Here is a 277,506-nt window from a genome sequence, read left to right on the forward strand (position 1 = left end):
CTGGGTTTTTATTATTCATGCTACAAAGGTGACCTCTGACCTCTACACCACCCACATATACATTATGTCCTTGCACACAGATACAATACCAGATAATAATTGTTTATAGGAGGTGCTGTCTGGGTTTGTGGCTCACATCCCTAATTCCTGCACTAGCAAGACAGAACAGGCCTATTTTTGTGAGTTTGAAGCTGGCATGGTCTTCATAATGATATCCAGGCCAGTAAGAGAAACATTGTGAGACTCTGGCTCACAAAAAAAAAAAAACAAAACAAAAAAAAACCTTTTTTTTTTTTTTTATTTTTCGAAACAGAATTTCTCTGTAGTTTTTGGTGCCTGTCCTGGGACTCACTCTTGTAGACCAGTCTGGCCTCTAACTCACAGAGATCTGCCTGCCTCTGCCTTCCGAGTTCTAGGATTAAAGGCATGTGCCACAACCGCCAGGCTAAAATAAATCTTAAAATAAAATAAACCTTAAAATTCCTAAAGGCTCAAACAACAAAGGGAAAATCTTGGTTAATGTAATAGAAAATGCTGGAATATGCTGGATTCACAAGGTGGTGTAGTATTGCATACCTGTAACCCAGCACTTAGATGGCTGAAGCCGGAGGGTTGTGATTTGAGACCAGTGAGAACTGGGGGGTGTCCCATCATGTACAACAACCTCAGCTTCAGACATAACTTGATACAGAATTCAGTGCAGACCTTGGGACCCTATAGCATTTCTCTGGTGGCTTGGAGAGAGTGTGAAATCCTGGACATGACTGGGGGGTACATGCCCATGGACAAGATGCCTGTATGGTCTCAGTGTGTGAGCCTGTCATTATTTATGAATCTATGTGGATGTCTGGGATATCACTGGGGCCGGAGGTAGGGGGCTGGCTAACTGCCCTAATTCAGGCCTGAGAGAGGCTTAGGACACCACTCCCAGCCTCTCAGGCCTGTTTACTTCTTAAAACCTCCCTATCCCCTCCCAACTCAAGGTCTAGACTGTGGAAGCTGAGAACCTTTCCAGAACCCGGTGGTCTGCCCGGGGCCCTCTGGACTTCCCATCCCTGCTCATGTGCAGCCAGCGCCCATCAGTTCTGTGTCTGGACCTGAGTGAGGCAGGGCAGTTAGCCAGCCTCCTGCCTCCGGCCCCGGTGATATCCCAGGCACTAAGTTGGGGAAGGACAGAGCCAGGAAGGGCAGAGTAGAAGGTCACAGAGGGTGCGGAAGACTCCCAAGGCTGGAGCAATCCTTCCTTCTCTTTCCTGCACCAGGACACGATGTCACCGGTGCACCGTGGGGCTCGGGTGGGAGGGGAGAGCTGAGCCTAGGAGCCCATTTTTAAAAGCTTGTTTCCACGTTGACTTCTGTCAGCCTTTCTCAACCTTCCTAATGCAGTTTCTCATGTTATGGTGACCCCACCATAAAATGACTTTTGTTGCTACTTCATAGCTGCAATTTTTCTACTGTATGAGTCGTAATGTAAATATCCATGTTTTCTGATTGATGATCTCTGGTGACCCCTTTGAAAGGGTCCTTTGTCCCCCAAAGGAGTTGCCAGTGTTGAGAACACTGACTTATGTTCTGGGGAAGGAGGCGTGGCAGGGTTGCACCTGGAGGACAACTGTGGAGTCATTTTGCTTTTTCCACCCGGTGAGTTTCCTCTGGGGACTGAACTCTGAGTGCCAAGCACCTTTACCCACTGGCTGAGCCATCTCCACTGCCTTAGGGGGACTCTCCCCTTTAGAAACTGAAAGTCGTGTGTGATACTCATAAGGGTACGTGTGAGCTCCAGGGTATACTTGCCAGTCCCCTTGAAAAAGCCATGAGAAAGTTAGATGTCCCCTTGAGGCAGGGCCTCTGCCGGAAGCAGGGCTGAGTTCTCCAGGCTAGATTAATAGTCAGTGAGTCTCTGCCGAAGCTGGGGTTAGTGGCGTGTGCAGGCCGAGGGGGGGGGGGGCTGGACTCTGGTTGCAGGACCCATAACCATCATCGTGCTCTCTGGGCCAACTCTTCAGCCTGGACACACATGAAGGAGGAGGGTGCAGAGCCAGAGCCTTCCCAACTCCCACTGCTTTCCCTGCTTGTTTGTGCATATTTTATGTCTGCCTTCTTGTGGGATGGTGCCAACACAGCCAAGAAGGCCAGAGAAGGGGCGGGGAATCGTGAGTCTGACTCTGTCTCTCTCCATTCTCTGCCACTAAGCCCAGCGATTCTATCGCCACCTCGCTGGCACCCAGGCCACATCCGGCTTTTTTATATGGGTGCTGGAGATTCGAACTCAGATTCTAATGCTTGCACAGCAGGCTCTCTTTCCGGCCGCTGAATCTTTTTTCCTCCCTCTCCCCATTTATACATTTATTCGTTCATCTTGTGAGTCCTTGTGTATGCCCGTGGCGGTCAATGAATAACTTGCAGGCAGTTAGTTCTTTCCTTCCACCAATAAAAACTCAGGTCGACAAGATCGGGAAGTGTATTTATCCCCTGAGCCATTTTAGGGTGGTCTCCTGTTTACTTTTTTAAAACGGTGTCTTTCTTGTCCCAGGCTCACCTAGAACTCCTGTTCACCAGAGTCAACCCGCTCTCAGCAACCCTGGCGACACGACTGTGAGCTCATTTCAGACTCACACCTCCAAGAGCAGCTCAGGCCTTCTGGCTTGCTCTTAGTGGCGTCCCCTATGGCTCCTTCTCCGGTCACATCCCCACCCTCCACCTGGCCTTTTTCCTCTTGGAATCCGTTTCTACGACGTGCGCCCCCAAACCATTGTGGACTTAAAGGAGAGACTGGGTATCGATACCTCATGCTCGGGAGGCTGGGGGAGGGGGGCTTCCCAGCACCCTCCCGGAGCCGTGGGCTTTATTGATGCAGCGGCCCCACGAAGGAACAGGTGCCTCACGAGTGAGGGGCATCGCGTGCCCTCGCCCTCCTGGCTGTGCAGGGAACCGGAGACTGCGGGATGTCCGTGGAGGCTGAGAGGAGTCTTCTGGGCGCTACCGCGGCCAGCCGTCAGGGGTCAAGCGACTCAGGGAGGCCGCAGGCCGAAGTGGCTCCGCTAGGGGCCTGGTGAGGAGCAGGGGGTAGGGGTAGGGCCTGGGGAAGTCGCTAGAGGCCCCAGTGGCAGGGGACAGCCGCTCGGACTTAATGCTGATCGGGGGCGTTTGAGGGGAGGCCACTCGGCTGGGGGGACCCTCCTCACACATGCTGCGGGCGCTGCTGGAGAGGGGAGACAAGGGAGGCAGGAAGGTGAGAGATCTTACAAGGTAGATGAGAAAGCTTACCCGCCGTGGAGCTCTGTGAGTCCCCTCTAAGTCTCGCAGTCCACCCTCAACCCAATCCAGGCAAGTCTCCCGACCGCCAAGGGGCACCCAACTCACCCCGGCCGGGCTGGGTCCACCGCGTCCCTCGTCGGGGGCCAGGGAGAGGACTGCAGGGGGAGTGAAGCGGTGTCTCCGGGGCTGCAATCTGCCGGGAGAGGCTGGCTGAGCGGGGCTCCTGACAGAACCCCGGCCCTCCCCACGCCGGGACTCAGGGCTGGGGCGAGGGACTCTAACGGGCAGGCAGGTAGGACGGGGTGGGCGCACCTGCGGAACTTGTTGGCAGGAAGGCAAAGCTACCCAAAGCGGGGCCCGGGGCGGCGGCGGAGCTCTGCAGGCCGCTGTACAGGTTCCTCTGCCGGGAATGCAAGGAGAGAAAACTGAGGCCGGGGTGTGACCACCTGCCTCCTCCCTTCCTCTTTCCCTCTACTTTCCATCCTTCTCTTCCTCCTCCGTCTTCTCCCATCCCCCCCTCCTCACCGAGATGCCCAGTCCCCCTCGGGCCCCCATCAGGCCCGCGGGCAGATCTGGCCTCCGCCCATCAGTTGCCAGGTACAGGGGTGGCGGTGTCTTGCCGGCAAGGTGGCTCGGAGAGAAGATGGGGTGTCCCAGGCCTGGGGGGAAGACCCAGGGAGAGAGGGATGGTAGTGTCACCAGCGAGACCAGAGCCAGGATCCTCGTGCCCTTCCACTCTCCCCATTCTGGCTCCTTCTAATGCTCACCTGGGGGTCGAAAGAGGGGTGGGAGGCTGTGGACAGACGGGTCCTCCCCCAACCCGCTGGGGTCGCAGCCGGGTGGGGCGAGTGGGACCCGGTAGGACAGCTCTGAGACCGACATCGCAGGGGCCACTGGCTGCGGACAGAGATGTGGGAGAATGAGGGTCTGTCTGGAGATTTAGACCTAGATACAAGACTGGGGTTGCCGAGTGGGCTCCATCAGACTGGTTCGGAGTCCAGGCCTCTCTCTACCGATCTTGGGGTGTCTGATTTGTTGAACTCTTTCAACTCTTTTTGTTGTCTTTCAAAGCCTGGGTCTTAATGCGTATCCCGCAGAGACGATTGCTCAGCCCCTCAGGACGAGATCACACTCTGAATTGGAAGTGTTTGGAGGTCGGAGAGATTAGAAGGAACAGGGAAAGTTCTCTTACATAGATCCGAGGCAGGGGCGAAGCCGAGCCTCTGTCATCTCCCAGCGTCCTCAGCAGCTTCTCTCCAGGCCCGTCTGACCCCTCCTCCACCTCCAGCTCAGGCCCATCCAGGCTCACGCCCCTCCTCCTCAAGGTCTGTGGGAACAGCAGATGGCGGGGTGGGCCCTCCGATCTTACCCGACTTGGTTCTAGGGTACCTGAGAGAGGAGACCTTCTCGGGCTAGTCTGCTGGAGGGATACACGATAGACATGGCCTGCTCCTGGGAGACCCAGAAACTAAATTCACAGTAAGTCCCCCGAGGTTCAAGTCCCCACGGAGTAGCTTAGAAGCTACCGAGGTCATGTAGCATGGCTGGGATGCTCCCGGGGCCTTTCAGGTAGCTTCAGGTACCTGCAGGATATCCGCATTGGTGCGGCTCTCATGCGGCTCGCTGTACTCGGTGTATTTGAGCAGCACCCGGTCCATGTCGCTGCTCGCATACTGGAAGAGGCGCTGCGCGCTGTTGAAGATGATCAGTGCGATGTCGCAGTCACACAGCACGCTCAGCTCGTAAGCCTTCTTCATCAGCCCGAACTTGCGTTTGGTGAATGTCACCTGCACCACAGAGGCGAGATGGGGTGTGGTGGGGTGGGGGCGTTAAAGGAGGGAACTGCAGAGCGAGCGTCTCTGCTCTAGTTTCCATCCGAGCCTGGGAAACTTCTCTGCGCGTTTACAACTCCCCAAGTGTCCAGGTGTCTTCTGAGAAGATTGGGCCCGGGGAAGCAGAACCCACGGTTTCTGTCTCAGTCTCCCCAAAGGGGCCTCAGGACTCAGACTTCTCTGCAAGACCATTTGTTTAGCCTGGCTGTGCCCCTGCCCCGAATGTCACCTCCCCCAATGGTGATGCAGTCTGGGACTCACCTGCCTGTTCCTTTGGTCTAGAATGCGTGAGATCTGGATTTTTTTCCTTCCCATTGTGCCTGGATGAGCTGAGTGACTCTTCTGAAAGAGCGCAGGAGGGAATGGCTGGAACGAGGCCAACAGTGGCAGCCTCTGCCCTGCCCACTTCAAGTCTCTGAACCCCAGTGATGACAAGGAGAAGGAAGGCAGGCCAGGTCACCCAGACAGCCCCTGCTGGGCTTCAGTAAATGCAATGCACTGTGGAGATCCATGCACTTCCACATCCCTCCACCTAGGAAGCTGAAACAGGAGGAAGCTGGGATCCAGGCCAGCCTCAGCTCCTCCTGGAGATGGAGGTCATCCAAAGGACCGTCCAGAGTATATCACTCACTCAGATGTAGAGGGTCACTAGGATGCCCTCTGGACAGTGGATACAGAAATGGAGGTTGTTTCCCCACTGCTGTGTGCTCGTATGTACGTATGTGGGGTGGAGGGCCTGGAGACAGGCCCCCTCTGTCCACCACATTGGTCTAGTTCTGCAGATGGAACTCAGGCACTTGGGTAGACAGCAGATGTCTTTGCCAGCTGAGCCACCTCATTCACCCTCTTTTTTGTTTGTTTGTTTTGTTTTGTTGAGACAGGATCTCTACATGTAGCTTTGGCTGTTCTTGCAATGTTGCTGGCCTCAAACTCACAGAGATCGACCTGTCTCTGCCTCCAGAGCACTGGGCTTAAAGGCATGTGCCACACCCAGCTCTTTTCTTTCCTTAATTTAGTGAATTCTGCATACAATTCACTAGTTTAATGTGCACAGTTAAATGGCATTTAGTGTGTTTTCCATAGTGTTTAACCACTACCTCGGTCTAATTTCAGAACATTCCATGGTCATCAGGCTGCAGCTGCCCCCACCCCTACCCCCCATTCCCTCTGCTTCCTGGCTCTGGGATCCTGTTCTAGATCTCTCCATACATGGGTCACACACCGTCTGGGCCTGGGGGCTCCCCACATTTTCACTATGGGACATGGAAGGAGAGTGTTCTGAGACATGGTTTTGCTAAGTAGAAAAAAATCCTCCTGCCTCAGCCTCCAGGGTGCCAGTGGAACAGGTGTGGTCACCACATCCCCTCAGGAAAACGCTCTGCTGTGTTTTTTACTGCATGGACTTGAGAAAAAGGCACCCCTGGCAGACTGGGAACTCCACTAAAGGGTCAACATGGGGACTTGGGAAGTCCCTGGCCTCCATAGTAGAGATCCTGGGTCTCCCTGGCCTCCAGCAGTTCCAGACTAGTCTGGGCTGTGGTGAGAACTTACTTCAAATAACGAAAACAAGATAAAGTTTCTGAGCTGGGCAAGGACGGTACACTGAGGATGTCGGCACTCAGAGGCTGAGGCAGGAGGCTTGCTGGAGTCGAGGAACTCTAGACTAGTCTGGGCTTCATTGTGGGACTGTCTCAGGAGCGTGAGGACCTGACTACAACACCCAGCACCACAGCAGAGCCTAACTGAGGAACCAGCCCTGGGGTTAGTGAAGGACAACATCTCAAAACCATGAAGTGTGATCTAGGGAGAAGATTCCAGGGGTTAGAGCTCTGCCTTCACGAGAATGATGACCTGAATTTGAATCTCAGGACCCACGTAAAATCTAGGTGCTCATGTCTAACCCCAGTGATGAGAATAGAGGCACAGGAGGAGCACTGGGGCTCAGTGGTTGTGAGCCTAGATCCAGGTTCAGTGAAAGACCCTGTCTGAAAAGAATAATGTGGGAAGTGATAGAGCAGGACACCCAGTGTCCTTTGCACAAGTGCACACACATGCACACATACACAATGCACACACATATGCATACACAGACATGCACATACACGCACATGCAAATATGCACACACATGTGCATATACATACATATGTACAATACACACACACACACTGAAAGCAGTAAATCATGGCATCCCACATCAGCCTCTGATCTCCAAATGCACATCCACAAAGAGGAAAGAGAAGAAGGCTAGGGTTCCCACCGGCCCAGGGCACTACATCCTGCATACAAGCCTGGGCTCCCAGAGACCCAGGCCAGGGAGGCTGAAGGCTGGGCCTGGGACACATGCCTTTGAGACAGAGAAGTAGCTGACCCTTCTCAGATGATCTGAGCTTTTTGTTTTTTGTTTTGTTTTTTCTCTCTCTCTTTTTAAAAAATTTTTAAGAGACAAGGTCTCTGTAGTCCAGGCTGGCCTCAAACTCACATTGTAGCAAGAGAAGGCCACTGTGTTAGGGATCAGGTAGCTCTAGAGTCCTTTCATGACACAAAGGTATCTGTTGCCCACAGGGAGGACAAGATAGACACAGGGCCCTTACTCCCTTGAAGACAGTCCTCTCTGCAGACTCTGGGGCGTGGTCACCTCAGAGTCACAGGGGCCTGCATCTGTCCCCCACAGCCCCCACCTGCTGTCTGGAGAGGTGGGTGGGCAACAGGTGTCCAGGTAGACAGGCCACGCCCAGTGCCACTCTAGGCTGATGATGAGCTCAGAACACGAGAGCTGGGGGCTTCAGATGGTGGCTCACACCTGTGATCCTAGCACTTGGGAGGGTGAGGCCAGCCTGGGCTGCCAACACTCCAGAGACAGGGGCAGGGGACTTCTTGAGCTTTGGAGTTCCCAGTCAGTCAGACCTACAAGACCTACATGGTGGGACTCTGTCTTAAAACAAAAAACAAACAAACACAAAACAGGTGTGGTGGCACACACCTGTCATCTTGGCACTGAGGAAGTGGGGGAAGAGTATTAGCTAAATGTATCTAAGGCTAAGTGGATCTGAGGTTAGCCTGGGCTACATAAAACCCTGTTTCCCTCCCATAAAAAGAAAAAGAGTAGCCTTTTGGGTAGCTGGCTAGGGCTACTCTCTTGTCCCCAACCCAATTGGTCTGGCTGTGGCTCCCATCTTCCTGGGAGTCCTGTATCCAGTGGTGTGGAATACTTCAGCTGGCATATGTGAGATGCTGTGGGCTAGCCTTCACCCTCTCTGAGCTGGGTCTCCAAGTCAAGTCCAAGGAACAGATCCAGGAAGAGCAGGCCCCGCTCCAGATTCTCTTACTAAATTTAACCCCTCGCTAATTTTACCCTTTGCTGGAGTCATGCCTTTCCCAGGGCTGGGATGTGTGGTCAGAACCCAGGCAGGTCCCTGGAGGCTGAAGGGGGGCACTGGACCAGAGGTTCCCTTGGCCAAAATGACTCCGGAAATGCCCCAATCCAGGGCAAATGAGGGTCAGGCCAGGCTTGGACCTGAGTCCCTGGGTCCTAGAAGACCTGAAGGCAGCTCTCTGTGTCCTTGAACTGTGAGGAAGGGACATTGGTGAGGGGAGAACAAGGGTGGAGTGCTCAGAGAAGGGATGCAGGGGCTCTCTTTGAGCAGAGACTTGAGGAAGTAAGTTCCTGGCAGAAGAGACCAGAAGAGGCAAGGGCCCCGAGGCTGGAAGGGGGCTGGAGCCTGGAGCAGGGCCGGGGGGACCTCTGCCTCCAGCACACAGATGACTTCGGTCTGTCACTGAGGGCACAGAGAAAGTTGTGGAGAAACAGGCTTTTTATTTTCATTCCTTGAGACAGGATCTCACAGCCCAGGCTGTCCTGCAACTCACTGTGTAGACCAGGCTGGCAACTTACAGAGATCCACTTGCCTCTGCTTTCTGAGTGGTGGGATTGAAGGTGTGCACCACTATACCCAGCTAATTCATTTAGTTTTAAGACAGGGTCTCATTATGTAGCCCTGGCTGGTCTAGAATTTACTATGTAGATCAGAATGGCCTCGAACTCACAGAGACCCCCGTGTTTCTGCCTCCCCAGCGCTGGTGCTAAGGCACAGCCACCACTCCTAGCTATGTATTCATTTTTAGTTTTTGAGACAGGTTCTAGGTTGGCTTCAACTCCTGATCCCCGTCTCGGGCTCCAGAACACTGGGCTGACACTCAAACTCTCAAGGGAGCAGGTTGGGGTCAGGGTGTAAGCAGCTAGGGGGTGGATGGGAGACCAGGGCTCTGCCTGGGCATGAGTTGAAATTCCAGCATCCACATAAAAAGTCATCTGCCCTGGGGAGGTGGGGCTTCCTGGCCAGTCAGTCGGGCTGAATAGCTGAACTCCAGGCTTAGTCAATGACCTTGTCTCAAATAAGGTGGAGCCAGGCCTTTAATTGTAGCCTTGGGAGGCAGAGAGTTTAGATGGCCAGGGATGCGTTGTGAGGCAGAATGACCGAGATACCCAATGCTGACCTCTGACCTTCACACATGAGACATCCCCCCCCCTCCGCAGCTTCCTGCTCACTTCCTCTTAGACGCTTCCCCATCGGACACCCAGAAATACACGAGAGAATGCAAATCTCCACTCACTCAGCACGGGCTGCAGACCCTGTGCCCAGGTGTGACAGGCGAGAGGAGTGCGGAGGTGGAGGCTGGGCAGATCTATTTGTACTTCCATGCAAATTACCCAGCCACAGGCCGACCCCAGGGCCTCTGCTCCAGATGTTGGGGTGATCGGAATGTGGGGAGGAGGGAGCAGCCCAGTATGAATATGGAGGACATTGAGAACTGGGGAGGTGGCTTCCACACCCAAGTACTTCCCAGTGATGTCTAGCCAGGACGGGAGTGTTCAACTGCGTTCAACACTGCAAGTGAGAGAGCAGAGGATCAGAAGGGCAAGGTCATCCAGGGCAGAGTGGGGCCAGGTCCTGGAGGAAAAGCACCATGCAGTCAGAGGAGGGTCTGCAGTGGTGCTGAGTAGAACTGATGGGGACACTGGGGGCTGCTATGTGGGTGACACACAAGCCCTGGGTGGGCCAAGAGCCAGACTCTCAGGCCTGAGCTCTGAGCGGGTGATTGCTGGGGAAATTACAAAGTCTATGACAGGCAGGAGGATTGTGTTCAGTGAAGCCAGTGCAAAGACCCCGAGGAGGGAGAGCAATGGGGATGCTGCTGTTCCAGCGCCGGAGGAGGCCGTGCTTCAGCAGGTAAAACACTCTGTGCTGAACCCGAGGAGCTGAGTGTGAGCACAGGACCCACTCCTGGAGGCTGTCGTCTGAACCCCACACACTGGTTGTGGCATGCACGCACGCACACACACACACACATTAATGACTGTTAAATTTTTGTTTTAAAGGCAGGGTCTCACAATGTAGCCCTGATTCTCTCAGAACTCATTACATAGACCAGGCTGGCTGAACTCTGCCTGCCTTTGTCTCCTTCATGCTGAGATTAAAGGGGTGCACCACCACACCTGGTTATGGAAGTAATTTTTTATTAAAATAAAACATTCTCTCTCTCTCTCTCTCTCTCTCTCTCTCTCTCTCTCTCTCTCTCTCTCTCTCTCTCTCTCTCTCTCTCTCTCACGCACGCGCGCCTCTTGTCTGATGGGATTTGTGGTTAGAAAGTCAATCAACAAACTCTCTTGACGGTCTTACGAACCACAAACTATCACCTCCCTAGCTCAGTGTGGCCTCTGGGTCCCTAGGTGATGGAAATGAGGGTGATTAGGAGGGATCCCACCTTCCAGTAACCTCTAGTCTCTTACCCAAATGAGGCCTCGGTTTCCCCCGCACCCGTAGAGGAAAACAGGTTAAAAACACCTCTCCTTCCAGCCCGAGGGCTTCAATTTGTCTTTCCTTCCCAGAAGTCAAATGCGGACCTCGGGATGTTGAATGCCAGGCCACATCCAGCCTCCGACTTGTTCCCCCGCGATGGGCCACCGGGCTGCACAGGGACCCACAGCCCTGCGCGAGCCGAGAAAGCAGAAGTGAGAGGCAGGTGGGAGCCAGGCCCGCGGGACACGCGGCCTCACGCAACCCGGGCAGCGGTTTCATCACCTGCTCCCAGGACTCCTCATTACGACGACAGGAAGCGCCCCCTGGAAAACCGAGACCCCTCCCCGCCCTCTCCTGGGGGCCCCCCAGAGGCACTCAGAGCGACCCCAGCTGCCCATCTCCCCACAGCTGCAGCTGGCGACACGCCCCTCCGCACTGGGCGGGACCTGAAGGGCTGGGGGCGGGGCCTAGATCACAGCAACTTCGGGTTGAGCAGGTGTGTGTGTGATCAGTAACCCCGCAGTAGCCGCAGCTTTACCACCAAAACTGGGTCAATCTGGACCTCCCGGGGGTGCCTGGCTGCCTAGTTCTTTCTCTGGGTAGGGGACAGATCAGTGTAAGTATTCCAAGTAGTCTCAGGCCACGTGGGCCGCTGGGAGAGCTGGAGAAACCTTAAGATGGCCAGAATGGGGAAAGACTCTACCTTCATTGGAGATACCTCGGACCATGGGGATGTAACAATAGATCCCCAGAACATTCCGGCATCCCTGCCTACAAAAGCCATCAAAGGATCTGGCCTAGTGTGACACTATTACCCTGGAGCTCAGGTGGTGAGGCAGGAGGACAGCTTTCAGTCTGAAGCCAACCTAGCTAAACAATGAGTTCCTGGCTAGCCTGGGATACAGTGCAATCCCATCTCACAAAACAAAGACAGAGATATCCCTAAATCCACACAGCTCTCCAAACTTAACCCCAACATAAGACCTGCTTCGGAATCTCCGAGAAGTGTCAATCCTCAGATGCATGTAGCCTCCCGCCATCCAGACTGCCACAGATCCAGCCAGTCCCCTCAGACACACAGAGAGACCCCTAAACTTTCACCCGCCCCTGACATATGCAGACCTCGAAATCCATGCTGGCCCCTGTGACATGCATGCATCCCTAGAGGCTCCAGCCCAGTTCCAGCTTCCCTTCTGCTGTGGGTGCTCACTCAGCCTGAGGTGCTGAGAGATGTGTGTGTGTGTGTGTGTGTGTGTGTGTGTGTGTGTGTGTGTGTGTAAATCTCATTTCCAGTATTCTAGGAAGGTCCCCAGGCCCTGTGTCCATGGGTCCTTCTGGTGTCTCTCTTGGGAACCTCTGAACTGCTCAAGGTGGGGGGTACAGACAGTGCGTTCAGTGGGACCAATCCTGGCTGCCGGCTGCCCAGAGCTGGGTCAAGGATAACATGTTGCTTTCTTCTTTTGGGGCTGAAGATATGTTGACGCCTGTGTGCTAGGGAAGCCCTGTGGTGCTGGTTCCATTCCTTGTCCTTAGTCTCCTTTTAAAAACCTCATAGAACAGAGCACAAGCCTGAAGTCACAGATGGCCCTGTCTGTAAGACATCCTCATGCTGTTGGGAGTTTCCTCAGCACACGTGAAGCCTGCATGCCACCCCCACCACCCCACGGAAATAGGCATGGTGGTAAACACCTGTAATCCCAGCACTGAGATGTTCAAGGCCAGCCTTGGCTATGTGCGACCCTATATTAAAACAAAACAAGCCACACTTGATCACACACCCTTCTTCCTAGCACTGTGAGTCAGGTGCAGGAGGATCTCTGAGTTCAATGCCAGCCTGGTCTACATGGTGAATTCCAGGTCAGCCAAGGCTACATAGTGAGACCCTGTCTCAAAACCACAGCAACAATAACAAGAATGAAAAACAAAAGCCCCTACACATAAAATAAAAATCAATTTTACCAGAGAAAGACGGGGATTGGAGAAGAGAGGGGACAGAGGAGACTCGGAAGGTAACGCATTTGAGCATACGGACCTGAGTTTGACCCCCAGAGTCCACACGGAAGCCAGGCAGATCCAAGGACTTGATGGTTGACCGGCCTTGCCAAATGGCAAGTTCCAGGTTTGGTGAGACACTGTCTCAACAGTAAGAGAGCGTCCATAGGTGTGATCACCCGCTTCGTAAGGGGCACTGCCCCAGGAACAGGGACAGACCATGCTCTGAGCTAAATCCTACTGCCCCATATCAGGGGGCCCCAAACATGTCCCTTGAGCCTCTACAGTGGCTGCAGGGACAGCCCAATATTTCCCTCTTTATTCCACAGAAAGGTCTTCCCTCAGGGAATTGGTCCCCAGAGGCCCAGGTCTCCCTGCTTGGGAAATTAACACATCTGTCAGCAGTGGGTGGAAGGGACTCTGCCCACAGCTTCAAAAACCCCAAGATATACTAGCTGGAAATCTAAGACAAGGTACCCAGAAATGACAGGGACACCCAGGCCAGGGGTGGACACACATTGGGTTCCCCTCCGGCTGTCAACAACAGATACACATCTGTGCCTGGGAGGTCTGTGTGGAAGGAACAGGAACACCAGCTTGGTCTGGGGGCTTGTACCTCTTATCCAGCAACTGGGAGGTGGAGGCAGGAGGACCAGGAGGCTAGCTCCTGCTGCATAGTAAGTTCACAGAAGAACCTATCTAAAAAAGAAGAGAAAAATGGGGAAACTGAGGCAAGTGACCGTGAGAGTGGCTGTGACAGAGGGTCCAGGAAAGCCATCTGCTAGGACGACGCCATCTGTAGGGACAGGGCTGGCCTGCAGAGGGAGGCCGAGGCCGAGGCTCCTAACCAAGCATCTGCCCTGGGGGAAAGCCCAAGCCCTCATGTTGGACAGGGTGAGTGAGGGCTGCAGACAGTGGAGAACAGGGTGCAGAGCATTATGGGATGGGTTATGTTGATCCACGATACTCAGATTTAGTGGCTGTGGTAGGGAGAGAGGTTTGGGGGGGGGCAGGAAGCCTGGGTAGCACCCAGCAGAACAAGGTGTGGCCTGGACCACCAGGGCTGCAGGCTGGGAAAGATGAGACAAGCCTGAGCCCACAACTGTGGGGACACCAGGTCTCAACCACCACCTTTGTTCCCTTTTTGCTCCTCACCTTGACCTGGAGCAAACTAAGACCCAAAGAGGGTGAGTCAGGGATTAGCAGCTTCTCCCCAGCCCTTCTGCTGGGAAATGGCTCACAGTATCTACTATGATTGAGTGCCTACTGTTTGCCCAAGCCATTCACACATGGCCCACCTCACAGTAAAAGCCCAGCTACTGAGAGATAGGTCCTCCTAATCAGAGGAACTGGGCTTCCCCTCAGGGCCAGATGGAGCAGGCTTGGGCTGAAGCGGGAGCCTTCTACAGTCCAAACTGGGAACCGGGCCTGCTATTGTTATTCAGATCAAAATCCAGATTCCAGACTGGGAAAGTTGGGGCATATACATATGTTCCTGGCAAAGCCAGGTATGGTACATGCCTGTCACCCCAGCTCTGAGGTGCAGAAGGATCAAGAGCTCAAGGTCATTCTTAGCTACATAGCAACTTTGAGCTAGCCTGAGGTACTCGAGACGGTCTCAACAAACAACAACAAACCAGGAAGCCAACGAGGTGGCTTTAATCCCAGCACTTGGGAGGCAGAGACAGGTGGATCTCTGTGAGTTCGAGACCAGCCTGGTCTACAAGAGCGAGTTCCAGGGAAGTCGAAGTGCTTGAGCCCCTTCTTTCTCCAAAGTGGGGCTGGGTGTCCCCACCTGGTCTTAGGATCCTCTCCTTCGAGATCATAAGCTGGGCAGGCCGCTGTCACCCCAACACCGAGGAGGTGGAAGCAGGAGGATCAGGAGTTCAAGGCTGGCCTGGACAACATGACACCCTGGCTCAAAAGACAAATTTCTTGTGCTGGGAAGATGCTCAGTGGCTCAGAGTGCTCACTGCTCTTGCAGAGAACTCAAGTTCGGTTCCCATCACCTATAGCAAGTGGCTCACAACTTCAGCTCATCAGTACCCACTCCATGCCCTATACATAATAGTTAAATAATAAAAAATGAATCTTTAAATCAGTAAAAAGAGAAAAATCCAAACCAGATTTCAGTCAGCCCCTGGCCTTAAGTATCTCAAAATTCCGTCCCCTTCAGGATAAGTTTTGTTCCTCTCTTTAGCTAGGTGGGTGACAGACCTGTCACCAGCAAGGAAGATGCAACACCGGAGCTGCTCTTCTTGCAAGTAGTTTATTCAGGACCTTGTTCTTTCTTTCTTTCTCTCTCTCTCTCTCTCTCTCTCTCTCTCTCTCTCTCTCTCTCTCTCTCTCTCTCTCTCTCTCTCTCTCTCCTCTCTCCAGGCAAACCTCTCCCAGCCCTTAAGTAGGCATGGGCTACCAACCCCGGATTGCCAGGTGGGCACACTGCCCATAGGTCCACGCATATGCAAGCAGCTGACAATCATTTCGTGATAATAGGATGAGTCAGGCCTTAGCCAATATTAGGAGTTGATTATCACAGAGAGCACTTGCTTTCCGGATCGCGGAGGGAGGGAGCCAGCACCATCAGGTGCGGCTCCACACAGCTCTCTACACAGACCCAGTTTGGAGAAGCAAGCCTGCCTTTGCAGAGGTCCCTGCAAACTTAGCAAGCAAACCAGAAACACCGATCCTTCTAAATTGAAGTAGGTGCCCCCACACCCACCTCCAGTGCCTAGGACGGAACTTGCACCCATTCTTGGGCTATCTCCCCAGATCCTCACTGGTGAGTTCTAGTCAAGCATTCTTTCCAATCCTGACACACCGAGGGCTCTTTTGAACCCGGGTTTGTTCACAACAACAGCCAGATTTCCTGTCCTTAATTCCACAGGACCACAGTAAGGACTTCAAGGTGAAGGCCTAGACTGTGTCTGACCTCTGTTGGCATCTAGGGCTAGGGCCAGGCAGGGACCAGGCACGGGCCAGGTTCACTGGAATCTACTTCTCTGGATGGAGACTGAGAGGCAGGGGGTAGGTCAGGACCGTAAAAGGGACACTGTCTCAGACATCCGTGAGTTGTTCCCAATGCCATTTCCAAGGAAGACACAGGCATGGGGCAAGGGGTGACCCCTTCATCTTGTCTTCTGTGCCCATGTACATGCCCGAAGGGAAAGATGCGCAATGGATGTCAAGCGGTGTGCACCCTCAGAGGGGTCCCTCAGTGACATGACTTCACAATGGATGTCAAGCAGTGTGCATCCTCAGAGGGGGTCCCTCAGTGACATGACTTCACAGCAGCTCTCACCAATTTTCAAACACAGCCTCAAGTAGGGACACACCTGTGATCCCATAGTTTGGAAACTGAGGTAGGAGGATTGATGAAAGCTTGAGGCTACATACAGAGACCTTATCTCAACTTCTCAACCCTCCTTCTACCTCACACAAAGAAAACCACAAACACAGCCACCACTAGGTAAACATCTGTGATCATGGTACTTGGGAGAACAAAACCAGATTGCCATGAGTTCTAGGTTAGCATGGGCTACAAAGGTGTCTTTTTTCTTTCTTTCTTTCTTTCTTTTTTTTTTTTGTCAAGGTCTCACTACATAGCTTTGTCTGGCTTAGGGCTCACTTTCAGGCTGGCCCGGAAAGCGGAAAGCTCTGTTTCTGCCTTACTGGGACTAAAGGCATGCACCACCAAGCATGGATACATAGACTTCTAGGCCACCCTGGGCTACAGAGTGAGACCCTCTCTCAAACAATGGAGTGTGGACACACTTGAGATCCCAGCACTAAGGCGGGGGGGGGGGGGGTTGAGGCTGGCCTGTGCTATATATTGAATTCCAGAGTAGTCTAAACTATAGAGTAAGATCCCAGACTGAGGCAGGAGGACTGCTGTGAGTTTGAGGCTGGCCTGTGCTATATAGTAACTTTCAGACTAGCTTAGGCTAGAACGAGACCCTACTCAGCAAACATCCCTGAAACCCAGCGCTCCCCACCCTCCCGTCAGACACCGTATGCACACACACACCACCTTTTGCACCCACGCGTGCCCCGGAGCCGTGCACACCTCTGCAGTCCCGGGAGACCGTCAGCGCCGGCCGCACCTGCAAGTCCAGGCGTCTACTGCTGCTCAGGCACTGAGCTCTGCTCCCACCGGCCCCGGGTGCCTTCCCGCGCAGTCCCGCCCCTAAGAGGTGATTGGATGGAGGTGGTGCCTTCATTTGCGAGGGGCAGATGCTTGGGAGAGTCCTGCCTCCTAAGCCCTTGAACTCAGAGAAGATGCTGAGATCCAAAGTGACCAGGTATAGTGAAGCAGGGCTTGGAGGTGCATGCCTGTCATCCCAGTAGCCGGGAGGCAGAGGCAGGTGGATCTCTGTGAGTTCGAGGTCAGCCTGGTCTACAGAGAGAGGTCCAGGACAGTCAGGGCTACAGAAAAACCCTGTCTGGAAAAAAAAAATAAAACAAAACACCACCAACAAAAATAAAATAAAGATGGGTTTGGAGGAATGACTCAGTGGTAATTGAGAGCACTGGCTGCTCTTCCAGAGGACTGGAGTTCAATTCCCAGACCCACACAGCAGCTAACAACTACAACTTCAAAGTCTGACACCCTCACACAGACATACATGCAGGCAAAACATCAATGCATATTGAATAAAAATAAATTATTAAAAAAAGAAAGAGAAGAACGGGGCTGGGGCAGCAGCTGAAACCACCAAGCATGGTGCAGACAGAATTCAACCCCAAGTACTTGAATGGTGGACTCTGGTGTCCCCACTGTGGCACACACCTCATGCTGAGCCTGACCTTAATCTGGACCTTGTTCAGAACTCTGCCACTGCCAGCCCAGACCATGCACCTCAACAGAGCGAGTTCCAGGACAGGCTCCAAAGCTACAGAGAAACCCCGTCTCAAAAAAAATTTCTTTTTCTTACAGCCCTGATTCTGCTAGCAAACTGGACAATGGACCAAGCCAGCCTTTAAGGCTCATGGCCTTCTAAAATCAGAACCACTTCATGGGGGACCTGGACCACTAAGTATGTAGCCCTACCCAGTGGTGCCTCCTGCAGTGTCCTCACGGACTTCTACTGGACCCTGGTCACTTTGTGGCCTTACCCTGTCCTCTTCTGGTCTTCTACCATCATGCTCCTGTCTCAGTTCATCTCTGTGTTTGCAGAGCATCGAAAGAAAAGGATTACAGGGTCAGAGGTCAGGGTCAAAGCTGGCTGGGGACAAGGGGGTAGAATTCCCACATGGGACCCCTCCCAACTCTTTGGAGGTGGAGCCAGGCCAATGGGAACAATGGGAGGGCAGCACCAAAAGGATGAGGGACATTTGCAGTGCTTTCCAATGAATTTGTCTCTGAGTGAGAATCGAGAGTGGGGCAGGAGTGCGGCTGCCTGGGTGGCCTCTGCCTTGTTCCACGTCTGTGTAATTTGAACCCTGTAGTTTCCGCACAACTTCCCAGACTCCCAACCGTGTTTCACTCTTGTAACCCAGGCTCAGAGCAGTCTTCTTGCCTCACACTGTAAGCGTTTGGATGACAGCAGTGAACCACTTCCCACGGCTGCAAACTTTCTCTTCAGACTCAAAACCGAAAAGTTTGTGCCGTGCTATAGGTGAGTCCCCTGCCCTAGCCCAGTTCTCACTCCACACCCACAGGTGTTCTCGGGACACACCAAGATCCGAGCCCAGCCTGGGGGCTTCTGCCTGGGTTCCAAGATGAAGAACAAGGCTCCTGTAGATGAAGGAGCCTGGGGAGCCCCGGCCCCCGGGGCCCCGCTGTTTACTGGGCCACCTCCTCCTGGCTCTGATGCAACCTACAGGCTCTGGTTACGTGAGGGCGGCAGCTGCAGCAGGGCCAGCAGGGCCCTGCACCGGAGCCAACCCGCCCACACAAAGCCACGCCCCCGACTCACAGCAGCTTGCCCCCTGCCCTGGACCCCTTCGGTCCCATCACTTGAGGGACTAGACAAGTTACTACCTCTGGCTATTTAGGTGAGGGGACACATGAGTGGCTGGAGCAAGGGATGAGGAGGTCTGAAAGCCAAGGCTCTTTACTTCGGATTTTTCTCTCTTTCTGTCTCCCTACAAACTACTTATATAATAACAACCCCTGAGCCGAACTGGTAATAAATGCTTTTTTTCCTCCCAGTTTTTCAAGACAGGGTTTCTCTGTGTAGTTTGGAGCCTGTCCTGGAACTCACTCTGTACACCAGGTTAGCCTGTCTCTGCCTCCCGAATGCTGGGATTAAAAGGCGTGTGCCACCACCACTGGGCAAGGCACATGGACTTAAACTCATGGCTAACCTATGTTACATGACAAGAACCTGTCTAAAAGGAAATAAAAGATCTGTGAGATGTTCAGTGGGTAAAGTGCGTTTGATTCCCATGTCCTCTGATCTCCACATTTACACGTGCCGTGACACAGTGCCCCACCCCCCCAGTAAAATAAATGTCAGTTTTACAAGTCATAAGCACAGGCCACTGTGAGTCCCTTTCCAGCCCTGGTGGATCTGGGGGAGCCCATTCAAGGTCAGACCCTGCCAGACTATTCCTAGTCAGGTGGCTGACTGGTCTCTTGGATGCCCCATGGCACAGGAAGATCACCTTCTGTCTCCAAGTTACTGAATGAATTTTGGTTGGAGCAGTGTGGGGACAGATGTACGGCTTGATGAGTGCCTTGGTCCTCTGGAAGCTCAGTTCACTCTCAAAGGACCAGAAGCCTCTGTCAGGTTTGTGTGGGCAGGGCTGTGCACCCAGACCAGTGTCTGCTCTTGGGGGAGACGCAAATGAGATGTAAAGTAACTGTGGCCCTGGGAGGCCTGGGCAACAGGTGTTGAGGTGAGGGGCAGACCAGAGTCCTGCTGAGACCTCTGAAAGATAACAGCTGCCAGCTGAGGGGGCACCCAAGGGCTGGGGTGGTAAGGAGCCCTGCCTCCTTAAGTTCAGTGCACCCAGTGTTTCTGTGGCTGAATCCTGGGGTACCTTTTATATTTACTACCTATTTACATACGTGTATCTATGGAAGCACAATTGTGTGGGTGTTGGGGTTACTAGCTTTGGCGACATGCCTGGTTTTTCTGATGTGGGTTCTGGTGGCTGAACTCAGGTTCTCACAGCTGTGAGGCAAGTACTTAGCTGACCGAGCCCTCTCCCCAGCCCTCCTGTACATGGCTTACCATGTCTTGGGCCCTCTCCCCAGCCCTCCTGTACATGGCTTACCATGTCTTGGGCCCTCTCCCCAGTCCTCCTGTACATGGCTTACCATGTCTTGCATGAGCAGAGCTGTGATAACATGCTCCTGTTCCACCTGCTACAACTTTGGCAATTCTTTCAGTTGGAGTTTGTGGGGTTTTTTTTGTTAGCTTGTTTGGTGTGTGTATATGATTTGGGGGAACCTAGGGCCTGGTTGTAGGACAGACATGGAATCTGCCCCATCAGGACCCAGGAGAGGGGAGCTAGTGGCGAAGCCAGGGACTCAGGTCCTGCCCTGGATGGAGGTGGGAGACAGTCATCCAGTGGCTCCAAAGAGATCAGACAGGGAGATGTATTCCCATCGATCTCAGAGAAGCCAGCACCCAGTCCTGCATCACTTGTCAGAAGCAGGGTCAGGGTCTGGTCTTCAGCTATGTGACCCCAGCATGGAAGAACAACTTCTGAACATTCATGTATGCGCACCAAGACTGCCCTGGGGTGCGACTGGAATAGTGAGCCTGGTTCATGGCCAAGGGGAGCAATTACGGCTGAGCCAGGAGTTCCTGTTGAGTTCTCAGTGTGATGTCCAGGGGTCTGCTTCTGCAAGGACTGGAAAGGGGGTGGGGGAGCTAAGGGTGGGAAGGCCAGGACTCAAACCCATCGAACCCATCAGGGTTCGAGTGGGGGCAAGTGCCTGGGGCGGGCTATCCCACCACCAAGCCAGTTTCCTCTTGTATAAGAGATTGTGCTGAGGATCTTGGGTCTGGACAGGCTGCGAGGATCTGAACCCATGAAGGCCACTGGTAACCCAGGAGAGGCTTTGGAACTCAGAGGGCTGCGGATCCCAGGGAGGTGAAGAAGTCTGAAGAGATGAAGTTGGGATCCAGAGCCCAGGATGCCCCGAGGTGAGCAGAGCAGGAGACACATGACTCGGGTGCCCAGGCGTGCACCAGTGCCGACAGGATCAGTGCACACTTGGGAGCCCTTCCAGATGCTCCTCAAGTGAAAAACTGCCCATCTCCTGTGGTGGGGACAACAGCTGGTGAGAGTCCAGATACCTGGCAAGCTGAGGCTTGCCACTGAATGCCCACTGACTGGTGCCCAGTAGTTCTTGCTACCCAAAGAGCTGAGAAATGCTTACTGTACAAGTGAGATGCTTAATTAATGCTTGATGACCTCATCACTCAGTAAGTGCTGACTTACACTCTGCGCCTCTGGGCTGTGAGCCAGTCTTTACACTCTCTGCCTTCGCAGCACCAGTGGGACCCGTGGGTGAGCCCCTGTCTGAGGTGGAGAGGACCCTGGACCCCCTCCCCAACACAGCAACAGGCAAAGGCCAAAGGAAGCACCTAACTCCCTGCAGCCTGAAGCAGCATCAGGAGCTGGTCAGTTTATAGTATTGTAAGGGTCAGGACTGTGGACGCTTCTTTCTTGCATGGACACAATGTCACAATGTATGCCATCGCTGACCACATGGCCTCAGCTGGATAAGCCATGTTTACAGAGAATGAGGATGCAGCCTCAAGGTCACACAGCAGCTGAGTGGTTGGGGGCATAGGAGCCAGGTCTCTGCCTAAGGGAGGAAGATGAAGCAACAAGAGGCCTGAGCAACAGAGATTCATCAGAGTGAGACACCCCTCCCCGCGGCCAAGAAACCATCCCTGAAGAGCAGCCGGAAAGCCCAACAGTTAGACAGCAGGCTGCAGGGACACAAAGAAAGGGGTTAGCTTAGTAGAGTGGCAGCCTCTGCACTGACCTGGGTGGGCAGCTGGTGGCCCTGAGAGTTTTGCATGGTCAGGGTCAGGCTACAGTAGGAGGGGATGGTTTCTCCTGGCTGGAACAAACATTTGGAATGCATGAGACTGATGCCACAGATCGGGAGACAACTCAGCCTAGCTGACTAGGGGTTGGAGTCACACCCTGAACCTCAAGACCATGGTCTGAGCTTTTGGTCTTCTATAAGGGTGGAATCAGCACCTACTTCAGAGGCCAGGCCAAGCTGACTGGAAGGATAGGGTGCAACCCAGATGCAGCGTTCCTGCTGCTGTTCCATAGTCGGCGGAGTCAGGTGAAGACTGGCTGAGGCTGGTACGGGTCAGCTACGAGTTTATTGAGTTATAATCAACGTGGAGAAATCTAAGGACAGTAGGTGCTTGTCATCTCCCTGGGCTTCAACTGGAAACAGCCTGGCAGGGCAGGATGGAGAGCCCAGCCCCCACACACAGCTTCCCACTAAATCATTCCCCATGCTCTCTCCCTGGGCAAGAGTGCCAGTCTCAGGGCCTTGCTCTGTTCACTCTCCTGGGGATGCTGCTTGCCTACACACTTCCTCTGATCTGTTTCTAGGTCACTGTCCTTGTGAGTCTGTCAACCAGGCATGGCTGTCACAGTTCCTCACACACAGCTGGGATATTTATGCCACAGATGACAAAGAACACCTGCACAGCTCACTGGTTAGGATGCTGACAGGGGTGGGTGGCTGGGCTACCTGTGGCCCTGGGCGCTGTTGTTCATGTGGTCCCGGATACTGATGGCCTGTTTGAGCAGGCCTTCGACACTACGGAAGTACACACTGCTGTCCATCAGGCTCTTCACAGCACTGAAACAGAAAGGAGTGAGGATCAGCATCAAGGCCACCAGGAATGTCCCTATCCTGTCCAGAGTCGGGAGCTGCAAAATGTGGGCTCAGCCTTCAACACTGCTAACTATTAACAATTAAAAAGGGTTTCATGTCTATAAAGGAAACAATCTAAATCTGAGACAACTCAGCCCAGGGACCGCCGTGGGCGCCTCTCAGCCCAGGGACTGACGTAGGTACTGCTTTACAGGGCTGGAACTGCTCTTTATCTAGTGTTTAAAAGGTGGCTGGCTGTGTAACTCTGCTTTTAGGATTTGAAGTGTATAGATGAGGCATGCCTGTGTTCCAGGACTGGAGGAGGCTGAGGCAAGAAGATCCCAAGTTTGAAGCCAGCCTGGATTGTAGAGGAAGACCCTATATTTCTTTAAGGAGGGGCTGCATCTGCAAGCAGTAGCAGGTGGAGGTCAGAGGACAGCCTGCAGGAGTCAGTCCTGATTCACAAGTGGTCAGGCTCGGCACGGGTGCCCTGTCACCAGCCCACATCCTTCCTGGGAGCAGCAGTGTGAAGGGTTTTATCACTCTCATGTCCGGCAAATCCCACAGAATTTTTGATGAGGGAATCAAGTCCTCATTAGGAGTTCATGCAATCCCAGGCAATCGAGGTGTGCACAACTAAAGCAGCCGGCTGAGACCGCACTTAACAGAAGCAGTGAGACACTGGAGTGGGTGAGTGGCCCAGGCCGCACAGTAGGCAGAACACAGGAATGGTGGCTCAAAAGAACTGCCCTGCCAGCGAGGAGGAGGCCCAAGAATGCAGAGAAGAGCCAGGTGTTGTGGCGTACGCCTTTAATCCCAGCACTTGTGACACAAAGGCAGGAGGATTTCTGAGTTTGAGGCCAGCCTGGTCTACAGAGAGAATTCCAAGACAGTCAGGGCTACCTAGTGAGACCCTACAGAGAGGAAGACTTAGGCTTTTCTTTTTTCTTTTCTTTCTTTCTTTTTTTTTTTTTTTTTGATTTTTTTTGAGACAGGGTTTCTCTGTGGCTTTGAAGCCTGCCCTGGAACTAGCTCTTGTAGACCAGGCTGGCCTCAAACTCACAGAGATCCACCTGCCTCTGCCTCCCAAGTGCTGGGATTAAAGGCGTGCGCCACCACTGCCCAGCATGACTTGGGCTTTCAGACAGCCCAATGGGCACAAAGACTCAAGGCCATACTCACAGAGCCAAATATGGGTTTTCGAACCTGGAGAGGGAATGAAATTTATGCCCTGACAATGACACGGCACATGTGTGCCTACACACACACACACACACACACACACACACAATCTCAGGTGTGAGCAAAAGTCATGTGCAAACTGACCTCAGCTCCTGGGAAAGTGGAGGCAGAACTGCTTAATCCTGGGTATTCAAGACCAGCCTGGAGATACACTAAAACCCAACTTAAAAACAACAGGACAGGCAGGCAGGGCATGCTCACTTAGCACTGCTGCCCGGGGTCTGCATGGTACACACGCACAGGGTACAAGGCAGCCCTGACCCCCCTTAGCTGTGGTCCAGCTATTTTTGTGTCGGGATGGTTATGTGTGTGTATGTGTTTGTGGGTGTTTGCATGTGTGTGGAGGACAGAGGCCAACACTGGGCAGGTTCATCAATTGTTCTCCACCTTATTTTTCAGGCAAGCCTTCTATCAGCTGAGTCACTAATCTGAGACAACAGTCTCTCAGGGAACTAGGAACTTGCTGACAGAACCGCCCGCCTAGGGGAGCTCCAGGCATGCTCCTGCCTCCACCTTCTAGGAGCTGGACTTGCTGGTGCTCACCATCAGTCAACAAGGGCGCTTCAGATGCGACTTGTGGATAAAAGCACTTTCTCCTGCGAGCCACCCACCCCACCCCAAGTCAGAAGCAAACAGTCAAGTCCCCAAACTCCCCAACAACTGTGCGAAACCGAACAGAGGTGTCATGGCTATACCACAATGGGTGGATGGGATTGGGAATCTATGTCACTCTCCCTCTGACGGATGTAGCAGGGTGTCTCACCTGCAGGCAACAGGGGGATGGGATTGGGAATCTACGTCACTCTGCCCTCTGACAGATGTAGCAGGGTGTCTCACCTGCAGGCAACAGGGGGATGGGATTGGGAATCTACGTCACTCTGCCCTCTGACAGATGTAGCAGGGTGTCTCACCTGCAGGCAACAGGGGGATGGGATTGGGAATCTACGTCACTCTGCCCTCTGACAGATGTAGCAGGGTGTCTCACCTGCAGGCATACTCCACGGTGTATATAGCACCCTGGCTCTGCTCCTCCCATCTCTGCATGTCAGCCTGCAGGATTGGGGAGTGTTAGGAGGGAAGGCTCTATGGGAACCAGTGTTAGATGTCAGATCCTCTCTGAGCTTCCCATTCTAAAAGCCCCACCAAGTCCTCTACTCCCCCACTGAGCGAGTGCTCCACCACCCCACCTGAGTGCTTCACTCCCCCACTAGTGCTCCACCACCCCACCTGAGTGCCCCACTCCCCACCTGAGTGCTCCGCTCCCCACCTGAGTCCTCCGCTCCCCACCTGAGTGCCCCACTCCCCACCTGAGTGCTCCGCTCCCCACCTGAATCCTCCGCTTCCCCACCTGAGTGCTCCATACCCCCAGCTGTCTTGACTTTGCCTTCTGCTATCCTCTTCCCCTAGGGGCTCTGTGTGACTAGCAGGCCTTGAGTCAAACCCTTAGGACTGGCTATTGCATCTACCTGGCAGACTCTTTCTTGGGCTCTTTCCTCACCTTGCTAGTCACTAATCCAGACCATGCTGTCTCCTTCAAAAGTCACCCACGGGCTGCCCCCACATTGTCCAGCATCTCTGCTTTGACTTCAGCCCCTTCACATGTGTACCCCACTTCTGCTCAGGGGAGAGATCCTTGGCAGGGCTGGCAGAACTCACCTTGTGCTGGGCCAGCTCCGGCAGTGAGCGGCGCACATGTTCCTGTAGCCGGTACAGGGCCACTGACGGCTCGTTGGCCAGGACATAGACACTTTCAGTGAACTTGTCTGTTACTGGGTTTGACAAGGAGGGATGGGAATAAGGGACAAGTATTAGACCCTTGTATTTATTCTATTTTGAATTATATGTATGTATCTATGTGAAGATATACATGTAAGTGCAGTGCCATGGAGGCCTCGGAGCTGGAGCTACAGGCAGTTGTGAATGCTGGGGACCAAAGTCCAGCCATTTCTAAGATCACCAAGTGCTCTTAACTGCTGATTAACTGCTGAGATACCTGCTTCTTCTTCTTCTTTTTCCTTTTAAATAGGGTCTCATATAGCCCAGGTCAGACTTTAGCTTTCTGTAACCAGGGATGACCTTAACTCCCAATCCTCCTGGCTCTACCTCCTGAGTGCTGGGACTGCATTTGTGTGCCACCACACCTGGTTTATGTGGCGCTAGGCAAGCACTGCCAACTGAGCCCCAGCCCACATCAGACTCTTAGTTCTTCAGTCTCTGACCCCAATTGAAGTGCACCCCTGTAACCATCATCCACAGGCCCAGGTCAGCTAGAGACTCAAGGGGACATGAGCACATTCTGAGCCCACAGCCCCGCCCCCGCAAATCCACTTCCAGGGGACACTAGGGAACAGTACTATTGCCACTGAAAACCCTCAACATAACATCATACTAGAGACCAGTATGGAACATCATACTAGAATCCAGTAGCTCTGAATTCCCTGTAACTTCACTGTGTAAGCCAGGCTGTTCTCAAACTCGCACCAATCCTCCTGCCTCTGCTTCCCAAGTGCTGTGAAGAGAAGCATGCACGCACCACCATGCCCAGCAGAGGATAACCACTGAACCCAGAGGTGCCTCAAGTCCACATCCCTGTGTGGCCTGTACTCTGAGGTTACCCCATCACAAGCCCTGCCTTAGCAGCATGCCTGAGGCTGCCCTCTACATCCAAGAGCCTGCTAAGTCCACCTGCTTTCATTACCCTAAAACTCATGTCTCCCCCACGTCAACTGCACATAAACCATCATCCCAGCGTAGACTTTGAGCAAGGACTTTCCAGTCTGCCAAGTCTCCAACCTTCCTGCCCCATCCATCAAGGATCTTGTTGCTTCCAAATGCTACTGCCCCCTCTCCCACTGCTTGTACCAGACCAGCTCTGACAAGTCCCAGCTACAGGCGGCAGATGGCGCCAACTCCCAAGGCAAAAATGACGTTGGCCCTGCCTTTATTTCGACCCACGGCTCTCACTAGCCAAAGAAAATAACCTATTTATCCTGTCTTTATTTATTTTGCTGTGTCGGGGATCAAACCCAGAGCCTTGAACATTCTGGGCAAAGTGCTCACGACTGTATTTGGGTTAAGGCTTCACCCCACCACCCAAAATGACTGAGCACTTGAGACGGAGTCGCTCTATGATTAAACTGGCCTTCAATCAGTAACCCGGTTTTTTTGTTTGTTTGTTTTTGTTTTTGTTTTTTTTTGCTTTTTCGAGACAGGGTTTCTCTGTGGTTTTGGTTCCTGTCCTGGAACTAGCTCTTGTAGACCAGGCTGGTCTCGAACTCACAGAGATCAGCCTGTCTCTGCCTCCCAAGTGCTGGGATTAAAGGTGTGCGCCACCACTGCCCTGCAGTAACCCGCTTCCCGCACACTCGTTCACGTGTTCACAGGATAAAAAAATAAATAGAGCTTGGGGTGCGCACTTTTAATTTCAGCTCTCAGGAGGCAGAGGTGGTAGAGGTCAGCCTGGTCTACACAGCGAGTTTTCCAAGACAGTCAGGGGCTACATACTGAGACCTTGTCTGTCTTAGAAACAAACAACAGAGCCTTCCTCTGCCCCCGGTCTCTACTACACGGCTGCCACATCATTTCCCGCCAGGAGACAGTGGCCTCCCTTTTCCGCCGAGCCCTGCACTGCCTTCTCCAGGCTGAGACTGGGCGACTCCCGGAGCCCTCCAATCCGCCCGGGACCCCGCAACACCTTTCTTTCCCTTCAGGAGCATCTCTGGTTCTTCCATAGTGAAGGCAGCCAGGCGGAGCCCCAAAACGGAAGCGGAAGTCGGGAGACTGGGAGGTCTACCTAAACTTTCCGGGTTGAAACTGGTCACGGCAAGCCTCCGGTTCTGGTTTCGGGCTCGCTGATCCCTCTTCGCCTCACCTTCATTCAGACAGGAGAGAGAGGGAAAGAAGGCGATTCGGGCCGTGCGTGTGTGCAGTACAGAGATTTCCTGAGGCTCTAGGATACCTAGTCAAGGACTCCCTGCTGACACCCTGACACAATAATCCTCTGGGACCAGGGCAAGGCAAGGTTAAGATACTCGGTCCCTTTAAATTCGATGAGTCCCGCCCACATGTCTCCGCCTCATCTAGAGAATGCTCCACCCTCCCATCCGCAGGTGGCTCCGACGGGAAGACCGTGGGGGCGAAGACGCAGGAGCAGCAGCACAGCGGCACATGCGCAGTGAAATCCTCAGGGGGCTGAGGCGCCTTCAGCACTTTTCAAGGAGAACGTGCGCATGCGCCACAGTCCTTCTCGGCTTCTGCGGAAGCCGTGCCCCGCCCTCGAATCTTAAAGAGCTAGAAGCCGCTTCGGTTCTTGCTGAGCAGGACTACGCAGGCGCAGTGGGGTAGTGCTTCAGTCGGAAATAGTCGTCGCTTATTAAGTTGCTGGTCTGTGTCCCAGCAGAGGAAGCTAGAGTCCGATCACCAATTTGCGCCTTACTAGATCCACTGGACCAGAAAAGTTTGTGAATAGGGAGTCTCGAGTTTTGGGAGACCCAGGCTTGGAGCGTAGGGGGACGGAGGAGGCTGGAGGGAGGTGAGTGAACCTCCTGAGTCGCATTTTTTTATTGATCCCTAAGTCATTTTGGAAGACCCCGACCCAAATAACCACAGAGGGACACTGAGAAGTTTAGTGTTAGTATCTCACTATGCTGCTTTCTGACATGACCTCTCTGGGACCTCGTTTCTTCACCTTATTGAGGAGAAAACTGAGCTCAGCTTAGTCATAGCCCAGGTTTTCACGGCTTGTAAGTGAGGGGATTTGAACCCAGACTACTACCCGAACTCAGATTTTATTGCCTGGTGCAAGGGCCTGGGATTCTGGTGTTAATTTCTTGACAATAGCAATTGTCCAAAACCTTAAGTTTCCCATTCTCACTATGCAAAGCTGAGTATGCAGACCATGTCTAGTGTGTGTGTGCACATATACATACACGCACTACACAGCTATATATATATATATATATATATATATATATATATATATATATATAGAGAGAGAGAGAGAGAGAGAGAGAGAGAGAGAGAGAGAGATTTTTTGAGATAGGGTCTCTCTAACATAGCCCTGGCTAGCCTCGAGCTCAAAGGAATCCCTCTTCTTCTGCCTCCTGAGTGCTGGGATTAAAGGTGTGTGCTACCACGTCCAGCCTAACCAAGCCCTAGTCCCTAAGAAGAACTGATTTATTCCTGTATTTGGGGGTGGGGGGTTTGCCATGGAGCCGACATGGATGCCAGAGAACGTGGGTTCCTGGAATCAAACTTAGGGCGTCTGGCTTGGTGTCAAGCTGAGCCACCTTGAGGGTCCAAGAATTTTTGATAACTATTGTCCTCTCTTCCTCCAGTTCCTACCATGGAGCCCACTCAGCTTTCAGATGACCTCATCCCAAACCAGCAGTCCCCAGCTCCTGAACTTGAGGATCCTGAGGACCCCAGAGACAAATCCCCAAACAGCTCAGACACTGTGGTCCTCAGTCTGTTCCCTTGCACCCCAGAGGCTGTGAATCCCGAATCAACCAGTGCATCCTCATCACAGGGTGAGAACCACTCTGGGTTTTGGTGAGGGAGACTGGTCAGACAAGGTCACTTAGGGAGACCTTGTCTTCGGAAAGTGGTGGGGTGGGTAGAGAGCTAGCTGAGTTCTTTAGAGCACTTGATCTCTCAGAGGCTCTGGTTCAGTTCCCAGCATCCCCAGATGGTTATACAGCCATGGCGACTGCACAGACTTCCTCTGGCCTTGGAGAACATCAGACACACATGTGGTACACATGTATTTATGCAGTCAAAACATACACATAAACAAAAAGCTTTAATGGATTTTTCAATGTGTTGTTCTGTGTGTATGAGTATTTTGCCTACGTGCATATGTACCATGCACAGGCAGTACCTGAGGGGGCCAGAAGAGGGCGTCTGAGTCTCTGGACCCTGAGTTGTAGACCCCCCAGTGCAGATGGTCAGATCAAACCTGCCCCAGAGAGCCATCTCTGCGACATTTTTACATTTATTTCATGTTTGTATGTGCATGTGTGTGAACATGCCATGGCACACATGTGGAGGACATAAGATCCTTTCAGGATAATTCTCTCTTCTTACCTTGTGGGTCCTAGGGATGGAACTCAGGTCAAGCCAACAACAGGCGCCTTTATCAGCTGAGCCATCTTTCTGGCCTCCACATTATGTTCAAGACAGGTCTTCGCCTGAACCTGAAGCTCACTGACTGAGCTAGATCTGCCTGTCAGTGGGCTCTGGGGCTCTGCCTGTCTTTGCCCTCCAAAGCTTCCAAACTGGCATGGCGCACGCCTTTGATCCCAGCACCGTAAAGGCAGAAGCAGGCAAATCTCTGTGAATTTGAGGCCAGCCTGGTCTACATAGTGAATTGTAGGTTGTAGGCCAGCCATGGTTACATAGTAAATGTTTCAAATTTTTTTCTGTGTATTTTGTGTGTATATGTGAATATATAATATAATATATAGTATACATAATTATATAATATAGTGTATAGGTGTATATGTAAATATATATATATATACACACATATACACACACACATATGTATATGAGAAAGAGACAGGGTCTCTCTATTTAGACTTCTGGCTGTCCTGAAACTTGTTATATAGACCAGGCTGGCCTCAAACAGAGATCCACCTGCCTCTGCCTCCTGAGTACTGGGATCAAGTGCCTGCCATTTTGTACATTTCTTTTTTCTTTCTTTTTTTTTTAAAAAATATTTTTATGGTTTATTTAACTTTATTTTATGTGCATTGGTGTGAAGGTGTCAGATCCCCTGCAACTGGATCTTCAGACAGTTGTGAGCTGCAATGTGGGTGCTGGGAATTGAACCCAGGTCCTTTGGAAGAGCAGTCAGTGCTCTTAACCACTGAGCCATCTCTCCAGCCCCTCTTTTTTTTTTTTTTTCTGAGACAGGGTTTCTCTATAGCTTTGGAGCCTGTCCTAGAATTAGCTCTTGTAGACCAGGCTGGTCTCGAACTCACAGAGATCCACCTGTCTCTATGTCCCAAGTGCTGGCAGTAAAGGCATGCGCCGCCACTGCCCGGCTTGTACATTTCTTTAGTGTGGTAAAATACATACAACATTTACTATTTGGACACGATTGCAGTACGATTCAGTTATGTTTGGCTCCTTCAGCAGCCTGTGCCACCATCACTTCTGTCTGTTCCAGTACTGCCGTCACTGCAGTAAAGGAGCATGCCCTCCTCCTCCCCAGGCCAGGGCAGCTCTGATTTGTCTCCTCTCTGGTAACTGCCTTTTCACATTGTTCTGCTTGATAAATGCTCCTGAGATGGGCCAACATCTTGAACTCATGATTGATCCAAGTTGCGGTATGGGTCAGGTCTTCATTGCTGTTTATGGTAGCATACAATCCCAGTAGGTGGGTGAACCACATTTTGTTGATTTGTTAATCTATGGGCAAACTTTTGGGTGTTTTCTTTTTTCTTTTTAAATTGTGTGTGTGCATACATGCACCGGTGCTGACAGAAACCAGAAGACATTACTGGACCTGGAGTTACAGGTGGCTGTGAGCTGGGGACTGAACTCCAGTCCTTTGCCAGTTCCCTGCCCCACCAGTTTCTTTGTGCTGTTGGGAATTGTATTGCTTTGAATACCGAGTTTTCTTTTGACCTTGGCTGTCTGAGTACTTTGGAGGTAGAAACAGAAAAATTTGAAATTCAGGGTTATCCTCAGCTACAGAGAACCTAGGCTACACAAGACCTTGTATCAAAAGCCAGGAAGGCACCCACAGAGATGAATGGGTCAGGTAATACAATCCTACGAACACAGGGACCTGAGTTCAATTCCAAGCAGCCGGAGAGAAAGCCGGTGTAGTGAAACACGCTTGCAGTTCCATCACTGAGGAGGTGGAGACAGGAAGGTCCCAGGACCCGATGGACAGCAAGCCTAACCTAATTGGTGGCCCCAAGCCTGGCTCACAGGCAAGGTGGACAGCTTCTGAGGAGTACACCTGAGGTTGACTGGTTATCTCTCCCCTTAAACCCTTAACCCCACCCCACCCCGAGTTGGTCCCTCTCTCCCTCTTCCTCTATTTCCTTATTAGATGTCCTGAGCCCAGGCTTCCTAGTAGTCCTTAAACACATCTAATTTGATGTCACACCAGGACCTGTGTCCTTCCCAGTGCTTGCTGGGATTCAAGTGGAAGTTGCCTGAGAGCCACCTGCTCTAACCATTTGTCAGAACAGACTCGCTGCCTGTCCTGTCTTCCCACCACCTTCTGCCTGCTTTTTCTCTTTCCTTTTTTCTTTTTGTGGCAGGATCTTACTGTGTAGCCCAGGCTGGCCTCAAATGTGTGCTTTCTCTCCTGCCTCTACCTCCTCAGGATTGGGGTTATGGTTGTGTACCCCTCAAATTTTTTTATGGTCTTTATCTCTCCTTTCTTCTCCCCCTCTCTCTGTTTTTCTTTTTTTTTGTTTGTTTGTTTGTTTTGTTTTTTTGAGACAGCGTTTCTATGTGTAGCCTTGGCTATCCTGGAACTCACTCTGTAGAGGCCCACACTGGCCTCAAACTCACAGAGATCTACCTGCATCTGCCTTGGAGTGCTGGGATAAAAAGGCGTATGCCGCTCCTGCCCAGCCTCCATTTCTTTAACATAGGGTTTCATTCTGTAGTCCCAACTGACCTGAAATTCACTGTGTTGCCCGAGCTGACCTGGGATTTGTGATCATGCCCCAGCCTCCTGAATAGCTGGGAATGCCGGCCTGTACCACTGAGGCCCTGCTCCTTTAAAAAGTGATCGTATTTACCATTGGCATCTGTGTGGATGTGGACACCAAATGGAAACCACAGGGTTGGCCTCTTTTCAGATTAGAGCCTGCAGCATATGTCTGGACACCCTGAGACAAACACCTCCTCTCCCTGCAGGCAGCTTCTTGAAGCACTCAACAACCCTTACAAACCGGCAGCGTGGGAATGAAGTCTCAGCTCTGCCAGCCACCCTGGATTGTGAGTAGAACTCAAGGAGGGGTGGGGCGGGGCTAAAGGATTCCTTACAAGCTTGGCATGGCACCCCATGGCCCAGCATTTTGGAGGTGGAGGCAGGCGGTCACAAGTTCAAGGTCTTCCCTGGCTACTTACTGAGTTAGAGGCCAACGTAGACAAAGACAAGCCATAAGGGATTGAGAAATATGGCTCAGTTGATAGACAGCTCCGCAGCATGTACAAAACTGAGTTCATCTCAAGTGCCTCGTAAACTGAGAATAGTGGCACACACCCATCACCCAGTAGCAGTGGCAGTTTACGGTGGTTCTCGGCTACACAGCAAGCTGCGGGCCAGCCTGGGCTACATGAGACCCTCTCTCAAAACAAACAAACAAAAAACGGGATCAATTTTGAACAAGGTAAAGAGGCCTGGGGAGGGGGTAGAATGGGTGAGCACCGTGCCTGTCTCTGGCCCCAGCACTGTCCGTCCACCAGCTTGCAGCACAGGGGGAGCTGAGCCAACTGAAGGACCATCTCCGGAAGGGTGCGTGTCCTGTGTGTGCTGACGTGCACACACCTGTCTGGTAGGGGAACTTCTGTGTGAGAGCGATTTGTGTGTTTGTGTATGTTCTGTATATGTTCCCCTTCACGTGACCCCCAAACCCTGCCCACTCTACTCAGGAGAGCAGGCAATCTTACCATCCCCATCCCATATCCCTTCCCATATCAGGTGACAACCTGATCAACAAACCAGATGAACGTGGCTTCACTCCCCTCATCTGGGCCTCAGCCTTTGGAGAAATTGAGACGGTTCGCTTCCTGCTAGAGTGGGTATGTCCTGGGGGTGCAAGGACAGGCCGGGATTTCAGCTTCTGAAGCTGCTGCCCTCCTTGGGGACCCTGAGATTTCAGGGACTCCATCACTACCTTTTCTGCTTTCCTAGGGTGCTGACCCCCACATCCTGGCCAAGGAGAGAGAGAGTGCCCTGTCGCTTGCCAGCATGGGTGGCTACACGGACATCGTGAGGTTGTTGCTTGATCGAGACGTGGACATCAACATCTATGATTGGGTGAGCCCCCGGGTGAGCCCCTGGGTGAGCCCCCTGGCTTCCGTTCCTGCTCACGGATGAGCCCCTGTGAGATGCCAGGCCTGCCCTGGGTTCTGGGATCGCAGGACAACTGTCACCACACCTGATAGAGTTCCCAGCCTCTGGGAGACAGATGCAGAGAGGATAGTAGAGCCTTAACGGGAGGCTGGGCCAGCAGCTGCAAGAGCCCCAAAACAACTGAGAAAGTCGGGGAGGGCTGTTCGGAAGAATGGGCATCTAAGAGACACAGACAGGAAGTGGGTTGGATAGGCAGCCAGAGGGCAGGGCAGAGACCTAGCCTTTGTTTTCATCTAGTCTTATCCCACAGAATGGAGGGACACCACTACTCTACGCGGTGCGTGGGAACCATGTCAAGTGTGTAGAGGCCTTGCTGGGTGAGTAGGAGACCCCTTAGGAGTCCTAGGGTAGACAAGAGGAGGCAGAATGGTGTGCAGCTTCTGTGTTTGATCCAGTCAGCCATGTTGAGCACCCCCTCCCATGCCCCAGAGACTCCAAGTCCTATTCTTTGGGCAGGGGAGCACTGTGGTCTTGCCACTGCCCAAGGTCACATGGACAAAGAGTATACTGCAGAGCATTGTGGGGGCACCTCAGTCCTGCAGTCCCTAAGCCCTGTGCCCAATGCCTGTTCTGCTTTGCAGCCCGGGGCGCTGACCTCACCACAGAGGCTGACTCTGGCTACACCCCAATGGACCTCGCAGTGGCCTTGGGATTCCGCAAAGGTGGGCTTAAATACTGGGGTGGGCTGAGGGGCCGTGTGGGACGCTCCCCGAGGATGCCAGGTGATGTCCCTTAGCACCCAGGCAGGCCCAGGTACCTCTTCATCCTGGCTCTTAGCATTTTTGGGCTGTGCTAGGGACATCAGCTCATGATAAGGATGGAAGCCACTCTGTGGTACACACAAGACACTCAGATGCTGATAGCCCCAGCCTACGTGTGGATCTTAGTTCCTGCTGCCACAGACACACCCTGCCTCGTGGTACTGGGGAGGGGCACTTTGCTGAGGCCACCCCAAACTTCTATTTCTGTTGCTATAATAGAATATAAGAGATAGGGTTTTGTTTTTGTTTTTTAAGTTTTATTTGGATTCATGGTTCTGGAGGCTGGGAAAGCTATAGTGGTGTGGTCACATTGGCTGAGGGTCTGGTATTGCTCTGACTTAGTGGATAGTGTGGGTGGGAAGCACCAAGTGGAGGACGGGCCTCTTCTTAAAACAGGAGAAAAAAAAAACAGCCCCAAGGTAGCTCCACCCCACCCTGCTGGACCATGGAGGGTCCCAGGCTCAGGGCTGGGCTGAGTCACCTCCTGATGGCTACACTCTGCTCAAGGCCTCCAGCAGCCTCTCCCGCTCACACCTTCCCCTCCCGCTCACACCTTCCCCTCCCGCTCACACCTTCCCCCTCCTGCTCACACCTTCCCCCTCCCGCTCACACTGCCTCCCACCTCCTCCCACAGTGCAACAGGTGATGGAGAACCACATCCTCCAACTGTTCCAGAGAACTCTGGGGCCTGCAGACCCAGAGTGAAGATGGCCTGCTGGGGACTCAGGCACTCAGGGAATAAGCCAGGCTGCCCCACAACTGGCTTGAGGCAGCTCCCGGACAGTGGTGGGAAGGGATCCTCCCCAACAGGAACCAATAAATCTGTGCAGAAGTTGAAGGACTTCTGGGTGCCTCCCAGGGGTCTTCCTGGAGGTGGGCCAATGCTCTCACACTGCCTTCTCACCCAGCACCCGCAGGTGGTAAATGACCACACGACCAAAAAAGTCCGTGGTGTCCTCAAAGGTCAGCTTCAGCCGGTCCACCTCCACAGTAGGAATGGAGAAGGTGTGGCCTCTGTGGTCAAGGAAATGGTGACTGTTTCTGACCCAATAGGCCTCACCCTCCCAGTTCTGACACCACCTCATGGGCCAGGTGCTTCTCAACAGCACCACCCCCTGCCGCCACCACACAGGGTTTCTCTGTTAACAGCCCAAGCTGTCCTTGAACTAGCTCTGTAGACTAGACTGGCCTCGACTCATTGTAGCCGAGGATGACTGCTCCTGACCCTCCTGCTTCTGCCTGCACAGCACTAAAGCTCCTTGCGTTGGCTCCTGCTCACGTGTAGGAGGCACAGTGTGGTTATGTGCCAGGCTGGCCCAGTGCTTGCACCACACCAGACATACATGCTACACCAAGGCCTTCAGAAGACCAGGTCCCTCACACCCCAGACCAAGCAGGATATTTGAAGGGCGTTGGTGTCCTCAGGGTAGAAGTCCACAATCTTACTGAGGGTGTCCCCACCTTGTGAACCTGCAGTGCAGAAAGAGGCTGAGAATCCAGGGAACCCCTTGACCCCCACCTCTTGCGACCTTCCAGTACCTTCCAGGCAGCTGTGGCGACTGGAGAAGCCGCCCTGGAACTGCACCTGCAGCTGTGTGATGTGAACACGATGGGGAAACTCGAGTGTCACCCACTGGGAGGGGCCCTGGAAGCAGATGGGTCAACTAAGGGACTTGGTATCTGCAGGGCAAGTTCCACGGCTACAGCCGGGCCAGGAGGGTATGCGCACGCAGTCCTTCCTAGGTCTCCCCAAAATTCTCAAGGCACCCTGCTCGCTGAATCTGCTTCACACTTGTGATGGAGGGACGTGGAAGCGCCTCACCTGATCGGAATTCCAGCATGTTTCCTCATCCTCGTCAAAAAGATATTTCTTCCCAAATTGCCGGCTGTTGCGATTAAGCACAGAACTCACCCTGCAGGGCAGAAGCAAGGCTTTCACTGGAGCCACCCTCCAGGCCAGCCAGGGCTGCGGCCGCCTGGCTCCACCCCCAGCCTGCCCCTAACCGACACCAGGTCGGGACCCCAGCGATCTCCGCCTGGCCTCGCCACCACGACTCAGCCCCCAGTTCATCCGCCCCCTCCCCGAGTTCCACAGTCCCGAGTCTCACCGGCTCACGGTCTCGGGGCAAACCAAAGACTGGGTCATCGCGGCTCAGCGCGAGTTTGAACCCAGCCGCCGGCCCTCCCCGATCACCTCTACGTGACACGGCGGGCGATCCGGGAGCCGGAGAGAGACGGAAGCAGCTTCCTAAATTTTACAGCCTCGCTCAAGACGGTCTGCGGTTCTGCGAACCGAACACCAAGACCCGGAACCGCGTGCGAACGGCGCGTGCGTAGTGCAGTACAGACTCCGCCTCATCCTCGGGGCCGGCCGGGATTTGTAGTGCTTTTGGTTTGCCTCTTAAAGAAGCCGCACCCTGAAGTTTCTGATTCCTTGGAGCTGGAGGGAAAAGGATACCGTGTCCTTCGCGTTAACAAACGTTCTCACAGCCTTCCTGTTGTGTCTTCTGCGGAGGGCCTCCCTCGCCGTAGAGGCAATAATTCACAGGGCATAGTGGGCATGTGCAGTCCCTCCGGAGGCTGCTTGGCAGGATTGCATGTTTCACGCCAACACAGAAATTTTAGCAAGATCTGTCTCAAAAAAATTTTTTAACACACACACGTCTGTCTGTGTGTGTGAGAGAGAAAGATAATATATATAAAATGTATATCCTTAATTTATTTTGTGTGTCTGAGTGTTCTGTCTGCATGTATGTCCCTGTACCACATATATGCCTGGTGGTTGATGAGACTCCATGTGAGTCTCGAGTACTGAGACTCGAACCCAACTGAATCAACTTTTAAGCCCTTAAATATGCTTTTTGAGACAGAGTCTTCTTGTGTAAAGTTGCCTGCTTGGAACTTGCTATTCAGATAATGGTCTCCTAAAACTCCCTCCCAGAAATCTTTCTGCCTCTGCCTCTTGAGCCCTGGGATTAAAGGTGTGTACCATCACATCCCCTCTCTGGGATTTAAATTTAGTTGTTTTTTTTTTTCAAGACTGGGTTTCTCTGTAGCTTTGGAACCTGTGTCCTGGAACTAGCTCTTGTAGACCAGGTTGGCCTCGAACTCACACAGATCCACCTGCCTCTGCCTCCCGAGTGCTGGGATAAAATGTGTGTGCCACCACTGCCCGGCTTAAACTTATTTCTTAATTAAAAACATTTTATTGCTATTACTGGGTGGTGATAATGCACTCCTTTCTTCCCAGAACTTGGGAGGCAGAGGCAGGTGGATCTTAAGAGTTTGAGATCAGCCTGGTCTACAGAGTGAATTCCAGGACAGCCAGGGCTACACAGAGAAACTGTCTCCAAAAACAAAACAAAGAAACAAAAAGAAATTTTACTTAATATATATTAAGTTTTTTCTTGAATGTTTGTATACCATAGATCCAGAAGAGGATCGGATCTTCTGGGAACTGAACATGGGTCCTCAGCAGAAGCAGTACGTGCTCTCAACCACTCTCTAGCCCCTATACTTTTTCTTACAGAGCACCACGTGTTAGGAATTGCTTTCTCCTTACCCATGTGGGCCCTGGGGACTGAGCTTGAGTAGCTGGGCTTGGCCATCCCCTCAACTAAGGAGATAGTTCAATGGCAGAAGGGCCACGAAGTGCAAGGAGCTGAGTCCCTTTGCTAGCCCCTTTGCCAAAAGAATTAAGTCTCTTAGCAAATGCTGTCCTAACACCTTATGGAAGGCTTGTTCAAAGATCCAGCATGAGGTGGGGTTTTGGTTTTTTGTTTGTTTGTTGTTTTTGTTTTGTTTTGTTTTTGTTTTTTGAGACAGGGTTTCTCTGTAGCTTTGAAGCCTGTCCTGGAACTAGCTCTGTAGACCAGGCTGACCTAGAACTCACAGAGATCCACCTGCCTCTGCCTCCCAAGTGCTGGGATTAAAGGCATGCGCCACCACTGCCCGGCATGAGGTGGGTTTTATAGGATGAACAGGAGCTTGTCCCAATGGGAACCAAACTAAACCAAATACAGACACCCCAAACCTCATGGGTTTGGGGATGAGCCACAGGGACAAACAGTCTGAGGAAGCAGGGACCCTTCCTGACAGAAGGGCTTTCTGGGAGGGACCATGGGGTGGGAAAGAGTTTCAGGCCAGGATTAGAAAAGTAAAAGCATAGAATCAGGTGACAGACCTGTGGAGTCACTTCCCACTGGGTAGAGCAGCTCCGGGCAGAGAGTGGAACCCCCACCTCCCTGAATGAATGCTCCCAAGTCAGAGCCATCCTTGGGGTTGAATGATCTCTAATCTTTCCTCTTTCTACTAGGGCCAGAAGGATTCCTGGGCATCCACTAGTGTCTCCCCCAAGTCCACCCCAGGAAGCAAGGCTGGCAGAGGAACTGGGTCACCATCAGGAGGGCTGCCATGCTAGCTTGTAACTGCCAGAACTTCCTTGCCAGGACTTCAGTTATGGGTCCTGGCTATTCAGACTCAGTTTAGCCCTCCAAGGGCTATGGAGGAAGCATGTGTAGCTAAAAGCTTGGCTGTGTGATCTCAGACAAACATTTGACCTCTGAGCTCAACTTCCTGTCTGTGAAAAGCAGGCTGTTTGGGTTGACGCCTAGCAACAATAACATGAGACGCTGGAGCTCACAGACAAGGTCTGTCTTCAGGCACAGACTCATCATTACCCTCCATAGTGCCTGGTGTCACTTCTATGGCACTGAATACAAAAAACGTGTCCCCAGTGCCTGAAGGGACTACATACAGCCCCAGCCACCAGCCTTCCTTGATCACTCCTGGCCCTGGCATGAAGCTGCCTGGGCCCCTGGGACTTGGCCAGCTCCCTACACTCTTCCTGCCTCCTCACCCCACTGGCGCCTGGGCATGAAAGAGCCTCCTGTTTCACCAGGGAATTAGTAGTTCTGAGTTCCCAGCGAGGCAGCCAACATGGTCCATTCATCCATCTAAGTCAGGGAGCCTGAGCACTGCCTCCTTCCCACCGCTCTCCAGGCTCTGAGCAGTGCGGGTGCCATAGGGACTGGATCTGTCCATTTTTTTTCCTGTTTGTTTGTTTGTTTCAAGACAGGGTCTCACTATGTAACTCTGCCTGTCCTGTAACTCACTCTGTAGACCAGGCTGGCTTAGAACTCTCAGAGATCTGCCTGCCTCTGCCTCCCACGTGTTTGGATTAAAGACATGCACCAGTATGCCTGGGTTTCCTCGTGTGTGTGTGTAAGTCAGGGTTGCTGGGCTCAAATTCATTATTCAGCCAAGAATAGCCTTAAACTCCTAGTCTGTCTCAGGTGGCTGGTGGCATTGTGTGTGACTGTGCACATAGGACCTTGGCTGTATTCTTGGACAATTAGTGGGATGTTGCCCCAAGACCTGACTGTCCAGGAGCTTCTGCCACCCATGTGGCCTCTGGGCCACTTATCTGCCCGTCACCTCATCCCCTGATGGCAGCCCCGGAGTGCCTGAGACAGAAAAGGCCTTCTAGGCTGGAGGTGGGGACTTTCTGGACCCCAGAGTGGGCCTAGAAATAGCTCTTTGGGCCTCTCAGATTCCCAGGCTAGGTTCCCTCACTCAAAGCCCAGGCAACAGCAGGTCTGGGCCCCGGGCCAGCCCCTCTCTTTTCAGCCCTGGCACCAACCCAGGGACGGAGTTGGTGAGGAGCCGAAGGGTCAGCTTGGCTCTGGGGCGACAGACCAGATCCATGTAACTTCAGGCAGGGCATCCCAACTCCCTGAGCCTCAGTTTCCCCCAGAAAACTCCAAAATGAGCAACAACAAGATGGTAGCCCTGCTGGATGTGGTGAAGTATGCCTCATTCCGGCACTCAGGTGCTGGAGGCAAGAGAAGCAGGGGACCAAAGTCATCCTCAGCTGCCGAATGAGCTGCAGGTCAGCCTGTGCTGACGATTGCAAAAATACAAAACAGTAACACATACACACGCGCACACACACACACACACACACACACACACTTCCTATTTCATTTCTGTAGCAATCCGTGGAGAGGACGTGTGCTCTCCTCTGACATGAGTGGACTGAGGGGAAGGAGTGCGGAGACGGCTGCTTCAGAGTTGCAGCATTAGAAGTGATGAAGACAGCAGATCCTTTCCCCTCAAGCATTCATTCTGTACATCTTTTTTTGTTTGTTTGCTAATTTGCTTGCTTAGGTAATATTGTTTTGTTTTCTGAAACTGGGTTTCTCTGTGTAGCCCTGGCTGTCTTGGAACTCATGCTGTAGACCAGGCTGGCCTCGAACTCACAGATTCACTTGTCTCTGCCTCCTAAGTGCTGGTATTAAAGGAGTGTGTCACCACACTAAACCAGTACATCTTCTTTTTTTTTTTTAATCAGTCAGTAGTATCTTCTGGTGCAACCATCCCATTGTTGTTACTAATGTTATAAGCTAAAGGGACTGAGAAAGCTGTTACTTTGTGTCAAGAATGTATTCCTACTTTCCATTCGTGTCGGCAGACTGTAATCTAATCTAGCATTTCAAAGTTGTGCATTTACTATATCTTTTTATTGCCTATATTTATTTGTGGTTTCGTGGCAGGGGTTTGCACTCAAATACTACATGTGGAGGTCACAGAATAACTTGCAGGAATCTGTTGTAGATACTGTTTTTACTAGGTAAAGATGTATTACATTTGTTTATGCTGGCTCTGGCTCACTCACTCAGCAGTTACTCCCCTGTACCTGTTCTGGTGGAGATCGTTGACTCTGGATCAAAAAGAAAGCATATTTAACAAGTGGTGCTGGCATAACTGGATATCAACATGTAGAAAAATGAAAATAGACCCATATCTATCTCCATGCACAAAACTCAAGTCCAAATGGATCAAAGACCTCAACATAAAGCTAGCCACATTGAACCTTATAGACGAGAATGCATTGGCAGAGGGAACCACTTCCTAAATATAAGCCCAGCAGCACAGACACTGAGAGAAACAATTAATAAATGGGACCTCTGGAAACTGAAAAGCTTCTGTAAAGCAAAGGACACGGTCAACAAGACAAAATGACAGCCTACAGAATGGGAAAAGATCTTCACTAACCCCACATCAGACAGAGGTCTGATCTCCAAAATATACAAAGAACTCAAGAAATTGGACACCAAAAGAACACATAATCCAATTTAAAAAATGGAGTACAGACCTAAACAGAGAACTCTCAACAGAGAAATCTAACATGCCTGAAAGACACTTAAGAAAATGTTCAACATCCTTAGTCATCAGAGAAATGAAAATCAAAACAACTCTGAGATTCCATCTTACACCTGTAAGAATGGCCGAGATCAAAAACACTGATGACAAGCTCATACTGGAGAGGTTGTGGGGAAAAGGGAACACTTCTGCATTGCTGGTGGAAATGCAAGCTGGTACAACCCCTTTGGATGTCAGTGTGGCGATTTCTCAGAAAATTAGAAAACAACCTTCCTCAAGACCCAGCAATACCACTTTTGGGTATATATCCAAAGGATGCTCAATCATGCCATAAGGACATGTGTTCAACTATGTTCATAGCAGCATTGTTTGTCATAGCCAGAACCTGGAAACAACCTAAATGCCTCTCGATTGAAGAATGGATAAGGAAAATGCGGTACATTTACACAATGAGTACTACACAGCAGAAAAAAATAACGACAGCTTGAATTTTGCAGGAAAATGGATGGAGCTAGAAAACATTATTTTGAGTGAGGTAACCCAGACCCAGAAAGACAATTATCACATGTACTCACTCATAGGTGGTTTTTAAACATAAAGCAAAGAAAGCCATCCTACAAACCACAATCCCAGAGAATTTAGACAACAATGCGGACACCAAGAGAGACTTACATAAATCTAATCTACATGGGAAGTAGAAAAAGACAAGATCTCCTGAGTAAATTGGGAACATGGGGACCTTGGGGGGAGGATTAAAGGGGAGGGGAGAGACAGGGAGGGGAGCAGAGAAAAATGTAGACTCAATAAATATCAGTAAAAAATAAAAAAAATGCTTTCTTTTGATATTTTTTGCTTCTTTATCAAAGATCAGGTATTCGAAGATGTGTGGATTGATATCCAGGTCTTTTATTCGGTTCCATTGGTCCTCCTGTCTGTTCTTATGCCAGTACCAGGCTGTTTTCAGTACTGTAGCTCTGTAGTAGAGTTTGAAGTCAGGGATTATGCTGCCTCCAGAAGTTCTTTTATTGTCCAGGATTGTTTTGGCTGTCTTGGGTTTTTTGCTTTTCCAAGAAGTTGAGTACCGTTCTTTCGAGGTCTTTGAAGAATTTTGCTGGGATTTTGATGGGCATTGTGTTGAAGCTAGTACATCTTTTTTAAGAACTTGTTTTTTGGGGCTGGAGAGATGGTTCAACAGTTAAGAGCACCGACTGAGCTACACCTTCACCCTTTGCTTTTTTCTTCCATTTTTTTTAAAGATTTATTTATTTTAATGTGCATTGGTGTTTTACCTGCATGTACGCCTGTGTGAGAATGTAGATCCTTGGAACTGGAGTTACAGACAGTTGTGAGGCTGGGCGATGGTGGCGCACGCCTTTAATCCCAGCACTCGGGAGGCAGAGGCAGGCGGATCTCTGTGAGTTCGAGACCAGCCTGATCTACAAGAGCTAGTTTCAGGACAGGCTCCAAAGCCACAGATAAACCCCGTCTCGAAAAACCAAAAAAAAAACAAAAAAAAAACAGTAGTTAGTGCAGTGTGTGGGAGTGTCGGGTGGAGATTGACCACATCACAGTTCATGCAAACCACACGCTGCTCCCAGGGCCATGCTCATTGGTTAGGCAATTTTGCTATTTATTGGAGGGATGCATGCGTGCCGTGAGTGAATATGGAGGTCAGAGGGCGACCTGCAGGGGTGCGTGCATGCGTGCCGTGAGGGAATGTGGAGGTCAGAGGGCGACCTGCAGGGGTGCGTGCGTGCGTGCCGTGAGGGAATGTGGAGTCAGAGGGTGACCTGCAGGGGTGCGTGCGTGCGTGACGTGAGGGAATGTGGAGTCAGAGGGTGCGTGCGTGCCGTGAGGGAATGTGGAGGTCAGAGGGCGACCTGTAACACTCAGATCATCAGGCTTGCCGCCTGTACCTCCTGGGTCACCATTTTAGCCTAGAATTTACCACTATGTCTTTAATTTTATGTCATTATTGTAAGAGAACGTTTTGCTGGGTGGTGGTGGTGCATGCGATTAATCCCAGCATTCAGGAGGCAGAGGCAGAGGCAGGCAGATCTCTGTGAGTCTGAGGCCAGCCTGGTCTACAGAGTGAGTTCCAGTACAGTCAGGGCTACACAGAGAAACTCTGTCTTGAAGAACAAAAAAAAAGAAAAAAAAAAAAAACCTTTTGTGTGTGTGTGTGTGTGTCAGGGTGGAGGGGGTTTGGGTTTGCTCTGCATATTCAACCCTGTCTCAAGAGCAAACCAAACCAAGGCTGGAGGGCTGAGACCACGGCTCTGTGGACAGAGTGCTTGCCTAGCATGCACAAAGCCCCAGGTTCCAGCCCCAGCACCATCTAGCTATACCAGGCATGGTGGAGAGTGCACCTGCAACCCCAGCATTTGGGAGGTGAAGCAGGAGGGCCAGGAATTCAAAGTCATGCTTTGGTTTTTAAAGGAGGTGGCAGGCTCTGAGATAAAGATTGTTAAGAGCACTTGCTGCTCTTAAAGAGGACTCAAGTCTGGTTCCCAGTGTCCCTGTACAGCCGTTCAAAATGGCCCATCCTGCTAGCTGCAGGTGCTCTGACACCTGACCTCTGTGAGCATTCATACACAGAGACACACACCCCACACGCAGACAGAAGTAAATCTTATGAACAAGGACAAAAAAATAACAAGGCTGATGTGGTGGTAACATTATAACCCTTGCTCTGAAAGCAGAGATAGGAGGGTCATTTGAAGTTCAAGTCTAACCTAGGCTATGTCATAGCCAGTCCATACCAGCAAGATTTACAGAGTGAGACCCTCTGAAAGAGAACATTCAACATGCAAACATGTCAAACCTTGCAGTAGGTAGATTAGTAGTTCTGCAGGGAGGTGGGCTTGAGGACGTTTATATTATTTGAAGATGGTTGCCTCCTCTTGTTGTAACACAGTTTCACTCCTTAAGAGAAAACTGCTTCCCCACAAGCAGTCATTCACAGCCCTGATCTGTTTTCTGGCTCCATGGGTTGGACTGTCCAGGGAGGGACCACACATCTGTGTCCTTTAGTGCCTACCTGTCAACTCAGTATTATCATTTCCAGGTTTATTGCTGTTGTGTGTAGAACTTTTGTTTTGTTTTCTGAGACAAGATTTCTTTGTGTTGCTTTGGAACCTGTCCTAGAACTTGCTCTGTAGACCAGGCTGGCCTAAAACTCACAGATCCACCTGTCTGTGCCTCCTGAGCGCTGGGATTAAAGGTGTGTGCCACCACCACCTGGCATGTGTAGAATTTTTCACAGCTACGTAACATTTCCCTGCGGGGATCTAGATTTGTTCCAGTTCCTTTAGAGAGAGAGTTTTGCAGTCCAGGCTAAACGTAAACTCAGAATCCCCTGTCTTAGCCTATTGAGTCTGGTGTAGCTGGTGTGTGCCACCTTGTCTGAATGAAATCTAAACTCTGTGTGTGTATACGTGCTTGTGTGTGTGCATGTGTGCGCTGGGGTGTACCCTTGTACATGTGAGTGTGGAGTTCATAGGTTGACATGAAGTGTCTCTATTTCTCTCTGACTTATTTGTTTATCCATTCTTTTTTTTTTTTAGACATGCTTGTCATTTTGGCTAGACAAGTTGACCAGCAAAACACAGGACTCTGGAATGGGCAGTGGTGGTGCACACCTTTGGTCCCAGCACTCTGGAGGCAGAGATAGGTGGGATTCTGAGTTTGAGGCCAGCCTGGCCTACAGAGAAAGTTTCAGGACAACCAGGGCCACATAGAAAAACCCTGTCTCAAATAAACAAACAATGCCCCCCCCAAAAAAAAGAAAAGAAAGGAGCAAAGACAGACAGACACCGTATCAGGGTATAGGAATGCCACTGTCGCGGCTTCCACATGGGGCCTGGGCTCAGGCTCTCATGCTGCTGAAGCAGCCACTTCACCACTGAGCTTTCTGGAGCTTCCTCTTCCCCCAAGCCCCACCTCATTTTTGAGGCTAGGGTCTCAGGTAGCCAAAGCAATCTCCAATCTGGTATGAAGCTGGGGATGACCTTGAACTGATCCTCCTGCCTCCTCTGCCTAAGTGCTGGAATTACAGGGGTGCAACACCATACCATGCTGCTTTATGAGATGCTAAGCAGGAATCCTACCTACCCACTGAGCCATATCCCCAGCCCCTAAATTCAAGGGTTTCAGTCAGGCTGCACATATACTCCTGCCCAAAGTGAGACTATCCTAAACACACGGCCCTGGTGTGCACGTGCACATATACTCCTGCCCAAAGTGAAACTATCCTAAACACACGGCCCTGGTGTGCACGTGCACATATACTCCTGCCCAAAGTGAAACTATCCTAAACACACGGCCCTGGTGTGCACGTGCACATATACTCCTGCCCAAAGTGAGACTATCCTAAACACACGGCCCTGGTGTGCACGTGCACATATACTCCTGCCCAAAGTGAAACTATCCTAAACACACGGCCCTGGTGTGCACGTGCACATATACTCCTGCCCAAAGTGAAACTATCCTAAACACACGGCCCTGGTGTGCACGTGCACATATACTCCTGCCCAAAGTGAGACTATCCTAAACACATGGCCCTGGTGTGCACGTGCACATATACTCCTGCCCAAAGTGAGACTATCCTAAACACATGGCCCTGGTGTGCACGTGCAAGTGAGTGAGTGAGCAGTGAGTGTGAGGGATGGGTGGGCGATGGGTGAGCGAGGGATGGGTGAGGGATAGGTGAGGGGTGGGTGGGTGAGGGATGGGTGAGGGATGGGTGAGGGGTGGGTGGGTGAGGGGTGGGTGAGGGGTGGGTGAGGGATGGGTGAGGGGTGGGTGAGGGGTGGGTGAGGGGTGGGTGAGGGGTGGGTGGGTGAGGGGTGGGTGAGGGGTGGGTGGGTGAGGGGTGGGTGAGGGGTGAGTGACGGGTGGGTGGGTGAGGGGTGGGTGAGGGGTGGGTGAGGGATGGGTGAGGGGTGTGTGAGGGGTGGGTGAGGGGTGGGTGAGGGGTGGGTGGGTGAGGGGTGGGTGAGGGGTGGGTGAGGGGTGGGTGAGGGGTGGGTGAGGGATGGGTGAGGGGTGGGTGAGGGGTGGGTGAGGGATGGGTGAGGGGTGGGTGAGGGGTGGGTGAGGGGTGGGTGGGTGAGGGGTGGGTGAGGGGTGGGTGGGTGAGGGGTGGGTGAGGGATGGGTGAGGGGTGGGTGAGGGGTGGGTGAGGGATGGGTGAGGGGTGGGTGGGTGAGGGGTGGGTGAGGGGTGGGTGGGTGAGGGGTGGGTGAGGGGTGGGTGAGGGGTGGGTGAGGGATGGGTGAGGGGTGGGTGAGGGGTGGGTGAGAGGTGGGTGAGGGGTGGGTGTGTGAGGGGTGAGTGAGGGGTGGGTGAGGGGTGGGTGGGTGAGGGATGGGTGAGGGGTGGGTGAGGGGTGGGTGAGGGGTGGGTGAGGGATGGGTGAGGGGTGGGTGAGGGGTGGGTGAGGGGTGGGTGGGTGAGGGGTGGGTGAGGGGTGGGTGAGGGGTGGGTGAGGATGGGTGAGGGGTGGGTGAGGATGGGTGAGGGGTGGGTGAGGGGTGGGTGGTTGAGGGGTGGGTGAGGGGTGGGTGAGGGGTGGGTGGGTGAGGGGTGGGTGAGGGGTGAGTGAGGGATGGGTGAGGGGTGGGTGGGTGAGGGGTGGGTGAGGGGTGGGTGAGGGGTGGGTGAGTGAGGGGTGGGTGAGGGATGGGTGAGGGATGGGTGAGGGGTGAGTGAGGGGTGGGTGAGGGGTGGGTGAGGGATGGGTGAGGGGTGGGTGAGTGAGGGATGGGTGAGGGATGGGTGAGGGATGGGTGAGGGATGGGTGAGGGATGGGTGAGGGGTGAGTGAGGGATGGGTGAGGGGTGGGTGGGTGAGGGATGGGTGAGGGATGGGTGAGGGGTTGGTGAGGGGTGGGTGAGGGATGGGTGAGGGGTGAGTGAGGGGTGGGTGAGGGGTGGGTGAGGGGTGGGTGAGGGATGGGTGAGGGGTGAGTGAGGGGTGGGTGAGGGGTGGGTGAGGGATGGGTGAGGGGTGGGTGAGTGAGGGATGGGTGAGGGATGGGTGAGGGATGGGTGAGGGATGGGTAAGGGATGGGTGAGGGATGGGTGAGGGATGGGTGGGTGAGGGATGGGTGAGGGATGGGTGAGGGATGGGTGGGTGAGGGATGGGTGAGGGATGGGTGAGGGGTGGGTGAGGGGTGGGTGAGGGGTGGGTGAGGGATGGGTGAGGGGTGGGTGGGTGAGGGATGGGTGAGGGATGGGTGGGTGAGGGATGGGTGAGGGGTGGGTGGGTGAGGGGTGGGTGAGGGGTGGGTGAGGGATGGGTGAGGGGTGGGTGAGTGAGAGATGGAGCAAATGGCGTGGACATGGCTGGGCTGCTGGAGCAGTTCTGCAGTTCTCAGGCCCAGCTTCTGTGTGTGATGATTTAACATTTACTTATCTTTTGTGGGTGGAGGTCAGAAGACAAATCTCAGGGGTCACTTCTCTCCCTCTACCCTGTAGGTCCCAAGACTTGAACTCAGGTCCTCAGGTTTGGCAGCAGAAGCTGACACTGCCGAGGAGAGATTACTGGCTTTGTCGCACAGCTCTTTGCAGCCCTGTGACCAGTGGCTCCTCCGAGCCCATTTTTGTTCCAGGAGTACTTAACTGTACTTGGAGCCTTGGGCAGTCAGATTCGAACCTCTACTCTGCCCTTTCCCTCAGCGTGACCTTGGTACTCTTACCTCCCTGAGGCTCCGTTTCCCCACCTATAAATTGAAGCGAGAAGCCTCTTGAGGCTTACTGGGGCCATTTAATGGGGTTCCTAAGCGAGCAAAGAGAATGGGGGCGGAGTCTGGTGTAGGCTGTCCCTGGGCTGTGTCAAAGAGAGACGTGAAGCGAATCTCTGTCTGGGTGCCCTTACCAGCGTAGCTGGAAGCCTGGGGCTGCACATGCGCACAGCATACCTGTGGTCCTTTATAAGTGAGGAGGCTGAGCCTGGCATGCTGAGCACCGGGCGCAGGGCCTGGAGAAGCACCCGGATCCATCAGCGAGTCCTTTGTGCCCGGGGCCGTGGGGATGTGTCCGCGCTAAGAAGCCAGGTGTGGGGGGCCCGCAGAGAGGGGGGGCAACAAGGAATCGGACTTGGGGAGGACTGCCCAGAAGGAAGGCGAAGCCCTCCACTTGGATGGGGATGGGCAGGGGGCAGTGGGGGAGGGGATCCGAGTTTGGGGGGGGGCCGAGCGCATGAGGGGCAGTCTTAGGGTTGTGGGAACGGAGGTAGTCTTGAATGAAAGGATTCAATGAAAAGATTCTCCCGTGGGAAGGGTCCCTGGCTGCAGATAGTTGTCTGGATCAAGCAGGAGGCACTGGAAGCTAGGTCTACGGGAGGGGCACCCCGAATTTGGAAAAAAGACAAGGGCATCCTGCATATAACCCAGAGAATCTCGGGACTGGGTACCCCCGGTGTTTTAGCTGAGACACCCCGGGAATTTGAAGAGGGGACTTCCAATTTACAAGTGAATGGAGGGCTGCGGTGGGGAGTGTCTGCAGCTGAGTCTTGGTCAGGTCTCTGTCCTCTAACTGAATCCTGGCGGGGAAGAAGGCCCAGGCTGCCCCATCCTAAGGGGAGGGTATTTTTCTAACAGATGTGCAGTTGGGGTGCAGTCCCTTTTCCCAGCAAGCGTGTTAATGCTGGGTGTGGGTTCTGGTCTGCCCTGGATGGTCCTGCGGGAGACAGAGAATCCCCCAGTGTTGCACATCTCACCATCATGTCAGCCCTTCACATGGGCTTCATCCTAGTCTGTCTGAATGGTGCTAGAAGGGAGGGTACCCGCCACTGAGGTATTCAAGTGACTTCCATCCATACATCACAGTGTGGCTTTGTTCATTCTAAGTGTGGCTGGGAAGAAGCCAGGCTGAGGCAGGCCAGGGTGGGCAATGGCCCAAGCTGGGCATGTGGGGACCAGTTAGGAAGGGATGAATGCGTACACTGTGCCACCCCAGATCAGTGGCCCTTGGACATCCCCATGGGGAAATAGGGAAGATTTCCAGCCCTTTTGTTGGGGTCTTTGTGTGTCAACAGGCCATGAGGAGAGAAATATCAGGGTGCCTGGGGTCTCCTGTGGCTGATACAACTGCAGTTAGTCTTTTCTTTCAAAACTGTGGTGAGGGCCACATTACAGTGGTCATGCATTGGTCAGCAAGGCCATATGCATCCAACTCTGTACTCAGGGCTGGTGTGGAAGGAGCCAGCCAGGTGGTTGATCCATTGGGGCTTCAACAGAGGGCTCCAGACTGTGGGTGTCTTTGTGTAGAGCCTGCACGGGTTCTCTTTCTTAGTCTCCCTAGAAGTCGCCGTGTGTATCTCTCCTGAGTGTGTGTCTGCAGTGGGTTTTGTGAATAGGGACAGGTGACCCAGAGCTTGGGAGTTGCAGTGCGAGAGGCATGGCAGGGGTGAGGATCCCTAGCTTGGCTTCCTTTTTCCTCTACAGTATTCCATGTTCATGCCCGTGCACACAAACCTACTGTAAGTCTCAGGCCAGGAACCCACAGTGACTGCAAGTGCATGTGTATGAGTGTGTGTGGCTTTGCTCAGAACTAGAAATCCTCCAGATGCTCATGTTACTAATGTCCCCACATGGTAGGGTACAGACTGGGGTACCCTTGTCCAGACATAGCCTCCAGATGCACATGCAATCACCCAGCGACACTGAATGATAAGAGCCCAACTCCAACGCAGTGAAGAGACAAGAGATGGGTTGGGGTGCCTCCCCTCTCCCCTGCAGGCCCCTACTCGCATATACATGAGGCTAATGCATCATTCATAAGTGGGTGGGTCCAGACCTCAGCCCAAAGGCTGCCACTCAGCTCTGGCTGCCCAGGGAAGGAGGTATTTTAAGAGAAGCCTGTGGGTGTGTGAGGGTGTGAGGGAAAGGGAGAGGGAGGACCGTGAGGCTGACGTTTGTCACTGTGTTGGGCTACCTTGGGTTATTTTTAGGGTGTTCCCAAGGTTTTGTGTACAAAGAGCTGTTTTTAAATTTGATGTATTTTACAAGTCTTAGCTCACTCTTTCCAGAAAACTACAGAGGGTTTGGGCTGGATGAGGCTTATTTTACAGGTGGGGAAACTGAGTTATGGGGAAACAAGGTTCGTGGTGCAGAGTTGCATGCTGGGTAAGTCGGAAGAATGTGACATGGATTTTTTGGGGGATTGTTTTCCAGACAGGGATTCTCTGTGTAGCTCTGACTCTCCTGGAACTCACTCTGTAGACAGGCTGGCCTCGAATTCACAGAGATCCACCTGCCTCTGCTTCCTGAGTGCTGGGATTAAAGGTGTGCGCCACCATACTCTTTTTTTTTTTTTTGAGACTGGGTATTATGTATAGGTTGACTCTACACCCATCGATCACTCATTGATCCTCCTGCCTCCACTTCCTAAGTGTAGGATGGCAGTCTTTGGCCACCACACCCAAATGAAGTCAATTATGTGGAGAGGGCTGAGGAGAAAGAGAATGAGTGAACACATCTTTCTGGCCTTGATCTCCCCTAGATTCTTACGGGGTGATCTCAGTCACTAGTGTACCTCGCATTGGCTTAAGGTTCCCAGGGAGAAGAAATGGGATGGCCTGGGTTGAAGTTAGAGTTTGTAGGCATTTACAAGTTGGTAGCCTGTGCTTTACTGAGCAACCCAAAACCAACAGCTAGCCTTCTCTGGGTGCTGAGGCGGGTCAGCTTTACACCTCAGAGTTCAGCACCAAGGACAGGTCCGCACCGGGGAGGAGAACGGGGCGGAGCTGTGCTCTTCGAGGCCTCTTGGAGACCTCACGCACAAGGGCCTGCTCTTCTCTGATAGCCTGAAGGGCCGGTTTGCAAGTGTCCCTATGACTTCCCCTCTCCAGTTTCCTTTGAGCCCCTGGAAGGGGTCTGAGTTGAGAGAGAAGCAAAGTTTAGTTGAAGAATCCCTGGGGAATGGATGTATTTCGGCACACGAGGTAGACCTTGCTCACGGGCAGTCAGTAGTTACTGTATACCAGGTGGGACATGGCCCCTCTGGAGGGGATGGCCAGGACAGAGGAAGTGTCAGCTAGGAGAAGTGGGCCTGGGAAGAACCTGAGGACCCCCAGAAGGATGAGGACCCATTGCTTCCCTTAGGAGCCCAGTCTGATGGTGAGAACTGACTTGAGAAACAGGATTTCAGACTTGGCAGTGTGAAGTTTAATGATAATATTAGCCATAGCTAAAATGTTCTCCTTTAAACCAAGTTGCTCAAAACACTGTGTATGAGTTGATGCATCCATCCCTTCCAGCCAGCTGTTATCCTCATCTGACCCACAAGGAAGGGAGGCAGAGAGAAGCTAAGCTCCTTGCTAAAGTCACACAGCAAGGCAGAGGCAGAGGACTTGCTCTGCAGATCATGGCGGCCTGTGCATTCGGTCCCCACCCCTCCAGATCTGAGATGTGAGATCATGTGAGCCACCAAACCCACCCAACATGGAGTGATATGCAGGACTAGAGCCCCAGGCTCACATGTGCTCAGTGGGGTACAGGGTCGGGGACTAGAAGTGGGGCCCCCCAGGAGAATGGCAAGGGCTGGGAAGAGAACCCAAGGCCTATGTAAGCCCGGAAGATGCAGGGCCAGAACCTAGGCCTGTGAGCTCAGCAGGTGTCCTACCGCTAATCTGCACCCTGCCTCACTGCTTGGGTTCTCAACTGAGATGCTTGCCGTTCAGATCCTGCCAGCATGGCCTCTGCTTTCTTGCTCTGTGACCTTCGGTGACATGCTGGCCTTTCTGAGTTTTGATTCCTTATTCTTGCATGAGCCATCTGGTTCTTTCATGTTCAAGGTTGGGGGAGGGTCTGTGCCATGACTCACCCTCCCTCCCTCTGCTTTGCTCCTAGCTCCAGCATGGGGGTCGCATCTGTCTGGGCCTCCAGCCTTCTGGTGCTGAGACTGTTGCTCCTAGTGACTGGGGATCAGGGTGAGTGGGGCTCTTGGAGTGGGGGTCAGCCGGATGGGATGACGTTTTTTCATTTCAGAACCTTCTCCTGCTGCTTCTCTAGCTGGGCCTACAAAATAAAACGAGAAAAGCTGAAACCGTTTTCTGAGCAGTGAAGAAGAAGCAGGACACCTGACAGGTGTTTTTAGTGGCAGCCGCAGAGGCTGGAGGACGCCTCTCACTGTCTTTTGCTGAAACAATCTGAAGAAGAAAGGTGGGGGAGAGAGAGAGGCAGGTGGGAAAGGGAAGGAAGATCTCTGTGCCTCCCCTAGAATCTCCCCCAGTGGCGTCAATCCCAGGCTTTATGAGTCCCTTGTTGAGTTTCTCTGTGGCCATAGGCAGAAATATTTATTTCTCTGATCTTCCGTTTCTCAGTGTCCCTGAAAGACAAACCATTGCCACTACAGATGGTTGTGGGAATTCAGTGACTTGACTGGGCACACCCGTGTAATCCCAGCAGCTGGCCAATAGAGCAGGAGGAACAGAAGTGCAAGATCATCCTGAGCTGTATGCTAAGTTTGAAGCTAGCCTGTGCTACAGGTGACTCTGTCTAATACCAGAAGAAAAAGGAAGGAAATTACCCTATAAACACTGCTTCCAATGTCTGCCTCTGGCTTAACTTTTGAGGCTCAGAGAAGGAAAGTGACTTTCCCAAGGCCGCACAGCAAAGCAGCGATAATGACAACCATAGCTCACCCATATGAGAAGCCTTTGGAATTCTCCCACAAGAGGCAGAGCCTGAGTGGTCTGGCCCGGTGGTCCCTTCTTGCACTGTTACACTGCATGGGCAGCCTGGTCTCTCTGTAAAGAAGGGTTAGTGAAGCTGGGCATGGTGGTGCACGCCTTTACTTCCAGCACTGGGGAAGTAAAGGCAGGAGGGTCTCTGTGAGTTTGAGCCAACCTGGTCAATGTGGTGAGTTCCAGACCAGCCAAGCCTACATAGTGAGATACTGTCTCAATACACAAAATGAAGAGTTAGTGAAAGAAAACTGAAAGAAAAAAGCTAACCCGTGAAAGCAAGAAATGTCAGTGTTCTGCTGGCCCTCGCCACTGATTCAGGTCCTCTTTCCATCCCAGACACACAGGATACCACTACCATGGAAAAGGGGCTTCACATGCTGAAGTCAGGGTCGGGACCCATCCGTGCTGCCCTGGCAGAGTTGGTAGCCCTGCCCTGCCTCTTTACCTGGAAGCCACTGCTAGGCACCCTTCGAGACATTCCTCGGATCAAGTGGACCAAGGTTCGGACTGCATCAGGCCAGCGACAGGATTTGCCCATTTTGGTGGCCAAGGACAATGTGGTGCGTGTGGCCAAGGACTGGCAGGGACGGGTGTCATTGCCTGCTTACCCCCGACACAGAACTAATGCTACCCTTCTGTTGGGGCCGCTTCGGGCCAGCGACTCTGGGCTATATCGCTGCCAAGTAGTGAGAGGTATTGAGGATGAGCAGGATCTGGCAACTCTGGAGGTGACAGGTGAGTTGGCATCAGGTAATGGGTGTGGCCAAAGATGAAAGAGGAGGGACCTAGGATGAGGCTAGGAGGAGGGGCCCAGGAATTCTAGGAAGAGTGTCAAAGGAAGAAAAAGGAAGCTGGAAAGAGAGGGTCTGAGGATGGAGAGGAAGGTGCTCAGGACAGAAGGGCTACTGTGAAAAGGTGGGGATATTGCAGAGGAGCCAAGTATAGATGATGAGGTGCTAAAATCGTAGGGGATAAAACAGAAGACGGGTGGCTAATCATACAAGGGGAGCCCTGAAGATGAGGGGCATTGTCCAGTGCAGGGAAGGTCCTCGGATAGACTGAGAGGCACTGAGGATGGAAGGGGAGGACCAAGCCTGAGATCCAGCCCCTGAGGTTCATCTTACAAGTCATCCTATGGTTGGTAATCCCACTCAGGATGCAGAGGCAGATGGCCTCTGTGAGTTTGAGACCAGTCTGGTTTACAGAGCAAATTCCAGGACAGCTAGGACTGCATAGAGAAACCCTGTTTCAAAACAAAACAAAACAAAAAACCTTTTTAATTTTAAATTTTCTGTGCATAGATACTTTGCTTGTATATTGTGCACCATGTGTGGCGTTGGGTGCCACGGAAACAGAAGAGAGGGTGCAGGATCCCATGGAACTGGAGTTAAAGATGGTTGTGAGTCACCATGTGGATGTTGGGACCATGTGGATCTGAGACCTCTGGAAGAGCAAAAATGCTCTTAAACCTTGTGGTCATCTCTCTAGACCTTTTTAGATACAAATCTTTTTAGAAGGTTAAGTGAGTCTATCTTTAAAGTGTCAGTTAGACACTGTGTGAGAGCGTGTGCCCAGCTCTCACATTGTGCACCCTACAATCCAGGGTGATCTCTGTTTTCCCAACAGATTAAGAAAAACTGATCTGGGTGTGAGGGTGAGCTCAGAAGCAGACGTGCATGGGGCTTTGTGGGTCTCAGTCCAGCCTGGTTTAAGTGAGACAATGTTTTTTTCTTTGCGTGAGTGTGTGTGTGTGTGTGTGTGTGTGTGTGTGTGTGTGTGTGTGTGTGTTTCATTGTTCTTTTTGAGACACAGTCTCACTATGTAGCCTTGGCTATCCTGGAATTCACTCTATAGACCAGGCTGGCCTCGAACTCCTAAGTACTAGGGTCAAAGGCATGCCACACCACACCCGATGAGACCCTGTCTTTAAAATGTCTGCTCGGGAGAGGTCTGTTCTCCAAGATTCCGCCATAAGTCTCTCTCTGGCTGCCTGGCACTTACCCCACAGGAGTCGTGTTCCACTACCGGGCTGCCCGGGACCGCTATGCGCTGACCTTCACTGAAGCCCAGGAGGCCTGCCGCCTGAGCTCTGCCACCATCGCCGCCCCAAGGCACCTGCAGGCTGCCTTCGAAGATGGCTTTGACAATTGCGACGCGGGCTGGCTCTCAGACCGCACGGTTCGGTGAGGGAACCCTGAGACTAGGGGTTGATCCTGAAGAAGAGGTTTCCCAGAGCACAGGTCTGATAGCCACTCCCCTCTCGTCGTCAGGTATCCAATCACTCAGTCGCGTCCTGGTTGCTATGGTGACCGCAGCAGTCAGCCAGGGGTTCGGAGCTATGGGAGACGCGACCCACAGGAACTTTACGACGTCTACTGCTTTGCCAGAGAGCTAGGGGGTAAGGCAAGCTTGGCTGGGACCCCACGGCCGCCTGTCCCTGAGTGTCAGGTGCTTTCCCAATCCCCGTATTTCCCTAAGCCCACATGACCTTCTCTGAAGTCACAGTGCCCTCCAAAGCTGCACCTGGAACCGGGCCATCTCTCCCTGAGTGTCAGGTGTTCTTCCTGCCCTCAGGTCCTGCTAAGTATCCTTAAAGCTCTCCAGAGCTGGAGCCAGAACCTGGACCACCTGTCCTCTGAGCCTCCCATCCTCAGTTCCGAGCGTCCCTTTTTCTCCTACCCCTTCCTGACCTCCACCCTATCCTTCTCCCAGGCGAGGTCTTCTACGTGGGCCCCGCCCGCCGACTGACCCTGGCAGGTGCGCGGGCACAATGCCAGCGGCAGGGTGCGGCGCTAGCCTCGGTGGGGCAGTTGCACTTGGCCTGGCATGAGGGCCTGGACCAGTGTGACCCCGGATGGCTGGCAGACGGCAGCGTGCGCTACCCGATCCAGACGCCGCGCCGGCGTTGTGGTGGCCCAGCCCCGGGTGTGCGCACTGTATACCGCTTTGCCAACCGCACTGGCTTCCCTGCGCCTGGAGCACGCTTTGACGCCTACTGCTTCCGAGGTGCGTTATGATTGAACCCCAGGGGCTGAAGGCCACGCCCACTAGAGCCATTTGTCTGGAGCCACCCTTCCTGGGTGTGTGTCATCCAGACTGGTCCCCAATTGGGAGTGTCTTACTAAGCCTTACCCCCAGGTGGTATCTCTGCCTGACCACATACACCTGGGCTAACCTCTGCAGCTACTTGTGGGTTGTGCGTGTGTTCCCTTGGAACCACAACCCCCCCCCCCCCAACAGAAAAGCTTGGTTATTGCCACATCCCTTGGGTTGGTCCCCTTGAGATCACACACACCCCCGAAAGTGCATGACGAAAACCATGCCTCCATAGGCGTGACCCATCACCTGCATTAAGGAAACCACTTGCCACTAGCATGGTCCCTTGGACTCATTCAGGAGTCGGTGAAGGCCAGATGCCAGAATCATTGGTGGAGGCCACAAGAACCATTGAAGGTTGGCATGCTCCATGTGGAGTCTTCTGTGGACAAGCTTGTAGAACAACTTTCATTTGTTGGTTTTTCTTGAGAAAAGGTCTCAGTGAGCAGTTCTGACTAGCTTGGACCTCCTTTTGTAGACCAGGCTGCGTCTGTAGTTCAGCTGGTCAAGCACTCACCTTACAAACACAAGTCCCCGAGTCCTGTCCCATCATCAAATAAAGCCAAGGGTGGGCCTGAGGGCCTGAGACGAAGAGGCAAAAGAATCAGATTTTTTTTAATATTTATTTATTATGCATACAATATTCTGTCTGTGTGTATGTCTGCAGGCCAGAAGAGGGCACCAGACCTCATTACAGATGGTTGTGAGCTACCATGTGGTTGCTGGGAATTGAACTCAGGACCTTTGGAAGAGCAGACAATGCTCTTAACCACTGAGCCATCTCTCCAGCCCAAGAATCAGAAATGTTAAAATTATCCTGGGCTATCTAGTCAGTTCAGGTCAAGCATGGGCTATCTAGTCAGTTCAGGTCAAACCTGGGCTTTATATTGATTTTCCAGGTTAGCTTGGGTTATAGCCAGACAAGAAGACACAGAACTAGTGGGGAGGGCTCTGAAGAAGGTTGTATTCTCCCTCATGGGCCTATTTCCTGAGATGTCTTAACCTAGAAATCCCACCCTGGGTGGGGCTCCACAACATAGGCACTCTTCTGGCTGTGCCTGGGCCACCTCAGCTTCTGCTTTTTCTATAGCTCATCACCTTACACCACAACACAGAGACCCAGAGATTCCCTCTTCTGGAGATGAGGGGGAGATTGTGTCAGCAGAGGGGCCCCCAGCCCAAGAACTAGAGCCCAGTCTGAGGGAGGAGGAGAAGGCAGCACCCGACTTCCAGGAGCCTCTCATGTCCAGCGGAGAAGATGAAGCCCTGGACTCGACGTGGATACAAGAGCCTCGGAAGACCCTTGGCCCTACCCCAGGGGGTCCCACACTGGCTTCATGGCTGCTTGCAGGTGCCACAAGCTCCACAGGTGTCCCCAGCCCCAGCAGCATGGCCGTGGATATGGCAGAGACAACACTCTCAGGCACACAGGTGACCTCCACCTCCATGGCGAAGAGGGGCCGCTTCAAAGGGTTAAACGGTCGACACTTCCAGCAACAGGGCCCAACAGGCCAACTGCTTGGAACAGCAGAGGCCAGTGCCCAACTTCCTACTCTGGAATTTACTGCTGGTTCCCTGGGGCCTTCTGTATCCAAGGAAGTCTCAGAGAGTGACCAGAGCCATGGTCACAGTCCCTGGGCCATTCTGACCAATGAAGTAGATGTGCCAGGGGCAGGTGAGTAACTTGGGAGCAAGGGAGGGTGAGCACAGACACACATTGTTCCAGCACCCCAACCTTGCCCCTAGTCCTGCCTCCAAATTCCCATTTTGTTGTGTGTATGTATGAATGTTTAAATGAGTGTGTGTGTAAGTTGTGTGACTGTGTGTGGTGTGTGAGTGAGTGTGGGTGCGCACACAAGCCAGGGAGACCAGAGCTTCAAGTGTCTTCCTTTATGGTCCCCCACCTTAGTTTTTGCGACAGGGTCTCTCACTAACCTGGGCGCCCTCTTTGGCTACACTGGGGACCACCTGGCTCCACTCCCCTTTTGGATTCCCCTGGACTGGAGTGAAGACCCGGGCTGCCATGGCCATCTGTTTTGTGGGTACTGGGGCTCCGAGTCAAGTCTTCATGTCTTCACAGCAAACATTATGCTGAGTTTTGTGTTTTGAGGCAGAGTCTTGCTCTGTACCCAAGGTTTGCCAGGAACTCAAAGCAGTCCTCCTGCCTGGGTCTCCCCGGCACTAGGACGGCAGTGCTGACACACTGGCCTTTATTGTCTGTGTGCTGGGGATGACTCTGCAGCCCAGATCCCCCAATTACACAGAACAGGCTTGTGCACCGCACCTGCTCAGTGTGTTTCTGGGGGCTGCGCCTCTATGGAGTGCAAACTGGCCTCAACTGTTTATCCTCCTGCCTCCGTCTCCCACGTGGGATCATAAATGCTTGCTGCCAGGCCAGCTAACATGACGCTTTTGATGTCACAGGTTCCCTTGGCAGCAGGAGTCCACCAGAGTCCTGGATGTGGTCCCCGTCTTCAATCTCACCTACTGTCAAGAGCACTGAGAATGGCCTTGGCCTGAAGCCAAGGACAGCTGAAGCCCCCAGTGTGAAATCAACCACCCACCACCTGCCCTGGTCTCCCTCGGGGCCCTCTCTCCCTCCCTCCAGTCCTGCAGAGGCCCCAACTGTTGCCTTCCCTGAGGCACCCCCTGATGGCACCTCTCCAGACTTCCCCTTTATAGCCATGCTTCGTGCCCCCAAATTGTGGCTGCTGCCACACTCCACATTTGTCCCCATTGTGACCCCCATTCTGCCCTCCCCAGCTTCCCCACAGGATGGGGGTGACACCGCTGCCAGGCCTGTCAGCTTTGGAGCTGAAGACCTCGAAATGCTGTCTCAGACCACCATGGATGCCCCAGTTGAAGCCAACCACAAATCCCCTGCTGCAGATTCTAGAGAAACTGGGGGGATCAGCTCCGTCCAGGCTCCCAAGCACCCCATCTCTGGCCAGTGGGTGTCCTTGAACTCTAGTAATGTGACTACCAATCCCATCTCCCCTGATGCTGGCATCCTGGGGACCGAGTCTGAGGTCTTGGACATATCAAGGAGTCCCACATCTAGTGGACAGGCCACTGTGGGCAAGGTGCTGGCCACCTGGCTACCACTGTCCAGTCAAGAACTGGACTCTAGTTCCCAGTCCTCACTGTTGGGAGACCATGGAGTCACTGTGAGCATGGAACCCACAGTGGCCTTGGCAGGAGGCACCACCAAGGGCCCTCTGAAGGCCATCATGGAACTGGTCCCTAGAGGTGCTGATGCCACTTGGGGGTCTGAACCCAAAAGTTCCTTTTCTAGCACCCTTGTGGCTGTGAGTTCAAGGATGCCCACAGAGACCTCCACAAGCTCCAAAGGTCACCCAGAGCTGCAGGACCAGACAGTAGCCCAGGGGTCACCAGGGCCTCCTGGCAGTCCGCCTTCTCTTCCATGGTCATCCCTGACCTCCAACATGGATGAAGCAGCCTCGGTCTCCTCAGGGGAACTCACTGGGATGTGGGACACCCCCAGCACCCTAACACCTGTGTCCTTGGGCTTGAAAGAATCAGATCTGAATGTTGTGGCCAAGAGTCCAGGATTGGAGGACTTCTGGGAAGAGGTGGCCAGCGGGCAGGAGGGTAAGTTCTGGATTCTACATCTGTCCCAGTGCAGCCAGGACCTGAAACTGGAGGTCGGGGGTTCTCTGAGCAGAGGAAATGCCCTGGGAAGGCTGGGATTTCTAGCAAAGGATGGCGCTAGAAGTCAGGAGGCAAGTTACATTGGTCTTCTGTGTTGTGCTGTGCTGGGGGCTCTGGCTGGTATGGACTTGACTATGTAGACAGGCCGGCCTTGAGCTCACAGAGATCCTCCTGCCTCTGCCTTCTGAGTGCTGGGATTAAAGGCGTTCATCACCTTGTATGACTAACACTGAACACTTCTAACACTCAAGGAATGTGGTCATTGACCAAAACATAGGCTCCATGAAGAACTGGGGGGGTTGGATTTGGGGGAGTTCGGTTTCCAAATATCCAGATCACTTTGAGGGACAGGGCAGTGTGATGCCAGGAGCCTGCCTTCAACAGCTTCACTGTGTCTGGAAGACAGCTGGATCTGGTTTCATCCCAGGCAGGGTGGGCAGAAACTAGAACTGGAATGACTCAGTCATGAAGATGTCAGGGGCTAGAGCCATGAAGAGAGCGGGAGGTGGGAGCAGGCTCAGTGGCCTTCTGAATGCTGGAGTAGCAGGTGTATGCCACATGCCCAGTGTCTTAGTCGCTGCCCTATTTCTGTGATGAGCACAATGGCCAGGCAACTCACATAAAAGAAAGCATTTAATTGGGGCTTACAGTTTCAGAGGTTCACCATGGCAGCATGAATGGTGTTGGAACAGTAGCTGAGAGCTACATCCTGGTATACAGATAGAGAGAAGAAACTGGGCCTGGCATGGGCATTTTAAAACCTCAAAGCGCATCTCCAGTGACACACCTCCTCCAACAAGGCCACACCTCCTAATCCTTCTCAAGCAGTGCCAGTCCCTGCTGATTAAGCATGCAGATCTATGCACCTAAGGGGGCGTTCTTATTCAAACCCCTACACGCAGCTTGTTCCTTAAAGTTCACTCATTTATCTTTTTTTTTTTTTTTTTTTTTTTTGGTTTTTCGAGACAGGGTTTCTCTGTGGCTTTGGAGCCTGTCCTGGAACTAGCTCTTGTAGACCAGGCTGGTCTCGAACTCACAGAGATCCACCTGCCTCTGCCTCCCGAGTGCTGGGATTAAAGGCGTGCGCCACCACCACCCGGCTTACTCATTTATCTTTTATTATGCGCATGCAAGGGCACACACGTGTAAGTGCACAGTTGAGCAGATACATGTACAGCCCAGAGGTGCCTACCTTCAGGCGTTGTCCATCCTGTTTGTCTAGTTTTTAATCACCATCATTAACATGCCATGGCACTCTTGTGCAAGTCAGAGGACAATTTTGGGACTGGGCTCCCTCCCACCATGTGGGTTCCAGGAATCAAACTCAGATTGTCAGCTTTAGCATTGACCCCCTTCAGCTGCTCATCCATCATGCCCATTCTCCAGTTCATATTTTGGAGACAGGGTCTCTTATTGGCCTATGAACTTGCCAATCAAGCTAGATTGGATAGTCAGTGAGCCCCTGGGATCCCTCTGTCTCCATCTCCCCAGAGCTACGACAGCAGACACTGCACATGTGCCTAGTGCTCATGGGGATCCCTTAGAGCCAGTGCTACCAATGGTTGTGAACTGCCACGTGCATGCTGGGAATCAAAGTCCTCAGAACAGTGCTCATAACTGCTGAACAATCTTTCCAGCCACTTCCCACTGTGAGACAGGATCTCACTCTGTAGACCAGGCTGGCCTAGAGATCTCACCAACCCTTCTGCCTCAGTCTCCTGGGTGTGAGGACTATGGGCATGTGTCCCCATTCCCAGGCAGATTGGTCCAACTTTGTAACATCTCATGGGACAAGCTCTTGTGTGGTTCTCACATTACTCGAAGGGAGACTGAGGCATGGAGTATCTGAGTACCTAGCATGTTCCCACAGCTGTGGCTGGAACTGGAACTAGGACAGAGAAACAAACCCAAAACCAGAGCTTGTGAGTTGGGCTTGGCACACACCTGCCATCCCAGGTAAAGGCAGGGGGCAGGGAGCAGGGGTCAACCCCAGGAAGAAGTTCAAGGGCAGCCTGTATGAGACTACATAAAGGACGGAGTGGGGGAGAAGGGCAGCAGGAAGGCGGGAAGGAAGGAGCATTAAAGGCAAAGGAGCCTGTGTCTCTGGCGTTAGCCGGCAAGAGGCTGAGTGCAGGGTGTGCAATCGACCAGTGGCAGCTCGGGCTGTGAGAGGCTGTGGGGAAGTGGGTCTCTGAAAGTAACAACATCTGGAGGAAAATTAAATAGAGGATGTGCAGCCAGGACTCTGGGTGGTGGAAGTTGAAGGGGTGGCATAACACCCACGGCACAAATGCTAATAAAGCCAAAAATACACTGGCTCAGCTGATTCAGTGCCAGCCGTAGGCAGGAGTCATGGCGGGGCAACCTGATGGCTGTCATTGTTGCATGCCACCCTCTGTCCCAGCATACTTGCATGGGGCTGGAACTTCAGCAGGCACATCGCACAGACCAGACCCCCGTTTCCAGTGTCACTGCTCAGGGACAGATGTTTCAGCTACTACAGGACAGCTAGGTGTCCCCCAATGTTCAGTTAGCCAGCAGTGATTGCATGCCTGCTGTGTTCTGGCACACTGATATTCTACAACATTCTCTGAGCAGTCAGATTGACATGTAACTCATAGAACTGCATACGTCATCTCGTTTTAATTAATTTAAGCATAAATGAGGTGTGTGACTGCCATATGGGGTGTCACTGCTCTCAGAGAGAGAGAGAGAGAGAGAGAGAGAGACAAAAAGCAGCAAACACAGAAGGAACCTGGCAGGGTTAGTGAGAGGGTTCAGTGGGCAAAGGTGCTTGCTGCCAAGGCTGGGGATGTGAGTTCAAGCCCTGAGACCCACATGGTGACAAAGAGAATTAACTCCTACAATTTGTCTTCTGGTCCCTGGGTAAACATATTGGACTGATGAGTCTAGTGTGACCTGGAAGAGGACTTTGCTGAGTAGGATGTCCCACAGATGCTGTGGTGGAGTCACGGAAGTGGTAAGGTCTTTATCACAAGCATGGGAGCCATTGTTCACTGGCGAGTCAACAGAGGGGAAATGTCTGGATTCCATGACATGGTGGCCAGTCCGTCCTCACACTGCCTATCCATTCCACAGACCCTACAGATCCCTGTGAGAACAACCCTTGCCTGCACGGGGGCACCTGTCGAACCAACGGCACCATGTACGGCTGTAGTTGTGATCAGGGCTATGCCGGGGAGAACTGTGAAATTGGTGAGTGTCCCACCCCAGAACACTGTCCTGTCCCTTGTGCTTTGAGTCTGGGCAAATCAACCAAAATTAGCTGAGCCCAAACTAGTTAGCTGAAGGCTGCGTCCTGGGGGCTGTAGCTCAGGAGAGCCATTTCCCACTCTTTGCTCAACTTCACAATCACACTAGGAATTATAGAGTCATAACTAAAAACACAAATGAGGGCCAGGCATGGCGGTGCACACCTTTAATCCCAGCACTCAGGAGGCAGAGGCAGGTGGATCTCTGTGAGTTCGAGGCCAGCCTGGTCTACAGAGAGAGTTCCAGGACAGCCAAGATTATATAGAGACGTAGAGAGTTAAAGAGACCCTTTCTTAAAAAAAAAATCCACAAAAAAACCCAAAATATATATCATTTTAAAAATGTTTTATTTTAGCTGGGTGGTGGCAGCACATGCCTTTAATCCCAGCACTCGGGAGACAGAGGCAGGAAGATCTCTGTGAGTTCGAGGCTAGCCTGGTTTAAAGAGCTAGTTCCAGGACAGGCAGAGTTACACAGAAAAACTCTGTCTCAAAAAACAAAACAAAACAAAATAAAAACCAAAAAACAAAAATAGGGATGGAAAGATGGCTCAGTGTTAAGAGCATTGGCTGCTCTTCCAGAGGACCAGAGTTCAATTCTCAGCAATGACATGGTGGCTGACAGGTCTCTGTAATGAGATCTGGTGCCCTCTGCTGGTGGGCAAGTGTACATGCAGGCAGAACACTGAATACATAATAAATAGATAAATCTTTTTTTTTTAGTTGTATTTTAAAAATCCAAGACAGTGACAACTGAGTAACAAGATTGGCCTCAGACGCACACAGGATGCACCCTTGTGTGTGTGTGGGGTGACACAGGATGCACCCTTGTGTGTGGGGGGGGTGACACAGGTTGACCGAATGCTCGAGTCGCGCTTTCCTGTCTGGTGGTGTCTGCTGCACTCATGCTTGCTAGCGCTCTCCTCACAGCTGCAGGGCCATCCTGCCCTCCCTAGGGGTGTCGGGGGCTGGTTCCACCTGTGGGCTGGGAGCTGAGTGGAGGCTGACCTCTGACCTCTATCCACTCCGTGTCTCACAGACATTGACGACTGCTTGTGCAGCCCCTGCGAGAATGGAGGCACCTGCATTGATGGGGTGAATGGCTTCACCTGCCTCTGCCTCCCTAGCTATGGGGGCAGCCTGTGCGAGAAGGGTGAGTCCCCGCTCCTGAGTCCCGCGGGGTGTCAATTAGCTTATTATTTATTTCATATAGTTAAAAATTTTAAGTTACATTTTAAAAACTTATATGTTTTGTGTATGAGCATGGTATGGGGCATACAGACGGATGATATCGGGAAACCTTGCGGTACTCCTTTCTCTCCTGTCATCATGTCTAGTCTGCTCCGTGGGCTTGGTGGCAAGCATCCTTAGCCTTGTCTACTTACGTATCTTGCTGGCCCTATTTTTTTAATTGAAAAAGTTTTTGATTAATCTATTTTGTGTGTGTGGGTGCTGTGGCTGCATGTATGTCTGGGCATAATGTGTGTTGCATCCTGGGAGGTACCAAGCCCCCCTCACATTCCTGTCCCACCCCCAGATACAGAGGGCTGTGACCGTGGCTGGCACAAATTCCAGGGTCACTGCTACAGGTACTTTGCCCATCGGCGTGCCTGGGAGGATGCAGAGAGAGACTGCAGGCGCCGGGCTGGCCACCTGACAAGTGTCCACTCACCAGAAGAGCACAAGTTCATTAACGGTAGGGACAGTGCAGTGATCTGGGGCGGGAGCTTGTCCCTCGACCAGCGCACCACTCGGGAGTCCTGGAGACTCCCTGGCTCCCTGGTGGACCACATGTCTGTTAAGTCCTGTGTAAGTTCCCTGATGCCCCCCAAATATTCTCTACATGCCTATTATCTCCCTCACTCTTTTTTTAAAAAATTAAATTTATTTATGTTTTATGTATGTGCATTCTGCATGCCAGAGAAGGCATCAGATCCTATTACAGATGGTTGTAGCCACCATGTGGGTGCTGGGAATTGAACTCAGGACCTCTGGAAGAGCAGACAGTGCTCTTAAACACTGAGCCACCTTTCCAGCCCCCTCTCCCCTACTCTTGTTAGGTCCTGAGAATGCAGTGAGACAAGTGTGTCCTTAGAAAGTGATGTTTCCGGCGGCAGAACTTCAACCATCAAGCACATGTCTAATTTGGATAATGTGTGACTACAGATTTGATTATTTCTATGTTTATTGTATTATTCTATATAATAATTATTATTTAATTTTTGTTTTGTTTCGAGACAGGGTTTCTCTGTGTAGCCATGGCTATCCTGGAACTCGCTCTGTAGACCAGGCTGGTCTCAAACTTAGAGATCCGCCTGCCTCTGCCTCCTGAGAGCTGGGATTAAAGGCGTGCGCCACCACCCCAGCTTTATTTTCAATACTGTAGGAATTGACAAATAGAGCCAGGGCATGGACTTGGGGCATCTGGTCCTCTGCAGAGAGTGGCACTCGTTACTGTAGCTGCCGTGCGTTTCTTCACATGGCACTGACCCTGTCCCTCTGGACCCTCTCCTTGTTCAGTGTTTGGTTCACTGGTCAACACGTCTCACCATCCATGGTCTGAACTGGCTTCTGGTTTGGGTTCCTCACCGCTCTGTCCCTCTTGCCCCAGCCAGCACTACTCCAGGTGACCGACAGGGCCTGTGCACATTTGTCCTTTCTGGCTGCCCAGTTCCCCTTCCCTCACATGGCCGGACAGGTCTTCCTCACCTCTGTAAGCCCACCTCCAGGCTGGGAACACTGTGGCCTTTCCTGCCACAGTACATAACCTACAGAAACTGCACGTGGCCGAGGGTGGGCCTCTCCTTCGTCCACCTCCTCCCTCCGCAAGGCAAGCCCTCCGGCTCAGGCCTCCTGGCTCCCAGGTCCACATGTCCTTCCCGCCCACCCCTTGCTGCCCTCTGCTGTCCGCAATGCTCACTCTCACAGGCCCCACCCTGTGTGGTTCTCCCCAGCCTCCTCTAGGCTGGCAGAGAAGGCCTCTGGACATCTTCCCTTCTCCTTCAGCCCAGGGAGGAGCATGCTTTCATAGTCCTCCGTCCACAGGTTTTGGCCATGAGAACTCGTGGATCGGTCTGAATGACAGGACAGTGGAGAGGGACTTCCAGTGGACAGACAACACAGGACTGGTGAGTGGCAGGTTCCTGTCCTCACACTGCTAAGCCCCAGTGGTCCCAGTTTACCCTCCCGTGGAGCAACCACTAGTGGGCATCAATGGTCCTCAGAAGTTCTGGGGTGTGGCTTGGCAGAAGAGTCCTGCCAAGAGTGCTCCAGTGAGGGGCTGGGGTTGTGGTTCAGGGGTGGAACCCCTGCCTAGAATCCCCCAGTGAGGGGCTGTGGGCGTGGCTCGACCTGGCTTACATCCAGTTCCATCCCAGCTGTAAAATATGAAGAAATACACAACACTGAAGTAGCGTGGTTATTGTGGTTTGTGGTGCTTTTCTGACATCCCAGCCCTTGGGCGGCTGAGGCAAGAGGAGCATTGCAAGCGGGAGCTCTAGCTGCGGTGCCAAGTGCGTTGTAAACCAGTCATTGTTGCGCAGCTGAGCCCTGGCTCAACAAGCATCAGCAAGCAAAGCATCATCAATGCTGACTGCCTGAAACAAAGCCTGCAGAGGAGCTGTGGGGGAGGCAGGGCAGGTAGCGTGTGCCAGGAGCCACACAGGCAGAATGAGGAATTATTTTTTCCTGAATTGGCGTAGAATTTTGGTTTGTCGTGATGCAGTGGTGACGATTACATACACTAAGATGGCAGTGACGCCATGAACCACGGCTTTAAAACGGTTTACATGGGCTCGGTGAGACGGCACAATGGGTACAAGTTCATTGCCAAACCTGATAACTTGAGTTTGATCCCTCGGGATCAAAGAAAAGAGGGGACTTCCAAAGGTACGTGCTATGTGTGTCCCCTTCTGAAATAAATAGTTTTTTGGGGAAAAATTTTTTTGAGACAGGGTTTCTCTGAGTATCCCTGACTGTCCTAGAACTCACACTGTAGACCAAGCTGGCCTTGAACTCACAAACAGAGATTTGAGTTTGCCTCTGCCTCCTGAGTGCTGGGATTAAAGGTGTGTCTTACCATGCCTGGTTTAAATAAACAAATTCTTTTTTATTTACTTATTTATTTAATGCGCAGGAGTGTTTTGTCTGCTTGCGTGTCTGTGCACCAAGTCCATGCAGTGCCCTCAGGGGCCGGAAGAACTGTAGTTACAGACAGTTGTGAGCCTGAGAAACAAACTCAGGTCCTCTGAAAGAGCAGCCAGTGCTCAACTACTGAGCCACCTCTCCTGCCTAAAAATTTTAAATGTAGTAAAAATACCTTTAAAGAGGCCAGGCAGTGGTGGTGCACGCCTTTAATCCCAGCACTTGTGAGGCAGAGGCAGGTGGATCTCTGAGTTCGAGGCCAGCCTGGTCTACAAGAGCTAGTTCCAGGATAGGCACAGGAGAAAGCTTGTTTCAAAAAACCAAACAAACAAGAACAAAACCTTTAAAGGCATGTTTCATGGTATACATACACTACCACAATTTGTAAACTACGCATTTCTTCTTGCTCCCATGAGATCTGGCCCTGCCCACTCTCTGCCAACAAGCAGTCCCACCACCTGGCATTGACTCCATCCCTGCCCCTGGGCCTTTGCACATGTTGTTCCCTGGGCTTGGAACTCTGTCCCCTGCCTGCCTGCCCTTCTGCTTTAGCACTTCCTGTTGTCCCTGGGGGAAGCCCTCCTGTACTTCCAAGCAGGGGTCACCAATTTTTCCAACTGTTTACCTAAGACTGATGCTCCTGGAGAGCTGGGAAGACTACAGAGGAGGCAAGAGAAGGCTGCTGTGCCCTCCCAGTAGAGATAGCCAGTGTCTGTTGTGGGGGAGGGGTCTGGCCACAGGAAGTGCCAGGACCTGGGCTGACACACAGGCACCAGAATGAACTCAGCTCTCTCTTTCCAAAGCAATATGAGAACTGGAGGGAGAATCAGCCAGACAACTTCTTCGCGGGTGGAGAGGACTGTGTGGTGATGGTGGCACACGAGAGTGGGCGCTGGAATGATGTCCCCTGCAACTACAACCTCCCCTATGTCTGCAAGAAGGGCACAGGTACTGTGCACACCCCTTCCCACTTTCCTTCCAGACACTTGAGGTTCTTTTTTTGTAACCTGATTATTTCCCATTAATTCCTTGGCATTAGTGATTCTTTTTTCTTTTCTTTCTTTTTTTATATATTTATTTATTATGAATACAGTGTTCTGTCTGCATGTATGCCTGCAGGCCAGAAAAGGGTGTCAGATCTCATTACAGATGGTTGTGAGCCACCATGTGGGTGCTGGGAATTGAACTCAGGACCTTTGGAAGAGCAGCCAATGCTCTTAACTGCTAAGCCATCTCGTCAGCCCCCTTTTTCTTTCTTTTTATTTTGAAAAATTTTTAAAAATATTTATTTACTTATTATGTATTCAATATTCTGTCTCTGTGTATGCCTGAAGGCCAGAAGAGGGCACCAGACCTCATTACAGATGGTTGTGAGCCACCATGTGGTTGCTGGGAATTGAACTCAGGACCTTTGGAAGAGCAGGCAATGCTCTTAACCGCTGAGCCATCTCTCCAGCCCTTAAAATTTTTTTATTTGGTTTTTCAAGACAGGGTTTCTCTGGGTAGCTTTGGCTGTCCTGGAACTCACTGGACCAAACTGGCTTTGAACTCAGAGTGGTGGGATTAAAGGCGTGTGCCACTGAGCTAGTTTCTTAGCACTCTTTACATATGAAGGAAATAATTGTATGTATTCTGTCCACTTTTTTTGTGCTTCAGTTTAGTCTTGTGCCTTGTGCCCTAGGGAGTGGGTTTTGTCCAGAAGATTTCACACTCCCCCCAGGAGTTCCTGGTTTAGGTACAAAGCAAGAGACAGGCACAGTCATGTGGAATTCCCTGAGCTCAGAGCTCTGCAGAGGGAGGGCCCCCATTTGACAAGCTGTGTCACCCTCAGCCTCTCTGTCCCCAGTGCTCTGTGGTCCCCCTCCAGCAGTGGAGAATGCCTCTCTTGTTGGTGTGCGCAAAGCCAAGTACAGTGTTCACACCACTGTGCGGTACCAGTGTGACGAAGGGTTCTCCCAGCATCACGCAGCCACTATCCGCTGCCGGAGCAATGGAAAGTGGGACCGGCCCCAGATTGTCTGCACCAAACGTAAGTACTACATCCAATAATCTGTCCCTGACGAGGTTCCGGGTGTTTATAGGTCCTGTCTCTGCATAGTGGAACAGCATCATCTGTCACCTCCACAACGCGGAGGCTGAGGCAGGAAGATTACAGTTTGAGGTCAGCCTGGGCTATTGCATGAGACCCACAGGAAGAAAAAAGCTAAGCTGAGGGCGGGACTCAGCGGGTAGAGGAGTCAGGGCTCCATTTCCAGACGCCTGTCCTCCTAGCACTCAGGAGGTAGAGGCAAGAGGATCAAGAATTCAAGTTCATCCTCTGCTATAAAGTAAGTTTAAGGTCAGCCTGAACTATGTGAGGCTCTGTCTTAAAAAAAATGTCTTCCTTTGGCCTGTGGCCCAGCAGTGGTGGCACACGCCTTTAATCCCTGCACTCAGGGGCAGAACTAGGCCATCCTGTCTACAATTTATTTGAGTTCCAAGACAACCGAGGCTGTTACACAGAGAAACTGTGTCTTGACAAACAGAACAAAACAAAACAAAAATCCTCATGGTGATGCAGTCTTACAGAGAAGTGAAAACTCACCAGCCCACCTGGTGCTTTGGTTTGTGTTTTTGAGACAAAATCTCATGTAGCACAGTGTGGAAGTTGGGATGTGCAGCCAAGGCTCTGGGCGTTGACCCTGTGCTCAGCTACTCTGAGACTGGTGCAAAGGGGCTGCAGATGTCAGGCCAGCCTAGGCTACAGAGTGTGACCACACAGTTCAGGTATGGAGCTCTTTTGGTAAACTAAGCCACATTTCCAGCCCTCACCAAATTGGATTTTGTTTTGGTTTTCTGTTTTTTGTTTGTCTTGTTTTAATTTTCAAAACAGGGTTTTTGAGAGATGGCTCAGAGGTTAAGAGCACTGGCTGCTCTTCCAGAGGTCCTGAGTTCAATTCCCAGCAACCACATGGTGGCTCATAACCATCTGTAATGAGATCTGGTGCCCTCCTCTGGCATGTGGGCATACATGGAGGGAGACTGTTGTATACATAATAAATAAGTCTTAAAAAAAAAACAAAAAGCAGGGTTTCCCTGTGTAGCATGGCTGTACTGGAACCTGCTCTGTAGACCAGACTGGCCTCGGACTCAGAGATCTGCCTACCTCTGCCTCCTGAGTGCTGGAATTAAAGGCGTGTGCCACTGCCACCTCTCTTGATTCTTTGTTTTTTTTTTTTTTTTGAGACAGTCTCGTAACGCAGCTCTTGGCTGACCTTGAACTCAGTTCTTCCTGCCTCTGCCCCTGAAAGCCGCCAAACCAGGCCTGCCTGTATTTTTTCTCTTTTCATCCCCCTGAGGAGGCCAGTGACATCTAACCACCATCTCTTTCCCATCCCTGCAGCCAGGCGATCACATCGGATGCGTAGACACCACCACCACCAGCACCGACATCACAATCCTCGCAAGGAGCACAGAAAACACAAAAGACACCCAGCGGAAAACTGGGAGAAGGACGAGGGGGATTTCTGCTGAAAACCCAGGCTAAGCAAGCACACACTCCCACACCTCTTCCAGAGCATTCTCCTGGGAAGCCAGAACCCAGACACCCACGGGAGAGAGGGTGGGAACACCCCTGAGACCCACACCCCTGCAGTCCTCTGTACAAAGCTCAGATCTCCCCTTCCTTCCCTCCTGAGGTCCTCCTGGGAGTGACCAGGGTGGTCAGGCTGAGCCTCTAGGAGTATCTCCCAGTCACAGGAGAGGGGATCCTGGAGACTGGCTGCTAAAATTCCAAGAGTCTGTGTGTGTGTTCTGGGAGTAGCTTTCACACCAGAGATTCAGGCTTAGTAAACGGTAAACCATCCTAAATCCAGGGTGAAGCTTTGACTCAAGGTCACTGGATTTGAAAGTGAGGCTCAGAAGACCACAGTGCAAACATGGCCTGTTCTATCTTCACCTGGGATTGACCCCAAGGGCGGTCTTTGATCTGTGTGGCTTTCTTTCTTCTTCCTTCCCCCAACCCTCCATCTCCCCCATCCCCATAGACTAGCCTGGCCTTGAACTCACTATTGCAGCCAAGGATAATTCTCTTGCTATGCACCACCATGCCTGCCCGGTTCATTTGGTGCTGCAGACGGGACCCAGGGCCTCACGAGTACAGCAAGTGCTCTCTCTACTAACTAAGCCCTGGTCTTTGGTCTTGGTGCATAATCTAGTGTGGACCTCTGTGTGCTGAAGTGTAGTGATGTCTCTTAGAGCCACTGGCCTCCTCAGCTTCTGGGGGGAGATTACTCAGATCAGTGGGGAGGGGCAGTATATTGCTGGCCTCCCTCCAGGTCGAGTGGGGTGCTGAGCCACAGTGCTTTTGTTTTGAGACAGGGCTTCACTGTGCAGCCCTGGCTAGCCTGGAAATTGCTATGTAGACCAGGCTGGCCTGGAACTCAGCGATTTGCCTGCCTCTGCTTTCTGGGATTACCATGCCTGGCCTTCTCTTGTTTATTGACATAGGATATCATTCTATAACCCAGGCTGGATTTCAGCCCACAGCAATCCTTTCTCAGGCATCTGAGTGCTGGGATGACAGACATACACTGTCGTGTGGTGGTTTCATGGGTTTGTGATGACAATCTCCCACACCCATGTGTATAGAAATGTGGTCTGGCTGCCACTGCCTTCCTCGCCTTCCATCTCTCAGGGAGACAGATAACCTCCTGCCTGGACCAAAACCTTTCTACAGACCTCAGTAAATCCCCTGCCTTAGGCCCTACCCTTGCCCTACCGCCTCCTATCCCCACACCTTGTCAGCGGGCTCCTTGTGGTCCCGTTGTAGAGAGGAGTGGTGTTAGGTGTTAGAAGTGACACACACACATCCGTCTCACACTTGTAAGATGTGACAGAGCCCACTTATACTCCCTCTTCCCATTTGCACCTCAGAAAAGACTTCCCCAAGCCAGGGGTGGGGTTCATCACCCAGCGGGGCCAGAGATTTGTCTCCACTTTCAGGCCCTCCAGTCTGGATTTAAAACCTGTGAATTTGTGTTAAAACCACCACGTGGAGCTTGACCACAGCTCAGCCGGTAAAGATGCTAGCCGAATAAGCCTGAAGAAGCAGTTTAATCTCTGCCACCCATGTTTCAGAAAAGGAAAGCCAGGAGGAGTGACATGAATCTGTAATCCCAGTATTCGTATTGTGAGAGGCGGGCAGAGACAGCAAGTTTGTGAGCCAGCTGGCCTGGAGGGTGTAGCATGGCAGAAACAAGTGGAAGGCCAGAGCCAGCTCCTAAAGGTCATGTGACCTTCACATGCAACACGAGCAAGCACAAGCCCCCACCAGTACAAACCCAGCACCACACACACTGCACAAGCACAAAGTAAGTAAGATTTTCAAAATGTGTGGGACCTGGTCTGGAAGGGCAGGGGCAAATGCTTAGCCAGACCCGCACAAGGTCCTGGGTTCCTTCCCCAGCTCTTCCTAAGCAAGTGTAAGTATGGCCTACTCGAGGGATCAGTACGAATGGAACTGTGTTTACTGAGCCTTCATCCCTCGTGGAGGGTAATGAGAGCCTGGGGCAGTTACTGAGTAAAAGTCACCCAAGTCGTTGTATCATTGCCCTCAATTCCTCTCGGCAGCCTAGGTGGCCCTTGGTCTCCCATTTTACACATGAAGGTAGTGAGGTTTCAATACTAGAGGAAGGATTTTGTTCTGTGCATTGTAATTAGTGTAAAGTTGCTTTGCTTTTTAAACAGGGCCTCATGTATTCCAGGTTGGCCTGGATGTACTGTGTAGCTGAGGATGACCTTAAATTCCTGATTTTCCTGCCTCAGTTTCCCAAGTGCTGGAATGATAGGTGTGCACAACTATAGTTGGTATATACAGTACTAGGAATGGAACCCAGAGTTTTGTGCATACTACCTAAGCTGCAGGCACTGCACCCACTGAGCTGCAAGCACTGCACCCACTGAGCCGCAAGTACTGCACCCACTGAGCTGCAAGCACTCTATCTACTGAGCTGGTAGCATTCTACCCACTGAGCTGCAAGCACTCTACCCACTGAGCTGCTAGCATTTTACCCACTGAGCTGCAAACACTGCACCTACTGAGCTGCTAGCATTTTACCCACTGAGCTGCAAGCACTGCACCTACTGAGCTGCAAGCACTGCACCCACTGAGCTGCTAGCACTCTACCCACTGAGCTGCAAGCACTCTATCCACTGAGCTGCAAGCACTGCATCCACTGAGCTGCAAGCACTCTATCCACTGAGCTGCAAGCACTGCACCCACTGAGCTGCTAGCATTCTACCCACTGAGCTGCAAGCACTCTATCCACTGAGCTGCAAGCACTCTACCCACTGAGCTGCAAGCACTCTATCCACTGGGCTGCAAGCACTGCATCCATTGAGCTGCAAGCACTCTATCCACTGAGCTGCAAGCACTGCATCCATTGAGCTGCAAGCACTCTATCCACTGAGCTGCAAGCACTGCATCCATTGAGCTGCAAGCACTCTACCCACTGAGCTGCAAGCACTCTATCCACTGAGCTGCAAGCACTGCATCCATTGAGCTGCAAGCACTCTACCCACTGAGCTGCAAGCACTCTATCCACTGAGCTGCAAGCACTGCATCCATTGAGCTGCAAGCACTCTACCCACTGAGCTGCAAGCACTCTATCCACTGGGCTGCAAGCACTCTATCCACTGAGCTGCAAGCACTGCATCCATTGAGCTGCAAGCACTGCATCCACTGAGCTGCAAGCACTCTATCCACTGAGCTGCAAGCACTGCATCCACTGAGCTGCAAGCACTCTACCCACTGAGCTGCAAGCACTCTATCCACTGGGCTGCAAGCACTCTATCCACTGGGCTGCAAGCACTGCATCCATTGAGCTGCAAGCACTATCCACTGAGCTGCAAGCACTGCATCCACTGAGCTGCAAGCACTCTACCCACTGAGCTGCAAGCACTCTACCCACTGAGCTGCAAGCACTGCACCCACTGAGCTGCAAGCACTGCACCCACTGAGCTGCAAGCCCTGCACCCTCTGAGCTGCTAGCACTCTACCCACTGAGCTGCAAGCATTGCACCCACTGAGCTGCAAGCACTGCACCCACTGAGCTGCAGGCACTCTTATCAGCTATTCTATAAACACTATCAACTCAGCCCCATTCCCAAACCCTGGTATTCATTTGTGCTTCAAACTTTGCTTTGTGTATGGAGGAAAAGATTGACCTCTTTACTGGCCCATGAACACACACACACACACACACACACACACACACACACACACACACACACGTAGGCTTGGGATTGGTTGAGAAAAGTGAAGTGAATCCTGATCATAGTGGCCCCTGCTGGGAAAAGTCTGGCCTCTGGCTGTGGCTGGGAAGCTGCCCGCAGCTGTTTTCTTACTAACATTTCATGGTTCAGAGTGGGGAGAACCCTAGCCAAGCCCTTGGCGATCCCAGGCAGGGGACTGGGGATGTGGCTGCTTGGGGCTCAGTGCTGTGCCCTGACCCAGTCCTGCTCCAGGAATGGAGGGCCTTTGGCATTTTCTGTTGTGGAGATTCGTCTTCTGCTCCTTCCCTCTGCGGCCATGTGTGCAGCAGAAGTGTGGCGGTATGTGAGAATGGCCCCAGGTTCTGCTGGGTTTTCTCTCGGGGCTTCGAACTTCCGTGAGTCTGTGCAGACACTGTGGATGTTAATGGACTTCTTTGGACATTTTAATAAAATTTTTAACAGTTCATTTTGCCTGTGGCCCCCTGAGACTGTCTCTCACCCATTCACCTGTCTGGTATTATTCTTTGGGCCCCTGTGTTTCTTTGACTCGAGGACTCTTACAACGTAGGCTGGCCAGAATTCCTTAAATTCTGAGGATGACCTTGAACTCCTGATTGATTGGGGGTTTTTGTTTTCTGTTTTGGAAACAGAGTTGCTCTCTGTAGTCCAGGCTGGCCTCGAACTCACAGAGATTTCATCTGCCTCTGCCTTCCCAGTGCTGCCACATTTGGTTTATGGGATGCTGGGAGAGCACGCTACCAGCTTGGCCACAGGCTCCACGAGATGAGCTGCAGCCACAGGCTGCTGCTGTGTGCAGAGGGGAGCACAGGGAAGTCTTTGTTCTCTTCATTTATTAATTTAGTTTTTACGGAGACACTATGTGTCCCAGGCGGACACGAACTCAAGCTCTTCCTGCACTAGCCTCCCAGGTGTGCACCTGCATGCCAGGCAAGGAGGGTGCAACGGAGGCATAGCATGGGCTAGACTTGGTGGGGTGTGGCCACGGTTTCAGACAGAAAAGACCAAAGTCATCCTGAAAACTGATTTATTGAAAACATCATCAAGATGGCTCTGCTGGCGAAGGTGCTTGCGGCTAAGTCTGATGGTTTTAGTTCAGTTCCCTGAACCCATGGTATTAGTGGAGAACCATAAGGAGACCATGAAGTGTGTCCTCCTCTCCCCCACAAAATAAAGAAAAAACAAAGCAAAACCAGTGTAAAGACAGAGAAAACAGGGACCGGTAGCATTCATTACTCTGCTTCCTGATGGGGCATAGTGCGCCCCGTGCCTCATGCCCCTGCCATTGAGACATCCCCACTGTGACAGGCTGTATCCTCGATCTCAGAGTCTAATAAACCCTTTCTCCCTTAATTTGCTCTGCCTGGCATCTGGTCACAGAGAGAAGAAACGTGACCAACACGCACGTCTCAACAGACAGAAGCAGCACCCTTGCCCCAGCACTCATGAGGTGTGAGCAAGAAGAGCCTGGGCTATGTATGACCCTGTCAGAAACAAGAGACAAAAGCAGGAAAGGAGGCCAGGCAGGGTGGCGCACACCTTTAATCCCATTTTTGGTTTTTTTTCAAGACAGGGTTTCTCTGTAGCTTCGGAGCCTGTCCTGGAACTAGCTCTTGTAGACCAGGCTGACCTCGAACTCACAGAGATCGGACTGCCTCTCCCTCCTGAGTGCTGGAATTAAAGCCTTGGCTTAGTTTATTTGGGGGGAGGATGTTTTCTTTTTTGAAGTAGTGTCTTACTATGTAGCCTTAACTAGCCTAAAACTAGCTCTATAGACCAGTGGTTGTCAACCTTCCTAACGCTTTGATAGGCTCCTCACGCTGAGGTGACTCCAACCATAAAGTTATTTTGTTGCTGTTTTGTAACAGTAATTTTGCTACTGTTATGAATCATTGTCAATATTTGTGATTCCCGAAGGGGCCGAGACCCACAGGTTGAGAACCATTGCTGCAGCCCAAGGGGGTCTTGAACTCAGAGATCTATCTGCCTCTACCTCCAGAGCGCTGGCACTAATAGTGTGTGCCAGCACACTCAGCTTATTAGGAAGGTGATTAGGGTGCTGGAACCGCATGGGTCAGAGTGGGATAAACTTAGAGATAAATTTTTCCCATCCCTGAAGTGGATCCAGCTTCCGACTTTTCTCTTTCCTAGCTGAAGTTCCCTGTTTTCACTTGGTGAAACTGAAGGGGTGGAGCCATCCCTCTCAGTTCAGCCAATGAGTATGGCCCATTTCCCAGAGCAACCCTGATTGGTCCAGGACTGCATGAATGTTAGTTAACCCCTGAGACTCAGGCGCGTCCTCTGACCACTCATACACACCCCACACACTAAAAAAAAGCGAATGAATAACGTTTACAAATAAAAATTCGGGGCTGGAGAGATGGCTTAGTGTTTAAGAGACTGGCTTCTCTTCCAGAGGACTGAGGCTCAACTATCCACAACTATCCATAACTCTAGTTTTAGGGGATACAACTCCCTCTTCAGGCCTCCAGGGGCAGCAGGCATATGCATAGTAGTGCAGACAAAACACAAACACGTAAAAATAAAAATTATAGATGGCTACCTAAATTCTTTTTTTAATATTTATTTATTATTTATTATGTATATAATAGTCTATCTGTGTGTATGCAGAAGGCCAGAAGAGAGCACCAGACCTTATTACAGATGGTTGTGAGCCACCATGTGGTTGCTGGGAATTGAACTCAGGACCTTTGGAAGAGCAGGCAATGCTCTTAACCACTGAACCATCTCTCCAGCCCGGCTAACTAAATTCTATAACCAGATCCTAGCTGGACTCATTTTTAAAATTACAGGATGGTTATTATCACATATCCCACTTCGCACTTGAGGAGGTCAGAGTATTTCATAGGGTCCTGTTTTGGGTGAGTGGGCACTGAAGAAGGCAGCTGCTTCCCAGCCCAGCCTGAGAAGCCCACTACAGAGACAGAGGAGCACGGCAGCCATGTTTCTCAGTCATCAAAAGAAACAAAGGTTTATTGAACACGGGGCTGTGTGACCCCCGAGCAATCCTGGTCCAGAGAGGAAACAGCCTGGTCAAGTTCTGTCACTTGGTCAAACATTTTACAACAAAATGTATGGCTTGAGCCCACAGCCACCCAGCTTCCAGACTCAAAGGTGGGCTTTGCAAAACAGGGCAGGCAGCAGGGTGCTGGCGTGGGCACTTGCTACTCCAAGCTGCACCTCAGAGCTGGGAACTCCTGCGTCTGGGATGGCTCTGACTATACAGTTTTTGGATGTTGGTTCTGACCCTTGAACACACATGGTCCCTCGGAAACTGAATTGGTGGTTTCAGGAACATTCCACTCTCCTTGATCTCCAGGGAAGGAAAGCTCTGACTCTGTGCAGAGCTACAGTCTCTTTTCTCACCTACAGATGATAATTTAAAATGCTGGAGAGGGTTTCAGTAGCGGCCTGTGCACAGCTGCTGCCTGCCTAGAGTTAGCATGCAAATGAACTGTGGCGGGCAGCTGCTCCAGAAGCAGAGCCCTGTCTGCCCCTCCCCCCAACACAGCAGGCAGCTCCAATCAGAACTCTGCCCTTGGCAAGAAGTTCCTGAGAGCTGCAGATCAGTTGTCATGGAGACATTGACGGTCTCTATAGCGACAACTGAGTAGGACAGGACCCTAGAGGGACAGGTGTTCTGTTATCTCCATGGCAACAGCTATGAGGTTCAAGCTGTCTGGGGGAGGAACTTGGACGGCTGAGAAGAACGGGAGGTGCACCTTGGAAATGGGGCAGCTTGTTTCCATGGAGAGCCTAGAGAAATGAATGCTGGGTCCCCCTGAGGGCTCAGTGGGGAAAACAGTCTCCATAGTGGTCCATCAGGATGGGGACATTCGGAAATGGAGTGGTAGGTGTCTGGGCTCTAGGCCAGTAAGAAAGGAAGAGTGTGGAACCGGGCGAGAGGACAGGTAGAGACGCACTAGTGACTTTGTCATCGTAAGAAGCCGAGCAGCATGTCTCTATAGCAAGTGAGATTTTCATGGGGTTCAGGTTGAGGAAATGATGTCTTTGGTGACAGCTCCAAGGAGCCTGCGAAGGGACATTCAGGCGAGTCTAATCTCTGGCCAGAGAAATACCTGAGGGTAGGCATGGCCACTGTTCCTGGGAGCCAGCTGGGGACATTCTCCCATGAAGCCAGAGGTGTTGGGACTCTCTTGTATAGTGACTGGGGACTAGGCATGTTACCCTGGAAAGTTAGACTCTCTGGAAGAGCTGGAATACCCAGCCTCTGCGCCACCCGCCGGGACAGGGCGTGGCCACCTTTTGACTCATAGTTTTCTGTTTCTTCACCAAGTAATGAGGAAAAGTCAGTGGACAGTCGACTGTCTAAGACCAGCTTTCCAGCTCCTGGGAAAGGCAGAGGGTTTGTGTGGCCAGTCTCCAGTTAACCCTGGGGGTCCAGCCTCCAGGTGACTGACAGGGACTGTTTTCCAGGAGGCCACAGAAAGGTTTTTAGGAAACCGTGGGGTCCTGTTGGTCTACTGAGATCCTGGGGGTTGGGAGCAGGGAGGGAGGCTCTTCCAGACAAAGTCGCGAAGATAGGACATCCACTATCCAGAAAAAGTGGGCTTGGCCACTATCAGGGTGTCTCAGAGAGTGGCACAGTCAACCTGCAGGGCACTGCAGGATACGTCGTGTATCAAGGAGACCTCAGGAGGTGTGGCCAGTGTCCTAAGACCACAGGTAGTTGAGTCAGCCTTCAGCACACCACGGGGGTGTGGCGTGTTCAAGGGTTCTCTGCTAAGTAGTCTGTCTCCACGGGGTGTGCAGGGCCCCTGGATCAGCCACCAACATCCCCAAACGCCCGTCCTCGCAGGCCTAGACACGCAGCGGGGTCCAGGCAGCCGGGTCCCTCGACCCTCCTGCCCAGCCTCCTCCGCCCTCCCAGCCCCAGCCCCAGCCTCCTGGAGCCGGGTCTGGGGCACCTGGAGCGCGGTAGCAATAGACACCGAAGAGACGTCGTGAGGCGTCGGGGAAACCGAGGCTGCGGACGCCCGGCCGGGGGCCCCCGCAGCGAGTTCGCGGATTCACGATGGGGTAGCGCGCGCTGCCATCGGCCAGCCAGCCGACAGTGCAGCGGTCCAACAGCTGTAGCTTCCAGGCGGCGAACAGCTGCCCGACCTTGGCCACCGTCGCCCCGCGAGCCGCGCAAGCGCGAGCTGCTCCGGCCAAGGCCACTGGCCGGAGAGGCTTCAGGAAGAACACGCGTCCTGCGGGACCCGGGGGCGTGTCAGCACCAGGCCAGGGCTGGGCCCTCAGGGCTCCTGAAGCCTCGGGTCCGTCCCATTCCCTGCCAATGACTTCTGCCAGTGCGAAGCCGTGCCATGCGGCATTTTACTGCCCCCCTGTGGCAGCTCTGGAAAGTCTTCTTCCTAGTAGCTCAGGGCAAGGCGGAGGGGGCGGGGCCTGATTACTTAGGGGTGGGGTCAATGATCCTGGAGGCGGGGCCTATGTACTTGAGGGCGATCTCAGTCCACTTGAGAAGGTGTTCGCCACTGATCCTATGTCATTAGGCAGGGATCTGTGCTCTTGGGCGCATGGTCTAAACTCTTGAAATGGACCTCCAACCACGGGGCAGGCCCTTTGCATTTCCGACAGGCCTTTCTCGAGGGGTGGGGGGAGACTATGCGCTTGAACTGGGCCTCTCTCATTGGGCGGAGCCTATTGTGCGAGTATGGGGGAGGGGGTCTTCACTCAAGAGTCTGTGCCCTTAGGGATGGGGCCTATGCACAAACAAGAGTCTATGTTTCTGAGACAAACTTCCCTCCATCTGCCAAGCCCTATGGCTAATGGTGAGGGCAAGGATTGGGGACTATGCTCTCGGATCTTCTTTTCTTTTAGGGAGCAGGGCATATGCGCTTGAGAAAAATTCCTTCTAGGGGCTGAACCTATGCACTCAGGAGTGGGGCTACCCTCCATGGGTCAGAGCCTGTGCACATAAGGCAGGTGTCCCTTCAGGGAGGGGTCATTTGAACTTGAGGGGTGTGCCTTGTCCCAGGGAGAGGGCATAATGCTTAGGAGGAAAGAGAAAAAGATCCCTGGGGCAGGGTGGGGGTGGGTCGGTGGAACCTATGTATTTATGGATGGAGCCTCACTTCAGAGAAGTGGGTCTAAAATCTTGCGGCGGTTTCCTTCCAGAGGCCGTGACTTCAGCTTTTACTAGAGAAGGGCTTAACTCACCAGGGAGGTTGGACGTGAAGCAGAATGCATCATAGCGTTCCTCAGCATTATGGCGATATCCATAATTGCGCACGCCTCCGTTGGTGCCTTCACCAGCCCCATTGCTCCCTGCCCCGCCACAGGGCTCCCGGGCCTGGCTCACTGGGTACTGTACAGAGCCATCGCGCAACCATCCTGCATTGCACCAGTCCAGGCCATCGCGCCAGGCTTCGTGCAGCTGCTCGGCGGAAGCCAGAATGCCATCCTGTTCAGCACAAGCTCGCTGTGCTTCCACGAAAGTCATCTTGTAGCGGCCTCCACGAGGGTGATAGGGGAAGACCACGCCTGGATGAAAACAAATGGGAAGCCAGGCGGTGGTGGCGCACGCCTTTAATCCCAGCACTTGGGAGGCAGAGGCAGGCGGATCTCTGTGAGTTCGAGACCAGCCTGGTCTACAGAGCTAGTTCCAGGACAGGCTCCAAAACCACAGAGAAACCCTGTCTTGAAAACAAAAAAAAAAAAGAAGAAGAAAACAAAACAAAACAAATGGGAACCTATCAGGGTACCCCAGTTTCTCATGCACCTTACATGAACCAGAACCTTCCAGTTCATTCTTCTCTCTGGCCCTCGGGTCTGGCCACACCTCTGGCCAGCTCACACACATCCTTGGATTTATGCTTGGGACTGGTCCTTCCTCCTTAACATACTTACTCTCTTTCTATGGTCGGAGACCTTTGCTCATGTTCTATCCTTTTCTACCTGCCCTATTCATCCTTCAAAACTCAATTTTTTGTTTATTTTTGTTGTTGCTGGTTTTGTTTTGTTTTGGTTTTTCTAGACAGGGTTTTTCTGTGTAGTCCTGGCTTTCCTAGAACTAGCTTGTTAGACCAGGCTGGCCTTGAACTCACAGAGATCCACCTCCCAAGTGCTGGGGTTAAAGGCGTGTGCCACCACCACCCTATAAACTCAACTCTTAACCCTCCTCAGTCCCAATGTTCTGATAATCCAAAAAAAAAAAAAAAAAGAATCCTTCCCAAAGGGACCACAGAGCTGGAAATGCTTGTTCCTAGCATTGGATTCCTCCACACTAGCTCCTGAAAAGTTAGGCAGAGTGTTGAGCTCCTTAGTTTGCCGGTATTTATATTTAAAGTGCTTCTGTTGCAACTTCAGTGTGACTACTCCGAACCTGTTGCTTCCTAGACTCACAGATGCCCAGTCTCCTGCAGCCAGAGCTCACCTCCTGGCTAACAGCTATCTGCCTCGGGGATTTGGGGGAATTAAATCAGAAGCTCCAGAGCGCCCTTCAGCTAAGTGGCTAGCAAACAGAGAGCATCTAAGGAAGCCAGCTACTATGATTTACCACCGTTAAAGTGTTCAGAGATACCAGCAAAATGGCTCAGAGGGTAAGGGGATTTGCCAGCAAGCCCGAGGAGTTGAGTACTATTCCAGGACCTACTGGCAGAAGGAAAGAATCGTTCTGTAAGTTGTTTGTGACCTCCATGCAAGCACCATGGCAGATGCACACTCATATGCATACACACACACACACACCACAAATTCAATAAACTTTCCTTTGAAGATCAAGAGTTCAAAGCCAACATGGGCTCCATGAAGCCCTGTCCTAATCTTAGAGCTAGGGCAGGAGAGAGAGATGGCTCAGCAGTTAAAATACTTTCTGAAGGCCTTTAATCACAGTCCTCGGGAGGCAGAGGCAAGCCGGTTCTCTGTGAATTTGAAGCCAGCCTGGTCTATAGAGAGTGAGTTCCAGGACAGCCAGGGCTACACAATGAGACCCTGTCTCGAAAAGGGGGAAGGGAGAATTCTTACTTCTCTTTCAAAGGACAGTGAGAGTTTTCCCACACCGACCTCAGGCAGTGTACAACCACCTGCAACTCCAGCTCCAAGGGAACTGAGGCAGGACGCCTTGACCACACATTCAAACATATACATATCAATAAAAGCTGTAATAAATATTTTTAAACGAACTATTCCCCTGCCTAGTAAGATTTCTACTGTGCCAACTTGATTCGGTTTATCCCACACTGTCCCCCCTTTCTCATCTGCCCACGCTTCGGTCACCTTCCAGGTCCAGCTTGACTATGCCGGCGTCATCCTCTAGCTCATTGGTGACCTCACACTCGTAGCGTCCATAGTCCTGCAGAGTGACATTTCGGAGGACCAGGGAGGCGTCCCCGGGCCCGTCGTTCTGTAGCTCGGCTCGCCCTCGGTAGGGACCAAAGGCTCTGTGCTGGGTACCCAGAGCCACGAAGACATCGGTGAAGGCCAAAGGGTCTACCACCTTCGTCCACTTGAGGCGGACGCCGTCGTGATCGTGAGCGGCCGCCTCGTAATGGTAACGGCAGGGTAAGACGATGGTGCCACCGCGGTGGCTCACCACCTGCCCGGGCGCCGTCTGCACCACCACTGAGCCGGATTCGCCCTCTGTGGGGCGACCAATCAAAGGTCAAAGGTGCGGTAGGGAGGGACCCAGAGAAGTGATGCCAGAGAAGTGATGTAGGCCCAGGATAGGAAAGGAGCTCCGAAGAAACCGAGTGTTAGGGACCACCGCAACCCGCCACCCTACCCCAACCCGGTCGTTCGCTCTTACCCACAGTCCCGGGGGGGGGGGTAGAAGGTGGGGAACCAGAGCTGCGCACAAGACTCACCCAGCACGTGCACGACTTTCTTTCTGCCACGCTGCGCCCCGACAGGTACGGGGACCAGCAGCAGGAGTCCCCAGGCGACGGCCCAGAGCGCGTGGGGACCGAGGGCCGTCGGAGTGCACGCCTGTGGACACAGGAGCTGCGTCCAGCTCTAGTGTCCGGACCCTCCGCAGCTCGACTTGCCCTCCCAAAAGGGTCTCAACCTTGGAGCTGTCCGAGCGTCAGGTGACTCCTCTCCCCCTCTCTCAGGTCCCCACCTCCCGCTACCGGAGCGCACGGGAGGGGGAGCAACAGCCCGCACCGGGGCCGCAAGGTTATCAGCGCGCCAGGAGACTGCAGCAAGCTGGGCAGCGTGAGCGGGGGCTGGGGACAGCGAGACAGGTGCGGGAGGAGGGGGGGAACATTGGACTACTGAGCCAGGCCGGGGGAGACAACGGGAGAGAGACACGCAGAGACGGAGACTCAGAGACAGACATAGAGACAGAGACGGAAAGACGGAGACCCAGAGAAAGACGCAGAGACAGAGATGCAGAAGAAGACAAGAGACTCAGAGGCAGAGGAAGGAGAGACTGGTAGGGAGAGAGATAGGGAAAAAGAAAAAGTGAGCACTTTCCCTTCTCCCCCTCTAAAATAAGCGGTAGACATTAAGGGGAGCAGAGAGGGAGAAAGTGCCAAAGAAAGAAAGAAGAGGCAAGAAAAATACAATAGAGGGTGGAGAAAGGCAGAGAGGGGAGAGGGAGGGGGAGAGATAAAGGCGAGTTCGGGAACCCCGTACACCACTGCACTCACCATCCTGCTCGCGGCCCCCGCAGAGCCGCCAGTGCGCTTCCAACTGCGCACGCGCACAACGTTTTGGACCGCCGGTCCCGCGGGCCCGTGCGATCCAGGCGTTTGCCTGCAAGGGGAGGAGGACTTGGGGCATTAAAGGGGCAGCGCGTGCTCACCGCGCCAGGAGGGGGCGGGCAGCGCAGAGCTGGGAACGTGGTGATAATGACCCTGACCTATCGCGACCTTCGAGCTGTGAGGACTATCTTGGCCAGCAGACGAGTCTCACAGGCCTCAGTTTGCACTCCATGCTTCAGTTGCCCTGAAAAGTAAGCCCCGTTAGATTGGAGCCCAGTCCCTAACTCAGCTGTGCCCAGGTATGACCTTGGATCAGAATCTTCACTTCCGGTCTCAGGCTAGACTGTGGAGCCCAGTGGCAGCAGTCTGTGGATATCATTGGATGCCCCCATTTGGTTATGCTGTGCTCTGTGTGTGTGTGGTATGTGCACCTGTGTGTGAGAGTTCGAGCGAGTGTAGCTCAGAGGTCAACATTTGGTGTCTTCCTCACTCTCTACCTGTTTGTTTGAAACAACCTGGAGCGCACTGTGTATCAACACTACACTCAGCTTCTACCTGAACCTGGAGCTTGCTGGCTCTGCAGAATCTTTCTTTACTCCCTTACCCCCGTGCTGGCTACTTCCTTACGTCGTTGCCACGGCCACTTACTTTTACGCAAGTATTGGGGGATTTGAACTAGGGTCCTCATGCACATTATTGATTGACATATTGTCCCTGACCCTTTTATGTGTGGAGGTGTGAGAATGTCGTCCAGGTTGGTGTCCAATTTGCTATATGGCCAAAGACGATCTTGTCCTGGTGGTCCTGCCTCTCCCTCCGCAGTGCTGGGATGACAGGTGTGTACCACAGCAAGCTAATGTAGTGCTGGGGACAAAGCCAGGGCACAGCCCTGGTTGTGCTGTGACTTCCCCAGTGTGACCTTATGCGTGTGGCCAGCCATACTGAGAGCCTCAGTCCTCCTGTCTGGAACACGGAGTGGTGCATCCCACCGAGAGGCTGACTGTGAGTGTCCTAGTGTCCTGGCCTCTCTGTGACTGTGAGCGCCTCACCCTCTCATGGGTACAAGAAGATGGTCCCTTGCTCCAGCTCCCTAAAACACTCAGGTGGTGATGTCCAGGACATCAAAAGGGTTTTTATTAAAAGGATGAAGGGAGGTGAAGGGTAAATTCCAGGAGAGGGCATTAGAGTCCTTGTGGCTTTTGGGGCACAGTGACATAGCAAGAACATCTTGTCATGGGTCTCCTACACTTCTTTCTGGCCTGAATTGCAATTCTCCCAGATGTCCATCCAGTTTTAAAAGGGCCAACCCATCCTTGCAGGGCAAGGTCTGCTGCATAGAGGTCCTAGCAGAGAAGTGCACATGTTCACTGCTGCTTCTTGCCTTGGCCCTGGGGCTCCAAGGGTGGTGACTGCATGAAGAAGGCAGGCCACCACAGGCAGCGGAAAGCCAGCAGGTGTGGACCCAGTGCAAACAGCATGTTGCTTAGAAAGAAGGTGGTCCAGGTGTCTTCAGGCACGCGGTAGGTGAAGGGTGTGCGCAAGTGCATGGAGGCACCCATGTGTGAGAACTGCGCCTGTCAAGGACACAGGAAGGAGGGCAGGTTAGGCCAGTACCCTCAGGCCACCACCCACTGCCATGTCTTCCCTCCCCAAAACAACTGTTTAGCAATAAACATCCCTGCCTCTGACTTGGATCCCATTCTTCCTCCTCACAAATGTAATCAACTCGCAGAGACTTCCTGGGCCCCCTGCCTTGGCTGGTTCTAGGCATTTTCTCTTCCTACCAAAAACCCAGAAATAGCTCTGAGCCCTCCAATGTTCACACAGCTTCCGCGGCTCCCGGCCTTCCTTCATACGCCTAGAGCCTTGAGTCCAAAGTCTTCAACATCCAGCTCCAATTTCTGCTGCCTTTCTGTGCACTTTCCCTTCAGGGGTCCCAGTCTTTCTGCTCTGCATCTGCTCTCAGCCCGTCGCTCCTTCCCTCCACGTTTCTGTTTGTTACATTTTGTTTTTGATTTTTATGAGACAGGGTTTCTCTGTTTAACAGCCCTGGTTGTCCTGGAACTTGCTCTGTAGACCAGGCTGGCTTTGAACTCACAGAGATCCACCTGTCTCTGCCTCCTGAATGCTGGGGTTAAAGGCGTGGGCCACCTTGCCTGGCTCATTAGTTTGTCTGTTTGCTTGTTTCCAGTGCTGGGGAGATAGAAGCTATGTGCTTGTACATGCTAGACAAGCACTGGACCCTGGAGCCATATCCCAGCATGGTTCTTCCTAGCTCGACTAGGGGGCTTGGAGCTACTTGTGTGCTAGGGGTTATATACATCCAGCTATCTCCTTCAGACTAGGGAATTCTGGATCACTGGACCTGGGCTCCACCATCACTACCCCACTCCTTACCTGGCCAATGGCTCCTGCAAACACCAAGGCCCAGTCTGGCAGCCAGGAGCAGCCAGGGAAAATGAGGGCATAGGCAGCCAGGCAGTAGAAAGGCAGAGCATAGAACAAATACACCAGCATCTAGGGGAGACCACAAGCTGTGAGAACTCACGGTGGGGACTCCTCACCCATCACACACACTTAGCTGCCCAGATGGTGCAGAACACTGGCCTAGCAAATTGGAACACCCCATTTCCAAGACTAGTATGATTGACAGGGGCATGTGATTCAAGCTGGGCTAATCAGAGCCTCTGTGAGACATGTTCTTAAATCCTAGCATTTCCAAGGGCATGGATGAAACCCCTGCCTGCTTCTGGGACATGATAGGGAGCCTTGCTAAGAAGGCACAGCCAAGCCATGTCTTGAGCACTTGGATCCTGCCATACCTGAAGGCATCTGCCTGGCTGGCATGGCTTTCAGGTAACTGTGTCAAAGATGCTTGGGCAGGACCACAGCTTTCTCCTTCCACCTATCCTCTCACCTGCAACTTTGGGTAGGCCACAGGGTCCCGCAGATATGGCTCATATTGGTAAATATAGATGAAGCAGGCGTCTGTGGGGCAGTCAAGTACCACCTAAGACACACAGATAACCACCATCCATCTCGATCCTCTCACGAGGCTCCTCCCCACTCCAGCTCTCAAGCCAAGTCCACACCAACCACTCTGGTTCCTCTCAGCCCTCCCTAGTTCTCTCCCTTTGGTTATGAATTCACAATGAGAGAGCTGAGAAGAGGCTCTGGGGAACAGGCATTTGTCATGGAAACTTCAGGTCAGACAGTGAGGGACTTTCTTGAGTACGAGATAGAAGAATGTGTCTGTCCTTTTGGCAATGAATAAGGAAATAAATTTGGGAGAAGAAGGCTGAGAAGGGAGTCTGGAAGTGGAGGAGGGAGGCAGCCAAGGCAGACTCACCAGGCCCCGGAAGAGAGTGAAGAACGCAGCAAGGACGAGGTACGTGATGATCACCAGGTCGGCTGGGCGCTGTAGGAGGCCTTTTTTTTGCTCCTCCTGTACCTGGCCCATGTGAGGGAAAGCCAGAGCTAGCCAGAGAGGCCTGGAGTCCGGCAGATGCTCAGTAAATGCTCCCCTATGTCTTTTGAGAACTAAGGAGGCTCTCCCAAGTAGACAGTCATTGCGTCTTGAGCTGAGGATTGAGCAAGGTCTTGTACAGGCTGAGCAAGTGTTCTACCTGTGAGCCAAAGCCTAGCCCCTCACTGGGGGGTTCTAGGCCAGTGTTGAGCCACACTTGAGTCCTTGGAGTTTTGAAACAGTCTTACCACAAAACCTGTGCTGACCTTGAACTCAGTCTCCCCAGTGCTGGCATGGTAGGCAGACCACCATTACCTGACTTTACACACAGCCTTTGGTCCAGTCTTTCACAAACTGTGTATGGTGGAGCACTCACCATGTTGGGGGTGTAGGAGGTTGGTGCATGGGACTGGCTGAAGATCTTCACACCAGCCCAGCATGGGACCAGCATGTAGAGGATGGCGAGGAAGAAGGCAGGTCTGATCTCTGAACTGTATTTACCTGCCGGGACGGAGAACATATGACTAGGAAAGATCTCCTAATGGCAATTGAGTCATTCAGGAGCCCCACCTGGACGTCTGGAGTTACACTGTTCTTGCTCAAGCGCTTCCATGGCTTCCCAGGATGTTCCTTGCCCTAGCCTAGCTAAGTTTAGCCTAAACACAGGCCTGACACTTGTGAGGACATCTTTGTTTCCCATCAAATATGTCTCTTTGCTTAGCATTACTGAGCCATTTCAACCCTGGAACTTGTCAGCCTGCCCCACCTCAAAGACCTCTGCCCCCAGGACCCACCCTAAAACTCCTCCTGTGTAAAGAACATTCTGGGCCTAAAGAGGTAGCAGGATTAATGCCGTCTCCCTTCACTTCCCCAAGGAAGGGGGTAAAGGGGGTCTTGGCTGCTGGCCAAGACACAAGGTTATTGGGTCTTCAGATCTTTGGAGGGGTGGAGTCTCATAGGCTGTCTTACCAAGGATGTTTCCTGGGAGGAACACCAGGAGGCTCATGGCGAAGGACCCCAGCCAGTAGAGCCCAAGGTTCCGGTACCTTTTCCTGGGAAGTGATAGAGGGGTCGCTGTGGGCCACTAACCCTCAATCTGTTAGGGCCCAGAGGCCACCTTGGCCCTTCAGCTGGGTTCTTCTTGGGCTTTATTTATTTATTTATTTTTTGGTTTTTCGAGACAGGGTTTCTCTGTGGCTTTGGAGCCTGTCCTGGAACTAGCTCTGTAGACCAGGCTGGTCTCGAACTCACAGAGATCCGCCTGCCTCTGCCTCCCGAGTGCTGGGATTAAAGGCGTGCGCCACCATCGCCCGGCGGGCTTTATTTATTTATGGGGATGGAATGTGGGTCTTGATCACGCTCAGTATATGCCAGGATGGCACCTCACACAAATAAGTACTGGGAATGAGCCGGGCGGTAGTGGCGCACGCCTTTAATCCCAGCACTCGGGAGGCAGAGGCAGGCGGATCTCTGTGAGTTCTAGGCCAGCCTGGTCTACAACAGCTAGTTCCAGGAGAAGAAGATTCAGATTTTCAGTGGGCTGGAGAGATGGCTCAGTGGTTAAGAGCACTGGTTGCTCTTCCAGAGGTCCTGAGTTCAATTCTCAGGAACCACACTTTGGCTTACAACCATCTGTAATGAGATCTGGCGCCCTCTTCTGGCCCTCAGGCATACATGCAGGCAGAACATTATACATAATAAAAAATAAAATCTTAAAAAAAAAAACCACTGGGAATGGTCCCAGTGGTACAGAAGATGTGGGTCTCCATCCAGTCACACCTGTTAGCAGTCTCTAGAAACATCTTTTAGCCATCCATGGGTGACCTGGGACCCACCTCACCTCTTCCGGATGGCACCGGCCATGGCCAGATAGAGTAGGTAGTGAACAGTACCATCCCAGTAGCAGATGAAAATGCCATGCGCTGTGCGTAGGTAGGGCTCCCCCTGTGGGCAAGGATGGAACTTAGGAGCATGCATGGTGGGGCCAGGACCACCTCAAGCCACCTCAGTCTTGGTAGCCACCACCTACCTCCTTGGTGTAGAAATCCATAAAGCCCACCATGTAGCCATCTTCTTGGAGCGCAATAACGAGGTCCACCACCGAGGTGAAGGAGAAGAGCACAAAGACTGGGGGGGGGAGGAATGGGGGGAGAAGGTGAGTGTGGCTGACATGGCAGGGCTAGGACCAAGTGTGCATGTGCTTAAAGCCAACACAGTGGCAATGTGGGCCTGTGCAACCCCAGGTTCTGTTCTTTTGATAAGGTTTGAGTCTGTAGCAAAAATGGCAATCCTCCTGCTGCAGCTTCCCAAGTGCTGGGATCACAGGCCCCGGAACTCTGTACTTAGCTTTTAGTTCAGCTTAAAAGTGGACTTGCAACATCAGGTCCAGAGTGAGGACACCAGGCAAGCCTCCAGGCCCAGGTCATGCATAATAGCATGTCATTCTACATATGTGATGGAGGAGGCACAGCCAAGGCCTCAGAAGTCCCTGGTCTGGAGCTGAACAAGGTGCCATTGTTATTCCAACACTCAGCACTGGGGGGTGGGAGGTGGGTGTGGAGGTAGGAAGATCAAGTTCATGGTCATCCCGGACTACGTGAGAGGGCCTAGTCTGATGGGACTAACTAAGACATAACTGGTTCTCGCTTGAGTTCCAGTTCTGAAAGAGGAGGCCGTGTGAAGTTCTCCAATCTAACCATGTTCCAGGCCCTTCGAGTTCTACAGTTGAATGGGAATCCTTCAAAGACTGATGGAGAATCTTGGTTGGCCCTGTTTAGTGACTCACCAGCATAGAGAGGGTCATAGGTGATCTCCCCATGAGACAGACTGTAGACGGCCATAAAGAGCAGACCCAGTATCAGCGCACTCATCAGCACTGCGCACAAGGGCCTGTGGGGGGCACCAAGGGACACATGCTTGGGTGAGACCTCTTGGCGGAGTTACTCAGGAAGCACCAGCAAGGGAGAATGAAACTTGCCTTCCCCATCAGAGGCTTCTTGCTTAGGATTTTTACATGACAAACTCCTACTCATTCTTCAAGACCCATGTATATATTGCTCCTCCTGGAAGCCCTCCCTGATTTCCCTATTCCTTTCTGTTAATTCCAGTAATTCCATCATTAGTAATTCATTCATTTGGATTTGCCCAGTTCCTCCCAGCTAAAGTCCAAAGCCTCCATCAGCTGCACCCTATCCTTGCCCAGATCTACCCCACCAACCTGATAAGACAGGTCAGCTAGTTGCGAAGATAACAACAGAAGCCAGGGCCTCCATTAACACAGCTGGATAAACAAACTGAAACCCAGAGAGGGGAATCCACCGTCTAGTGTCACACAGCAAGGTTTTGTCCAATTCTCTTGCACTACCCAGGCCCACATTTCATGAACGTCAGCCTGGTTTTACCCAATCAGCAATGCCAACCAAGTACCTAATTGCACAGAACTTGTGATCCTCGCCTATAACTATAGTGAAACCTAGACAGAGGAAGGAACCGAGGTTTCCAGAGTGCACCTGGCTCACTCGGATTCCCAGAAGACAGGTATTGCTGCCCGGAATTCAGACCTATGGCTAAACTCTTTCTATCCCATCATTTGGGTCCGCCGAACTTTGGAGTGAGGGACTTGCTGGACCTCCAGGGTCTAACTAGAGATAGAACACAGGGACGGGGTGGTCACTGCGTGTAGGAGAAAGTTATTCTAAGCCTGAGAAAGAGGCGATGGAAGAGGGCATGCGTGCCAGGGGAGCTGGGTCAGTAGAGCTTTATCTAGAACAAAACTTTGACCCTAGGCGACTTTGGAACTTGAGCGGGGTGCATCCCTGGAATACTCATAAACGTCCCAAACATTAAGGCTTCATATCATTTTTCCACAGAACCTCACCACAGCATCCCCCTGCCTCAGCGCAGCGGGAGGGAAATCTCTGCTTGCATGGCCGCTTCCCAGACCCAGCTCCCATCTCCCGGGCTCCACCACCCCTCATCCTTCCTCTAGCCCGGTGGTCCTCGCGGACGAAACGCACTGTGAGAACGCCGAGACTTGGTTGAGCGCGTAGGACAGCGGCAGAGCGCCGAGCGACATCGCCGCGATCTTGCCGGCTAGCGGCGGGATGTCCATGGCAGCGGCGCCCTGACCCCGGCGCGGCCTCCAAGACGTTTGGCTCGGCGACCGCAGCGAGTCTGAGCTCTGGGGTGCCGAGGACCTGCCCCGCGCAAAGGTCACCGCACGCTTATCGCAGCCTCCACCCTTACCCTCGCACGCCCGGCCAACGTGCGGGGTCCCGCCCCCACGAGGCTCCGCCTCCCTCGCCCCTCCCCCGCGTCCTTTCGGCGGTCGCACAGCCGTAGCCACGCCCCTCCCCACTCTTAGCGGCAGCACCACTGTAGACACTCCCCTTACCTCAACTTTTAGCCCCACCTCCAGATCAAATTCTCTAGCGCCCCTGAACTGTAGCCACTCTCACCAGAGTCTACAACAGTCCCCCGTCCCCCAACCTACTCCCTTCATAGCCTCTGCTTTGCTGTGGCCATGCCAGCAAAGGGCGATCCTCCCTCCTGTCGCCATCTTCGACAACACTTGGCTTTTTTCGCAAATAGTGGGAATTTGAATTCAGATCCTCAAGTTTGCACAGAAAGCTCTTACAAGCTTGGACCATCAGGTCAGCTTTCTGCACCGTCTTAGACCTGACACACTGATACCATAACCTGAACATGGAGAAGGGCATTCCCTTTTCAATTAAAGATGTGTCTGTGTGCATGTGGGCATCACTCCCCACTTACTCCTTGGATGTAAAGAGGCTTGTTTTCTTGGCGAGGCTGGATCATCCTCCATGTCCCAGGAACTCTCACAGGAATCCAGTCGTTGTGTTCTGGAATTTGAACTTTTATCCTCATGCAGCAAATGCTCTTAACCACTGAACCTTTTTTTCTAGTCTTAGGGACACTTTAAAGGTTTCAAATTTTAAAATTTTTGTGTATGGGTATTTTGTCTTTGTGTCCATGTGCCTGTAGTGGTCATGAATGACGCCAAAGAGAACATTGAATCGCTTGGAACTGAAGTTAATGACAACTGTGACCCTCTGTGTGGATGTTGAGACCTGGATCTTTTCAAGAGCAGTCAATGCTCTTAATCACTGAGTCATGGCTCCAGGTCAGGTTTTTGTTCATTTTCGAAAAAGGGTCTCACCAAAGTAACTTTGAGAGGCCTGGCTTTGAACTCAAAGATCCACCTGCCTCTGACTCCTGGGATTAACTGAGCACACTACTGTGCCTGGCTCTTTAAAATTAATTTTTGTAGAGACAGGCGGATCTCTGTGAGTTCGAGGCCAGCCTGGTCTACAAGAGCTAGTTCCAGGACAGGAACCAAAAGCTACGGAGAAACCCTGTCTCAAAAAATCAAAAAAAAAATTAATTTTTGTGTGTGCATAAGATAGGAATGGTAAGCATGTGCCAAGTTTCTGAGTGAAGATCAAAGGACATCATTACTCATTTTACTAAGATGGTCAACTGGCACCTTTACCCTCTGAGCTATCATCTCTCCAACCTGCTCTATGTATGTGGGTCGGGCACCTTTACCCTCTGAGCTATCATCTCCCTGGCCCGCTCATGTATGTGCACATGCATGATGCTGGGTGTCACGCTCTATTACTCTCCTCCTTTGAAGCAGGGTCTCACTTAAAGCAGAGATTTCAGCTAAACTGGCGTACGGCTTCCATTCTCCCATTTCTGTTCCCTGCAGTGCTAGTCGTATCTGGCTTTCTGCATGGCTCTGGGATTAGAACTCAGGTCCTCATGCTTAAGCATCAAACACTGCTACGCCATAAACATCTCTCCAACTGAAAGTGACACCTCTCCCCTTTATTTTTTGATCTTTTTAGACAGAAGACTTTCTGTGTAGCCTTTGGCGTCCTGGAACTCTATTTGTAGACCAGGCTGGCCTCAAGATCTGCCTGCTTCTGCCTTCTAAGTGCTGGCATTAAAGGCAAGGCAAATGTCATCTCTGGCTTGCAGCAGGGACTCTGGGTTTTTTGTTTGTTTAGATCAAGAGAGCATCATGGTGTCAGGCAGAGGCAGGAGGATCTGTGAGTTACAGGCCAGGCTGGTCTACAGAGCGAGTTCCAGGACAGCCAGAGCGGGGCAGAGAATGGATGCTCACCCAAAGAGGATACAGTGTGATCATCACTAAACTTGGATTTGAGAGAGTTTTCTTGAAGTGACCACAGGCAAATGTGAACCCGTGTCTGGGCATGAAGCTTTGGGGTGTCATTCCCACAGGAGGTCCTGGAGCATGAGAGGTGGAGACACACTCCCCATGGTAGTCGTCCCAGATTCGGGAGAGCTGTTGGGCAGCAGGAAGGCTAGGCCAGGTGGGGTGTGGTAGAAAAGGAGGCTGGAGAGGTAAACTGGAGATAAGAGGCAGCTGTGTTGGCAGATCAGGGACATCATGAACGGGATGGAACCACAGGGACTGGCACTAGGAGGCCACCAGCTGGGCTCTTGCTCATGTGAAAGCCTTGTAACTTTGTAGTGAGTGAGCACAAGTTCTGGCTTTTCAAAGACTCTTGTACTAGCTTCTGGTATGAGACAGTCCCTGTGACAATCCCCACCCCCACCCCAGCTGTGCCCAGGAAACACCAACCCATGCACATATTAGGAAGTGCTTGGAGGCCTCTCTTTCCCCTGCCTGGAGTAAAGTCCTCGCCAACTGGCTGGCCTCCAGTTACTGGGACTGGAGAAGGACAAAAGGGATTCCTAGAAACAGTAGGGAAGAAGATGCTGGGCAGGAGAGCACTGGGACTTTAATACACAGCACAACACTTGTAACAACAGAATGGGCAGAGATGTATGCCACAACATTCCACAGTCCCAGGATAGCTGATCTCAAAGCAGACTTTTTGTTTCCAGAGTATTCAGTAGTAGGGCCGTCTGGGGTTGTTCTGTAGGAGGCCAAAAAGATCAAAAGTGATAGTGTTAGTGGGAAACTGCAGGTCCCCCCTCCAGAACCTTCCAGGGAGTTAGGGCAGGGGCTTTGGCGTCACCTCCCAGTTACCAGCAGAAGTCAAGGAGGCACACACCAGGGGGTTGGGCCGGAAGCGGTAGGCCAACATCATCCTCTTGCGGAAGGCCTCATACTCATCATCCTCCTTGGAAAGCTCAGCTGGCCGGTCAATGCCAAAACCTGCTCCATCAACTGTGGTGGCACCCCTGTGGACAGATAGGAAAGGACTACAGGGTACTGGGGTGGGGACTAGTGGCAGGGCTCAGCATCCCTAGGAGAGGTCCTAGATCCACTCAGACTTGGGTCAGCCAGCCTTGAGGTCACGCACAGTATTAAGACTTCACACCTGAGACAGTGCTCACTAGTCTCTAGGCCCTAAGTGTTCATCCATATGCTCCCAGCAAGCCCCCTGGCTGCACTCACTTGTTCACTGGGTTCTTGATGCCCTGGCCCTCAGTGCCCAGCCCCTCGCCCTCCTTCCAGCCCATCTTCATGAGCATCTGGTAGCCAATGTTCTCCACCGTCAGCTTGAACTCCTTGTACTCTGAGTAGTCTGGCTCTCGGCCCTCCTGCAACAGAAGAAGAGGAAGTTGCCTGCCATGGGGACTAGAGCTATCTGTTCTTAGCCGTAGGCCAGACTGGAACCACCCACGAGCCCCACTCCCACTAGTGGCAGACTCCCCTGAAACAGATCAAGCTCTTCGTCTTGCTATCTTCAAGGGACTGAGCGTCCTGGCAATCGAGTCAACAGGGGCAAAGTGACACTGACATAGTCCCATTGGGACATTAACAGTTTACTGTGAAGAATAGCGCATGTTCTAAAAACAATTTGTGCTGAATACCCAGCTTGAAGACACCACAGTAGGAACAACATACAAGGCGGTGCACCTCCCGTCCTCAGCACTTGAGTGGTAGAGGCAGGATCACAAAAGATCAAGGTCAGCCTGTTCTCCAGAGTCAGGACTGCATGGCAAGACCGTTTTTTTCCCCCCTCCCCTGAGATAGGGTTTCTCTGTGTAGCTTTGTGTAGCGAGCTGTGTGGTGTCACAACTGATGGAGATGTATAATCAACTCCTATGTCTAAAGTCTGACCTATGCTATGATCACGCAATGATTATCAGCTGCCTGCATATGCGTGAACCTATGGGCAGTGCCCACCTGGCAATCCGGGATTGGCAGCCCATGCCTACTTAAGGGCTGGGAGAGGTTTGGTCAAGGAGAGAGGGAAAGAGAGAGGTCAAGGGAAGAGAGGAAGAGAGAGAGAGAGAGAGAGAGAGAGAGAGAGAGAGAGAGAGTGAATAAAGGTCCTGGAATAAACTGCAGTGAGAAGAGCTCCGGTGGTCGCGTCATTCCTTGCGGGACGAGGGTGGCCGTGACAGCTTTGGCTATCTTGGAAACTCTATAGACCAAGCTGGTTTCAAACTCAGAGATTCACCTGCCTCTGTGCTGGGATTACAGATGTGCTACAGTGTCACCTGGCAAGACCCTGTCTTGAAAAGAAAAAAGAAAAACTCCCTCTACTTTGGAGGTGAGTGGGGGCTTCTGGAGGTATGATTTCCCTGTGGCTGGGAAATGCTGCACTGTTTGTCATGGCACAGGAAGGCTGGTGCCTCCCCATCAGCTTTCCCAGGCCTGAGCCCAGGACTCACCTTCAGGGCCTTGAAAGTCTCCATGAACTTCTCTAGCTCGTCAGGGGGCAGGAAGTCACCGATGAAGTGCTTGCCCCGACCCATCTGTGTTAGCTGCTCTGCCCACTCTGCCCAGAGAAGAGGGAAAGATGAATGGTGAGGGATAAAGTGGTAGGCAATATCAGCGTTGCCCAGTGTTCCACACACAGACCAGTGATTGCTCATGGAGGCTCTCCCCCCTCAACGAGAAAACAGAGGTCCATCTTTGGACCATGTCATGGTCAGGTGGTGCAGATGAATGGGATTCTCCCATCCTTCGTGCCCCACATACCCCGTGTCTTGTCCATCTCCATGCGCCGCAGCTGGTGCTCCCAGGTTCCCAGTTCGCTGTCCACCTCCTCATCACTGTCATAGCCATGCTGGTGTTGCTGTAGTGCCTTCTCCCACAGCAGCTGCATGTCCTGCATGGCGCGCTTGTGCTGCATAATCATGTCATACATCTGCTGCATCTGTGGAGAGACAGGCAGAGGCTTTGGGAGGTTGTCTCCTTGCCCAAAGAAGCAGGACAGGATAAGAGTTGCAACCTGAAGCATCCACATCCTAGCATGGAGAGTGGAGACCCTCAGCGACAGAGCAAGGGCTACCGCAGATGTCAGGCTACAGGTCTATGGCAAGGCAGGGCTGGGGGCTCTGGGGCTCTGATCCCACCTGACCTGCGTAGTAGGATACCCTGTCCTAGATTCTGGAGGTAGTTAGGGAAAGAGAGAGCAAATGGAGACCGTTCTACAAAGCCCAGTCCAGAGCACTGGGCACTACCTCATGTTGGTTCTGGGGACCTGTCTGTCAGGAACTCCTTAGGTGGCACTCACACAACAGGCCCTTCATCACCATCAGAGCTGAGTGCCCCACCTGTAGCCTTACCTCCTGTTGCTCCTTCAGCTGCTTCTTCTGTGCATCAGACAGCTCTGTGACACCCACCAGGCCCACAGGTTTCCCCTTCTCGTAACCAAGCCCCTTGAGATCCTGAACTAGAGGCAGAAAACAGAGAGGACAGTAAGAAGGTGGCAACCTTGTTCCAGGGTTTTAGGTACATGGTGTCAATTCTGCCCACGATACCCCAGGCAGGGTTCACAGGCTCTCTTGTCCTAGATGTTGACCTGGAGAGGCTCCACTGTGGTGGAGGCTGTCATGTGCACTGGTTGTTCACCTCTTTAGAAAGGTCTACTCCAGGAAGGTTTCAGAGTCCCTTAGCCACAAATGTTGACACCAGGGATCAGAGAATGTCCCATATCCCATAGTAGAAACTTGGCCCGAGTCCTCACTCAATAACACACAGCTAAGGGGCCTGGTAAGCAACCCAAAGAAGCTCAGCTCTGTGCATGTCTACAAGGCTATCTACATGCTATCTGGTGTAGATGCCCACTGGATTGGGTCTGCCATTAGTATCTGCCATATGGCTCCCCCAGCTTCCTTGGGGAAGACAGCTAGCTATCCTCAAAGCTATGGACATTTAATTTAACATTATCTTAGAACTTGACTGGAGCTGTACTGATTCATAGTGAAGGTGCTCATATGGTTGACAGAAGTCACCAAACACCTCTGGGAATGGAAACCAGGTCCTTACACGCTTGCAAAACAGAGATCCCTTTAGGTTAATGGATAGGGCTGAGTCCACAAAAGTCAGCAAGGCAATGGGTAGGGTGACACACACCTTTAATCCTAGCACTTGGGAGGCAGATACAAGTGGATCTCTGTGAATCTGAGGCCAGACTGGTCTACAAAGAGAGTTCCAGGACAGCCAAAAGAAACCCTGTCTTGGAAAAAAAAAGCCATCAGGGCCGGGGCACTGCTATTAGGGATGAATGTGGTTCAGGGGGCAGTGTTTGACCAACATAAATGAAGCCCTGGGTTTCACCCTCAGCAACATGCAAGTATATGCAAACATGCACACACACACTTGACTGTCACCCCACCACACAATCTACACTTGGCTCTCAGGCTCCCAGTGCACCCTTGATCTTTGTTTGAGAGCCTGTAGGAAGGAGCACAAGGGGATGTGGGGACCCATGAAGCTGAGAAGAGACTCCCCTTTTCTCTGGCCATCTATCAATGACAGGCAGTTAAGTCCTCCCAGACAGAGATGATACAACATAATTCACTGCGATGTGAACCTCAGCCTATGTTTTGGAGCCTGTGCTGCTACTCTGGACTACAGCTTGGGTGCCTTCATCTTCAGGGCTCTTGATTCTCTGTGGCCAGCAGAAGCACTCCCCTTTAGTGAAGGCTGTTTCTTAGCTTGCGCCTGGCACTATCCTGACATTCGCAAGTTTTTTAATTTGACCTAAGAACAAAGACTCTGGAACTGGAGATTGGCCCTCAAAGCTAGACAGGATGCTCACCCACAGGGACCAGGAGAGCAGTCTTTCAGTGTGTTGGCTAGAGTCATCTGAGAAAGGAATCTAGACTAAGAAAATGTCTCTGGAGCAGAAGCCAGGAGCAAATCAGTCCTGGGAGCCGACCAAGTCCCAGAACACTGGCAGATCAGAACTGAGTCAGCGACCAGATCCAGAGTCAGTGATCTCCACAAGAACAGGTCCAACTCCATGACAGGGACTTCTGCAGGAGGAGATCTAGACCAGGATTTACAGAAACAGATCAAAGCCAGCAGCCTAGGCCAAAGTAGGCCTCAGACAGCAAACTCCAAGGGAGCAGACGAAAGAACAGGAGCACTGAGCTATATCTAGGAACAGGAGTAACCAACAGGGTAACTAGAACTGTGACAATGACTGTACCACGAGGAACAACCATCTGAGCTTTGGAGTCACTGGCACCTAGAAGATTATTCAACAGAATCTCAGACAGCCCCAACCACACCTATTAGAGGAAAAGATGTGTAGAAAAGGTAAGATCACACGCTACACCACAAAGAGCAACACAATAACAGTAAAACCCAAAGACACTACAACAGCAAGACCTGAACAACCAGATATGGATGAACCAGAAGAAAATGACCTAAAAAATAACCACAAGAGAATGTTTGAAATTCTTAAAGATGAAATGAGAATTACCTTAAAGAAATGGAGGAAAAAACAAACAAAAAATTGGAAGATATCAGCAAATCACTTCAAGAAAACAAAGAAAAAGAAATCAAACATATAAAAGAAACTACTCAGGACTTGAAAACTGAGATAGAAAAAATAAAACACAAGCCAAAGGAATTATAGAAATAGAAATCATAAGGAAAAAGATCAGGAATCACAAACACAAGCATGAACATCAGAATACAAGAGATGGAAGAGAGAATCTCAAGGGCTGAAGATACAAGAGAGGAAATAGACTCATCAGCTAAAGAAAACATTAAATCTAACAAAAGCTTGAACCAAAATATCCATGAAATATGGGACAACATAAAAAGGCCAAATCTTAGAATAGGTATAGAAGAAGGAGAAGAAGTTCAACTCCAAGGCACAGAAAATTTATTTAACAAAATCATAGAAGAAAACTTTCCCTACCCAAAGAAAGATATGCCTACGAAGATACAGGAAGCGTATAGAACACCAAACAGACTGGATCCAAAAAAAGTCTTCTCGCCACATAATAATCAAAACATTAAACATACAGAGTAAAGAAAGAATATTAAGAGCTGCAAAGGAAAAAGCCCAAGTAACATATAAAAGTAGACCTATCAGGATTACATTGGAGACAATGAAAGCCAGAAGGTCATGGTCAAGCATTATGCAGACATTAAGAGACCAGTCTAGACTACTATACTCAGCAAAACTTTCAATCACCATAGAAGGACAAAACAAGATATTCCATGACAAATCTAGATTTCACCAATACCTAGCCACAAACCGAGCACTACCCAAAATACTAGAAGGAAAGCTCCAACCCAAGGAAGATGGCTACACCAACAAAAAAATTGATGCAAATTACAGCAAATCCAGAAGGAAAAAAAATACACAAATTAACATCACCAACGATGAAAACTAAATTGACAGGAGACAGCAACCACTGGTCATTAATATCCCTAATGTGAATGGACTCAACTCACCTATAAAAAAACACAGGCTAACAGACTGGATACGAAAACAGAATCCATCCCTCTTCTGCTTACAAGAAACACATTGGGGGCTGGAGAGATGGCTCAGAGGTTAAGAGCATTGCCTGCTCTTCCAATGGTCCTGAGTTCAATTCCCAGCAACCACATGGTGGCTCACAACCATCTCTAATGGGGTCTGGTGCCCTCTTCTGGCCTGCAGGCAGACACACAGAATATTGTATACATAATAAATAAATAAATATTTAAAAAAAAAACAAAAAAACCAAAAAACACATTGTCTAAGAGTAGAAGGTTGGGAAAGAAATATACCAATCAAATGGACCTAAGAAACAAGTGGATGTAGCTATCCTAATATCTAACAAAATAGACTTCAAGCTAAAATCAGTCAAAAGAGACAAAGAAGGACATTTCATATTAGTCACAGGAAAAATCCATCAAGAGGAAATTTCAATACCAGACATCTATGTCCCAAATACAAGGGCATCTTCATATGTGAAAGAAACAGTTCTAAAGCTTTAAATACATTAAACACCACACTCCCCTCTCACCACTGGACAGGTCAATGACACAAGAAATGAACAGAGAAATAATAGAACTAACAGATGGTTATAATTCAAATGGACTTAACAGACATCTATAGAATATTCCATCCAGCTCCAAAGCTACAGAGAAACCCTGTCTCGAAAAACCAAAAAAAGAAAAAAAAGAAAAAAGAAAAAAAAAAAGAATATTCCATTCAAACAGAAAAGAATTACCTACTTCTCAGCACTTCATGGACTCTTCTCAAAAATTGACCACATACTTGGTAACAAAACAAACCTCAACAAATACAAAAAAATTGGAATAACCCAATGTGCCTTATCAGATCACCATGGTATAAAACCAGAAGTCAACAGCAATACTAATTCCAGAAAACCCACAAACACATGGAAATTAAACAATGCTCACCTGAATCATCAATGGGTCAAAGAAGAAAGAAAGACTTCCTAAAATTCAATGAAAATGACCACACAACATACCCACATTTATGGGACACAAAGAAAGCAGTGTTAAGAGGAAAGTTCATAGCACTAAACGCCTACATAAAGAAGCCGGAAAACTCCCACACTAGTGAATTAACAGAACATTTGAAAACTTTAGAACAAAAAGAAGCAAACTCACCTAAGAGGGCAGGAAATAAAGTGAGAGCTGAAATCAACAAAATAGAAACAAAGAAAACAATACAAGGAAATAATGAAACAAAGAGTTGGTTCTTTGAGAAAATCAACAAAATAGACAAACCTTTATCCAAACTAACCAAAAGGCAGAGAGAGAATATCCAAATTAACAAAATCAAAAATGAAAAGGGGGACATAACAACAGACATGGAGGAAATACAGAGAATCATCAGGTCATATTTTGAAAACCTGTACCCCACAAAATTGGAAAACTTAAAGAAAATGGACAACTTTCTGGATAAATATCACTTACCAAAATTAAATCAAGACCAGAGAAGCAAATTAAACAGACATATAACTACTGAAGAAGTAGAAACAGTCACCAAAGTCTCCCAACCAAAAAAAGCCCAGGACCAGATGGTTTCAGTTCAGAATTCTAGAAGACTTTCAAAGAACTAATACCAATACTCCTCAAATTATTCCACCCAATAGAAACAGAAGGAACATTGCCAAACTCTTTTTATGAGTTACCCTGATACCAAACCACAGAAAGACATTACTAAGAAAGAGAATTACAGACCAATCTCACTGATGAACATTGATGCAAAAATATTAAATAAAATACTGGCAAATCAAATCCAAGAACACATCAGAACCATCATCCACCATGATCAAGTCAGCTTCATCCCACAGATGCAGGGATGGTTCAACATATGAAAATCTGTCAACGTAATCCACCATATAAACAAGCTGAAAAATAAAAACCACATGATCATCTCATTAGATGCCGAAAAAGCTTTTGACAAAATACAACATCCCTTCATGATAAAGGTCTTAGAGAGAGCAGGGATACAAGGAACATACCTAAACAAAATAAAGACAATATACAGCAAGCCAACATCAAACATCAAATTAATGGAGAGAAACTCCCAGAGATTCCACTGAAATCAGGAACAAGACAAGGTTGTCCACTTTCTCTATATCTATTCAATATAGTTCTTGAGGTCCTAGCTAGAGCAATAAGACAACAAAAGGAGATCAAGGGGATTCAAATTGGAAAAGAAGAAGTCAAACTCTCACTATTTTTTTAAAATATTTATTTATTTATTATGTATACAATATTCTGTCTGTGTGTATGCGTGCACGCCAGAAGAGGGCACCAGACCTCATTACAGATGGTTGTGAGCCACCATGTGGTTGCCGGGAATTGAACTGGGGACCTTTGAAAGAGCAGGCAATGCTCTTAACCACTGAGCCATCTCTCCAGCCCCCAACTCTCACTGTTTGCTGATGATATGATAGTTTACATAAGCAATCCCAAAAATTCTACCAAGGAACTTCTACAACTCATAAACACTTTCAGCAATGTAGCAGGATACAAGATTAACTTAAAAAGAAAAATCAGTAGCCCTCCTGTACACAGATAGATGATAAAAGGGCTGGGGAAGAAATCAGAGAAACATCACCCTTCACAATAGCCACAGAAAGCATAAAATATCTCGGAGTAACCAAACAAGTGGAAGATTTGTATGACAAGAACTTTAAATCTTTGAAGAAAGAAATTGAAGATGACACCAGAAAGTGGAAATATCTCCCATGCTCTTGGGTAGGCAGAATTAACATAGTAAAAATGGCAATCTTACCAAAAGCAATCTACAGATTCAACACAATGCCCATCAAAATCCCAGAAAAATTCTTCACAGACCTCGAAAGAACAGTACTCAACTTCATATGGAAAAGCAAAAAACCCAGGATAGCCAAAACAATCCTGGGCAATAAAAGAACTTATGGAGGCAGCACAATCCCTGACTTCAAACTCTACTACAGAGCTACAGTACTGAAAACAACCTGGTAATGGTATAAGAACACACAGGAGAACCAGTGGAACCGAATAGAAGACCCGGATATTAATCCACACATTTTCAAACACCTGATCTGGGGCTGGAGCGATGGCTCAGAGGTTAAGAGCACTGGCTGCTCTTCCAGAGGTCCTGAGTTCAATTCCCAGCAACCACATGGTGGCTCACAACCATCTGTACTGAGATCTGGTGCCCTCCTCTGGCGTGCGGGCATACATCGAGGCAGAATGTTGTATACATAATAAATAAATAAATCTTTAAAAAAAAAAACACCTGATCTTTGATAAAGAAGCAAAAAATATTAAATGGAAAAAAGAAAGCACATTTAACAAGTGGTGCTGGCATAACTGGATATCAACATGTAGAAGAATGAAAATAGACCCATATCTATCACCAAGCACAAAACTCAAGTCCAAATGGATCAAAGATCTAAACATAAAGCCAGCCACACTGAACCTTACAGAAGAGAAAGTGGGAAGTACACTTGAATGCATTGGCACAGGGAACCACTTCCTAAATATAACCTCAGCAGCAGAGACACTGAGACAATTTCCTGAACTTTCTATAACAAAATCGTAAGTCATGTGCTAGGACAGAAAAAAATACCACCTGTGTGACCTTGAATAGAGGGTGATGGCAAATCATGGACACAAACAGGGTAGAAACAGATATGCCCAGGAGACAGTTAACTGAGAGCCCTGATATGCTGCTAAAGCTCTGGGTAAGACCTGTGTAAGTAAGAAGAGGTCAAGAGACATGCTGAGGCACTCCTCACAGAGAAGGCACATTTATAAATGCACCCATCACTAAGTGTGATGTGATGACCCAAGTTCCAAATCCAGGATACACATAATAGAAGAAGAGAGCCAACTCTATCCGGTTTCCTATGGCCTTCACATTGCTGCCTTGAACGTTTGGTGGTGCACACCTTTAATCCCAGCACTTGGGAGGCAGAGCGGTACATCTGAGCTCAAGGGCAGCCTAGTCTACCTAGAGACTTCCAAACCAACCAGAGCTGCAGAGTGCGACCCTTACTGACTCAAAACATCATCAACAAATATACAGGACTGGAGAGATGGCACTGGCTACTCTTCCCACTCAGGGTTCAGTTCCCACCATCTAATCTACACGGTGGCTCACAAACACCTGATACCCCTCTTCTGGGCTCTGAAGGTACCAGGCAAGCATATGGTGTACAGACATATATTTAAAACACCCATACACACATTTTTAAAAAAAAGCCTCCAAAATACATTAAGCAAAAATTGACAGCACTAAAAGGGAAAAAGTGTCTTGCAGTAACAGGGTACAATGTGCATCTGGGGATGGAGCCTAGGACTTGCAATGATTGACAGGCAAGCTCTCACTGCTGGGCCACATCCCAACCCTGAAGATGGCATTTCTAACAATGGGAACAGCACCTACACAAAACATCAATAAAGAGCTGAAGCTGGAGTGGTGGCAGTGTTCAGTTGTCCAGTATGCTGGTGAGGAGCCAATCTAGAGAATGCATAGACATACAAAACAAAAAGCACATCATGTGCATGCAGTGGCAACAGACAGAAAGCTTTCCTGGTAAGCTGACGAAGATGAAGATGCCTGCTTCTACCATTTCTTATGCCACATGGTACATAGGTCCTAACCAGAGTGATTAGTTAAGAAAGAGAAACAGGGGCTGGAGAGATGGCTCAGAGGTTAAGAGCACTGACTGCTCTTCCAGAGGTCCTGAGTTCAATTCCCAGCAACCACATGGTGGTTCACAGCCATCTATAATGGGATCTGGTGCCTCTTCTGACAGAACACTGTATACTTAATAAAAATCTTAAAAGAAAAAAGAAAGAAAGAAAAACAGGAGGTAGTGAAATACACATTTAACCCCACTACTCAGGTGTCAGGGGCAGTTAGGATTGTTTGTTTTTGAGACAGGGTTTCTCTGTAGCTTTGGTGCTCGTCCTGGAACTAGCTCTTGTAGACCAGGCTGGCCTCGAACTCACAGAGATCCACCTGCCTCTGCCTCCCAAGTGCTGGATTAAAGGTGCACGCCACCACCGCCCAGCAGCAGTAGGATGTTTATGAGTTTGAGGCCAGTCTGGTCTATAGCGTGAGTTCCAGGACAGCCGGGACTACACAGAGAAACCCTATCTTGAAACACACACACACACACACACACACACACACACACACACACACACACACACACACACACACAGAGAAACCAGTGCAAACTGCAAAGAGATGTCAGACTTGATATATATATATATATATATAGAAGACAGTCTCGCAGACAGAAACCCACCCGTCACAGTGGCAAACACATCATACCAGCACTGGGAGGTGGAGGCAGGAAGATCACACCTTGATCACAGTATAAAGATTTGAGACCAGCTTTGGTTACATCAGACTTTGTCTCAAAAAAGAATGGAGAGCTGGAAAGATGGTTCAGCAGTGAAGAACACTGGTTGACCTTCCAGGACCTTGGTTTGATTCCCAGTACCCACATAATGGTTCCCAACCACCTACAACTGCAGTCCCAGGGACCCAATACCTTCTTCAGGTCTCTGTGGGCACCACATACATGTAGTGTACAGACATACATGCAGGCAAATATGAAAAAACAAAAAGAATGGAAGCTAGTCATGGTGGTTTACACCTATCATCTAAGAACTCAGAGGGCTGGGGCTGTAGCTCAGAGGCAGCCCAGCATGCTGAAGGCCCTGGGTTTGACACTCAGCATTAATAATGAAATAAATTAGTAATAGAAATGGGTTAAATTGACATGTAAGAGTTAGCCAATAAAAAGTCAGAGTTAATGGTCCAAGCAGTGATTTAATTAATACAGTTTCTGTGTGGTTATTTCGGCTCTGAGCTGCTGGGCGGTAGGGAAATGAACTAGCAGCTTCTTACTACATGCATGTCTACAAACAAATAGCCCAGAGCATGCAGTCACAGGAGTGAAATCGTGGCCCAGGATCTGAAATGACCCCTAGAACCAACAAGACAGGGTGGCCCACCTGACAGAGGTGAAGGTGAGGCATCTATGTCCCTCTGTGCCAGTTCGGCAGGTGGCAGTTCCACTTTGTCCTCTTCAGGCCCCCATCGACTCTTCCGCTTCCTCTTCACAGTAGCTGATGTGTTGGGCTTCCCGGGGATGGATGGAGTGGGGTTGATGGCAGGTGCTGGGGCCACTGGAGTGGGGCAGGCGGTGTTGGGGGGCACAGCTCCTGACAGGGTTTCAGGAGCTGATTTGCGCCATAAGCTGGGGTTGGAAGCAGAAGCAGGGAGGGTGCCCACAGAGCCTGCCTTGGCTTTCCGAAATTCCTCCAGCTTTTGCCGGTAGTATCTGTACCCCTGACTGTTGGGATCATAGAGAAAACTGCAAAGGAAAGTAGGGGAACAACACAGGTGGGCTGAGATCCGGCCTTCCTTACTGGGGTTAGAGCAGATCAGGTTGTATGCAGTCAGGGTTGCTGGAGTTACTGTCCAGTATTGCAAGCCTGTATCAGGCCTCCTTCAGTAATAGAGGCTCATGCTGGGGTGTGATAGGCACCCTCAGAACCTCCCAGCCCATCAGTCACTTTACATCAGAAAATTCTGAGCTGCTGGAAGACCTTGGGTACCCTTCCTTCAAATTTAGCCATATCTCCATTGCACCCTGTGGGCTGACAGTGAGTTCCAGCCCCATCTTGAAGGTAAGTACGTGGCTCGGGTACAGAAGTACTCATCCCCTGAAAGCTGAAGGCAGAAAGCTCATCCTTTCTCCTGAGCCAGATGGGAATACAGAAGGACTGAGGCAACAAAGACCTCAGCTCTTCTCTAGTGCCTGCTTCTCTGACAGGGAAGAATGGAGTGACTTGACCCAGTGTTCCCAGTTTCATGTGGCAAATACCAAGAAAGACTCATCCATACACACACAGTACAAGGGACTTGGTCCTGGATTGAGGACCTGGACCTGGGCCCATAAACCTGGAGGTTGGTCCCAGTGGGGCTATACCCCACAAGAGAGCTGTGGGCCCTAGTCCCCCAGGGGCTGCCTGAGGCCTGCTGCTACCTAACTCTCTGTGCTCAGATGCTCAGTCTCTCCCAAAAACAATGTAGATTTGCATAGAGCCTATGCATATACATCTGAGGGCAGAAAACAGCTCCAAATGACTGAGAATGCCTTAAACAATGGAAGTGAAGCTGTCCTCTCCTGTTCAGAGAAGGACTGTAGTCTGTACACATGGCACCAAGGCAGTATGCCTTTGAATATTTTCACCACGTGACTTGCAAAATGCTTAGTGGTGTATCAGAGGACACAGGAACTGATAGCACCAGGTCAGGTACTGAAGCTTCCTTCTGCATAAGCAAGAACCTCTCACGAAGTCCCATAGACTCAGTCTGTGTGTTCACATGAGGCCTAGGAAAAGCTAGAAAAAGTCTGCTAACTGCCAACTGGGTGGTATCTTCTTTGTATTACTGGGTTACTGTATAAGAATGACCATGTAGACGGGCGGTGGTGGCGCACGCCTTTAATCCCAGCACTCAGGAGGTAGAGGCAGGCATATGTCTGTGAGTTCGAGGCCAGCCTGGTCTACAAGTGCTAGATCCAGCCAGAACAGGCTCCAAAGCTACAGAGAAACCCTGTCTTGAAAAAAAAACCAATAAATAAATAAATAAATAAATAAATAAATAAACAAACCACCAAAAAACAAAAACTGAATTGAGCATGCCAGAAACTGGCTCACATAGAAGAGGCCGGCTGCCTTTCAGCAACTGTGCAGACATTAGTCTCTGAGAGGTTGAATGCTAGATCATAACTGACATTTCTGTTTTATGAGGTAGATCCTTGTTATATAGCCTAGGCTGACTTTGAACTCACCAATGATCCTCCTGCTTCAGCCTCCTGAATGCTGGTTTGTTACTGCTGTATCATCACTTCAGATGACATATCTGACATGTTTTCTGGGGCACAGCTTAGCAATGTGTTGGCTTGCCCAAAGAACATGCCTTGGCTTCCTGACACATGGCTACAAAGGGGTCTTTTCCTTTGTTTGTTTGAGACAGGGTCTCACTCTGTAGCCATGGCTAGCCTAAACTCACAGATTCACCTGCCTCTGCCCTCCTAAGTGTTGGAAATAAAAACTTGCACAATTACATCCAACTTTCAAAGCATTTCCCCCCCCATTTTTGGTTTTTGAAGACAGGGTTTCTCAGTGTAGTCTGGCTGTCCTGAAACCCTCTAGACTAGGCTGGCCTCAAACTCACAGAGATATTTGCCTGCCTCTGCCCCCAAAGTTCTGGGATTAAAGGCATGCCATCACCGAGGCTACAAAGTATTTAACCAGGCTACAGGATGCACAAGGTATGCTGGCCACATCATGGGCCAGTAGCGATGAGCAGGAATGCAGGGAAGTGACACCTGTCTACCTGGCAAGTCTGAGCTTCATGGCTGCCTCACATTTTCAAGTGTGATGATTAGTTTTCATTATCAACTAGACACAATCTAGAATCATTTGGGAAGGGAGTCTCACTGAGGAACTGTCTGGATCAGGTTGACCTGTGGGCATGTCTATGCTACAGAGCTAGAGTCTGCTGGTTCATTTCAGCTCCACAGCATACTGCCCTCCAGACCACAGAGCAGATGGCACAAAGAATCTAAATCTCAGGCTTGAGTATCAGCTAATGGGCGGGTCCGCTAATATCCAGCCCTCTTTAGTTCCTACTCCTCATACCTCAAGACTCCTGTTCCCTACTGCTCCCTCATCATAAAAGGCATCCCAAGAACACATCCAATATAAACCTTTCTGAGCCACGAGCCCATCCTGTCCCCAGCCAGCAAATGCCATCTGTCACAGAATAAGATAAATGCTAGATTGTCTGTAAGACACACTAGAGAAAGAGACCAGTATGCCTGCTCAGATACCACTCAAAAACATACCCATGAGCTCTGGAGTCAGAAACTCCCAGCCTAGCCTGGTGTGGTGGTATACACCTTTAATCCTAGCACTCAGGAGGTAGAGGCGGGAGAATCTCTTGAGTTCTAGGCTAGCCTGGTCTACACAGTGAGTTCCAGTACAGCCAAGGGTACAACAGTAAGACCTTGTCTCAAAATAAAAAACATAAAGGAAAAAAAAGAAATCCTTACACATGGAGTCCTGTACCTTCACCTGCCTGGGCCATGGCCAAGGTGAGCCTTTCTAAGGAGCTGACTTTAAAACATCCACCACAGGCTAACGTTCTGAACACCTGGTCCCTTTAAATGGTGAAACTCTGGAAGGAGCCTTCAGAAGTGTCCACCGGAGGCCCTCTGAGGGCCACAGTCTGGCCCCTGACCCAAGTGCTCAAGCCAGAGGAGATATCAGGATCTGCTGCTGACACACCAACCAATACAAACCCTCCCTCCCACCTGTTTACTGTCTGCATGTGCACACAGAGCCTTACCTGAAGGCCTGATTCTCGCGGTTGTTCTGGAGGGCGATGGTCTCCACCTCAGGACCCCCGTCTGCTATGAACCTGGCTAACTTTTCTGCAAGGTTCTTGGCCTCTTCATCCTCTGGGGGTGAAACTTTAAGCAGGCTGTCAGTACTGAGCTCAACTCACCACACCCAACAGCCTAACTCCTGCTAAAGAGCCCCGCAGGAGCGAGTGGGGCTTGTCTTAGGAACAGTGCAAAGAGAGACAGGCAAACGGGAATCAGATTATTATAGGGACCAAAACCAGAAAAATATCACAACTATACAATCCCACCCCACCCCAAAAGTACAGGGCCCTGGGAGGCTCACCCTCCTTTCCTGGAGAGGACAAAGCAGAAGTCTGCAGTGATTCAAACATGTTTCTACAAATCAGACTCCTGCTGTCCACCAGAGCCCTGACCCATAAACCCATCCCATTCATCTCCTGCTGTTTGTCCCCAGTCTACCTGCTTGGGTGCACACAAAGCTAAAGCTAACCAGAACTTGTCAGAAAGACAATGGAATGCTCCCTTAGCCCATTTCCATGTTCTAATGAGCATCTGGACAGAACCCCAGACCCCATTAGGCACCTGACATGTCATAGTCCTACATCTTAGAGCCAATCCTGGTACTCAGAATTCAGCTGGGCCTGGGGACCAGCAGGTGTGTTGACGCATCCCAAGAGCAACTCCCACTGCCCATGAGGGCACAGGTTTTGACTGCCACATCCCACAGTGCTCTTTTTCTTCCTCCTCCAACCACTTACCTTTCTGAGCAGCTGCTTGTGGCTTTTGGGCTTCCTTCCTGATCTCGGCTACCTTCTTTCTGTAGTACAGGAATTCCCTGCTATTCTTATCATGTAAAAATCTGGAAAGGGGATTTGGAACATTGGAAATGAGTTTCAGTGGTGGATGAAGCTGAGGCTCAAATGCAGAGTCCTCAGGAGAGCATATAGAAAGTGCCCAAGGTTGGGTGCAGCTCAGCAGCACAGTGAGACCCTGGAGTCTACCCCCAGCACCCCCTTCCAAACAACAATAATCTCCTTTGGAGTTGGGGTGTGGTTCAGTAAGTAGTAGAGCCCTTGCTTAGCACACGAGAGGCCCTGGGTTCTATCCCAAGCTCCAGACAGGTTTCCACCCTCGTATACATGACCATAGCAAACGTGAGCAGCATGGCACTAGTACTCACGTGAAGGCAGGGTTATCCTTGTAGTCCTCCATAGCTACTTTCTCTAGCTCAGGACCTCCTTCCGCCACAAAACGGGCCAGCTTCTCTATCACTCTCCGAGTCTCGGCTCCCTCTGGGGGTGAAACTTTAAGGAGGCTGTCAGTAAATGGCTCCAACTCACACACCCAACAGTCACTAGGTACACTTTCTCTATAGACCGCAATGACAAGGGGAGAGGAGAGGAGGTGCAGGCGACTGCTGACAGCCATGTACTTGACTCTGGAGAGAGCTTGGTCTCTACAGTCTGACAAGCTGGTGGGGACAGGTTGTCAGAGCTTTTGGCAGTGATTCATCTCCAGACTAAAAGATGACACTGAGAAGTGTAGACAGTCTCTAGTCTGTGTATGTATTAATTGTTTTAAGTACTTTTAAGAGTGTTCATGTATGAGCGTTTTACCTGCATGTATGTAAGTGCACACTACTTGTGTGCAGTCCCAGAAGAGGCCAGAAAAGGGTGTTAGATCTTCTGGAACTGGTGTTATAGTTGTGAGACACCATATACGTCCTGGGAATCAAACCCAGATTCTCTGTAAAGAGTAGCTAGTACTCTTAACCATTGTCAGCCTCTACAGTCCAAATCTTTTGACAGTTTTCAATATAAAAACTATCAGTTCCTTTGCATTCTTGGTCCCTAAACCCCACTCCCAGGATTTTGTTTTATTTTTAGTTTTTCTGATAGTGTTTCTCTGTTTAGCCCCAGCTGTGCTGAAAAGATATGTAGACCAGGCTAGCCTTGAACTCAGAGATCTGCCTGCCTCTGTCTCTAGACTGCTGGGATTAGAGGTGCATACCACCATGTCCAGCTGTTCCTTTTTTTCTTTTCTTTAGATTTTATTTTTATTTTATGAGCACTGGTGTTTTGCCCACCTGTATGTCTGTGTGAGGGTGCCAGATACCCCGGAACTGGAGTAATAGACAGTTGTGAGCTGCCATGTTGGTGCTGGGAATTGACCTTAGGTCCTCTGGAAGAGCAGCTTGTACTCTCTCCAGCCCCTGCCCCAACTGCTCCTTTTCATTCTTAAAAGATGACAAATTCGGGGGCTGGAGAGATGGTTCAGAGGTTAAGAGCATTGCTTGCTCTTCCAAAGGTCCTGAGTTCAATTCCCAGCAACCACATGGTGGCTCACAACCATCTGTGACGAGGTCTGGTGCCCTCTTCTGGCCTGCAAGTATACACACAGACAGAATATTGTATACATAATAAATAAATAAATAAATATTTAAAAAAAAAAAGATGACAAATTCTCTTGTATGTGTATTCAGGTGCAGATGAATGCAGGTAGATGTATGTGTGTGTGTGTGTGTGTGTGTGTGTGTGTATGTGTGTGTGTGTGTGTGAAAATGAGGCCAGAGCATAATCTTCAGTGTAATTCCTCAGAACTGTCTACCTTTCTTCTTTGTCTTTTTAAAGATTTCCTTATTTTATGTTTTATTGCTGTTTGGTTTTTGTTGTTGTTTGTTTGTTGAGACAAGGTTTCTCTGTGTAGCCCTGGCTGTCCTAGAAAGGTCTGCAGAACAGGCTAGCCTTGAATTCAAGAGATCCACCTGCCTCTGCCTCCCAAGTGCTGGGATTAAGTAAAGGTATGTATTGGGCTAGAGAGATGGCTCAGTGGTTAAGAGCACTGGTTGTTCTTCCAGAGGACCTGAGTTCAATTCTCAACAACCATGCGATGGCTCACAACCATCTATAATGAAATCTGACGCCCTCTTCTGGCCTGCAGGGACACACGCAGGCAGAACACTATATATAATTAATGAATCTTTAAAAAGAAAAAAAAATAAAGGCGTGCATCACCACTGCCGGCTTTATGTTTTTAAGTGTTTGCCAACATGTGTACCTGTGTGCTATGTATACAGCTGTTACAAATGGTTGTGAGACACCATGTGGGTACTGGGAAACAAACTTGGGTCCTCCAAAAGAGCAGCAAGTGCTCTTAACTGCTGAGCCATCTTGTCAACTTTTTTTTTAAATTTTTTAAAAATAGTTATTTATGTATGTATGTATGTATTTATTATGTATACAATACAATATTCTGTCTATGTGTATGCCTGTAGGCCAGAAGAGGGCACCAGGCCTCATTTCAGATGGTTGTGAGCCACCATGTGGTTGCTGGGAATTGAACTCAGGTCCTTTGGAAGAGCAGGCAATGCTCTTAACCGCTGAGCCATCTCTCCAGCCCTTCTTTTTTTAATTTTAACTTCTGATTCAGGGTCTCTCCGGAGCTTGCCAAGTCCACCAGGTTGGCTGGCTAGGGAGTTCTACCTGTGCCCACATCCCTCGCACTGGCTTACAGAATGTGTCACCACATCCAGCATTTTCTTTTTCCTCTTCAGTGTGGGATTTTTGATCAAACTTAGGGTCTCCATACTTAGGAGCCACAAGGATACCACACACTTTCCTGACTGAGCTATCTTTCTAGCTCTAATAATTCTCATTTAAAAAACTATCACACACTCTGAACGGACACTGGGTGGACTTCATTTCATTGTCTTGAAGTTGGCTCCCAAGCACTCTAGACATGATCTCTGGTGTTTCTGATGGACGGCAGGTGATCCCATAATCTCTTAAACCTTATGCACTCACAACCAGCCATATTTTCAAGTGGTCTGAGTTTGTGTTGTTGGAAAGTGGTGTACTGCATCCTACTTTCGGGGCACTAGCACACCACTTCCTCATGCTCAATCATTCAATCACTATCTCAGAGATACAATGTTAAGTTTGTGTGTGTGTCCGTCCCCCAGTAGGGGTTTCTCTGCCTTGGCTGTTCTGGAACTCACTCTGAAGACCAGGCTGGCCACAAACTGACAGAGATCCGCCTGCCTCTGCCTCCCAAGGGCTGGGATTAAAGGTGTGCACTACCACTGCTAGTTGTTTTTTTAAGCACGCTGACCCTGAACTAGTTTAAGCCTAGCCTTAAATTCCTGATCCCTCTGCTTCAACCTGCTGAGTGCTAGGATGACAGAAATGCATCACCATACCCCAGTTTATGCAGTGCTGGGAATGAAACCCAGGGAATCTACACATGCTAGGCAAGTACTTTATCAACTGAACCACACCCACAGCCTGAGACTATCTCTTTACTGTTGGATTAGCTGCCTGTTTGAGGCAGGTGGAACTTGCTTTTGTATTTCTCCCTGGCCTAGTCCTGAGGCTGAGTCTGTTAGTCACTGTATTGTCATGTCCTTTTATGAATGTCATAAAACAACAGTGCAAAGAAAATACTGCACTGTTAGTGATGTCTGGCCATTAGAACTTTACTTTCCTCTCACATGCACAGCAAGACTCCCGCCTGATCACTATGTATAGAAGTGTAAGGCCATATCAGTTGACGCCCAAAACAGGTGCTAAGGCCTGGAGATGGGCCCCTTGTGAGGCGTTAACATAGCATCGGCAAGGACTTAAAACCTAAGAAGGCATGCCTCCAACCTACTCTGGTGACCGTCATTCACAACAGGCTGACTTGGTCCTGCTGTCACAGAGCCTTGTTCTGAATGATACAGAGCGGAGTCACCAGAAGAGAATGCCACTGTCAGCCTGAAACCAGAGACCACCTTCATCATGTGAGAGCACATCCTCCAATCTTTACATTCTGACCCTCTGGCCCCAAATGTAGACACAGTCATGAAGCTTCTGCCTCAGTTGACATGAGGCCCTGTCCAGGAGAACCTTGTATGATGAGCTGTGACACTGTTCTCAGAATGGGGCTAGTGTCCTTGGCAGGGCTCAGCCAAGACTTCCCAGGATGACTCACTCTGTTCAAACCCCAATCACAGCACCTTGAGCCAGGCTCTGGCCACACCTGCCATGACAGTGGTAGAAGGAGCCAGGGCCATCCCACAACTTACCTTTGATCTCCAGCCATTGCTCATAGTCCTCTTCTTCATCATCATCATCATCAGGGGATTGGAAAACGCTTGGGCGGTGGGCAACAGGCAACTGCTTGGCATGTGAGTAGTTCTTCACAGGGCCCAGTGGACTGCCCAGCCCCAGGCCTGTCCGCTTGCTGAGTAGGAGGGGTCTCTTCAAGGTGCTGGGTGTTGGCATGCTGGGAGGGGCACTGGGGAGAATATCTGGGCCAATACAAGAAAACACACATTGGAGATCTGCAGAGGGCAGTGCTGTGGACACACCCAGAAAGTATCATCATGGCTACAGTCATCTTCGAGCATGCCATGGCTGTGCAGATGCACTAGACCTGTCTAGGCCAGAGAAAGTGGACTGAGGCACAGGAGAGAGGACATTCAGGGTATCGAGGTGCAAGAGGATATGCCAGGGCTTGGCAGGTGGCAGGTCTTGCTGGATGTGCCTCTGTACACCACAACCAGAATGGAGAGCAGTAAGTGAGATTCCAGGTCACAGCCTCCTAAACCTGAGGGTAAAGGACTTAAACAATGTGTCCTCCTCTGAAAACGGCTGATTTACAGTCTCTTTCAGTAACAATGAGCTCCAATTGGGCTGTGTGGCTTCCTTATATCTGGATTTTCACCCACTGGGGCAAACTGGAAGATATGCTAGGGTACACATAGCCCTTCTCCTAAGACCCCACATGTGGACAGGACCAGGGGTTGAAGACCTGTAATCCCAGCAACTTTTGAGACAGTGGTGAAAGGTGGAATTCAAGATCAGCCTGGGATACATAATGAGTTCAAAGGCAGCCTGAGCAATTAAGTCTTGTCTCAAAATGAAAAGCTAAAACAGGGCTCTTCTGTGTGGCAAAGCACTTGCTGAGCATGCACAAGGACCCAGGTTTGATCCCCAGCACTGCAAAATAATCATCATAATCCCATGGGTACAATTAAACCCACGACAAGGCAGGGAACCAAGCTCCTTGGGGAGCAGCACTGTAGCACAACTGGGCACATGGACTACCGCACTGGAGGCTCCACAGTTTGGCTTACTGTCCAAAGCCTCAGTTCCTAAGTGTAAAACAGGGGTTCCTGGCTATGTGATGCTTCAGAAGCTGAACTCAGCCTGAGATCTATAGGTACCCTCTGAGTCTAAAGAGAACCCTCTCTCACCAAACACAAACAGTACCACACTGCTGAGAACAAGACGACCAAGACTGTCAGACACGCCCAGTGCTGCTGGTGGTGTGCACCTTTAATCCTAGCACTCAGGAGGTAGAGACAGGCTCTGTGAGTTCGAGGCCAGCCTGGTCTACAGAGTGAGTTCCAGGACAGACTCCTAAGCTACAGAGAAACCCTGTCTTGGACCAAAAAAAAATCAGGAGCTTGAGGGATAGCCCAGCAGTTAAGGGCACTGATTGATCTTGTAGAGAACCTGGGTTCAGTTCCCAATATTCATATCAGTGATCCTCTGGCTTCCAAGGGCTTCTACAACCACAAGATGCACGTGAACTCTTACAAGCCCACATAAATATGAATTAAAAATCAAATCTAAAAGTCTTAATGAAACAAAAAATGCCAGGCAGTGCACCTTTTATCCCAGCAGTCAGGAGGTAGAGGCCAGGACATCTTTTTAAGTCTAAGTCGAGCCTGGGCTACATAGTAAGTAAGTAAGGCTAACATATTGAGATTTGCCTTTTTTGTTATTGTTATCTATTTATTTCAGATTTTTTATATGTTTGAGTGTTTTGTCTGCCACATATCTATGAACCATGTACATGTCTGTTATCCCCAAGATAAAAGTGTGTTAGATCCCCTGGAGCCTGAATGGTTGTGGGCCACCATTGTGGTGCTGGGAAATGAACTTTGGTCCTCTGCAAGGGCAGCAAGTGCTCTTAAGAGCAATTTAAAAAAGAGATCAGAAGGCAGGGCGTTAATGGCTCATTTCTTTAATTCTAGCACTCTGGAGGCAGAGGCAGGCTGATCTGAGATCAAGATCAGCCTGATCTACAGAGTAAGTTTCAGGACAGCCATGGCCACACAGAGAGACCCTGTCTTGAAAAATAAAAGCAGGGGCTGAAGAAATGGCTCAGCAGCTAAGAGCACTGGCTGTTCTTCCAAGGGACCCAGGTTCAATTCCCAGCACCCACATGGTAGCTCATAACTGTCTGTAGTTCCAGGGGATCTGACACTTTCACACAGACACGCATGCAGACAAACCACCAATGTGTGTGAAATAAAAAGAAATAAATCATTAAAAAGAAAAAGAAAAGCAAACAAAAAGATCAGAAGTAAAAACAACGGGATACCAAGCCTATGGATTCAGGTACGAGATAGAAGTTTTGTCGACTTTCAAAGAGACATATGGCAGCAGGGTGACAAGGATCTTCTGCCTAGGCTATTATGAAGGAAGATGAGCGATAGGGCAAGGCAGTGGCCTGTATGGTGCCAAGTGCAGGAAGCACTGGCTAGAGATGGCACTCAATAAACTCCTGTGAATTGTTAGGTGACTTGGTCATTTCCAGGATGCCTCCTTGGTCCTGCACCATCCACAGCAGGCCTGATGCTGGAGTACAACTGACCCTCACCCCACTGGGGACCCTCTAGGCCCATTATGCGACATGCAGAAACCTGTCTGCCATCCCACAGGAGAAGATTGAGGGCACTTAATGGACCTGTCATCCCTGTAATGTTCCAGGGAACCTGGGGGACAGAAGCTGGGGTGAGAGGGCTGGCTGTACTCACCTGTGTTTGCCTGTGCCTTCTGCAACTTCAGAAACTGCTGCAAGAAGCTGCCATCATTGGCAAACTTGTTGGAGATACAGGAGTTATGTGCATTGGCAATTCTAGAACCAAAGCATGGATGAGAGTGAGCTGTAGAGGAAACAGAGTGCCAAGGACAGGGCTAGTGCACTGACATTCCTGGCCCTACACCCATAGCGTGTTCTTCTGCTGAAGACAGCCAGACTGCAGCCCCAAAGATGTTGGGGGACAATGGTTATGTGCAGGGAGCACTCATGTATATAGTAGGCCGACACCACTTTTGCCTTGGTGAAAATAAGAATGCATACATTTGGGTTATCTTGGCTTGAATTCCAGCCCTGTGGTCTTTTTCTGCACGGCATATGTCCTACTGGATTAATTACAACCTGGCTTATTGTTCATCATGTATTATAGCTAACTCTAAAGCAGGAAGTGCGTGCATCTTATGACTTTAGTTTTTTTGAGACAGGGTCTCTTTGTCTAACAGCCCTGACTGTCCTGGAACTCCCTCTGTAGACCAAGTTGGCCTCAAATTCAGGGATCCACCTGGCTCTGCCTCTTGAGTGCTGGGATTAAAGGTGTATACCAAGGTGGGCGGTAGTGGCGCATGCCTTTAATCTCAGCACTAAGGAAGCAGAGGCAGGTGGATCTCTGTGAATTTGAGGCCAGCCTGGTCTGCAGAGCAAGTTCCAGGACTGGCTCCATAGCTACTGAGAAACCCTGTCTCAAAAAGAAAAAACAAAAAACAAAAAAAGGTGTGCACAACCATGCCCAGTTTTGTGGTTTTGTTTGCTTTTGTGACAGGAACATGGCTGGCCTTTATCTTCCCAACTGCATCTCCAAATATAAAGACTGCAGATAACTACCACCAAACCTGACTATTTTTCCCCCTTAAAACTGTGTCTCACTATTCTGAGTGGGCCTAGAACTCACTATGTAGCCCAGGCTGGCCATCAATGTGCAAAGACCTCTTTCCTCCTTCTTCGAAGCTGGGATTTGTACAATTTGTAACTGGCATTAGTGTGTATGGCCCACATATACATACTCTGGCAGAAGCTTCGATAGGTCACACAATCACAGGGAACACCCACAGCGAATGCCTGTGAGAACTGAAGGCATCTGCTATATATCGTGCTGCAGTAGCTTGCTCCTTATTGTTGTTTGAGAGACTGTGTCATTCTGTAGTCTCCCTGTCTCAGTTGCCTGAGTGCTGGGATTTCATGCAGAAACATCTACCTGGCAAACAAACCAACAAAACTTTTCTGTGTCTTTTTTTTTTTTTTTCCAAGACAGGGTTTTCCTGTAGCTTTGGAGCCTGTCCTGGAACTAGCTCTTGTAGACCAGGCTGGCCTCGAACTCACAGAGATCCGCCTGCCTCTGCCTCGAGTGCTGGGATTAAAGGTGTGAGCCACCATCATCCAGCTTTCTGCATCTTCTTTAGGCAGGTGCAACAGCTGTACCTTGTGAACCTGCTTCTTGGGAGGCTTAGGCAGCAGGAAGACCTGAGCCCAGAAGGAAATAATGAACTGCCATCTCAGGATGAAGAGAACTGAAGCTTAGCGTTTGCAAGTTGTAACAATCAGCTGTTAGAAAAGCACCCCAAGATTTATTTGGCTCTCAGGGTTGAATGACATTGGCTTTTCTTTGTTTCTTCTATTTCTTTGATTTCATATCATGCACATAAGTGATTTTAAAATATTTTTAAAGGGGCTAAAGAGTTGGCTCAGTGGATAAGAGCATTTGCTATTCTTGCAAATGACCTGGTTTGATTCTCAGCACCCACATGGTAGCTCACATCTATCACTTCAGTTCCAGGAGAGCTGATGTCCTCCTCTTCTGACCTCCTCAGGCACTAAGTATGCACATGATATACAAACATAAATGAAGGCAAAACACTCATACACACAAAATAATGAAATAAATATTTTCAGAAAGAATTTAAAATTTATTTAATAATATTTATTTATTCTATGTGCATTATAGTTCTGTGTACCATGGCATATGTGGAGGTCAGACAACTTGCAGGATCTAAAAGCTATCAGTGTGTACCAGGGATTGAACTCCCCTAGGTCACAGGCTTGGCAACAAGCATCTTTACCCACTGAGCCATCTTGTTGGTTCACAGGTTCTTACCAAGTTTAACAATGAAAAGGTCCTTGTTTGCTTCTTGGTTTTAATATCAAGACAAAAGCAAAAATTCAAAGCTTTCTGATATACCAGAGAAGCCTCTGCTCAGAAAGCAGTCTCCTGCTTAGTGGCTGAGGCCCTGGAGGACCCTAGTCAGACCCTGGCATTGTCCTCACACTATTCCTGCACCTAGGTAGAACTGCATGGCATCTGCATGGGACACACAGTCCTCCCGTGTCCTGTTAATGATCTCTAGATGACTTAGAGTGACTACTGCACACAGATGCCATGCAATCACCTGTCAAAGTGTTGCTTAGTGAATATGCAGAGAAGATAAAACTCAGCTGCTGAGACTGTGTGATCCCAAAACTAAGGAGCGACGCAAGAAAACCTTGTCTCAAAAACTGGGACAGCTCAAGTGAGTGCCTGCCACGTGAAAGTGAAGACTGGAGCTCCATTCTCAGAATCCATGTGAAAAGCCAGGAAGAATGGTGTGCAGAGACAGGAGTATCCCTTGGGTTTGTTGAATGCTAATTGGTGAGTTATAGGTCAGTGAGAAGTTTATCTCAAAAACAATTAAGTACGTGGCTTTAATCCCAACACTTAGAAGGCAGAGGCAGGTGGATCTCTGTAAATTCAAGGCCAACCTGGTCTACATAGCAAATTCTAGGCCAGCCTGGATTACATAGTAAGACCCCGTCTCAAAATAAAATAAAATAAAATAAAATAAAATAAGATGCCAGGTGACACTCATGCTTATCTGAAAGAAACTCCGTCTTGAAAAACAAAAAAGACAATCAAAATATAAACAGCTCCTAAGGAAAGAGACCCAAGGTTGTCCCCTGGTCTACACATGGGTACATACATGAGCAAGCACACATATATAAATACAAACTAAAATTTAAAATATAAAAAGCACATACATGTTTAGGATACATATGATGCCCCCTCCATTTTTTCCCCATTTCCAAAGATGTAACGCAAGGCCTCAAGTAGGCTAGGCAAGCACTCTACCACTGAGCCATACCCTAATCTGGGAATAGACTTAATACCACTGAACTATGGTGACAATAGCAATGCAAGGCTTATAGGCCTGTAATCTAAGCTCACAGGATCATAAGGGGCTTTTGTTTTCTGAAACAAGTTCTCATACGGACCAGGTTGGCCTTGAACTTAACAGCCAGCCAGTCTGTTCCAGTACCCATATGACCTTCAATTTGGGATGTTCCTGCCTTTACCTCTAAAGCTCTGGGTTCACAGGGATAGAGCACTACCCCGGAGTCTCTGCACACTAATCCCCACTTTTACTGTCACACCATCCCGCCGCACTCAGACTCTGCTGCCCTAAACCTCAGAATCCACTTACTCCCCAGGATGAGGGGGCTGTGGACTGGACGCATGACTCTGCCTGGCTTTCTGTTCCATTCTGGCCTCGATCTCCCTCTTCTTCTGAGCGATGAGCTCTTCCTGGTGGAGGATGTTCATATTCATCTTTCCAGACTTGGGCTGTGCCATCCCGAACCAACGATTAGCCTTTCCTGGGGAGAGAAAAGACAGGGATCAGAAAACACTTTTGCTCCATTGTCTAACAGCAATGATGGACCAGACAACTACAAATGCTCAGGGGACTCAAATGGTCACTTGTTCATTTCTTCAACAAACGCTTACAGAATAATCTGCCATGTATATAGCATTGTGCTAGGCTCTAAACAGAAGTGATGAGGACTCTGTCCAGGTAGGACTCACCTCTGACTTTGAAGGCAAGAGACGTAACATGAAAAGTTAGCTGGAAGGTTGGTAGCAGGCTGAGGAAGAAGGCCAGCCTCATCTACACAGTAAAACCCTGCTGCAACGCTGAAAACATAGCTCAGTTTGTGGACTGTGTGCTCAGGATGAATGCCTAGGTGAATGATGTATATCTATAACCTCAGCACTCAGGAGGTTAAGGCAAGAAGATTGGGGCTGGAAAATTAAGAGCACTGACTGTTCTTCCAGAGGACCCAGGTTTAATTCCAGGACCCACATGTAGGCTCACAAACATTAGTAACTCCAGTTCCAGGGGATCTGACTCTACTCTGAAAAGAAAAAAAGGAGGATATAGATAAAAAGGTAGACTACTGAATCTACTTAAAAAAAAAAACTACCAGTTTTAAATGTTTTATATTGTATTGGACTTTTGTATAACATATACAAATTTTGCATATTGAGATTAATTTTGTTAAAACATACTGCATATACATTTTTACTATACAACACATTTAACAATGTAATGCAAATTTCTAGTCCTTGAAAGTTATCATTACCAACTGTTTAGGATAATAAAGAAATACAGGCTAGTAATTAGTCACCTATTATAACTGAACTTGCAGTACATTAGGTATGCTTTCAAGGTCAAACAGAGATTTTAGAAAAACAAATCATCTTCAAACAGATCTACATTTAAGATGTTTTAATAACATTGGCTCCTTCTTAGGACAATGAGGCGTGTCTGGCAGCAACAATCTACTTCAGAGAAGATAATGGGCATCAAAAAAACATAGAGTTTTACTTTCTTTGTGGCCAAAGAAAGCCAGTGGGCAAGAAAACACCCTTGCCTCGACTGCTGGCAGTATGAGCAGGACACAAAACAAAGTGACCGCCAGACACTGTCAAGACAAGGAGGGACAGACCTTAGAATATCCTGCTTCACAGAAAAGTCTGTCAGATATGCTAGGCCTATAGGCGTAAGATGGATGCCCCAACATTGCATAGGAACTTTGGGTGACTGTCCAAGCAGCCAGCTATTTCTGTCATTTCTCACATTTTTTAGAAGTCACTTGTTTGCACTTCCTGCTTACTAAGTTATTATTATTTCCTTCTTTGGTCTCACAGAAAGCAAGTTATGATAGAAAAGAAATACAAGACTGGCTTCACCAAGATAGGACAGATATCAAGTATTTCCTCTGAATTTGTCAAAAAGCAAATGAACTGGACAGTTTGATGTTTTTATGGCCTATATATATTGTACTTATCACATAGTTTTTCTATACTGTATAATTAAGAAATATAGGTTGTTAATGGATAATCATCGATAATAGTCATGTTAGTTAGATTTTCTAGATATATAGAGATATATTTCAGATAGGCATTCTTCATATCTCTCAAAGGCTGCAGAATATGGCATTTAAAATATTTTAATAACTTAGGACTTTTCATGACAATGAGACATGTCTGCTCCTGGCGGCACCAATCTACTTCGAGAGGAAGATGGGCATTGAAGAGGATCCTTATGGAGTTTGATAGCCATTTGGGCAAGAAACTGCTCTTGCCTGGACTGTTGCATAAAAATGGACACAGAGAACCCGCAGAGAGAGGACTGCTGAACTTGCCTAAAGGTGAGATGGTCTTTCGGGGTTCCTGATTCATGAGAGTCTGCGAGACATTCTGCAGGACACAGTAGAAAGTGACTGAACTGTCTTTGGAATTTCCTGCTTGATGAAAATGCTTGCTGGATACTATGGGCCTGAAGGCTGAAGATGGATGCCCCAACAGTACAAAAGAACTTTGGGTGACTGTCCAGGCAGCGAGATGTCTCTGTCATTTCTAGAGTTTTGGATTTCTTGTTTGCTTAGGTAATATTATATCCTTCTGGAGTCTTTGATGGAGTTGAAAAATGGTTACTTATAGTTTTCCTTAGTTATAAATATTGTAACTATAATTCTTACTTGATAACTGTTTTGTTATATGTAATCTTACTATGTCAAAATGAAAGCCTTTCTTTTTTGTTTTAACAGAAAAAGAGGAAATGATGGGGGAGAGTCTTCTGTTTTGTGTTAATTTCATTGGTTAAATAAAAAGACTGCCTTGGCCCTTTAATAGGACATAAAATTAGGTAGGCGGAGTAAACAGAACAGAATGCTGGGGGAAAGAAGCTGAGTCAAGGAGTCGCCAAGATTCTCACTCCCGACACAGCCGCAGGTTAAGATCTTCCCTGGTAAGTCACCTCATGGGCTACACAGATTATTAGAAATGGGTTAGGTCAATATGTAAGAGCTAGCCAATAAGAGGCTGGAACTAATGGGCCAGGCAATGTTTAAAAGAATACAGTTTCCGGGGCTGGAGAGATGGCTCAGTGGTTAAGAGCATTGCTTGCTCTTCCAAAGGTCCTGAGTTCAATTCCCAGCAACCACATGGTGGCTCACAACCATCTGTAATGAGGTCTGGTGCCCTCTTCTGACCTGCAGACATACACACAGACAGAATATTGTATACATAATAAATTTTGAAAAAAAAAAAAAAAGAATACAGTTTCCATGTAATTATTTCGGGGCATAAGCTAGCCATGTGGGCACCTGGGTGGCGGGGCACAGTCCCGCCCTCCTCACTACAACAGTTATAGCCTCCTTTTTTATTTTAGATAAAAAATGGGAAATATAGTGATATTTTATTTGTTTTAATAAGTAAAGACTGGCTAAAGATCAGGAGGGCAAAGCTAAGCCACTAGAGGTTAGGCAGTGGTGCCTCACACCTTTAATCCCAGGATTTGGGAAAGATGCAGATGGATCTCTGTGAGTTCAAGGTCACCCTGGGTTACACAAGATCATTGCTGAAAACAAATCCAGGCAGTATAGGCTCATGCCTTTAATCCCAGTACTAGAGTAAATATAAAATAAGAGAGAGAAGTTTAGCCTGTGGCCCCCCAGCCTTGGTAGAGGTAAAATTTCTCTAGTGGTTTGGCTGCTTTGCTTTTCTGATCTTCAGGTTGAATGCTAATATCTGTCTCTGGGTTTTTATTATTCGTGCTACACCTGATACCCTATCTTCCACATTGAGACATAGGTTCTTTTTTTTTTTAAAGATTTATTATGTATACATTGTTCTATGTGCACTCATGCCTGCACACAAAAGAAGGCATTAGATCTCATTATAGATGGTTGTCGGCCACCATGTGGCTGCTGGGAATTAAACTCAGGACCTCTGAAAGAACAGGCAGTGCTCTTAACCTCTGAGCCATCTCTCTAGCCCAAGACATAGGCTCTTGATGCTCAAAGCTATGCATTCCAGGCTAGGTCCTTTGTAAGCTTCCAGGAAACATCTTGGCTTTGCCTCCTATCTCTTCTGGTAATAGGAGCATAAGGATTACAAACTGTGTTATAAGGCAGCCATGAATTCTGGACATCAAGTTCAGGTCCTCATGCTTGTATAGTAAGGACTTTATCCAGTGATCCATTTCTTCAGCCCTCCACAGGTAGTTTATTTGAATTTATTTAGTTCTCATATAGTTCAGATTTATCTCAAACTCACTGTACAGCCAAGAATAATGTTGAACTTCCTATCTGTACCTCAAAAGCAATGGTCTGGGGTCAGGCTTCAAACCTGTAGCTGTTTAGTGACAGAGTGGTTCAATTCAACCTTTTGGGATGGAGTATCTATTCCATTTTGCTCCCTGCAAATCATACTCGTAAGTGATAAACATCTCTAAATCCTCCTCTATCTCTGTGATTTCAAGGCCAGCCTGGTCTACGGAGTGAATGCCAGGATATGCTTCAAAGCTACACAGAGAAACCTGTCTCGGAAAAACCAAAACCAAACAAACAAACAAACAAACAAAAAACAGTGGTTCTCAACCTGTGGATCGCAAGCCTTTTGGGGGGGTCAAATAACCCTGTAAAGGGGTCGCACATCAGGTATTTGCATTCTGATTCATAACAGTAGCAAAATTACAGTTATGAAGTAACAACAAAATAATTTTATGGTGGGGAGCCACCACAATATGAAAACTATATTAAAGGGTCACAGCTTTAGTGTTTTGATTACAAGTGTGGGTTACCTCATCAGCCAACTTTGTGTTTTGTGTTTTTTTTGGTTTTTCGAAACAGGGTTTGTAGACTAGGCTGGCCTCGAACTCACAGAGATCCGCCTGCCTCTGCCTCCCAAGTGCTAGGATTAAAGGCGTGCACCACCACTGCCCGGCAGTGCTTTTTTTTTCAATAATTTATTTATTTATTATGTATAGAGTTCTGCCTGCATATGTGCCTGTATGCCAGAAGAGGGCACCAGATCTCTTAACAGATGGTTGCTGGGAATTGAATTCAAGACCTCTGGAAAAACAGTCAGTGCTCTTAACTGCTTCCAGCCCTGGTTATTCTGATGTACAGAAAGTGCACAGAAAGAAAGATGACCAAGACAAATTGCTGGGTTCAAGCAAAGATGACAGTACCAAATGTGGTACTATACCGCAGCCATCCAAAGTCAGGAGGTGCATGCTTTCCAGACAAGCAGGGGCTTAGTGAGACTTTGCTTCATTGAACCGGTAGCACAGCCTTTATATCCCAGCACTGGGGAGGTAGAAGCAGACACATCTATGTGAGTTCAAGGCCAGCCACAGCTATGTAACGAGATCTTGTCTCAAAACAAAAACAAAAATAGCATTGCAGTCCAAACATTTCCAGGGAAATTCTATTTTCCTAATTAAAAAAATTATTTTGAGTTCAAGGCCAGCTTGGTACCTAATTATGAAAGATTGCGAGTCAACACATGTGTGCCAGGAATCAGACTTAGTCCTAGCGATCCTGGATCTACCTCTGGTAGACCAGGCTGGCCTCGAACTCACAGAGATCTGCCTGCCTCTTTCTTGTACAGACCTGGCTGGTCCTCAATTCCGAGGTCCACCTGCCTCTTCAGATTTTGGGATTAAAGGTGTACACCACTGCTTCTGTCTCTGCCTAATATTTTGGGACAGAGGAGCTCACAGAACCTTGAGCTCTCTGTTTCAGCGAGGACTCTGCCGCCAAGCCCCAGGAGCCCACAGTGCTGTAGTTCCATCTAGATTTTACACGAGTGCTGGAGATGGGAAGCTTGGTCCTCATAACCCGGAGCAAGCACTTTAACCACTGAGATGTCTCGACAGCCCTTCAGTTGCACATGTTGAAAGCAAGGCTGACTCCCAGGCACTATCACAGCTGGCTTCCCTGGTTATCTCCATTTCTTTACGGCAATCCCAGTCCACTCCTCTGAGGGGAAACCTCTGCCGTCCTATAGATCACATTTCAAACACCTGTGCTCAAGAGAGGCCTTTCATGGACTTGGAGAGATGGCTCAGTGGTTAAGAGTGCAGGCTGCTCTGTAGGAGCCTCAAGTTGAGATGCCAACAAACATCCAGGTTCCGGGGGATCTGAAATCCTCTCTAGTCTCCGTGGGAACCCACGTGCGTACTCTCACGCAAAACATAAATAAATACAAATAAGTAAATAAATAAAACTTAGAGCCTTCCCTGGCCTTCAGTGTATTAGCAGCATCCAAGCCAGACCTCGTCACCAGAATTAGTTCTTTGTGAAATCTGCTCCCCGACGCTTGGCACACAGGACTTGTGGGAGCAGACGGGGAAGGGCCACTGCATCCTGTCCTAGAGGCATATGCTAGCCCCGTGGCCAAGTGGGCTTCCATAGCGTGTGAGACCGTGCCCTCCCTGGCTGCCCCGCTGCAATTCTGAAACGCAGATTTTTTCTTTTTCCACAAAGGGTAGCTGCCACCTGAAGGGGCAGCTAGGCTGTCCTCGGCTGGCCGCTATGGATGGCACCGGCCCGAGAGCAGGCATTGGGAAGGCCCGCGCGGGGCCACCCGGCGCCTAGGCCTCTGGGGAAGACACGGGATTCTCCTCAGCCCCGGGTGAGCGGCCAGCAAGCCGAGTCTGGGGTCTCGGGCGACGAAAGGGGTGCACACGCCGTTACCGCAGGTGGCCGAGGGGCTGAGGCAAAGAGTCCGCGTGTCAGGCCTGCGACAGAAAAGGGGGTGAAGAGGGGTACGTGCAGCCGCGGGAACCCAGGCGGGGGCCGGAGAGAAGGCGGGGGCTGTTACCTGCAACATCCCGGTTGTCCATCTTGAGACTCATCCAATCCCACAATGCTCCGGCGCCACCTGAGAGGAGGGAGACTCAGTTATAGTGCGCTTGGTCTGATGGGAAATGTAGTCTTCTTCCGTTGACACGTCCAACCCCTTCTAGGACACCAAGAATCTTCTCCACAAAAACTCCGGCGTCGATCCAGGAAGGTGTGTCACTTTCGGTCGCGAGGATGCAGAGGCGTCGTCCTTTCCTCAGACTCTCCCTCAGTCGCAGCCACTGCGAATAGACACTGTAAATCCCAGAATACCTTGCGCAGAAGTTCTCGCGAGAACCGCGAGGAGCGCCAGGCCCCGCCCCTCGAGATGCTTCCGCCTCTCTGTGGAGGCGGCTTGTTGTTGTGCAGGCCAAGATGGCGGCACAGGCGGCAGCGGCGGCGCAGGCGGCGGCGGCCGCGCAGGTGGCCGCGGCTCAAGCAGCGCAGGCCGAGGCAGCCGAGTCATGGTATTTGGCTCTCCTGGGATTCGCCGAGCATTTCCGCACGTCCAGCCCGCCCAAGATCCGCCTGTGCGTTCACTGCCTGCAGGCCGTGTTTCCGTTCAAGCCGCCTCAGCGGATCGAGGCCCGTACGCATCTGCAGCTCGGCTCGGTGCTTTACCACCACACGAAGAATAGCGAGCAGGCGCGCAGCCACTTGGAGAAGGCGGTGAGCGTGCGGGCCGGCGGGCGGGCCGGGGGCGCGGGGGCGCCCTCTCCGCCTCCACCGGGTTTAGGGCTCCCGGAGGCCTCGCCCTCACCTGTGCTGACAGACACGACTCCGCCACGCCCTCTCGGCGGGGACCGGGGGAATTTGCCTTAGCAAGGACGGGGTTCCCGCGTCGGGGATCCCGTTTGGATGGCAGTGGGATCGTTGGCCAGAGCGTCAGCCTGGAAGCTCGTTCCTGGTCCCTCAGCTGCCTGGGTCTCCAGTCTGTCCTTTGTGCCAAGGCTACTGGGGAAGCTGAGATTTGTCCTGTGAGGAAGCAAAGGATGTAGATCACGGAGTCAGTTGCTGCACCGGGGTCTGGAGGTCGGTCCCGTCGTTGGTGCCGCCTTCTCCTGACACGTAGTGCTCTGTCTTTGAAGGAGTCCCCACTCACCTCCAGCTTGTCTTGTGACAACTTGGTGCTTCACAGAATTGGAAGAGGTAGCTGTCATTCCTCTCCTCAATATACTCCGTGGCTGTAGACATATTTCTTCTCATAGAAACCGTCCCTTTGCCACCTCCGCCTCCTTTCTGCCATTCACCTATCTCCATTCTGATTGAAGGAGCTCCTTGGGTCATCTCGGGTCTTTAACTGTGATGGTCCACCGGGCGATGGTGGCGCACGCCTTTAATCCCAGCACTTGGGAGGCAGAGGCAGGCGGATCTCTGTGAGTTCGAGACCAGCCTGGTCTACAGAGCTAGTTCCAGGACAGGCTCCAAAACCACAGAGAAACCCTGTCTCGAAAAACCAAAATAAATAAATAAATAAATAAATGTGATGATCCGCAGTCTGACTAAGTCAGACTAAGGAAATTGCCTTCAGGAGGGGCTCAGAATCCTTGTTTCCCAGGCTGTACACTTCTAATCCTCACTGACAGCTAACTTCCTTTTTATCCAGAGTGAAACAATACAGTGAGATGATGTGGTTTAGCAAAGATCACCCCGTGAGGTTTTGTTTTTGTTTATGGGGGCTGGGTCTTACCATGTACCATAGAACGGCCTCAGAATTCCCAGCAATCAGGTACTGAGATTCCAGGTATAGTTGCTCATGCTTAGAATGTAAGCACTCACCGTAGAGGCAGGAGGATGATCAACACAAGGCTAGCCTCGGCTACAGTAGCAAGACTGCCTCAAAGAAAAAAAGTAGGTCTGGCTAGAAGACTCAGTGGTTAAAGGCTTTTGCAGCACAAGCCTAATAACTTGAATTCGATCCTTAGAACCCACGTTAGAAGGTGAGAACTGACTCTCAAACGTTGTCTTCTGACTTCAACATGTGCCTGTACTCATACACACACACACACACACACACATAATAAAACTAATTTTAAAAATAAAATGCACTGGGTGTGGTGGTGGAACCTCTAATCCCAGCACTTAGGAGACAGGTATACAAATCTGAGTGCTGCATATCATCCAGGGCTACATAGAAGACTCTGATGATACATAGAAGACCGAGGTCAGAGGCCTTGAGTTAGAGTCAGAGTTGTACGTGAGCTGCCTAGTGGAGGTATTGGGAAGAGAATTTGGGTCCTGTGCAGAGCATTGTGTGCTGTTAACTACTGAGTCATCTCTCTAGCCCCTTCAGTTTAATGATCACCAGTTCCCATACTAGACCAAGATAGTGATTATTGTGTTAGTGAAGTTTTTTGTTTTGTTTTTATTTTTGTTCTTTTGTTTTGCGTTTTCTTTTATTCATCAAGGAGCTTCTTGTTCCCCTTGACGTGGAGTGTCAAGCCTGTTTTGGACTCTGGGTATTAGCTAACTGAAACAGTGACTACCTATGTAAGCTTTTTCTTTAGTGAGACTAGCAGTCAGTAAACCTGATAGTATGAGAGCTGTGAACTGGACCACAGGAAGTATAGAGTTGATGTCGGCCCGTTGGGACAGTGGGCATGCAAGTGTCTCTTATTTGGATGAGAGTGACATTTGAATGGTGCGAGCCAGTGAACCCACTCCGAGATTCAGGTCAATAACAAGGAATGCATGTGGCCAGCAGTGGATTGGAGAGGCCAGGGCATAATGAGTGAGGTGATCCTGCCAAGGGCCAGGCTTTAGTGTAGGTGCAGGCTGGAGACTGCCAGGACCTGGCTGCTTCTAAAACTTTTCTTTCTTGTTCAGAGCAGCTAATCCCACCACCTCCTCCCTCCCTTTTTCCTTGGGTGTCAGTGTATCCTGTATTTCATCCACTCAGCCTGTGCCATCATGCCTGCAGTTGCTCTCTTTTAGCTCTTGGCTTTGAGAGTAGTAACTGAAACACTTGTGAAGTGCTTTCCTTTGCTGTCACAGAAACCTGACTCCTGAGGGGTCTCCCACAGAATCATATGGTGCCCTTCATAGATCACCCCAGCTCAGTACCTGGAAGTCCTGTTAATCTCAACTACTCCTCCATTCAAAGTTTGAGTGAGTTTCATTTAAAGTGGCATGTAAAACCCCATTTTTCCCGCTTGGGAGTGACCCATGGACCTGTCCGTAAGCCACTCTGCTCCTAAACTCTATCACCAGCCCCTTCATTTATTCTCATTGCACTTTCCCCAAAGCACAGCTATGAGCTTTATTCTCTCCTCTCTTGGACCCACTCGGTAAAGAATACTAGCATGAATCACACACAGACCATAATCAAGCCACTTAGAGCCCTGAAATTGGGATTCAGTGAGCCCAGGAATTCCAAGTTAACCTGAGCCACACAACAAGGTGCCCTTTTCTTTAAAAAACTAAAAGTGTAATTAGGTTCTTTTAGAAACCACACTTGGCTTTGGTTCTTAGGTTTGAAATTGTACATTCTGTTCCCTCCTTCCCTTGCTGACCTTTGTCACCATGGTCACGCTGTAGCTAGACCCACCTGTTGACCCTCTCCTCTAAGTACCCTTTAGCGGATATTTCAGGTATCAAGTACAGTACTGCAGTGCTGCATTCAGTAGCTCATAAATAGGTGCCTGATGTCTAGTCAGTCACCTATCAGTGAAGTGGATAGTACAGCAACAAGATACGGTAAGTTCGGAACAATAAGGTATTTTGAGAAAGAGACCATGTTTTGTCATGATTTAATTGGGTGTGTGGGAAAATTGAGGTGGAGTGTTAGTCTTTTGTTTGTTTGTTTTTATGGCACTGATGTTTTGCCTGCATGTATATCTGTGTGAGGGTGGCAGATCCTCTGGAACTAGAATTATAGGCAGTTGTGAACTGGGAATTGAACCCCAGGTCCCCTGGAAGAGCAACCGGTGCTTTTAACTGCTGAACCATCTCTTCAACCCCAGGAGTGTTAGTCTTTCTTACCCTGACTTCCCAGTACCACTTGGGATTTTGGGAAATCCTGTAAATAAGAGAAGGCCAAAAATTTCTCTCTCTCTCTCTCTCTCTCTCTCTCTCTCTCTCTCTCTCTCTCTCTCTCTCTCTCTCTGTCTCTCTCTGTCTCTGTCTCTGTGTGTGTGTGTGTGTGTGTGTGTGTCAGAGAGACAGAGAGAGAATAGGGGTGTGAAGCCATCCTTTTTAGAGTATTTGTGGGATCTTGACATGTGGGGATTCTCATTGCTCTGAAACGCTCCAGCTGGCTATGATGGTGTGAGCTCTCATCTGCACAGTATTTGCTTGCCTTGCTGGAGAGCTTGGAAAGCTGCTGCTGCAGGCATTGTGAGCTGCATCCTGTCAGACAGAGCCTGCCGTTTCTGTGCGAATTTGGTCTTGTCTTCAAAGCCAAAATGTGACTTCTGCCTCATTTTCACACCCATCCTTCAAGCAGACAGCCTCATTTCAGTGGTCTGTCCATCTGCCATAGGACTGAAAGATTATGGGTGGTATCAAGGCATTTTCTCCTTAATTTTTTTTTAAGATTCATTTATTATTCCGGGTGATGGTGGCACATGCCTTTAGTCTCAACACTTTGGAGGCAGAGGCAGGCAGGTTTCTGTGAGTTTGAGGCAAGACTTTTAAGTTACAGGACAGCCAGAGCTATAGAGATTTATTTATTATATATACGGTATTTTGCCTGCATGTACACCTGCACACCAAAAGAGGACACCAGATCTCATTACAGATGGTTGTGAGCCACCATGTTGTTGCTGGGAATTGAACTCAGGACCTATAGAAGAGCAGCCAGTGCTCTTAACCTCTGAGCCATTTCTCTAGCTTCTCTCCTTCAGTTTTGAGACAGGAATGAAAACTGAACCTGGAGCTAACCAGTTGGGTAGACTGACTGATCAATAAGCCCAGATATCCTCTTGTCTCTGCTTCCCAGAGCTGGAATTCCAGGCTTGCAGCTCAGCACCTTGTTTATGTGGGTGCTGGCTGTCAAAACTCAGGGAGTACTTGCTGAATGAGCATCTTCAACCTTCTTTATTTAATTTGTAGTGCTGTGGATTGAACCTAGGTTCTTGTTGCACACTTGATAGCATCCTACTGTGTGCATTCTACTTCTAATTCTGCTACCTCAAACTTTGTTCTTTTGATCTCATGATCCCTTTTGTCTCTGGACCTGCAGTGTGTAACGCCATTCTTAGGTGCTCCCCATTTGGAAGCTGCAGAGAAGAGAGGAACTGTTGTTTTTTGCATCTACAGTTAGTCTTTGGCCTGGTTGAGGACACCCTGCTGATGACTGGCTTTCTGTGGGTTGCTTTGTTAGGTGGAGTTGGCCAAGATGGTCTCAATCACCCAGGCTTGAGTGCCCTTCCTGGGCTTCCATATTGGGCTGTAGGTTTGTGCTGCACCTGCCCTAGCTGCTCTATGATAATGGCTTTGCTCATCTGACCTGAAAAACAACTCTAGTTCCACTGGTCAGGCACTGTTACTCCCCGGTTGGCCTGGGAGTCTCTTCCCTCTCTCTTGATGCCTGAGGCTCAGATGGAGCAGCTCTTTCTCTCCTGGGTTTTGATCATACTAGAGTACATGCTGTATAGGCCTGGGATAGAAACCCATGCCCACGCCTCAGTTATCATGCAGAGCGGCTCCATGGACAACAACCTGTGCTTCTTCCTGTTTTCTTTTCTGCTCTCTCCTCTCTCTCACTCTCTTTGTCCCCTCTGACTTAAGGAACTAAAGTCAGCATCGCCTTTCATTCTGATTCCCCCTGCTTGCCTCCTCCACGTCATCTTCAAAATACTGTTTTTAGTGTTTGACTTCCTTATTTCCTTTTTCACATTGTTAAGTGTGTGCATGTGTGTACACAGAGCATGTGTGCAGCTCAGAGGACAACTTGTGGAAGTCTGCTCTCTCAGGTGCTAGGTTTGGTGGCAGGAACCTTTACCCAGTGAGCCATTTTGTCCACCCTCAGGTGTTGGCTGGAAGCGGTTCCAGAGCTTTGGCTGCCCATAGCAAGACATTAGGGAAGCTCACTCTGTTTCCAGTCATGATTGTAGCAATCAGTAGCTACTCAAGTTGATCCGAGTTTTTTTGTTTTGTTTTATTATTATTATTTTGTTACTTTGTTTTCTATGGATAAGAAGCCTGTCAGCTGGGTGTGCTGCCTCATCCATATACTCCCTGTACTTTTGAGGCTGAGGCAGAAAAAAAGATGCTATTAATTCAAGGCTGACATGATCTTGCCTCAAAAACCAAAAAAACATGAGGCTGAGTAAATGCTCACTGGCTTAAAACTGTTGCTGTTGAAGAGTGAGATCCTGAGTGCAGATCTCAGTCTCCATGTAAAAGAGCTGACATGTGCACATAACCCCACTGGGAACCCCAGTGCTGTGGCTGCTGAGGGGCCTAGGGCTTGCTGGCTGCTAGCGCCTACCTTCCTTCTGTCTCAAGGGAATAAGGGAGAAAGGGGAAGAGCATGATTGAAAAGAACTGACCTTTACATTCATGGGCTATTGAATATACACACACACACGCATACATGTAAAGAAATCATATAAATAAGTAAGCTTTTATTAAAAAAAATAATTTGGGCAGGTACTTCCTCCCTACTGGGTCAGACTTCACACCCAAGGGTGGACTCCCAGCCACTGCTGCATGTGTGGCACTAAACAGCCAGCCTTGCCACCCCAGCTAGTCCAGGTCTTGGTTCCTTTCTTACTTCCCCTTTCCTGCAGAGCCCTGTGCTCACCACATCCTACTCCAGCCTTCAAAGCCCAGCGTCAAGTGCCCCATCTTGTATGGCCTTTTGAGACAGTGGGATGTTCAAGGGCCCAGTCCACCTATCCACACCTGTCAGGCTCCTCTCAAATGTTAGTTATTTGGTAACTGTTTTTTGGACCCTAGGTTGGCAGTTCATTGTTAGGTGTCTTCTTAGGAAGTCCCTGAAGATCCAAATGACTGTATACTGCATGGCACACTAGCTAGGAATCTGTTGCAACATATAGCTTGAGACACAGTGGTTCCCTAAGTCAAAACTGGCCCTCCGAATACTTTTATTTATTTACTTATTTGTTTGGAAACAGGGTTTCACTGTTTAGCTTTGGCTAGCTGTCTAGACCAGTCTGGCCTCAAACTCATAAAGATCCACCTGTCTCTGCTTCTTGTGTTGAGATTAAAGGTGTGTACCACTATACCCAGCTAGTTATTTTTATGTGTGTTCTTTTGTCTCTGTGTACACACCTGAATGTAGGTGCCTGTGGAGACTAAAGGTGTTGAGAAGCTGGGATTGTGGGTGATTGTGAGCCAACATGAGGAGTCCTCTGCAAGAACAGTAACAATAGTAACCAGGGTTTTTTGTTGTTTGTTTTGTTTTGAAGATGTTTCAGTGTACCTTCTCAGGTTGACCAGCTGCTGTCCACACTGGCACTCCCTTCTGAGGCTAGCTCTGCCCTCTTCAAGCCTATTTAATATGCTGCTTCCTCAGGAGGAACTTGTCCCCATACACCAACTCCCTCCCCTATTGTAACTCACTCTTGAGCAAAGCTTTGCTGAATGTCCAAGCTTTCTGCCAGACCATCATCCCTGCTGACTTGTGGAATGTGGCCAAGATCACCCTGGGATCCCCTCCCTGGAGTATGTGGGAGCATTAGCTTCTTATTTGATGTTAGAAGGATAAATCCCCTCTTTGTTAGGCATCTACCAAGTGTCCTGCAGCTTCCATTCCCACGATCAGTATAGGGGAAGAAGCACACGCACCACTTCCCCACACTTCTTGGGGATGATTGCCAGCCCCAGCATGAACCACATAGCCAGGCACCAAGCATTTGCCTCAAAATTAATTAATCCTTTTTCTTTCTCTTTCAGTGGTTGATATCACAGCAAGTATCCTTTTCTTGTTTGTGTGTGTTGGGGGTGTGCCCTGCTAGGGGTGGAACCAAGGGCCTGGGGCTTGCTAAACAAGTGTTCTGCCATTGAGCAAGGCCCTGTACTGTGCTCTTGAGGGGGGATGTTCTGCTTGAATGAAAAGCCAGTGGTAAAAACTAGAAATCCCTCCCTTCCCTGGCGTACCATGTGCCCTCACTGCCCTGGAAGCTAGCCACCACTCTGGGTTGCAAGGTCTTCATTCTGCCCCAACATGGCTCCTCTGCTTGCCCTATAACGTGGAGGAGGAGGACTCATTGGCACTTTGGCCCTTTTTAAAGAGAACTTTGCACCAGGCTATAGTGACGCACGCCTTTAATTCCAGGACTAGGGATGCAGAGGCAAGTGGATCTCTGAGTTCAAGGCCAGCCTGGTCTACACAGTGAATTCCAGGACAGCCAGGCCTAAACAGAGAAACCCTGTCTTCTAAAACAAAAATAAGATAAAGAGATGTCTTTGCATTGTACTTCCTTAGCTGGCCTTCTCCAGATCCCACAGTTTGAAGATGTTAAATTTGAGGCAGCAAGCTTGTTGTCAGAGCTGTATTGTCAAGAGGTGAGAACATGTTAACTGGTTCTGAAAGCGAAGTCTCCCCATCTCCTGGGCGGGAGATTATGGTTTCCAGTTGGGTAGAAGTTCACATTGTGTTCAGCCCTCGGAGACCCTGGGAACTCACCCCATGATTGTTGCAAACACCAGAACCACAAGGTCCTCAGAGCCCTTCTGTGGAGTGCTGCAGCTTGTGTGTGGCTTGCTTATACTTTTATTCCTGTGTTTACTAATTCAGGGCTAGGGACAGAAACCAGTGAGTGTCTCACCTGTACTAGAAAGACACTGCCACTGAGCTCTGGTCCTGTGCCTCTCCCCTCCCAGTGTGTACTGCCTACTGCAATAGAAGTGACTCAACACCTTCGTCCAGTATTCTTAAAGGTGCAACTTTTCCTTGTATCTTTTTTTTGTGGTCCAGGGGATACCAGGGCCTTAAGCCTGCTAAATAGATACCTTCTAACACCAAACCGCACCCCCACCCTTCAGATTTTGTTATTTATTTTTATTTTATGGGTATAAATATTTCGTGTATGTGAGTGTACTACATCCTTGCCAGTTGTCCAGAGTTTAGAAGAGGATATGAGATCCCTTAGAACTGGACTGACAAATGGTTGTGAGCTGCCGTGTGAGTGCTGGGAACTGAACCCAAGCCAGAGCCATCTCTCTGCTTTTCCCAAATAGTTGTGTGTGTGGTTTTGGGTTTCATTTTGGGTTTGGTGTTTCTGTTGTTGGATTTTTTTTTTTTTTGTGGGGGTGTTTTGAGACAGGGTCCTAGTATGTAGCCTTGGCTGGCATAGGTGTGGCTGTGTAGAGCAGGCTGGCCTCAAACTCATGATTCACCTGCCTGCCTTCCAAGTGCTAGTATTAAAGGTGTGCACCACCAGGCCCAATACCAAATGTGTGTGTGTGTCTATGTGTGTATATGTGTAAGTTGTTTTTGAGATGCAGTCTCACTATGTACCTACCCCTGGCTGGCCTAGAATTTGCTGTGTAACCTGAACTGGCTTCAGATCCATACTTCCTGCATTAGCTTCCTTAGTACTGAGATCCCAACCTAAGGTGCCTACCATACATGTTTGAATGAGAAGCTATTATATTTTATATTATATTCTAAACTTTTTGTTTGGTTTTCTTTTTTTGGGTTTTCTTTTCTTTTTTTTTTTTTTTTTTTGAGGTTTGCTTGTTTTTATATTGTTATTTTCTTTTGGGGACAGGGTCTCTCTACATAGCTCTGGCTGTCCTGGAACTTACTATGTAGACCAGGCTGGTTTTGAACTCATAGAGATCTCCCTCCCTAATACTGAGATTAAAGGCATGATCCACCATGCTTGTCTTTTATAGTCTAAGTTTTTTTTTTTCTTTTTTGGACACAGTGTCACACTGTAGCTTAGGCTGGCCTTGCTCTCACGGGCAGTCCTGCTTCAGATTCCCAAGCATTGATAAAACAGGTGTAAACCATCACACCTATCAAGATGTGATTGCAGAAGCATGTAGACTTTCCCCAAGTGGCAAGTACACTGTACTTGCATTCCCACCTCATCCCATCAAGTGGCAGCGGCTGCATCAGGGTCCTGTGCATGTGACTGCCAGCTTGTCCTCCTTGAACTTGAAACCATTTCCTTTCAGAACTCGGTGGATGCAGCGAAGCCACTGCTGCGGAAAGCCATCCAGATCTCACAGCAGACGCCATACTGGCACTGCCGCCTCCTCTTCCAGCTCGCCGTGAGTACAGGAGCGAATGAGACCTTAGGGCATGAACTCAAGTACCAGTCACACAGGCTCCCCTTGGGCGCCTCCTGGCTGCCATATGAGGACAGGTTGTTCCACTATGCCAGTCACCTTTTCTTCCCTCATCCTGTCTACACCTCTATCTCGGGGGCACCTGGATGACCCCTTGCTGGTGTTGTCTGCCCTTGACCTAGCCATCTGTCGTGTCTCCTGTGATACAGCCCTATCCCCCACATAGCCAAAGATACTGGACTTGAGAACCTTTCCCCAAGAGGTCCCCTTAGGTTCCCATGCTCACATTGTCTCTTTGCAGCCTCCCATGTGCTGTTGCCAGCAGCTGAGGAAGTGGGCTGGGCAGCTACATGACACTATGTGCAAGGGAGCTGCGCTCTATACCAAGGAGCTGCATGTGCCTTTCCAGGGATTAGCTGTATTTGTCTCTCTTTCAGTTGTTCAGACTTCCGATTTGAAGCATCCTTATTCCCCTGCTCCTGAAAGAGCCCTTCCTAGTAACCCACCTGGTATGCACTGGGTCTGCCTGAGAGCCCAGACTGCTGGTTCTGTGCAGTCTGAAATGACAGCATGAGTCGTGTTTGTCCAGCTGTTTCCCCAGCAGTTATCACTGATGGCTGTCTTGTTGCTTGAACTCCAAACCCGCACTGCAGTGACTGTGCTGATGTAGGAGGCTCAGCCAAACCGGGGCAAGTTCTGAGGACGGGCATTGACAGCCGTGGTCATTGCTTTTTCTCCTCTTTAGCAACTGCACACACTGGAGAAGGACCTGGTATCAGCCTGTGACCTCCTGGGTGTGGGGGCTGAGTATGCCCGAGTGGTGGGATCTGAATATACAAGGTAGGCTGAGCCCATCCTTTTCCTCCTGCTCGGCTATCCTGGTACTGACCCTAAACATGGCATCTTGGTGTGTGAAGGTCGTCTCTGGTGTTGTGAACCATATAATCAGTCTTAGCAAGTAGCCTAGCAAGGGAAGGCAGGGCCGGTATCTCATTGGAGAGCTGGTACTGGCAGTTTTTCTCTGATATTTTTGAATCAGGCTGTCTGTCACTACTGTATTCCAGGATGAACCCCAGCTACTTGTTTTAATCCTCCTGCCTCAGCCTCTCTTTGGGATGACAGATTTGCACTTGTACATGTAGTTTCCAAATCTCTTGAAATGGGGAGTTCTGGTAGGATTTGTCTAGGCTTTATTGTATAGGGTCTCCTTGACAGCCAGCTGTGATTCTGCATGCTGCACTTGTTGAAGAGTGAGGCAAAGTAAAGTGGGCTAGCATTGGTATGAGAAACCAACCTGCCCTGTTGTGGGAGTTCCTGTCCTTAGTTTCACCATGTATGTAGATCTACTTGGGAAAGTCCAAGGAGTAGGGGCTAGGACAGGTCTTAGGAACCCTATGACCTGTGGAGGAGGAGAGGGGAGAACATTGACCTTTCCAGTGATATGAGTTTATGCCCTTAATCCAGAGAGGGACCTGGGCGGGGAGAGCACAACCCAGTTCACAGGTGAGGTAGTGACAGCCCAAGCCAGTTCCTGTTTCATGCATCCTCTGTGCCACGCCCATATCTGCTATGTTGAGCATTAAGGTGATTTGAGGGTGCCATCTTCTACTCTGCCCAGAACTTGGCCCTCTGACCTTTTGTAATGCTCACAGGTATGTCTGCATCATGTAAAATAATAGGTGCTGAAGGTGGAGGATCCAAAGAAGAAAGATCCCAAGTTGAAGACTGAGAAAGTAGAGGGGTGGATCATTGTTTAAGAGCATTCCAAACCCAGATTTACTCCTCAGCACCTACATTAGGAGAGTCACCGTTTCCTGTAACTCCAGTTCCTAGTTATCTTATCTGACACGCCCCTGTGGCCTCTTTGGATGCATTTGCACATGTAGGCACTCACACATAGACATAACAAAAGTGAATTGTGTGTGTGTGTGTGTATTCTTTGTTTTTTGAGACAAAGTTTCTCTTATGTAGCTCCGACTGTCTTGGAATTCCATATATAGACCAGTACGGGCTTGAACTTAACAAAGATCCATCTACCTGTCTCTGCCTCTTAAGTGCTGGGATCAAAGGTGTGCTCCACCATGCCCAGTTGATTTTTTTTCCTAAGTTCAAAGTTAAATTGGGAGTATGGTGACAGTGTAAGACCTTAAGTTCAATTCCCAGCATGCCAACCCCCAGAAAAAATATTCATGGTCATCCTCAGCTGCATATCAAGTTTGAGGCCAACCTGGCTTACATGAGAATAGCCTCATGCCCTCCCCAAAATACCATAAATATAAATGAGAACAAAATGCAGCACACTAAAGGGTTATATTATTAAGCACACCTCTCTCAGGGGCAGCCTTTTTGATCCCCAGACTTCCTGGTGTCCTTCAAACCTGATGTCTTGTCTCTTTTCCAGGGCACTATTCCTGCTCAGCAAGGGGATGGTAAGTCAAGACTGGTGGGCGCAGCTGTATGGCTTCAGGTAGCAGGTGTGCTATTGAGGAAGCCTGCTGTGGAGCCACCTGTACAGTTCCTTTGTTGTATCTAGCTTTGTTTATTTGAGACAAGGTCTCTATCCCTGGCTGTCCTAGAATTCTCTAAGTAGACCAGGCTGCTGGCCTCAAACTCACAGATATCTGCCTGCCTCTGTCTCCCGAGTGCTGGGGTTAAAGGCAAGCGTTGCCATTCCTGACATTATTGCTCCCAGCTCTGCCGTCTGGGGGGAGGTTCCTAAGCTGTTGGACTGGTGACAGTGATACCTCGCTCACCATCCCTTCCAGTTGCTGCTGATGGAGCGCAAACTGCAAGAGGTGCACCCATTGCTCACACTGTGCGGGCAAATCGTGGAGAACTGGCAGGGCAACCCCATCCAGAAGGAGTCCCTGCGTGTCTTCTTCCTGGTGCTGCAGGTGACCCACTACCTGGATGCTGGGCAGGTGTGTTGTCTCTCAGACAGGGGGAGGGATTACTTATGATGTGGTCTCATTGTTGCATGTTGGTGAGTGCACTTACATAGATGCTCTAGCATGGGTACAGTTCAACCACCCAAAGGAAGAGGGTACTCAGATGACAGAGTTTATTTTAGTGGTTCTGTTCTCATTTGAGTAAGAATGTGTGACCCCACATCCATTGAGTGCACACATGGTTGGGGGGTCTAGGGGAGTCGTGTAGCAGGCTTCCCTTTCTCAGCTTACAGCAGCATTGTGAGGGTTAGTAGGAACCTTGGTGTGCCTTAATGGCTGCATTGAAGACCTGACACCTGTGTCTGTGATGGCATCAGCCTATGATGTATGGAAGCCACCTTGCCTGTCTTGGCCCTTGCCTGTTCCTATGGTTCCACTGACTGCACCCCGTCTTTGGTACTGGGCCAGTGTTGTGGGGACCAGGGAGGGCTCAGTGAGCTTATTGTTTGTAAGGGCTTTCCTGTGTTTCTGTTGGGCACAGCTTTTCATACAGCATGGGAAACATGGCAGATATGGGTTAGTTTTGACTGATGAGAGCCACAGCTATCCTGAGAGGCTCAGGATGGCAGACAGGAGGGTTGGTAGAAGCTGCAATGCCCACAAGGCTTCTATCTGTGAGAAGCCAAGTGTAACCCAGCTAGGATCTATGCTCCCTGCCAAAGAGTAGCCTGGACCTGGTAAGGTAGACTCATGGACAGGGAGGACCCATGCAGGAGCTGGACAAGATTGCTAGGCCTCCAGGGATGTATTGCTGAAGCATGCGTGCCGCAGGTGAAGAGTGTCAAGCCATGCCTGAAACAGCTGCAGCAGTGCATCCAGACCATCTCCACGCTACACGACGATGAGATCCTGCCCAGCAACCCTGCTGACCTCTTCCACTGGCTGCCTAAGGAGCACATGTGTGTGCTTGTCTACCTGGTGAGTCCCACCACCCTGGGCCTGGGCTGGGAGAGGGCCCTATGACCACCGCCCACTTTCATTGCAGGTCACAGTGATGCATTCGATGCAGGCTGGCTACCTGGAGAAGGCTCAGAAATACACAGACAAGGCACTCATGCAGTTAGAAAAGCTTAAGAGTAAGTGCCACCTGGGTGGGGACCCCACACAATCCCATGTCCATGCCCAGGGAGGCCAGGGTAACCCTTACCTACTTGCTCTGAAGTCTCCAGAGTCAGGGGGTTTTGTGCACACGCTTTACTTTATGCATCTCAGGTTGCACATGGCCTTAGTATTGCTCTAAACCACTTTGGTCCTGTGCCTTCCTCAGCACTGCTGAAGGGAGAAGTGAGCTGGGAACACCAGAGCCTGTGGAACTACTTCTCTTTCCCTTAAGCTAGATCTGGCAAGGACTAGGCTCCTCTTCCTCCCAAGGAAAGCTGTGCAGAGCTGCCAAGAGCTGCCTAGGTTCCTCATAGGTTGGATCCTGGCCCAGGCATGCACAGTTCAAGACATCTTGAAGAATCCTCTCAGCAGGTTCTTGAGCTCTTTACTGGGGTAGCGGCTGTGCCGGCCTCTGTAGAGCTGACCTGTGTATGGCATAGTCCTCAGCCTAGAGTGTCCTGTGGTCCAGGCCAGGACCTGTACTTGCTAAGTCCCTGCTGTACCTGAGTACCACCCAGTGGGGATTTCTCAGCCTTGGGATACTTCACAGTGGCTTTATCTAGTTGGGAAGGGCCCTGTGGGGCCATGCCTACATGCTCATCCTTGCCTCCTGTCCCCAGTGCTGGACTGCAGCCCCATCCTGTCATCCTTCCAAGTGATCCTGCTAGAGCATATCATCATGTGCCGGCTCGTCACAGGCCACAAGGCCACTGCACTACAGGAGGTAGCGAGCACAGAACAGGATGGTGGGAGCCGACATGGGTAGGGACCTGTTTGTCAAGAGGGGAGGGTGCAGTGACCTCACTGTCACTGCTTTAGCAGAGTGAACTGTATAATCTAATGTAAAGCCAGTGGCCTGACTCCCTAAACTTGCATGCTCAGGGAACATTGTGATGTGACTGGGGTGCCGACCTTTCTGAGAACATTGGAAAGTCACTTTATAGCCAAAGTACTCAGTTGAAGTTGGGCAAGGAGAAAGGAGATCAGGGTCACCTTCCTCCCTGTGACAACTTCTCCTTCCAGGACTTTGACCCTAGTTTGGCAAGCATGTCTTCCAGCCTTGAGTCTGTACTGGGCCCAGGGCAGGCAGTGACCTCCATTCTCTCCTCAGATTTCCCAGGTCTGCCAGCTGTGCCAACAGTCCCCCCGGCTCTTCTCCAACCATGCTGCCCAGTTACACACACTGCTGGTAAGTGTGCCCTGGGTGCTGGGCCCTACTCTTGCCAGAATCCCAAGCCCAGAACATACCTAACAAAGAATGTGGGTGATCCACCCTGAAAGACTCCGGATGTCCCAGTAAATTCCCCTGTGACACTATTCAGTTAGAATCCAGATGTTCCCAGTGAGCTTCATTCTGTCAAGGGGAGGGGCGTCCTTTACAATAGTATGAAGCTCATCCCAGAGGCCCAGGTAAACACTGTACTTGTCCAGGGTCACTCTTAAAGCTGCCCTATATCTATCCCTGTCCTTGCAGGGCCTGTACTGTGTCTCTGTGAACTGCATGGACAATGCTGAAGCCCAATTCACCACAGCCTTGCGGGTAAGGCTGACTCCTGGAGCAGCAATATGTCAAATTGGGTACCCCTCAGTGAGGATGGAAACTACTTAGGTCTGCTGCTAGAGCCGTAGGCTTTGAGCCTACATTCTCTGTAGTCGGCCTGACACTGACCACGACAGTGACACGGTTCTTGGTTGATATGGAAGCTGATGGGGTGAAGGTTCTTGGATACCCTGGACAGATAGGAGGGACGGACATATGTATCAGGGCCATAGGAACACTGGGTGGCCACTTTGACACCTGGTAAGTGCCAGAACACCCTCAGGCTGTGTCAGTTTATGGTCCTCCTGGGGTCACAATTGGTTCTGAAGTTATGTAGAGTCACATTGTATGCATGACCAGTGCCTTGGATGTGCCTTTATCCTACCTAAGTTCCTCAATAGGTGCTCAGGGATGGGTTTTACTTCAGAGAATGGGGCTCCCACACAAGCACCTATACCCTTAGGCTGCTGACCTTCATTTCTCCTAGAGCAGCCCAGATGCCTCTTGGGCCAGCTTACTTCCCAGTTCTGCCCACCTGACCCAGGACCAGGGAAGAATGTCCCTTATCTTGGCATCAATGTCCTTGCAAGAAATGGGGGCTACTGACCCATTCTCCCAGGAAGCCCCTAGTAGAGATTTTAATGAGCAGGGTTCTGTTCTATGAGCAAGGTGGCTGACTGGGGCATCTCTCTGACTGGGATGGGGGTTCCTTTCCTTGGTGGGCTACATGTATGTGGGTGCTATGTGAAGAGCCACCTGGGTGCCACCTCCACTGGTTCTAGCCTCAGGTCCTTCTGCTGTACTATCAAGGTCCTTCTTCAATGCCAAGAGCCTCACATTCTTAGTGGTTGTCTTACTTCTCCATATGGCTTTGGCCTAGCAACACAATGCTGAAGTCATATGCTAAGGCCTTTTGGAGAATCCGTGGGAGGGGACGAGCTAAGGCAGACATGGACCTCACCCTCAAACTGAGGCTCTTCCTATTGCCCACAACTGACAGCCCAGTACTGCTTGCTGCAGCTCAGGCCAGGGAAGGGTACTCTGGGTTTTTGTGTGGCCGGCGTGCTGAAGGTCCTGTACATCACTGGACGTGCTCACTACGGGAATCTGGACTGCTTAGAATTCCATATTCTTTCTCCCTTCAATCCCATACTGGAGATCAAACCCAGGATTTCACACATCCCAGGCAAGTGCTAGACTGCTGAACTGCAGCCCCTGCTCATAGTTTTTAAGAGGATATCTCAGAGGGCTGGAGAGATGGCTCAGAGGTTAAGAGATGGCTCTTCCAGAGGTCCTGAGTTCAATTCCCAGCAACCACATGGTGGCTCACAGCCATCTGTAATGAGATCTGGTGCCCTCTTCTGACCTGCAAGCATACAGACAGACAGAACACTATATACATAATAAATAAATAAATCTTAAAAAAAATAAAATAAATCTTAAGAAAAAGGATATCTCAGTTGCACAAGCTGCCCTTAAATTCTGATCTTGCTTGGCTGCGTGTGGTGGTGCACACCTTTAATCCCAGCACTCAGGAGGCAGAGGCATGTGAATTTGAGTTTGAGGCCAGCCTGGTCTACAGAGCAAGTCCCAGATCTGTTACATAGAGAAAATGTGTCTTGAAAAACCAAAAGAAAAAGATTTTCTGATATTGCGTCAGCTACCCAAATGTTGGGGTGACCAGCCTCTACCACCACACCTAGCAGTATACCCCTTTTGGCCAACTAAATGTCCCACAGCCTGTGGTTCAATAGCGGAGAACACACCTAACGTGCTTCAAGGCTTAGGTATGCATCTGTTGGCTTGCAAAGAATAAAACAAACCAGGGTGGTTACAGGCCTCTCATCCCAGCACTCAGGACACCGAGGCAGGATAGAGAATCCCAGGCCTGTCTGGGCTGTTTGTTGAGGCCATGTTTTACCATTATCCACTGTTGACCAGAATAGCTAGCTTTCATGTTCACTTTGTAAATGACTCCTGATGTGGCTGGTGGAGAAAGAGCTCCACTTTGTAGTTGGGTTTGGAGTGAACTGGGTGAATTGGAAAGGAGCCCTTGAATAGCTGTGTTCAGTCAGGCCACAGCAAGGTGACAATGGCCAGACTGGCCCCCTAAATGCTCTGTCTTCCATTCCAGCTCACCAACCACCAGGAGCTATGGGCCTTCATTGTGACCAACCTTGCGAGTGTGTATATACGGGAAGGAAATAGACACCAAGAGGTAGTAGGTGACATGCTTCATGTTTGGTATCCTTTCTCCATCTCTTGCCCAGGAGCTTTGGGTGTCCTGGGCACCCACAGACCTTAGCAAAGCTCAAATGTATGCCGGGCAGTGGTGGTGCATGCCTTTAATCCCAGCACTTAGGAGGCAGAGGCAGGTGGATCTCTGTGAGTTCGAGGCCAACCTGGTCTACAGAGTGAGGGCCAGGACAGGCTCCAAAACTACACAGAGAAGAAACCCTGGTTCGAAAAACCAACCTCCCCCCCCCCCAAAAAAAAAAATAAGAGAGAGAGAAAAAGAAAGAAAGAAAAGCCCAAATGTTTAATTTTTATGAGGGTGCGGCTTTTGAGGGGTTGGGACTGGGGCTACACTCCTGCAGCTACGTGGCCTCTGTGCTATCCTAAGCCACGTAAGGTTTATTGACCCCATGTTGTGCCTTTTTTTTTTTTCTTATTTGTGGTGCTGGGGTCCAACCCAGAGCATCCTGCATGCATGCTGCCAAGCATGCTGTCACAGAACCATGGCCTCCCCACAAATCAAGGGGAAGAAGGTCTTATATGGATGGGCTTCTGCTACCCTGACTGTCAGGAAGCTGAGGCAGGACATCAGAGGGATGCTGTTCCACCTTCACTCTCCTTCATGATTTCCTCAGATGGACACCCCCCATCTCGAGGTTGTTCTGGACAGGCATGCTGCATACTGTGATATTCTTCCACTGGAGTGGAGGAAGCCCTATCCCCCTGTAGCATGTTCAGGACCTGGCCTCTGCGTAGAGCTCAGTCCTGACTAACTAACGTTTCTCCACCAGCTGTACAGTTTGCTGGAGAGGATAAATCCAGACCACAGCTTCCCAGTCAGGTGAGTAGTCTATGCCCAGCACAGACATCCCACACCCCCAGTCTGCAGAGGCTCCCTTTGGGAAACCTTTCTCCTATATCTGTGACTCTCTGCTTCCCTGCAGCTCACACTGCCTCAGAGCGGCAGCTTTCTATGTACGTGGGCTCTTCTCCTTCTTCCAGGGCCGCTACAATGAAGCCAAGTGAGTATGGGTTGGGGCACCATGTATGACAGCCTCTCCTTCCTCGGGCCACCTTTGCTTCTGTGTGACTGATGTGCCTGCAGGTGTCAGCATCTGTTTCCCTTGTGCAGGCGATTTCTGCGAGAAACTCTAAAGATGTCGAATGCAGAGGACCTGAACCGCCTCACGGCCTGCTCCCTCGTGCTGCTGGGTCACATCTTCTATGTGCTGGGGAATCACAGGGTGAGTCCCTGCCTAGCCAGTGGGCAGGATGGAGAATGGGGGAGCACCACTATGGAGCTTGGCACTCTTGTCCTGGCATTCAGGAAAGTATATTGTGAAAGCCCACACACTGCCAACATGCAAGGTCTGGAAGGCATGGGGGCCTGGGGTCAGGTTCCATTCCAGGGTGTATATGTCAGGCTCACAAGCCTCAGACCTGAGAGACAGCTACCTCCTGCCTTGCTCCTTCCTGTAGGCTCCTCAGCACACCTTTCCTCTAGAATACATGGCCCTCTGGGACTGTGCCAGGACCTTAGGTGGAACCAACAATGCTGAAGCCTCGCATATCTGTGGCACCATCAACCACATAACTTCACATGACTTAACTTTTTTATTTCACTTTATTGGTGAGGGTAGCTTGACCATGGGGAGCAGGGAGTGGCGTTCGTGTTCCCAGTGTTGTGGTCTGCTAAGTGGGCAGCTACCTAGTCACTGGGCAGGACCTATGTGATGATGGTACTCTAGTGGGGGCGAAACACTTGGAACAGGGATTTGGGCCAGAAATCTGCTTGTCTGGCAGTGTTTGCCACTCCCATGAATTGCCATAAAATATCCCGTCTGCATGTGTAAGCCTGACTTAGGGAGATAGCTGGGCCTGGCATGGAGCCGCAGGGAAAAGTCGGCTAAACCAGCCCCTCATGGGTGAGACAAGCATTTCAAGAGCAACAGCCACATAACCAGGAGAAGTCTGGCTCAGATGTGGGTTAGACCCATCCTAATGCATCTATTGAGCCAGGCCTGAAGGAGGGGAACAGTTCTTCTGCCCAGCCCACTGAGGTTTGAGAATCCTCTGCTCAGTTTGGTTCTGGTTGTTGGGGGTGGAGGTCTGACTGCAGCCTGCTGCATTAGGTTTGGTTCTGGTTGTTGGGGGTGGAGGTCTGTCTGCAGCCTGCTGCATTAGGTTTGGTTAGGTTGTCCCACTAAGCTGTGCCCAGGCCTAGAATCTGGCTTAAGATTTTTCAGTATTATTTTTAGATTTACTTATTTTCTATGTGTGAATGTTTTGCCTGCATGTGTGTATGTGTGTGCCTGGTGCCCACAGGGATCAGAAGAAGTGGGTCAGATCTCCTGGTACTGGAATTAGACAATTTTGAGCTGCCATGTGGGTGCAAGAGCAGCCAGTGCTCTCAGCCTCTGAGCCATCTCTCTGGCCTCTGGTTTGAGGGTTTGGTGTCCTGCTGCTGGGAGTTGTCACAGGACATAACCAAAACCAGGCCTACAATTTAGGTAGGTAGAACAGGGTATGGTTTGAACTTGAGAGCAATCTCCTATTCCTCAGGGTGGACTCTAGGTCAGCACCAGGAGACTGTTTCCCAGGACTCCCTTAGTACTCATGAGAGCATTGGGCTCTAGGTCAGCATCTCAGCCCACACAAAAGCTGAGTAGAGCGGGTCACAGACCAGAGACCCCACCTATAGGAGCCTACAGAAGCCATCTCAAAGGAACAAACCTTCTCATCAGACCAGTGACTTCTTCCTGAAGCAGACCTTTAGCTGACACAGGCTGCTTTCCCTCAGAGGCCCAGGGACATCTACTTGAATTTACAGTTCATTCTTTTTGCTTTGTTTTGTTTTGTTTGTTTGTTGTCTTTGAGACAGGTTTCTCTGTGTAGCCCTGGCTGTCCTGGTAATTCACTCCATAGACCAGGCTGATCTCGAACTCAGAAATCTGCCTGCCTCTGCCTCGCAAATGCTAGGATTAAAGGTGTGCACCACCACTGCCCAGCCTAATTATTTCTTTTTTGTTTGTTTTTCCAAACAGGATTTCTCTGTAGCTTTGGAGTCTGTCGTAGAACTTGCTCTGTAAACTCTGCCTGGCTAATCATTTCTTATTGTGACGTCAGAGCTGTTTTTTTTTCTCTAGCTAGCAGGAAGCACACTGTGGTCCACTCATTGCCTCATATGCAGAGCAGGAGCAAGGATGCTCATTGGTTTTTGTTGCTGTTATTGTTGTTGTTGTTTTTTTTTCAAGGTGAACAAAACTACTTCAGGTGACCATTTTAGGTAGGCTCTGAATTTGTCCATCAGCAGCAGAACATAAAATGGGCAGGTGGAGTCAAAGCCACTCTTCCAAAGCCACCAATTCATCCTTAGCTTTTGATTGGCAGGAGAGTAACAACATGGTGGTGCCTGCCATGCAACTGGCCAGCAAGATCCCAGACATGTCTGTGCAGTTGTGGTCATCGGCCCTCCTGAGAGGTGAGAGTAAACAAGACTACCAGACATACTTGTGGGGCCCTGATAGCACATGAGCAGGACTGCATCTCCAGGGACTTTGATTTTTGTTTATTGGAGATGGGGTCTGATATGTAGCCCTAGCTGGCCTGGAATTCTATTGTAGACAAGGCTGGTCGTGAACTCACAGAGATTTATATTCCTTTGTCTGCCAAGCCACCATGCCTGACTTTCCAGGGGACTTTAAAGAACTGTGATAGGTGGAGCTGGGACTTCTCCTTATAGGGCTTTGTGGATGATCCTTCTGGGCCTCAAGATGAGTTTGCATCCCTGAGGGCAATTCCTGTCTGCTCTGGGTAGTATGGGTTTGGCCACCCAGAATATGAACTAGACAATGACCCCTGCTCCATTCTCAGATCTAAACAAGGCATGCGGGAATGCCATGGATGCCCATGAGGCTGCACAGATGCACCAGAACTTCTCCCAGCAGCTGCTACAGGACCACATTGAGGCCTGCAGCCTCCCAGAGCACAACCTAATTACGGTATACAGGGTGGGAGCAGACATGCGGGGGAGGGCCTCCAGCTCCTCAGGTGTGAAGGGCTGTGTTGTCCCTTTTTCCTAGAAGGGCCACCAGGCTCACCCATGTGTGTTCTCCCCGACAGTGGACAGATGGCCCACCACCTGTGCAGTTCCAAGCTCAGAATGGACCTAACACCAGCCTGGCCAGCCTTCTGTGAGGCCCTTCTGGCCTGTGTCCCCAACTTGGACCCAACACTGGAGCTCTCTGGGAACAAAACCACCAGGGTATCTACCAGCCCCTCACCGTTGTCCAGAGCTGAGTGAGTCCCAGGAGTGTTGGAGCCGTCATCTGCCTCTGAGGGTGACAGCTAATCCCTGCCTGTACCAGGACTCAGTGCCATCTCTTGGAGGGGACTGATGTCCTAATCTGTGTCTGAATAGGATGACAATCTGTGTATAGGGCCATCATCAGACTGTTCAACCAAACCTTGGTGCCGACTACCTAAGTGCAACAGCACAAAGCAGCCTCCAGCCCAGGGCAAGCTGAGGGGAGAGACATAATCCTCACTTTCCTCATCCTGCTGTTCTTCCAGTGTCCCTGCACTCAGGGACTTCTGAGGACCTGGAAGTCAGCCTCTCGACCTGACTGTTCCTGGAAGGTGATCTTAGTGCAGGGGAGGAGCTTGGGACCAGGTGTGCATGTACAGTTAATGGCAGCTGAGACTTTGAGTACCCACCTTGCCTTCGGCAATCTCCTTGCTCATATTCAACATCGCCTCTTGGCCCAGGGTACTAGGCAGAAGTCCCACTGGACCTGACTTAAGGAGCTTCCTTCCTGGCAGCTGTGTGGCCTTCCCATGGAGGACAGTTATGGGACCATCTCAGCTCCTCTTGGCTTATGGGCTCCACCAAGGGTGACACAGTGATATCAAGGGACAATGGTTCCTGCCAGTTTGTGGTACCTAGACAGGTACTCTCTTTGGTGGCGAAGATGGTGCTTGGGAGCTGTCTGTCACCCAGGCACCATGAAGGCCACTTCTCAGAGCTTTGGAATCCATGACTGAAGGGACAAGGCTCCAAGGCCTTCGTGGACATCGTCACTGAGCCACGTGGCAGCCACTGCCCATGGCCAGGTGCTCCCAACCTTTTCCTCTTCTTCCAGCCCCTTGGGTCCCAGGGACCCCTCAGTGTCTGCATCACAGCCCTGCCTATTTATTTAAGCTTTCTTTTCTTTCTTTTTTTTTTGGCTTCTAGGGCATTTTGTACATAGAGCATTTCAAACAAGAACCTTGCAACTTGACATCTGTCTTGGTGTTAGAGTGCTTTTAGTGACCATGTCTTAAGCACTGAAAGCTAAGGGTGGGGTTATGACAAACTCCATGATCGGTGTTGAGGGGTCGACTGAAGTGAAACCTCCATGACCCCAGTGCAGTCACCACAGTGTCCATTAACTAAAGATTGAGAGAAAAACCCCAAAGGGCCAGCACGCACAGATATTATGGCCCAGGAGGTGCTAAGAGGCAGCCACAAGCCACCCAGGGAGCCAGGCTGGGGTCTAGCCCTATATGTGTCTGTCCTCCCTTGTTCCACAGGTGACACAGGTGAAGGAAGGTATGTCATGAGTGTGGAGAGTTTTTAACGTGGTGTTGCCTGGTTTTAGCAGCTTGTGCTTTTAATCAAAAACTTAACAGTTTTAAGTGGAAAGCTGTGAGAAGTCCACCCACCTGTATTGCTGGTCTCTTCCTACAGAACTACCACTCCTCCAGTCTTCTCATTTTCCCACCCTCCAGCCCTCCCAGCGGCCACTCTGTGGACTGGAGTCCAGCCTCAAAGGCGTAGCCCCTTTCTGAACTTAGCCTAGTGGGAAGCTGGTCCACAGCCCCTTTTTCTGTTTGATTTTGGGTGGTTTGGTTGATTGATTCCTTTGTTCTTGTTTTGAGGGCTCTGCAATGCAGCGGTGCCCAGCCTGAGTAACTCAGTTTTCTTGTCTCAATCTCCCAAGTGCTGGGATTACAGGCAAATTCCACCATGCCTGACTCTTTTTTTTTTTTTTTTTTTGGTTTTTCGAGACAGGGTTTCTCTGTGGCTTTGGAGCCTGTCCTGGAACTAGCTCTGTAGACCAGGCTGGTCTCGAACTCACAGAGATCCGCCTGCCTCTGCCTCCCGAGTGCTGGGATTAAAGGCGTGCGCCACCACCGCCCGGCATGCCTGACTCTTTTAGTTTGGCTTTGGGGGTTTTGATTGGAAGGGACAGTTCTTAAGAGCTTTTTTTTTTGAGACAGTATCTTTTATTTATGAATGACCCTGAATTCTGATTCTCCTCTAACTTGTGGTGATAGGCTTTTGCCACTACACCTGCTTTACCTGGTACTGCTAGGCTAGTGGTCCTCCAACTGAGCTATAGCTATAGCTATAGCTTCATCTTGGTCCCCTGTCTTGATACAACATTTGGTTTAGACCCTCTCTGAAGTGCATTCCACCCTGCAGCTCCAGCAGACAAGCCCCTAGACAGGTTTGCTCCTATACCCAGGTGTCCCACTGGTCCCTGAGTTTCCAGCATTTAGGAAGCTGAAGTGGGAGAACTATTCCAAGTTCCATGCCAGTCAGGGCACCACAGTCAACTGCAAATACACCAATAAAAGAAGGCCTGGGCCAACCCTTGTGCTCCAGAGTGGGAAGGCTTTTTGCTGTGCCATGGGATTGGTTTTTTGTTTGTTAAATCTTGACTGTTGAGTTGAAATCCATATAAAATTAGACAAGTTTTGTTGATAGGTTTTTTGGTTGACTGAATTTGACAGAGATAGAATTTTACTGTGTAGCCCTGGCTAGCCTTGAATTTGTAGCTATTCCTCCCCAAATCTCAGCCAAGAATAAGGTGTAAGCCACCCCTCACAGGTTTAGACTGTTTTGTTTTTGTGGCTTGGTTTGAGGATCTCCACCACTGGGCCTAGGGCATTCTTTTTTTTTTTTTTTTTTTTTTGGTTTTTCGAGACAGGGTTTCTCTGTGGTTTTGGAGCCTGTCCTGGAACTAGCTCTTGTAGGCCAGGCTGGTCTCGAAATCACAGAGATCCGCCTGCCTCTGCCTCCCAAGTGCTGGGATTAAAGGCGTGTGCCACCACTGCCCAGCTGCCTAGGGCATTCTTATGCTTCAAACCTATGTTTCGGGCACCGTAGGTGACACCTACTTGCTATCTCTCCAGTCACTTTTTTTTTGTGTTTTTTGTGCTTTGCTGTGGGTGGAACTGAAGCCTTGTGTATGCCAAACATACCTTCCACACTGCACTGCACGGCAGCTGCTCCCTCAAGCCACTGTCAAGATCTCCCAAGTCCCCAATGCTAAAAGAACCAGAGCAGAGCCTCCACTGCCTTTGGGTATGTTCCCAGCTGCTGTTCTTCCTGAGAGGATTTGGATTCCAGCTGTGTGTCTATCTACACCTGTGTGTTTCTGCCTTTGCAACTCAGCCTAAACTGGATTTCAGGTAGATTCTACTCATTCTCCATCAACTTGAAGGTTATCACCTCAGAACAGGTCAATGTCCTGGGCCTTATCTCACCAACCAGTGCCTGGAGGACATGCTAGTTGAATCCCATGTTTCACTAGTGTGTGTGGCTGATCCACAGAGGAAAAGCTGCCCTGTGAGAGCAGGTGTTCCCATCTGGGAGGATAGAGTCTGTCACCAACCTGCCCTAAGCTGTTTGAGAAGTTACCTCAGAGGTTGAGGAGTGATTGCAAGGTAGAAGCAAGAGACGTTCAAGTCATCCTAAGGCCAGTCTGGCTACACAAGACTGTCTTTAAAAAAAAAAAGAAGAGCCGGGCGGTGGTGGCGCACGCCTTTAATCCCAGCACTTGGGAGGCAGAGGCAGGCGGATCTCTGTGAGTTCGAGACCAGCCTGGTCTACAAGAGCTAGTTCCAGGACAGGCTCCAAAACCACAGAGAAACCCTGTCTCGAAAAACAAAAAAAAGCAAAAAAAAAAAAAAGAAGAAGAAGAAGAAACAGGAGCTGGAGAAATGGTTCAGCAGTTAGGAATTACTACTCTTCAGGGGTACCTAAATTTGCAGCATGCATGTCAAACAACTCACAACTATCTGTAATTCCAGCCCCAGGGGGTCTGACACCCTCTTCTTGCCACTACAGTGCTCGAACACTTATAGAATATACACTTAATTAAAAGATAAATCTATAGAAAGATACATCTATAAAAAGCCCCTATACCCAGTCAAGTCATTTATTCCATTCCCAAAACCCATGTGAAAAGTCAGGTATGGGGAAGACAAGATCTGAGTAAATTGGGAGCATGGGACCATGGGAGAAGGTATGAGAGGAAGGAAAGAGAGCTGAGAAAAATATAGCTCAATAAAAACAACAACGGGGCCTAGAGAGATGGCTCAGGGGTTAAGAGCACTGGCTATTCTTCCAAAAGACTGGGGTTCAATTCCCAGCACCCACATGGCAGCTCACAACTGTCTAAGTCCAGCTCCAGAGGACCTGAAGACCCTCACACAGACACACGTGCAGGCAATACACCAATGCATATAAAAATAAATCTTTAAGACAACAACAAAAAGTTGGCAAGATGACTCGGGGTAAAGGAACTTAAGCCTGACAACTGAGTTTGTTCCCAGAACATAGAAGGGGAGAATCGACTCCCAGAAGTTGTCCTCTGACCTTCACGTGTACGTCATAGCATGCAGACCCACAATTGCACACATATTTAAAAAACAACAGTCAAGTGGTGGTGGTGCACGCCTTTAATCCCAGCACTTGGGAGGCAGAGGCAGGCGGATCTCTAGAGGTCGAGACCCTGTCTCGAAAACAAAAAACAGATGCGTGGCTGTGCATGTTGCCCCAAGGCGGGTGACACTCTGGTGGCAGTTCAGTACCTCACTCATCTCCAGAGCATGCCTCAGAGTCACCATATAGCTCTGACAGGTGTTTTCCCTCGTTGCCAGGTAAGCACAAACTGCTCCAAGGTGTTGCTGTGATCCAGAAGTGCATCTTTCCCTGTCTTCGTAAAGCATGTTTGCCCCTGGAGGCAGGGGGATATGCTCCTTCATTGGCCACCAGGGGTCAGGACCAACCCAGGCATCAAAGACAGTTCAGCATGTCTCTGCCAAGAAGGAACACTGGATTGAAAGGCAGACTGAAGGCTGACTGAGACTAGAAAGGCAGGACGAAGCAATGGAGAGATGGCTCTAAGTTTAAGAACATTGGTATTCTTCCAAAAGAGCTGGGTTTGATTTCTGGCACCCACATGGTAGCACAGATCTGGGATCTGATGATCTAGTTTCTGTGGGTATACACATGGTGCACATAAAACACTCATACACAGAAAATAATTTTACGTATATGTATACTCACACATACATACTGATTTTTCAAGACAGGTTTCTCTGTGTAGCACAGGCTGGCCTTGAACTGAGATCCACCTGCTTCTGCCTCCTGATTGCTGGGATTAAAGACATGTGCCATTACACACAGCTAAATAACATTTTTTATTTTCATTTAATTTTTTTTGCATTTTAATACAGGGTTTCTCTGTGTAGCATCCCCTAGCTGCTGCCCTGGAACTTGCTTTGTAGACCAGGCTGACTTCAAACTCATAGAGATCTGCCTGCTTCTGCCTCCTGAGTGCAGGGATTAGAGGCATACACCACACAACCCAACAACAATTGTTTTTAAAAGAAAAAGGAAGGGAAAATCTTGGGGACACGAGAAGGGAAGAGAGCTTGTCATTCTAGAATCTGAGTGAAGCCTCTTGCCAGTAGGAGTGCAAGAATTCCAGCCCAATTACATTCTCCATTCCCAGCTATAACCTGCAATTTCCCCAGGATCTCATTTACAGGGAAAGTACATGCAAATGTACTGACCCCTGTTCAACTCTGGTGGCCCTGGTTTCACTTTATCAGATTAGAACCTCATCCAAGATTTCTTTAGAGCCACCTCACGTCTCCTTTCAGATGAGCTAGAAGGAACCTACAAGATGGTCCAGTTGTTGAAAAGCTTTGCTGACAGTCAACTAGCCCACCCAGGTTCAACCTTCAGGGCCCACATGGTGGAGAAAGGGAACTGGCTCCTGCAGCTTGTCACCTGACCTCTGTGCATGCTGTAGCACACACACACACACACATAAATAAATAAATAACGAAATGCACAGGGTTTTGTTTAAACAGTCTCCCCATGTAACCCTGGCCTCTGAGTAGTGTGGTTGAAGGTGTGTGCCATCACACACAGCGTTCATTAAAGGTTTGTTTGTATTCTTCTTCATGTGTATGTTAGTGTGTTTGTGTCAGTGTGAGTGCAGTGCTCAAGAATGTCAGAAGAGGACATCAATTTACTTTCTAGGCTGTTGAAACCAAAATCAAGTGCTCTGAAAAAGCCCTGTGTGCTACTAACTGTTGAGTGGGCTTTTCAGCTCAGCACATGTCATCTTATAAAAAAGAGAAAGGGGGGGGGAGGTAAGGTTTCTAAACAAGTTGCCAAAATGGTATATATACCTAATGCTCTGTGTGACCCTTTGCCTTCTTCTGGACCCAGAAGTCATGCACATACTTACACAGAGATGTACACACAAACATGATTAATTAATAATAATAAAGATTTCAAAGACAGATCTTTAATTTTTGTTATTTTATTTATTTGTTGTCACATGTTCTATGTAGCCCTTGCTGGCCTAAAACTTGCTCTGTTAACCAGACTAACTTTAAATTCATAGATATCCTCCTGTCTCTTGCCTCTTGAGTCCTGAGATTAATGATGGATGCCATGGTGACCATCTTAATACATATCTTTATAAACTAGGCGGTGGTGCTGCATGCACTCAGGAGGCAGAGGCAGGTGAATCTTTCTGAGATCGAGGCCAGCCTGGTTCCAGGACAGTCTTCAAAGCTACACAGAGAAACCTTGTCCCTAAAAACATCAACAAAAAAATTCTTTATAAATACGCATCTTTAATAAAATTTCCAACTCTGATTGTTGACAGAGGTTTCTGTCCTGCCCAGTCCCGCAGCCATTTAGTCCCAAAGGCACAGAGGTCTACATTAATCATAAACTGGTTGGCCTATTAGCTCAGGCTTCTTATTAATCTTACATCCTACATTAACCCATAATTCTTGTCTGTGTCAGTCATGGGGCTTGGTACCTTTTATCAGCGAGGCATTCTCATCTGCTTCCTCTGCATCTGGGTGATGACTGCAGACTGAACCTTTCCTATTCCCAGAATTCTCCTGTTCTGGTTGCCCGCCCCCATACTTCCTGCCTGGTTGCTGGCCAATCAGCATTTTATTAAACCAACTGACAAATCTTTACAGAGTACAAGACTATTGTCCCATAGTATCTGACTCATAAACTAGCTAGTCATGGAATTCTTTTTTGGGAGAAGGGACTTTTTGAGACAGGGTTTTTGTGTAACAATCCTAGCTGTCAAAGATGTGTGGATTGATATCCGGGTCTTCTATTAGGTTCCATTGGTCCTCCTGTCTGTTCTTATGCCAGTACCAGGCTGTTTTCAGTCTGTAGCTCTGTAGTAGAGTTTGAAGTCAGGGATTGTGATACCTTCAGAAGTTCTTTTATTACCCAGGATTGGTTTGGCTATCCTGGATTTTTGCTTTTCTATATGAAGTTGAGTACCGTTCTTTCGAGGTCTTTGAAGAATTTTGCTGGGATTTTGATGGGCATTGTGTTGAATCTGTAGATTGCTTTCGGTAGGATTACCATTTTTTACTATATTAATTCTGCCTACCCAAGAGTATCTTCTTCAATTTCTTTCTTCAAAGATTTAAAGTTCTTGTCATACAAATCTTCCACTTGTTTGGTTATAGTTACTCCGAGATATTTTATGCTTTCTGTGGCTATTGTGAAGGGTGATGTTTCTCTGATTTCTTCCCCAGCCCTTTTATCATCTGTGTACAGGAGGGCTACTGATTTTTTTTTTTTAGTTAATCTTGTATCCTGCTACATTGCTGAAAGTGTTTATGAGTTGTAGAAGTTCTTGGTAGAATTTTTGGGATCGCTTATGTAAACTATCTTATCATCAGCAAACAGTGAGAGTTTGACTTCTTTTCCAATTTGAATCCCCTTGATCTCCTTTTGTTGTCTTATTGCTCTAGCTAGGACCTCAAGAACTATATTGAATAGATATGGAGAAAGTGGACAACCTTGTCTTGTTCCTGATTTCAGTGGAATCGCTGGGAGTTTCTCTCCATTTAGTTTTATGTTGACTTTTGGCTTGCTATATATTGCCTTAATTATGTTTAGGTATGTTCCTTGTATCCCTGTTCTCTCCAAGACCTTTATCATGAAGGGATGTTGTATTTTGTCAAAAGCTTTTTCATCATCTAATGAGATGATCATGTGGTTTTTATTTTTCAGCTTGTTTATATGGTGGATTACGTTGACAGATTTTCATATGTTGAACCATCCTTGCATCTGTGGGATGAAGCTGACTTGATCATGGTGGATGATCTCCTGAGTAAATTGGGAGCATGGGGACCTTGGAGGAGGATTGAAGATGGAAGGGGAGAGACAAGGAAGCGAGCAGAGGAAAATGTAGAGCTCAACAAATATAAAAGAACAAAAACCAAAAAACAATCCTAGCTGTCCTGGAATTCACTTTGTACAACAGGCAGGCGGCCTTGAACTCACAGAGATCCACCTGCCTCTGCCTCCTGAGTGCTGGGATTAAAGGCGTGTGCTACCACTGCCTGACTGGAATTCTTTTCAGTGTCAAAGTCACAAATTCCAGTCTGAGTCAAGATCCCTGAAAGTCCAGGGGAACTCAGCTCAAGCTGATAAGGATGGCAGTGTGGGACATGCCCAGGCTCGGACATCATCCACAGAGCTTTGGGATAACTGTGTCCTCCCAGCCTGTCAGTTCCCTGTGACTTGTCAAATCAACCAAGAAAAGGCTCGGGGTCGCCCAGGTGTCAGCATGACACCACCTGAAGGACTGACTGACATCTGCAGAACATGTCTATGACAAGGTGCTGGGGAAATGTCTGGGGACTCCCTCAGACAGGGGACTTTGAGATATATATGTTATTATTGAGGAAGTGTGTGTGGTGGTGGTCAGAAGACAACTCCATAGAGTCCGTTCTCTCACCTCCCACCTTTGTCAGGTGGGCCTTGGTTCCCGGCTGCTCAGACCTGAAATAAACACACAGAAACTATACTAATTGCAACACTGTTTGGCCAATAGATCAAGTGTATTTCTAGCTAGCTCTTACATCTTAAACGAACCCATTTCTATTAATCTGTGTATCAACACGTGGTTGTGGCCTACCGGTAAAGTTCCATCTGGCGTTCAGTGTCTGTCTCTGCCATAGCTACATGGATTCTCCCTGACTCTGCCTACTCTTTCCTCTATCTGCCTGGAATTTTCCACCTTGCCCTATTCTGTGCTGTGATATGCCCAAAGCAGCTTCTTTATTAACTAATGATATTCATAGCATACAGAAGGGAATCCTATATCCCTCAGGCTTGCTCGCAGATGCTCTATCCTCTGAGCCTCTACCAACCCCAGAAGGGACATGGAGCTCCTAACAATGGGGCCTATCTGCAATAAGAGTCCAAAATGGTATTTTGGGACAGCCAGGGACAAATAGGGAACAAATAATGGGTTGAAGAGGAGACATCTCTTGGCTAAGCCAATCATCCTGGCCTTGCTGAAGTGAAAGCAGGAGGATCAGGAGTTCTTGGGATCCTCAGCTACACAAATAGTTCAGGTCAGCCTGGCTCTATGAGTCCCAGTCTCAAATTTTGGAATGGGAAGGAGCTAGAGAGATGGCTCCACTGTTGTAGAAAACTGGAGTTTGAGCCGGGTGGTGGTGACACATGCCTTTAATCCCAGCACTCTTCCCTCTCGGGAGGCAGAGGCAGGCGGGTCTCTATGAGTTCGAGGCCAGCCTGGGTTACAAGAGCTCGTTCTAGGACAGGCTCCAAAGCTACAGAGAAACCATGTCTCAAAAAAACAAAAAAAAAAAGGAAAGATAGAAAGAAGGGAAGAAAAAAAACAGAGGGCTGGAGAGATGGCTCAGCGGTTAAGAGCATTGCCTGCTCTTCCAAAGGTCCTGAGTTCAATTCCCAGCAACCACATGGTGGCTCACAACCATCTGTAAAGAGGTCTGGTGCCCTCTTCTGGCCTGCAGGCATACATGTAGACAGAATATTGTATACATAATAAATAAATATTTAAAAAAAAGAAAAGAAAGACAGAAAGACAGAAAGACAGAAAGACAGAAAGACAGAAAGACAGAAAGACAGAAAGAAAGAAAGAAAGAAAGAAAGAAAGAAAGAAAGAAAGAAAGAAAGAGAGAAAGAAAGAGAGAAAGAAAACTCGAGTTTGGTTCCCAGCACCCACATGGGTGACACACAACCACCTGTAATTCTAGATAAAATACCTTCTTCTGGGCAGTGGTGTTGCATGCCTTTAATCTCAGCATTTGGAAGGCAGAGACAGATGAAACTCAGTGAGTTTGAGGTTAGCCTGGTCTACAAAAAAAATGATACCTTTTTCTGGCCTCCTTGGCATGTGCACAGAATACACATATATACATAAATAAAAATTAAATCTTAATTTTTTAACTTTTGCTTTTGCCTTATTTTATGTGTATCAGTGCATGTCTCTATGTATGTCTGTGCACCATGTGCCTGGTACCAACACCGGCCAGAAGAGAACATGACCATGGTCAGCTACCATGTGGGTGCTGAGAAACAAGCCCAGGTCCTCTGGAAAAGCAGCAGTTAGTCTTAACTGCTTACGCATCTCTCCATCCTGCTGCCACTTGTATGCTGTAAAGATTTGTCACTTTCGGCTAGAGAGAAGGCACAGAGAGATTAAGAGCACTGGCTGTTCTTGGAGAGGTCCTGAGCTGATTCCTAACAAACAGTGTGGCTCACCACTATCTGTAATGAGATCTGGCGCCCTCTTCTGGCATGCAGGTGTACATGCAGAGCACTCATACACAGAATATAAATAAATTTAAAATAGTAATAATAATAAAACAAAAGAAACTAAGCCCCAAACCTTCAGACTGCCTGGATGACACTTTCCTGCTCTGGAGGGGACTCCAAGTGGGTAGGCTACCAGTCCTGTTGCTCCTGGTGTTTGTGTAGGGGGAAGGCTCCCCTGTCACCTTGTATATTATTGGCATCTAGAGGGACGTCCATCCTGAGAGGACAGAGGACTGGAATAGGGCTGAAAGAATGTCTGCAACCTCTATTCAGAACCCCCTCTATGCTCTGGTTCCCAATTCTGGAACCATACCCTGACAGTGGTGGTGGTGTATCAGGTCACACATGTGGGTAGGTGGGGTCTGAGTTAGTCCTAACCTCTGGGACAATGTGATCCTCGGAGGGGATTTGTGGCCCACCCATTTCATCTTTCTAAAATCCTTCAAGGGGGGCTGGAGAGATGGCTCGGTGGTTAAGAGCATTGCCTGCTCTTCCAAAGGTCCTGAGTTCAATTCCCAGCAACCACATGGTGGCTCACAACCATCTGTAATGAGGTCTGGTGCCCTCTTCTGGCCTGCAGACATACACACAGACAGAATATTGTATACATAATAAATAAATAAATATTAAAAATAAAATAAATAAATATTAAAAATAAAATAAAATCCTTCAAGGCCTCGTCTTAATATAGCCAGCGGGGACCTCAAGTACTGGACATACCTCCATCCCTAAACTCTCAGGCCCAAGCCTTCTTATGTGCCAGTCCCCCAAGAAGCTGGGACAATGATATGTTGTGGGTTTGTTTGCTGCTTGTTTGAGATAGGGGCGTGGAATTAAAGGCAAGTGTCACTACCCCTTGTTTTGTTTTTCACTGACATCTTTGATTCATGCACAAAACAGGAAACTTTTCCACCAGCACCAGGAGACTGAGGCAGGAGAATCTCCAGCTGTGGCCCTCCTCTGTTTCAGGGGGTAGGGAGAATCCTAACATTTGGGAGGCAGAGACTGGCAGGGAGATAGCTGTAAGTAGAGGCTGTCTTGGATTACAAGGCAAGACATTGGCAGGGCAGTGGTGGCGCACGCCTTTAATCCCAGCACTCAGGAGGCAGAGGCAGGCGGATCTCTGTGATTTTGAGGCCAGCCTGGTCTACAGAGCGAGTTTCAGGACACAGGTTCCAAAGCTACACAGAGAAGCCCTGTCTCAAAAAACAAAAACAGCCGGGCGGTGGTGGCGCACGCCTTTAATCCCAGCACTCGGGAGGCAGAGGCAGGCGGATCTCTGTGAGTTCGAGACCAGCCTGGTCTACAAGAGCTAGTTCCAGGACAGGCTCCAAAACCACAGAGAAACCCTGTCTCGAAAAACCAAAAAAAAAAAAAAAACAAACAAACAAACAAAAAATGCAGGTGGGGATGGCAGGGATGGTGCATGCCTTTAATCCCAGCATTTGAGAGCAACCTGGTCTACAGAGCAAGTTACATGTCAGTCAGGGCTACTCAGAGAAACCCTGTCTCAAAAAAATTATACATACACACATATGCATGTGTGTATATATAATTTTTATTAATGTGTGTATCTTTGTTCATTTGTGTACACGTATGCCTTCTGGGTATCCGTAAAGGCCTAAGAGGGCATTGGATCCCTTGGAGCTGGACATAGAGGTGGCTGTGAAGTGCTCCACATTGTTGTCTGGGTCATCTCCAAGAGCAGCAAGTGCTCTTTGGCCCCCAAGCCATCTCTCCAGAGCCCACTTCCCTTTTCTCCTTTTTGTTCCTCCCCCTTCCTTTGCAAGCCAGCCTATCAAACTCACAGCGATCCTCTTGTTTTAACTTCTGAAGTGCTAGGATTACAAGCTTGAGGCACCACACCTGGCTTTTGTGTTGTTACTCAAAAGAGAGTCAGGATCATTCCTGCCTCAGCCTCCTGTGTGCTGGGACAGGCCCAGGCCTCGTGCCTGGCATCTGGAACCTTCTTGCTACTTTTTGTCCACAGCGTTACTTGCTGGTTGCTAGGCATTGCTTGTGGAATCACTTCCTCCAAGCAAGACGTAGGAGGAGACCAGTAGCAGGTCTTCGGTTGGCAGAGGCCCCGCCTTCCCAACACTTGTGGGGACGCTTGGGCCAGCTCCTACTTCCCTATATGGGTGTGAATGTCACTCAGCCTGTTCGCCAACTTGGTTTCCCAGACCCAGGAAGGGCCACGCCTTGGTGAAGAGATGCAATCGCAGCTGCCACCAGGGAAAGGAAACTCAAACTTCAGTAACAGTCACGTGGCTTGTGCTTTAGTTTTTATTAAAACAAAACAAAACCAAAAACTAGGTCTGTCTACGTAGCCCATGGTGGTTTTGAACTCACTGAGATCCTGTCTCCGCCTCCCTAGTGTTGGGGAATGACAGTTGTGCACCACCACGCCTGTCTTGCCTGCTCGTTTTGGCAAGGTATTTTGGGTAGTTTGTGCCCTGGGCAGGCTGCCACCTGCCCTTGGCTCAAAGGTTCAGGAATTTCATTAGGACATCTACCCAGAGACTCTCTGGGATGCCAGGTGTGCACCAGCATGTCTAGTTTACGTGGCATTGGGAATCGTACACCCGAGGCAAGCACTCTACCACCTGAGCTATATTTCCAGTCTAGGGCTCAGGACATTTTGGGTTATTTATTTTACTAGTAAAGGAATAGTTTGTTTTTTACATTTATTTTGTGTGTGGGCACACGTGTCACAGAACATATGTGGAGGTTAGTGTACAACTTGTGGGAGTTGGTTCTGTTCTTCCACTATAGGGATCTCAGGGCAGGGGATCAAACAGAAGTTGTCAAGCGTGGTAGCCAGCACCTTCACCTCTTGAGTCATCTCGCTGGCCGCAGCAGTGGTTTACTGAGAACACTGTAAGAGGGTGCAGTGAGCTGGCTGGACAGTAGTAACTAAAGTACCGCTTAGTAATTTTTTAACACATACTTTTATTTCATGTGTTTTACCTGAATGTTTTTTTGTTTGTTTTGTTTTTTGAGACAGGGTTTATTCTTGTAGTTTTGGAGCCTGTCCTGGAACTAGCACTTGTAGACCAGGCTGGCCTCGAACTCACAAAGATCTGCCTGTCTCTGCCTCCCAAGTGCTGAGATTAAAGGCATGCATCACCACCACCCAGCTCTACCTGAATGTTTTTATGTGTACCACATTCATCGCTTGGTGGATGCTGGGAACCAAACTTGGGTCTTCTGTAAGAATAACAATTGATATAAACCATCGGAGGATCTCCCTAGCATCAATTTCTTTTGTGTTGTTTTTCAAAACACGATTTCTCTGTGTACTGTCCTGGAACTCACTCTGTAGACCATGCTGGCCTTGAACTCACAGAGACCCGCCTGCCTGCCTCTGTCTCCCAAGTACTGGGATTAAAGCATGCACCACCATTGCCCGACTCTTAATACAAGCTTGATTTCTGTGAGACCTTAGTGTTTTCTCACCTTTGAGTGTGCGCTGGATTTGAGATTTAAATTTTTTATGTGTATGTATGCTTTGCTGCATACCTAGCACACTTAGCACTTGTGAAATTGAGGCAAGAGGACTTGCTAGGTCATCCTGGGCTACCTAGGCTAGCCTTAGTTACACAGCAAGACCTTGCCTCAGAAAGTTATGTGCAAAGTACCAAAGGATCACTTAAGTAGGCTGATTCTTTTTTTTTCTTTTTTTTTAAAAATATTTATTTATTTATTATGTATACAATATTCTGTCTGTGTGTATTTGCAGGCCAGAAGAGGGCAACAGACTTCGTTTCAGATGGTTGTGAGCCACCATGTGGTTGCCGGGAATTGAACTCAGGACCTTTGGAAGAGCAGGCAATGCTCTTAACCACTGAGCCATCTCTCCAGCCCCTGATTCTTTTTTTTAAAGATTTATTTATTATGTATACAATATTCTGCCTCCATGTATGCCCGCACGCCAGATGAGGACGCCAGATCTCAGTACAAATGGTTGTGAGCCACCATGTGGTTGCTGGGAATTGAACTCAGGACCTCTGAAAGAGCAGCCAGTGCTCTTAACCTCTGAGCCATCTCTCCAGCCCCTTGCGAAGCTGATTCTTGTCCTTGCAAAGCTTCCCAATTAGTGACAGGAATTTGAGTAGCCTTTGTGTCCTACTGAGTGCCAGGCACAGTACAAGGTACTTTGGCTCACATTTTCTTTTTTTTTTTTTTTTTTTTGGTTTTTCGAGACAGGGTTTCTCTGTGGTTTTGGAGCCTGTCCTGGAACTAGCTCTTGTAGACCAGGCTGGTCTCGAACTCACAGAGATCCGCCTGCCTCTGCCTCCCGAGTGCTGGGATTAAAGGCGTGCGCCACCACCGCCCGGCTTGGCTCACATTTTGAACATTTGAGAAGGTTTCTGGTTTTCTTTGTTTGAAGCAGGTTCTTGCTCTGCAACCCAGAATTGCCTAGAACTTGAGATGCTTCTGCCTCAGCCTCCCTAGTGCTAGGATGTGCACCACTAGGCCTGACTCAGGGTTCTGAATTCTTATATAATGAGGGTGATAACTGGCCTTTTTAGGAAGTGGCATGCATGGGTTTGTCCCCAGCTCTGCTAGCCACCAGGTTAAAGTATTTATTGTTTACTCTGCCTGCCTCAAACATTTGCAGAATGTAGTAGCTGCTGGAGCAGAGGTGCCAACAGAGACTATAGAGAACTGATCTTTGTGTTTATCATGGCTTCCTTCCTTAGCCAGCGACTTTCTTTTTCTTTTTCTTTTTTTTTTTTTTGGTTTTTCGAGACAGGGTTTCTCTGTAGCTTTGGAGCCTGTCCTGGAACTCCCTTGGTAGACCAGGCTGGCCTCGAACTCACAGAGATCCGCCTGTCTCTGCCTCCCAAGTGCTGGGATTATAGGAGTGTGCCACCACTGCCCGGCGCCAGTGATTTTCTATCAGTCTTGTCAGTTGGGGCCAAATTGAGATTGAATTTACTCAAAGAGTTATGGTTCCTTCATTCCTGTTACTCTCTGAATTTACTTTTCTTCCCAAAATTTCAGCTTACTTATAAGAGCAAGTCTAGGTCTTTTCACACAAGCACAGGGCTTCTGAGACAGGGTTACTCCGTGTAGCTCTGGCTGTCCTGGAACTTGCTCTGTAGTCCAGGCTGGCCTCAAACTCACAGATCCACCTGCCTCTGCCTCCTGAGTGCTGGGATTAAAGGGGTGTGCCACCACTGTCCAGTTTTTTAATTCTTGAGTTCTTAAATTTTGTTCTAGTTCTCATTAGTACAGCAATTTCTTTGTAACTCTTCAGTGTGACATTCTGCCTGTTTCCCTTTACTACATTCTTCTTGGCTCTTAAAGTCCGCCCAGTAACATGTCCTCTTTGGTAATCTCTACACCTGTAGTGGCAATCCTACCACACCACTGGCATCTTCAGAGTCTTTCTCATTACTTTGACTCGACAGGTTATCTGGTTACCTGTTTAGGCAAAGCTATAAACCAGGCAAGGCCTTTGGAATAAATTGGGGATCAGGCATGGTAGTTCATTACTGTCATTTTGGCACAGGAGAGATGGGGATAGAAAGATCAGGAGTTTAATGCTGCTGGACTGGGCAACAAAAGACACTGCCAAAGAAAACAATAGAAGGGGCTGGAGAGATGGCTCAGTGGTTAAGAGCATTGCCTGCTCTTCCAAAGGTCCTGAGTTCAATTCCCGGCAACCACATGGTGGCTCACAACCATCTGGAATGAGGTCTGGTGCCCTCTTCTGGCCTGCAGACATACACACAGACAGAATATTGTATACATAATAATTAAATAAAATTAATAAAAAAAAAGAAAACAATAGAAGGGGTCTGGGGCTGAGACTGCATTAGTAAGGTACTTGACTAGCAGAGCCTTGAATAAACTGTGTGTGGTGGCACATGCTTGTCATGCTTAGGAGACAGGGAGACAAAAGCCAAGGATCAGGAGTTCAAGATCTTTCTTGGTTATACTGCCCCCCCCCCCATTTTTTCTTCTCACAGAGATCTGCCTGTCTCTGTCTTCCCAGTGCTGGGATTAAAGGTGTGTGCCACCCCCTTCCGGCTATACTGTTTAAGGCGAATCTGGGTTCCATGAGAGTCTGTCTAAAAAGGAAATGGTAGGCTGTAATAGTAACTCAGAAGTTAAGAGCACCTGGCTGCTCTTCCAGCCTAGGTTCTAGTCCAAGAACCCACATGGCTTCTCATAACTGTCTTGACTCCAGTCCCAGGGGATCTGACGCCCTCTTCTGGCTTCCAGGGCACTGTACTTAGTGCAGACATGCAAAGACTCCATTCACATAAAATAAATACTTTAAAAAATGGTGAAGACAGTTGAAGCCTTTTTGCTACTCTCAAGTCCAATCATTAGCTGAATATGGGGTTGCAAGTTAGTTTTATCTGGAAATGGTTGGGAAACAGTAAGATTTTATCTAGCAGAGAAATTGTGGAGATGGAGAGACCAAAAGCAGGACATAGTGGAATTCAAATGTCATCCTGAGCTACACAGTAACAAGTCTAAGGCTAGCCTGGGATACAGAAGACCATATCAAAACACGTCCTGCAGGCTTAGTAGCACATGCCTTGAATTAGCGCTTGCGAGGCAGAGGAAGGAGGTCTGCCTGCGCTACATAGATTTCCAGGGCAGCTATAGGGGTACACAGTAAGACCGTCTTTTGAAATCAAACAGGGTGGGCTAGATGGTTCAAGGTTCAAGGTAAAGGTTCTTGCCACCAAGCCTGAGGCCCTGGAGTTCTATCTCTGGGACCCACACAGTGGAAAGAGAGACCCATCTCCTTCAAGTTGACCTCTGACTTCAACATGCTTGTCGTGGTATACACACTGACATCCAATAAATAGAAAAAAACACTTAAAAAGCACCTTCCCTAACAAAATAAAACCGAAAGAACTCAGAAGTCAGAGAGAGGCAGGCAGATCTCTGTGAGTTATGAGTTCCAAGCCATCTGGGGCTACATAGTGAAGCCCTGTCTCAAGCGGGAAAAACGAGTTAAAAGGCTACAACTTGAGTAAAGGGGTGAGGGGCAACCTAGGGCTGCTCCAGCCCCACATCTCTCCTCTTGTGATCTACAGGGATGGGGTGGGGCTTCCATTCAGACAGTGCGTGCATCCCAGTAGCGTACAGGAGATTCAGTAATGCGGAATCCCCCGAAGTATCCTCATCCAAGCAATTCTCAGGAATGCAGGTGAAGAAAGCCGAGCTCGCCGACGGCGTCCTCAGAACGGGACCAGCGACAGGAACCTGAAGATTCTCTTCCGAATGGGCGGGGGGGGGGCGCGTCCCGAGACACTCTTCAGAAGGTGGCGGCGTCCGCGACGCCCACAGGAACCAAGCCGAGCCTGCAGCCACCCGGGTACTACTCAGAGGCGCCTGTCCAGGCCCGACAGCCTCCGGTGCATTGTGGGTGGGGCGCCCCTGCTCGCACTGCGGCGGGGGAGGGGTACCCTCCGCTTAGTCAGTGGCCGGTCGCCGGCGAACGGCCCTCCAGAGTCGGAGCAAGTCGGCCACGGATTGACGTGTCCTCCAAGACCGCACCCCTCACGGTATTCCCGCCCCAAGCCTAAAGCCCACCCTCATGGCGACCTGACTGGCCCTGAAATCCGCTCCATTCGCCCATTGGATGCTGGTCTGTCAGTCATCCTGCCCCGCCCCCAAGGCCCGCCTTAGCCGCCGGCGCGATCCGGAGGGCCAGCCGGCCAGCGCGCTCATTGGCTGCTGGAAACTGCCTATTCTGAAGCTGGCCACACCCCCTGCGGGGTGCGGATCCAGAGCGCCCCGGCCAGACTTCATTGGCCTGCGGCGCCGCCACTCGGAGAGACGTGCTTCAACCCGGAAGTGTGAGAGGCGAAATCTGCCTAGCAACCGGGGAAGCCGGGCTGTGAAGCGGGCAATTTCAGTGTGAGAAGGAGCGGCGAGACCGAGCGGCTGCTCCGAGTGCGCCGAGGCAGCTCCTTCCGCCCGGGGTCAGCGCCCCGGCGCGCGCACGCGCACCCTCGCTGCCTGAGGGTGCGCGCCCCGCGCAGTCGGTCGGTCGGTCGTCCGTCGTCCTGTCTCCGCAGCCGCCTCAGGCGCCACCCGAGGGAGCCGTCGCCGTGGGACGCGACCCGACCGGACCCGAGCGTTCTGCCCGAGGCCGGCCCGGGGCCCAGCTGCCGATAGTGTGGAGCCGAGCAACTTCGGTGAGTGCGGGGCCGGCGCCGCTGCCGGGGTCCCCGGCTTCCGGTGCCCCGGGCTACCCTGGCTTCCGCTGGGCCGGGCTGGTGCGGTTCCCTTCTGGACTCTTTAGGGGACCCTGCATCTGAAGGCCCGGCCTCTGAGGGCTCCCCTTTTCTGTACGAACTCCGCGTGTCTGCGTGCCCTATTTCTGGGGTACCCTTGTTTGAGGACACCCTTCCTTTAGGGCGCTGAACGTCTGAAGGTGCCCTTTCTCTGTAGGACCTCGCCTCTCAGAGGGTGCTCTTCTGGATAACCCCAGAAAGGGTAGTCCTGGGTCTCTATCTAGGAGGGGAAGCTGCCCCTCGGAGGGAAGCACCGCCTTCATAAACTCCTCAACTTTTCTGAGGATCTGACCTTGTTTATCCAACCCTGCGCCGCGCGGCTGTGAACCCCTCCCTACCTGGGGGGAGAACTCCTTTTTATGTGAACTCTCTACTGAGAGGAATCCCATCTCAGACCTTCTGGGTTCCCGAGAGGAACCCCCATCCCTGAGACCCTTATCTCTCAGAGGTACCTTGCCTCTTTGAGGATGTGCAGTCATTCTCTTAGGACCCTCCCCCCCCCCCCCTTTCGAGACTCTGGTCTCAGTCTCCAGCTTCTGTAAAAGGTGGCTTTTTGTCTGATGAGCGCCCCCTCCCTTCCTCTCTGGGATTCTTCGCGTCCCTCAGGAAGGTTCCACTTCCCTTTAGGAGACACTCACGTTCTTCCTGAGGAGCTTTCCTCTATGGAGGACGTTTCTGAGATCGCCCTGCCTCGCGGCGAACCCCTCCCACAATTTGCTGAGGAGGAGGTTGTTTTTTCTGATCTGTTGTTCTTTTTTGTTTGTTTCAAGTCAGGCTTCCTTTGTAAAATAGTCCTGGTGTCCTGGAACTCGCTCTGTAGACCAGGCTGGCCTCGAAGATCCGCCTGCCACTGCCTCCTGAGTGCTGGGATCAAAGGCGTGCGCCACCACCACCTGGCTTGTTGTCTCATTTTTTTGACAGCTCCTCTCTCAGAAATTCCCTTCCTGCTTTTCCGTCCCTACTTTGAATGACTTCTTTCTTTTTCCAAGTTTCCCCGGATGATCTGAAGTGCTCCTGGGAGGTTTTCCCCACTTTCTGAGCTGTTCCTAATAGCTTTCATTGGTAGCCTTGAACCTATAGAGATCTGCAGATTAGATGCTGGTGTCATTATGCCTGCCTGACTTCACATTTTTTTTTTGAGACTCAGTCTTGTTACATTATAGCCTAGACTGTCCTTGAAGTAAGATTTTACAGGCATGCATGGTGGCGCATATGCCTTTAGTCTCAGCACTTAGGATGCAGAGGGAGGTGGTTCTCTAATGAGTTTTAGGCCAACCTGGTCTACAGAATGAGTTTCAGGACAGCCAGGGCAAAACAAAGAAACCCTGTCTCAAAAAATCTAAAAAAATAAATCAGTAAATGATTTCTCCATCTCAGCCTATTAAGCAAGTTCTGGGATTACAGGCTGTATGCCACCATGTAGGCATACTCTTTGTCTCATTTTCTGGATGAACTCTGCGTCCCCCTCCCCTCTTTGCTCTTTTTTTAATCCCCTCCAAGGCAGGGTTTCTCTGTGTAGCCCTGGCTATGCTGGAAATAGCATGTAGACCATGCTGGCCTCAAATTCAGAGAGCTGCCTGTCTCTGCCTCCTGAGAGCTAGGATTAAAGGTGTGTGCCACCATCTGGCCCTTCTTTATACAGGCTGGTCTGGAACTCACTCTGCACTCATGGTAACCACAAATTCATGGTTGTCTTCCTGCCTCAGACTTGTGAGTGATGGTATTATAGATATGAGCCACTTTTCCTGGCCTCTGTCTCCACTTTAGTTATGTATCCCTTTTCCTTGTACTCTTCTGAGGGGTCCTGCAGCATAGCACTACCCTACCTACTTGCTTGAGATTTTTCCCTTGTTGAGATTGCCTTCCTTAATCTCTGGGGAGAGACTTATCATTTAACCTTGGAGCCATCATTTTCAAGATTTTCCTATTTATGTGGTGTATCCAAGTCTTTGTTGTGAAGGGGAAGACTTAGAATTTTTTACTTTGTTTACTTTTCTTTCTTGCCAGTCCTTGGGTTTCTCAGTCATCATTGTGCTTCATTTTTTAGACAGGGTTTCTCACTGTGTAGCTCAGACTATCTTCAAACTCTCCATGTATGTAGCCTAGGTTGTCCTTAAATCATCTTCCTTAGGCTTCCATAGTATTGGATTTTTTTTTTCATGAGTCTTTTGTGTCTAGAGGGAAAGTTAGGAGACCTGTTCATAAACAAAACCAAACCCCTCACCCCTCATGTTCTAAGTTCTGCATGCAACTTTTTTTTTTTGGTTTTTCGAGACAGGGTTTCTCTGTAGCTTTGGAGCCTGTCCTGGAACTCGCTCTGTAGACCAGGCTGGTCTCGAACTCACAGAGATCCGCCTGCCTCTGCCTCCCGAGTGCTGGGATTAAAAGTGTGCGCCACCATCGCCTGGCTTTGCATGCAACTTTTTTAAAATATTTATTTATTTATTATGTATACAATATTTTGTCTGTGTGTATGCCTGCAGGCCAGAAGAGGGCACCAGACCTCATTACAGATGGTTGTGAGCCACCATTTGGTTGCTGGGAATTGAACTCAGGACCTTTGGAAGAGCAGACAATGCTCTTATCACTGAGCCATCTCTCCAGCCCCCTCTGCATGCAACTTGAGGCTGTTTTTTTTTTTTTTTTAATACAAGATCTCTATTACTTCTTTTTATTGACTGACCTAGAACTCAGAGATATGCCTGCCTTTGACTCCCAAGCATTGAGATTAAAGTCATGGGCTACCATGCCCAACTCTCTTTCTCGTTTTCTTTTTATATTTTTTATGATTTATTTAACTTTATTTACATTGTATTTACAATGTATTTATGTACGTTGGTGTAAAGGTGTCAGGTCCCTTGGATCGGAGTTACAGACAATTGTGAGCTGCCATGTGGGTGCTGGGAATTGGAAGAACAGCCAGTGCTCTTAAATGCTGAGCCATCTCTCCAGTTCCCTTCTTTCTCTTGTCATGTAGTGCAGTCTGACCTTAAACTTTTTTTTTTTTTTCGGTTTTTTGATACAGGGTTTCCCTGTGTAACAGTCCTAGCTGTCCTGGAACTAGCTCTTGTAGACCAGGCTGGCCTCGAACTCACAGGGATTCACCTGCCTCTGCCTCCCGAGTGCTGGGATTAAAGGCGTGTGCCACCACAACCCGGCCTCACATTAAACTTTTGCCAGTCCTCCTGCCTATGCCTCTTGGGTGCTGAGACTGCAGGTGTGCAGCACCGCACGGTTGGCTATTAATTTTCCTGAAGGCACAGGCCAGTGTCAGACTGTGGCCACTGGAGACAAGGTCAAGCCTGTGGGACGAGGCCATTTCCTGCCCTGTTCTTCAGTCCTGTAGACAGAGGACCTTCCCTTCTTGAGGAAAGAGAAGAAAGCGCTCCTTTGCTCTCTTAGGTCTTTCTTCTACCTGGTACCCTCTGATTCACCCCTCGATCAAAAGAGGAGACCCGGGTTGTGGCCTTGGTATGAAAGGACGAGAGCAGGAAATAGGTCACCCTAGATCTGGAGAGTGTGCAAGGGGCAAAAGACAGGACTTCACTGCATTTCTGTAAGTTTAGAAGGTTCCATGGTGTTTACAGATCTCCTGTGTTGTTTTTTAGTGGCCCATCCTGGATTCCAAGTTCACTGCAGTAGCTAATTTTATCTGCTTTGCCAAAGGTAGAGCTCTCAGGAGTCTAAGGAAATGAATGCTGGCATTGAGAGATGGTCTACAGGACAGAAATGAACTCAGCTTGAAATCTGAGTAAGTTCTAACTGCTTCCAGGCCACAGGCTGGTTTCAGGCTGGGAACCCGGATAGCTGACCTGAGCAGAGCCCTGAGTGGGGTGAGCCCTTGGTTTAAAATTTCGATAAGTTGTAGCTCTAACTCGGCTCAACCTGTACTTCTCTTTCTAGTTTGACTTAATGCAGTCTTTACCCATTCCTTTCCATCCGGGCCTTGTTAATTTGACTCCTTTGTGAAGACTCCCACCGAGGCTATAATTTGAGTTCTAAATCTGTCAGTGGGCCATGTGGACACAAGTTTCAACTCGAGCTATTTTCTTCTGTAGAGAAGCACTTGGAGAGTTTCCTGGGTCCTCAGCTCCGGGCAGGAGGCCGCTGCAGACCTGTTGTTTTCCCACTGCCTCTTGCTGGTCATCTGTAGGTACTCTCCTCAGTGAACAGGAAGGGTGGTGAGGAGTTTGGGGCTTAGGGTGTCCTAGGGCAAAGTGGACTTGAAAGGAACTCCAGGTCAGATGGTGTTAAAAAAGAGGTAATCTGTGACTTTGAAGTGAGAATTGTTTCTTGTATCATTTGTTACTGTAACAAAATGGCTGAGTCAGGCTATTTATAAAGAGGTTAATTGAGTCCTGAGATAGCACAGGGTGTTACATGGCAAGAGAGAAGGAACAGGAGTTGGTGTGTGTATGTGTGTGTAATTTTTTTAAAAAAAATATTTATTTATTTATTATATATACAATATTCTGTCTTGTGTGTATACCTGCAGGCCAGAAGAGGGCACCAGACCTTATTACAGATAACCTTGTGAGCCACCATGTGGTTGCTGGGAATTGAACTCAGGACCTTTGGAAGAGCAGGCAATGCTCTTTACCTCTGAGCCATCTCTCCAGCCCTGTGTGTGTAATTGTACATATGCACACATGTACTCTTTTATTATTATTATTATTATTTATTGTTTTCAAGACAGGGTTTCCCTGTATAGCCATGACTGTCCTGGAACTAACTCTGTAGATCTGTAGACCAGGCTGGCCTCAAACTCAGAGAACTGCCTCCCTCTGCATCCTAAGTGCTGGGACTAAAAGCATGAGCCACCATGCATGGCTGTAAAATCTTTTTTTTTTTTGTTTCTGAGAAACATTTTAATAATGATACAAAATGTTTTTTGTATTTTTTCCTGCTCTCCTCCCTGTCTCTTCCCTCCCCCCTTCAATCCTCCCACAAGGTCCCGATGCTCCCAATTTACTCAGGAGATCTTGTCATTTTCTACTTTCTACTTCCCATTTAGATTAGATCTATGTAAGTCTCTCTTAGTGTCTGCATTGTTGTCTAAGTTCTCTGGGATTGTGGTTTATAGGCTGGCTTTCTTTGCTTTATGTTTAAAAACCACCTATGAGTGAGTACATGTGATAATTGTCTTTCTGGGTCTGGGTTACCTCACTCAAAATAATGTTTTCTAGCTCCATCCATTTTCCTGCAAAATTCAAGCTGTCGTTATTTTTTTCTGCTGTGTAGTACTCATTGTGTAAATGTACCACATTTTCCTTCTCCATTCTTCGATCAAGGGGCATTTAGATTGTTTCCAGGTTCTGGCTATGACAAACAAAGCTGCTATGAACATATGTCCTTGTGGCACAATTGAGCATCCTTTTGAATATATACCCAAAAGTGGTATTACTGGGTCTTGAGGAAGGTTGTTTCTTAATTTTCTGAGAATTCGCCACACTGACATCCAAAGGGGTTGTACCAGCTTGCACTCCCACCAGCAATGCAGGAGTGCTCCCTTTTCCCCACAACCTCTCCAGCATAAGTTGTCATCAGTGTTTCTGATCTTGGCCATTCTTACAGGTGTAAGATGGAATCTCAGAGTTATTTTGATTTGCATTTCTCTGATGACTAAGGATGTTGAACATTTCCTTAAGTGTCTTTCAGCCATTTTAGATTCCTCTGTTGAGAGTTCTCTGTTTAGGTCTGTACTCCATTTTTTTTTATTGGATTATGTGTTCTTTTGGTGTCCAATTTCTTGAGTTCTTTGTATATTTTGGAGATCAGATCTCTATATGGTGTGGGGTTAGTGAAGATCTTTTCCCATTCTGTAGGCTGTCATTTTGTCTTGTTGATTGTGTCCTTTGCTTTACAGAAGCTTTTCAGTTTCAGGAGGTCCCATTTATTAATTGTTTCTCTCAGTGTCTGTGCTGCTGGGCTTATATTTAGGAAGTGGTTCCCTGTGCCAGTGCGTTTAAGTGTACTTCCCACTTTCTCTTCTATAAGGTTCAGTGTGGCTGGCTTTATGTTGAGGTCTTTGATCCATTTGGACTTGAGTTTTGTGCATGGTGATAGGTATGGGTCTATTTTCATTCTTCTATATGTTGATATCCAGTTATGCCAGGCTGTAAAATCTTAATTTATTCTGTAGACTAGGCTGGTCTTGAACCCAGAGATTCACTTGCCTCTGCCTCCTGAGTCCTGAGATGAATTTGTACCACCATCACCTGGCTACCTTTTTCTTTCTTTTGGTTTTGTTTTGTTTTGGAGACAAGGTTTCTCAGTGTAACAGTCCTGGCTGTTCTGGAATTCGCTCAGTCTGGAACCAAATTGGCCTCAGCTCACAGAGATCCGCCTGCCTCTGCCTCCTAAGTGCTAGGCTTAAAACCACGTGCCACCACTGCCTGGCTCCTTCATTCTTTTTTTTTTCCCTTTTTCGTTTTTTTTTTTTTTTTTGGTTTTTCGAGACAGGGTTTCTCTGTGGCTTTGGAGCCTGTCCTGGAACTAGCTCTTGTAGACCAGGCTGGTCTCGAACTCACAGAGATCCACCTGCCTCTGCCTCCCGAGTGCTGGGATTAAAGGCGTGCGCCACCACCGCCCGGCTTCCCTTTTTCGTTTTTAAAGGAGATTTTTTTCTATTCGTGTGACTTACCAAGTTGTAGCACAAAGTCAGCGTGTTACTAAATATTGGAGCCCATGACTGTGAAGGCGATGACCCTGCTTTCAGGAGATGCTCAGTAAACTTGAGGGAATGAGTGACTAGATGGTTAGCACAGGCTGGTTATGATATGATACTAATGAGGTTAGGGTCCTGGCCTGGACTCCCAGACCAGAAGGTTCTTGATATTCTACCAAGGCTAAATGTTCTGAGAGAGAAACAAATGTAAGTTTTTCAGTTTTCCTGTGTTCTGTTCCTAGGTGTGAGAAAGATTTGTTGAGTGGCAGGCACTTGTATTTGCTTTGGCCTTGGCATCTTCCTCTGTTAAATGGGGTGATTTGTGAACGAAGGGCAAGCAGAGGGATGGATAACTAATTAGACCAGAGGCAGAGTAGAAGATGATAATAAACATGAAGAACTGTGGGAAGCCAAAGAGTAGGTGAGCTTGCATTTTTAAAGGCTCCTGTACACATTTTGGAGCAGTTTAGGAAATGGAACCCTTACATGGTGAGCTTCAGAGCCTTGAAAAATGACCCTTTTTTTTTTTCATGGTAATGCATCAGATTTGGAAACAAAAGACTGGGAAAGTGTCATACAAAGGCATTTGACTACACAATAATAATGGTACTTTGAGAAGACCAGTGTGTGACTCAGTGCCCACGTGGAGATCAGAATTCATCTGAGCTCCTGGGCCCAGGTCTAGAGAGTTGTGGAGATGCTAACTCAGTTTCTGGGGTAAGGTGGATTGAGAATGAGGGTCAGGACACCCCCACTCCTACTTTTTGGGTAGATTTTTCTATGTGTGTGTGGCTATATTTACTATGTAGCCCAGACTGGCCTCAGCCTCAAGATCCTCTAACTAATAAACCTCCTGGCCTCCTACGGGCTGTGATTACAGGCATGTGTCTCCATGCCCACATAAGATACTCTATTTTTTTAGTGGATTTTTTTCTTAGTAATTAGTGAAAGCCCTATAATCACGGTGGGTGAATAATGTGGCAACAGATGGATAAAACCCAGGGGAAAATAATGGGTAAAAATCTGAGCCAGGCCCTCCCATGTTGGAAAAAAGTCAGAGTCTTTTATAGCCCGGGCTGACTGTAAACTGTGTCCTCAGCCCAGATGACCTTCATTACTCATCTTCCTGCCTCTACTTCCTTAATGCTGGAATTATAGACAAGTACCAGTGTTTATTGACTTTGGCCTTTTTTTTCCCTCCGAGGTAGAGTCTCACATAAAATTAGGATTCTGTCTGTCTGTCGTCTATGTAAACAGGGTATTAATCTGTAGACCTGCCAGCTTTGAATTTGTAATAATCAACCTGACTCTGCCTTTTTTAAAAAAAAAACAAAACAAATTTCCATCCATCCATCCATCCATCCATCCATCTTTTTTAAGGTTATGTTACCATGCCCACCAGTCTTAAACTCTGAAGTAGTTTTTGGTTTGTATGTGTGTATATGCATTAAATTCATTCATTCACCCACCCACTCATTCATTCATTCATTCATTCATTCATTTACATACTTATTTATTTGAGACATAGTAGGGCAGGCTAGGTTGGTCAGGGAACTCCAGGGAGTGTTGGGTTTACAAGGCTTGTCATTAAACCTGGCTTATCACCATGCTGGCATTTCTATCTTTTTTTGAGACGGGGACTTACTGTATCACCTAGGTTGCAATCAAACGTGGCAATTCTGTTTTAGCTTCCCTAGTGCTGGAATTATAGGCATGAGCCACTATGCAAGTTAGTATTTATTTTTATTTTTTATTTTTTTAAGATTTATTTATTAATTATATATACAACATTCCTTCCATGTATGCCTGCAGGCCAGAAGAGGGCACCAGATCTCATTATAGATGGCTGTGAGCCACCATGTGGTTGCTGGGAATTGAACTCAGGACCTCTGGAGGAGCAGTCAGTGCTCTTAACCTCTGTGCCATCTCTCCAGCCCCCTGTTTGTTTGTTTTTTGAGATAGGGTTTCTCTGTGTTGCTCTGGCTGTCCTGAAATTAGGTCTATAGACCAGGCTGGCCTTGAACTCAGATTCATGGGGCTTGAGTTCAGAGGTCCATGTACCTCTAAACGTGTGTGCCACACCATCAGACTATCTTTATTTGATTAAAAAATATACATTTATTTACTTATTTGTGTTTGTGTATATGTATATGTAAAAAAAACAGCTTAAGGGATTCACTCTCCTGAAATTCCACTGTCTCTTGAGACACAGATGTTGCTGGTGGTTGGTAGCGACTCTACCACGTCTGTTTATCTAACAGGAAAATCTTTGAATTTTTTTTATTTTACATTTGAAGGATATTTACAGCAATAAAAAGCCTTTTGTAGTTAGAAACAGTGTTGATGTAATGTGTAATGTAACGTGGCTATCAGTTGGTAGGGATCACTGAAATCTATGTGGGTCCAAACACTGCCTGGCCAAGGAAATGTTGATTTATGTAATTGAAATAGCCAAAGCAGTCAGGGTTTCCTTCTTGGTGTGGACAGCACTGGGGGCCTTTGGTCCCTGTGGGATGTTGAGGATGGGAAATAACTACTGGCTGGGGTGGCTCCATCTAAATGCACAGAGGTGTTATTTGTAATGCCCAGTCTCTGGCTTGCTTTTTTTGTTTGCAGCCCCACCCTTTGTAGTATGTATCACTGAGTGGATAGATTCCCGTAAACTGGCCTGTGAAGGGTACGTGAGTACTTCTGGAAGAGTTCTAGCTAGGCACATGGTGAACACAAATAATCCCAACATTTGGGAGGCTGAGGCAGGGGGTTGTAAGTTGCAGTCCAGCCTAGGCAACATGAGACTTTTCTCTCTACCGTCTCACAAAAAGAGCTCTGCTGTGGCAGGTTATCCTGTGTGGCCATCGGTAAGGTGGTTTTATTTATTTATTTAAGTTACATCCATTTATTTATGGGAGGGCATGTGGTCAGAGGACAGTTTTTCCAGTGGCTTCTCCCCTTCCACCATGTGGGTCCTAGGGATTAACCTTAGGTTGTCAAGTGAATAAAGTATATTTATTATTGAGGTTCTGAGGTTGAGAACCTAGGCCCTCAGTCTCACTAGGCAAACACTGTTACTATTGAACTACACTTTCAGTACCATTTAAAATATTGTATTTATTGGTTGATACAGGGTCTCAATGTATAACCTTAGCTTCTGGTTGTGGTACACCCACATGTCCTTAATCCCAGCACTCAGGAGGCAAAGGCAGGCAGATTTCTGTGCCTGGTCTACAGAGCGAGTTATAGGATAGCCATGGCTGAAGAAAGAGACCTTGTCTCCAAGGGAAAAAAGAAAGGTGTGTGCCAGCACACCTGGCCTGACTGCTGCTGTTACTAGTAGAAATAGTATTGTGGTGCTGGGAGCGAATCTTTGCTTTGTGAATGTTTATTAATTATTTAGAATAAATTTTATGTGTATGGGTTGTATTAATTAGGGTTCTCTAGAGTAACAGATCTTACAGAATGAATCTCTCTCTGTGTATAGGGAAAAGGGTCTATTGGAATGATTTACAGGCTGCAGTCCAGGCAATCCAACAATGGCTGGCTGTGAACAGAAAGCATCTTGGAACTAGCTCTTGTAAGACCAGGCTGGCCTGGAACACACAGAGATTCACCTGCCTCTGTCTCCCAGTGCTGGGTTTAAAGGTGTGCGCCACCACTGCCTGGCAAATGTCTTAAACTTTTTTTTTTAACATTTATTTATTTGTTTGCTTGTTTGTGTATGTGTATGGGTGTTTAGTGCCTGCCATAGCACATGTATGGAGGTCAGATGACTCTTAGGAGTCAGTCCTTTTCTGCCACATAGGCCTAGGGGATTGAACTCAAATCATTAGGTTTGGCCACAAGTATCTTTACCCATTGAGCCATCTTGCCATCCTTTCCTGCCTTTAAAAAACAATTTAGAGTTGGGTGGTGGTATCATATGGCTTTAATCCCAGCACTCAGGAGGCAAGGGCAGTCAGATCCTTGAGATTGAGGTCAGCCTGGTCTACCTAGCGAGTTCCAGAACAGCCAGAGCTACATAGAGAAACCCTGTCTCAGAAAACGAAAGAAAGGAAGAAAGGAAGGAAGAGTTTAGGGCTGAGGACTTAGTTGGTAGAGTGCTGCAGAGAGTGAACAAAGCCCACGATTCAGTACTCTGCTCAGCAGGACCAATGCAGGAGGGCTTATTTGACTACTTAGGAAGTTTGTGTATGAAATACACAAAGTCTGGGAGACCTTGCCTCAAACAAATACATAACTTAGTTTAAATTAAAAAATTTGAAGTGTGTAGTTAACTGGTTGATGTTATTTCTCATGCTAGCAAAAAAACAGTGTTTGCCTGCCTGAAGTGAGGGATGGTGTCATTGGTCCAGAAGTGAGCACAATACGGTGACTCTCACTGAGCTGCCAGCCCAGCTGTAAACAGAGACAAGCATGAACACCATGGGCTTCCTGGAGGACATCCCTTGGGGCTGCAGCCAGTCTCATTGGGAGCGTGCGTGTCTATTTCTGGGAGTATTTGAAATGAAACTTCATCGCCCATCTAACTTCCTCACCTAGCTTCTGTTTTTCCATGGAGACAGAGACTAGGAGGCTCTGGCATTTGTGAGGTTTATGATGGCTGTTGGCAGTAGTTGATCCATGGCAACCGAGAGCAGAAAGCTCAGCTTTTAGTCTCTAGACACCACCATGCTGTGTGTTTCTGGAGTCCTGTGGCATTTGCTCATGGCAGAGGTGTTACACAGAAGTTAACCAGCTAACAAAACCCTTCCCACCTTGAAGCTTTTTTAAATTTCATTCATTCCTCCGTTTGTTTGTTTGTTTATTTATTTATTTTTGTGGTGCTGAGTATGGAACCAAGAGATCTTCACATGTTAGGCAAGCCAGGTTCTTGCTGTGTTACCCAGGCTACCTGGGATGTCATCTCTCTCTCCCCACTCCTGGCTATATAGGGTCACAAGATCTCCTTTGTTGCCCAGGCTCAAAGGATCTCTTCACTGTGTGTTCTCAAGTAGGCATGACTGTAGGATCACCTGCTTTTTGTTTTTATTTATTTATTTTTTCTTCTCCTGAGGGGCTTGCTCTGTAGCCTGGGCCATCTTGGAATTTAGGGATCCTTGAGCACTGCTGGAATGCCAGGTGTGCACCACCGTTCCTGGCTGGCTTTAAATTCCCATTGCAGTGATACTGTTTGGGCTTTAAGAAAGCTTGACTGAAGATAAGTGTGCAAAGCTAAGCCACTAGAGGCCAGCAGTGGTGGCACACACCTTTAATCCCAGGATTTGGGAGACAGAGGTAGAAGTTTTTCTGTTAGTTCAAGGCCAGCCTGGGCTACACAAGATTGAATCTGTCTCGGAGAAACAGAGCTCACTAAAAGGTGACCCCACATTTGGGACCCAACACCTGTAATGCCAGCACTGTGGAGGTGAGACAGGTGTGATAAGGTGGGTGGAGAGAAGAATATGAGGTGGGAGGAGACAGGAGCTCAGTGCAGTCTGAGGAGACAGTCTGAGGGCAGGATTGCCCCTTGGGAGAGGTAAAAGGTTTCTCTAATGGCTGCTTCTCTATCCTTCAGGCAAACTTTGTTTGTTAAAACACAAAATATCACTACATTTCCCCTTTTTTGTCTAAAATAAAAAAGTCTATAGCTAATGTAAGAAAACTATATACAATAAGTAGAATACTATATACAGGCAGTAAGTACACCAACAATGTGTAGTCCACCCCATAGTCCTCTTTCACCCATGCAGTTTAGATTCGAAGAAAAAAATTCATGGGTGGAAAGAAAGATGGCCCAGTGCTTAAGAGTGCTCGCTGCTCTTCCAGAGGCTCCACTAACAATAACTGTCCTAACATCCAGGTGTCTTTTATTTTTTATTTTTATTTTATTTTTTGGTTTTTCGAGACAGGGTTTCTCACCTGGCTCACTCAGGTGTCTTAAAACCACCTCTTAAGCTTTGGGGATCCAACACCCTTTTATGGCTTCCTTGGGTATCTGTATACATGGGCCAGACCGATGTATAAATAGAAATAAATCTTTTTAAAAAATTAAGTTGGGTTTGGTAGTGTACACCTTTAATCCTGGTACTTGAAAAGCAGAGGCTGGTTGATCTCTGTGAGTTTGAGGCCAGTCTGTTTTACATAGTAAACCCCTTTAAAGTATTTTAAAAAATTACTAAGACATTAACTGGGTGGTGGTGGTGCACGCTTTTAATCCCAGCACTTGAGAGGCAGAAGCAGGCTGATTTCTGAGTTCAAGACCAGCCTGGTTTACAGAGCAAGTTCCAGGACTGGCTCCATAGCTACTGAAAAATCCTGTCTCAAAATACCAAAAAAAGAAAGAAAGAAAGAGAGAAAAAAAAGAAAGAAAGAAATTAAAACAAAGGTAGAGAGATGGCTTAGCAATTCAGAGCACTCACTGCTCTTAAAGAGGACCTGGGTTCAGTTCCCAGCACCCACATGGAAGCTCACAAGATCTGACATCCTCAAGATTTGACACCCTCATACTGACATACATGCAGGCCAAATAAATACCAATGTATATATATAAAAAAAGAAATTTTGAAAAAAATTCAGAGAAGGAAGATACTACGCTTTTTTTTTTTTTTTTTTGACAAACTCACTGTGCAGCCCCAGGTGACCTTGAACTTCCAGCCCTCCCTTCTCCACCTTGTCAGGGCTGGGGTGAAAGGCACGCACTACCTCATCAAGTCTATATGGTTCTATAGAATCCAAGGCTTTGTGCATGCTACTTGCTGATTGCTAGACACTGAGTGCTCTGTCCCGTATTATAACGTTAGGAGTGCGTGGGTTCCTTTTACCCTGATATTCCCCTCTTACATCTGACTAGGAAGGTGCCATTTTGACATTGCTGTATGGGGTGAGGCTGGAAGTCTCAGGCTTGATGTTAGTCTGCTCAGGTCAATGATTGGACAGGTGTTTTCCTTAACTATGGCTGTAGTCAGGGCTGCAGTCAGAGAGCAGGTGGGTTCTCACTTAGAGAACAGAAGTAGGGTGTGGGGGGGTAGGAAGAGGGTTCTAAAGAGAGTTCTTGGGAGTCCTTTTTTTTCTTTCCACCCAAATATTGACTTGGGAGATGGAGAGACAGGCCCAGATTGGAAGTAGCTGTGGACGTAGCTCCCACCTTGGGGCTCTGCTGGCCTTGAGAAGTGGGAAATTGCTTCCTCCTTATTTTCTGTTCACCATCTGTCTGAGAACTCTGTTCAGTTTGAGCACAGAAAACCAGTTCATGCTCTCTCTCTCTCCTTCCCCCCCCCCCTTTCTCTCTCTCCCTCTTTCTTTTAAATCATAAACTTCTTTGTGAGAGTGGTCTGGCTGCTGTACTCACAAACTCATGGGGACAGTCGCCAACTGGAGCACTGGTATCTGGTTGTGATCTCAGGAAAGATACCTAGTTACAAGTGGCATAGTCTGTGCTACTGTGTCCTCACTTGTGGGTAGGGTATTGGGTACAGAGAAGGCACTCCATTGAGGCAGCTGTTTCAAATCTGTAACACAGCTTGAGGTTGGACAGGTTAAAGCTGCCTGGGAAAAAGCTAGTCCATTGTTGTGTGACAAAACTTTTCCTAGCCTGGCGGTGGTGGCGCACGCCTTTAATCCCAGCACTTGGGAGGCAGAGGCAGGAGGATCTCTGTGAGTTCGAGACCAGCCTGGTCTACAAAGGGAGTTCCAGGACAGGCTCCAAAGCTACAGAGAAACCCTGTCTCGAAAAACCAAAAAAAAAAAAAAAAAAAAACTTTTCCTAGTAGGGTTGCAATACACACATGTCCACTTACCTCAGATAGGGAGCCCATGACACACCAAAGTATGAACACCATCAAAATTCAATTTGGTGAACCACAGAGTTTTATTGGGACCACTTACAGGAGCAGAAATGACTTAAAAGACAGCTACATCACTAAGGCCCACTCTAGCATGTGTGCATGACAGCTCCCAAAGCTGGGCATCTGGAGCACATTGCACAGTTTTCAGACAGCTGAACTGCTTTCCAGGTGTCTCAGTTGGTCTTTTCCCAGACAGCTCCGTTAGTTTCTGCTTCTTCCAGACAAACTGGTCTGGTCTCTAGTCTTCTTTGCAGTTTAGTTCTGCTTACTCTGGCAGGGAGGGGCCTACTGAATCTGGTCAGTTTCAGGGACTTCCTGAAACTTTTTGGTATTCTTTACCTTCTGGGTACTTGCAATATGGATTTGCAGAGTCTCCTGAAGTATAACAGGGTGAATGGGGGAAGAGCTCATACCTTGTTGTATGTGGCTGCACATACCCTTGCAAAGACCTGGCTTCAAGAGTGTGAGTAACACTAATCTTACTTGCTGAATGCCAGGCATGGGGCTGGATCTGGAAGAACAGAGAATGCTGCAGCAAGGAGGGGAAGATGAGGAGGGTCTGTGTAGTCAGACGTTGGGGATTCTTTCTCTGTGTAATAATATCCTTGGGTGTCCTGGAACTCACTTTGTAGACCAGTCTGACCTTGAACTCACAGTGATCAGCCTACCTCTGTTTCCCAAGTGCTGAGATTAAAGGTATGTGCTACCACCACCCAGCCTCAAAGTTGTTTTCAAAGGCAGAAAGTCTGATGAAATGTGCCCAAGTATGATCCAAAATTGATCATAAGGGAAACCAGGTGTGGTGGCCGGTCCCTGCAAATCTAGTACCCAGGAGGGCCGAGACAGGAGGTCAGTGTCAGTTCCATGACCACCTGGGCACCAGGAAGCCAAATTACATAGATTGAATTTAGCCCTGTCAGTCATCTAGAGTCCTTGTAAGGATCTGAAATCTTTTAGATTTATCCTGGCATGCTTCTGGACTTTTTAGGGGGTGTAAGTTGAGGCAGGCAGGCAGGATCTCACTCAGTATCCCATGCTAGCCCAGAATTCATCCACCAACACCCAGAGATTTAGGCTTCATTTCATATTTAACCCTTTAAATGCCTCTGTTGGTGGTTACCCTCCCTCCCTCACCCTTCCTTCCTTCCTTCCTTCCTTCCTTCCTTCCTTCCTTCCTTCCTTCCTTCCTTCCTTCCTTCCTTCCTTCCTTTGATATAAGGCCAGACTATGGGGCCAGGATTTTCCTCAGACTTCTAACTCCCTTGCTTCTACTTCAACCTTCTGAGTTCTTGGATTGTACACATTGCCACCATACCCAGGGAGGTTGACTTTTAACATACATGAAGTTGACACCCCCCCCCCCCCCCCAGTGTTGGGAATGGAATCTGGGGTCTGTCACATATTTGTCACATTCTACCTCTGAGCTAGACCCCAGTCCTCCTTTTACTTGTTTGAATCACCACATTCAAGACTGGTCTTGAGCACCATCTGTGGCTTGGCAGTCCTCAAACTTGCAGTTCCCTGCTTCAGCAACAGAAGTGCCTGGGATCTTAGCATCTGCCAGCAGGCCTGGCTTTAAGTGAGGTTTTCCTGTTCTCATGCTGCAGTGTGGGGCTGCTCTGTGTGCAAGGAGGCATGGCTCTGTGCTGAGAAGGAGAAAATAAAGTGGAAAGAGTCCCCACCTTTATGTAGGGCAGGGCTTCTCATCCTAGAAGGGAAGCATGGGGAGGGTGCGTGGTCTCTGTTCTGGGTAAAGTTGGGCGATTTGCTGTTGAGCTGCTGGGAATGGGATGTCAACTAAGACAAAGTTTGAAAACTTGTTTTTCTTAATATATGAGCCCAGGGTATTTATTGGCTCGTCAAGGCCTTCCGAAGACTAAGCTTTCTCTGAGAAGGTGCCCAGAGACTCTGGCAGCTAGGCTTTAGACTTCCCTTCCTGTCTTACCTTCCTTCCTCCCTTCCTTTTTTTTTTTCCGACTCTTTTGTTATTTTCCTTTAATTTACATAAAACATTTCTTTTATAAACTTTGGGAGACTTAATCTTAATAGTAGGAGGCATTTCATAAATCACATGTAGACACAAAAGGATATTCCTTGCCTGCTAGTACACATGCAGCTGAGGACAGCAGGAGGTGTGCTTCCAGGCTACACAGACTTAGGAGCAGTCAGTGCTTAACCCTGTAGGGCACTGAGGTTGCTGGGAATTCTGTGGGAGCAGGGGCGGTATCGGGGCCACCTGGAGGCTGAAAAGCATGTTCTGGATGCACAGGATAAACTCAGGTGGCTTTGGAATTCCATACTGTCAGGAGTGGGACATGGTGGCTGGCAACAGGCAGAGCACAAGCTGGTATTGGGTATTGATGAGTGTGTTTCTCCCCCCCCCCCTTTTAATTAAAAAACAACTTATTATTATTATTATGTGAATGTAATACATGTTGTGTGAGTTTGTGACATGACTTTCATGTAGAGGCCAGAGAACAACCTAGTGCAGTGGGTTCTTCTTTCCTTTTCATCTTCACATGGCTCTGAGGGTTGGTGCCCACTCGCCGTCTGAGCAGCTCTAGTGCTTTTGTTTCCCAGCTAGGTTTTTCCTTGTAACAGCCCTAGCTGTCCTGGATCTCTGTAGACCAGCTTGAACTCTCAGAGATCTGTCTGCTTCTGCCTCAGAGTACTGGTATTAAAGGCATGCACCATCATGCCCAGCTTCTACTGCTGGTTTTGTTTGTTTAATAAGAATAAGTTAGAAAAAATAAAAGCAAAGTAGGAGAAAACTTGGTAAAATTTATTTTCTTTTGTGTTGCCCAGAATCAAAGCCAGGTTTTGCACATTTGAGGCAAGTGTTCTACCACAGAGACTTCATCCTTATCCCAAGAGTGCTTTTGTTTCCTTTTGTTTTGTGAGAAGGGGTCTTTCTGTATCCCAGGCTGGTTTCAGTTTTAAGGAGTCCTCCTTCCTCTGCCTCCCGAGCGCTGGGATTAAAGGTGTGCACCACCACTGCCTGACTCCTTTAGATATTTTCTGAAGAAACAAGTAAGGACCTTGCACTACTGTTTGGTAATAGTAGTCTCAAATTAGTCAAAACCTACGGAGCCAGATCTGCTTTGCTTGTGAACTTATATGGACACTTCATTATGTGTGGGGTTTTTTGTCTTTATTTTTGAGACAGTGTCTTACTGTAGCTCAGGTTGTTTTGGAACCTGCAATGGTCCTCCTGCCTCAGCTTTCCAGGTTCTAGGGTTAGGTCTGAAGAGATGGTTCTGCATTTAAGAATACTTAGTGCTGGGGCTGGATAGATGGCTCACTAGTTAAGCACACTGCCAAGTCTGACAACCTGAGTTTAATCGGAGGACCTGCATTTGGTTCCCATCACCTACATGGTAGCTCACAGCTTTCTGTAACTACAGTTCCGGGGATCTGATACCTTCATACAGACATATACATGCAGTTTAAAAAAAATGAATACTTAAATGCTTTTCCAGTATCCATATGGTGGCTCACAGCCATGGTAGCTGCAGTCCCAGGGGATCCCATGGGCTTCTATTGCTATGATGAAACACCATGACCAAAGCAAGCTGGAGAAGAAAGGGTTTGTTTGGCTTACACCACCACATTACTGTTCATCATTGATGGAAGTTAGGACAGAAACTCAAAAAGAACAGGAACCTGGAGTCAGGAGCTCATGCAGATGCCATGCTGCTTACTGGCTCGCTCTCCATGGCTTTGTCAGCCTACTTTTTTATAGAACCCAGGACCACCAGCCCAGGATATGACCCCACCTGCAATGGGCTGAGCCCTCCCTGTTAATCAGTAATTTAAAAAATGCCCCAGAAATTTGCCTAAGCCCAATCTTATGGAAGCTTTTTCTCAATTTGAATTTCCCTCCACTCAGATGAACCTAGCTTGTGTTGAGTTGACATAAAACTAGCTAGCACACACACCCTCTTTTGGCTTCTACACATGTGATGTACATTCTCACAAATACTCATGAATATAAAACAAAAAGAAATGAAAAGTTTCAGGATTACAGCTGTGAGCTACTATACCCAGTTGGTGTCAGACTCTGAGTTTATTTATCTGTGGTGATAGGATTGAACCCACTGAGTTTCATTGCCTACTCTCAGACTCCTGAGTTTAAATGATCTTCTTGCCTCTGAACAGCAGTCATGTGCTGTAATGTCCCAACAACAGCCTTAATTTTATTGTCTTAATTCTGGGGATAGAACTTAATTTTTCATCCATGCCAAGCATGAGTTCTATTATATTAATGAGCAATACCACCAGCTTGACCCTGTCATAAATATTTTCTTTAAATATTTATTTATTTTGTACACACATACATATTTAAAATTTCAGGAGTCAATTTTCTCCTTCTCTACCATGTAGTGTCCTGGGGATTAAACTCAGGTTGTCAGGCTTGGCAGTAAGCATCCATCGTTACCTAATGAGCGGTCCTGCCAGTGTGAAGCTGGCCTTTTCAGCCGTTTTTTCCAGGTATTTTGTTATAGCTCACCCCAGACTGCTGCTTTGCTTTTCTAGATACCTGGAATGCTTTTTTTTTTTTTTTTTTTTTTTTTTGAGACAGGGTTTCTCTGTAGCTTTTGGTTCCTGTCCTGGAACTAGCTCTTGTAGACCAGGTTGGTCTCAAACTCACAAAGATCCGCCTACCTCGGCCTCCTGAGTGCTGGGATTTAAAGGTGTGCACCACCACTGCCCGGTACCTGGAATGCTTTTGATAATTCATCTGTTAGAAGCTTCCTCAAATGTCACATCCTCAGAGAGGGTCTTAGCTCTTCCTCTGTGACTCCTCAACCTACCAGTCTTTCCTCATTCTTCTTTCTCTTCTCCTTCCCTCATACTGGGGTGCATCATATTGCATGTGTTGGTCCTGGAAATCAGACTACGGTGGTGAGACAGTGAGGAAAGCACGGACACACATACAGAAAAGCTGGGATCAGGTGGGCTGTGCTTGATCTGCTTTATACTACTACCTGGCACCTCGGGATGTTAATAATTATGTATAGCACAGGGGGAGGAGTGAGCTAGACTGCAGAGGAGGTTCTGTCGGGGAGCAGTCTCCTGTTTGTCCTGGAGGAGGAAGCTGTGCTTGTTAGTTTTTGCACACACTGCCAACATTTGAACTGGGACTAGAGGAGGGCTTTGTTATCCCTCTGAACCTCACCCCAGGAGAAGACTTTGCAAATTCTCGTGGCACGTTGGGTCCTTGATGTGGCTGGGCCCATGCCAACAATATATAGTCACTCAGGACTTCATCCACTGGCTACACAGTCATTGAGGACTTCATCCACTGGCTACACAGTCACTCAGGATTTCACTGTAACTCAAGTTGGCTGTGAGCTCCTGATCCTCCTGCTCTGCTTCCTGAGTGCTGGGTGATAGGTGTGCAACTGATTCTTAGGAATGCATTCTGTAAACTGGGGTCATTCTGTCTTTTTATCTTACTGTCAGCTTGGAGTATGTTCCTGCTGGCCTCTCACCTGTGAAGCTCTTGGGACCCATGTTCTCCTAGTTCTCGCCTGTTAGGTACAAATGCATTTTAAATGGTTTTCACCAGAAACTTAAACTTTTGCATTGAGAAGTTCAGTGTTGTTGCAGGGCATGGTGGTACACGCCTTTAATCCCAGCACATGGAGGGCAGAGGCAGGTGAATCTCTGAATTCAAAGTCAGTCTTGTCTACAGAACGAGTTCCAGGACAACCAGGGCTACACGGAGAGACCCTGTCTCAAAAAACAAAAACAACAATAACAACAAAACAAACAAAAAAAGCAGAAAAGTGCAGTGATCCCAGCATCTAGTGATCCCAGCATCTAGCAGCTGCTGTGTATTCCTCCTGTGCTTCTGCGCCTGCTGTGGACCTGTGGCCAGCTCTAACTTCTGCTATAAAAGGAGACACGAACATGGAATTTAGCCCCCAATTTTTTTAATTCTCCCTCTCAGTACCTTCATTATGTAGGAACAGGTTCAAATGTTAGTTTATTTAATAGTGCATTTAAAAGATAATTACACTATTTTTAAAGTGGATGGGGTGTGAGGAAACCTGACTATTATTAGCAAAGGGTTTTTTTTTTTTTCTGGCATGCTGGGCAAGTGTTCCACTGCTGAGCTGCAGCTCCTGCTAGAGAAGTGTTTTGAAAGTGTTTAACAGTTTGTTCAGTTAGCGCAGAGAGAGCAGAGGAAAACATGGCTGTTCATTAGGGTGTCTGCAAACTTGGACAGTGTAGTGAGTAGGTGATTGCCTCATGTTTCATAAGAGCCAGCCCAAGGCATCAGGGCAGGGAGACTTCCATCCAAGCAGCTAAACCAAAAGGGGACTCCCAAAGAGGCCTGCACCTACTGTTGCTCCATCATTTGTCCTGTCATAGAAGGAAACCTGGTGTTGTTTCACCTTTGCTCTCCTCTCAATACTTTCTCAGTTGGAACAGCCCACCTGTCACCAGTCCACAAGACTGTCATTAGGATGTCACAGCTGATACCTCCTTCTCTTTTAAACAGGACAGTTTGTCACCTTGGTGACTCACAAAGGCTCATAGCTCAGACTCTGGAATTCTTACTATGGCCTGGAATTTCAGGTCTCCTACTTGACCAAACTTTATTCCTTTCCTAGTTAATTATGTTAGCATTAAATAGGAACCAGGTGAGGTATGTGAGGTATCTTTTGGCTTGTTTTGCTGTAATGTACACCATCTGAGTAATCACTGTGGCCCCAGCACTGCCTCTCCAGTCTTGCACTGGGAGGGCTCTGCCGGTTCATGACCTACATACAGCTGGTGTGTTTGAGTTGAAGCACTCACATTTCTTTCTCCTAGTCGTCGCATTTGTTTGGTCCTGTGTATTTTGTATCTTTTTGAAGTTGCAGAATGCTCCTCTCCTGAGCCCCTGCAAGATGTTGTTTTAAACTCGGAAGATTTAGGTCTGGGGTGAGATTAGTGACAAAGTTTCAAGTGTGTGTTTCAAGTAAACTCCTGAGAATTCAGAAGGGCTTTAGGAAAGCAGTGTTGAAGATGAACCTTTTTGTAAAGCTTGCTCCATAGGAAAAATTTTCAAATATGGCGTGAGAGCCACTCGTGGGTGAGAAGTACATTGATGTTTTTCTCAACTAGACACAACAGAAGCTGTTAGATTGTGTTACAGTTGTGCGGGGACGCATATTGCAGTTATGTATGTCACACAACACTTCCTTAGTTTTTAGGAGTTCAGGTCACTGGGCACAAACTGGTGAAAGGCTGGAATAGGAACATGGCAGGAGCCTATTTTGGTGATTCTGATATTGACAACTGCTTTGTGATGCTAGCCTTTTTTCTTTTCTTTTTTCTTACCCCAACCTCAAGACAGGATTTCTCTGTGTAGCCCTGGCTGTCCTGGAACTCCATCTGTAGACAAAGCTGGCCTTGAACTCAAGAGATCCACCTGTCTCAATTTCTTTTTTAATTTTTTTTTTTAGATTTAAAAAAATTTATTTGGCTGGGAAATGATGGAACACACCTTTAATCCTAGCACTAGGGAGGCAGAAGCAGGCAGAGTCTGAGGCCAGCCTGCTCTACAGAATGAGTTAAAAAAAAAAAGAACCCCCCCCCAAAAACCAAACAAAATCTTATTTGATGTCTATGAGTGTGTATGCCTGCGTGTGTGTTTTTGTGCACCACATGCACACTTGGTGCCTGAGGAGATAGGGAGCCTCCAGGTGGGTGCTGAGAATAGAACTCAGGTCTTTCACAAGAGGTGCTGTTAACCACTGAGCCAACTCTCCAGCCCTGAGCTTTCTTTTCTTAAGGATTCCTTATGATTTGTATGGGTGCTTTGTCTGCATGTATGTCTGTTCACTAGGTATGTGTTTGAGATTAGAAGGCATAGATCCCCCAGAACTGTAGTTATGGACGGTTGTAAGCCGCTGTATGGGTGCTGGGGTCTTCTGCAATAGTAACCAGTACCCGTAACTATTGAGCCATTGCTGCAGGTGTGTTTTCTTTTTTAAATTAACATTTATTTATGAGTGCATGTTTGTGTCAGAGGACAACTTGTTAGGCTGGTACTCAGGACATTGAGCTTGCTGGTAATCCTCCTTAACCCACTGAGCCATCTTGCTGGTCTGACAATAGATTTTGTATGAACTTTGTACTTTCCTGGTTGAAATTGTAAATTGGCTTTAGGTGATTCATAACCTCCCCAAACTCGCTTCCTTTCTGGTAATATTGTCTCCTTGGTGCTATTGGAGTGGTGTGGGCGTAGGTTTATTTTCTTTGGGATTCATTTTCTCCAAAACGGCAGACCAGATATGGGTGACTGGAGGGGGACAGCGGTCCTCCGTGTCTGGAGGTGGGTAGGCTCGGTAGGTAGATTGTTTCTTCTAAGAACTGTCCGCGGCTGTGGGAAGGGAGCCACTCAGCGGAGCGCACCCTCCCAGGAGGTCAACACCGAAGTTTCTGAGGGAGCCTCGCGAGGCTCCGGGCGCGTGTTTCAGAATGCCAGAGGTGGCCGCACAGGGCCTGGGCGAGGTCAGTGTGAGTCAGCCCTGGGCGCGGCAGCGCTGTGCTCGCCAAGCTGACCATGGCCCCCGGAGGCGCGCAGTAGTTAGAGTGGAAAACCCGGCAGACGCGCTCTGAGTCGCGGATCTGCGAGGCCGGGAAGGCGGCGCTTCCGGGGAGACCCACCTGACTCCGCCCCTTAACCACGCCCACAACGCACCACGCCCACAAGAGCCCCTCCCCTTATAGGGCCCCGCCCATCTGGGCGCGGGCGGGCGGCGTCGCCTTTAAGAGCTCCCCGGTGTTTTGGGGGCCGCGGGCCGGGCGCGCTGACCTGGTGCGCATGTCCCGGGCGGTGACGCCGGCGCCGGGCTCCATGTGTGCGGCCGAGGGGCGCATTATCTGGCCGGCGGCGCGGGCGGGCGGAGTGGCGGAGCGAGCGCCACGGGCCCGGGTGGCCCCTCAGGCGCAGCGAGCACGCGCGGCTGGCGTCCCCCGCCCCCCGCTCTGTGGACACGCGCTCTGCCCCCGGACCCGGTCGGCGCGCGGCCCGGTAAGTTCCCAGCAAACTTGGCCAGGCGGGGCGGGGGCGCGGGAAAGTGGGAGCTCGTTCGCATACGGCGAGCTGCGCTTCGGTTCGCTTCGCTCGCACCGCGGGAAAGTTCCCCGCCGCCCGCGCACGTGGGTCTGGGGGCCGTGGTCCCGGGAAGTGGCCGTGCCGCCTCGCTGCCTCCTGAGCTTTTCGGGCTGGGAGGCCGTACCGGCGAGGGCGGCGGGAGCGCTGCACGTGGGCTAGTGGTGTGGGGCGAGGGTCCACGCAAAGGTTGGGGGTCCCGGCCAGCGGCGGCGTTGAATCCGGCATCGGCGGCGGCGGCGGCGGCGGCGACGAAAGATCCCATGTCAGAATAAGAGTCCCCGCGCGCCCACGCCTGCAGGGCTGCCCCCCCCTCACTCCCCGCCCCATCCTGCTTGGGCTCGCGCCCTTCCTGCTTGACCCTGGGGAGCCAAGGGACCCTTTCCCCCCCCTTGGTTCTTGGCTTCCTCATGGCCCTCCACTTTAAATTTGCCTCCGGGTCTACGAGGTGGCTCTATTAATTTCTTTTTTTCTTCCACCTGGAACGGGTTGGCATCAGTGACTAGACAGCAGCAGCTGGCCTTTTAAAAGGATTAATGCCAAGAATCGGAATTGATCACTTCAACAAGGAAAGGCTTCTGGGCAGGCCGCAGCCGCAGCCGCAGCCGGACACCGATATGGGTCTGTGCTCACTGAGACCCAGAAATGAATGGGGATCTCTTATTAGGACCTGGACGGCAGCCTGGGGTGCGTGTTTCCTCCCTGTTCCTGCTGTTTAGCAGAGGCTGCAAGTTCTATGTACCTGACCCACTGCAGGTAGTTCACCCTTATCTTGAGGCTTTGGATTCCTTAGCACAAAGTCCAGGTGAGTCTCCAGAGCCTTCAATTTTCTTTACAGCGTTTACTCCTTTTTGCATACTTAGAGTACACAGTGCTCCCCACATCCCTGTTAATGTGTGTGTTCATTCACAAAATGACACCTGGTTGTGGACAGAACCCTGTATGCTGAGCCTCAGTTTTGTTCTGGTCTCATCTTGTCCTTCAAAGATTATAACTTTTTTTTTTTTTTAAAGCTGCGTTCTACCACAGCACTGTTTGAATACCCTCCAGCCTGTAGCTAAAACCTGGCCCTCAGATATGAGAACCTACTGCTTACAAGCACCAGGTTTCCTTTGCAAGTATAGAAAGTACCAAAAGTGATCCCTCTGATGAAGGGTGTATAATACCTACTTTCCAGTTGAGGAGTTGCAGCTTCTGAAGGCCCTGCTGTGTTGTGTCCTGTCACTCCCCCATGTCCTCCCCCCAATGGACGGGCAAAGATGGGGCTTGTGGTTCCTCTCAGCGATAGAGTTGGGGAGTGTCTGTTTGTAAGAATCCCTCCAGCTCTAGAGCATGAGGCAAGCTCCTTGTATCTCTGCATGGAGGCGGCGTAATCTGGTGACAAGAACACCATGCCAGCCTTGCTGTGTCTCTGGAGAATGGAATCCAGCTGGCCTTTGAGGGGCACAGCTACCAGGCTGTTGCTGTAGACTCAGAGTTCTCTAGAGGAAATAGTTAAGTGTGGGGATTTTGAGAGCAGTTTCCTAGGCTTTCTTCTTCACTCACTATCATCCACTTCTCATTCTTCATCTGCTCCCTAAAATTCTGAAGCATCTAAAAAAGTATTGTGTATTTGCATTCATGAATGTATGGAGTCAGCGGACCACCATGTGGGTGTCAGACTTGGGGACAAGGGTTGTCGCCTGTAGCCATGAAAGCAGTAGAGTTGAGGAAGTGGGAGCATTGTGCATTGCTGATTGGTCACTATGCCCTGTTAGTGTCATGTCATCTCTATTAATGTGTCATTTGGCAGGTCCTGCGATGAAGCATATTGTGTTCCATGATTATTATTAATTTGTTTTTGAGACAGGGTTTCTCTGTAACAGTCCTGACTGTCCTGGAACTCCCTTTGTAGACCAGGCTGACCTCTGCCTCCCAAGTGCTGGGGTTAAAGGGGTGCGCCGCCACACCTGGCTAATGGAGCACATTGTGATGGTGACGATTCTATGCAGTGTTTGGGTCCGAAGCCTCCTCAGGAAGCCACTTTCTGGAAGCTGTTGTGTGTGTGATTGACACTCTCTTCCCACAAGAAGGAGCTATTTTATGTTGGTTTGGTTTTAGAGTAGGGTCTTACTCTAGCTAAGGCTGGCCTTAAAATTGGTGTAATTGTCAGCCCTTATTTGAGTAATAAAGCACATTGTTAAGACTTAGATGCTCAGTTCTCCAGTAGCTGCCTGACTTGTTCTGCATCATTTATCCTGTGAATTTCTGACATTGCAAGTAGTGATTTGCAGATTGATTTACTTACTCAGTGCATGTCAGTGTGCATACTGTGCCTCTGGCTCTGTCCTAGGAATCCCTTCTCAGAGAGGTACAGTGAGGTTAGTGGGCTAAGAAAACTTAGAGGGGACAGAGGAGAAGGGCTGTATGACCTTGTGGGACTTTTCCGTTTTGGGGCCACGGGATAAGTAGGGGTTGAGTACATCAAAAGAAAAATGGAGTTTTTGAATGGAGAGTGTTTTAACTGAAGGCAGACTGGAATTGTTCAGTGTGTGTTGATCATGTGTGTGGGCCCTCTGCTGTCCACTCCATCCTGTGGACAGGCTTGGCAGGCTGGCAGCTGGGATTTCCCCTGAGAGCAGTTGGGACTCATCAAAGGGGGCAGACAGAGCCAGGCCAGGACCTCTTCAGGTCTGAACAGACAACTGAAAGGAAGTGGGTGGGAAAGCAGCAAAGCCACTCAGCAATGTTAGCATTGTCTGTTTCTCCTGGAGAAAATTAAGATCTTAACTTGAGAAGTCTTGGTTTTCAGCCCTTCCAGAGAGTTGGGCCTCTGCCTGGACTCCAGTTTTCTGTCCCTCACAGGAGCAGCAGGGCTGTTTTCTCTGCCCTCATCAATGTAGAGAGCTGGGAAGATTGTGGAACAGGTTGTAGTGCAGTGTTGGAGCAGCACGGTTTGGGGTTCCCTCCTAAGAACCAGAAGAGCAAGTTGTCAGTGCCAGTGTGAGACTGAGTGTGCTCGCTGGTTAGCATGGGTGCTGCTTCAGGGAAGAAGAGTGCCATTCTGCTGGGCCCTGGAAGACTCCTGCCAGTGTGATCCAGGACTTTTTAGTCAGAAGAATGTTGGGCTCAGTCCCATCCCTCTTTCCCTCTTGGAGCTCTCCAGGCTGTATTTGTGACCTCTTTTTGTCTGATAAAAATGTAGGTTAGTCTTTTAGAAGACAAAGAAATTTGTTTTAATAGAATACACATAGGTAGACTAGGAGCCTTCAGGTTGCCCAGCCAGGGCCTCTTGCCACTTCTGTGGGCTTTACCAGCCTTCTGTCTTCATCTTCAAAGAAGCACTTGTTGTTTGCCAGGTGAGCTCCTGAGGGACTTCTATTATATTCCGTTCTAGTTTCAGTTCAGGGATTCTTTGTATTAAAGGTCTGGTTATGTCTATGTCAGAGCCCAGAGTACCCATCTGGGCTTGGATTTGGGGAATGGAGAAAAGTTTCTAGCAGGTCGAGGTGGGAGTTGTGGGGATTTGGGGTTGTAGGACTCAGGAGTCTTCTTGTCCTCAAAAATAGTGAAGTGCTAGGAGGAGCTGTGACTGGGGAGAGAGCAAAGGCCATTTGTTTGAAGGATTTGATTTGTTGGCAACTCGTGGGTTTTTTTTTTTCCCTTCGAGACAGGGTTTCTCTATAGCTTTGGTGCCTGTCCTGGAACTAGCTCTTGTAGACCAGGCTGGCCTCAAACTTACAGAGATCCACCTGCCTCTGTCTCCCGAGTGCTGGGATTAAAGGGGTGCGCCCCCACCGCCTGGCTGTTGGCGACTCTTTTAGACCCCCACTTGGCTAGTTTGATTTTTCTGTTCCTGTAGCCTACATGAGGTGGTGCTTTTGAGTGCCTTAGACTGTTGGGTGGCCCAACTTAGCCTGTTCTGCCTGGGTATGAGTCCCGCCTTCCACTTGCTAGTGACTGGCTGCTGCTGAACTGCCCTTTGGTCTCCTTTTCTGGAAAAGGGGAGGCACTTTCTCTCTGCTTGGGGAGGTTGTATTGGGAGTTAGTGAGATAAGGAATGTTCACAATCTCTTCATGCCTGGGGTGTGTACGTGGGCTTCAGCACAGTGGAGTACAGTAGGGATGCCAGGCCATAGTGCACTCGTGTATGGAGCACCTTCACTCTGGAGCAGATCATCAGTATCTGTGTGCTCTGTGGGATCACACCTCAACTTTGTGTGACAGCCTGGCCTCATGTTTCATCCAGATGAAGGAGACAAAGTCCAATACAATGAGGAGGTGCTTGGGAGTGTCACCTTCTGGGCTGTTTTCTGAAGAACTCCCCCACATTTCTCACTTTGTTTTCTCTACTAGTCACAGGCCTCTCTGACAATACCAAATGGTCAGGTTGGCTCTATCCTCATAGAGCCCAGCACCTCAGCTTTAGGGTAGCTTCTCTCGCTATTACTGGGTAGATCTGCCATGGGTCCTTGGGAGCTGTGGGTCCTCCCCAGTTGTGTTTGTCATAGTGCAGCCACTGGTGTGTTGCAGGGTGTGTGCATAGTGATCCCTGAGAGCAGTAGGGGCTCCAGCTCTTCAGCCTGCCTGAGTAGACATAACTGTCTGTCATTGCTTAGTTTAACCGTTTGTCATCTTGGGTGGCCTACCTGACCACAGAGCCTCAGCTTATTCATCTGTGGGCAAGGGATTTTGTCTTTCTAGGCTGACTAAGGAAAGTGGGAAGTGTCAGCAGTTGGGGTCTCCCCTCTTCTCACCTTGGAGCCAAAACCTCCCTAGTGAATCACTCAGATTCAGCAGCTGGGTCTCCCTCCCCCACTTTTTTTGAGGAGGGGTGGAGGGAAACAGGACTTCTCTGTGTAGCCCTGGCTGACCTGGCCTGGAACTTAGTATATAGACCAGCTGGCCTCTTAATTTACAGAGACCTGTCTGAATCTGGCTCCCAAGGAGTACACTACCATGTGACTGGGTTTTCTTTATGGCAGAATCCCTCCGCAAGCAAAGGGTGTTAGATTTATTTATTTTATTTTGTGTAGGAGTGTTTTGCCTGCATATATGTTTGGACACCATGTGTATACCTGGTGCCTGTGGAGGCCAGAAGAGAACTGTGAGTTACAGGTGAGCCACTATGTGGATGCTAGGAACAGAACCTGGGTCCTCTGCAAAGCAGACAGTGTTCTTAATTTTTGAGCTATTTTCAGTCTTGAGTATGGGGGGGTTTGGGGAACAGGATTCTCATCTGTTTGGTCATGCTATCCTGAAAGAAAGAGGAACCCGTGTACTTTCTGACCTAGCCCAGCACTGCCCCAGACATAGCTTCTGTAGCCATGGCCTTCGAATTGGTACTGTGGAACATGTCCTCACCTTAGTTGACTGCTCACTTCAGTTGGTGAGCTGGGCTCACTTCTAGTTTTCTGTCCTTCGAGTTTCTAGGTATGGGTTTTGTGATAGAGATATAGAGCTATAGTTCCTTGTGTGCTTGTCCTCATTTGTGTCCACAGATGGAACATTTTTTTTCCAGCCACTTTTGGAGTTTTGACTAGGAAAACATAACATCAGAAAGTATGTGTGTTTGTGTGTGTACATGTGCACAGCTGTTCTGTGTGCGCATCCTCTACCTTGTCCCTTTGAAAGCGTCTCTCTCTCCCTGAGCCTAGAGCTCACTTATTTTAAGCTTGGTTGGCATCTAGCAAGGCACAACTGGGTTAGGCAAGAGGCTGTGATGTTCTTGTTATGGTGCTGGGGCCTGAGCTCAGGTTCTTATGTCTGTGCAGCAGGTCCTTTTACCTTTTAAGCCATTTATTTAGTTCCCTGTTTTCTGTTTTTTTGACTATAGCCCAGGCTGGAATTGAACTTGTGGTGGTCCTCCTGCCTCTGCTTCCTGAAGGTTGGGATCACAGGTATGTACCATGAGAGTTTAGCCAAACCAAATTGTCTTAAGAATTGGATTGAATGGGTTGAGTCACTTTGGCCTGTGGCATATTTGGCTTGGGTGCGTTGACTGGATGCCTAGGTTTTCTGCAATGTCTCATCTTGTGCTTCAGCTTGTGAGTAAGTCGAATCCTGTAAGTGGTGGGATTTACTTCCTCAGAGGATTCTTGAGCCAACTCTATCCTGGGGTTCTCCTATGCCCATTGATTGGAGCACCGTTCCTGGTGTGCTTGCCTTTTTCTTAACGTGCTTGGTAGATGAACTGATGGCTTTCTGCTTCCCCCCAGGACAGTTGGCATGTGTGTTTGAGGCACTGTATCTCTCTGGCTGCCTAGAACTTGATATATTAATCAGGCTGGCCTTGAACTCATAGAGATCAATCTACCTCTGTCTCCTAAGTGCTGGAATTAAAGGAGTGCGTTGCTGTATCCAAAAGGAGATTATTTTTCAAAGATTGATATTTTTATGTTTGTTTGCATGAATGTCTGGTATATTTGGTGCCTGCAGAAGCAGTAGGGTGTGAGATCCCCTGGAATTTGAGTTGTAGATGGTCATGAGCCACCATGTAGGTGCAGGGAACTGAATCAGAGTTCTGTGCAAGAGCAGCCAGTTCTTTTAACCACTTAGCCATCACCAGCCTGTCTTTGTTTTTGCAGTAAAATTTTGTGCACTCTTTCTCCTGTCCACCTATAGCAGTAGTTCCTGGTGTGAATCCTCAGGAAGAGGTGGGAGCTTGACCTCAATAGCAGGTGGTACTTCTTGAACTGCTATATTTATTTTCGATTTTTGAAATAGGGTCTTCCTACGTACTCCTCACTGTCCTTGGAACTCACTCTATAGAGCAGGCTGGCCTTAAATTCACAGAGATTCACCTGTCTGTGTCCTTAGTGCTGGGGTTAAAGGCGTGCATTACAGCATTCAGCTGTTGATTATTGTGTATGCGTGACTTTAATTGTTAGCATGTCTTGCATGTCTGTTTTCACCTTTAACTGGGTCCCAGAGAATAGACTTCAGTTGCCAGGCCTGTAGCATGTAAGTACTTTTACTGTGTTTAGCCATCTTGCTGGCCATTTTGAAATTTTTTTGGTATTAAATCCTGAGTGTGGATAGCAGTAGGATCATGTTTATTAGTCTGCTGCATTAGAAATGGAGCAGTCAGACTGAGGGTGCCGCTTCATGGCGGTAGCATGCTTGACGCCCTGGGCCTAGCCACGATAAAATAAAGAGTACCTCTTGGGGGCTGAGGGGTAGCTCAGTGGGTAAAGCAGGTGTGAGGATCTGAATTTGGATGCCTAGAACCCCTAAGTAAGGCTGGACACAGAACCCACACCTGTAATCCTATTGTTCCTACAGAGGTGGAAGTGGATATAGGGGAATCCTGGGAGGCTCAAAGGTTAGCTAGCCTGGTGTACATAGCAGTGAACGCTTGGACAGGACACTGGCTCCAGGTGGACAGTGAGGATTAGACTAAGGTTGTCCCTTACTTCCACACGTGCAGTTTGGCATGTACACTGGTATTGGTACACGTGAACATGTACACATATCATACATAAACAGAGAAGAGAAAGAAACAGAGACAGGGGGAGAGAGATTTTAAAAAAGTAATTTTTTGGGCAACAGACAGTTGTAGCATCCCCTATGGACTTTCCTCTGTGCTCTGCAGAACCCCACACTTCAGTGTGAGTCAGGACAAACTGGAAATTAAGACCCCAGAAGGGCTAGACTTCCCACCACTGACTTGCAGTAGGAAGGAGAATCTGGTTGGTCTGTCTTTCTGGCCTGGCATAGGTTTGTTTATATAGGTCCACTGGCTAGTTTCCTCTCTCCTGGCCTTGTCTGCTTTTGAGCCTGAGGTCATCGTTGGTGTCTCCTTAGAGGACAGGACACAGAGGAAGTGATGCAGGGCTGCTTCAGGAATCTCAGGACTTCCTGTCCCAGAAATCCAGTGGGTGATGGTTTAAAGCTTAAGCAGCACTTCCCTGTCTCATTAAGAAAGTAACTGCACCTAACTGTAGGCACACTTGAGGTCCAGAATTGGCCCTGGTAATGGGGAGCAGCAAGCAGAGCACCTGTCAGCCCCACAGCAAGCAGCTCTGACAATGCCCAAGCCAGTTCAGGGAGAGGCAAGATTGGCACATTCTGCTAAGGGCGATGCTGGTAGAGTGCTCAGTGTCCTACACTCTTGATCCATGCTGGAGTTACTACCCCAGTCAAATCAGGTTGCCCCTCTTGCATGGCCTTTATGCCTGAAAAAGACTATCCTGTTAATGGGGTGCTCCTCACAGCGTCATAGGAGAGATGAAGCTGAGGAGGCTCCAGGAGTCCTATGGAAGCCAGGCTCTTGGATTTGGGATTGGGTAATGACTTTTGTGATGCTAGAGTGTTTGGGGAGTGTGAGTGCAGGTTTTCTCTCCAGAGACAGACAGCAACCAGGACAGGTGGACCGAGAGAAGGAACTTGTGGAATGAGTGGCCTAGAGGCTGCTTCTTATTGGCAATGATGGGAGTTTCTATATGTTACCATGGCTTACTGCAGAAGCAGCAAGGAGACTGAACTGCTCGTGGGCACCACTTTGCTGTTTTAAAAGGTTTTTTGTTTTGTTGTGCTTGTTTGTTTGTTTTTTGAGACAGGGTTTCTCTGTGTAACAGTCCTGGCTGTCCAGGAACTCACTCTGTAGACCTCAAACTCACCGAGATCCACCTGCTTCTGCCTCCTGAAGGTTGAGATTAAAGGCGGGCGCCACCACCTCCTGGCTTAAAAGTTATTTTTTACTGGGGGTATGGAAAGAACCCAAGACCTTGTACATGTTAGGCAAGAACACTCCCACCCCTTTTGAGCTGTTTTAAGTTTATGCAGAGACTGGGGATAGAGTACTTACCTAGCACATGTGAGTCCTGAGGTTCAACATGACAAACGAAAAAAACAAAATTCATAGCCTAAGCTACTGTTAGAGTTCTGGAGTACAGTGCAGCTCAGGCTTCTATCACCATAGTGGGGAGTGGACATAGCTGGCAGGCTGGGGTTGATGACAGGAACACAGATGTGACCAGGTGGCCCCAATTCCTGCCCAGCTGAGTTTTTGGGCTATTGGGTCACTGTTGAGCACTTACACAGGAAGCCTGAAGTGTACCTGCACAGGACTGCATGCTTATGTGAGGGAAGCCTGGGAGGGGAAGATGGTTGACAAGCAGATTGGTGTTCCCATGGCCTTGGGCTTGCCTGCCTGAATAAAAAGTGGGACAGGTACCTGAGACACAGTGGGCAGACGGTGGTGGTTAGCTGGGTCTGTTCTTAACAGCTGTTAGGAGTCTCTTACAGGCTCTGGCTCTGCTGTGCCCTGGAATCCTGTGATAGGGAAGGTGGCCCTTGAGTGCCCTCAGATAGGAAGGACAGTGGGAGTCTGTTTGGGGTGGCAGTTGGGTAGGGACTGGAAGATAGTACAGATCCCAATAGTGGGTCCAGAAGTGGTAGTTTGACAGGGGTGGAGGGACCTGGGTCCTGAATAGGCTAGATGTGAGTGAGATAACCCGTAGCTCTGGGTGGCCTTTTTTTGCTTTGTTGCCCTGAGTGGACATGTGGTGAGCCCATGAGACCATCTGCACCCTTGTGTGCTCAGGGTATGACCCTACAGAAGGTGTGTTTGGAGTCTATTCTGTATTCTGCATTCCTCCCCAGATAATAGTGCTTTGTGCAAGGTGAGAGTGTGGGGATAGTTAGGATAAAAAGTAATGGCAGGTCCCTTGCACATGCAGGAACAACCTGCTGTTTTTCTGTCAAACAGTAGGCGGGACGGGTGAATGCAGATTAGAAGGACCCAGACCTTACTTTAGCTGGTAAAAGAACTTTATAGAAATTCTAGGGTATAGGAAGAGGCTTGTGTATGATACTTGAGCCCTGAAAGCTGGTTGGGAGCTCACGTGTTCTAGATTCTGAGGCTGTTCAAGCTTGGAGGATTTTAATTTTTATGTCTTTCTTAGGGTCCTCTGGCTTTTTATTTTTGAGACAGGGTTTCATAATAGCCCTAGCTGGGCTCAGACTCAGGATCATCCTGCTTTGGCCCTCCATGGTGTTTTGAGTTTTGGAGCCTTTTCCAGAAAGATCCAGGGAAGGGGCTAGTATGACTTGTCAGGTCAAGATACTTGCTGCCGGCCGGGCGGTGGTGGCGCACGTCTTTAATCCCAGCACTTGGGAGGCAGAGGCAGGCGGATCTCTGTGAGTTCGAGACCAGCCTGGTCTACAAGAGCTAGTTCCAGGACAGGCTCCAAAACCACAGAGAAACCCTGTCTCCAAAAAAAAAAAAAAAAAAAAAAAAAGATACTTGCTGCCAAATCTGGCAGCCTGAATTCCATGCCTAGGACACCCATGGTGGAAGAAGAGAAATGTCACCTGTAAGTTGTTCTCTGACCTGCACATGTGAGCTGTGACATGCACAGCACACCTCATTGCTGGGGGAAGAGAAAGAAGTGGAGCTAGAGATATATAGCTCAGCAGCTAAGAGCACACACATGAGCTGGAGAGATGATTCAGGGGGAAGCACTTGCTAAGCAAACATGAGGCCCAAGTTTGAATTTGCAGCAGGAGCAATGTTTGTAATCCTAGCATTCACTATGGGGTTCTGAGATGGAGACGTGAAAGGTTCCTAGTGTGCACAGCCAGCTAGCCTTGAGGTAGAAGATGAGGCTAATGCCATTTCAGACCTTACGTGTATGCCATGGCACACTCGTGCCTGCTTTCATATGCTTAGGCATTATTTGTGTGCACATGTGCTTATATATATTCCTCGGAAACATTTTATTCTAACAGCTGTTGTAATGATTTTTGTAAACTTCTCAGATGGGTTTGAGTTTTGGCTTTTTTGGAAGGCTTGAGAGGTAAGAGGGATGTTCCTCCCAGGACACTGGCTTAGAAATGGGGGAGGGGTTGTGGTTGTAGGTAGGAGTTTGGGTCAAAATGACTTTAGCACGTAAGTGAATGCTAGGTCCCTGTCAGGATCCTGCTTGGAGGCTGGGATAGGAGTGGGGCAGGGCTGGGCTGGGCTGGGCTCTGGTGACCACTTACACTGAGAGTCCTCTGCACACAGCTGTTTTCTTCATTATTTATTTTTTTACTTCTCTTGAAGCAGGGCCTTTTGTTCAGGTCTGTCTTAAACTTTGGATTCTCTTGCCTCAGTTTCCTTTGTGTTACCTTATTTGGTTCCTGTGGTCTTTTTTTTTTTTTTTATTTTTTTGGTTTTTCGAGACAGGGTTTCTCTGTGGTTTTGGAGCCTGTCCTGGAACTAGCTCTTGTAGACCAGGCTGGCCTCGAACTCACAGAGATCCGCCTGCCTCTGCCTCCCAAGTGCTGGGATTAAAGGCGTGCGCCACCACCGCCCGGCTTCCTGTGGTCTTTTTAGTTCTCTGTGTGTATCTGTTGTAGATGAAGGTTGGTCCAGGCGGTGGTGGCGCACGCCTTTAATCCCAGCACTGGGGAGGCAGAGGCAGGTGAATCTCTGTGAGTTCAAGAGCTAGTTCCAGGACAGGCTCCAAAGCTACAGAGAAATCCCATCTCGAAAAAAACAACAATAACAACAAAAAGACGGCTGTTGGCTTATAAACGTAAAATACAATAAAAAATAAAACATGCGATGAGAGAGAGAGAAACAGATGGATCTTTGTGAGTTTGAAGCTAGCCTGACCTATTGGTAGTTTCAGGCCTGATGGGGCTGTCTTGAAAATAGATCAATAAATTACTTTTAAGTAAAGATATGTGTGGGATAGTTTGTGCATGCACATGGAGGCCAGTGATGATTGTCTTTTTTAATTCTGCCTCATCTTAAACATTTCTGGCTGGGTGTGAAGGCACTTGCCTTTGTCCTATCATTCATAAGGCAGAGGCAGGCAGATCTCAGTTCCATGACAGCTATGGCTACATTGTGAGACTCTGACTTAAAAACAAAACCTTTAAATTATATATTTGTGTGTGTGTGAATGTGCATGTTTGCACGGGCACATTTGCACACATGAAGGGTTAGATGACAACTTGCAGAAATTGGTTCTCCTTCTACCGTGCAGGTTACAGGACTTAAGTGATCTCCTTTCATTATGCAGGTTACAGGACTTAAATTCAGGGTGACAGACTTGACTAGTTAGTGCTTTTGATTCGGAGTCATCTTGTGGCTCTCACCTTTGAGTCAGGTTTGCTTGCTGAACTTGTAACTCCATTGGTTTAACTGGCTGCTGGCTAGTGAGTGAACCTCAAGGAGCCTTCCAGTCTCCACCTCCCCAGTGCTGGGTTAACCAGCACCTCACCTGGTTCTCTGTGGTTGCTGGGGATCGAATTGTTGACTGATTGTTCACTAAGTCATTCGTTGCAGGCCCTCCCTCCCTCCCTTCTCTGTCTGTCTCAGTATCTCAGGTTCTCAACTGTGCGTGTCTGGCTTGAACTGGTTTTACCTCTTGAGTGCTTTGGTTAAGGGCCTGTGCCATCACATCCAGCTTCCTTCTCTCTCTTTCTCTTTCTTTTGATAGAGGCTTACGTAGCCCTTACTGGCCTTGAATTCCTGAGACAGTCGTTCTATTTCAGCCTCCCAGGTATGCACCACTGTACTTGGCTTTATTTTTTTTTTATCATTTTTGTTTTGTTTTGAGACAGGGTTTCTCTGTGTGACTTTGGAACCTGTCCTGGAATTCTCTCTGTAGACCAGGCTAGTCTTGAACTCACAGAGATCCTCCTGCCTCTGCCTCCCCAAGTGCTGTGCCACCACCGCTCAGTGACTTAATTTATTTTTAATTTGAGAGAGGGCCTGGAGAGAGTGGCTTTGCAACAGCCATGGCTGTTTTTGGCAGAAGACCTGGGTTTGGTTCTAGCATCTACATACTTGGTGGCCCACAACCAAAGTCCTAGATGGTCTGAGTGATGCCCTCTTTTGACCTCAGGGCACCAGCCACACACATGGCATACAGTCAGGAAAAGCATCCATAAAATAGTGAAACTTTAAGGCTAGGTTTTACTCTATTTCAGGCTGTACCTCTGAACTTGTGGAGGTCTCCGGTGAGTGCTGCAGTGACAGGTAGCATCACCGTGCCTGACTTTTTCTCTGAATCAAGGTGCTTAGATCACCAGTCACAAACTTTCTTGGGTCTTTTTCTGCCATGCATTCTGGGAATGGCAGTTGATGTTGGAGCTTGTCTGGGATGTGATCTGATAGGTCCTAGGCTCCCCATTGCACTGTGATATCCCTGTGCTTGCATGGTTCTGGAGGATTCAGTGACACAGGTAGCTCAACTTTGAAATCATGTGATGTGGCTCAGATACCACCGGCATATGCTGATTCCCACTTAGGAGCTGCCTGGAATAAAAATTGCAGATAGAAGGCAGTGATGGTGCCAGAGCCTAGGGCAAGGACAAGCACTACATGCAGTTTCACTTTTACAAGTTCTGTATACTATGGTAGTGTTGGTGTTTTTCTACTTTTTTATGTTTTTACACTTCATGATCATGTGTGGTCATGGAGTTCAGAGGTCATCTTTCAGGAGTTGTGGGTCATGGAGATTGAACTCAGGTTCAAAGCTTGGCAGCCTTTGCTGAGCCTTCTCACTGGCCCATGTAAACATTTTTTAATGCTGTTGAACTGTACACTTAAAAATGATCAAAATAAGCCTGGCTTGGTTATGAAATGAAGCAGGACAACCTCCATACTGTTTCCAAAGCAGGGAAATTTAAGATAAGAATTTTACCTTATGTGCATTAACTGTCAAAAAATGTGACCTCAGAAATAACCCATAACTATGAGAATATGGATCTGTCTTTCAGTGTTAGTTTAGGAAGAGACTATGGCATACACATTAGGGACCTGGCTTGTGTCAGCTGCTAGGGTATTTTTAAAAATGCATATGGGTTAGCCGGGCGGTGGTGGCGCATGCCTTTAATCCCAGCACTCAGGAGGCAGAGGCAGGCGGATCTCTGTGAGTTCGAGGCCAGCCTGGTCTACAAGAGCTAGTACCAGGACAGGAACCAAAAGCTACAGAGAAACCCTGTCTCGAAAATCCAAAAAAAAAAAAAAAAATGCATATGGGTATAGAAGGTTTATTGTGACATCATCTAGGATGTAGAGTGTTGGAGCACAGAAATTCCTTGGGGTTTCTTTAGCTCCTGGAGGGGAAGGAACTGGATACGCTTCCTCTAGCTTGGTGGGGTGACCCTAGAGCTCCTGAAACCACTAGGGATTATTGGGGAGTGTCTGAGCTCTCTCAGCTGCCTTGCTTTGGGTGGGGGGATCTCAGGTATTCATCTTTTTTTTCCTGTAGCTACTTGTCATTGTATCTGATAGCTGGACATATGACACATGCTGGTGTTATTTTGTAGAGGGCAGCCAGGGGAAGCTGTCCCACATTTCAGACTGAGTCCTCAGTGACCTCAGCAAGTGGCCCTTGAACAGCACACACCAGCAGGACATCCTGTAATTTAGCTCTCTGCCCACAACAGCTCCCTGGAGGCGGTGTTAGCTTCCGCCGGGCCAGAACTTATTCTCAATGTTGCTCCCTTCTTCCAGTTGCCCAGTGGGACTCTCCTGGGTTTCTTTTGACTGGCTATCTGTCTAGGGTTCTCAGGTCCCCTCTTCCAACAGCTGGTAGAACTCTGGGAAACTTGCCATTTTGGGTGTTGCAGTGTTGGGAAAGAGCTTCAGGACTCAACAGGCAGCCACTCTCCAGGAACTTCCTGTGTCCTATTGTCTGGAAGCTTCTAGAGCCCTAGGCCTGTGGGTGCTTCTGGAGCCTTGTGACAGAGGCACAGTTGTTGGCAGTATTGGTACTGGCGACCCATTAACCTCCTTTCTCTTTCCCTTCTTACCCAGGTTCTGAGTGGGTAGCTGACTTATCACTAGCCAGCATGCAAGCCTCCTCCATGACATGGACACTTTGGAAATCCTAAGAACTTTTTGAGAGTTGTGTGCCAGGAAAAGGGGTAGAAAAAGGGAGTTAGTTATCTAGGGTGCTAGGCAGTTACAGATTCCTGGCAGAGAAGCCATTTCCTCTTTTTCTTGTCACACTTCTTTTAGGTGTCTTTGACAAGCTTTTTCATACCGAGCATCTCAGTGCTGAGCACTTCAGACCTTTCTGAGGCTCAGACAACCTTGGCTCTGACCATTAAGCATGCAGGTCTCTGCAGTTCTCACCTGCTGCTTGGACATTGGGAAGAACATCCACGTCCAGATGGGAGCTGAGACGTTTTGAGGAATGGCTTTAATCACAGTTGCTAAAGTAAGAAGTAGTGGTTTTCCTGTGGAGGTCCTGCCTGGAGCTGGGGCCTGCCACTTGGTCTGCAGCATAGTCCTGAGGGGGCTCCAGGAGGGAGGCGAACTCTCAGAGGGCTGTGGGTCATGGAGAGCCTTTGAACCTTCAGAATGGCTAGTAGGGAAGGGAGGGTATGATGAAGGTTCCTGCTTCCTGATCCATGAGATGACTTTTGGAAGTTCAGGGTGGGATACTGTACCTCCGCAGTAAGAAGGGATGGTGCTGGTTAGGGTCTCAGTAGGGACTGCTTGCTCTAGCTTTGTGGGGGAAGAAAAGAAAAAGGGAGTGTGTACAGTATGCCAGCCACCAGTAATGAGACAGCAATGAGTTCCCAGCAGTCACAGGGACTGCTGCCTCTGGGACCTTCAGCTGTGAAAGAGGCTGAAGCAACAGCTGCTCTCTGGGAGGCCCAGGCTCATGCTGGGGGTTGGGGCCACGTGGCTGCCTTCTATCTAGCCTTGAATTCTAAGGAAGGACAGAGTTAGTATTTATGACTGTTTTTGCTTCAAGTGTGTGAAGGAAACATTGTGGGTGCTGACAGCATTGTAGGGGGGCAGAACATGGTCTCAACTGTGTCGCCACATTCTGATGTACCTAATCTGGCCTGGGTGTGCTGGTTGGGAAGTGAGCGCTTGCTTACAGACAGCGACTTGCATTAGAAATGGCAAGAGGGAACGAGTGGGCTTCTTTCATGGCAGTGGCATGAGCAAAGGCTGTCTGGGTGGTGGGGGAGGGGCAGGCTTACTGGAGCTGTGACGGGATATGTGTGAGTGTGCATGCACGCATGCGGACCACCATAAGGTACTGTGAGAGGTGTGTGTGTCTGTCTGTCTGTCTGCAGGGACGTTAGGGAGGCTGCGTTGGCTCAGTGTTAGGAGAGATGATCCATCCTCTATCAAGGCCTTTGTTACTATGGATAAGGGGAGTACTGGGTGAGCCAGCCTCAAGGTACAAACTGGCTGCTAACCCAGTGGGTGTCAGAACTTGAGATGGTGGGCAGGACTCTGTACCATTCTCATCCCTAGTGTCAGTTTAGGTTGCCAGGGGACAGTCTGTACAGCCAGTTTTCCCACTGGTTCCTTTGCTCTCCTGGGACTGTTTCTCCAAGTCTCTAGTCTGCCTAGTCCAACATGCCCCTGCTCTCTGGGGACATGGGTAATGAGGTTTTGTTCCCTGGGGAGAGCAGGTACCGCTCAGGTTCCCTGGGGGTGCTCTGTGCTGTTGTGACTTGGGCCCCTCTCCCCCTTTCCTGAGAAGCTCCTCAGCGCTTAGTGATAGTAGAGGTGAGGTTTTCTTATTACTGTTTGAGACAATATTTTTGGCTTTACTCTGTCATGTGTCATCACTGCTATGCTCTGTCATTCTAGGAAGACACAGCCAGAGGGAGAGGGAGTATTGGCTGTGGCTGTGTCCCAGGAAACTATTTGCTTGAATGTGGGTAGTACGCAATAGGGTCTGGACACCCCCCCCCCCCCAGTTTGGAAAATGAATGTGGACTGGAGCAGAACTGAGTGACAGAGCACATACTTATGTATATTGCCAGTACTCTGGAGCTCTGAGTTCAAGGACATCTTGGGGGGGGTATATTAAGAATTAGACCTGGTGGCACACTCCTTTAATCTCAGCACTTGGGAGGCAGAGGCAGGTGGATCTAGAGTTCAAGGCCAGCCTGGTCTACCGAACAAGGTCCAAGACAGGAAATACCACACAGAGAAACTATGTCTCAAGAAACAAGACAAGGCAAAACAAAAAAGGAATTATGATTCTGTCTAGCTAGGTGTGGTGGCATGTATTTTAATTCTAGCACTTGAGAGGCCATGGCAGGTTGATCTCTGAATTCCAGGAGAGCCTAGTCTATATAGCAATAGGGCATACATAGTGAGACTTTGTCTGAGAGAGTGTGTGTGTTGTTTGTTTGTCTTGTCTCAGAAAAAAAGAAAAGGGAAGACTGAATCTTTGTCTTGAGCTAATCTTTCTCTGCCTGCCAGCACCATCGTGCTTCCTTTGGTGCTCCACTAGTGCCTGCCTTGGTTTTCAACTTTCTGGTGTTATGAGTTCTGCTTCTTGATGATTTGGTGATGTGGTTGCTATGATTATTAGTACAGAGGGTCCAGGTGAGCCTTGTAAAGATACTTGGTTTGTGCAGGGCAGGTGAACTCGGGCTGGGAGGGGCAGAGACAGGAGCAATGAGAAGTGCTGGGTTCTTGGGTCTGTCAGAATGACATGGGAGCCAAAGTGTTTGGGTGCAGACTGCTGAGGTATCAGTGAGGTCAAGTTGTGGGCAGAGAGTAGAGGGGTACACTCATGCACGGCCACACTCGAGTTTCGTACAGTCAGCTCTTCCCTATCCCAGTGCCTTCAGAGACATCTCCTGTGTTGGCTATGAATGGTTTCCGGACAGACCTAGGGGGCTCTTGCTTCTGCCTTTGTCCTGGAATTAAAAGGGAGCCTCCTCCAGGCCTTGCCCCAAAAGATCAAATGACAACATAAGATAGGGCAGCCACAATGCCAAGGCTTGATTTCATGTGCGTGACTGTCTTTCTGTCAAGTGTGGTTTTTCTCCAGTTAGGACACGAGTTCGGGGTGAGTTTTGGGAGGGTGTGTGTGTGTGTGAGTTGGAGGACCCAGGTGCAGGGTTAAAGCCTAGCCATAAGGATTTATCAAGAGTCTCCCTTGAGGTGAGATTATAAGAGTATGCCACTATGCCCAGCTTCTTTATAGGGTGCGGGTCCTCACGCATGTGTGATAAGTACTTATGCCATAGCCATGTACCCATGGAGGTTTCTGATGGCGAATGCATTATATTTGTAGGTCAGTTGGAAAGAGACTTTGTACTATTGCTATGAATCAGGGATCCCTTTTTCTTTGTTTTATTTACTTTAGCGATGGAGCCCAGGCCTGGCACATGCTAGGTAAACTCTCTGCTAGAGCCTACACCCCAGCTCTGTTTTCATTTTATTTGTTTGTTTATTTATTTCAGACAAAAATCTCGGTCTTGTCCTAGAGTCAAGCCATTTTCTTGCCTCATTCTCAGGTGACTGCAGTTTTTTTTTCTTGTACATCTAGTTTCTCATCCTGTTATAAACAAATTCTGTTGTGACTTTAACTTCTGACCGATTGATGTGACTTTGTACGCTAATGGCCCCATGACTCACTGTGGTCAGGGTCCTACTAAATTAGACAAAATCGAGAACATCCAAACGGGTTGACAAGGTAGCTCAGCAAGAAAGTGTGTTTACTACTACCTGACTACTTAACCTAAATATAATTCCTAGAACCTACATGATGGTGGAAGGAACGAGCCAGCTCTCAAAAGTGGTCCTCTGACCTCTGCGTGCAGTTTCACTGCTGCCTCTCCTGGGTGTGGGAGTAAGCTGGAGGTGTGGACAGTGCTACTGACGGGAGAGACGTGATCAGGCCATATATTCCTAGCCTGGGAACAAGTTGAGACTCAGAACTGAAAGGTGACTTTTGTAGAATCTATTGCTTTTGTTCCACGGTAAAGCTGAAAACCTCTCAGGGTGTGATCTGTCTGCGCCGGCCTTGATTCTGAGCACCAGAGACAGGTGCTTGGGGAGCCACGCTAGGGTTTCCTGCCCCTGGCAGAGCCAGGCAAGTGAGGGTTAACAGCATTGGTTGGATTTCCCAGCCTGTTTTTGTTTTGTTTTGTGTTTTTGGTTTTTTTTTTTTTTTTTGGAGACAGGGTTTCTCTGTAGCTTTGGAGCCTGGGATTTCCCAGCCTGAACTGAGCCAAAAAGTCAAGTCAGGCCCTGGTAGTGAGCACATGGGAGGGGCCTTGTGCTCCTTGATATGCAAAGGTCTCTCTGTATTCACTCCTGGCTTTACTAGGCAAGTTTTCCTGTGAGAGTGTTTATTACACCCATGAGCCACAAATTACCGGAACTAGCTTAGGAATAAAGGTTTCTCTGGGTGTGCGTTAATTCCAGTACTTGAGAATCAGAAGCAGGCAGATCTCTGAGTTCCAGGCCAGCTACGGCAACACAGAGTAACCCTGTTGATGCATTTATCTAATTATTCTTTACAATAAAAGCTCAGGAGTCAGATATCAGGGTAAGAACTTGAATGAACACAGAACTGGCAAAAAAAAGCTACCAGTGATACCTGGATCCTGTGTGACAACCCCCCTACGCCCCCCCCCCCCCCCCCCCGCCATCTAAAAGGGTCTGAGATCCTGTCTTAACCCTGCCCTTACTATTTCCTGTGTCTGCTTGTCCTCAGTTCTCCAAAACCTCTATGGTTAATTTTAGTAGTAGCTGTTAGTAGGTAGCTCTGTCCTCTTGATTGAAAGTAAATTTTATTGGCAGTCAGAATACAATCAAAATAACACACAACACCCTGTCTTGAAAAACCAAAAGGAATAAAAGGTTTTGGTTGGGTGTGATGGGGCAAGCTTTTAATCTCAGAGCTCAAGCAGAGACAGACAGATCTCTTGAGTTCTAGGTTAGCCAGAATTACATGATAAGACCATGTATTACAAACCCCAAACTAGCTAGATAGAAAAGGTTTCTCTTTTTAAAAATGTGTCGAGTGTTTTATCTACATGTATATATACCATGTGTGTGTCACCAAGGAGGCCAGAAGAAGGTGTTCGATCTGTTCAAACTGGAGTTACAAAAAGTTGTAAGCTGCCATGTGGGTGCTGGGAACCTAACCCTGGTCCTCTATAAGAGTGGCCAGTGCTCTTAACTGCTGAGCCATTTCTTAAGTTAAAAAAAAAAATTACTGCTTTATTCGAATGTCCTTCTGACAGTCTTGTGAATCCCCAAAAAAGAGAACAGAGATGGTATGGATACTCGGCAAGCCACATGCATAAAATCCTGGAAGTGGGACCCAGCCTGATACCATAGACTCTCTGGGGCCTGTCATGGAACCCACTCTCCTTTGGTCTTGAACTTTAGGTACAAGTCTCATCTGCAAGGCAGGCAGTCTCTTCTCCCCTGGACACTGTTGACCCCTGAGGTTGAAGATAAGCTGCCTCAGTCCAGGGGTGAGTGTGCACTCTTCTTCCTCAGGGACAAGCCTGTACTTCTGCAGGGATGGTGGGTTAGAGAGGGAACCTGGCTGATCTGGGAACTGGGCTGATTTCCTGAGTATCAGGTGCATAAGGTCCCTACTTTATAAAGTGGGGTCTGCCCTCAGGTTATCCCCACTGGTCAGCACCCAGCCTGATCTTAATGTTCTGTGACTCCCGGCTTTCTGTGAGGATAGAGCCCCTGAATCGCTTACTGTGTATTCTGGGTGTTGGTGGGAATAATCTGTTGGCATGATTATTACTATTATTATTATTTTGAGTGCTTCAAAGACAGGTCTGGGATGTTGATCACAGGTTACTCCCCAGTTGTTCACTAGGCCTTAGAAATTGATCTCTTTGTTTGGCCTCTGTTGTAGAAGGCAGCAGTGGCATACTTCACTATTCCTGTGACTGAAGGAATTTTCTTCTAGTGTTGGTGCTGGAGACAGCACCAGAACCCAGGGCCTTCCTCACATTTGGCAGACTCTGCCACAGAACCACACCTTTCACTGGAAACATTTGAACTTTCCCAGGTTTCCAAACCTTCTTTAGAACTCAGTTTTTCTGTCTTTTGGTTTAGGTTGGCCTGCACATTGAGCCAGCACATCTATACAAGTTGCCTTTTGACAGAGCTGTGGCCATGGCTGCATAGTTGGACCAGCACCCCGGACCCTGAGGCCAGGTGAGTGCTGGGGACTCCTGTCTATGGGATGAAAAGCTGGCTCAGACAACCTCCACATACCTAATGGAGCTCTGCTTAGGAAGAGAAGGCAAGTTGTACCTGTGGAATCAGGCTTGACCCTTGAACCTCATTCGTCACCTGCTCAAAGGCCTAAAGAAGGGGGACCAGAGGCTAACCTTTGACCTCCAGCTGTTTCTCCTTCTAAATGGCTAGAATTGTACTTTAGTCACTGCCCACCACTTATGTGGAAACTTTAGCTCTGCAGAGCATGGAAGTGCCAGAGTGCCACATGGGAGGAGGGCATTTCTGTTACCATCAAGATCTGGCAGCGACACCTTAGCTCAGGGCCATGTACCTGTAAAAGCAGGAGGAATTGAATGATATCCTAGAAGTAGGAAGCCTCAGAACATCCTAGGACAACTCCCTCCTTTTTATACGGTAGCATGCAGCTCAAAATGGAAGGTGTCTTGTTAAAATAGGCAGGCTCATCTCCATCCAGTGGCATCTGGTTGGCTACTGTGTGAGGCTCAACTGCTCTGACATCCCTTCTGTGCTAGACACAAGCTGTGACAGTGTTAGGGTTAGGGGCTTGTTGTTTAATTTTTATTCTCAGATTATTTTATGTGTTTGAATGTTATACCTGCATTGTCTGTGTAACACTTGTGTGTCTGGTAGGTACCTGATGAGGTTAGAAGAGGTAACAGGTCTCCTGGAACTGGAGTCAAGGAAGACTGTGAACCACCATGTGGGTGTTGAGATTTGAATCTGGGCCTTCTGCAAATGCAGAAAGTGCTCTTAACCTTTGAGCCATCTCTCCAACCCTGTATTTTATTTTTAGGACAGGGTCTAACCATGTAACCCTGGCTAGCCCTGAACTCACCTTGATCTTTTGCCTCGGACTCTCAAGTGCTCAGATTACAAGTGTGTACCCACCAGCTCTGGCTTATTTCTTGAGAGACTGGTTTTTTTTGTTTGTTTGTTTTTGTCTTTTTGTTTTATTTTAATGTATCCCCAGATGAACTCCAGGTAGTCCTCCTGCCTCTGCCTCCCAAGTGCTGGTATTGTAGGTTTTAGTTTATAGTTTATGAGGTGTGTCCTTATTTAATAGTAGGCCTTTTATTGCTGCTGGGGTCTCTTGATTCCTGCTTGTCAGTGGACTAGGCACCCCCTGCCTATTACCAGGGTATGTACAGAGTGCATCTGCACCCCAGCAGGTCCTTCTGTCTGCTCAGAGTCATGGACCAGGTCTTTGTCCTTGAACCTCTTGGGGGGGAGTCTGCCTGTTTGGTAGGTGATGCTCATTCTTGTGCTGGGTATTACAGACCCTGAGTAAAGGCCAGGCAGCTTTAGAGAAGAACGAGCTCACTGGGCAGTGGTGGTGCACACCTTTAATCCCAGCACAGGAGTTCAAGGGCAGCCTGTTCTACAGAGGTAGTTTCAGGATAGTCAGGGCTACAAAGAGAAAAGCCTTCCTCAATCCCATGTCCCTCCCCCCCCATGCCCCAGAAAGAAGAAAAACAGATGCGTCCCTAGAAAATAGTGCAGATGGTGGCCTTGGCCACAGCATGGCCAGCATTGTCTTCCTGCTAAGGAGAACTGTTGCAGAGTCCCTGGGGTGTCTGGAAAACACCCACCTGTGGGTCCTGGCTGCTTCTGGGGAGGGGATTAGGCCCTAACTGCATCAAAGAACTACTGCATGTGTCCCCAAACTGCCCTGTGGGTGGTTAGAAAGGATTGTGACTGGAGAGCTGGGGTGAAGGAGGTGGGAAATGGCCTTGAGTTCTGTGTGACAGTTTCTGAATCCATCTCCCTAAAGGAAAGGTCTGTGTGCCTTTGCTCTTTATCATATTTCATGTGCATGATATGAGTGTGGTTGCAGGGCATATGCATACCGTAGAGGGTGACTGTCAGGTCTTGTTTTCTCTGGGAATTTTATGCCAAATGACAATTTTATAAAGCTCATTTTTGGAGTCAAGCTTTTGGTTTTAGGCTACAAGTGTGTATTCTTTTCCCTGTCAGATACTATAGAAGAAACAAATGTCTCTAAGGATCAAAAGAGAAGTGTAGAACTTGAGTCAAACTTGAGATCACTGAATTCTGAATCTGCATTAGGAACATGGCAGTTGTGCCAGGAGGACCCATAGCAGTGCTCAGATCAGGTGGAAGGGATGTTTGCCAGCTAGATAGATGTGGTGGTAGAGTGCTGCCTTGTGAGACCCTGGCTTCATCCCCAAAAATAAGCAGTTAAAAGCGTGAAATGTTTCCAAGCTCATGTTGGTGTTCAAAGGAAAGGAAGCTGATCAGTCCTTAGTCTGGGGAGCCAGTGCAGTTTCACACGTGGAGATGAAGGCAACAGTTCCCAGCTTCTCTAGACTGAATTACTAACATGAGGCAAGGGGAGGCCCACCAGTATGGACCACAGAACCCATGTCTCTGTGGGCTAAGGTTCCCCTCCCCTCCCTCCTCCCCCTCCCCTCCCCCTCCCCTCCCTTCCACTCCTCCCCCCTCCCCTTCCTTCCTTCCTTCCTTCCTTCCTTCCTTCCTTCCTTCCTTCCTTCCTTCCTTCCTTCCTTCCTTCCTTCCTTCCTTCTGTACAGTTTTTCAGTATATACCAGACTAGTCTCAAACTTGGGGTTCTCTGGCCATGGACTGTGGCATCATGGCACCACTACTACTTTGTGGGTGTGCTTGAAGTTTTCCATAACCGAAAGTTTAGGACCAGCAAGATGGCTCAGTAAGTAAAAACACTTCACCATAGCCTGAGGTCTAGTCTTCATCATGAGCCTGGGGTCCACCTCCTCGAATCTCACAGTGTCCATCTATGGGCTGTGAATTCCTGAATCTTACGCTTCAGCCTCAAACTGGACTTTGAGTATATTGTGAGAGTATCTTCAGTGTCTTTCAGAACTAATTCTTTGATTTTCAAATTGTTAGCCTTAAGGGGGCTACTTCTCATAAATACATAGTATAAAATGATAGTAGTATGTTTAAGGCTATTTCAGACATTGTTGAACAATGGAATTCAGTTCTGATCCCAATACAAAAATTCATTTAGTGATTTTTATAAAATTTAAACCAACAACTCAAATACCAGGATTTTTGTTGTTTTTACTGTTTTGGTTTTCTTTTAAGCCAAGGAGGTCCCAGTAAGTAATGTTAGCTGGCCTAAAACTCACTGTATATAGTTCAGGCTGGCCTCAAACTCTAGGTTTTTTTCAAGACAGGGTTTCTCTGTAGTTCTGGCTGTCCTGGAACTCACTTTGTAGACCAGTGTAGAAGGAGCAGCGGCTGCGTTCCTGCCACCCGGCTCCCGGCCGCCTGGCTAGCTTATGCCTCGAAATAATAACACGGAAACTGTATTCTTTTAAACACTGCCTGGCCCATTAGCTCTAGCCTCTTCTTGGCTCTCACATCTTGACTAACCCATTTCTAATAATCTGTGTAGCACCACGAAGTGGTGGCTTACCGGAAAGGATTCTAGTGTACGTCCATCTTGGGCTGGAGCTTATTGAGTCTGTCTGAGGCATCTTACCTCACTTCCTTCTACCCAGCATTCTGTTCTGTCTACTCCACCCACCTAAGGGCTGACCTATCAAATGGGCCAATGCGGTTTCTTTATTAACCAATGAAATTAACTCCTCCATCAGACCAGGATGGCCTCAAACTTGGAGGCCTGCCTCTGCCTTCTGAGTGCTGGGATTAAAGGTATGTGCCACCATAGCTTGGCTCCTTTTTTCTTTTTTTCTTTTCTTTTCTTTTTTTTTTTTAGACAGGATTTGCAGAAGACCACAGCCACCCCACCCTGCTCCCACCATGGGTGGTCAAGAGTATGTTGCCCCATGCATGTTCTACAGGTGGCACTTTTACTGAGACAGGCTCATAATCCCATTTGTGTAGTAAACTGCTGTGGTTTTCTGGGTTCTCCTGAGAACTGCCATGGCTGACATGGTGACTTCGGACTCTGGAGCTGTACTTATTAAACATCTTAAGAACCGGCTTGTGTTTTTGATCACCAGGCCCAGACAACTGTAGCCCTTGGGGTTGAGACCCTCCAAATAAAAAACAAAAACCACTCAGGTAATAGCATGTAAGAAAAATTGACATTGTCACTATTTTAAAGTGTGATATCTGGTAGCATTAGTATAGTCACAGTATTGTGTTTTTCTTCCCAATTCCAGAACATTTAAAATTTTTATTTTTTATTTTTTATCTGTCTGTGCCCACGCACGCGTCCTTTGTGGGTTGGTGTTCAAGGTCAGAAAAGGGCAACTCCCTGGAGCTGGAGTTCGCAGACGTTGTGAGCTGTCTGTTAGTCATTTGCATGGCTGCAAGAAATGTCTAGTCAAGTGTTCTCCCGGTTTTTTAATTGACTTGTCATTATGTTCTTCCTTGATGTGGGGGTGAGGGGGCTCTTGTGAACCCGGACATTCTAAGTAAGCTCCCTTGACTGTTCATAGCCATAAGAAATTTTCCTGTCTGTAAGATGTTCTGGACATCAGGCCCTCATCAGGAGATTTTTGTCTGTTTCACCATTGGTATTTTGTTTGTTTTGTTTTGTTTTTCTTTGAGACAAGGTTTCTCTGTGTAGCCCTGGCTATCCTGGAACTCTCTTTGTCGACCAGACCAGGCTCTTTCCTAAATCACAGAGATTCGCCTGCCTCTGCCTCCCAAGTGCTAGGATCAAAGGTGTGCGCTACCTCTACCCAGTGCTGTTAATACTTTTTGGTTTGGTTAGATGTGTGAGAACCTGTTGCCAACTCCAAGGATAGGAAGTTTGACTTGTGGTTTCTTTTAAGATTCTATTGACTTAGTTAGGTCTTTGATCCATTTTGAGTTGTTTCTGGTTTTTGCTTTTTTTGAGGGAGGATAATTTTTGAGACAGGGTTTCTCTGTGTAGCCCTGGCTGCCCTCTAACTCACTCCGTAGACCAAGCTGGATTTGAACTCACAGCACTCCTCCTTTTTCAGACTCCCCAGTGCTGGGATTACCTGTGTGGTAATCCACTATGCCTGGCTTGGTATTTTGAGATGCCTTGGTCTGCTGTTCAGGCTGTTTGTGGAGAACTGGGATGCAGAAGTGTTGTATGGCCTTCTAGCTTCTGTGAGCTTTCAATTGTTATCTTCCTTCTTGGCGTGAAGACTCTGGCTTAGTTTATAGGAGGGGAGTGAGAGGAAGCAAGCTTGCCTTTAGTTCTTTTTCTGGTTTGTTTAGGGAGTGTGTGTCCATTCTAGTACTGGGCCCTGGTGACACAGAGGTGTCTCCTGTCAGGGAGGTGTGTGGGAGCATATAACAAATGAGCACACAGACAGAAACTGCAGGTACCGCTGAGATCTGGGGGAAGAGCCCTGTGGGCAGAAGCAGGTGTGCAGAGCTATAGCTTTTCCGTTTGGGGTGCTGGGGTGTGAGATATGGAATGGTGGAAGCCACAGAGACTACAGACTTTTTAGCCAAGGCCAGGGTGGCTGCATTTTCCGCAGCATGATCTTACTGAGAATATACTTTTGTTGTTGTTTGTTTTGTTTTGAGACAGGGTTTCTCAGTGTAGCCTTGGCTGTTCTGGAACTCCTCCGTAGACCAGGCTGACCTTGAACTCAGAGATCCAGCTGCCTTGGGAGCTCTGGGACTAAAGGTGTGCGCCACCACCTTCCGGGTTGAAGATGCAGTTCTTTGATTACTGTCCCTGTGACAGCTCATGTGACAGACAGTTCAGCTCTGTGGGCTGGAGGTGGCTGCAGATGTGCGTAGGGGGAGTTGGCTGCCCACAGGCTGCAAAGACGTGAGGGTTCTGACCTAATTTTTCTTTGTCATGAACTGTGGCTTCAAATCTCCAATCCCCACCCTGGGCCTCCTACAGGGGGGAGCTGCAGTCAGCAGTACCACTGTGGCAGAGGGTGTCTCTGTGAAAGGGATATGGGACACAAGTTTTTTGTTTTTTTACTATATGGGACACATCTTGGTTCCTCGCTTTTGCTCAGTGTCTTTTTTGGGAATGTTTTTTTCTGAACCTTTGAAGACTTTTTTTTTTTTAATGAGCATTTGTATGTATTTCTGTGTGAGGGTGTTGGTTTCCCTGAAACTGGAGTTACAGACAGATGTGAGCTGCCATGTGAATGCTGGGAATTTTTTTTTTTTTTTTGAACCAGGGCCCTCTGGAAGAGCAGCCAGTGCTCTTAACTACTGAGCCATCTCTCCAGCCCCACCCCCATCCTGAAGGCTTTCTGTGCAAAATGATCTGTCCTAGGCAACAACATGGATGAAAGATCAGGCTGGAGGATTGATGAAGGATTAGTCCTACAGGAGTGTTGGCCTGCTTGTAAGGGTTATGGGCTCCATTTCATGGTGCTAACAGTCTTGCTGAAGTGATAACTGTGGTCTTGGGTCACACTACAAGCACCGAGTGTTCCTTCACATTGCTGTGCTGAGCAGCAGCACATCCCTCTCCCTGGGCTGCAGGCGACCAGCACTGGACACAGCTTGAGATCGGGTACCCTTGTGGGACCACTCCCAGCCTGGTCACAGTCAGACATGCTGGGGTATCTGAGGACTCTTGAGATGCCACATGTTTGTGTACATACTAATAAGTATCTGGAGTGCATACAAAATGTGTTTGTGCATGTTGAGCAAGGCTGGTTAATGTGCCGCTAAGTAGGCTTTCAAGAGCTGAGGATGTAGAAGTATCTGATGTTTCTCTCTGTCCTGTGGAGTCGGATGCTCTTCAGACGGACATCTTGTCACTTTTGGTGTCTAGATGTAGTGAGTGCTCCTTGGTCAGGTTCTGGGAGTCTTCAGGTCATCATTGGAGGCTGACAGGTAGCTGTGGAAGCACACCCAGCCTACCCCACGGGACAGAAGCACCTGTGGATCATATGTCTGTTTTTTTTTTTTTTTTTTTTTTTTAAAGAGTCTATCTCCTAGTGACTCTTGTCCTCACACACTGGCCAAAGTGCTCACTAGATTTAGAGTGAAGTGCTGTTACTCAACTAGGTAGGTCTAAGAGTTCTGAGGAGGGCACCAGGGCTGACTGTACCCAGTGTAGACTTTGAGGCAGTGACTTTCTTCTGGGACCTCTGTCTTTCCCTCAGGACCTTTCAGTGAGTAGAAGCCATCATGGTTCCTCATCCTCTTGGTGTCGGTTCCCCCTCACCCCCATACCTGATAACCATCTTAGGGTTTCACTGGTACACATGATCCCTTCTGAGTTTTAGATACCCTGGAGACATGTCCTGATCTTGTAGCTCCATCTTGCCACAGGGCCTCCATGGGCCATAGGCCTCCAGACCCTTGGCTGTAGTACATTCAGGTTTTACTGTCTTCCCAGATGCTCTCAGAGTCATCCCTAGAGCCTTTGGCTGGGCTCTGCACTGGAACTAGGTTAAAGTTTCATTCTTGTCTGAAGTTGAATTTGTAGCACGTCACTTCCTTGTCTGAGGGGCCTCTGCCCTTTAGAGTTCTACGTGTGTGTGAGGTTCAGAGACTTAATTAAACCTTGGGTCCTGGGTTTGGTTTGAATTTGCTGGTTGCATGTCTTTTCTGAACCCTCTGCAGATGTACTCTGGGGTGGGACTGGGAAAGCAGGCTGTTAACCACTCTGTTAGGGGATCCTGGAGCTGCACTGCTGTTTCTGTTCTCTGTGTAGTTTTGTCTGGGAGAAACACTAGCCTAGGTGGCCTGAAGGCTGTGGCTCATCATGGTACACAGTTTTATTTGGATACAGCCATACTCACTGGAGTATGTATAGTCAGGACCTCAGGACAGAGTCCTCTCACAGACACCAGAGGTGCTGGGCTGCTCCTGCAGTCCAGAATAGCTCTCAATGAAACTTACTTCCAAGTACCCAGCACAGTGCCAGCAGTGCTACCAGTGCTCATGCCCATCCCGTCCTTGGATCCCATAGCCCACCATGACACAAGGCAAGAGTTAGATTCCCTGTGACATGGGTATGGGACTTAGCTCTTGTAGCCCATTTGTCTTATTAAATAGGTCCCCATGTTTTCTGTCATTTGAGTGGAGTTCTGAAAGGTAGTGTCTTTGACTTTTTTTGCCCATAGGCCTATGTTTTTCCTGCCTGATTTCACATTGTAAGTGGCTTACACTTTGTATTTTACAATTTTACATTGTAAGAGGAACACTGTAACTGTAAGTATGCCTCACACACTCAGTGGAGTTGAAATACTTTGTGTTTGCATGTCCCAGTAGAACATGTCCAGCTTGATGTGTGCTCACCCCTAAGGTGTTCCAGGTCCCTAGAACCTGCAGGGATGATTTGAGGTGTGCTTTCTGTGGGACTCTGCCTAGAGCAGTACAGACTGCAGATCTAGTATCCTCCCATTCTCTAGGTTACTCCTACCTACCTCACCCGGCTAAATCTCAGGTTTGCTCTTGTAAACTGGGGGATGGTCATCACATTCAACCTTACAGGTGGTTGGTGGAGCTACACTGGGGATGCTACTGGCTAAGGGCCACTGGGTGTTAGGAAGAAAACCCTGACTTCATGTTAACACCAAAGGAAACACTGAGTGGATGAGGCCCAAGGATCCTGTCAGCACCAACCCCAGAGAGAAGCCCACATATGCTCATTCATTTTTAGTGCCTTCTGGGCTGTGTATGTGTGTGTGTGTCTGTGTCTGTGTTTTCCCCTTGCCAAGCTAGAGGCACACCAAGGACACAGTCTCTTGCAGAGACAAAGTACATTTGAGTTGCTGTTGCCTACCTTTTTATAAACCACCTTTATGTGAAATCCTTCAGTCACTCTTTGGTGCTGGAGTTTCCCCTGGTCTGACTACCCCATGGCTTCTTGTCAGTGGCCTCTTCACTATCACTACACAGGGAGCCTTTGTTTCATTCAGAGTGGCTGCTCCACCTTCCTGGCGTCATGTGTGTACAGTAGGGGTAAGGCATTGTCTGATTGTGAAGACGTCAGTCAGTACAACTGTGGTTTATGTGTCATTTTTTACCATGCAGCAGAGGTTGCTATTGCAGGTCAGTATTGGGGGAAGGAGACAGTGGGAAATTCACCACTAGGCCCACCTAGAATTTGGTACCTATCACCTTATTGAGGAGACACATCTGTCCTCAGCTTGTGAGGCTCTGGGTGTTTGGCATCTGATGAGCCCTAGCATAAGTGAGTATGCTAAGTATTTGGGTAAGACCATTTGGCAAGGGCCAGTGTGACCCTCCTGTTGCAAGTCACAGGGATTCTTCAGGAGAGGTTCTGGTCTCATCATCTCCTCCTTGGGACTTTGAAGGCCTAGGACAAGCTATTGGGCTTTCATGATTTCATTTGACTTACTCATTATGTCATATATGTAGGCATGGGCCACAGTATGCATGTATAATTTGGGAGGAGTGGTGACTTGGGGCTCAGAGGGGCATTTGTTGGGGCATTTGTTGCTCTTCAAGAAGATCTGAATTCTGTCCCCACACCCATGTGGTTGCTTAAAACCATTCATAGCTCTAGATATCAAGTTTCAAGGTATCTGGCACCTTCATCTGACTTCTCAGGCTGGCACAATACACATACAAACATATGAGTCAAAACACTCATGTAGATAAAATACTAATTTTTTTAAGTGCCTGACGTAGTGGTTCATGCCTTTAATCTCAGCACTCTGCGAGCATAGGAAGATTTATTTCTGAATTCAAGGCCAAGCTGGGCTACATAGTTAGAGACCTTGTCTCCAAAAAAAAGTTTGTATAATTACTGTGAACTTTTTACTTTTTGCACTGGAGAGATGGCTTGGTTGTTAAGAATATTGAGAGTATCTATGTCAGTACCCAGTACCCACATGGCAGCTCACCTGTACCTAAGAATCATTCTCTCTTCTGGCCTCTGAACTTCTAGAGCACTTTACTCACATGTTCACAGACACACGCCTGTGTATGTAATTAATATAAGGAATAAATCAGTCTCTCTCTCCCTGGCTGTTCTAGAACTTGCTTTGTAGACCAGGCTAGCCTCAAACTCAGAGATCTGCCTGCCTCTGCCTCCAAAGTGCTGGGATTAAAGGTGTATACCATCACTGCCCAGCTGTAATAAATCTTAAAACATTAAAAACAAACCAAAAAACAAAAACTTAAACTACAGTGTGGCTGCTCTTGGAAGTCCAGTGTTGCAGGAGCACATCTCAGGGCAAGGATGCTGAGCTCTCCAGAGCTTCCCGGTGTCCAGGAAACAGGATCTTACTATATAGCCCTGGTAGCCATGGAACTCACCCTATAGTTCAGGCTGGTCTCACGCTCAAAACAATTCTTCTGCCTCAGTTCTTTTGAGATTGGGATGAGAGACTACTGGTAAGGTAAGCATTTTAAAACTCTGTGTACGTACTATTACTTAGTAACTTGAATTTTTCTCCTTCAATCTGTTTTCAGTATCCTACTCCATGTCTTTCCCATATCTTGGTGAGGCGGGGTGGGGAAACGAGCCTCCACTCTGTCCTTTGCTATGGGTCACTTTTTTGTCTCCTACGTTGAATTGGCTCCTTTTTACTTGGCCTCACATAGGCCTGACAGTATTTAAAGGTTGAGACTTGGGCTTTTGGGTCTGAATTCCTTCCTGAAGAGTCCCAGCCACTCTCATTTGGATGTGTGGCAGGAAGTGACTGGGGCCCACCCGGGCAGGTTTGAGTGTCTGTTCTGCTTTGGAGGAGAGAGACCTGCCTGTTACAACTTAGCTGTCATCTCCCTTACCTCCCCCACCACATGCTTGGGGCATGGCTGTCTAGTGGCTGTGCCATGTGGTCAGAGTGGACAAGGCTCCCAAACCCCAGTTGCTGATAGGGGTGATCTGGTCTCCAGCATGGGTCACAACTCTCTGGAGAGTGCTAGCTGCAGGCCAGGAGGAACTGGCCAGCAGGACTTCTTTGCCTTATGATTGACTCTGTGTGTCCTTGTTCTTGTCATTGTTTGATATGTACAGCTGCTTTATAAGGCCTGCTTTCTTCCAGATAGGAAGTGATGTCCCTCAGAGTCCTGGGATAGAAGCTGCCCTAAAGGAGGGTTCCACTGCATTAAATTGTAGTCTTAATTTTTCCTTCCCCATTTCCATTGCTTGGGAACCTTATAAACCAGAGTAGCCCCCTTCCCTCATTGGTACTTAGCAAAACTTCAGAGCGCACCAGGGTTTCTCTGTAGCTTTGGAGCCTGTCCTGGAGCTACTAGCTCTTGTAGACCAGGCTGGCCTCAAACGCTGGCCAGTTGGTTTTTTAGAGCAAGGCAGACCTCTGTCTTCTGTGTCATCATTCTTTCCCCCTGGAATCCTGTCCCCTCCCCCACAGTCCATCTGGAACATTTCCATCAAGACTGAGTTCTGATGCACTCTTTCCCACCTGGCCTCTGCCTCTCTGCTCACCCTGACCACTCAGACCTGTCACCTGACACCCTTGGCCTTTTCAGTCTTTTGCCCAGCTGTGCGTTCCTGTGCATGGGGTAACCTCAGCCCCTAGGATAGCAGCTCCTCTGGTAGAGGGAAGGAGAGGGAAGTGTTTGTTTCTTTCTTCCTCCTCCTCTCCCTTCTTTACTCCCTCCCTCCATCTCTCCTCCCTTGGGGCTAAGGTTCTCCAGGTTCCAGGCATCAGCTGTCAGTTTGTCCATGTTCTACCCACTTCTTGCAGCCTTCCATTTATGTCTGGGTTTCACATTTTGGAGTATTTCTGAGGTTGAGCTTCCATTCAGGACAGCAGAGTCTAGCCTGTTGAGTCTTGGCATGATGCTCAGTTTCAGCTTGGAGAAGCTTTTCATTCTTTTACACAATACCCAGAATGTGCACCTGCTGGCCTGGCCCCAAGCCCTTCTCGATTTGCATGGTATGTTAGTGTGTCAGTTAGACTGTTACTTGTGTCTGTGGATTAGATTAGCAGGGGATGGTCACTGGCCCGCCATCCTTAGCCTGTGTTGGGTATCTTTGCTCTAGATGACTTCTTAGAGGTCCTGGGCCCAGCTGCTGCATTTGACCTTTGGCACTTGACTTAGAGCTGGCTTCTCGCCCAAGGTCCTCCCTTCAGTTGTGTTGTGGCATTTTTACTGAAAGGAAGCAGCCTCTAGGTAGCAGTTAATGGTGTTTGTGCTGCCTCAGAGACCTACTTTTGGTATACAACAAGGACTCGAGCCCTTTGTCCAAGGGCTGGCAGAGGCACCTGTGTAGGACTCTTGCTGAGGGAGCCCTTTGCTGTACCCCACCTACCCACTAACCTTCAGGCTCCACTGGTGGTTGCTAGGATTGCTGCATGTGCAGGTATGAGGCCCAGTCCTGGATGTTGGAGAGCAGGGACTCTGCCTCTCAGTGTTCTACCCCCTCCTTGGTGATTGGATGACCCTTGTGACCTTTGTATCTCTACCCTTAAAGTGACCATCATTTCCTGTGCTGCTGCCATGCAGTCAGTGGCTGGTGAGACCCATTCCCCTCAACAGGCCTGGGGTAGTTACTCTGGGGCAGCATTCTTTTTCCCCCTAGGAATTTTAGAACACATCCTCATTTACCCCTTTCTCTGCCTCTTAGAATGCTTCCTAAGAGGTTAGTTTCTTCCTGTCCACCTTGTGCCTGCAGCACTGTTCCCAAGGAGACCTTGGTTCTGATGACCACAGAATATCAAGGTGGGCTGGATTGGTCACTCCTCAAGGACACAGCTTTGGAGGCTCAGCCCCTAGTGGAGAGGGCACACCTGCTTGGGACCTCTGTGTGGTGCTGTCCCCTCCAGCTCTGCTTGTCTTTCTGGAGGTGGGTAGGCAAATCCCAGGCATCCCCTCTCCGGCCTTCACCCAGCCCATCCTGAGGTCGGCTCAAGGTGGACTCCTTGGATCCTGTTTAAGTTCTGAGCAGGTAACTGTCTCTATCTCCATTTGATTGTGTGGGGGGTGTTTTAGAAACATAGAGAACAGTTTCCTCAACTCCTGCTAGACCCTTGCTTTTCCTCAGCCACTTACTTATTTGCTTATTTGTTTATGTGTTTATTTGTGAGTTTTTGAGGCAGGGTTTCTCTGTAGCTTTAGAGAACTCACTCTTAGACTAGGCTGGCCTCGAACTCACAGAGACCCAATTGCCTCTGCCTCCCGAGTGCTAGGATTAAAGTTGCTCCACCACTGCCTAGCTCCTTAGTGCTTTCTTAGCAACAAGGAAGCGAGACAGTGGGGGTGGAAAGGTGGACTTCAGATAGGGTGTCTAGTGTATTCAGATGAACTAAGAGATTCTGAGGCTAAGGCCTGAGGCTGCCCTAGGAAAACCCTGCCTGCCTGCAACAGAGTTGTGGTGGTGGAGTGTGAGGGCAGAGCCAGGCATAGAGCTTCACTCTTTTTTTTTTAAATATTTATTTATTTATTTATTATGTATACAATATTCTGTCTGTGTGTATGCCTGCAGGCCAGAAGAGGGCACCAGACCCCATTACAGATGGTTGTGAGGCACCATGTGGTTGCTGGGAATTGAACTCAGAACCTTTGGAAGAGCAGGCAATGCTCTTAACCTCTGAGCCATCTCTCCAGCCCAGAGCTTCACTCTTGTTGGCTAAACAGGGTTTCTCTGTGTAGCCCTGACAGTATTGGAACTCACTCTGTAGATCAGGCTGGCCTTGAACTCACAGAGATCCACCTGCCTCTGCTCCTTGAGTGTGGGGATTAAAGGTGTGCGCCACCACTGCCCTTCGAGCTTCACTCTTGAGAGTCATAATGTTCCCCCAATTCCCATATGCTTTTCTTGTCAGTCTTAGGCTCCCATCTTTCCCTGTCCAGGCCTGGGCGTGCTTGTATCCTGTCTGAGGATGCTGCCAATCTGCCTCCTCACTTGTTCTAGAACACAGCAGCTCTGCTTCAGGCAGCTCCGACACCCCAGGGCAGTGACTTGTTGGCTTTCACAGGGAGACCAGACAGATTGTAGCAGGTTTGGCAGGGTTTATTGTGCTGGAGGAACAGCGGGGCTAGAGGTGCTGGTGGGGTAGAAGAGGGGGATGTGCCCTGGCGTCTGGGGGAGAGTGGCGGGGTACAGGTTGGAGTGACAGGAGAGTTGGGGGCAGATGATCGCAATCCACTCTGCACTGAGTCATGTTAGGGTTAAAGCATCAGCCTTGTCTAGGGGTGCAGAAGAGGAGCTCCTGGGTCCTCAGTCTTCTGAGATGGGACAGGGATCCTTTTGGGTCTGTGAAGAGGGGGAGAGAGAGATGATACTCTGGTTTGACCATGGGAGCACATCCTTGATATGACGCCACCAGTCTCCCAGAACCTGGAAGGGGCTTCCAGAACTGACTTTGTCCAGGACAGGCCTTCCCTACCATATTTGCCCGTGGGGGAACTGAGGCATCTGGAAGGAGGTACCCTTCCATCAAGGATGTAGAATCAGAGGGTTTTCCATCAAGCCTCCTGGAGGTGTGACCTGAGGTTTTCTGCAGGACTATACTCTGGGTGCCAGATGTCCCATGAAAAATCATTCCTTGGGCCGGGCGATGGTGGCGCACACCTTTAATCCCAGCACTCGGGAGGCAGAGGTAGGCGGATCTCTGTGAGTTCGAGACCAGCCTGGTCTACAGAGCTAGTTCCAGGACAGGCTCCAAAGCTGCAGAGAAACTCTGTCTCGAAAAACCAAAAGAAAAAAAAGAAAAAACATTCCTTGGATCCTGCCAAACCAAAGCTCAGCCAGATTTTTTTTTTCTTGTCCTTAGTGAAATCTGGGTTCTCTCTGACTTTACCTAGTCTGGTGTTAAGACCTGGGTTCTGAGTGGCCCCTTTAAGAACGCCTTGTTCCAGACCCTGCTGTGGAATGCCAGCAAGCTGTCCTCCTGTCTCTGCTAGGGTTAACAACACTTCACTTCAGCTGTGTTGTCTGGAACCGGTTCAGACTGGTTTTCTAGAAAGTGCTTTGTCTCTCTGACTGAATCCTAGGAAGGGTCATGTGGAGCCCAGTGATGTCATGGGATCAAAGACTGACTCAGCGGTTTTGTTTTTTGTTTTCCTTTTTTCTTTAAATCAAGATATGTGTGTGCCACAGGGCCATGGTGGTGGCATGTTGGGATGGACCAGTCTATATTCTGCTCAGTGTATCTCTGCCAAACAAAGAGCTTAATGTGACTCTCACTTCTGGCTCCCTGGAGGGGAGCTCAGGCACACAGCACCTGAGGTTACCTCTGTCCATGTTTCTCATATATCATTGCAATACAGGTGCCAGGCCCCTGGGCTGGTTTTCAGGCCCACAATTGGCACCCTTCTTCCACAGAAGGACCCTGCCCAGTAACAGCTGTTACTGCTTTCCTCCCATTTGAACTCCTTGTCTTCTCAGAAATTGCCACACCCCAGAGGCCTGTGGACCTTCTGCTCAGCCATCCTGAGGGTGTGAAGAAAGTCTAGGAGGGGCTTGTGTGGTCCTGTTCTTTTCCCTTCTCCAACCAGCCTCCTCTGTGAGGAAAACAAAGCCATTCTCCAGACTTTAAGAAGGGTCTGCTTCTCCGTGCCTGGTTCAGATGTTGTGTCCTTCCTTTCACATACAGAATGAGTGAAGAAGCATGTCGAACCCGCAGTCAGAAGCGAGCCCTTGACCCCGACCTCACGGAGGATGATGTGGAGAGCAAGAAAATGAAAATGGAGAGAGCACCATCAGAGCTGACCGTGGACGGAGACACCAGGGTGATGCCTGAGTCAGGTGTAGGCCCAGCCCAGGGGTTGCTGAGGGCAACAGAGACCACGGCCACAGGATCAGGCGAAGGGCTGGTAGGAGATGGGCCTGTGGACATGCGCACCTCACACAGGTGAGTGAGAAGAGCCAGTGGACTGGGCTGGAGCCTAGCAGAGGCTAGGTGCAGGGGCAGGGTGTCCCTGAGTCCTAGGCTGGGATGCTGTCAGTGGCAAGTCCTTGAGTCTCCTAAGGAGGAAGTCCCCTGCCACTTCTGGGGTTATAGGAGTACTGGGACATTCCTTTGATGTGAGTGCCCAGGGAGGCCAGGCTTCTGCCATCTGCCCTGTGGGTTTCTTCTGATCATCACTAATTACTTCAAGGGAACTTTGTAGGTGCTCAGACTTTGTGACACGCACAGGTGAAAGCCTGAAATAAGACTCAACCTCCTACCGTATCTTCACTCGGAAACCTTTTTTCCCAACACCTGCATTACCCTTTCTTCAGAACACTCTAGGATGGAGCATTTACCCCAGATTACACTGAGGGCATAGCCTCCCACCATGTGATAAACTCCCCTGACCCCCTTTTCTGCCCACTGGGATCCTGTACCTTGAGGATCCCAGCCTGCCTCAACATTTACCCATTGAGGGCCAGCACTGGTGGGGTGCACAGGGATTTCAGTCTTTCAGCAATGTGCGTGTTGGGACCCTGAGGGCTTCCATATTGGCTGGTGCTTCTTAGAATCCGGACAACTTGGAGGTTAGTGGGAAAGTCCAGCCTCCCTTATATTGAGAACACTTTGTGAATTTGCCAGTAGGAAGGCTCTTTTCATCTGGGCAAATGTGGCAGGATATGCCTCTCTAGGAGCTGCAGACAGGAAGATAAGGAGTCCAGGCAAGTTTATTCTCAGCTGCACATGGAGTTGGAGGCCAGCCTGGGATACACAGGATCCTGTCTTGCCCACAGCCCTCCACTCCCTGGAAAACTTGTCTCTTTCTGACTGCTTTCTGCTGAGCCTCTTCTAAACCTGAGGGTTTATTTCAAAATTAGTCAAAGTGATAGACTTGGGCTCCTTTTCTCCTTCTGACTTTCTGGGTCCATAGCCTTCTGGTGAGACTTCTGATGGATGAGTTCCCAAAGCCGAGAGGGGAGGGAGTAGGTAGGTTCTTTGGGGTATGCCAGATCTGTTCCATACTTTGTCCACTGTGGCCTGGTCCTCTGTGGGGGTGGCTGGTGAAATCCAAAGTTGAATGTTAAGGAGTGAAAGAGCCCCTCTTGTGTTGTTGAGGCCCAGGGCTATGCCAGGCCTTTGAACCTGGGGCCTCCCTGGGCTGTTGTTTTCTAAACTGTCCCTGAAGCTGCTTAGGATGCAGGGAACATAGGACCCAGATACCCTGGAGTGACCCCCAGGGCTCGAGCTGGTACAGGTGTAAGAGTGGAGAAGAAACCCAACCCTGCAGGTCAGTGGACAGAGTAGGGGCCAGGTCACATGCTCTCCCTGGGCAGAGCATCCAAGCCACATTTCCTGGTGAAATAGTCACGCTACCTTGCAGGTTGATGAAGTGACAGGAAGTGTGCTCTCAGTGGCAACCTCTGCAGTATGGGGACAGTCTGAAGGGAAGAACCCTGGTTTCTGAGTTTGATCTTCTTTGGGGTGTCTGGCCAGAGTCACCTTTAGTGACTTCCTCCAGCACTGTGTGTATTATGTTAGTGTCAGGCAGGACTTGAGTTCTGTGTAGACTCATGGAGTGAGTGCATCCATCCAGAGTAATGAGGGTGAGGTCTTCTTGCTTTGGCCTCACCATACCTGTATGTAGAGAATAATTTATCAGATGCTTACAGACAAAGCTTTGCAGGCTTAGTATTGTCACTCATTACCTTGTTCAGCTGAAAAAAATACTTTAAGTTGAACATTTCTAGACCAATATGGCTGTTAATTTCCATATAGTGCCAGCTCAGCCTGGTAAACTGACACACTTTTCTGAGGTTGGTAAGACAAAGCTAGTTTCCAAAATTCAAATCATCCAAGTAAAGATGCATAGGCAGAACGTTTTGCCATAGCTTTCCAGATTCTGCAGTCAGGGGAGCCAAAGAGACTCATCTAAGAGGCGTCCAGGTGGCGCCTCAACTGTGAACTGTGCCAAAAGAAGTGAGTTTTTATTTTTTTTTTCTTTTGGGTCTTACTGGTAGACCTGACTGACCTGGAACTATGGCTGTAGACTAGGCTAGCCTTGAACTCTTAAGAGATCCATCTTCCTGCCTTTGCCTCCCATTGCTGGTTTTAAGATGTGTGCCAAACATGCCTATGTCCTTTAAGTTTTTTTTTTGTTTGTTTGTTTTTGTTAACTTGTGTTGGGGGAGGGTGTATGGGAATCAGGGAATCTGTGTCCATGTGGAGGCTAGATGTCAGCTGCAGGTGTCACTCAGGAGCTGTCCACCTCACTTTTTGAAATTCTCCTTCACTGAGCCAAGGCTTGGCAGTTTGGTCAGACTGTTAGGAAAGTGAGCCCCAGAGACCCATCTGTCTCTGTGTCCCCAGTCCTGAAATTACAGGTGCTACCAAGTCCTGCTATGTATGCAGGTACTTGGGTGGAGCCATCTCCCCAGTGCCTGCTCTGTAGATTTGAAAAGTATGTGCTGCCAGGTCCTTGGTCCATACCAGGACATGAATATGGGTAGTACGGGGGGGGGGGCACCATTGCTCTCCAAGGATATGTCGTCCCAGAGGTTGGACAGCTTAGCTTCCAGAAGATTAGCTTTGTTTGTATGACTGTCCTCTGTGTCTCCTGGCTTTCATTCCACGCCGTAAAATTCATGTGCACTGCTTCATAGCACAGGCCTTATGGGTTCCATACTAATGACTTGCCAATCACAAATAATGAGTGGGCTGGGGAGGGTGTGGCCTAGTAGTAATAACTTTCTCACTGCTATGACAGAATGCCTGAAGCTGCTGAAGGAGAGAAAAGCTTAGTTGTTGATGGTTTGAGGCTATATCCCATTGTGGCAGGGGAGAGATGTGTTGGGGGGAAAGCTGCTAGTTAGTTCTTTGCCACTTACCCTGAAATAATCACATGGAAACCACATTATTTAAATCACTGCTTGGATCATTAGCTTTAGCTTCTACCTGGCTAACTCTTACATATTAGTTTAACCCATCTTCACTGATCTGTGTATTGCCACTTGGCAGTGGCTTACCGGCAAAGTTTCAGCATGTCTGACTCTGGTGGAGGCTCCATGACTTCTCTGACTCCACCCTTCTTCCTCCTGGCATACAGTCTAGCTTTCCCCACCTAGTTCTGTTCTTCCCTGCCATAGGCTCAAAGCAGTTCTTTATTCATTATCCAATAAAAGCAACACACAGATAGGGATGGAGGCAGGAGCCTGTGGTAGCTGGTCAATAACAGTGTTTCTGTGATCAAAGAGCAGAGACTGTTGAATACTGCTGGTATGCAAATCGTGTCTTCCTTTTTATGCAGAATTGGACTACATTCATTCACAGTGACCTAGAGGTGTGTCTTTTAGATGATTGTAAATTCCATATAACCATTGCAGGTAGAGCACAGAGCCATGAGTTGAGTGCCCAGCACCAAAAAGAAAAGGGTGTAGGATTTGTGCTTATGCTAAACATATAAGGACTTTGCCTAGGTACTGTGGCGTGCCTGCTTGCAGCGTTCACAGTGAGTCAGCTGTTTTGAATGATGTACAACATAACGTGTTGTATTCTGGGCAAACATTCACACCATGTTACACCAGAGGCTGGAACATCTCAGAACTGGGGAGCAGAGAAGGCCTGGGATAACCAGCCACTGGTACCAAGGGTTTTGACTGTATGCTTCTGGAATTTCTTTTTTTCATTATGTGTATGTATGTTTGTCGGTGTGTATGCCCAAGAAGGAGTGTCAGCTTACTGAAGCTGGAATCCCAGCCATCAGTCACATGAACTGCCTCATGTAGGTGCCAGGAATTGAACTCCTGTCCTCTGCAAGAGCAGTATGTACTCTTAACCACTAAGCCATTTCTCCAACCTGCTTCTAGAATTTTAATTGGCTCTTTTTCAAAACTTCTCTTTGTCTCATGCTCCCATCATGGACATTTTGAAGGCTAGGGTAGGATCTGGTGGTGGCAGAGACATGGGATTTCTGTTTTCTTTGAAGGTGGACTGAGATCACAAATTAATGTCTCTGTGAATATGTGTGTGTTTCATTGTAGCCAGATGACTTGGAACATGGGTGGCAGATATAGTGGTGGAGTCAGTGCTCTATATCCCTTCTTCTACTCTAAAGTTTTTCTGGCCGTTTCCTAGTGTCTTTTATATTTGTAATAAATTGAGAATAGAGGGAAATTAGGGATTATGACTGAAGAAAGCACTGCCCCTTCCCAGAAGGCAGTGTGGGTGGTACAGTGAGACAGAAACTGCACTCCTCAGCCTGCCACTGCTTCTCTTTCAGTGACACCCCATAGGTTCAAGGAAAGAGATAGATACCAAGCAAACAAACGGAGCCCTGGGTGAGTTCATGAACGAACAAGTGGTTTGAAGACAGAAACTGTTGTCTTATAGGATTGCCAAGCGAGAGAGGAGCTTTGAGGGTGGGGGTTCTCACTGTGTAGTTGAGGCTGGCCTGCAGCACACAGAGATTCTCTTCCTCTCTGTTTTCTGAATGCTAGGGTTAAAGATGTATGCCAGCCCAATGAGGGATGTTTTATAAGATAAGGAAGAAATCAGTCACCAGCACATGTGCATCTGACCACAGCTCTGGATGCTCGAGCCTAGACCATCAAGATTCATGTTAGAAGTAGATGATTCTTGGACGGGTGAAATGGTTTGGTGGGTAAAAGCACTTGCCACTCAAGCCTGGCAACCTGAGCTTAAATCTGCAGAACCCATATAAAGGTGGAATGAGTGACCAGCTTCACAAAACTGTCCTCTGTCCTCCACATGCACTTCTCCCCGACCGTGCACAAACACAATGGCGGTAATTTTTAAAGAACAGAAGGTTACTGATGTTATGGTTTACTCTCGGTACATGTCACCAAGGTTGACAGATCCACTGTTGACCCATTCGGCCTGACTGACATCTGCATAAGTGTGCATTGAACATTTCTCTGGGTTAGCTGTAATAAAGATGACAGACAATGGTCAGTATTAGTAATGATGTGTGGAAACCAGAGCCTCTTGTATATGCCCCTGGTCAGAGTGTAAAGTAGCACTAGCAACCATTTTTCTCCAACTCTATAGACAAGAAGACATGACTGAGGAAAAATGGAATCCCTTCTCTCACACAGGGGAACTCAGATGTCCTTAGCCCCAGGGTACATGCCAGCCCCAGAGGAGATACCCAGGTGTCTGTAAGCAAGTTACTAGTCCCAGGAAGGAAGTAGAGAACATTCTAAGACACAGATGAACTATAGCTGACCATGCTGAAAGGGCCCTGGCAGACCCCAGTGACTGACCATACATAATTAATTAAGACGACATGGCCAAGGAAAGGTATGCACGAGACCCCCTGGGTTCCATCTCCAGCACTAAGAACAAAAGGAGGAAAATGATTAGAGCTAAAGTCCACAAAATGACCCAGTGGATAAAGAAAGGGGCTTGCTACCCTGTCTGATAACCTGTGTCTGAGCTTTAGGATCTGCGCGAAAGGAGAAAACCCCATTCTCACAGGCTGTCCTCTCAACTCCATGTGCAGGCTGTGTCACATGTGTGTCCTAGACACACAAAACACGGTGCAACTTAAAAATTTAGACTAAGATCTGGAAAGGAAGACATGGATGAATAGCTGTGTGGGACCAGGGGGTGGAAGAGCAGTGCAGGGACATCTCTGAATTGTACTTTTTATTGTAGAGTCTCGTGTAGTTTAGGCTGCCTCTAAAATCCTTATCCTCCTGCTTCCATCTCCTGAATGCTGAGATTACAGATGAGTGCTTCCACGCTAAATAGTACTGTTAATGACACTGAGTTCTGCCCTCCATGTAGATGTTTTAGAAGCTGATTGCATTTAGCATTCTTGCTCAGTGGCGAAGCCCTCCCTTTTTGTGTACAAGGCCATGTGTTGTTGTTGTTGTTGTTCTTCTTCTTCTTCTTCTTCATATTTATTTATTTATTTACTTATTTACTTATTTATTTATTTATTTATTATGTATACAATATTCTGTCTGTGTGTATGCCCGTACGCCAGAAGAGGGCACCAGACCCCATTACAGATGGTTGTGAGCCACCATGTGGTTGCTCGGAATTGAACTCAGAACCTTTGGAAGAGCAGGCAATGCTCTTAACCTCTGAGCCATCTCTCCAGCCCGTGTTCTACTTCTAATACTAAAAAAATAAATAAAAGTTTAAATTCTAGTGCCTATAAACATACTCATGGAAACAGAGTTCACAGAGGTACCCCAGGGTTGTGTGTCTTTTTCTGCAAGACACAATTTCATCCGTGAGATTGTGGGCATGTGCTGCCCTCCCTGGCCTGAACCACTGGCCAAGACTGAGCTGGTGGGGACAGAGGAAGCTGATTGCTGCCCTACACCCAACTCCCCTCCCAGTCTAGATCTTGCTGCTTAGTTCCAGCTGGCCTTGTACTCCTCACCATCCTTCTTCCTCTCCCTCCCCAGGGCTGGGATGATAGGTGGGCCAGCATGCTGGACTTGTTTGAACCTTTTCTGTGTGGCATTATCTCCTTGGACTGCTGCAGGCAGGGTGAGTCCTGTGCACGGTGTTGTTCTTGGATAGGACAGCAATGTTGGCAGTAATGGCTTGCTCAAAGTCAAGACTGTCTCCATGCCTTCATTTACCCTGAGAGGAGACTGCAAGTGTCTGTGTTTGGTCAAGTTGGTCTGCTGGCACCTGCCCTTTAGGTAGCTTGTGTCCCCCATCCTTCCCCACCTCTTCCGTCTGTTGGTGGCTTGTTTCCTGCAGGATGGAGTGAGCACAGGCTGTGGCATCCTTTGAGCCAACGTGGGGGCCCTCAGCCTTTGGGAACTTGAAATGGAGCTGGTAGAGCTGTTTCAGTCTTTGGATTGTGGAGTTCAGATCCCTGGTGTGGCACTGTAGTCTCTAATAAGCCAGGGTACCAGAAGGCAGAAGGGCACTGGTGCCGTGTCCTTCATGACAGGATCGCTGAGAGAACACTGAAAGACAATAGCACATATGTAGAAACCTGTGGCACTGGGGCATAACACACCCACCAGTGCTTCTGTGTCTTCCACAAATGCCAAGTAGCTCTGAGAGTGTGGGTGGCCTTGCCTCCTCTGTGTAGAGATGAGGCAAGCCCCAAAACACATACACAGTTGCAAGACCAGCAGACCAGGTCCCTACTGCAATGCTTTTTACTAGTGGCTGCTTGGGGCAGAGGGTAAAGGTAACTCTGGAATGGCCATCCCATAAAGAGGCCATGCCAGCTATTGATCTGCAAATCACAATGAGGAAAGGACCTGGCATGCTGTATGCCTTTAATACCAGCACTCGAGTTAAGAAGTTAGAGATGAGCCTAATCAACATAGAGAGTTCCAAGCTAGCTGGGGCTACACAGCGAGACCCTATCTCAAAAAAAAAAAAAAAAAAAAAAAAAGAAAAGAAAAGAGAAAAAGAAGAAAGGGTTAAGGCTAGGGAGATGGTTTGGTAGATAAATCGCTTGCTGCATAAGCTTGAGGACCAAAGTTTGGATTCCTCAACCCATATGAAAGCTGGGGCAGGACATATGGCTGCCTGTAACTCCAGCACTCAGCAAGCAGAGATAGGCTCTCCACCGCAAGCTGGCTGTCTAGACCAGAGGAGTCTGAGTTGGCAGATAGGGATTTGTTCAGCAAGACATCCTGCAGCAAGTGGAGAATCATTAAGGAAGACACTCTTAAGTAAACTCTAGGCCTTCACATCCGTGTGCATGTATACCACAGCTGCATGAACACCACAGGTGAACATACACAGAGGAAAGGCCTACTCATGCTGTAGGGATGTGGTTGTGTTCTGGAACCCAGCGCCTTTGGGCCTGTGATGAAGCCACATGTGGTGGGAGTGTAGGTAGAGGAAGCTGCCCAGCTCCTGGGGCTGGCAGAAACAGGAGTCCATAGTTGTCTTTGTGGGTACATATCACATGGCTTCTGTTGAATGCCTGCCGTCTGGGCAGAGCCTTTTCCTAATTCCGCCCTGTGATGAGTTCTAACAGGCACATGCTCTTGACTCAGCAAGGTAAAAACCGTATCACCCAGAGCCTCCTGAAGAGCCTTCCCCAGTGTCATGCACGCCTACCCTCCCTGTGCTCTGGCGTCTTGGCACAACATTGGTACGTGGTGTTGGTTGAGTTCTACAGCTCCCATTCTTCCTTACATGGGCTCTGATTTGGGCTGCACACTGCTTTGCCTGTCATATGAATGTTTCATATGGACAGTGACCAGCCTTGCCCTTGCTTCATGCTCAGCAGCTGATGGCAGGCTCCTGAGGTTTGTGCAGAACCTGAAGGCTTCCTTCTCAAAATATCCAGGTTTTTAGTATATGTGGTAGCTTATTCCTTAGGACTCTGCCACTAGGTCCCTGACCTGCATCTGTGCCAGGTCTCCCTCTGTCACCTTACCCCTCTAATGGAAGCACAAATCCAGATCTGTGAGAGAAAGTTGACTGCCCATAAGCTGTATTTGGCGGTAACCGTACACAAGGTGACAGCTTGGTCATCATCTTCCCCAGAATGCAGACTAGGCCTGCCAGCTGTCTGCTGGAATATATTCTGAATAAACACCTATGGTCCAAAGTGTTGGGCGATGGCTTAGGATACAGCCTTAGCATATGCATGTGTGGTCCTTGTCCTCGAATTTTTGTTTTTTTCAGGACAGGGTTTCTCTGTGTAGCCCTTGCTGGATCAGGCTGGCCTCGAATTCAGAGATCTGCCTCCCAAGTGCTAGAATTAAAGGTGTGTACCACCACTGCCCAGCCTTTTTTTAGACTTGTTTGTATGTGTTTGTGCACCATATATATGTATGTGCCTGGTGCCCGTGGGGGCCAGAAGAGTATGTCAGATCCCCTGGAACTGGAGATGTACAGGTGGTTGTTAGCTGCCTTGTGGTTGCTGGGTACCCAACCCAGATTCTGTGGAAGATCGAATACTCCTAACCTCTGAACTGTCTCTCTAGCCCTATTGGTTGCTTTTTAATTGGTAGCTTTTTTTCCTGACCCAGTGTCCTGGTAGAAGAGTCTTTAGTATATACAGCAGGGAAAAGCAAGAGTGGGTACCAGGATCTTACAGGATTTGATGGCCCAAGTGCAGCAGAGGGAGTCATACCAGAAGGCCCTGTTCTAGCCTCTGAAAGGGCTCTTTAGGAGAAGAGTGGCAGGCCTTCTGGGAAGGGTTCTGTGTTGTACTTTGATATTGTCAAGAAGATAACTCATGGTGACAGTGAGTCTGTGAAGAGGAGGAGACGGGAGCCCTGTTGTGATTGGTTCCACATGGCCTTGCTTCATGCCTCCCTTTAGAGTCCTGTTGTCTCTGTCTCACCACAGTGCTAAAGGGACAAGTGTGTGAGTTTCTGAAAGTAAGAGATTAGAGAGGGGATATGCTCCAGACATCTGAGGGAGGAAGGACATGCTGAGTTCCCTGAGGCTGAGGTTCAGGCAGGTGTCATGGCAACATGGAAAGCCCTCAGGAGTGGAGACAGGGAGGTGGTGTCTAGTAGCTGGAGAGATAGATGGGAGACATGCCGATGATTGCTGTCTTGTTCACAGTCTTCATTCCCAAGCCATAGGCTGACTGTGTGCTCGTGTTCTGTTTGGAACACTTAGTAGGTTTGCACAGAGAGGCTGCATTAATTAATCTCTGTACTGTTCCAGTTTTAGTGTAAGTGCCACCAAAGCAAGTACTTGAGGCAAGGTTTCATGTAGCTCAGGCTGGCTTTACTATGTAGCCGAGGAGGGCCTTGAACTTGGGATCTGTTTCTATCTACAAAGTGATGGGATGGCAGGTTTGTGTCACTGTATAGCTGTGGCTGGCCTTGGACTCATGGATCTGCCTAATTCTACCTCCTGAGTATTAGGATCAAAGGTGTGTACCACCTTGTCTGGCAGTGACTTGCATTTGTAAACACAGCTTTGACAACCAGGGAAAAAGTCACCACAGGTCATGAAATGATAGGATGACAAGACTGGGGAATCCACCCAGTGACCCAGCCCCTTTTCTGGAGCTGAGAGCAGTAGCTGCTCTTCCAGAGGACCAGAGTTAGGCGGTTCACACCTGCTGCTAAATATGGTTCTAGGGATCTGACGTCTCCAGGCAGCTTGGATTGTGAACTGTGACTGTGGATGTCTAATATAGTAGGAAATTTATAGTTATTAATTGAATTAAAATGACTGTAATAAGCTTCTGAAGTGGCAACATACATGGTGTTTTTATGTTTTTGGCTGGTTGATGGGTTATGTCTCAGTAAGCCCATATGAAGCTGAAAGTTGTTGAATCCTCCCAATAGCGGGAGGTGGGAGGGCTTTGGCACCCGGGGACTGTTGCTGTACTTCCCGATTTTCTGTTATCATAAAGCAAAAATCTTAAGTCAGTGAATCTCTTGGAATACTTGGCTTCTTAGACCCTTTTGTTGTTTCTGTGCTCAGTGGTGGCTGTCAGGAAGGAGGTTTGCAGTACTGAGGGAAGGACGGTAGTACCTCACAGGTCCTCTGCAGCTGCAGCTTAGATGAGCCTGCCCCATAGGTGTGTGGAATCCACTGCATTCATGCACCTTTTGTTTGTTTTTGAGATGGACTCTTTGTAGTCCAGGCTGCCCTCAGACTCATTGGAATCCTCCTGCCCCAGCTTCTCTCCAGTGCTAGGTGTGAGTCACTATACCTGACTCCAAAGAAATATTTCCTACTGTTAGTTTTTTTAATTTTTATTTTATGTGTATGAGTGTTTTACCTGTGTGTTTATAGTGCACTATGGGTGCCTGGTGCTGAAGGTCAGAAGACAGCACCAGATCCCTAGAACTGGAGTTAACTGCTCTGAGCTTCCATATAAATGCTGGGAACTGAACCCTGGTGCTCTACAAAAGCAGTAAGCGTTCTTAACCTTGTTGATCTGTGTTTTTAGCCCCGTAGGTTAAGTTTCTTGAGTATTTGCAACCCCAACGTGAAGAGAGTGCTGTCGACCTTGGCACAAATAGGAATCAAGCTTCACAGGTGTTAACCATTCCGGATTCTGTTCTCATTGCTTTAGTTATCCCAAAAGTCCATTTAGTGCTCTGGGCCCCCGTGTGGTGTTTAGTCCTCAGCACATCTTCTGCCCCTCAGGATAGTTTTGAGGCACTGATGTGATGATCTGTTGATGCTGCCGAGTTTCCCAGCCCCACACAGGCCACATTTCTAAACTTTACTCATTGAAATATTCTACTTAATTGCTGGTCTTAGTACCAGGCATTTTTTTGTGAAGTTACAGTCTTTGTGTTAACCATTTGGGGAGCAGTGCCTTGGGTATTCAAATCATTAACTCCGCCCTGCTTTCCTCCAGGAAAGTGCACGCGTCACACGACAGGACTGCTTCATCTGTTTGTCCTCTTTGTCACAGACTCCTGTGGTGAATGGGTTTCTGTTCCACAGATGGAGCCACATGCTGGTGTGCACTGCCTTTCTGTCCACATGCTGGTGTGCACTGCCTCATCTGGGCTGAGCACACCTTGAAGCTCAGATGTCTGAAGGGGTGCACCAAGCAACTGTGCTGGTGCCCATGCTGGCTCCTTGTGGTTTTTTCCCAGCATGTAGGCCAATTTTGCTCTGCTGGTGAACAAGCTGGCCTCCTCTTTGGAGGTGTGATTACATACACATTTGCTATAGTTCCAGCTTCTACTTTGTGGAGCATTGTATGATGTTCCACTGTCAGGAAGCTCTACCCTGAGTCTCACCCTCTGGTGCTGGGCACCTCCCCCTAACCAAATGTCATCTGGTATTCTGACAGTCAATGGGTGGCCTGTTGTGGGACAAGTTCCTGTTTACTGATGAAGTGTGAGGGCTGCATCCCTGTCCTTACCTGTCCCTTTCTTACCTACTTGAAGGTACTGCTGTGGATACTGTCAGCGGTCCAGTGACTTTAGCTCCACAAATGGGACATGATGACCTGAATGACAATCAGAGCTGACAGTTCGTCGGGACCAGCTTCTCCCTGTGTACATGTTTTTTCCTGAGCAACCTCCATGGCCACCTCCCACGCCCCCAATGGCATTCTCATCCCTAGGTGGCCCAAGTTGTATGCAGGGCTCGGCTGAGTGGCCCTGTGCTGCCATGACTTGTGTCTTTCCTTGCACGCTGGCAGTGCTGTTAATAAGGAATGTCACACTGTAGTTGACATGGGTGTCCACTGTAAAGGGTCAGCAGTTCTGTGGTTCTGGGTCTTCTTACTGGTGGCTTCTGCTGTGTTTCTGAGCCAAGCACACAGGACTTAGCTTCCCCAAGGTACCAGCTGTTCTGGTCTCCTTGGGTAGATGACAGGCCTCTGAGCCCATGAGTATGCCACTGTGGTTCTTCAGCTGCTCTGCACTGTCCTTGCCTAGCGTTGCTGCTCTGTGGTGCAGCCCCACAGGCCATGTGCTGCCTGTCCCTGTGTATTACTATGGTGGAGATCCAGAACAGCAGTCAGAGGTGAAGAGTGATGGCTGGCTTACCCTGTGGTGGAGAGGTGGAACATGTTCTGATCCCAGCATCCCATTCAGAGGCCTTTGGGTTGTAGCCAGGAGGTGTGATGATGGATGCTGAGCAAGGCCTGCTGGCAAGAGCAGGTGAACTTTAGAGCTCCAGTGTCCACTGCTCACTCCAAGACAGGCCAGCCAGGCTGTTTTTGTTACAAGGCTCCCTGAAAGAGAAAGCAGGGTGGGGTAGGGGGAGCGTTCCATGTGAGTTGTTCTGTGCCCAGATGGTAAGAAAGATCATTTAAAAAGTTTCTTCATACTCAGCCCTGGGGCTGCCGGGTCAGTTTTTGTCTGGTAGAGAATAGTGCCCCGTGTTAAAGCTCTCTAACAGGAGCCAGACATGGCAGTGGCAGAGAATAGTGCCCCGTGTTAAAGCTCTCTAACAGGAGCCAGACCTGGCACTGGCGCACACCTCCTGTTCCAGCATGCAGAGGCAGAGGCAGGTGGATCTCTTGAAGATCTTCAAGGCCATCCAGAAACCATTTTGGGAGTGGGGGCTCTGTAGTAGGACTTGCTATAAGTGGGTCCGTGTTTGTGTGGCCAATAATAGTACAGTGAGTGGGACACACTCCTCACCCTTTATCCTGCAACTCTGGTCTGCTGTGTGCTTGCTTCAGCCTGTTCCGCCCATAGATAGACAGAAGGCTGCCTCCACTGCCCTGTGTGTGGAGCTGCCGAGTGGCACGACAGTCACTGGTGTATTTTTCTCCTGTTTTCTTCCTTGCTCTCTGCTTTGTCCCAGTGAGTGTCCTCTGTTGGGGTTAATCTAAGGGAGGAGGCGTAGGCCCAGTTGAGTGGAGCAAAGCAGTGCTGTGTTGGCGCTTTATTCTGTAGGCCAGCTAGCTGGTCCAGGTCAGCTATCCTACGTGTCTACGGCTGACACTGCTCAAACTCACCTCTGTCCCCTCAGGCAGAGGGCTGGTCCTATACCATGTGTCCTGGGGCAGTTAGACGCCCCTAGAGCCAGTTGTCTGAAGGCCTGTATGGAAGCTGTGACCTAGGTTGCTCAGGGATTCAACAGTGTGAAACCCTATCAGGTGGTTTGGTTGCCCACATGGGCCAGATTTTCACTTAGACTGTAGATGTCCTGTCATGAATCGCCAAGGTGCAGCTGTGGACCCCATCCTTCACACTCTCTGTGGGCCTGTAAGCCTGAACAGGTGTCCCCCTAGATTGTGTTGGGGGTCTCAGGAGGGCCCCTGTCTAATCCAGGTTACAGGGCTCTGCCCTGTCAGAATTTCTGTCAGGGGAGTCTGGTGTTGCTGAATACTTGTATCTGGCTTTTAGGACATTGGCCTTCCAGTTTTGGAGAGGCAGCCTCAGAGTTGACTTTGAGCAGACAGCCCCACCTTTTTTTCTTTTTCTTTCTTTTTTTTTTTGTGGTGTTTTTTTGTTTTTTGTTTTTTTTTTTTTTTGTGTGTGTGTTTTTTTGTTTTGTTTTGCTGTTGTTTTTTGGTCTTTGGTTTTTTGAGATAGGGTTTCTCTGAGTGGTTCTTGCTGTCCTGGAACTCACTGTGTAGACCAGGCTGGCCTTGAACTCAGGTCTACCTACTTCTGCTCAAGTGGATTAATCTGGATTAAAGGGCAGATAACCCCATCTTGTCACTGTGGGAATAGGTCGTTCAGGGCCAACAAAGTCACCCCTAGGTGAGCATTGGGGCCAGAGCATCCTCTCCTGCTGTCCCATTGCCTTGGGGCAGTGGGACTCCCGCTCTGCCTAGTGATGAGACATCTGAGCCTTCGAGACCCTGTAAGAGGAAAGATGGTGTCCTTCAAGAAGCAGAAGTCAGACAGCCTGCTGTCTTTTACTGTGTGGGGCACTCTCCAAAGTCTGAGTCCCATGAGTCTCCAACCCACGGTTTTGTGGGTGCTCTGTGCTGATTCCTGTAGGAGGCAACACTGGGACAGGGGGAGGAGGACAGTCCCCTGACTCTGGGTAGAAGCCCCATGGTCCCTTCAACTCCAGCCTGCTTAGTCTGCTTGAGTCCAGCTCTCCCACTCTGGTGATGGGATCATTTGTTCAGGATCTGCACAAGGCGGCACCCTGATTCTCTTATGCCCTTATTGGGAACTGAGACTGTGTCACCTATGTGAGAGGGATATATGCTCAGGGTAGGGAATCCCCCTGTGAAAGATGTGCCACCAAGAGAGGGAGGCAGGCAGGTGGGCCGTTGGCCTGTTCAGGGGGCAAGGCATGCATGCTTTCCTTGGCATGGTGTCAACTGTCTCTGTTCTCACTTAAAGATAGATACTAGGTGACTAAGGCCACATTTTCCAAGCAGCCCCTTGGGAAACTGAGGGGCCCCTGCAGGTTATGTGCTGTGGGGCTTATGAATGGACACTGGGCCATTCTGAAGGCCGAGGACTATTGAAGAGTGATCTAGACAAGGCTGGCCATGGATAGACTGCAGGTGTAGATGTCAAGCTAAAGCTAGTGTGTTTTGTGGTCCAAGGTTTGGGTGCAGAAAGGTGGGTGGGTGAGTCATGGTTTAGCCCTAGTGTTTGGCCCCGAGGAGGACTCGTGATCCTGAGAGCATGTCCTCTCCCACCTCCCTCCCTCCTTCCCCCACCCCCATTTAAGAGACCCTTTTGGACAGACTCTGACCTTAGGTGCTGTGTTGTTCGTGCACAGTGTGGGTCCGGGCAACCCTTCTCTGACTTTCTGTAGTTGGAGGTGCATAGGCATGTTTCATGTTTGCAGCTGGTGGGACTTCTTAGATACGCTTTCCCTTAAATAAGGTTAGGGCCATTACTTTTTTAGTGCTTCCATTCTGGTCCCACCTGTGAATTTGTCGTCCTCTGTGTCCTGTGTGTTAGTGGGCCGTGACCCTAACGACAGAGCCACTGTTTGTCATAACCAGAATCTGCTCCGACTATACAGTGGGTGCCAAGAGAGCGTAGGTTTAGGAGGATAGGGTCTTCCCTGGGCCCCGGGAAGCCCCATCTGAGAAACCATAGAAGTCCAGTTCCCAGAGGCAGCACTGCATCTCCTTCATCACATCAGCATGGATAGGGACTGAACACCTCCCCTGGCAAGGTCTACCCCTGTGCGAGAGGGATAAGAGCTCAGCCACCCTGCAGGACACTACAGAACTTTGGGTGCTGATGACCAGGCCGCCTGTGTCCAGGGATCTTTGTTGGTGACATAAAGCCAGTTTATCATTGTTTTTCACTGTGTTCTCAACATGGGCCGGCAGGACAGGTTCATACAGTTTCCAGATGAATGTAGTTGTTCCAGATGCTTGGCCATGCAACAGAGGCATCTGCATGCCACTCTCCATGCTCCTCTCACTCCATTTTCTTCTCCTGCCCATGGGTTTTATAAGTTAAAAGTCTCCCTCCAGTGCCTGTTACTGTTTGATCCATGTGTGCCTGTTCCTAAATTAAAAACTGTCTAGAAAAGTACAGAAAATCTTGAAGGCACTTTTGAAAAAAAAAAAACAGCTTTGAAAAGTTTTTCAGTTTGGAAATGAGATGGACTTGTGGTTTCTTCTGTATGTGAGAGATGACCACAGGTGATTGGCTGTCTAGGACACAGGCACAGTGTCCTGGAGGCTGCACAGGAAGGGCCTTGGGGTAAGTGGAGCCTCCATTTTCAGACAGCACCTTTACCTCTCTTCTCAAAATGAAGGCTGTGTGTCTCAAACCAGTTAGAACTGCCCGTTGCCATGGTTTTCAAGTTGGAAGGCACAGTTAAAGGGTCACATGATCAAGAAGGGAAATGCCTTTGTCACGTGAGTTGGGTGGCCTGATTAGCATGGAGGAAGTTCACTCCCTGCTTGCTGCTGCGGCTGGGATGCTTGCTGAGTTACCACTGGCAGTGACGTCACCTCTGAGGTGTGTTATTGATCGGGTTAGAGAGCACAGTGGTCAGGGCTGTCTGCCAAGGATGGTCTCTGCCTAGCCCCACCCCTCATCCCTCCAGCAAATCTCAAGTTTTATTAGGCGGTCCACCTCAGGAAGATAGAAAAGAATTAACACACGCACACACACACACACACACACACACACACACGCACGCACGCACGCACGCAGTTGACTCTTCGTCATTCTGCATGCTCAGGAAACCCAATCTTGGACTAGAAATCTGTCCTAGGTTCCTCGTAGGCCTGGCTGCTCTGTCCAGTACCACATTCACAGTGCCAGGCTGGGCCTCTGCAGCTGCACAGTGTGCAGTTGATGGTGATGGTGCCTGGAATCAGAGCTTCCAGATCACCTTGAAAGCTGATCTTGGGCAGTGTGGGGCCCATGGAACCATCATTGAGGAGAGATAGATAGACCTGGAGTATTTGAAGAGACCAGAGGGAGCTGCCCAGGGTCTCAAATTTTATTTAATGATTTATTTATATGCATTGGTGTTTGCCTGCAAGTATGTCTGTGTGAGGGTTTCAGATCCTCCAGAACTCCAGTTACAGACAGTTATGAACTGTTGTGGGTGCTGGGAATTGAACCTGGGTCCTCTGGAAGAACAGCCAGTGCTCCTAACCATGAAGCCATTTCTCCAGCCCCTTCAGAGTCTCTTTTTAAATGACCAGTTTCTGGACTGCCAAAGCCTGCTATTCTTCAACTGTCCCCAGACTCTGTAGACCCCAGGCGTGGGCCTTCAGACTTTGTCCTTACGCCTGGCCTGACAATTTGGCAGCCACACCAGGGTTTATGTAGCTGCCATGTGCCTCTGAGTGGAACCAGAAAGCCAGAGCCACATCTGGCTGGTCAGACTGTCTGCCTTCCTGAGGGCTGTTGGGTCCAGAGGTTCTTTTCTCAGTGACTCACCTCACTCTCCTCTAGCACAAACCACCGAAACAGCTTTGTGCTGTGACTTCCAGTTAACTTTATCTGTGCTGTTTGTCTCTTGTGTCACAGTGCCACCTAGTGGACATGTCCGGAGCTGCTTTTCCACAAGCAAGATGGGAGATGGGTCCTCGAAGGGTGTTGGGGTACACACCCAGGGACAGTACCTTCTTTAGAATTTGCTGCCCCTACCCCTGTGCTGCAACAGAACACATTTAGCCCTGAGACTTTAGAAATAAATGTGTATGCCCTCTAACACCGGTTATAAAGAGGGGAAGTCCAGCGTCAGGGTGGTCCTGTGTGGATTAACTGACATGGGCTTGCTGGGCCAGCAGCTCAGAGATTGGTCCTTAGCCAGTGTTGAAAGAGTGCTCGATGGAACTCTGGTAACTGGCAGCCTGTGCCTCCCCATACACTCCTCCCCAGGAGCTGTGTTTGGCTGTTTGTTCACAGGTAAAGTGAGCTTCCTCTGAACTTGAGCAATGTACAGAGTTGGGGGCAGAGGGCAGACTGTAGTGAGTAGGACAGCATTGGGGTCCTCAGACCTTGAGACCTGTAGTCACTGCAGCCACTTGCTGTTGACAGAGGTTTCTGTCCCGCCTGGTCCTGCAGTCATTCAGTCCCAAAGAAACACACAGAGGTCTACTACATTAATTATAAACTGGTTGGCCAGTTAGCTCAGGCTTCTTATTAACTCATTCTTACATCTTACAACTTAACACATAATTCTTGTCTGTGTTAGCCGGGTGGCTTGGTACCTTTTATCAGCAAGGCATTGTCATCTTGCTTCCTCTGCTTCTGGGTGATGACTGCAGACTGAATCTTTCCTCTTCCCAGAATTCTCCTGTTCTCATTGCTCCACCTCTACTTCCTGCCTGGTCTCCCTGCCTATACTTCCTGCCTGGCTACTGGCCAATCAGCATTTTATTAAACAAGTACAAGAAACAAATCTTTATAGGGTAAAACCATTGTCCCACAGCAACGTACTATGTGTTTCCTAGGTAGGCTGTCCCACAGATGGCCCCAGGTTCCCTTGTGAGGTGAAATTCAAAGGCCAACAGCATGCCATTGAGCTATTTGGGTTTCTGGGGGGGGGATATGTGGGACTGGGTTAAAGGGGGGGGGACTTCCTTTTGAGTGGTTCCCAGTGGGAGCCCTTGGCTTTGGAGTGTTCATGTCTCATCCTGCTCAGCACTCAGATCTGTGGCTCAGTGTGTTTACCCGTGATCTAGTGCCACAGTAGATTAACACTTTCTGCATTACCCATGATATATCAGGTACACACAGACAGGGTACATGCTCTGGAATGGATGGCCTCAGTGACCGGTGAGAACATCCATGATACAGATAGCAAGTCTGCTGGGGACAATAGGGCACCTGGAGGAGGCCAGCAGGGGCCAAGTGCACTCTGCTATGCTAACCCCTGTTACCTCTGTCTGACAGTGACATTAAATCTGAGAAGAGACCTCCCTCACCTGATGTGATCGTGCTCTCTGACAGTGAGCAGCCATCAAGCCCAAGGGTGAATGGGTTGACCACAGCATCCTTGAAGGATACCAGCACTGAGGCGCTCCTGGTGAGCCTTTGCAGGGCCTGTGCCCACGCCTGGGAGCCTGGCCACCCTAGCTTTGCAGTCTCTACTAAGGCTTTCCCCAATTTTGTGCTCTTGCTCTCATAGAAAAGCAGCCCAGAAGAGCGAGAGCGGATGATCAAGCAGCTAAAGGAGGAGTTGAGGCTCGAGGAAGCAAAGCTGGTTCTGTTGAAGAAGCTACGACAAAGTCAAATACAAAAGGAAGCCATAGCGCAGAAGGTACATGTGCTGAATCTGGGCACCCCAGGATTAGAGAGGTTGACCCAGGGCAGAGGCCCAACCCACAGGGCGCCTGAGCAGAAGGGAGCAAGCAGAAGATGATTACTGGGCAGTGGTGTGTGAACTGCCCAGCACCACCTCCTGCTGATGCGCCCTGCTATCTTCCAGCCTGCAGCTTCCTCAGGGACCTCCGTGACCACCCCTCCCCCACTCGTCCGGGGTACTCAGAACATTCCTGCTGGCAAGACATCACTTCAGGTTAGTGTGTACTTGTCTGCCTGTTTCCGAATACCACCACTGCTTATGACTAGGTTCCTGAGCAGCCTTGGTCTGTGAAAGCAAAGACTGCCTATTCCCAATCTAAATTGGGGCAAGGACCAAAGTGTTAGGTGTACCCCAAAGGACCCCACCAAACGAGGCACTCTGTTGATGTCACAGACTGTGGTCAGTGGTGATCAACCAGTAAGATCAAAAGTGTGATTAAAGCAGGACAGGCGCTCTTCATGTGGACTTTACTGAGGCCTCTCAGCTCAGGCTTCTGTCCACACACTTCAGTGGCTCTGTCACACCTTCCATGATTCCTTCCTCTGAGTTCTTGTGACTCCCAGTACAGGTAAATAGGGTTTTTTTTTTTTTGATTTGTTAACCTTAAAACAGAAACCATCATAGAGCTGTGGCTTCGTTGGTGGAGCGCCTGCCTTGTGTTAGAAAGCCGTGAGTACCACACAAATTAGGCTGGTTGCTCAAACCTGTCATCCTAGTTCTGGGGAAGTAAACACAGAATAAATTTTAGGAGAAAAAGAAAATGTATATGATTCTGGGTCTCAATGTCATCGACAGACCTCTTCTGCTCGAATGCCCGGCAGCATCATCCCACCGCCACTGGTCCGGGGTGGGCAGCAGGTGTCTGCCAAGCTGGGACCACAGGCCAGTTCCCAAGTAGTCATGCCACCACTTGTCAGGGGGGCCCAGGTGAGTCGCTGTGTGTGCTAGGTTGGGGCCAGGTGTCTACCCCTCCGTGGTCTGCCAGGATTGGTTAATCTCAGTGGCATTCTTGTCCCCTGTCTCCCAACAGATTCACAACGTCAGACAGCACCCCTCCACAGGGCCACCACCCCTCCTCCTAGCCCCCCGTGCCTCAGTGCCCAGCATGCAGATTCAGGGACAGAGGATCATCCAGCAGGGACTTATCCGTGTTGCCAATGTCTCTAATACCAGTCTGCTTGTCAACATCCCTCAGGTAAATCTGGAACTTAGGTGCAAGGTTGGGGTAGGGTTGGTGAGAAGTGTCATTTTGTCTTCTGGGAGGGGGCTAGTGTCACACAGTTGATTCCTGGATCTGGTGGGGTCTTGGACACCCCTGAAGGTGGGACTGGAGTTCTTACACAGATTGTCCTTTAGCAAAGTTAGGAAGCTTTTTTTTTTTTTTTCAGGGTTTCTCTGTGGTTTTGGAGCCTGTCCTGGAACTAGCTCTTGTAGACCAGGCTGGTCTCGAACTCACAGAGATCCGCCTGTCTCTGCCTCCCAAGTGCTGGGATTAAAGGCGTGCACCACCACCGCCCAGCTAGTTAGGAAGCTTTTGAGACAGTGGGGACTGGTTGGGGATGCAGGCATATGCGAGACAGCAGGCTCTGAGGGACCACTAGAGGGACACCAGAGCCCTCTAGAGCCTGCCATCCCTCCCAGAGCCGCTGCTGCAATACCTCCCCCAGCTCCTGCTGACTGTCCTCAGGCTGGGAGGCTGGGAGGACAGCATGTCACAGATCCTCCCACAGCCCAGTGGGCTATTCTTAGCTATGTGTCCTTCCACCTCTGTACAGAGTCTCTGAAGTGGGGAGGGACTGTCCCCACCCCTGGGTAGCAGGATGGAAAGAAAAGGGCTAGTCTGAGAGATGAAATTACCCAGTCTGCAAACCTTTTGCTGACAACGAATTCTTTTTTCTTTGTCACTGCCCGCCCTCCTTAGACAAGACAGGACTGGACTTTGAACAGCTCTGACAAAGGGCCCTTGCCTGTGTTAAAGTCCAGTTCCAGTGCACAGACAATGACTATCCCACTTGGAAGGGTTGTGCCTCAGCTAAAGCATAAGTCTGGGGAGTGGGAATCTCTTCACAACAGCCCATGTGTTTCCATGTCTGCTATGCTCAGTATGCCACCAGGGTGGTGTGGTAGTGATGGAGCCAGGGCCCCTGTCAATCAGAGGTTGGTAGCCTGTGCTGGATCCCCTTGCTGAGCATCTAATGTTTGTGGGCCTTGGTTGTCTGTTTGCCCAGGGAGAAAGAGTGTGTGGTGCTCTTTATATCTTGTGGAGATCATTGTTGGATCCCCCACAACACACTAGGAACCTGGGGTGCTCAGCATAGGTTTGGGGAGTGCAGCAGTGGGCTGGGTGGAGACTTAACAGGGACATGAAGTTGCATATGACAGGCCAAACAGGAGCTGTATTTCCCAGTGGCCTTGTGCATACTCAAAGCCAGTTGAGAAGCAGCACTTCAATGTAGACCCATTGCAGCTTCCCAGCTTGGTCTTGCTTGACTCCTGGTTATGCGGGGAACTAGGTGTGTAGAACCTGGGTGTCCCTTGCTGCCGTGGACTTAGGTGGTGGCAATCTATTCAGATTTATTGCAGTTTGTTTTTGTTTTGAGACAGGGTCTCACTATGTAGCCCAGGCTAGTTTCGAACTCCCCTTGCCTCCTGAGAGCTGTAATGTATTAAAGGCCACCGTACCCTGCTCAGATTTACTCTTATAAGGATTCCAGTGCACATCTGACATGGAGCCTGCTTTAGGTAGCCTGAGCCTCACCTAGTTGTCTTCCACAGCCTACTGCAGCCTCACTGAAGGGGACAACAGTTGCCTCTGCTCAGGTCAGCTCCACCCCAACCAGTGTGGCCTCTGTGGTTGCATCTGTTGAATCTCCAGCCAGCCGGCAGGCTGCTGCCAAGCTAGCGCTACGCAAGCAGCTGGAGAAGACATTGCTCGAGATTCCACCTCCCAAGCCCCCTGCTCCAGAAATGAACTTCCTGCCCAGTGCTGCCAACAATGAGTTCATCTACCTGGTTGGTCTGGAGGAGGTGGTGCAGAATTTGCTGGAGACACAAGGTGAGTGAGTGGGTGGCCTTACCTCCTGCTCCAGCCTCTGTAAGACACATTCTGTCTAGAGTTGGGCATCTCAGGCAGCCATGCTGCACCTGTTTTACTGTGAAATCAATCTCTGTTGTAGTTAGGGGTGAGGTTGAGCATCTGCAGGAGGCTGACCCTTGGGTGAGGCAGAATTTTTCAAAGCTTCTTGTCTTCTTGGCCTGAAGGACAGATAGAGACACCTTTGCCTGGGCCAGGTTCTTTACCATATTTGGGGGCAGTGTGGATAGGATATCTGCAGGACCCCATAGAAACAGCATTAGACAGGGAAGGAATGGGTGGATGGCCCAGCTGGCTCCCAGACACAGGCCGAGGATGCGCATCTTGACGTTGAGCTGGTGAACAGGTTAATGGTGGTCCCCCTCTCTTCCCACCCCCAAGTGGCTTTGTCAGATGTCAGGAGAAAAAAAGGTGAATGTGACTGGACCCAGCAGATCGGCCCCTTGACTGTGGTCATTAGTGCTAGCTCTTCTGACACAGGTGTAAGGGACTGTGTACACAGAGAAGGGCTTCCATTGTCTGCTTCACTGTGCAAGGAGGAAGGTGGTGGGAACATGCAGGATTGTGCTCATTGCTTCCCTGGAGCTGGGTTGTTGAGTGTGTGCGCCAGTCTCCTGGGACCCCCAGCTCCACACCCTTGAGTTGGGCCCCACCTACCACCAACCCAGAGCACTGGTGGGAAATAGGCTCAGAGGTTTGCTCAGTGCATACTCCTTAGTAACTTTTGTAGCATGCCTTGAGCACAGATTTGCACTGAAGTAGCCACCAGGCCCCTGTGGGTGAACAATACCCTCTGTGGCATAGTGTTAGTAACATATACCTCTTGGGCTTCCATGAGAGACCAAGTATGCATTGCTGGGAAGCCTGGGTGCTGGCACTCTGTACTGAGGTGACATTGATGAAGAATTGCTAGGGAGAGATAGATACCCATTCATGCAGGGCAGTAAGGCGAGTGCCGGGTTCTATCTCTAGCAGGCAGGGCTGGCAGAAGTCTGCCTGTGGAGTGCTCAGAACCAGAGCACTGCCCATCCTCATTCAGTGTACAGGTGCCATCTTCTTAGCTCTGCCTCCAGAATCTTGTCTGGAAATTTCGTCAGTGTGCATTTGTTCCCCTGATCCACAGTGCAGCCAGGCTTCTCCTGGGGCTGAGGCCTGGTTCTACTGTCAGCAACAAGAAGAGGAAGTTGGCTTGTGTCCTGGCCTCAGCCGTCGTCAGTGTTTGGGTAGCTTGTCCCCAAGAAGAGGGAGTGAGTATCCAATTGCTTACAAGGCAAGTAACCAAGGCAGGGTAACTTTTGACACATCTCTTAGAGTGCCTGCTATGGCAAAGCCATGCCAGGCCTGTATCACAGGGCCTTTGGAGAGTCGTTACCAGGGATGCTCAGCCGTAGCCTGTTTGAAGTTCATCACTGTGGCCTCTATGTACCTATGAGAGATGTCCACCCTGGCCACTGCCCACAGTCATTGAGATTACTTTGACAAAATCACCCCATCTATTACAGCAGGAAGGATCTCTGCCAGCACAGCTTCTGCTATGTTATCCCGGGAGCCCTACATGTGTGTTCAGTGCAAGACGGACTTCACATGCCGCTGGCGGGAGAAGGGTGGAGCTGTTATGTGTGAGACCTGCATGACGTCCAACCAAAAGAAGGCACTCAAGGTGGAGCACACCAGTCGGCTGAAGGCTGCCTTCGTGAAAGCACTGCAGCAAGAGCAGGAGATGGAGCAGCGGCTGCTGCAGCAGGGTGTGGGTACCGCCAGCACCAAGGCTGAGGCTGCAGCCCCACATCCCACGCTGAAGCAGGTGAGAACTGAAGCCTTTATCGTCCTGAGACTGCAGGATGTTCCAGAGGCATCCCCTTCCACCTACCCGCTTGGTGCTTAACTGCAGGCTAAATTGCACTTAATGGTGGCATTTGGCAGTGAAAACACTAATTTGCAGTTTCTTTCAATTTTGTCGCTTTCACTCCCAGTGCACTGGCAAGTACTTCTGTCTAAAATGACTACTGAGAACCTTGCTGGCCGTTAGCAAGAGCACCCTGGCTAGCTGAAAGAGAAGAGTGGGGTGTGGACCTGGACCTGCACCCTTTTTTTTTGTTTTGTTTTTGTTTTTGTTTTTTCGAGACAGGGTTTCACTGTGGTTTTGGAGCGAGCCTGTCCTGGAATTAGCTCTTGTAGACCAGGCTGGTCTCGAACTCACAGAGATCCGCCTGCCTCTGCCTCCCGAGTGCTGGGATTAAAGGCCTGCGCCACCACCGCCCGGCACCATCCGCCCTTTTTTTCTTTTCTTTCTTTCTTTTTTTTTTTTTTTTCCTTTCTTTTTTTGAGACAGGGTCTCTCTAAGTAGCTCCAGCTGTCCCGGAACTCACTACGTAGACCAGGCTGGCCTTGAACTCAGAAGAGACCTTCCTGCCTTTAAGTGGTGGGATTAAGGTGTGCGCCACCACCCTCATGTGCTGCTCCTTTTTGCGGTTTCTGTCTGATCACACATTGTACCTCACCAGAAACAGTTTTTTCACCATCTCCTGCAGTATCGGGAGCCGGCAGGTGTTGGCACTGCCATTAATGACCGGGCCTATCCGGTAGGGCACCCTTGTCCAGTTTGGGTTAGTGTCACAGACCCTGCTGACATACCTTTCAATCCCATTTGTGTAGGTCATAAAGCCCCGACGTAAATTGGCGTTCCGCTCAGGAGAGGCCCGTGACTGGAGTAACGGGGCTGTGCTACAGGTCAGAACCCGGCCAGGGCCTCGCCCACCGCAGACGCGGCCGCAGTCACCAGCTCTGCTGTGCTCGTGCTCTCCCGCGCTCTCGTGTGTGCCCTCCTCTCAGCCCCTCCCAACCCCACTGTCTCTTCTGTCTCTTCTCCATCCCCTAGTGTAACTCTCATGGCCGTTTGACTTTGGACTCTAGGGACCCAAGTGGGTGGGAAGAGGTCAACCAGACAAGGAGAGGCCACTCCAAGCAGCCTTGCCACCGCTGCCCATGGTAAGCCTGGCTCCCTTTGTGTCTGTAGGCTTCCAGCCAGCTGTCCCGGGGCTCAGCCACAACACCTCGTGGCGTTCTGCACACATTCAGCCAGTCACCCAAACTGCAAAATACAGCCTCAGCTACGGCCCTGGTAAGCAGGACTGGCAGACATTCCGAGAGAGCTGTGGGCACCAGCAAGGGCACCACCTCCAACTGGAAAAAGACACCCCTGAGCACAGGTATGCCTCTGCCTCTGGAGACCTTCTGTCCCTAAGCTGTCTTTCCTTCTTTGTTGGGTGTAATCTGGAACATTCAAACTCACCTAGTTTCCCAACAGCATTATGAGAAATAGTACAGAGGGCCTGCATCCCACACCCTTCTGAGAGCACATGCAGCAGACTTTCTTTTGGGCTACCAACCGGCTCCCAAATCATGACAGGAAGTTATTTTGTTGTTGTTGTTGTTTGTTGATGCTTGGCCTTAGCTTATGCTTTTCCCCCTAGCTCTTATAACTTAGGTAACCTATTTGTATTCATCCACAATTTGCCGTGAGACTTTTTACCTTCCTTTCACTCTGTGTGTCCTACTTTCGTGCTTCCTCTGTGTCTGCCTGGCTGACCATTGGCTTCTCCCTGTTGTCTTCTTTCTCCTTTAAGCCTAATTCCTCCTCCTACTTACTCTCCCTGCCTGGAAGTCCTGCCTGTATTTCCTCCCTTGCTATTGGCCATTCAGCTTTTTATTAGACCAGTCAGGTGCCTTAGGCAGACAAGGTAAAACAGCAACACATCTTTACATAGTTAAACAAAATATTCCACAAGACCGTATAGAAGGGGTCTGGGAACACCTGGCATATTTAAGACACAGAGTCAACTTGTAGGCTTGTCTGAAATTACCTCTTGTGACCTGGACATGATAGCATACATCTGTAGTCTGTAAACAAGAAAGTAGACACAGTGACATTCACCTGCTGTCCCTGCTACTTGGGAAACTGAGGCAAGAGGGATGACTTTAGCCCAAGAGTTTGAGACAAGCCTAGGAAGTTTAGGAATTGCTGCTAACTTAAAAGGAGAGTTGGGGATAGAGCTAAGAGATCAAGCATTTGTTTGAGGGATGTGAAGCCCTGAATTCCATCCCTGGGGGCACATGCCTGTAATATCAGCACTGGAAGGAAGAAGAGTCAGGTGACTCTAATAGAAAACCAGCCTGGCCTATGTAGTGGGTCTCAAAATCCAAGCAGTGGGCTGGAGAAGAAGGCTTAGCAGTTCAGAGCATGGGATATTCTTCTAGAAGACTCGTATTTAATTTCATTGGGCAGCTCACAACTGCCCGTGACTACAGTTTCAGGGATCAGACCTCCATTTCTGGCTTTTATGGCGTGTGCGCGCACACACATACACATCTGTGTGCACATACACATGATTAAAAGAAAGTCTTTTTGTTTGTTTTTCAATCTAGGGTTTCTCTGTGTAGCCTGGAACTCAAGATCTGCCTGCCTCTGCCTCCCAAGTGCTGGGATTAAAGTTGTGCACCACCACCACCACCCAGCCTAAAAATAAGTCATTAAAAACAACAACAACAACAACAAATCTGAACAGCAAGTTGGCATCTCATGGTACCAAGGACTAGGAAGAGTGAGGCAGGAGGATCACTTAACGCTTATAGTTTGAGCCAGCCTAGCCAGCACAGAGAGCCTTCACCTCACTTATGCAGACTGTCCTGATAGGGGAGGATGCTCTCCAGTCACACGGTCCATGAAGCTCCATTCCATTGCATTGACTCAAATCCCTTGTTTGAGGCTTACTCATCTCTGCACCGAGCTCTGACCACTGTTCTGGCTTTGGTCACCTTAGTGATGTCTGGATTGAGATGATTGGTGACAGGATGTAAGTTGTGTGCGTCATGACCCTGCTCAGGGATCCTTTGGGTATGTTCTGAGGTAGGAGTCGAGGTTGCATCCAGGGCCTGGTCAGCCTTACCTGGCTGGTCACTGCTGCCTGGCGCTGTGCTCTTTTACAGGTGGGACCCTTGCCTTTGTCAGCCCGAGCTTGGCAATGCACAAGACCTCTTCGGCTGTAGACCGTCAGCGAGAATACCTCCTGGACATGATCCCTCCACGCTCCATTCCCCAGTCAGCCACATGGAAATAATGGGAGCCGGCCCAGCTGAGGACAGGCCCTTTGCTCTCCACGGCTCCTGGTCTAGGACACACAGACCGCCCTCCTAAGAAGTTGCCTGAGACAGCTCAGGCCTTGGCTATTTAGCCTTGTGGTGGCCAGAAGAGTGTGCCACCATGGTGCCCAGGATCAGAACCAAGGACTTTCCCTGTGGGCCTTCCCTTCCTTTTTGCCTTTAGTTTGCCCGACACCAGCAGAAACTCGGACCTTGGGGCCAGTTCTGCCTGGCCAGCATGGGTGGGAACTCACCCTGGACACTGTGACACGCCCAGGCCAGGCTGGCACCAGGGGCTCCCAAAGTTGAACTGGGGTTTGTTTTCTTTCAGCTTTTCCCATCTTCATTCCCCAGTCTCTGCCTCCTCATGGCCATCTATAGGTTGAAGTTTGGGTTTTTGTGTTTTCTTTTTTAATCACTTCATGATGATGGAATGAAAAGTAAACTGTGTAGACCCAGGGTCCCTGTTGTGCACAGTGTAGTCCCTAGCCCCAGAGGGTGCTCTGAGTGGCAGCATGCAGGGATGGCGGGTGCCACTGTGGCTCCAGTTGTGTCTGTTGCTGTTTGCTACAGCCCCTGGCTTCCACACTTAGAACAAATTGCAGCCCAGACTTTGCCAGAGACTCTAAGATTCCAGAGGGATGCTGGGCCCACCGCTGGAACCAGAGCTGGCTTCTGGGTTATTTTTGTGCTTTATTTTATTAAAATTTCTTTCCTTTCTCTCTTCGTTTTGATGGGCACAATCTCAAGGTGCCCAAGAGGCACCCAGGTAGGCGCAGACAGACCCGTCTACCCTGGGGTCAGCCGGGTGGGTTCACCTCTGGCTCCTCAGTCCACAGGGATGTCTTCGAAAGGCCAGGTCTACTTTAGTTTTATTTTCTTTCCTCTCCTGCCCCCCACTCTTTAAAAATTGGTTCCACGGTGAAAGGGCAGAAGCAGCTCACAACAGGGCGGCCTGCAGCAGTCTGCAGGGGTCCCAAGCAGCCCTGGCTTCCTTCAACACAATAGTTAGGGACTTTAATTTAAACCCTTGTTCTGCAGACCACCACCCTCTGCAGACACACCCCGCCTCCTCCTAATAAAGGCTCATTTAACCCCATGCTCACTCGTGTACAAATCCTCCGTCTTTAAGAATTATTTGGATATAAGGGAGTTCCAGGTTTGTGGAAATCTTTTTGTTGTGTGAAACCCAAGTTACTCAAGTACTTTTAGATTTGAGTGTGTCACTTCCCAGGGTGGATTTGGGAGAGTGAACAGACATTGACCCTTTGTGGCAGGGCAGGTGTATATATATATATATATATACACACACTATATATATACACTATATATACATATATATATACACTATATATACACACTATACACACACACACACATATATATGCAAGCATTTCTTACTTGGGTATTTATGTGCCTGGCAAGTCAGTTCCTGTTACCTCTTCTTACTGAGTGACTGGCCTTAGCTCAGTGACATGGGCCAAGGTCTGGCTCCTTAGAACAGCCACACTAGGTGGCCTCCCAGCCATTAGTCTTCAGTTCCATGTAGTCATTGATCAGATACCTGGCACCAGACAGACTTCCACTTGAACTGATGGGGTCTGACCACGGGGCTCTGTTGGCACCTCCCTTGCTACAGCAGAGGCCAAAGGGTTGCTGGTGCATCATTTTCCCAGGGTGACACTGGTGACACTCTGTGGAAGGGCCAAGTGTTGAGGTGCCTTAATTTATTGGAAAATGTTTCCCATTCCCTTTCTACTGCACTGGCCTCATAGTGACATTACAGCTAAGGACTGGGACGGGGGGGGGCACCAGGTATTTAGTAGGGTGCTGTGCCAGCTATGAAGCTCCTCCCCTCCCAAAGCTGGTTCCACCCCTATCCTAATGAGCTGGGTCCTGGGCTCCTTGCAGATCTGCCATCCTCTGCCTCCTGAGGTGGGATTAATAGCTTACACCTCATTCCTGAGTTTAAAAACTTAAGAAAAAAAGTAAAATGTATTTTTCATGGCACTTTGATGCCTATGCTTGGGAGTAGAAGATGGAGGTGATGATCCCTACTTACTCCATTGATTGCCCAGAGACAATCACAAACTTATCGATGGCTCTGGTCAGTTGGGCAATGTACCTCAGTTTCTTCCACTTGTTGTCTGGGACAGGTTTGAAGGGGCCAAGTACAAGACACCTGTGTCCATTGAACCACCCTCAGGCTCTTGTCTAGCTTGTGAAAACATCAGGAACCAAGTGTCACCTGGGTTGGGAGTACAGTGGTCATTTATGGTATAAGAGGCCATGCGCAAGTGGGCAGGTAACTTAAGGCTACTGGCTGAAGGAGTTCCTATGAGCATCCTCGGGACCTGAAACCCCACACACACATTAGGGAGGCCAAAACAAAGCTTGTCCCAGGCAGAGGGAGGAAGGGGGCAGGTACTAGCTGTGACATGCCAAGCCAATTGTCACCTGGATGGAGTGGTTAACCTGAACTTCCACCTCCCCCCCACACACACACACAGCCAAAGCTTGCCCCTGTGAGAGGGAGGAAGGGGACAGTGCTGGCTGTAATGTGCCACATTTAACTGGAAGCAGAGAATCAGAGTAAGTATCAGCCTGAATGGTGTTTGGGGAAGGTTGTTCCTCACCTTTTCAAACGGTGACAGCCTGAAGACTTTGAGCTGTTGCCAAAAGTGGTTCCTAATATTCAGTGTGTAACGGTTACACTAGTGCAGAGTCTGGGGGCTGGGACAGCTGACGCTTGTATTTATTGTGACTAAATCTTTGGTAATACATGTTTTTAAAGTTTGCCACCAAACGAATAGATGTTCCAATAAATGACCTGGAATTGGTAGCCTCCTTGTGTTGGGGAGTTCTGAGACCCTGAAGAACAATGAAGAAATGGACCGAATGTCATTGTATTGTTCCTTTATTTCCTGGGGCCCTAGTGTTTTGTCCCAGCTTCTGGTGGCCTTTCTTAAAGGGGGGAATGAGAGGGTACACATGCCATTTGAACATGGCATTCCTCTACCCTGAAGAGCTCTCTGTCATCCTGTTTGACCTCAGCAGGCAGGGGATTCGATGAGAATCCCAATTAAGCTCTTCCCACCTGAGGCCACAGGTCTAATTTTTTCCCCGAAGAGCTTTGTGGGGTTTTGCTGTTCCCAGCATGGATAGAGCTGTGAGCTTGTCCCACTGCCAGTCTCCACGTCAGCTTGAGATGCCCAATTTCACATTTTGACTTTGTTTTGAGGCAGAATCTGCTGTAAGCCCAGGCTGCCGGTGAGCTGATTCTCCTGCTTCCACCTCTCATGCAGGGATGATTGGCATCCAACACCATTGGAAATATTTTAAAAAAGTTGGGCTGGAGAGATGGCTCAGTGGTTAAGAGCACTGGCTGCTCTTGTAGACAATCCCAGTTTAGTTCCTAGTGCCCACATAGGAGCTCACAACCATCTGTAACTCTAGTCTCAAGGATCTGATGCCTTCTGGCCTCCACAGCCTCTGTACACACATAGTGCACAGACATGCATGCCAACAAAATACTCATATACGCTAAAATGAAAGAAAAAAACAGGCTTGGTGGTGCTCACCTTTAATCTCAGTACTTGGTAGGCAGAGGCAGACAGATCTCTGAGGTAAGCCTGATCTACATAATGAGACCATCTTGGAGAGGGAAAAGAAAAAAGGGAACCTGGGCTTTTGGGTGCATACCTGTAATCCCACTGCCCAAGAGACAGAGGCAGGAGCATTGCTCCAAGTTCTATTTGGGTTACATAATGAGTGGCCCAGGTAGGCCATGCCCATGTGGCTAAACCGTGTCTCAAAAAACAAGCCTGGCGGTGGTGGCGCACACCTTTAATCCCAGCACTCGGGAAGCAGAGGCAGATGGATCTCTGTGAGTTCAGTGCCAGCCTGGTCTACAAGAGCTAGTTCCATGACAGGCACCAAAGCTATGGGAGAAACCCTGTCTCGAAAAACAAAACAAATCTGAGGGTGTGGCTTAGTGGTACAACCCATGCATAGAATCCCTTAGTGGGGCTGGGGGCTTGCTCTGAGAGTGATCTCTTGCCTAGTCTCAGTAGGTTCTGAGTTCCATCCCCAGCAAAAGAGGGGCTTCACTTGTGTGAAGATAAGAATCCATTCTTTTTTTTTTTGTGTGTGTGTGTGTGTTTTTTCGAGACAGGGTTTCTCTGTGGCTTTGGAGCCTGTCCTGGATCTAGCTCTTGTAGACCAGGCTGGTCTCGAACTCACAGAGATCCGCCTGCCTCTGCCTCCCGAGTGCTGGGATTAAAGGCGTGCGCCACCACCGCCCGGCTTAAGAATCCATTCTGAATGTGCTGGAATCTGGAAGTGCTATGGACTCCATCTAAGAAATCTGAACCACACCCTTCCCCAAGCCCTGGGATGGTTTGCTGCCCAATGTTTCAGGTGCTGAGGACAAATGTAACCACAGAACCTCCCTTTTCACCAGAGGGTGTGGGTTGTTTCTGCCTACGCTCTGGCATATTCCAGACAGAACTGGAGTTAGGCCCCTCCCCTCTTGTAGCCTCAGTTGCCCCATCTGTGCCCAGCATGAGAAGTGAGCTCACACTTGACCTTCAGGGCACCAGAAACCTGTGGAGAGGGGAGCAGGAGCTCGGCACAGCAAGGCCTACAACAGACAGCCCTTCAGACTGCCTGGGCCTACTACAGGAGCAGGAGAGGATTGAAAATGTTTTCCATTGTCACCAAACCCCTGTAAAATCACAGGCAAGGCTCCCAGCTGCCTCCTCACCCTTCAGGGTCTCCTTTGAAGTACTGTAAGCTCCCCTCCATTTTCTCATTCCCTTCCTATTCCAGCCCCAGGAACTCCTGCGGTATCACTTTGTCCTTTGTGGGTTGGTTTTGTGTGTGTGTGTGTGTGTGTGTGTGTGTGTGTGTGTGTGTGTGTGTGTGTGTGTGTTTGAAATAGGGTTTCTCTGTGTAGCCCTGGCTGTCCTAAAACTCACTTTGTAAACTAGGTGAGCCTCAAACTCACAGAGATCCACCTGCCTCTGCGTCCCCAGTGATGGGATTAAAAGGCGTGTACCACACTCCCATCATCCTGTGCCATTTTTAGTGGTTTGGGCAACAGCCTCAAAACAGCTTCACAGTCTCTCCCTGAATACCCCGCCCCACCTGGCATTCCTCACAACTTATAATTATTTCCACATCTTGTCTTATTTTACTTGGCATTGTACTTGAATCCTTGTTGAAGGCAAAGATGGTTCAAGCCTCTTGGAGTCCCAGGTAAGGTTCAAGACATGCAGAACTTGGCTCCACACCTGTCATCCCGCACTTGAGAAGTGTAGGCAGGAGAGTCCAAGATCCATGCCAGCCTGGCTGCATAGTGAGATGTCTGGAGTAAGCAAGCCGTGGTCTAGCGTGACACGCACACAAACCACCATCACCACCAATAGCAAAGTAAACAGCACCAGTAGCTGGGTCTGTTCTCTGCCTGCAAACTCTTCCATCACCCTAGGCTTCAAGAGACCTGACTGCAAATAATAGCTGTGTCTGCACAGTTGACACCTGTGTGGGCCTCAGTTTCCACATCTGTAAATGCTCATTTTCTGCTGACAGGTAGTCCCCTCCTTCCCCCATGCCAATCCCAATTCAAGCATCATCACATCCCAGGGAACGACTACAGAACCTCTAGAAGTTTTTCCAGTTTGGAGAACAGATTCGAATCCCACAACTCCCTTTTGAGGTTTGGCGCTGGAGTCGCCACATACATGGCTTTCTCTAAAGAGCTGAGATCTCCCCTCCCGTCTGCTCCGTAACAAGGGTCCACCGCTAAAGCCACTTGCGAGGAAAAGCGAATTTATTGCAGGTTCCAACCTGGCACTTGGAGTGCACCGTCGGCCCGCAGCTTCTCCGCTCCACTGCCACCCACCGCGCAGCAGGAGCTCATTCCGCGCAGGCGCAATGCTTCTCTCTCTTCTCTTCGCGCCCCTCTCGGGGCCTCCTCGCCAGAAATCGAGGGTGCGCATGAGCCCTCCAGCAATCGGGTTGTGCAGGAGGAACCGGAATCCAACAGCGGGCCTCTGTGGGCCGCCGCCGTGGTGGGAGGGGAAGGGACAGGGCGCGCGCGCAGTGGCGCGCGGCGACTTCGCGGGTTTCCCGAAGCTCGCCGGTCGCGCGTGCGCCGCCCTGGCTCAGGGCCTGGTGCGGCGGGAACAGCGAGAACCCCGGCTCCTAGCCGGAGTCCCCGGCCCGCAGCCAGCCATTGCGCGCCACCTGACCCGCCGAGGGCCGGGCGGATGGGCTGAACTGTAGCAGCTCGGCGATCAAGGATTTGCATCGTTCCGACAGTTCGAGGCCGTCGGGGTAGAGCACGCCGCGCTTCTGGCGCCGGGGCAGGCCAGCAATGTCCGAGTCATCGAAGGGCATGCACCCGGTGACCATGACGTAGAGCACAACGCCCAGGCTCCATACGTCGTATTTCTTGGGGTCGTAGGGGATGCCCAGGAGCACCTCAGGTGACGCATAGGCGGCCGAGCCGCAGTAGGTGGTGCTCAGGTCTGGATAGCCGTGCGCCTGGCGGCCGAAACCGAAATCTGTGAGCTTGACGCGGCGCTCGTCAGGGCTCAGTAGCACGTTTTCGCACTTGAGGTCGCGGTGCACCAGATGGTGGTCGTGCAGGTAGCGCACGGCACCCGCGATCTGAGAGAAGAGTTCGCGCGCCTGTGACCCCGGGATGCGCCCGTTTCGCTGCACTGCCTGCAGCAAGTCGGTGGCTGCTGCTTCCATCACGATGTACAGCTTCCCGTTGCACACCTCGATGAACTCGAAGACGTGCACGATGTGCGGGTGCCGTACTCCCCGCAAGATGGACAGCTCTCGAGGCAGGAACTTGTTGACGAAGTCCGGAGGCGCTCGCCGACGGTCCACCACCTTGATGGCCACCGTCCCTTTATATTTCTTGGAGGTGGCTACCTTCACCTTGGAGTAGCTGCCCTCACCTATCGTGCGGCCCAGCTTATAGCCAAGTTCGCTCAGGAGCTTGTCGCCCGACATGGTGGCGCCCGGGGCGCGCGGGGAGCAGGAGGCGGCTGCTGTCGGGGGGCGGCCGGACTCCGATCTCGGGCCTAACCCATGGTGCTTGGCACCTGCACCCCCGTGCCCCCATGTGCCCACTCCCAAGGTCCTAGAGCCGCGATGACTTTTATTGCCCGGGTAACAATTTCTGCCTTGTGAAGTGACTGCGGGCGTCACTCAGCCTTGGGGTGGGGAGGTCCCCGCCCCGCGCTCCCTAAACCCTCTCAGGCTTTGTGACTCAATCGCTCTGAATGACCTGTTCCTCATGAGAGGGCCCTGGCTAGGGGCAGATCACTACTGTGGACCTAGCGTGGATGGTGGTACCCAGTCCCTTGCCTTGGCCCCTGGAGGTGGGGGGTAGAAAGGGGCGACCTGTGCAAAGCTCGAGGCTGACCACCATCGCTCAGGAAGGAAAGCAGGTGAACACCAAGGCTTTTATTACAAGGTACGGGATGCCTAGCAGAACTCCAGTGCCAACCACTGAATCAGGTCCCGTCCTGGGGTCAGAGCAAGGAAGGACTTAATGACCGAAGCAGGGTTAGCTGACGGGTGGGGAACCACCCAGGCGAACAGACTTCCGCCACACTCAAAATGGCAACCACACGTCACCTCACTTCCGCTGGTAACCGGAAGTTGGAGGTCTTGCAAGTATGGCGGCGTCGAAGGTGAAGCAGGACATGCCCCCACCAGGGGGCTACGGTCCGGTCGACTACAAGCGGAACCTCCCTCGCCGGGGACTGTCGGGTCAGTGTCGTTCCGGTTCGAGGTCGGAGGCCGGGCCTCGGTCACGCGGCTGGGCGGGAGCTGGCAGCCCGCAGACCTCCGTTTACGCAGTGAGGGAGGCGCGGTTGGGGTCTGGGTTCTCTATCGCAGCATCCCGTGGGACGAGACTGTTCATTTGCCCAATTTTCCAGTCGGCTTCCACAGTTTAGTATTTTAAACCTCCGAGAAACTCAAACTCGAAATTTGGAGACTTTGTTTCGTTTTAGGTTGGCCTATAACTTCTGATGTCTTTGCCGTCACTTCCCGAGGGTGCCTGATAGGTGCGCACCATTATGCGCAGTCTTCTTTTACCTCTTTGCTTCCTTCCTTCTTTCCTTCCTTCTTTTTTTTCCTTTTTCTTTCTTTTTTGCAGTTAGAGATTTACTATATAGCCCAAGCTGGCCTCAAAATCGAATTCTGGGATGACAGGCAGGTCCACCCAGTGCAAGAGTTTCTAAGTGTGTTGATTATACCCTAGCGCAGAACCAGGCCAGTCTGGAACTCCCGTCTGTCTACCTCTGCTCCGTAGTCCCAGGATGACAGGCATGTGCCCACCATATTGAGCTGCATCCTAACACTTTGAAGTGTGTAAAGTAACATTTAGAATTTTTTTATTGATTTCAAAAGGGAAAGAATCTGGAGAACATTAAGGTCCCCACCCTCAGTGCTCAGAGTTACAAGAATAGAATAGTTAGGGGTCCAGTTGGTATAGTGCCTGCCTAGGTTTCAAAGTCCCGGGTCCCACCCCTAGCACTGCATAAACAGTACTGAGTGGTAGACATCCATCATCCCAGCACTTAGGAGGCTGAGGCACAAGGATTGGGAGTTTAGGGTCATCCTGGGCTACATAGACCAACCTGGGCTACATGATGTCGTCTCCCTCTAAAAGAAAGAAAATAATGAACTTAGGGACTGGAGAGATGGCTCAGTGGTTAGGAGCACTTGCTGCTCTTCCAGAGGACTGAGTTTGGTAACTCCCTCCCTCTACAGATTTAGATTTTAATTCAGCAGACTTTTACTGTGCATATTATGCAAACTATGCCTCAACTAAAAAGCAAAACCTTCAGGCCTTATGTGTTGGTTCACCTGTGATCCCAGCACTGAGAAGCAAAGATGGGATCATGACAAGTTCAAGGCTAGCCTAGGCTATGTGGAGAGTTAGGCCAGTCAGGACTATATTTAAAAAAAAATCCCAAAACAAGCTGGGATGTGGTGATACACATCCTTAATTCTATCACTTGGGAGGCAGAGGCAGGCAGGTCTCTGAATTCAGCACCAGTCTGGGCTACAAAGTGAGTTCCAGGACAGCATACACATCTGGTGCCCGTACAAGCCAGAGAAGGGCATCAGATGCCCTAGAACTGAAGTCACAGACGGTTGTGAGCTGCCGGGTAAGTGCTGCAGACTGAAGAGCAGCAAGTGCTCTGTGGTTGTTTTTCCAGAGGGTTTCTCTGTGTGGGCCTTGGCTCTCTGGAACTCACAGATCCGCCTGCCCCTGTCTCCCCAGAGTGCTGGGATTAAAGGTGTGCACTCAGCTCTGTTTTCTAGTGTTTATTATTGGGAATTTGGGAGTGTGGAGGTCTGGGGATGACTTTGTTAAGTCAGTTTTCTTCTATCTCTATGTGGGTTCTAGGAATTAAACTCAGATCACCAGGTTTCTGTAGCAGGCATGTTTACCAGCTGAGCCATTTGGCAGCTCCTCTTTTTCATCTCTTTCTAAGTTAGAACTCACCCAAGCCCATGACCCTCTCAGACCTGCACCATATTCCTACATAGCATGTGCCCACAGGACACCTGAGACTAAGCTGCTGGACTCCTCAAGTCAACATCGTTTATTTATTTTTAGTTTTTATGTATTCCTGCATTTGTTTAGAGACAAAGCAATTGTAGCCCTTGAAATTCTCTGTAGCTTAGGATGACTGGCCTGGGCCTGTTCCCACCTCCTGAATGCTGGGGTGGCAGGTGTGTGTCACTGAGCCTGGCTTCTGTGGTGCTGGCTGTGGAACCCAGAGTTTGTGCCTGTGAGGCAAGGCACTCTGCCGCTGCGCCATCTGCCAGCCCTTCCTTTTGCTTTAAAGTCACCATGTGCTTTCCCCTCGTCTTCAGATCCTGAGACAGCTGTGCTGGGCCTTATTGCCCTGTACCTTTCTTGTTCTGTGGTTGTTGTTCTGAAACACTCATTTATTTGTTTGTTTGTTTGTTTCTAAGACTTATTTATTTAGAGACAGGACCTGGTTGGCCTGAAGCTATGTAGATCAGGATGGCTTCAAACTGAATCCGCCAGACTCTGTCTCCCAAGTGCTGGGACTGAAGGAGTGCGCCACCATGCCTGACTAAGATCATAGCTGTGTGTGCGCGCGCATGCAGGTGCTCGTGGAGGCCAGAAGGTGGCGTCAGATCTCCTGGGGCTGGAGTTCTAGGCACCCAGCGTGGGGTTTGCAAACAGACCTCTGGTTCTCTGGAGAGCAACAAACACTGTTAGCCCCAGTCATGGGTCCAGCCATGACAAGTTTTTGTTTTTTTTTTTTGTTTTGTAGCCCAGGCTGGTTTTCCTACTTCAGACTCATCCTTCCGAGTGCTGGGATGGCACACTGAAGCCCTGCCCCTGCTCTGTGTAGACCCGCTCCCCGACTGGCTGCAGACGGGCGAGGACAGTGCAGTGACAGTCCAGTCTTTGTTCATATCTGCACGTCCAGTGTCCTAAACTAGCTGGTGGGACACGCATGTCAGATTGCTTCCGGTCCCCTGCTCTCTGTATGCAGACCTCAAGCTGGCATCTTCCAGGCTGGTTTCTTCAGCTGGACCTGGCATCGCCAGCACACCTTACACCATGCTCAGCCCTGGAATTATTGTTGCTGTTATTTTTGGGTTTTGAAACAGCTTCGGGGTGTAGTCCAGGCTGACCCTGAGCTCAGAGATTCCCCTGCTTCTGCTACCTGAATGCTGGGCACCAGGCGTGGCACCAGGCAGCTTATGTGATTTTTATTATTGGTGACTTGGTGACTTGACTCTATTTTTTGTGCTGTGTCATTATCAGATATTCAACTCTGCAGATATTTTTCTTCCCTGAGGCCTGTTGAGCTAACAGTGTCATTTAGAACAGTTTCTCTTAAGGAGCCCTGCTGTGTTCTACTGGAGGCTATTTCTATAGTCACTGTTTCTGTGGGGCACCATGCTGTAGTGAGGGAAGCCGCAAACAGTGGTCCTTTCACCCTCCTCCCAAGTGTGGCGGTGTAGGAAAGCACCAGGCACTTGAGCTCTTCTTTCTCTGCGTAGCCCTGGCTGTCCCAGAACTCACTCCGTAGACCAGGCTGGCCTCGACCTCAGAGATCCACCTTCCTCTGCCTCCCAAGTTTAGGTTAAAGGTGTGCGCCATTGCCCAGCTCTTTTCTTTTTTTGTCTTTTTTTTTTTTTTCAGGATCTGATAATGTTAGCCTGGCTAGCCTAGAACTCTATGTAAACAAGGTTGAGGTATCAAGATCTGCCTGCCTCAAGGCTTTTGACACCACTTATAACCTTTTTTCTTTTTATGTTTCTTTTTTTTTTTTTTTGAGATGGGTTCTCATGTAGCTTCAGCTGGCCCCAAACTCCCTACGTAGCTAAGGATGACTTTGAACTCTTGATTTCCTATCTCCACTTTCTTTTTTTTTTTTAATACTTATTATGTATACAATATTCTGTGTGTATGCCTGCACCACACATATGTAAGAGGGCACCAGACCCCATTACAGATGGTTGTGAGCCACCATGTGGTTGCTGGGAATTGAACTCAGGACCATTGGAAGAGCAGGCTATGCTCTTAACCTCCGAGCCATCTCTCCAGTCCCTATCTCCACTTTCTAAGTGGTGAGGTCACAGGCGTGTGTCACCATTCCTGATTTATACTGTTAGGGGTGGAATCCAGAAGTTCAGCCTGGGACATCTTCAGCTCTTGCCTTCAGGCCTCCCTCCCCAGGTGAGCAGGGCCACTGTGCACCCGTGTGCAGCTGAGCAGACTCCTCTCCCCTGTTAAACTGCTGGGGCATGTTTATCCAAAGCCATACAATGTGGGGGTTTATTTGTGGAACAGGGCGTCTGGTTCTGTCCTGCTGCAAACGTGACTGTCCTTGTGCAGCCTGTCTGTGTGCACACAGCTGCCTGCTGAGTTGGGAGCTGTCACTTTTGAATCCAGGCCATTAATGCCCTGGGCACTTCTGCATAAACTTCATGACCTGACTGTGGGTTTCTGCAAAGGGGGAAGGGTTGAGGTTCTGATAGCCATTGTGTTGGATCTGCACTGTTTGGGGGAGCACTGCCACCGCCCTCAAGTTCACTGATTCAGGATGAATGACACAAGGTGGCAGCACCTCCTACAACTGCAGCTACTCCCCTCTCCCCATGGCACCTCCTGAAATGTAGCCATCCCAGTGATTACTGTAGCCAGCCAGGTGCAGCTGAAGGCTGGGGGTCAGCTTGCGGCCCCTCCTCCCTGGTCTCTCACTCTAGACACAGTGGGGCCACACTTGGGTGTCCGCACTTGAGGCCCAGAGCTCCCCACAAAGACCTGTTTGTTCTTCTGAAAAATTGCAGGGAGAAGCTGTGGTCAGATTTGGGGGCCCCTGAGGTTCTCTTAGCTGTTGCAAATGAGGGTACAGCTCTGGTGTAGACACCTCCCCAGTTTGGTGAGGGCTGACGATGCCTGCAATCAGCTAGCCAGAGATGGTCCTGAACACCTAGGGCTTCCACAGAGAGCTTGTACCTCTGGACCTGGGACCCCACCATCCTAGAGACCATGGCTGGAGGGTCTGGCCTCGGAGTCTTAGTCTGAACTGAGTGGGTGGGAAATATTTAGCTCCTGACCTAGCTGAGGGTCCGTTCAGGCTGCAGCCCCAGAACCTGTTCTACCCCTCTGTGTCTCAACCTTCTCCATGCCCTCTGTAGTCATTGGTGATGATCCCTGGAGCTTGTCCTGCCAGTAGGATTGGAGCTGCCCCTGCTAATCTTCAGTAATTATTTATGGTGGCACCTGTCTCCCCTGGGAATAGGGCAGGTGACCTATCCTGCTGAAACGGTGGTGCCCACACTTCCAGCCTATGTTGGTGGTGTCAGAGCCCTTTAAAGGCAGCTTCTATTTTGTTGTTTTTGTTATCGTTTGTTGTGTTTTTCCCCAAGACAGGGTTTCTCTGTGTAACAGTCCTGGCTGTCTTGGAACTCTGTAGACCAGGCTGGCCTCAAACTCACAGGGATCAGTCTGCCTGTGTCTCGAGTGCTGGGATTAAAGGTGTGCGCCACTACACCTGGATCAGTGGTTCTCAACCTTCCTAATGCTATGACCCTTTAATATAATTCCTCACCTGTGGTGGTGGTGGCACACGTCTTTAATCCCAGCATTTGGAGGCAGAAACAGGCAGATCTCTGTGAGTTCAAGGCCAGCCTGGTCTACAAAGAGAAACCCTATCTCAAAAAACAAAAATAACAAAAAATATAGTTCCTCACATGACCCCAGCCTATAAAATTATCTTCATTGTTACTTCATAACTAATTTTGCTATGGTTATGAAGCATAATGTAAATATCTGATATGCAGGATATCTGCGACCCCTGTGAAAGGGTTGTTTAAACTCTGAAGGGCTCATGACCCATGTGTTAAGAAACACTGTTCCAGACCCTGGGGCTCTCCTGTGTCCCTGTGGCCTGTACCTTCCAGAAAGGGTGGCAGCTCGGACTGCCTAGTACCCTGACCTAGAGCCCAGGAATTAGAGACTGTCATGGGGAAGTGGCTGAGGAAGGACAGGCACCTGTGGAGGAGGGGAGAACCAGCAGGTACTTCACAGAGAGAGCCAGTGTTGCTGAATTGGGGGGGGGGGGTCCTGGAAGGACGGTCTGAGCAGGAAGCCTCCTTCTCTTGCAGGCTACAGCATGTTCGCGGTGGGCATCGGGGCCTTGCTCTTCGGCTACTGGAGAATAATGAGGTGGAACCGGGAGCGCAGGTAGGGCCCTGCTCACCACAAGGGCTTCCATGAGGGTGGTGGTGGTGTCCTTGGCTGGCTGCTTGTCCAGGGCCTTACCTAAAGTGAAGAGCTGGTGACCAGCCTTCATCTGTTCCCTCCCTGACCAGGTTAGCATAAACAGTAGGTCACCAGGCCAGCTATGACTGGGGTTTGGGACATAGAGAAAGACCAGCCAGAGCCACACAGTGAGAGCACAACAGGAAAGGAACCTGGCCATGGGAAGCAGGGCCCCTGGAGGCCAGAGAGACTAGGATCATGAATGATGAGGGGTGTTGCTGGGCAGAGCCCCGCCAGAGACCTCTTCCTGGGCCACATCACTGGGCTGCTTCCCCAGCCTCTGAAGCTGAGAGGCTCCTGACTTTCTGCCGGGTAATAGTTGTGGGGAAACCTGCAGGCCCAGCATCCTGCTATTTTGAGAACAAAGGGAAATTGGTTTGTAAGGCCATAGCCTGGTGATGAGTGTGCCCCCCTCTTCACCCAGATCATCAGACGGGGCTATTTTTAGGATAAAATAAATTTTATTTGAAAGGAAAGTGTGAAGCCAACACTTTTGTGGCTGCTGTCGTCTGCCAGCTGCCGCCTTGTCTTCCTGTCCCAACTTAGGTGGCTAGCCTTGCCCCACCCCCACCCGGTCCCCATCCCCACCAGCTTCCTGCGTGTTCCACACTCCCTCAGTGAGCCCATTTAACCCAGAGTGGGTGTGGTGGTTTTACAGGCGCCTGCAGATTGAGGACTTGGAGGCCCGGATTGCTCTCATGCCGCTCTTTCAGGCAGAGATGGACCGGAGGTAGGCAGGTTGGGAGGGGCTCTGGGTCAAGGAAGGAACAGAGTGGTTGCTCTTGGTGGGTCTGATTTCAGCCCCGCCTTATGGCCACAGGACCCTGCAGCTTCTTCGGGAGAACCTGGAGGAGGAGGCCATCATCATGAAAGACGTGCCTGACTGGAAGGTACGCTCAGGGTTGGGGTAGGGTGGGGTGGAGTGGAGTGGTGTGGCCAGCTGGGACTGATAAGGACTGATCCTGACCTTGACCCTGCCCACAGGTGGGTGAGTCTATGTTCCACACCACGCGCTGGGTGCCGCCCCTCCCCAGCGAGTTGTATGGGTTGCGCCCAAAGGAGGAGTTGGACAACGCCAACTACGGCTTCACCTGGTACACGTAGGGTCCGAGCCGACGCCCACAATAAAGAATAGTCAAGTAAATGCCATCATGTGACTCTTGCGTCTTCACCTGTCTGCTACCCGGACTCCTCAGGGTTAAGTCATCCTGTGCTTTGGCCAATAGCTGTACGCAGTGCCTCTCAAGCAGGCATTCAGCCACAGGGCTCCGCCCATGGGGCTTGCTTAAAAGGCAGCGGGGAGCCCGCTTGCCTGTGTGACCATGAACAGCGGTGCCTGCAGCGACAAAGGCCCAGGAGAGGCGCCAGAGGAGAGGTGCTTTCTCAGGTTAGCAGGTGACAGGGAGCTGAGGCCTGGGTAGAGGCAGGGGAATGACTGGGGTGGGTCCTAGGGTCTGCTGGGAGCTTGCGGGTGCAGCAGTAGCTGAGTTGCCAGGGAAACCGCATTCCAGGCAAGCCGACCCTCAGTTCCCCTCACTGTTTGTGCAATTATCCCGAGGGACTTGGAGTTACACAGAGGCTTTGAATATCAGCTGCCACTGGAAGCCAAGAAAGCTCGGGGTGGGGGTTATGGATTATGACGCTGGTTCATTTCAGGGCACAGAGACAGTGTGTGCAGGCCACAAGGTGAGCAACGGCGATGGGTACGGGTGTTGGGGAGAGCACCTCCGGTGCCCTTCTAGAAGTGATTCAGGGTTGTCAGACTCAGTTCCTTTTTCAGACCTCAGCACTGGGCCTGAAAAGAGACCCTAGCCTTGCTGTCCTTGTCTTAGGAGCAGCATTGATGGGGTGGGGGGAGACCTCCCTCCTAACAGTCTCCAAATAGCAGAAGGGCTTCCCTGCTGGTCCCGTGAGCTCTTGTCCACTCTGTTCTCCAGAGTTAGCTGCTGCCCCTTGGTCGGGTTATTCCCCTGACTGCCCGCTGTCGGGAGGAGACCATCACCACCACCCCTGCAGAGGCAGCCATGGCTGTCAGACAAAGGTGGGGGCTAAGTCTCTGCACAGCAATGCATGTGCTTGCCAGTGGAGACCAGAGGTCTACATCAGGTGTCTTCCTTTATTTTTCTCCACCTGATTTTTTTGAGACAGAGTCTCTCACTGAACCTAAACTTGACTGATTTCATACTGGCTGGCCAGTGAGTGAGATCCACACATCCTCCTGTCTTGGCCAGTACCTTGCCAGTGCTTGGGTTACAGGCACACCTGCTGCACCCAGCTGGGTTTTTTCCCCCATGGGTTCTGAGAATTAATCTAAGGTCATCATGCTTGCAAGGCAAGCAGTTTACCAACTTAAGGCATCTCTTGATTGTGGGGTGTGTGTGTGTGTGTGTGTGTGTGTGTGTGTGTGTGTGTGTGCGCTGGTGCCTGTGGGGGTGACAGGCATTGGATCCCTTGGCACTGGAGTTGCAGGTGGCTGTGAACTGCTTGGTGTGGGTTCTGAGAGCTGAACTCAGTCCCTGCAAGAGCAGTACAGTGATCCATCTTTCAGCCCCACAAACTTGTTTTTTGAGACAGAATTTCACTAAGTAGACCAGCTGGCTCAGGACTTGTGATGGTCCTGCCTCACCCTCCAGGTGCTGGGATTCAAACATGTACCACCATGTCTGTGCACACCGATTGTGCTGTCCCAGAAGCTGGGCAAGTAGCCCAGGGCCCCTTCATCTAACTGCAGCACCACACCCGCCTTTCTAGGGTTTCTACCCTGCACCTGTGCTCCTATGTCTTCCTCACAGTGCTTTGTTTGCAGGGGGGTGGTAGATGGTTGTTCTCTTTGTAGCCCAGGCTGTCCTGGAACTCAGAGATCCGCCTGCCTCTGCCTCTGAATGCTGGGATTAAAGGCGTGTGGCACTGAGTGCCGTCTGTCCTGCTTGTTCCAGTGCTCTAACTTCTTGCTTTTACCTCCCTTGGAGCTCCTCCCTCCAGGATGCCCTGACTGTGGTCATCTCTTGGCATCTGAGGCCCACTGAGCCTGTCCTTAGGGGCCTCTATGAACAGGCAATTCATAAAGGTTATAAATGCAGAAGCCCCTCTCCACCTGTGTCTCGCCTCTCCTTCCTTTAAAAAATTTTCATTACATTTATTGCCCCTCCCCCGTGTGAGTGTGAGCATGTGGAGCGGGGAAGACAGTTTGTGACCGCTGGCCAATAGGCACAGCTGGAAAGACTGATGGCACCAAGCGGGCCCTGTGCTACCCCAGCCCTGGTTCTCTAGAACAGTCTCTCTTGCCAGCTCACCTGGCCCCCAGCCTCTGCTCTGCTTCCCATGATCAGACATGCTTAGCACTGCCATTGCTTTCTAAAAATTCTTTTTTTCCTAGTGCTGGGTATAGAATGTGGGACCTCACACATGCAACATTAAATTGCTAATGACTTTTGAACACAGACTCGTGAATTATGTAATCTATTCTTGCCTTCAGTTTGTTAGAGGTAGAGGTAGCTCTTAGCCAGGTTGGTCCAAATAATCTTTTCTTTCTTTTTTAAGATAGGGTCTCGTGTCCATCACTGATGGCACGTACCTTTGATAGGGTCTCACTACATAGCCCTGATTGGCCCGCAGCGAAGGCTGCTCTTAAACTCACACAAATCTGCCAGCCTCTGCCTCCCGGGTCCTAGAATTAAAGGCATGGGCTACAAAACCAGTCTCAGATATCTTAATTTTATTGTCCTGTAAGATGGGTCGTCAAGGGTCTCATAGTTGAGGGTCCCATTTCCATTTTCCCCCCTGGAGTCCTAGAACTTCCTCATTGGTCCTTGCATCAGAATCAACTCACCTCCCGGTCAAATTTTTTAAGTTTTTTTTTAAAGTTTTTTTTTAAGGTTTGGGGGTGGGTGAGGGAAGAGAACTAAGAGTCCGACGACACCCTGGGATATGTGGCTTGGGGGGATCAGTCTGTATTCAGAATCTTTTCTCCTGATCTCTGGGTTGCTCAGCTTTCTTTGAGGTTTAAAAAAAAATGCTGAGCCACATGTGCATCTTTCACCACCAGAGGGCGCTCATGCCTCAGGCTGCGACTGCCATTTCAAACCAAGCTTGTGGGATGGGGAAACAGGGCAAGAAATGATGGCCCCTGAAACTCCTCGTGGGTAAGGACGAGGCCAGAGCCTTCCGCCGGATCTGGGCAGCCATCCTCGAGTCTCCGTTCCCTTTCTGCGCCTCTGAGCGTGTTGTCCGACTCTGCCCGCAGCATCTCGGAGGCGGCCGCTCTGGAGCGGGAGCTGCTGGACGAGTACCGCTTTGGGCTGCAGCAGCTGGTGGAACTATGCGGGCACGGCAGTGCGGTGGCTGTGGCCAAGGTACTAGCCCCCTTTGCTCGGGGCTACTTCAACCCATCGCTTGCGTGGGGAAGCTGAAGTACAAGGCTTCGTTTTCAGGCTCACTTCAAGGGAGAAGTGGGGTCCTCAGACTCAGATGGGGAACACCTACAGGGTGGGGCTTGGGCCCTCGAATTGCAAGCCTGGTTCCCCTAGAAGTGCAACCCATAAGAGCTTACCTACCATCTGAACACCCCTAAATGTCCCCACGAGGAAGCAGGTCCGGATGGGCAGGGTAGTCAAATGAGGTCTGAAGCAGTACTCAGGTGCCCCCAATATGACAGGAGAGTGTGGATGACGCCAGAGGAGCTGGCTTTGAGGCCCACTGAGCCTGCCCTTAGGAGCCTCTATGAACAGGCAATTCATAGAGGTTATAAATGCAGAAGTCCCTCTCCGCCTGTGTCTCGCCTGTCCTTCCCTTAAAAAAAATTTTAATTACATTTATTGCCCCTCCCCCGTGTGAGCGTGAGCATGTGGAGCGCGAAAGACAGTTTGTGGGCACTAATGTTCTTCCACCATGTGGGTCTCAAGAAAACTCCTTTACCTGCTGAGCCACCTCACTGACCCTCTTCGGTAGCCCAGACTGTCCTCGTGGTGGCTTGCAACTGCCAGTCCAGCAGCTCCTGAGGCAGGAGTATTGCTGCAAGTCCAAGACCAGCCTGAGCGAGAACCTCTCAAACAATAACAACAACAACAACAAAACATGTAGACAAATTGAGTTTCTGAAATAGAAGGCAAACAGGAAATAGTAAAGGCAGGAGCGGGACAGACAGATGGTCTAGGCGCCACGTTTGTCCGATTGCGGACCTTCCTCCGGGTTAACCCCACTTTTCAGTGTAACTTGGGGGTATCTGCGCCAGGAAAGTAGGGATTGTGTCCAAAGTGCATGGAGTAAACAAACCACACTGGGCCTGTACGCAGACCACCACTCTGTCCCTCTGCTACGCCCCAGGCGTTCCCTTTGCCCTCGCTGTCGCGCAAGCAGAGGACGGTACTGGTCGTGTGCGGCCCGGAGCAGAACGGCGCTGTGGGGCTAGCGTGTGCCCGGCACCTGCGGGTGTTCGTGAGTAGCAGGGTCCTATGGCGGGGAACAGAGCTGGGTTGGGGTTCCGCTGGGGACAAGAACTGGGGTGGTCTCCCTCCTGCTGCCGCCATCACCAGACCCGGGTTCCCCCAGGACTACCAGCCCAGCATCTTCTGCCCGGCGCGTTCGGCCGACGCTCTGCACTGCGACCTGACCACGCAGTGCGAGAAGATGGACATTCCCTTCCTGTCCTTTCTGCCCGCCGAGGTCAGCTGAGCCTACCCTGACCCCGCCCTGACCCGTCCCCAATCCGGCCCCTCACACCGCCCACCCCCTCCCCCCAGGTGCGGCTCATCGAAGACGCCTACGGGCTGGTGGTGGACGCAGTGCTAGGCCCCGGAGTGAGGCCGGCGGAGGCGGGCGGGCCCTGCGCGCGCGCGCTGGCCACTCTGAAGCGGCTCTCCATCCCGCTCGTGAGCCTGGACGTCCCTTCAGGCACGCCACCCAGGAGCAGTCTGGTCACCCCAGTCTGTTTTCTCCATTCACCTTTTCCAGCCTCAGTGTCTCCCTTTTACACCCCCCAGCCCCAGCCTTGGTTTTCCTCATTCAACCTCAATTTCCGCGTCTGCCCTCATCCTGTTTCACACCCTTCCTAAGGATGGGGAAGTTACAAGTGGCTGCCCCAAGTGACCCGGTGTCCTCTTGGTCCGGGTACCCAGCTAAACGGGCACCACCCACCGTTGGCCCTGCTGCAGAGCAGATGTGAGCTCAGTCCTCAGAGGCCACGCCTGCCAGGGACAAACAGCTTTCAGTCCTCTTTGGGGGCTGTATGGTAGTGTCCCCAGTTTGAGGGTCCCAGGACCAGTCCAGATCAAGACCAAGGCATAGCTGGTCTGGGAAGAGGAGATAGGTTGCAGGTGGACCCGAAAAAAGAGGGACCCTGCAGTTGGAACCCTCTTATTAGAGAGAGGAGCAGGTGGCTTATTTATTATGGTTTAATGCCTGAGGCAGGAAGGAAGTCCGAGGTGCTTGTCCTCGGACAGGGTTGACAAAGACTCCTGGATGGTTTGGGATGGGCCAGAGGGCCAGGGAGACGTGAAACCCAGTGGGGAGGTAAGGGCACAGTTCTGAGGGAGGGTCTCAGGTCACAGGTACAGGGTGGGAAAACTGGTCGGGGTGGGGGGTTGGGGGT

The 277,506-nt window shown here is 49.5% G+C and overlaps 13 protein-coding genes across 29 annotated transcripts in view; 6 read left to right on the forward strand and 7 right to left on the reverse strand.

Moving 5' to 3' along the window:
* Positions 1–2,739: 2,739 nt before the first annotated feature.
* Mef2b (myocyte enhancer factor 2B) lies at positions 2,740–17,381 on the reverse strand. Of its 5 annotated transcripts, none has more exons than XM_075984580.1 (9): positions 16,912–17,381; positions 5,352–5,432; positions 4,842–5,045; positions 4,451–4,585; positions 4,026–4,155; positions 3,784–3,917; positions 3,571–3,658; positions 3,364–3,451; positions 2,745–3,199 (listed from the first exon to the last, which is right to left on the reverse strand). In XM_075984580.1, the coding sequence occupies exons 2-9, from the start codon at positions 5,403–5,405 to the stop codon at positions 2,980–2,982; spliced, it is 1,053 nt and encodes a 350-aa protein (XP_075840695.1). In that variant the 5' UTR covers positions 5,406–5,432; positions 16,912–17,381; the 3' UTR covers positions 2,745–2,979. The 5 variants fall into 5 exon arrangements, with proteins under 5 accessions (XP_075840697.1, XP_075840696.1, XP_075840695.1 ...); XM_075984579.1 differs by having other exon boundaries at positions 2,746–3,202; positions 16,948–17,381; XM_075984578.1 differs by having other exon boundaries at positions 2,746–3,202.
* Positions 17,382–18,732: 1,351 nt separating this feature from the next.
* Positions 18,733–27,981, reverse strand: Borcs8 (BLOC-1 related complex subunit 8). Of its 2 annotated transcripts, none has more exons than XM_075987274.1 (6): positions 27,629–27,981; positions 25,591–25,703; positions 24,920–24,984; positions 22,567–22,677; positions 21,835–21,912; positions 18,733–21,099 (listed from the first exon to the last, which is right to left on the reverse strand). In XM_075987274.1, exons 1-5 carry the CDS (start codon positions 27,663–27,665, stop codon positions 21,879–21,881), a joined length of 360 nt encoding a protein of 119 aa, XP_075843389.1. In that variant the 5' UTR covers positions 27,666–27,981; the 3' UTR covers positions 18,733–21,099; positions 21,835–21,878. The 2 variants fall into 2 exon arrangements, with proteins under 2 accessions (XP_075843389.1, XP_075843388.1); XM_075987273.1 differs by lacking the exon at positions 18,733–21,099 and adding an exon at positions 21,173–21,651.
* A 137-nt stretch (positions 27,982–28,118) lies between these two features.
* Rfxank (regulatory factor X associated ankyrin containing protein) lies at positions 28,119–35,641 on the forward strand. Of its 2 annotated transcripts, XM_075987270.1 has the most exons (9): positions 28,119–28,465; positions 29,271–29,462; positions 32,821–32,901; positions 33,356–33,421; positions 33,608–33,708; positions 33,821–33,946; positions 34,293–34,359; positions 34,624–34,704; positions 35,438–35,641. In XM_075987270.1, exons 2-9 carry the CDS (start codon positions 29,279–29,281, stop codon positions 35,506–35,508), a joined length of 777 nt encoding a protein of 258 aa, XP_075843385.1. In that variant the 5' UTR covers positions 28,119–28,465; positions 29,271–29,278; the 3' UTR covers positions 35,509–35,641. The 2 variants fall into 2 exon arrangements, with proteins under 2 accessions (XP_075843385.1, XP_075843386.1); XM_075987271.1 differs by lacking the exon at positions 33,356–33,421.
* Positions 35,642–35,690: 49 nt separating this feature from the next.
* Positions 35,691–37,139, reverse strand: Nr2c2ap (nuclear receptor 2C2 associated protein). The gene is made up of 5 exons (XM_075987272.1): positions 36,912–37,139; positions 36,626–36,716; positions 36,343–36,448; positions 36,205–36,273; positions 35,691–35,809 (listed from the first exon to the last, which is right to left on the reverse strand). Exons 1-5 carry the CDS (start codon positions 36,947–36,949, stop codon positions 35,691–35,693), a joined length of 423 nt encoding a protein of 140 aa, XP_075843387.1. The 5' UTR covers positions 36,950–37,139.
* Positions 37,140–48,830: 11,691 nt separating this feature from the next.
* Positions 48,831–75,562, forward strand: Ncan (neurocan). Of its 2 annotated transcripts, XM_075987276.1 has the most exons (15): positions 48,851–49,024; positions 52,823–52,902; positions 53,998–54,396; positions 55,670–55,844; positions 55,932–56,059; positions 56,374–56,667; positions 57,848–58,432; positions 59,182–60,369; positions 63,529–63,645; positions 64,741–64,854; positions 65,239–65,397; positions 66,747–66,829; positions 68,648–68,792; positions 69,691–69,873; positions 71,227–75,562. In XM_075987276.1, the coding sequence occupies exons 2-15, from the start codon at positions 52,830–52,832 to the stop codon at positions 71,355–71,357; spliced, it is 3,774 nt and encodes a 1,257-aa protein (XP_075843391.1). In that variant the 5' UTR covers positions 48,851–49,024; positions 52,823–52,829; the 3' UTR covers positions 71,358–75,562. The 2 variants fall into 2 exon arrangements, with proteins under 2 accessions (XP_075843392.1, XP_075843391.1); XM_075987277.1 differs by lacking the exon at positions 52,823–52,902 and having other exon boundaries at positions 48,831–49,024.
* Positions 75,563–78,081: 2,519 nt separating this feature from the next.
* On the reverse strand, positions 78,082–84,858 carry Hapln4 (hyaluronan and proteoglycan link protein 4). Its single transcript, XM_075987278.1, has 5 exons — positions 84,752–84,858; positions 83,966–84,086; positions 83,379–83,741; positions 81,321–81,644; positions 78,082–80,350 (listed from the first exon to the last, which is right to left on the reverse strand). The coding sequence occupies exons 1-5, from the start codon at positions 84,752–84,754 to the stop codon at positions 79,959–79,961; spliced, it is 1,203 nt and encodes a 400-aa protein (XP_075843393.1). The 5' UTR covers positions 84,755–84,858; the 3' UTR covers positions 78,082–79,958.
* A 1,062-nt stretch (positions 84,859–85,920) lies between these two features.
* Tm6sf2 (transmembrane 6 superfamily member 2) lies at positions 85,921–92,539 on the reverse strand. 2 transcript variants are annotated; one of them, XM_075984584.1, is made up of 10 exons: positions 92,288–92,539; positions 91,057–91,160; positions 90,301–90,398; positions 90,112–90,215; positions 89,241–89,323; positions 88,648–88,772; positions 88,155–88,256; positions 87,723–87,815; positions 87,203–87,322; positions 85,921–86,379 (listed from the first exon to the last, which is right to left on the reverse strand). In XM_075984584.1, the coding sequence occupies exons 1-10, from the start codon at positions 92,380–92,382 to the stop codon at positions 86,170–86,172; spliced, it is 1,134 nt and encodes a 377-aa protein (XP_075840699.1). In that variant the 5' UTR covers positions 92,383–92,539; the 3' UTR covers positions 85,921–86,169. The 2 variants fall into 2 exon arrangements, with proteins under 2 accessions (XP_075840699.1, XP_075840700.1); XM_075984585.1 differs by having other exon boundaries at positions 86,041–86,379; positions 88,155–88,250; positions 92,288–92,504.
* A 2,504-nt stretch (positions 92,540–95,043) lies between these two features.
* On the reverse strand, positions 95,044–128,337 carry Sugp1 (SURP and G-patch domain containing 1). Its single transcript, XM_075987279.1, has 14 exons — positions 128,200–128,337; positions 121,730–121,901; positions 118,219–118,319; positions 115,474–115,698; positions 111,589–111,712; positions 111,167–111,267; positions 110,390–110,513; positions 106,981–107,342; positions 97,812–97,918; positions 97,222–97,399; positions 96,912–97,018; positions 95,686–95,831; positions 95,339–95,468; positions 95,044–95,200 (listed from the first exon to the last, which is right to left on the reverse strand). Exons 1-14 carry the CDS (start codon positions 128,231–128,233, stop codon positions 95,174–95,176), a joined length of 1,938 nt encoding a protein of 645 aa, XP_075843394.1. The 5' UTR covers positions 128,234–128,337; the 3' UTR covers positions 95,044–95,173.
* A 218-nt stretch (positions 128,338–128,555) lies between these two features.
* On the forward strand, positions 128,556–151,531 carry Mau2 (MAU2 sister chromatid cohesion factor). 4 transcript variants are annotated; one of them, XM_075987280.1, is made up of 19 exons: positions 128,556–128,888; positions 136,083–136,100; positions 136,629–136,694; positions 138,315–138,410; positions 139,174–139,268; positions 140,830–140,857; positions 141,194–141,349; positions 142,148–142,294; positions 142,362–142,452; positions 143,098–143,201; positions 143,589–143,666; positions 143,952–144,017; positions 146,152–146,238; positions 147,044–147,093; positions 147,197–147,274; positions 147,385–147,496; positions 149,643–149,733; positions 150,126–150,253; positions 150,375–151,531. In XM_075987280.1, exons 1-19 carry the CDS (start codon positions 128,595–128,597, stop codon positions 150,447–150,449), a joined length of 1,860 nt encoding a protein of 619 aa, XP_075843395.1. In that variant the 5' UTR covers positions 128,556–128,594; the 3' UTR covers positions 150,450–151,531. The 4 variants fall into 4 exon arrangements, with proteins under 4 accessions (XP_075843395.1, XP_075843396.1, XP_075843398.1 ...); XM_075987281.1 differs by having other exon boundaries at positions 146,152–146,235; XM_075987283.1 differs by having other exon boundaries at positions 150,382–150,690.
* Positions 151,532–169,180: 17,649 nt separating this feature from the next.
* Positions 169,181–258,161, forward strand: Gatad2a (GATA zinc finger domain containing 2A). 5 transcript variants are annotated; one of them, XM_075987284.1, is made up of 13 exons: positions 169,181–169,355; positions 213,851–213,952; positions 229,417–229,674; positions 248,418–248,550; positions 248,653–248,784; positions 248,953–249,042; positions 249,625–249,756; positions 249,860–250,024; positions 251,605–251,884; positions 253,426–253,727; positions 254,579–254,653; positions 254,940–255,132; positions 256,910–258,161. In XM_075987284.1, exons 3-13 carry the CDS (start codon positions 229,418–229,420, stop codon positions 257,038–257,040), a joined length of 1,890 nt encoding a protein of 629 aa, XP_075843399.1. In that variant the 5' UTR covers positions 169,181–169,355; positions 213,851–213,952; position 229,417; the 3' UTR covers positions 257,041–258,161. The 5 variants fall into 5 exon arrangements, with proteins under 5 accessions (XP_075843399.1, XP_075843400.1, XP_075843403.1 ...); XM_075987288.1 differs by lacking the exon at positions 169,181–169,355 and adding an exon at positions 192,789–192,975; XM_075987285.1 differs by lacking the exon at positions 213,851–213,952 and having other exon boundaries at positions 169,217–169,355.
* Positions 258,162–262,493: 4,332 nt separating this feature from the next.
* Tssk6 (testis specific serine kinase 6) lies at positions 262,494–264,577 on the reverse strand. Its single transcript, XM_075987290.1, has one exon. The coding sequence runs from the start codon at positions 264,089–264,091 to the stop codon at positions 263,270–263,272; it is 822 nt and encodes a 273-aa protein (XP_075843405.1). The 5' UTR covers positions 264,092–264,577; the 3' UTR covers positions 262,494–263,269.
* Positions 264,578–264,702: 125 nt separating this feature from the next.
* Positions 264,703–272,069, forward strand: Ndufa13 (NADH:ubiquinone oxidoreductase subunit A13). The gene is made up of 5 exons (XM_075987293.1): positions 264,703–264,856; positions 270,764–270,842; positions 271,579–271,650; positions 271,741–271,810; positions 271,905–272,069. The coding sequence occupies exons 1-5, from the start codon at positions 264,763–264,765 to the stop codon at positions 272,022–272,024; spliced, it is 435 nt and encodes a 144-aa protein (XP_075843408.1). The 5' UTR covers positions 264,703–264,762; the 3' UTR covers positions 272,025–272,069.
* Positions 272,070–272,109: 40 nt separating this feature from the next.
* Yjefn3 (YjeF N-terminal domain containing 3) overlaps positions 272,110–277,506 on the forward strand; it is a 5,848-nt gene continuing 451 nt past the window's right edge. Inside the window, exons 1-5 of one of the 2 annotated variants that reach the window (XM_075987291.1) lie at positions 272,110–272,307; positions 275,164–275,272; positions 276,243–276,353; positions 276,468–276,581; positions 276,659–276,809. In XM_075987291.1, coding sequence (XP_075843406.1) covers positions 272,243–272,307; positions 275,164–275,272; positions 276,243–276,353; positions 276,468–276,581; positions 276,659–276,809 — 550 coding nt within the window. In that variant the 5' untranslated portion in view covers positions 272,110–272,242. Of the gene's footprint in view, positions 272,308–274,363; positions 275,063–275,163; positions 275,273–276,242; positions 276,354–276,467; positions 276,582–276,658; positions 276,810–277,506 lie in introns of those variants that run through there. The other variant, XM_075987292.1, reaches the window with a different exon arrangement.

Source organism: Microtus pennsylvanicus, chromosome 9 (genome assembly GCF_037038515.1).
Source record: "Microtus pennsylvanicus isolate mMicPen1 chromosome 9, mMicPen1.hap1, whole genome shotgun sequence".
Lineage (NCBI taxonomy): Eukaryota > Metazoa > Chordata > Mammalia > Rodentia > Cricetidae > Microtus > Microtus pennsylvanicus.

Bases quoted from the DNA above. Each gene is read 5' to 3' on its own strand.
- Mef2b (XM_075984579.1), bottom strand. From the start codon at position 5,405: ATGGGAAGGAAAAAAATCCAGATCTCACGCATTCTAGACCAAAGGAAC. The intron at 4,586-4,841 runs GTACCTGAAGCT...CTGTTCCCACAG, and splicing joins CCAATGCGGATATCCTGCAG to ACCTTGAGGAGGAGGGGCGT. The intron at 3,918-4,025 runs GTGAGCATTAGA...TCTTCCCCCCAG, and splicing joins ACCCCTCTTTCGACCCCCAG to GCCTGGGACACCCCATCTTC.
- Borcs8 (XM_075987274.1), bottom strand. From the start codon at position 27,665: ATGGAAGAACCAGAGATGCTCCTGAAGGGAAAGAAAG. The intron at 22,678-24,919 runs GTGAGACACCCT...TTTCTGTTTCAG, and splicing joins ACCGTGGAGTATGCCTGCAG to TGCTGTGAAGAGCCTGATGG. The intron at 21,913-22,566 runs GTAGCCCAGCCA...TGTTTGTTCCAG, and splicing joins AACAGCGCCCAGGGCCACAG to CCAGGAGAAACCATCCCCTC.
- Rfxank (XM_075987270.1), top strand. From the start codon at position 29,279: ATGGAGCCCACTCAGCTTTCAGATGACCTCATCCCAAACCAGCAGTCC. The intron at 34,360-34,623 runs GTGAGTAGGAGA...TCTGCTTTGCAG, and splicing joins GTGTGTAGAGGCCTTGCTGG to CCCGGGGCGCTGACCTCACC. The intron at 34,705-35,437 runs GTGGGCTTAAAT...CTCCTCCCACAG, and splicing joins GGCCTTGGGATTCCGCAAAG to TGCAACAGGTGATGGAGAAC.
- Nr2c2ap (XM_075987272.1), bottom strand. From the start codon at position 36,949: ATGACCCAGTCTTTGGTTTGCCCCGAGACCGTGAGCCG. The intron at 36,717-36,911 runs GTGAGACTCGGG...TCTGCCCTGCAG, and splicing joins TGCCCCGAGACCGTGAGCCG to GGTGAGTTCTGTGCTTAATC. The intron at 35,810-36,204 runs TATCCTGCTTGG...ACAGAGGCCACA, and splicing joins GGACACCAACGCCCTTCAAA to CCTTCTCCATTCCTACTGTG.
- Ncan (XM_075987276.1), top strand. From the start codon at position 52,830: ATGGGGGTCGCATCTGTCTGGGCCTCCAGCCTTCTGGTGCTGAGACTG. The intron at 52,903-53,997 runs GTGAGTGGGGCT...TTTCCATCCCAG, and splicing joins CCTAGTGACTGGGGATCAGG to ACACACAGGATACCACTACC. The intron at 69,874-71,226 runs GTAAGTACTACA...CCATCCCTGCAG, and splicing joins CCAGATTGTCTGCACCAAAC to CCAGGCGATCACATCGGATG.
- Hapln4 (XM_075987278.1), bottom strand. The intron at 83,742-83,965 runs GTGAGTCTTGTG...GTCGCCCCACAG, and splicing joins GAAAGTCGTGCACGTGCTGG to AGGGCGAATCCGGCTCAGTG. The intron at 80,351-81,320 runs GTGAGTTAAGCC...CGGGTCCCGCAG, and splicing joins CTTCACGTCCAACCTCCCTG to GACGCGTGTTCTTCCTGAAG.
- Tm6sf2 (XM_075984584.1), bottom strand. From the start codon at position 92,382: ATGGACATCCCGCCGCTAGCCGGCAAGATCGCGGCGATGTCGCTCGGC. The intron at 90,216-90,300 runs GTAGGTGGTGGC...CCTTGCCCACAG, and splicing joins TGGATTTCTACACCAAGGAG to GGGGAGCCCTACCTACGCAC. The intron at 87,816-88,154 runs GTGAGTCTGCCT...TGTGTGTCTTAG, and splicing joins TCACTCTCTTCCGGGGCCTG to GTGGTACTTGACTGCCCCAC.
- Sugp1 (XM_075987279.1), bottom strand. From the start codon at position 128,233: ATGAGTCTCAAGATGGACAACCGGGATGTTGCAG. The intron at 115,699-118,218 runs GTGAGTACAGCC...GTATTGGCCCAG, and splicing joins GAAGGCACAGGCAAACACAG to ATATTCTCCCCAGTGCCCCT. The intron at 110,514-111,166 runs GTAAGTGGTTGG...GCCTGCTTAAAG, and splicing joins ACAAGCAGCTGCTCAGAAAG to TTTCACCCCCAGAGGATGAA.
- Mau2 (XM_075987283.1), top strand. From the start codon at position 128,595: ATGGCGGCACAGGCGGCAGCGGCGGCGCAGGCGGCGGCGGCCGCGCAG. The intron at 143,202-143,588 runs GTAGCGAGCACA...TTCTCTCCTCAG, and splicing joins AGGCCACTGCACTACAGGAG to ATTTCCCAGGTCTGCCAGCT. The intron at 149,734-150,125 runs GTGAGAGTAAAC...CTCCATTCTCAG, and splicing joins GTCATCGGCCCTCCTGAGAG to ATCTAAACAAGGCATGCGGG.
- Gatad2a (XM_075987284.1), top strand. From the start codon at position 229,418: ATGAGTGAAGAAGCATGTCGAACCCGCAGTCAGAAGCGAGCCCTTGAC. The intron at 248,551-248,652 runs GTGAGCCTTTGC...TTGCTCTCATAG, and splicing joins CCAGCACTGAGGCGCTCCTG to AAAAGCAGCCCAGAAGAGCG. The intron at 251,885-253,425 runs GTGAGTGAGTGG...CATCTATTACAG, and splicing joins GAATTTGCTGGAGACACAAG to CAGGAAGGATCTCTGCCAGC.
- Tssk6 (XM_075987290.1), bottom strand. From the start codon at position 264,091: ATGTCGGGCGACAAGCTCCTGAGCGAACTTGGCTATAAGCTGGGCCGC.
- Ndufa13 (XM_075987293.1), top strand. From the start codon at position 264,763: ATGGCGGCGTCGAAGGTGAAGCAGGACATGCCCCCACCAGGGGGCTAC. The intron at 270,843-271,578 runs GTAGGGCCCTGC...GTGGTTTTACAG, and splicing joins AGGTGGAACCGGGAGCGCAG to GCGCCTGCAGATTGAGGACT. The intron at 271,811-271,904 runs GTACGCTCAGGG...CCCTGCCCACAG, and splicing joins AAGACGTGCCTGACTGGAAG to GTGGGTGAGTCTATGTTCCA.